Raw genomic sequence first — 288,358 nt, forward strand, 5'->3', positions numbered from 1 at the left:
GTCGCTATAAAACACTGACAGCGAACCTATATACTTACCTCCCTAACTAGCGTCACCTGTGTCACTAATACAGCGATCAGAAAAACGATCGCTTAGCGACACTGGTGACGGGGGGTAATCAAGGGGTTAACTTTTATTAGGGGGGGTTAGGGGGGTACCCTGGACCTAAGGGGGGGTACCCTAGACCTAAAGGGGGCTAACCTAACTGCCCTAACACTTCTAACTGACACAAACTGACACCAATGCAAAAAAAAAAAAAAATGCTATTGGTGTCAGAGTGACAGGGGGTACAGGGGGGTGATCGGGGGGTGATCAGGGGGTGATGGGGGGTGACAAGTGTGCCTGGCGTGTTCTACTGAATGTGTAGTGTTGTGCAGACTTACTTGGATGTCTTCTCTCCTCAGCGTCGGATCAAAAAGACCGACTCGAGGCGAGATTACATCACTTCCTTTCCCTCTGTTTACATTACAGAGGGAAAGGAAGCATTTTCATTCGCCGGGAGCGATCGGGAGGGGGTGGCCAACAATGGATGGCCGCCCCCTCACCTCTCATCGCCCGGGAACAAATGGCGACCGCCTCGGGCACCGGGGGGGGGACCGATCGGACCCCCCACCCGCGGAAGGCAAATCACGTACATGTACGTGATTTTGCCTGTCCGTGCCACCTTGCCGACGTACATCGGCGTGAGGCGGTCGTCAAGTGGTTAATAAATTACTTTAAAAACCTGTGTACTGCGTTTAATTTTGACACTTTTTTTTAGGTGAATGGGTAGGGGTACATTCTCCATACTCATTCACATAGAGTTGGGGGCCGGGATCTGGGGCCCCCCCTGTTAAAAGGATTTTACAGATTCCGATAAGCCACCCATCCGCAGACCCCAAAACCAATGGCCAGGGTTGTCGGGAAGAGGCCCTTGTCCTCATCAAAATGGGGACAAGGTGCTTTGGGGTGGGGGGCGCAAGGCCCCCCCTGAACCAAACCACCCACCCCCCCATGTTGAGAGCTCATCCCCTCCCTTTCCTGACCTTCCGGGCTGCATGCTCGGATAAGGGTCTGGTATGGATTTTGGGGTGGGGACCTCACACCGTTTTTTTGTTGTGGGGGTTCCCCTTAAAATCCATACCAGATCGAAGGGCCTGGTATGTTCTTGGAGGGGGAACCCATGCTGTTTTTTTTTTAATCTGGCGTGGAGTTCTCCCTAAAGAATCATACCAGACATAAAGTGCCTGGCATTGTCAGGATCAAAGTGGGATCCCCGTTCATTGAAGTTGGACGGATGTCGGACTTCAAGTTGCAGGGCAAAGTCGGATTCACAGTCGTACGACTGTCGTGTCGTACCAGTGTGAACCTGGCTTTATTGTCAAAGCTTAATTGAACAAGCTGAAGTTAGAAGCCGATTGGCTACCTGCACAGCTGCACCAGATGCTGAGTGCTCCAGTTTTGGTAAACCTACCCCATTGCACAAACACTACAATCACATGAGGGACTACTTCTGTTTTCCTTATTGAACGGGTTTTATTGGATTTATACTGTATAACAGAAAACAAAAACACACAGGCATAAACAAGGGGGACTACTTCTGTTTTATAGATAATGTGGTACAATGTTCCAAAATGATTAAAAGCTATAACTGAAAATCCCAATGTCCCATGCAATCTGGAAGACAGATCTAATGCCTTTATTGTAAATAAAAAAAATGTATTAAGCAAACCCAATAATTATACTTCCAACACATCATCCAGATAAACAGGATACATAATTGTTTTACCATCTGCACTAAGAGTGACTTCCCCTGCAATAAAATTTTTCATAACATCTAAAGTTCCACACAATTTCTTGACCTTGGAGATAGTGAAGAGTGCTTCCAGGGGAACATGAATGGTGTTCCCTTGGATAAATGGCTGTGCAACTTCATTCTCCTCGCTTTGTGTTTCAGTTTCTAACCCGAAAGACCATTTTGAATATGTATAGGTTTCTTTGCTGTGGTCAGTCACACCAGTCGTTATATCTTGTTTGTTTTCGTCTTTGTTCTTGTGATCACACAGTAAGCTGTTTTTCATGCGATTGGCATGTAACAGAGCCACGTTTAGTACAGCATTTCGAAGATATTTCTCCTCCTGGAGACTTGGATATACCACATGAAGTACCTTGTAATGCAGAATAAAATAGATTTCCTTTGTTAGCTCTATTTAGTCATAATGTAAGCCAGAATATAATATAATATAATCTCAGAATACATATAGATGAACTCCAGTAAACACTATTTATTTGTATACACTTTTACAATACTGCAATAATTACAAAAGAAACAGTGAACTGAGTCTAGTGATGTACATGTACAATAAGAGTTCCACAAAAAACTTATCTGGACATATTCACAAGACTGAAAATAGTGAAAATAATTACCGGCACTTCAGATGTGAAAACCAAAGTCTCAGCATATGACAGAAAGGGATGAAAATTAAACCATTTTTAAAAGTTTTTATTAAAAATTGGTCAATTGTAATCACATGCAGTTAGGTATTTGACAGATAGCAGAGTTGGACATGTTTGCATATATTATAGTTCTGCAATGTGAAGAGGCTTAGATTTGTCATATCATTATGAATATGCCACTTAAAATGAAGGCAAAAAGATAGCAAAAAGAGACATCTAGGCCCTGCATGGATGCTCTGCCTGGCAGATCTAATTTCCCTCAAAAACTGTGTAACAATAGTTATTAAATGTGAGGTTTAACCTTTTTTTTATGTCAGTAATTGCCCACACTTTAAAGTAATACTAAACACATTTTTGTTTACATTGTCCTGTCTCATTCTGTATGTGGATGATGGCACTTGAATTATTTTAATAAAAAAAAAAAAAAAAAAAAAGTACATTTTTCCTAATCGATATACTGTACAGCTGTCATATGACTCAGCTCTTTCCCAGCCTGCCTGCAGGAGGCGCTTCTAGTCCTCTGCTGCTGGTCACATGATCGAAATAAAAAAAATCAGCCTTTGGAATAAAAAATTAATAACTAATATCAATAAACTGTTTTAAATTGTCATACAAATATATATATTTGAACTCAAATCTTATGTTTGGTAATAACATGGTGTGGGTGAATTTCTGCCAGTCACAGGCTGTGTCACGCCCCTCTAGCCTGTGTCTTAGGATAAGAGGGAGGTGAAGCCTTCCCCCATTGTGTTTAGCTGGTTAGTGGGCATGGAGGAGCAGGGAAGAAGTGGGCTGTCATTTACCACTGTGTATATACCCACATGTGTGACTCTATAGTCACATGGGCTGCTCAGATGTGAGGTAGGAAATGCTCAGCATAGAAGCTCACTGAAAGCTGAGCATGTGCAGAGCTGCCAACACTGCTCTGCAAAATCCCTAGCTGAATTAGGGACTTGGACAGAAGGGGAAGATAGTGAACAGCAGGATCAACCAGGTTTTTTGCAGAATACAGAAAATTAATCTCATAGTAACTGAGTGGGTATGAACAACATGTAATACAGCATTTGTTGATAGTTTTTTTATGATTTGAGTTTAGTGACAATTTAAGCATTTTCTTATTTTCTGGAAAATAACTTTGTATCAATGCTTAACCACTTGCTGACCAGCTGCCGCCGTTATACAACGGCAGGTCGGCTCTCCTGCACGAATCACTGTAGTTGTATGGCGGCTCGCGCAGTTGCAGTTGCGGCGGGGTGCGCTTGATCCCGCTGTTGCCAGCGACCCATGATCGCCTAGTACAGAGGCAGAACAGGGATCTGCCAGAGTAAACAAGCGGATCCCCATTCTGCCAGATGATATGTCAGAGATCTTCTGTTCCCAGTGATCGGGAACAACGATCTCTATCATGTCCCAGTGAGCCCACCCTCCCTACAGTTAGAACACACCTAGGGAACACACTTAACCCCTTGATCGCTCCCTAGTGTAAACCCCTTCCCTGCCAGTGTAATTTTTACATTGATCAGTGCATTTTTATAGCACTGGTCATAGTAATAATTTCACTGGTCCCCAAAGTGTCATTTGGGGTCAGATTTGTCTGCCGCAATGTTGCAGTCCTGCTACAAATCGCAGATTGCCGCCATTACTAGTAAAATCAATTAAAAAAAATAAAAGACCCTAAATCTATCCTATAGTTTGTAGACGCGATAACTTTTGCGCAAACCAATCAATATACGCCTACTGTGATTTTTTTACCAAAAATATGTAGAATAATATATATCGGCCTAAACTGATGAAGAAATGTATTTATTTATTTTGGATATGTATTATAGCAAATAGTTAAAAAAATGTTTTTTTTTTTTTCAAAACTGTCGCTCTTTGTTTGTTTATAGCACAAAAAATAAAAACCGCAGAGGTGATGAAATACCACCAAAAGAAAGTTCTATTTGCGGGGAAAAAAAGGACATTTTTTGTTTTGTTTGGGTACAGCGTCGCATGATTGCGCAATTGTCAGTTAACCACTTCAGCCCCGGAGGATTTGGCTGCCCAATGACCGGGCCATTTTTTGCGATTCGGCACTGCGTCGCTTTAACTTACAATTGCGCAGTCGCGCAACATGGCTCCCAAACAAAATTGACGTCCTTTTTTTCCCACAAATAGAGCTTTCTTTTGGTGGTATTTGATCACCTCTGCGGTTTTTATTTTTTGTGCTATAAACAAAAATAGAGTGACAATTTAAAAAAAAAAAAAGCAATATTTTTTACTTTTTGCTATAATAAATATCCCCCTGAAAAATGTAAAAAAACTATTTTTTTCCTCAGATTAGGCCGATACATAGTATTCTTCTACATATTTTGGTAAAAAATAAAACGCAATAAGCGTTTATTGATTGGTTTGCGCAAAAGTTATAGCGTCTACAAAATAGGGGATAGTTTAATGGCATTTCTATTAATAATTTTTTTTTACTAGTAATGACGGCGATCAGCGATTTTTATCGTGACTGCGACATTATGTGGGACACATCGGACACACTTCTGGCGCCATTTTGGGACCATTCACATTTATACAGCGATTAGTGCTATAAAAATGCACTTATTAATGTGTAAATGTGACTGGTAGTGAAGGGGTTAACCAGTAGGGGGCAGGGAAGGGGTTAAGTGTGTCCTAGGGAGTGATTTTAACTGTGGGGGGATGGGCTACATTTGACAGGACACTGATCACCGCTCCTGATCACAGGAAGCGGTGATCGGTGTCCTGTCACTAGGAAGAATGGGGAAATGCTTGTTTAAATTAGCATTTCCCGTTCTTCCTCTCCGTGAGACGATCGTGGGACTCCGGCAGACATCGAGTCCGCGGGGCCCGAGCATCGGCACCCACGCTGTGCAGCGCGCGCCTGCTATCCTGACCCCGTGAGATCACGTACATTAACGTGATTTCGCGCAGGGGAGCTAACCTGCCGCAGTAAAACTGCAGTTAAAGCGATGCAGTGCCGTATCACAAAACAATGGCCTGGTCATTAAGGGGACAAGTCCTTCCAGTCCTTCAGTAGTTAATGTATATATAAACCCAAAAACAGAAATCAGAGCTTAGATGTGGTGATTGCATTAGTTTTCTTTATGGCTTTTTTACCCTTATTTTCACTTGGTAATCCTGCCAACAACACATTTCCTGTCCTAGGGTGACAACACTCACTCTCTGTACTGTATCTATGGAAGAACGGTCCTTTTCTGTTTTGTACTACAAACATCCCCCTCTTTCCTATTTTTAGTATGCAGGGAGGAGGTGTTTTGTAGTTCACAGAAGATAGCTAGGAAGGCTAAAAAATGGTTTTAGTTACAAGGACACACAATTGCTATGAAGACCAACAGGTATTTTCTATACTTGTGGAAAATGTACTCACCTTAAAGTGGTAGTAAAGTCTACTATTTGACTTATACCTACAGGTAAGCCTATAATAAGGCTTACCTGTAGGTACAGTGAATATCTCCTAAACTTGCACTATTTAGGAGATATTCACACTACATGCAGCCGGTGACGTCACCGGCGCATACGCTCTGAGGGGATGTCCCTTCAAGGCTCTGTGCCGCTGTGACTCCCGCGCACATGCGCAGGAGTGGCGTTATCGGGGTTCGGCCAATCAGTTGGCCGGAGCACTCAGACCCAGAAGGAAGACAGGGTAAAAATAGTAGCCCTGTCAGCTGTGACAGCACGCTGCTGGATTGCTTTGTTTTAAGGTAAGTCTCTCATAATATGCTAGTATGCGATGCATACTAACACATTATGCCATTGTCTTGCAGGGTTTTTTTTTTCAAGTGCAGGTTACTACCACTTTAAAAAAAAGAAAACTAGTGCAGCCACAACATTTAATGACTGGTAAGCTGCAATATATTACATTTTTGTTTCTGGGTTTTGATAATCTTCAATTATTTATGAACCTATATACAGGTCAAGGGACACCAGAACAGTCTTTGTGCATAAAGTATAATACTTACTGTTTTGTAAATGCTTTTGTATTGCTTTTTAATATTGATCGATTCTTCACTTTCAGTGTAGTTCTTAATAAATACAGCAATCTGAGAGCAAAAACCCACATCTTCATGTTCCGGTGGTGGTTTTCCAACCCCACTAAATTCTACTTTATAATTATAGTGTTTGACAACTTTGAGAGCCCTGGATATAAAATACAAAATATTAGTGACTGATGACTATAGTTCACTAAAAAGGTAAAGTGAACGATACTAAAAAAAAACCACAAACTTCCAGAATGATTTTATACATTTTAAGATAACTAAGACATTTCTTTTGATTGTTTCTTTCTTTTTCTCTTGAAAAATTAGATAATATTTTTTAATCTTTAGAAAATTTTAGATAATATACAGTACAAACAAATGGAACATGCCACAGATCAAAATCATGCATTACCTCAACACAATAATGCGCATGGGCCCTAAAAGAACTAGATCACAGGGTTATAAAACTAAACACTTTGGTGCCTTTCTGCTATACAACCTAATTATTAGCAGACTCATATAGAGCTGTCATGTGATTAAATAGAAACTAGTGAAGAGCAGTCAGCAGTAACTCAAGATGCAGTCCTTCTGGCCAGCAGCAGATGGGTTTGGTGGTGGAGTTGAACTGATGGAGCCAGAAATTAGAATTACAACCAATAAAAGAATCCTCAAGGTCACAAATTTCATCTATATAAATCCATAAATATCAATCCAAAAATCGGGGAAGTCACCGGTGCAACAGAACTAATGAATACCTCCATAAAAATTCTGGCTTTGACTGCTAACCCCCTGTCATATGTTCAAAAATGTTTATTATGTGACACACCAAGACAGATATAAATCATATAGTAAAACATCAAAGCTTTATTGATTAAACTACAATAAAATAACCCACAGAAGGTTAAAATATTGGCCAAGAATATACAAAATACATATACACTGCCAACACTGGTATTACTGTGTGCCCCTCAAATGGATCAAATATATCTAATGCCCCGTACACACGGTCGGATTTTCCGATGGAAAATGTGCGATCGGAGCGTGTTGTCGGAAATTCCGACCGTGTGTGGGCCCCATCGGACTTTTTCCATCGGATTTTCTGACACACAAAGTTTGAGAGCAAGCTATAAAACCCGATCGCTTCAATTTCGACCGTGTGTGGACAATTCCGACGCACAAAGTGCCACACATGCTCAGAAGAAATTCTGAGACGGAACAGCTCGGTCTGGTAAAATTAGCGTTCGGAATGGATAGAGCACTTTCGTCACGCTGCAATGTTTTAAATTGTTTAATACAGCGCACTGTCTTCTTCTTTATAATGTGAGATGAATGAAGCAGTTTTGCTGCTCATATTCACACAGAGTTCTCACAAACTTCTTTCTTTATTATTTATCGTGATTCCCTCAATATATTTTGATTTGTCACATCTGACCAAATTTCTTTTTTGTTGTTTTATTTTTGTTTTGTATTTTTTTCAAGGCTGATTTTTTTCTAGTTTTGTTTTGTATTCTTTTCAAGGCTGATGTTTTTTTTTTTGTTTTTTTGGGTTTTACTCCAGAATATTTTTGTGTGTGTTTTGTGTGTCAAGTTACCACAACACCATTGATATCTTATTATTTAATCTCAAGGAAATTGTTTGGTGTTGGTGTCTCTTGTTAATTTCACATTTTATTTTTGAAATGTACCTGCCTCCTCACAAACAAACTGTCCTACACACATAGGCGAGTATAATTGAAACAAAAATTCCTTTATTAAGGGCTCAGAACCAAACAAACAGGAGGCAACGCTGGAGAAACAGCAGAAATTGGTGAAGCCTTTGGCCCCCAGGGCACACATCAACTATTTTACATCAAAATTGGTGGCCTGAGGAGTCCATATCTAAGGGAGTGCAGTCTGGTCCAGAAGTCCCAGAGATCCTGAAAGCAGCAGATGACATGTATGTCCCCAGGCTGTGGTCATACAAGAGACTGCATCTTTTGCCAGACCAGACTGAACCCAGGTCATCACTCTCTGGTCTTCCTTCCACGCTGTGGCTGTGGTGGTGGAGTTGTGGCAGGAGGAGGAGGAGGATGTTCCAACTCAATCACGTGGGTATTGGGTGTGATTTTGCCCCTAACCCCCTTAGTTATGACTTTATAAAAAAAGGTCCTCACACAGCTGGTGTTGACCCTCCTGCATGCCCTGCAGTTTGGTAGCAGCCATGCAGGCAAAGGCCTCTTCAGGAGTGGGGGTGGCTCTGGGGGACGCAGAAGCCTCCTGAATGAGCCTGAATGCTGAATCCTGCACGTAACTCCCCTTCCTGGGTCTTTTGGTTGGAAGGCGGAGGGGAGGAACCTGCGATTCGGTCAGGCTCCTACTGGTCCCAGGCTTCTCCTGTCTGCCACTTAGCCCCGCCTCCTCCTGGCTGCCACTAACCCCCACCTCCTCCTGGCTGCCACATTCCACAGCCTCCTCCTGTGTGCCACATTCCAGAGCCTCGTCCTGGCTGAGGTCTTCCTGTGTATGAAAAAATAGGATTTTTAAATACAGCTTACCTATAAAATCCTTTTCTTGAGAGTACATCACAGGACACAGAGTATTCATTACATAGTGGGTTAGATAGGCACCATCGGTGATTGGACACTTGTTAACCCCAATTAAGGAGAATTCCTCCCCTATATAACCCCTCCCATACGGGGAGGACCTCAGTTTTGTAGCAAAGCAATAGGTAACCACGTAAAACCCATAGAAGGGCGGGAGCTCTGTGTCCCGTGATGTACTCTCAAGAAAAGGATTTTACAGGTAAGCTGTATTTAAAAATCCTATTTTCTTGATCATACATCACGGGACACAGAGTATTCATTACATAGTGGGATGTCCCAAAGCAATGCTCATTTGAGGGGAGGGAGACACAGATCAGAAAATAGACCGCAGGGGTAGAGATTCGGAGGGAGGAATCCAATGTGGGCGTCACGCAGGTGCTTCTGCTAAGCCCGAGGCCCGCGAAACACCCTCCTGGGATGCAGCGCTGAAGTGATGATTTCTCACTAACACCACCCAGCCTCCAGCCAGTCTCCAGTCGGCTTACCTAGCCTCACGCTGTAGGCCGGTGGATCCTGAATGATACGGCGTGGTGGGGCAGCGGTCCGTTCTCCCCAGTACCTCTCCTAGCTGTAGGAGTAGCGGACGGCCCAGTTACTACAGGGTTCCAGTGGGGAAGGAGGGGGTGCGAACGGCCCTGGCTGGATGTGAGCAAGGAACCAGACAGAGAGCAAATTAGTGCGGGATTCCCAGGCTCCAGCGTCGAGCGTCCACCCCCTGCGCCCAGAGCGGCGGTCACAGACAGCAGAGAACGCGGAAAGTGCCTGAGCGATTCCTGTCACAAGATTCCTGAATACCAGACTACCAGAGGACACCTGTCTCTCCCCTCCCCCCCCCCACCTGAACCAAGCAGTGGTCATCTCAAAGTCAGCGGCAGCGTTTATCCAGATCCGAGGAGAGTGTTAGTCGAAAAAGCCTGAAAACATCCGAGGGGTGAGTCACGGAACATAGTAGCTGACAGTATTGTGCTTTCAGCGTGTATTGATCAAGCTTGTGACCATGCTCCCCCCAGTGGCTAAAAAGGAGATTGGTGGAAAGTAGAGTAAAGTAGAGTAAAAGTGAAGAACTCTCTGTAGCAACTTTGGGAGGCTCTGTATTTTTCAACTCCGCGATTGCAGATACACATGGGCAAGGATACTGGCACAATATGGGATACACAGTGTAAACGTGCTGAAATAAGATTCAGTCTCCCTCAGGTCCTTAAAGGGGCACGCAATACCCGGTGGGGAAACAAGCAGAGCTACTGGAATCTATAGAACTACCGTATTTATCGGCGTATAACACGCACTTTTTTCCCCTTAAAATCAGGGGAAAATCGCGGGTGCGTGTTATACGCCGATCCCCTGCGATCCTGACCTGTCAGAACGAAAAAATCGCTGACCGCGATTTGAAAATGGCGCCGAAATACACAGTGCCGGTCCTCGGCTCTTCTCGGCCGCTTTCGGTTTCACTCGAGCGCCGCCCGAACCTAGCCCAGTATACTCGGCTAGTTTCGGATAGCTCCGCTCACCGTCCGAGTGGAGCCGAAAGTGAACGAGAGCCGCCGAGAAGAGCCGAGGACCGGCTCTGTGTATTTCGGCCCCGGCGGCGCCATTTTCAAATCGCGGTCGGCGATTTTGAAGCTCAGAGGCTTCAGCAAGACTGCACTGGGGCAAGGCTGGACTGGGGCAAGGCTGCACTGGACACTGGGGAAGGCTGCACTGACATGGCTGCACTGACATGGCTGCACTGACATGGCTGCACTGGCAAGGCTGCACTGACATGGCTGCACTAGCAAGGCTGCACTGACAAGGCTGCACTGACAAGGCTGCACTGACATGGCTGCACTGACATGGCTGCACTGACAAGGCTGCACTGACAAGGCTGCACTGAGAAGGCTGCAATGATGGGCATTTAAATGTAAGTTTTTTTCCCTTCAAGTTCCCTCCTAAAAGTTTTTTTTCCTTAAAATTCCCTCCTAAATTGAGGTGCGTGTTATACGCCGGTGCATGTTATACGCCGATAAATACGGTAATTAAGGTTGACCAATAACGTAAAAATAGGATTTTTTATAACAGCTTACCTGTAAAATCCTTTTCTTTCGATGGACATCACGGGACACAGCGCCACAGTAATAACTGATGGGTTATGTAGGTACCTTTAGGTATTGGACACTGGTCACACTCTAATCAGGAAGTTCAACCCCCTATAAAATCCCTCCCCTTCCAGGGATACCTCAGTTTTGTAGCAAAGCAATATAAGTGTATTAGAAGAGGGGCGGGACCTCTGTGTCCCGTGATGTCCATCGAAAGAAAAGGATTTTACAGGTAAGCTGTTATAAAAAATCCTATTTTCTTTCTCGGACATCACGGGACAGAGAGCCACAGTAATAACTGATGGGATGTTCCAAAGCAATGCCAACGGGGGGGGGGGGGGGGAATCACAACCAAGTAGGGTGTAATCAGACCTGAGGACCCTGTACCGCTGTCTGCAGCACACTGCGCCCAAAGGCGATATCCTCATGCCTTCTCACATCCACCTGATAAAATCTTGTGAATGTATGAACTGAAGACCAGGTTGCGGCCTTGCAGATCTGAGCCATAGAGGCCTGGTGATGCACTGCCCAAGAAGCACCAATAGCCCTTGTGGAACGTGCCTTGATCTGAAACGGAGGAATCTTCTGTTTCAAACCGTAAGCCTGAATAATCAATTGTCGAATCCATTTAGAAATGGTCGCTTGACGCTGCCTGTCCTCTATTGGGACCTTCTGGCAGCACGAACAAAACATCCGGTTTGCAAATTTGAGCAGTTGCTTCTAGACTGCTCTTACTACATCCAAAGAATGTAGCGATCTCTCTTCCGAAGAACAGGGATCTGGAAAAAAGGAAGGCAGAACAATGTCTTGGTTTAGATGAAAATCTGAAACCACCTTCGGTAAAAAAAACTAGGATGAGGGCGCAGTACCACTCTATCCTTGTGTATAATCAAACAAGGCTCTTTACAGGAAAGAGCTGCCAATTCCGATACTCTTCTAGCAGAAGAGATAGCTACCAGAAAAATTAGTTTCCTTGTCAGCAAGACCAAAGGAATCTGACGTATTGGTTCAAAAGGCTGTTTCTGTAACACTGACAGAACCAAATTCAAGTCCCAGGGGTTTAGAGGTGCCTTAACCGGAGGATTAAGACGCATCACCCCCTGCATAAAGTTTCGGACCAAAGAATGCGAAGCAAGTGGCCGTTGAAACAATACTGATAAAGCCCAGACCTGGCCCTTGATGGTACTCAAGGCCAGCTTCATCTCTAATCCTAATTGTAGAAAATCAAGAATTCTACCTATGACATATTTTCTGGGATGCCAACCCCTGGATTCACACCAGGATACATTAGCTTTCCAGACTCTATGATAAATCATTCTGGAAGCTGGCTTCCTTGCATTGATCAAGGTAGATATGACAGGACCTGAAAGCCCACGACTCTTCAGAACATGGGTCTCAATAGCCAAACCATCAAATTTAGCGTTTGTAAGGCAGGATGGAACACTGGACCTTGAGATAACAGGTCTGGGCGTACCGGTAGGGTCCACGGGGAACCCATCGTCATCCTTACTATTTCTGCATACCAAGTCCTTCTGGGCCAAGCGGGGGCCACCAGAAGTACCGACTTCCTTTCCTGCCTGATCCTGCGAAGGAGTCGTGGCAGTAGCAGAATAGGCGGGAATGCATAAATCAGTGAGAACCGATGCCACGGAATTACCAACGCATCCGTCCCGCATGCAAGAGGATCCCTCGTCCTTGCCACAAATCTGTCTATCTTTTTGTTGAATCGGCATGCAAAGAGATCTACATCTGGGACCCCCCATCTTTGGCATATGGCCAAAAAGACGTCGGGATGCAGAGGCCATTCCTCTGGGAGTAACTGCTGGCGACTCAGATAGTCCGCCTGCCAGTTCTCTATCCCTGGAAAGAAAACTGCCGATATGCATGGCACATGCATCTCTGCCCAGACTAAGATCTGGTTCACCTCCTTTTGAGCAGCTCGGCTCCGGGTGCCTCCCTGATGATTGACATAAGCCACTGCTGTGGCATTGTCGGACTGGATCCTGACCGGGCAACCCTGTAGCCTGATAGTCCAGGCTCTTAGGGCTAGGTATACCGCCCGGATCTCCAGAATGTTGATGGGTAAGGTCCTCCCTGCAATGGCGGCCTGGCGGCGGTGACAGTGACAGTAACAAACCGCCTTACAGCCCACTTGCGGCCTCCCCTAAGCCTGGGGGGCACATCCCTGAGGAGAAATCCCCCATCCCATCCTACCTGTAGCCGGTCGGAAGAGCTGTGCAGCGTGGAACGCTGAGACAGAAAACAGCATGAGAAGGTATGTGCTCTTGGCAGCCCCCGGTGGTCACAATAGGCATAGCATGCATTTACCTTAAAGGAGAAAACCTACTAGAATTCAAAATTCTGTGGAATCTCCTCTTACCTTATCCAGGCGCAGGGTGCTGTATACATAGACCCAATCTTCACCTCTCACGGTGGGCTCCGTTTGAAAAAAAACATCAGAGACTGGGGCCCCCTAGGAATAGGGGGATCCTGCAGTTCTGGCCCTGTAAAGCACCCAGCGAGAAATTAGGAGGTTTAAAGCCATTTTCTGATCTGCGGGGTCCAGCTCTCTAAAAAGAGAAGCGTTACAGGTAAAACCTAGTTTCTTCGGACACGAGGCCCGGGTACCATCCAATTCGGCCATGAAAAGACACTTTGAATGGATCCGGTTTGCCTGCCTTGCCCCAGTATAGAATATCAGGATATTCCCTTTGGAGCTTCAGCACAGGACATCTTTACACGTCCAACACCTAAGACACTGGCGTAAAAACTGAGGTATCCCTGGAAGGGGAGGGATTATATAGGGGGTTGAACTTCCTGATTAGGGTGTGAACAGTGTCCAATACCTAAAGGTACCTACATAACCCATCAGTTATTACTGTGGCTCTGTGTCCCATGATGTCCGAGAAAGAAAGTATATCTTACATCTGGGACTATAAAAGGACTTTAAGGGGACTGATAACCGGATAAAACTTTTACTAGAAAGCACAGTGCTCGGTGCTTCGGCGGGGACACTAAGACACTGACACCTTTCATTGGTTTAGACAGGGGAGAGGATACTGGGAGAGTGGACACTTCTTTAAAGAAGTATCTAAAAGAGACCGGGGCTTGGTTAAGCATAATCATAGGCCAAGCTATTGGCATGTAAGGAACTGACTTTCTGCTGAACATTGTTTTACTCTGCTGAATTACATCAAGACGTCCAGAATAAACCATTGATTCGGAGCTTAATTACACTGCTGGGAGGAGGAGCAGAGGGGAGAGGAAGTTAGGGAAGTGAAGGAAGAAAGACTATTATATACAGTACATACGTGTTTTACCTCCCTGTTTCTCCCATCCCATCTGAGTATCTTGTGTAAACCCCGAGTACAATTATAGAATGAGGGGAAGGTCAGCAAAGGGGGCAGGTGCGAACCCCCCAAAGTAAGTGCAAGTCCCGGTACAATTAAGAAATATCTGTCACAGGAGAATGGCAAAGATAGCCAAAGCAAACGGACCGGCACAAAAAGTAAAATACCAGAAACAACGCCTAAGATTGGGATGAGAAGATCCTTAGCAGACACCAACACACCAGCACAAGCCATCGAAGAAATGATTGATGACAGCAAACACGAACCAAGATCGGATAACCATTTAACAACAAAAGATAAGATGGTAGAGATGTTCGCAAGGCTGGAAGAGTCCATACAAAGGAAATTGGTGTCTATGCACGAGGACATGAACCATGTACTCAAAAGAGTCGAAGAAGCAGAAGAAAAACTGGACTCTCAGGCGGTTGCCATGACAGAATTCAAGGACCAGTTGGAAGAAATGCAGAGAGAACAAAAGTATATATGATACAAAATGAAGGACCAGGAAAATCGCAGCAGGAGGAAAAATTTAAGGATTAGAAGGTTACCAGAGTTGCCAGGTGAGGATTTACAAGAAAAAATGGACAAAGTGTTCGGCCCTCTGCTGGGGAATGATGACACAGTAAAGATTGAATTTGAGAGAATTCATCGGATTAGAAAACCAGCGGAGCTGGCAGGTGAAATTCCAAGAGATGTGGTGGCCAGATTCCACAAGTATAAAGACAAGGAGCAGATCTGGATGAAACTTAAAACAACAGCAGCTAAGTATGGCGAGTCCTCATTGCAAGTATACCCTGACTCGGCAGCGGAAACCCTCAGAAGGAGAAGGATGTTGAAGCCCCTGCTGGAACTGCTAAAGACCAACGATGTACAATATTCGTGGGGCTTCCCAGCCTGTCTCATAGGTAAGAAAGAGGGCCGGTCGGCAACACTAAGATTTTCAGAAGACATGGAAAAATTCTGCAATAAATTGGACATTCCGTTAGTGGAGATACCAGGCTGGTGGGAAGCTCACAAGAAAACATCTAACGTCAAGGACCAAAAACTGTGGCAATCGTCTGATAAAAAGAAGAAATCATCCAAGAAGAAGCCAGAGAGAAGATGATGGGGAGATAGGGGACTGGACGTGGGGTCGGGCCGGGGGTCAGGAGAGGGAGAGCGCTGCATTGGGGGGGAGGGGCACCTCAAATTAGGGGGCGGTGGCTGCTGTGGGCACCATAGATGGAGCTCAACCTTCGGGGGGGAGATCCAGTGGGCTGGAAGGATTGGGTTGGCCACGGATCCCAGGGCCTTGTGAAGGCAAAGCCCCCAATAGGCAGTGGGGAGGGGGGGAGGGTGATAAGTGGGGGGGAGGGAGGGGACGACAGGAGGGGGTCGGGAGGGGGAGGCGGGCAGGGGGTGGATCTCTCTCCAATTTAAAGCAAAAGGGCTACCAGAAGCCCTATTATACCATCGTCTAGAAGAGTCAACGGAAGTAGGTGGTGGGAGGGTTAGGATATAGGATGACCATACTAAAAATAGTATCCTACAATGTACGAGGGCTTAATATCCCAACCAAAAGGGCCAACATCTTAAGCGAGTTGAGGTACCTCAAAGCTGATGTTGTCCTTCTACAGGAGACACATATCGCTCAGGACTCAAACCTTAAAATCTGGTCACGAGACTACCCATTGTGGTACTATGGGGACTCTCCAACTAAGCGAGCTAAGGGTGTCGCCATAGGATTTGCTAGAGGAGTGCGGTTCACCCCGGAAGAAAGAATGGTGGTCCCGGAAGGGAGTTATTTGTTTCTAAGGGGTAGAATAAATGATGTAGAGTACTCCATAGCAAATATCTACGGACCTAATAGGTACCCAACAAAATTTTTGTTGGGGGTGGTGGAGAGGTTTATGGAGTTTAGGACAGGGTGGGCAATCATGGCAGGGGACTTTAATATCTGCATGGACTCTGAAATGGACTGTACGTCACGTGCACAGCGGCCTGGGATGGTCCGGGGAGAGTCACTGAAAAAGAAATTACATCAACATCAATTGATGGATGTGTGGAGAATTCAACACTCCAAAATACGTGACTATACTTTCCATTCAGCCGTGCACGGGACATACTTGAGAATTTACCTATTCCTAGTGGAGCATAGGATGCTGAACGAGGTAATGGGCTCAAACATAGAAACCGGGACTTTCTCTGACCACGCCCCAATATCAATAAAACTAAAGATAGAGGGTGTACATAAAAGGAATAATATATAGAGACGGAACGAAGATCTGATACAGGATGCTAAGGTCGTGGATAGGCTAAAAAAAGAGCTAGAATGGTATTTTACAACAAATAGTGAAGATACTACCTCTGAAGCCACAGTGTGGGAGGCCCACAAGGCCTATATCGGGGGATCCTGATCGCAATAGGAGCAGCAAAAAAAAAAAAAAAAAGAGTAGGCGGAAAGGCGAAGCGCTATATAAAGAAATTCACAACCTTGAACAGAGCTATAAAAATACAGGGGACCACGGTACAGAGTTGGAGATAACCATAAAGAAAGAGGAACTAAAGGATTTTACTGAACAAGAAAACAGAGCGTTCTTCTATTGGCTTAAGAAAGAAAGGTACCAATGGGGAGATATGTCTAGTAAATATTTAGCTAAAGTATTAAAAAGGAAAATAGGGCCAACTTTATTGAAAGTATACAAACTGGTAACGGGGAGAAGGTACACTCAACTCCAGACATTGCTCGTGTTTTTAAAGAGTATTATGGGAAACTATACTCAATAACCAAAAAAAGATCCCCCAGATAGGGTCAAAAAGAGGCTAGACAATACTAGAACACTGTTAAACGAAATTGGCCTAAAAAAATACCGCCGGATAAATTTAGCCTCCTAGAGGGTCCCATAACGGAAGAGGAGATACGTAAAATTTTAAAGGAGTCACCAGCCGGGAAAAGTCCAGGTCCCGATGGGTTGTCGGTTGTATATTATAAAAAGTTCAGTGACATTTTGGTGCCTAGAATGTGCTCTTACTTGAATGGGGTAGGCGTTAATTGGGAGATACGACGGGAAGCATTGGAGGCCATGATTACCATCATCCCTAAGGAGGGTAAAGATCCCTCACTGTGCTCAAGCTACCGCCCCATCTCCCTATTAAACGCAGACGTGAAGTTGTTCGCAAAGATTTTAGCCAGTAGAATGAAGACAGTAATGAACGACCTGGTACATACCGATCAAGTGGGCTTTATTCCAGGTAGGGAAAGTAGGGATAATGGTATTAGAACCCTTCTGCTAGTACAAAAGATAAAAGAGAGTAGATCCCCAGGGCTGCTGCCTATAGACGCCGAAAAAGCGTTTGACAGAGTAGACTGGGGATTCCTGCAGAACACACTGGAGGCATTCGGAGTGGGCCCTAGGATGATGCGTTGGATAAATGCCCTTTATAAACACCCTACCGCGAAGGTCAAAGTTAATGGGACAGTATCCGAGTCCTTTGAAATGTACAATTGGATTCGTCAGGGCTGCCCCCTGTCCCCATTACTGTTTGTCCTTTCATTAGAACCATTACTGGCCGGGGTAAGACAAAGTCCCGATATTAGGGGGATTCAGGTTGATAATGAGGTACACAAATTGGCGGCTTATGCCGATGACATTTTGTTTTATATTACCAGCCCTAGAATAACCCTCCCCAACCTACTGAAAACTTGAAAAACTTACGGCGATGTAGAAAATTTAAATTGAACCATTCAAAATCTGAGATACTTAATATAAGCATTAGGCCACAGGAGGAACGAATTTATAAACAAGACTTCCCATTTATATGGAGGGACACCGAGTTAAAGTATTTAGGAGTCAAAATAACACCTTCATATGAAACCATTTTCCAACAAAATTTTATCCCTCTGTTAAACTATATCAAATCTGATCTAAATAAAATAGCCTCTAGACAAAGGTCTTGGATCGGTAGGATGAACAGCTTTAAAATGGTAATCCTTCCTAAAATATTATATAAATTGCAAATGCTTCCAATTGCAATCCCAGATATGTATTTTAGAAAAATGAATACGCTACTACGGAGGTATATTTGGCAAAATAAAAAGCCTCGTTTAAGCTTGGCGGTACTTATGAGGGATAAGGCACAAGGGGGCTTGGGGGTACCGGATATTAAAACTTATTACAATGCAATTCTTATGGCACGGGTGGTTGAATGGGTAAAAAAAAATAAAGAAAAAAGGTGGATTAAATTGGAAAGTATGGTTAGTAAAGTTAATCTCGGGAAAGTGGTATTGATCTCGACATACTTAAGAGACTTGGATGGGCACACTCACTCAATCACACGTACAGCTATGGCAACGTGGGATGGGGTACACAAACGGGAAAAAAGGGGGTACAATACCCCTCTGATACCACTAAGTGACACTTATTATTTTGCACCGGGGAAAGAGAGGTGTTTTGGTAGATGGATTAAGCATAAAGATCTACAATTAAAAGATATTACACGCAACGGTAAAATATGCACATATAATGAACTGATTAATAAAAAAGATGTTTTAGAAATAAATAGGTGGAGGTATGCACAGTTGAAACACTTTGTGGAATCCCTCCTCCAGCCGATTAGATCGGTGGACAGCCTGCTTCCATTTGAGCGGCTGTGCCTGGCAACAGATGGTAGGAGAGGGATTTCGAGGATTTACAACATTTTAATTAGATTAAGAATAATGGGTCCCCCGCCATTTATTAAAAAATAGGGGGAAAAGATGGGAACAAGAGGCACAAGTGTTTGGTGCGATGGTACAGAACTCCAGATAAATTACATCAATTTCAAAAGGAGACCTCTAACCTATGTCGGAGGGGATGTTCAGAAATCGGAACTATGTTCCACATTTGGTGGACATGCCCTAAAATTAAAGTCTACTGGAAAGAAGTATTACTAAAAATAGAAGAAATCACTGGCGCCAAGATACCTGAAGAGCCATGGGTATGTCTGCTCCATGGGGTCAGCATGTCCATCAAACAATATAGGAGATCATTGCTGCCCTATCTCCTAAATGCAGCTAAAAGTGTTATCCCCCAACAGTGGAAGGATCCCGAGAGCCCTTCATTGAAGCTTTGGCTAGGCAAAATTAGCAAAATTTATAACATGGAGTTTCTTAGGTTTAGTGGTGAAATAGGAGAAGAAGGGTTCAAAAGGAGATGGAAAGATTGGGAAAAGTATAAGCATTCTCCGAGATATGCCGAAAGGATGGTAGAGGGAAGGTAGTGAGAGTAAAGATGAGAGGGCTGGACTACAGATATATACAGACAGATACTTGGAGAGATTTGGGGGGGAGAGAGTGGGGGGGAGAGAGTGGGGGGGGGGGGAGTGGGGGGGGGGGAGTGGGGGGGGAGGGGAGAGGGGGGGGAGGGGAGAGGGTAGAGGGTGGGGGGGGGGTGGGAGGTTATAATGCTGAGACTAAATTTTATTTGTATTGCAGGGCCGGGGTCACAACCCAGCGCAGGTTGAACTGGTTTTGTATGAATGTTTTTCTTTTGTCTCAAAAAAAAAATCTTAATAGAGATGGAAATAAAAAAAAAAAAAAAGAAAATAGACCGCAAACGGACCAGAGGAACTAAACTGCAGCCTGCAGTACACCGCACCCGAAGGCGGTATCCTCTTGCCCTCTTACATCCACCTGATAGAATCTGGTGAATGTATGGACTGAAGACCAAGTCGCAGCATTACAGATCTGAGCCATTGAGGCCTGGTGATGCACTGCCCAAGAAGCACTAACAGCCCTAGTTGAGTGCGTCTTCCTCTTTATATCATAAGCCTAAAAAATAAGCTGTCTAATCCATCTAGAAAGAGTGTATTTTGATGCTGCTTGGACTTTCTTATGGCCATCCGGCAGAATAAACAAACAATCAGTTTTCCGTATCTGAGCGGTTGCCTGCAGATAGACACTGACTGCTCTAACCACATCAAGAGTGTGCAAAGATTCTTCCTCCGCGGACTGCGGATCTGGAAAAAAGGATGGTAGGATTACATCTTGATTCAAATGGAATCCTGAAAACACCTTAGGTAAGAAGGAACGATTAGGACGCATAACAATCCTGTCCTTGTGAATAATTAAATATGGTTCTTTACAAGAAAAAGCTGCCAATTCTGATACTCTCCTAGCAGAGGATATGGCTATCAAGAAGACTCATTTTTTAGTCAAAAGCGCTAAAGGAGCCAGGTGCAGTGGCTCAAAGGGTTGTCCCTGTAAAGCCGACAACACCAAATTCAAATCCCATGGGCATACTGGAGGTTTGACTGACGGATTCAACCGCAGTGCCCCCTGAATAAAGGCCCGGACAAGGGAATGTGAAGAAATTGGCCTCTGAAAAAATACAGACAAAGCCAAAATTTGGACTTTGATAGTGCTCAAAGCCAATCTCATTTCTAGGCCTGACTAAAGAAAGGTCAAGATTCTGCTAATCATATACCTTCTAGGATGCCATCCCCTGGGTTCACACCAGAAAACATATGCCTTCCAGATTTTGTAGTAAATAAGCCTGGAGGCCGGCTTTCTGGCATTGACCAGAGTGGAAAGGACTGACTCCGAGAGCCCACGGTCTTTTAAAATGTGGGTCTCAGCAGCCCAGCCGTCAACCTTAGACTTCGTAAAGCAGGGTGGCAAATCGGACCCTGTGTGAGTAGATCTGGCCAGAATGGGAGGACCCAAGGCCTGCCCACTGCCATCTTTACGATCTCTGCATACCAAGGTCGTCTGGGCCAAGCCGGGCTACTAAAAGGACCGACTTTGCTTCCCTTTTGACCCTTACCAGAGACCGCGGAAGAAGCGGGTTCGGAGGGAAGGCATACATTAGATTGTACTGATCCCATGGGATTGTCAGAGCATCTGACCCCTGAGCAAGTACATCCCTTGTTCCGGACACAAATTTGTCCAGCTTCCTGTTGAATCTGGACGCAAATAGATCCACATCTGGTGTTCCCCACCTTTGACATATGGTTTGGAATATGTCGGGGTGTAGGGACCATTCTCCTGGGCATAATTGCCGACGGCTTAAGAAATCCGCTTGCCAATTTTCCACTCCTGGGATGAATACCGCAGACAGGCAGGGAACATGGCTTTCTGCCCATGCAAGAATGCGATTCACCTCCCTTTGGGCATCCAGACTTCTGGTGCCTCCTTGGTGATTGATGTAAGCCACAGCCGTGGCATTGTCAGATTGTATCCGAATAGGATGACCCTGTAGCCTGTAAGACCAGTCCATGAGGGCCAAGTAAACTGCCCGAATTTCTAAAATATTGATGGGCAAGCGTCTCTCGGCTGCAGACCATCTTCTCTGCGTGCTTCCAGAACTGCTCCCCAGCCTGTCAGACTGGCATCTGTGGTTATGATCTTCCATTGTAGTGGAAGAAAGGCTTTGCCTTTCAAAAGATTTTTGGTTCGTAACCAATTGAGGCTTTTGCGTATCCCTGGGGATAGGCACATCGGAAGATCCAAGGCACGAGTCTTTTTGTTCCAAGCTGCGAGAATGCTTCTCTGCAGGGGCCTTGAGTGAAACTGGGCAAATGGAACAGCCTCGAAAGTGGCAACCATCTTTCCTAACAGTATCATACATAGCCGAATGGATGGACTCTTTTTGCTTAATACTAAGCGGACTAGAGCTCTTACGGCCTTGACCTTTGGCTCTGGTAGAAACACCCTGCCTTGAGCGGTGTCTATGATCATGCCTAGATACTCTAACCTTGTTGAAGGTTGCAAAGAAGACTTTTCTAGGGTTATTATCCAGCCTAGTCTTTCCAAATGTCTTACTGTCTTGAAGACAGCGCGGCTCAGGTGTGCCACCGATTGCTCTATGAGTAGCAAATCGTCTAGATAAGCTACCACAGTTATGCCCTGAGCTCTTAGATTTGCTAAGAGAGGGTCTAGAATTTTTGTAAAAATTCGAGGAGCTGTAGCGAGACCGAAAGGAAGGGCCACAAACTGGAAATGGCACTGGTCTACCACGAACCTTAGATATCTTTGGTGAGCGGGAAAAATCGGCACATGAAGATATGCATCCTTGATATCTATTGATGCCATAAATTCTCCCCCCTGCAGGGTGGAGACCACCGAACGAATTGACTGCATTCGGAAGGATCGAATGTGTAGAAACTGATTCAGATCCTTTAGATCTAGGATGGGTCTGACAGCTCCATTTGGCTTTGGAACGGTGAAGAGATTCGAGTAGAACCCTGATCTTTTGGGTTAATTTCTACTATCACTCCCTGGGATAGTAAGCGATCTAAGGATAGTAGTAGCGGTTCTCGCTTTACTGGATCTTTGGGAACTCTTGACCTTAGGAAACGAGCTGGTAGAAGCTCTAGGAACTCTATTTTGTAACCTAGAGATACTAAAGAGACCACCCACTTGTCTTGAACCTCTATCCGCCAGGCTCCTGTAAACTTTAGGAGCCTTCCCCCCACTAGGCCGAGTGGGGGCGCCCCTTCACAGGGATGTTTTGGGGCTCTGCTTGGCAGGCTTTCGTCCCCAAGCCTTTTTCTGCCCTTGGGTGTGACCCTGGGCCATTCCACTGAAAGTAGATTGGGAAGGCCGTCGCCACTGCTAGAGCCTGATGTTCCAGGGGAAGGGGAAAGAGACCGTTTGAACGGTAGACGTTTACTCCTCTTAACTAGTAGGAATGTAGATTTACCACCTGTAATTTTTTGGATAAAATTATCTTAGTCATCCCCAAATAGGCGTTCCCCTTTGAATGGGAAGCCAGCTAAATATCTTTTGCATGAAAGCTCTGCTGCCCAACTTTTAAGCCAAAGGGACCTGCGCATGTGTACCAACAGGAGAGACAAACGAGATGCTTGCTGGGCAGAATCCAGAATGGCATCAATCATAAAACACAGCACCTGTGGAAGGTCTGCATAGTTCTCCACTTCCTCACTGGGAAGGAGGCCAAGCATCTGCTTAACCTGTTCCTTGAGGAATTGACACAAACCCACAGTTGCGACTGTAGGTTGGACTACAGCGCCAGCCATGGAGAAGGAGGCTTTTAATAAAGTTTCCAGCTTTTTATCAGTTGGATCTTTAAACACCTGAGCATTGTCCAAGAGACAGGTCAGGTTTTTATTCACACAAGAGACAGCTGCATCCACGGATGGGACCTCCCACTTCTTGGTGAAGCTTTCCTCCAGAGATAAAGCATAGAAAACCTTTTAGGAGGAGTAAACAGTTTATCGGGATGTCCCCAGTCCTCATACAACAATTTATCCATTAAAGGATGAATTGGAAAGGAAAACGCAGTCTGACTCCTGGGAAAGAAACAGAGGATGTAGCGGCCTCAGCAGAGGGTATTTTAAATGTGGAACGCACTAGTTCAGTATAATACTGGACCTGTTTCTTGAGTGCCTGAGAGGAAGAAGCTCTCTCCTCTTCCTCTGAATCCTCAGACTGCTCTTGATCCCTATCTCTGGATAGGGATCTCTCCTCACTGTCAGAAGAATCATCTGAAAGAGAAAGTGCAGCAGAGGGAGGGGATCTACCCCTTTTTCTGCTATCTTTTAAGGAAGCTGAAATAAAATTCATAATTCTTCCCTCAAAACCCTCCAATGTAGCCCTAAGGGAATCCTCTGACATACTCTGGGGCTGTAACATTAGAAGAGGCTGCAAAACCTGACAGGGGCACTGACTCATCCTGTGAGGCTGGCTCCAGTCTTACATGGGGGGGATGGTAATCTGCAGGCATCTTTAGGACCCCTAGACACAGGCGGTGACTTTCTTGTGCCTTTGTTACCTCCCCCCCAAGACCCTCTTACGAGGAGACATAGTCCCAAGCTACTAAGCAGAGGTACTAGTACATATGCAATCACTGTTGTGCTAAAAGTCCCACAATATACATATATGCTTAATACTGCACAACCTGATGCCGAGTAGGTGTCTTAGGTTAGCCTGGATCCGACCACTTTAAGATGCTCACTGCCCAAAGGCTGTGTCCATCTGTTTACAGAGCTCTGAACGCTCTGGGCTTTTAAATTACCACCTGGCGTCTGCACACCTGCAGTGGAGGAAGGGAACGATTGGACACCAGCTTCAGTGAGTGTGTCTGAAAAGCACGTAAGTTTGCTCTTTATTCCCTCTAGTGGTGGAAATCAGGTAAGACATGAACTACTCAATGAAGAAAATCCACTTGTAGTATAAATATATATATAGGATTAACTTCTCTTACCTGTCCCCGCCTCAGGAACTGCTGAGAACAGACAGTTTCCAGCCTTCACCCATCACGGCGGGTAGCGTTGTGCCAACCTTCAGGGTTTTTTGGGTTCCTACTCAGAGAAACCTCTTTACCTGGACCTGTAAAAGACTCTGCCAGAAACTTTCGTGCCACTGTTTTAATAGCACACCAAGCCTGGTTTTCTCAGAGCCCAGTCCTCCAAAGAGAGAGTTACAGGCAAAACCTCACTTCTTCGGATGACAAGGCCCGGGTACCATACCATCTTGGGAGTCTAAATATCGGCCCGAGATATGGATCCGGTCAGCATAGCCCTTTAAGCCCCCGCAGGGACCAAACTGGAGCTTTCTTCACAACACATGTTTTACGTGACCAACCACCTTAGACACTGGTGAAAAAACTGAGGTCCTCCCCGTATGGGAGGGGTTATATAGGGGAGGAATTCTCCTTAATTGGGGTTAACCAGTGTCCAAGCACTGATGGTGCCTATCTAACCCACTATGTAATGAATACTCTGTGTCCCTTGATGTATGATCAAGAAAGGGACATAGTTTTAGTTTTTCAGTCATAAATCACACACAATTTTCATCTCATAACTGTTGCAAATTGAATGTTAACAAATATAACAGACTATCATTCTGAGCCCAGCATTTTTCATTCTTGTCCCAAATATTTTTGCCCACTACTGTCTATTGATATGTAAAACACTTTATTAAATCAGCAATTAGTGATCAATAATAACATCTAGTAAACATCATTTATTTATTGATCAGAAATCTGTAGAACAATGCTATACCTGACTCCATCTGGGCTCCTCCACTTCTTCCTGGCTGGAAGTCCCAGGTTGGACATCGGAAGCCTCAGCTGGGGTGGAAGGAAGAGTGGAAGGAAGGGTTGAGAGGGATTCCCTGACTTCACTCTGGTCTGACAGAAATTGCAGTCTCTCATAGTACCACAGCCTGGGGACATAAACGTCATCTGCTGCAGCTCCGGATCTTTGGGAATCTGTGACCTTCTTATGCTCCCTAAGATAAGTGCTCCTCAGGCCACCAATTTTGGCTTTTAAATAGGGGATGGTTGCGGTGGGGACCACCGGCTTCACCAACTCCAGCAGTTTCTCCAGTGCTGCCTGCCTCTTTTGTTTATTATTGTAATGTGGATGTTTCACCTGCCACAGACAGGGCAGCTCCCTGTATTTGTCTTTGAACAGGGGGAGGAAGTTGTGGTCATTGAAGCCATCCATTTTATCTGCAATACACAACACAAGACAAACCCTAATGTCAGGCAAAACTCTCCTAATCTTGGTACAATATAGGCCTCAATCTAGAAGCAGTATAGGCCCAAGCTTTGCTCTTACCTTCGTTATCACGATCGGCGTCTCCGATACTCCTTCCTCCGCTCACAGATCGTACGTACTATGCACGCGTGTTACGCTTTATAGACACTGCGCATGCGTGTAACTCCGCCCGCCCGACGTTCTTTCTAGTCTATTCCCCGCCCCTTCTCGTTCGGCGCAGTGGGGGAAGAGCACATGGCGGAGACACAGCAGGTGCGTGCTAATTACAGCAAGGAGGAGGAGGAGGAAAGCCCGGAGCCAGAAACGTCCCGATCCAGAAGGAGAAGATTTAAGGCATCAAATATGTCCTTTGGGGAGATGTTGGAGATGGTGGACATCCTGAAGAAGGCCGACTATGATGGTAAGTATGGACCTTACCCCAACCCCAATGTCAGAAAGGCCAAGATCATGGCGAAAGTGGTCAAGAGTCTGCACCGGAATTTCGGGGTACGACGATCGAAATATCAGCTCAGGAAACGGTGGTCGGACCTCAAATTAAGAGAGCATGAGCAGTACAGAAAGATCCAGAGAGTGCTGCAAAAAAGCAAGTAGTTGTTCTGTGTTCCTATTCTTTATGTTTATTACGTTCGTGCTGCTCCATGTGCTTTTCTTAACCATTATCCAGTTTCAAAAGGCAACTTTCATGTTCATGGGCACATTATTCATTCGTATAAAACATTGTTCGTTCGGCCTAGAAAACACCATTGTTTTGGCCATATGCATTTGCCAAAATTTTTTATGGCCTACTTGTCTGAAAATAATTTGGTTGTCTAGATGGGTTTGTAACTAGAATGAAATGCAAACTAGATTCTGTGTAAGGAAAGGACACTCAGCAGTTTTCACATCTGGACGCTGGAGAACTAGTGTGGGATACCAGAACACCATTTTTATTAGGGGGTCCCACACAGGTGCTCCAGTGTATACTATAGGGGTGTCTCCATCTGTGAAGCTTGTACAAAACATGTAAAGTATTGAAGCTTGACAAAGAACAATAAAAATGCAACATCTTGGAACTCTGCCAAAATAGACAATTGTACTCCACTTCCAAACAATGTTTCATATTCCTATTTCTGCCATCAAATATCTGTGTGCTAAGTATACATATTTTTTTTATCATAGGGGATCAAAGACTCGGAGGACACCCCTCATCCGAGGAGACCACAGACACCCCACCTCTGGAAGAAGGGGAAATCCACCCAAGCCAAGCAGAGCAGGAGGAGGAAGACGTGGTGGAAATTGTCACCACATCAGGTGAGTGTCTGCGACCACAGGCTCAGTTAAGAGATGGATGCTGGCATATTTATAATACATGGTGTGTTTTTGTTTCTATCTTTTTAGGTGATCGTGATGTTGTGGATCCAGGGCATTTCACCTCGGAAAGTGCACAGATCCTGATCGGGGAGATCATGGGGTGGAATAGGGCCTTGGAAAACATCCTGAAAAACATCAATGATGTTCAACAAAAATTAAGAACATCATTGATGTTTTAGGGAGAGTTTAAAACCCCTCCAAATTCCTTTGGTTTTGTGTGTGCTACAAATTTTAGACATTTTTGGACAAATTGCCGAAAAGCCAAATTTTGAAGATGCACACAGTGTGTCAACATGTGCTATCTGCCATCACGAGAGATCAATGTAGGCGTTTTGGGGGTGCAACCCATTCCTCAATAATAAAGTAGCTGTGAGGAAGGGGTTGCACCCCCAAAACACGTCCCTTGATCCCCCGTGATGGCAGGTAGCACATGTTGACATTCAGAAATTTGTGTGCATCTTCAAAATTTGGCTTTTCCTGGGGTGACTTCACCCCATCTGAACGCAATATCAAACACAGTTTGTAAATACTCATGTCTGATATTGCCTTCAATTTCTACCAAATGTAGATTTGTATCTTTTTCTTGTTGGTTTTAAACATGCCTGTTTTATCTTAAATGGACATTTCTACTTTTTCTAACGTGACACCAAAAATTGTTATACAACAAACATGTTGGTTTGTTTTAAAAAACCTTTTCTAAATGCACATGTGATTGTGCTGGTATTAAAAAGATTGATAATCAAGAATGTGTGGATTATTGTTTCAACGCTCCAACACTTTTGTTGTGCTCTAATTGGTGTTTTCTGTGAGAATGGGTGTTATTTCCTAAGGGCAAATCCACTTTGCACTACAAGTGCAGTTTCAAGTGCACTTGTAGTGCAAAGTGTCGTTGCCTTTAGTAAATAACACCCAACAGTGCTTTGTAAGGTTACACAATCACGGCATTTTCAGGACTCACCACATTTCTGTCAGGGTCAGCTAAAAGAAACACAAGCAGTAAATGTCACCAAAGATTTGAGTAGTTATTTTTTTTTTTATTTGAAAAAGGTTTCAGACATTGTCTGCCATATTGATAGCTCCCCTACCCGCAAAGTATTCAAGGTATCTTAGCCGGACATCACGGGCACTCAGGGGGGGCAAGCCAGGACGGCCACTTTCAAGCGCCGTCAGGGTTGGTTCATTTTGAATTCCAGCCTCAGGCCCAACTGAGCCAGCATAGTTGGCAGAATGTTGCCGTAAAAAGTTGTGTAGAACACAGCACGCCAGGATAATATGACTCAGTTTATACTCCGCCATATGTATGGGTGTAAGAAATAGGTGAAACCGGCTGGCCATGATTCCAAACGTGTTCTCCACCACTCTTCTGGCTCTGGCCAGCCAGTAATTAAAAACCCTCTGGTCCGGGGTGAGGGTCCTCATCGGGAATGGCTGCATAAGATGGTCCCCCAGCGCAAACGCTTCATCCGCAACGAAGACGAATGGGAGTCCTTCCACATTGTCTTCTGGAGGTGGCAAGTCCAAGCTGCCATTCTGGAGACGCCTGTAGAACTCCGCCTGGGCGATGACTCCACCATCGGATATCCAGCCATTCTTCCCCGCGTCCACATACAGGAACTCATAAGTAGCTGACACCACCGCCAACATCACAATACTATTGAACCCCTTATAATTATAATAGTATGACCCCGAGTTGGGAGGTGGGACGATGTGGACGTGTTTCCCATCAATTGCCCCTCCGCAGTTAGGAAAGTCCCACCGCTGGGCAAAATGGGAAGCCACAGTCTGCCATTCCTGTGGCATGGAAGGAAACTGTGGAGTCAAACAAAAAAAATGTAGTCATTTTGCACATAAACAGGGAAAGCTGATTAGACACAAACATTCTTGGCCAACATCAAGATAACATTTATTTGAGGGAGTTTTTAAAGACCAAAGTATAAGGTACAACTATCAGATTCCCCCCCCCCCCCCTCTCATGGGCCATTTCTAACATTATAGGGGGGGGACTCTTGGACAGGTAACCCTCTCCACTTCATTGAGAGATGAATGCCTAAATAATGGGTATTACTTTGAATAGCCCCGCCTTAGTTACACTATTGGCAGCCCACTGGACAGGTAAGAAGTGTCATAATACAAAGATATAAATACACATTGTACACATTTTAGCACATTTGGACATTCTGCTATTACCTATCAAGATAATAATAGTATTACAAAAACTTTAAACAGTACCATTTGAAAGTATACAGGCAGGCCCTTGCACCACATGCTTTGGGGAATTCATCCATACATCTGACCACAAAAGAGATGGGTATAGTGTGTATGGGTTTGGCAAAGTCATCAGATAGATGATTGAGGATAGATAGAGAATTGGTATCAGCTGACTTAGCAGTTGGGGGGAGGGAGGGTTCAAAATGATTTGGGGACCCCCCCAAAAAAAAGCCTCTGGCACTCTGCCTGAATTTAAAGCACAAATCACATTTCAAAACATTTTAGGGGGTGTTTGGGGTAAAGCACTACTATGGAGCTGATAAAATACATTGTTAAGTGAATACACGAGGTGAATATAGGGCCAGGAGACCATGCTGGGGAGGTAAGTGAAGGCAAATAAGTATGAAGGACAACAAAAATAATTACATAAAAATCCAGCATGCATGAGGACAACGGGGATATTCACAGCATATTCCAATCATGGTAATTAGGGAATGAGGAAAGAAATACAATACATTAGCAAACATTATATACAATAAAATGTGATTTTAAAGGATAAATCTTACCTTAATATACTCCTGCAGGACCTGGATGATGGCAGAACAGGTCTCCGGGATAATGATCCCCAGAGCCTGGGGGGAGATGCCTGTCGAGAACTTGAGGTCCTGCAGGCTTCTCCCCGTCGCCAAGTACCGCAGGGTGGCGACTAACCTCTGCTCCGGAGTGATGGCTTGCCTCATGCAGGTATCCTGCCTGCTGATATAGGGGGTCAGCAAAGCCAACAAACGGTGAAATACGGGGTCCGTCATCCGGAGAAAGTTCCTGAAATCATCAGGATTATTCTCACGGATCTCATGGAGCAAAGGCATGTGACAGAACTGGTCACACTGAAGCAACCAATTCTTGGTCCATGAATTCCTCCCCACCCTGTTCATGGACTGGGCTTGTGTCAAGGTAAGGACCCCAACACCAAGCCCTCGCACAGCACGAACTCTACAAGGAGTACGTATATGCAACATGGCTAGAAAACGGTCGGCTGCTCAGAACGAAGTAACAGAACGCACTGAAGAACAGCAAGGCCTGTGAAGAGCGACCTGAAAAACAGTAATGAGTGGACAAGATCGCACTGAATAATAAAATACGAACTGACTGAACGCACTGAAGAGCAGATATAAACCCACAAGCACAAACTGAACAGCAGAAAACGATCTGAAAACCACGAGTCTGAAAAAGCACGAATCGTCTCTCACCAAACTTTTACTAACACGAGATTAGCAAAAGGAGCCCAAAGGGTGCCGCGCTTGGTTCTGAACTGGCCTTTTCTAGTCTCGTCGTACGTGGTGTACGTCACCGCGTTCTTGGCGAGCGGAAATTCCGACAACTTTGTGCGACCATGTGTACGCAAAACAAGTTTGAGGCAATATCCGTCGGAAAAAATCCATGGATTTTGTTGTCGGAATGTCCGATCAATGTCCGATCGTGTGTAGGGGGCATAAGGCTTATAGATTTAGCACAAGTTGAAAGTCCACAAAATCTGAAACATAAAGTCTATAGAAAATAAATATCATACATAAATAATGATTTTCTTAACAGTAAGTGGACTCTCCAAGCAAAAATGACACATCACCAACCGCTATGGCTCTAATAACAGAAAACAGAAAAATTGTGCAGTATAAAAGTTCCAAGGTGGTAATTTCAGACTGTCAGTCAGTCTATATCAGAATAATCTGGTGCAAAATAGTTGTCATTTGGTAGAGAATATCCTTTGAATTTTTTTTTTAACAAACAGAATGGTAGTTTATTGACTATAGCAGCATGATACAGGCACACAAATGACAGTGTAAAAGATAGCAACCATGTAACAAACATTGTCATACAGGTACAGTGTAGTCAAGAATACATGGAATCCACAGAAATAGAATTAACATAGTCCAAGGGGGAAATTACTGGTACCAATACGAGCCTGTTTAAGAGCCCGCTTTTATCTGTTAGACCAGGACAGCCAAACAAAAGGATTAATCCACCCCTTACGCTGTCCATATCTGCCAAACCCTATCAAATTTCTTAGGACATTTTCTATTCATATAAGTCAACTTGTACATCGGCAATACTGCATTAATTGAGTTTTCCCATGAAACCACCGATGGGGGGTAGAAGCATGCCACTTACACAAGATTGCTTTTTAGCATAGTAAAGAAGGTACAATATCAAGAGTTTGGTACAATGAGGCCTCTGATCATCATCCTGTATACACAAAAGAACCAGTTCAGGAGACATCGGAAGAGACAGTTGTAGGCGGGTATTAATTACCTCAAAGACCTCTGTCCAGAACGTGTCACCCTAGGACAACTCCAGAACATATGAAAGTAAATCTCCGTATCAGAGTGGCAACGGGGTCCCTTTGAGGATAAAGTCTGTGCAATCTCTGCGGAGTGTAATACACCCTATGAAGGAACTAAGTTTGAATGAGCTTATCTCTGGAGGAAATTACCAATTTAGAGCTGTTCTCAAAGCAGTCCACCCAATGCTCCCTATCCAAGGAGGAGATATCCTTCTTCCAAGCCTCCCATAATCTATCCATCTTAGGGGAACCAAGACTAAAAAGCGCTAGGTAGAGGGAGCAAAGGGGCTTAGGCAGAGATTCCTGAGCTAGGAGCTCCTCAATGGGATTCATATCCAGTACGGGGGGCTGTGAGAATTGAGCGCGGGCAGCATACTGCAGCTGGAGATAGCGAAAGAACATCCATCCAGGTAACTAAAATTTACTGGAAATGTCTCTAAATGACAGTAACCTGACCATAGGCATAATATCCCGCAACACTTTGATGTTATATCTTGCCCAGATGTGAGGATTCGGAATCGATCTGCAATGAGCAAGGTTAGGGTTGCCCCATAACGGGTGATAAGGGGACCATTGACCTGGTTTCAGGAATCGCCTCCCAGCAGAGACCCACACCCTGGGTGTCCTGGTCGGATGCGGAAGACAGTGTATGCCTTAGGGCCTCTATATACCAAATTACTGAGCTCTTTAAGAGAGCCAAGTATTGCGGCCTCCAAGCAGACTGCTGCGTTGGTTCAAGAGTTAACAAACCACCAGCAGACTCTGACCAGAATAACAGCCCAGTAATATACCAGGAAATTAGGCAGTGCCAACCCTCCACATCTCACTGGAGGAAACAACATGGATTTTGCCAGGTGTGGGAGAGCTCCCCTCTAGATGAAGGTGCCAACACAAAGATCCACCTCTTTAAAAAAGGGAGCAGGAATCCAGACAGGGATATTATGAAAAATATAGTTAAACTTAGGGAGAACAACCATCTTGATGAGGTTAATACGGCCCATCAGGTTAAGGGGCAGGGCTCCCCATGAGGAACACTTGTCCCGCAACTGCAAAAACAAGGGATGCAAGTTAAGGCTAAAAAAACTAACAGGATTCTGTTGAACTTTTATGCCAAGGTACTTGAAGCTATCGACCCACAGCAACAGGGACACTGCCGCCACTTTCCACACGCCTGGGTATCTAGAAGAAAGAGCGCAAAATTTTACCAATTATTTTGGACCCCCAAAAAACATCCAAATTCTTCAAAAAGATCCAGCACTGCCCGCAGGGAAGAATTTGCATCATGCAAGTATAAGAGGGCATCATCTGCATATAATGAGATCTTTTCTTCCAAGGACCCGACCCGCAGCCCCTCAACCTGATGAGAATTCTGAACAAGATGGCTAATGGCTCCAGGGCCAGAGCAAAAAGAGAGAGGGGCAAGGGGCAGCCCTGACGCATACCCCTTTGCAGGGAAAAAAACATTCCAAATCTTACCGTATACGAGCGATAGGTGGCCTATAGAGTATACCCAACCACCCAAGGAACCTGGGGCCAAACTACTCACTTCCCAAAGGAAACACCACTCAATAGAGTCAATTGCCTTTTCGGCATCCTAGGAGGCAATGACTCTCGTGCCACCATTGGAGAGTTCAGTAGATTGAGAAAGAGACGTCGCAGATTAATGTTGGCGCCCTTACCAGGCATAAACACAGTCTGATCAACATGAATAAGCTTGTCAAGGCCCAAAGACAAACAGTTGGCAAGGATTTTGGTCAAAATCTTTGCATCAACATCGAGCAACATTTTGTCCCGTAGGACACGCAATCCACAGAGTGCCCTTTACCTGGCTTGGGCACCAACACAATCACTGCCTCTGACATTGACCTGGGTAGGGACTCCTGAGAGGAGGCCTGAGCAAATAAGGAAGTGAGTCTGGGTGCTAATAAATCTTGGTAGAGGGCATAAAATTCAACAGGGATCCCATCTGCCCCAGGGGCTTTACCAGGTTTAAGTTGTGCTATAGCTTCCTGTACGTCCTAGAAAGATATATCTCTCTCCAATCCTTCCCTGGCCTCTGGTGTAAGGATGGGAAATGAAATTTGATCCAAATAGGACTCTAGGTCAGAGTCAGTATAGTCCACCCTAGTGGAGTACAAGGAGTTGTAGAATTGCCAAAATCTATGGTTGACACTGTCAGGATCAGTGAGCAGGTGAAATAAATATCGGGGTATTTTGGATACCCCTATTTGTTATTACTGTGTATTAACTTGTCTATTCCTATGGTCCTTTGATGACGCCCTGGAGGAGGGGCGAAACGCTTCTGGTTCACGTTAACCATTGATGCAATTCCCGCCTCCGTGGAATGCATGCCATACAGCGGCGGATTCGGATGTTTTTACTGATGCCTGTTTTTGCCAGATATCCTGTAAATGGCGCCTAGATTGCGCTCTACATTTTATTTTAGCGGTATTTCACTATGAGCTTTCTCTTTGTTTCCCCATCTATGGAGTGTGGCGTATCTTTTTGTTATAAAGCAACCCCCTTGGAGGAGCCTTTGAGCAACCATCCTACATACCCCAGATCAATAGATCACAGCCTTTTTGACTCCAGACTACAAAGCTGAGGGTCCATTGTTTCTGGTGAGTGGGGTCACCGAAGGGGGAGTGTGGCACCTCACACTTTGCAAGTTTGGAGCACCGTTGCACTTTATTCTAATACCATATAAGCACCAAGCACTTTATAGATTCTTATAGTTTTGTGTATATTATACATTTTTTGTTGCATATTGATTTGTATGGCAAGAGCATATTGATTTATATGGCACCAGCCACTATGACACTCAATTGTTTAGATTAATATATTCTGCCAGCGCTGTTTCATATTTTTCTATTTCTATGGTTAGCTAGTCTATCAAGGCACTGATGAACTTAATGGCGATGGTACAACAACAATGCTAGCTATAAAATAAACACACTGCTTAAATAAGCAAGGATCTCATTTATGTAGCAGGAAAGTAGAAATGCTAACATAAAACATAAAAAAAAAAATGACAGAACATATAAAACAAAAGGAGCATATATAATACGTTACGTAAGGTCGTCCTCAAAATGCTGTCTCGGCTGAGCTCAATGGAAAAGAGAAATAATTATAGCTAACCATTACCTTTTAAATCGCACTCAGACACCACCCACACTGACACCACTGCCAGCCTGTCTAGCATTCTGACCAATGAAAATCCATAAGGGGCCGTTCCTCTTCTTTTCTTGCCATCCTTCCAGGAAGCATGCTGTAATCTCCACTAGGGGCAACAAATAGTCCATTAATCACTGATTTTAACATGGGTCATCTATAAGTAACAGCTGGCCTTTGATGTTTTGGAACTCTGGAAATCAGTCTTTTTAATTCGCACCTCCCCAGGAGGTCTTATCTGGTGCTCCTCTACCCCGTACATCACATCAGGAGGCCTAGGCGAGAACATCCTGTTAGGATATGAATTCCCATTTATGACTCCTTGTCACAAACACCCTGCTGGTTAAACTTTCTGTACTGGCATTCCAAGAAGACATTTTCCAACATTAGCCAAATGGCTGTATCAACCAGGCAGTAAAACTCCAGAAATATATGATAATAAACCATATTGCCTTCCAACATATGCTGCTTTGTGCCTGAAGGGCACACATCACCCTTCTTCAGAAATAGCTTCTATAACACAGTGCATAACTGCCTTAACATGTTGCGTTTCCCAACATGTGCCGCTTTGCCCCTGATTGACACACCACCACCATTCTTACGTGACAGCTTCCATGGCATCATTCCGTGTCTTCTCCTTTTAGATATTTCTGGATGGGGTGTACTACAGGCAAGGTGTGTCCATTCACTCACCATTCACCAACACACACTCAGAGCCACAATTTTCAGATACAGAACCTTGAGGAGGGCCTTACTCTACCATATTACTAACCTACTACATTTATGTCAAACTATAGCATTTGGGAAGAGCTTAGATCTATTTTTAGTGGTTCTCCTTTCTCTAACGGAGCATCTGGCATCACCTGTGCAGGGTTCCAACTGCTCAGGTGAGACATCAACCAGGTGTGTCTCCCCTATGTCCAGCTCTGGTGTCCCCATGTCCCGTAACCGACACCCTCTCTATAGGACTGCAAAAATTGAGACACCGCCCCCACAAGGAAATTTTCATCCCGTTGATGTGTCATCTGGAGCTCCCTAGTCTGGCCAACAGACACCTTACTATGCCTAAGTGCCAGTCTCCTGGGTACCTGCACCACATTAATTCAGTTATGCCAATACAAGTCACACATTAAAAACATATTTTCCTTCTTTCAATTCCTCTCTAAAAACCCTGTTTACATTTCTTGTTCTGAAGGATTGGATAGGTTATACTCCTTCCCTAACCTCCAACCCATTGCACTTTTATTTACAGTATGTTCGCATTCATATATGACAGGAGAGACTCCGACAAAATGTTCCACAAGTCTTGTTGATGGGCAAAGTCTTTTAGAGGCAGCATTAGCACTAATTGTCCATAAGGAAAATAAACCTTATATTGCAAGGATTATTCTGAATCTTTTTGTTTGTCCCTTCTCCCCTGAATGTTTGTCCGAACAAATTTGTGGTGTGGCATGGCACAGACAAACTGCCAACCAGATGAACAGCTTTCATCCATGTTCCAGAGACCTCTCCAATCTCTCGCTCCACCAGGTTTCTGGAAATGAAAAACAAGAGCAGAACCAAATTCTTATCCACAATATTTATTAGCTTGCCATTTTTGCTTATAGAACGTCTCTTAGAACCCAGGAACTTAGTTTTTTTGGCTTCTACAACTCTGAACAAATTGTCAAAACAACCATGGTTGTTCTTTAGGCTGAATCCACGCTACCCTGTTTCCCCAAAAATAAGACCTAGCATGATTGTCGGTGATGGCTGCAATATAAGCCCTACCCCCCAAATAAGCCCTACCCTGTTTCCCCGAAAATAAGCCCTACCCTGAAAATAAGACCTACAAGGACTTTAACTAGGGCTTATTTGGGGGGGTAGGGCTTATATTGCAGCCATCACCAACAATCACACTAGGTCTTATTTTCGGGGAAACAGGGTAAACTGGATCCCCATGATAAGATAAAAAAAAAAAAAAAAAAATGAGTGCTGTTTTCCAACAATTCTCATTTTAAACACAAAAAAAATTTGCATGCATCTGTTACTTAAAGCGGAACTTCAGTCATTTTTTCATCCTTCCATCTATTAAATCCTCTGCCCTTGTTGTTTTAACTTTGGATAGTAAAATATTTTTTTTCTGCCAGTAAACACCTTATACAGCCCACTTCCTGTTTCTTGCCTGGAAAAAAGCCTTGGCTTATGACATCATGCACAGCCCTCTCTTTCACTCTCGTGAGAGTTTGCCAGGAAGGGAGGGGGATGAGTCATAAGAGGGCCAATGAGAGCTGCAGAGCTGAAATGTGTGACTCTGTGTGTCTGTGTAAATCCAGGAAGCGAACAGGCTGCAGCTTCAGTTGCCCACAGTTAAAATGATTGCAGCCAGACTCAGTGGAGGGAGATTTCTGCAGCATATTTGGCAAGCACAGAATCACAGTATATATAAAATAATATGCAAATTGGTTGGAGGGAAGCTTCAGAATGGCAAAGATGTTTTTAATACAAATTATGTGAGCAGACTGCAGTTCCTCTTTAAGACCCATGCAATAACTCCCCTTTCAGGTGGACAAAACCTTCCAATTAGGATTTTTTTCCACCTGAATGAAAATAAAATAAAAATACAATCACTTCAGCGACTAATATGGATTTCCACCAACCCCTGTCTTCAACTGTATTCAGCTGCTAACTCAGGGCATAGCCAATAACCCCCCTTTCAGGTGGACTAAACCTAACAATTTGGACCTTTTCCACCTGAACTAAAATATAAAAAAATAAATGAATAAACAAATAGCAAAAAAAAAAAAAAAAAAAATCAATAACTAAAAGGAAGAGAGAGAAAGAGAAAAGAAATAAGAGAGAAAAGAGGCTTATCCTTGAAAATATTAGAAATACATCAAGGTCCTCTATAATATTCCAAACACTAAGGTCAAATCTCTGAAACTCACATTTAAACCTTATTCATAGCAAAAAAACATTTACCAGAAAATTCTTGACATCAATGCAACTCACTAGGGGCTGCTAACAAAAGATTTGTTTCCTCCCATGCTATACTTTAGTGAAAATGAGGTTACCTCCATTTTGAGTTTATTCAGTTGATCCAGATGCCTTTGCTACCTTAACTGACTATTTTAAGTTTGTAAGTTCAGCATTTGGCTTTTAAAGGGGATACAGGTTTAACTACTATGGCTTCTATGCCTTGGATTGCTAACCCATCTCGCAGAATAAACTTCATAATGCCTTGGTGTAGTTTTAGGGTATTGTGATTTTCTTTGCATATTATTATTATTATTATTATTAGACACCAAACAATACCTGGCAAAGTGACCCCACTTTTTACAGGCAAAACATTTGAGAGCTGGTGTCCCTGCATAGGCCCTTCTCTGAACATATGGCGATGGAGACTCACATTGCTGCATAACATTACTATGATTGGAATCAACAGACTTTCACTGTCTGAGGAGTAGTCACTAGCAATGAACTCATCAGAAGTCTCCACTGTCACAGTGTTACTGTTCTCAAAAAGATCAGCCATGTTTTCCAGTTCAACTCCTGAATCAATTTCAAGAGCAGTTACAGAACTTTTGTTTAAATACTTCTCATCCACACCACCAACATTGATGCCCACCATAGCAACATTACTTGCAGCAACAAGAGCATTAGGCTTCCCTAACTGTTGTTCTAGAGCCTCCATCTGTGCTGAACATTGAGACTGCTCAACCTTTGCAGGTTTGTAAGATAACTCCCTTATGGCTGCCTGGTCCTCATGTAGCTCCTTCCTAAACTGTATTATAATACGCCCATTCTCAACCTCGCTCTGTTTTAAAGAGGCAATCCAACTTTATTTTAGCCTACGTTTCTTAAAAATTCATCCATTTTCTGTTCCAGTACACACTTCTCAGTCATCAATTGTTCAATCTGATCACAAACATTCACATCTGCTTTTGCAGCTATCGCAAATATATTTTTACTTACACATTCTATCTGATCTATTGTGTTTTTTCAGTATGCCACTGAATCTCTTTGTGCTCAGCAATCTCCTTTATTCTGAATGCATGCATACCACATTCGCCATTCTCGCTTTCTTGCCTTTCTTAGATGACGGTTTATTCTTCATATTATCATTTTGAACATCACATTGCTTTAACCACTTGACGACCGCCTCACGCCGATGTACGTCGGCAAAGTGGCACGGACAGGCAAAATCACGTACAGGGTACGTGATTTGCCTTCCGCGGGTGGGGGGTCCGATCGGACCCCCCCCCCGGTGCCCGAGGCGGTCGTCTTTTGTCCAGCGGCGATCGGTGATGAGGGGGAGACCATCCGTTCGTGGCCCCCCCCCTCGCGATCGCCGCCGGCCAATGAAAACACTCCTTTGCTGCTGTATGCTAAACAGCAGCAAAGGAAGTGATGTCATCTCCCCTCGGGTCGGTATTTTCCGTTCCGGCCCGAGGAGAGAAGACATCTATGTGAGTGCACCAACACACACACACACACAGTAGAACATGCTAGGCACACAAAACACCCCGATCCCCCCCCCGATCGCCCCCCGATCCCCCCCCAATCACCCCCCCCCCTGTCACAAACTGACACCAGTTTTTTTTTTTTTTTTTTCTGATTACTGCATAGTGTCAGTTTGTGACAGTTACAGTGTTGGGACAGTGAGTATTACCCCCCTTTAGGTCTAGGGTACCCCCCTAACCCCCCCTAATAAAGTTTTAACCCCTTGATCACCCCCTGTCACCAGTGTCACTAAGCGATCAATTTTCTGATCGCTGTATTAGTGTCGCTGGTGACGCTAGTTAGTGAGGTAAATATTTAGGTTCGCCGTCAGCGTTTTATAGCGTCAGGGACCCCCATATACTACCTAATAAATGTTTTAACCCCTTGATTGCCCCCTAGTTAACCCTTTCACCACTGATCACCGTATAACCGTTACGGATGACGCTGGTTAGTTCGTTTATTTTTTATAGTGTCAGGGCACCCGCCGTTTATTACCAAATAAAGGTTTAGCCCCCTGATCGCCCGGCGGTGATATGCGTCGCCCCAGGCAGCGTCAGATTAGCGCCAGTACCGCTAACACCCACGCATGCAGCATACGCCTCCCTTAGTGGTATAGTATCTGATCGGATCAATATCTGATCCGATCAGATCTATACTAGCGTCCCCAGCAGTTTAGGGTTCCCAAAAACGCAGTGTTAGCGGGATCAGCCCAGATACCTGCTAGCACCTGCGTTTTGTGCCTCCGCCCAGCCCACCCAAGTGCAGTATCGATCGATCACTGTCACTTACAAAACACTAAACGCATAACTGCAGCGTTCGCAGAGTCAGGCCTGATCCCTCCGATCGCTAACAGTTTTTTTGGTAGCATTTTGGTGAACTGGCAAGCACCAGCCCCAGGCGTCAGGTTAGCGCCAGTACCGCTAACACCCACGCACGCAGCATACGCCTCCCTTAGTGGTATAGTATCTGAACGGATCAATATCTGATCCGATCAGATCTATACTAGCGTCCCCAGCAGTTTAGGGTTCCCAAAAACGCAGTGTTAGCGGAATCAGCCCAGATACCTGCTAGCACCTGCGTTTTGCCCCTCCGCCCGGCCCAGCCCACCCAAGTGCAGTATCGATCGATCACTGACACTTACAAAACACTAAACGCATAACTGCAGCGTTCGCAGAGTCAGGCCTGATCCCTGCGATCGCTAACAGTTTTTTTTGTAGCGTTTTGGTGAACTGGCAAGCACCAGCCCCAGGCAGCGTCAGATTAGCGCCAGTACCGCTAACACCCACGCACGCGCCGTACACCTCCCTTAGTGGTATAGTATCTGATCGCATCAATATCTGATCCGATCAGATCTATACTAGCGTCACCAGCAGTTTAGGGTTCCCAAAAACGCAGTGTTAGCGGGATCAGCCCAAATACCTGCTAGCACCTGCGTTTTGCCCCTCCGCCCGGCCCGGCCCAGCCCACCCAAGTGCAGTATCGATCGATCACTGTCACTTACAAAACACTAAACGCATAACTGCAGCGTTCGCAGAGTCAGGCCTGATCCCTGCGATCGCTAACAGTTTTTTTGGTAGCATTTTGGTGAACTGGCAAGCACCAGCCCCAGGCGTCAGGTTAGCGCCAGTACCGCTAACACCCACGCACGCAGCATACGCCTCCCTTAGTGGTATAGTATCTGAACGGATCAATATCTGATCCGATCAGATCTATACTAGCGTCCCCAGCAGTTTAGGGTTCCCAAAAACGCAGTGTTAGCGGAATCAGCCCAGATACCTGCTAGCACCTGCGTTTTGCCCCTCCGCCCGGCCCAGCCCACCCAAGTGCAGTATCGATCGATCACTGACACTTACAAAACACTAAACGCATAACTGCAGCGTTCGCAGAGTCAGGCCTGATCCCTGCGATCGCTAACAGTTTTTTTTGTAGCGTTTTGGTGAACTGGCAAGCACCAGCCCCAGGCAGCGTCAGATTAGCGCCAGTACCGCTAACACCCACGCACGCGCCGTACACCTCCCTTAGTGGTATAGTATCTGATCGCATCAATATCTGATCCGATCAGATCTATACTAGCGTCACCAGCAGTTTAGGGTTCCCAAAAACGCAGTGTTAGCGGGATCAGCCCAGATACCTGCTAGCACCTGCGTTTTGCCCCTCCGCCCGGCCCGGCCCAGCCCACCCAAGTGCAGTATCGATCGATCACTGACACTTACAAAACACTAAACGCATAACTGCAGCGTTCGCAGAGTCAGGCCTGATCCCTGCGATCGCTAACGTTTTTTGGTAGCGTTTTGGTGAACTGGCAAGCGCCAGCGGCCTAGTACACCCCGGTCGTAGTCAAACCAGCACTGCAGTAACACGTGGTGACGTGGCGAGTCCCATAAGTGCAGTTGAAGCTGGTGAGGTGGCAAGCACAAGTAGTGTCCCGCTGCCACCAAAAAGACAAACACAGGCCCATCGTGCCCATAGTGCCCTTCCTGCTGCATTCGCCAATCCTAATTGGGAACCCACCGCTTCTGCAGCGCCCGTACTTCCCCCATTCACATCCCCAACCAAATGCAGTCGGCTGCATGAGAGGCATTTTTATGTCCTCCCGAGTACCCCTACCCAACGAACCCCCCAAAAAAGATGTCGTGTCTGCAGCAAGCGCGGATATAGGCGTGACACCCGCTATTATTGTCCCTCCTGTCCTGACAATCCTGGTCTTTGCATTGGTGAATGTTTTGAACGCTACCATTCACTAGTTGAGTATTAGCGTAGGGTACAGCATTGCACAGACTAGGCACACTTTCACAGGGTCTCCCAAGATGCCATCGCATTTTGAGAGACCCGAACCTGGAACCGGTTACCGTTATAAAAGTTAGTTACAAAAAAAGTGTAAAAAAAAAAAAAAATATGAAATAAAAAAAAATAGTTGTTGTTTTATTGTTCTCTCTCTCTCTATTCTCTCTCTCTATTGTTCTGCTCTTTTTTACTGTATTCTATTCTGCAATGTTTTATTGTTATTGTTATTGTTATTATGTTTTATCATGTTTGTTTTTCAGGTGTGTAATTATTTACACTTTACTGTGCTTTATTGTTAACCATTGTTAACCATTTTTTTGTCTTCAGGTACGCCATTCACGACTTTGAGTGGTTATACCAGAATGATGCCTGCAGGTTTAGGTATCATCTTGGTATCATTCTTTTCAGCCAGCGGTCGGCTTTCATGTAAAAGCAATCCTAGCGGCTAATTAGCCTCTAGACTGCTTTTACAAGCCGTGGGAGGGAATGCCCCCCCCCCCCACCGTCTTCCGTGTTTTTCTCTGGCTCTCCTGTCTCAACAGGGAACCTGAGAATGCAGCCGGTGATTCAGCCAGCTGACCATAGAGCTGATCAGAGACCAGAGTGGCTCCAAACATCTCTATGGCCTAAGAAACCGGAAGCTACGAGTATTTCATGACTTAGATTTCGCCGGATGTAAATAGCGCCATTGGGAAATTGGGGAAGCATTTTATCACACCGATCTTGGTGTGGTCAGATGCTTTGAGGGCAGAGGAGAGATCTAGGGTCTAATAGACCACAATTTTTTCAAAAAAGAGTACCTGTCACTACCTATTGCTATAATAGGGGATATTTACATTCCCCGAGATAACAATAAAAATGATTAAAAAAAAAAATATGAAAGGAACAGTTTAAAAGTAAGATTAAAAAAGCAAAAAAATAATAAAGAAAAAAAAAAAAAAAAAAAAAAACACCCCTGTCGCCCCCTGCTCTCGCGCTAAGGCGAACGCAAGCGGCGGTCTGTCGTCAAACATAAACAGCAATTGCACCATGCATGTGAGGTATCACCGCGAAGGCCAGATCGAGTGCAGTAATTTTTCCAGTAGACCTCCTCTGTAAATCTAAAGTGGTAACCTGTAAAGGCTTTTGAAGGCTTTTAAACATGTATTTATTTTGTTGCCACTGCACGTTTGTGCGCAATTTTAAAGCATGTCATGTTTGGTATCCATGTACTCGGCCTAAGATCATCTTTTTTATTTCATCAAACATTTGGGCAATATAGCGTGTTTTAGTGCATTAAAATTAAAAAAAGTGTGTTTTTTCCCCAAAAAATGCGTTTGAAAAATCGCTGCGCAATTACTGTGTGAAAAAAAAAATGAAACACCCACCATTTTAATCTGTAGGGCATTTGCTTTAAAAAAATATATAATGTTTGGGGGTTCAAAGTAATTTTTTTGCAAAAAAAAAAAACTTTTTCATGTAAACAATAAGTGTCAGAAAGGGCTTTGTCTTCAAGTGGTTAGAAGAGTGGGTGATGTGTGACATAAGCTTCTAAATGTTGTGCATAAAATGCCAGGACAGTTCAAAACCCCCCCAAATGACCCCATTTTGGAAAGTAGACACCCCAAGCTATTTGCTGAGAGGCATGTCGAGTCCATGGAATATTTTATATTGCGACACAAGTTGCGGGAAAGAGACAAATTTTTTTTTTTTTTTTTTTGCACAAAGTTGTCACTAAATGATATATTGCTCAAACATGCCATGGAAATATGTGAAATTACACCCCAAAATACATTCTGCTGCTTCTCCTGAGTACGGGGATACCACATGTGTGAGACTTTTTGGGAGCCTAGCCGCGTACGGGACCCCGAAAACCAAGCACCGCCTTCAGGCTTTCTAAGGGCGTGAATTTTTGATTTCACTCTTCACTGCCTATCACAGTTTCGGAGGCCATGGAATGCCCAGGTGGCACAAAACCCCCCCAAATGACCCCATTTTGGAAAGTAGACACCCCAAGCTATTTGCTGAGAGGTATAGTGAGTATTTTGCAGACCTCACTTTTTGTCACAAAGTTTTGAAAATTGAAAAAAGAAAAAAAAAAAATGTTTTTTCTTGTCTTTCTTCATTTTCAAAAACAAATGAGAGCTGCAAAATACTCACCATGCCTTTCAGCAAATAGCTTGGGGTGTCTACTTTCCAAAATGGGGTCATTTGGGGGGGTTTTGTGCCACCTGGGCATTCCATGGCCTCCGAAACTGTGATAGGCAGTAAAGAGTGAAATCAAAAATTTTCACCCTTAGAAATCCTGAAGGCAGTGATTGGTTTTCGGGGTCCAGTACGCGGCTAGGCTCCCAAAAAGTCCCACACATGTGGTATCCCCATACTCAGGAGAAGCAGCTAAATGTATTTTGGGGTGCAATTCCACATATGCCCATGGCCTGTGTGAGCAATATATCATTTAGTGACAACTTTATGAAAAAAAAAAAAAAAAAGTGTCACTTTCCCGCAACTTGTGTCAAAATATAAAATATTCCATGGACTCAATATGCCTCTCAGCAAATAGCTTGGGGTGTCTACTTTCCAAAATGGGGTCATTTTGGGGGGTTTTGTGCCACCTGGGCATTCCATGGCCTCCGAAACTGTGATAGGCAGTGAAGAGTGAAAGCAAAAATTTACACCCTTAGAAATCCTGAAGGCGGTGATTGGTTTTCGGGGCCCCGTACGCGGCTAGGCTCCCAAAAAGTCCCACACATGTGGTATCCCCATACTCAGGAGAAGCAGCTAAATGTATTTTGGGGTGCAATTCCACATAGGCCCATGGCCTGTGTGAGCAATATATCATTTAGTGACGACTTTTTGTAAATATTTTTTTTTTTTTTTTTTTTTGTCATTTTTCAATCACTTGGGACAAAAAAAATAAATATTCAATGGGTTCAACATGCCTCTCAGCAATTTCCTTGGGGTGTCTACTTTCCAAAATGGGGTCATTTGGGGGGGTTTTGTACTGCCCTGCCATTTTAGCACCTCAAGAAATGACATAGGCAGTCATAAACTAAAAGCTGTGTAAATTCCAGAAAATGTACCCTAGTTTGTAGACGCTATAACTTTTGCGCAAACCAATAAATATACGCTTATTGACATTTTTTTTACCAAAGACATGTGGCCGAATACATTTTGGCCTAAATGTATGACTAAAATTTAGTTTATTGGATTTTTTTTATAACAAAAAGTAGAAAATATCATTTTTTTTCAAAATTTTCGGTCTTTTTCCGTTTATAGCGCAAAAAATAAAAACCGCAGAGGTGATCAAATACCATCAAAAGAAAGCTCTATTTGTGGGAAGAAAAGGACGCAAATTTCGTTTGGGTACAGCATTGCATGACCGCGCAATTAGCAGTTAAAGCGACGCAGTGCCAAATTGGAAAAAGACCTCTGGTCCTTAGGCAGCATAATGGTCCGGGGCTCAAGTGGTTAATAGATCTTAATAAATGAATCAATGCATTTTCTTTGCAACTGACAAAACTGACACAGGCATGTCTCCTAAGAAAATCTTCAATATTCTCTATTGATATGCTAATTACATTAACACTGGCGCTTGCCTAACCAGTCTGCCAATAGCTGCAGACACAAGATACACATACACAGACACACAGCTGTTCCCAAGCTAATATGGAACTTGTAGTCCCACAAGGAGAAGCACACTATTAAATCAGTGCCCTAATCTCTCATTACCACCACTGACTGTAGCCCACTTATCACAGATCTTAGGCCTAGAGGGATCTTCTGTTAGAGCAGAAAGCTCCTCGAAGATGTCTGGTTTATCCTATAAATCTGCAGGGTACATCAGTTAACTAAGGGTGATCAGCCCTTCGCTTGCACAACTGAACAGCTAAAAGGCCTTAAAACAATTTGCATTAACAATACAATAAACTTTAACACATAAACATATACCAGCTGTTGGAAGGCAACATGGTTTAATATCATATTTCTAGTATTTCATTCCCTGGTTGATACAGGCAGATGGCCCCAAGTTGGAATGTAACCAGTTACACATCAGAGCTTTGTAGCATATCAGAATCTGCATCTGAAAGCTAGCAAGGCTGTAACAAGGACTTGGCTCCGGGCCGACTGGTATGATAATACACTGCAAGCAATCTTCAAAGAGAGCCATGGCTGACAGGATGATTGATGACAGTGGGTGACAAAGATCAAAGGATCAACAGGCACCTAGAGATGATACATGGACAATGCTGCCCCTAGAGGCCAATACAGCAGGATAGACAGTAATATAAGATATTAAAAGGACTACCTCTTGGCAATATCTCATTGGACAGGAGGTTAGTGGGGGTGGTTACGAATGGGTCGGAATGAATGTGTAAAGAGGGCACAGAGGAAGGAATTCGTCCCTTTTTCGCTGGTGGCTCTCTGAGCCGCATGGCTCCCTCTTTTGCCACCTGAGCCCAGCTGACGAAACAAAATCTCAAGGAAAGCACTGTGATAAGTATCTTTGATATTCTTGTATTTTATGTTCTGGAGTTATATGCTTTTTAATATCTTTCTTTAGTATTTTCATGTTAGCATTTTACTATTTTCTTGGGAAATAAATAAGACTGTTTTATTAAGCAGTGTGCTTGGTTTCATAGCTAACCTTGTATTATAGTGATATCAAGAGTAACATGTGATCAGAGTTTTAATAGACTAGCTAACTATAGGAAGGTGGAATCGATAGAGGGAATCCGTAACCACCCTCCAATAATATTTATTGTACCAATTACTTCACCAGCCAAAGATACTCACCAGATCTGCACGTCTGCTCACTGATGGAGTATTTCACAGAACTTTCAGGACCACTCAAGCAGGGCTTCAGAATTCACGAAACCAACGCAAATCTTGTCCACAGTAGAAGAATGCTTTTAGTTCTGGGTCTCGTTGAGGATTTCTTAGCTTATAGGAATTCAAGACATAAATACATTAGGGTCTGGATTATGTGCAGAATTTCTTTCCACACTCCTGCGTCTGGGGTGCCAAATAAAATAAATATGGGGTGATTTTGGATTCCCCCTATTTATTATAACTATGTATCAACTTGTCTATTCCTATAGTTAGCTAGTCTATCAAAGCTCTGATAGTTAATGGTGATGGTACAACAATACTAACTATAAAAAAAACACACTGCTTAAATAAGCAAGGGTCTCATTTATCTAACAGAAAGTAGAAATGCTAACATAAAACACTAAAAAAATAATACAGAACATATAAAACAAAGGAGCATAGATAATATGTTATGTAAGGTCGTCTTCAAGATGCTGTCTTGGCTGAGCTCAATGGAAAAGAGAAATAATTATAGCTGGCCATTACCTATTAAATCACACTCAGACATCACCCACACTGACACCCACTGCTAGCCTGTCTAGCATTCTGACCAATGAAAATCCATAAGAGGACATCCTCTTCTTCTCTTGCCATCCTTCCAGGAAGCATGCTGTAATCTCCACTAGGGGCAGAAAATAGTCCATGAATCACTGATTTTGACCCCGGGTCCTCTTTCAGTAACTGCCGAGTAGTTAGCCGGGACCAGATTTTGTTCAGGTCCTGCCTGATGAGCCGGTGTCCAACTGCAACACTTCGATCTGGTTAGTAAGAGCCGCCTGACAGGCTGTGATAGCTGCCATAAACTCCGGGATGCAGGGAAGGAGCAGCAGCATTGTCCACAGGATCTGTTTGAGTGGCCATATTGGAGCTCCGCTGAGTTTCCCACCACATGCGGCTCCGGACTGGGAGGTTCAGGCGTTCCAGGGAAAAAGCAAAGCTTCTTTCCTCACCTCGGGTGGCCGGAGGATTTACGAGGCATAGGAGCCGGAACTAGTGGGCGTACAGCAAAGGGATCACCAGGCTAGGAGAAAAAATGGATCAGTCACTATTAGAGCCTCGGGATGCACGTCTGTTTACTCCGCCATCTTGGACACACGTCCCTTGAAATACTTAAATACTAATATGAACGCAGCCTGAGTCAATGATGAGGAACAGATATATCACTCTAGAATGCATGCAGTGATATTAAAAAATATTTCCATTGATCTCCTGTTGGTGGATCAATATTTCCTGGAGTCTCTCTCAAGCGCATCAATCGGATCGCTCAACATTTCTGATCATGCTCCTATCTCCCCCGTCCCACTGTCCCAAGATGCAGGACAGTGGACCTGGTATTTAAATGAGAACCTGTTAGATGATGCTGTTGCGCTGAAACAGGTTTATGGCACCATTTCCCTGTATTTTGTGGAAAATTTACCTGGGGGAGTGACGGGGATAGTATCAGTATGGGAGGGGCACAAAGCATTGGTTCGAGGGGGAATTGATTTCCCAGGGCTCCAGGCTAAAGAAAGTACATAATGGGGAATTGATCTCTGAATTGTCATCTATCTTTCTAAACCTCACTCAGACTATTGAGAAAAAATCCTGATTATATTAGCACATTAAATCTTTTCAAGAATACATTACTGAAAACCTGAACCCGTTTGGGCTCAGGGTCCAAATTTTCCCCACCTTTGATAACTTTGACCTGAGTTTCAAAATGGCTTGGGAGGAAAATTTAAAGTTATGTTCAAAAAACATGATGTCATTATTAATTACCGAGTATGAAAATCGCATAATAGGTTTAGACGAAAAACTAGAAAAAATACTAACTCAAATGTCGCATCTCACAACGCATCCCTTATATGCTGAATTTGACGAAAAACTCAAAAATCATTTAGAGGTATTCAATAGAAATATCCTAATAAAAAAGGATAAAAAATTACAGAGGGATAGAAAATCTTTCCAAGACGGTAAAGCCTATAAATGGCAACCCAATCTTACTCATGTTAAACCATTGGGAAAACCTAATAGAGGAACACGCAGTAACAACAATAATCATGAATCCTCTGTAAACTCATCTATTTCCTTTCCTTCACAGTCTTCCTCTCACCATCAAAGTCGGAGATGTCAACGCCGCCATCGTGGCGATGAATCGTATGATGAATCTTCCCACACAGAAGGCTCACCACCAAGGACAGGTAACGGGGGGCACTCCAGGCACATTACCAACAGTGATCCCCCGGATACATCTATCCCAACTACTAGCTTTGGACCCTCTTCACATACATCTACTACCTCAATCACTACACGTTCTAAATCGGTACCCCCTGGTACTTTTTTAGACTTGATGAGAGGTCATACACAGACCCATCAAAAGCAAACTCAGTCCCATCCCTCCAAAACACACAAAACCAACAAATAAGAACTACACTTAATGTAGTAATCTATCTTCACGTTCGCTTACTTCTAAGGAAACAGATGTCCTTGCACGTGGTCTCACTTTTTGCCCAGAGTTCAATCTGGACAAATTTGGAGCCATCAAGGACATCCACCTCTTTATCCGCAAAATTCTATTTAAAAGTTTATATGCAAAAAAATCCAGCCCTGAGCTTGAACCTCTCAATCTAGATGAGCAGGCACTAGACAATTTGATTACTTTGCTTGAAGAAAGTGAATCCATGGATGTTAGGAATCCATCTAATACAGTGAGCCCCTCAGTCACAGGCGACGATATCTCATCCTCTATTTTATTAGAGGAAAGTCAGCCTGTAGACCTCATCGACTCAGTTGATTTAGAGGCCCTTCTCGCTGCTGTCAATGAGACCCCCTCTACGCAAATACAAGCTCATACCATTGACCCTTCACTAAAAAAAGAAATCAACTCTGTACCCCTCACCAAGCTCAAATCGCAATGCGTCTCTTTTTCTGAAACTTGTAACAACAGATATTAGAAATATTAAAAACTTTTCTAAATCACATGGTAATCTAGATCACGATGAGAAAGCTGCCCTCGATGCATTGGCCCATGACCACGGCATTGTAATCAAACCATCCAATAAGGGTGGCAATGTCGTGGTCATGGACAATGTCCAATACATCGAGATGTGCAAAAACACTCTCAGCAATCTTAATTGGTACCGACCAATTCAGCGTTCGGTACTTGACAAATTTACTCACGATTTCTATCTTTTGGTGGATTCAGCTTTCCACCAGAACGTAATAACCAAACAAATGTGGGAATACGTTAGAACCAGCTATCCTAGAGAAGCCAAGTTCTACGCGTTGCCGAAATTACACAAACAATTAAAAAAGCCACCCGGTAGACCAATTATCTCCGGTTGTGGCAACTTTACCGAAAATCTTAGTCAAGTTGTGGACAATTACCTTAAACCACTTGTTGCTTGCCTTCCATCCTATGTACGGGACACTTTACATTTTTTACAGACTCTGCAAGACTTACATATTACGGATGGTGCCCTATTGGTAACCATTGACGTGGAGTCTCTGTACTGCACTATACCACACATCAAAGGCCTTGCCACAATACGTCATGTACTGTTACAATCTAATGAACATAGGCCCGATTACGTTGAGTTCATTCTGAATTCTTTAGAATTCATACTATACTACAATGTTTTTTTGCTTTGACGGTTCCCACTACCTCCAGGTACAGGGCTTGGCGATGGGGACATGTTGTGCCCCATCGTACGTTAACCTGTACCTAGGGGAGTGGGAACACTCACCGCTTACCAACGATCGGTCGTCTGTCTATGTGAGCCATATACTATCATGGCAACGATACATAGACGACGTGTTTCTTATTTGGGACGGCTCGGCTGAGCTCTTACAGAAATTCTTGGCCTACATCAATCAGAATGAATTTAATCTCACCTTCACTATGTCCCATAGTACAACAGAAATCACATTTCTGGATGTACTCGTTAAGAAGCAATTGAACGGTAGCCTTTCAAGCCAGCTCTATCACAAGTCCACAGCAGGCAATTCACTGTTACATGCGACTAGCTTTCACCCCAAACCGCTTCTAGCATCCATACCCTATAGTCAATATCTTAGGGTACGTAGAAATTGTTCCGATTAAGCTATATTTAAAGAAGAAGCCAATAAGTTAAGAGCGAGACTCCTCAAGAGAGGGTACTCCAACTCTAGCCTCAAAAAGGCGTATAGAAAAACTATCGGGCAGTCACGCTGCGATCTACTCAATACACAGAAACCTCCCTCTACTGATAACACCACTAAGATTATTACTACCTATACAACACAACACAAACAATTAAAGCAAATCCTGAACAAATATTGGCATCTACTTCCTACAGACCCCTTACTGTCTCCATTTGTATCAGATACTCCCGCTGTTACATACAGGAGAGCTCCTTCTGTGGGTGACAAACTAGTTACAAGTGAATACAGATCCCACAGGGGCGATCCTTGTAAAACTCTGGGCACCTTCTCTTGTGGAGGATGCCCATATTGTCAATACATGGACAGGCATCACAATATATCATTACCAAATGGACATCATTTCCGTCCTAAACACTACATCAATTGTAAGACTCCCGCCGTAGTATACCTACTTACATGTGAGTGTGGCTGTTACTACGTCGGGAAGACTATCAATGAGTTTTGGAAGAGAATATATCAGCACATCTCCACAATCCATAAACGGGACCCCGAGGTACCTATTGGCCGACACATGGCCCTGATACATCCAGACTCTATCCCCAGGATCTCCTTTCTGGGACTAGATCGTATTCACCTTCACTCCAGGGGAGGCGACTTCAATAAGCGCCTCCTCCAATGTCAGTTACGGTGGATATTTAATTTACAAGCTACTATCTCACCCGGGTTAAATGAGGCGTTCAATTTCTGCTAATTTCTACCAGGGTTTACCTCTTTAAGTACGTTACTTCTCCTTACATATTGATTTCTTCTATTATAGTTTAAGACACCGTCCTCGTCTTTCACACATGAGAACTGTTTAATCAGTATTCCTTTGTATTTAAAAACACAATCAGCAATGTAGGATGTGTGTGACAATAACCTTACTTATTCTACTAATAGAGTTAAAAATTCAGTGCTAGTTATGAAGCCCCACAAAAGCTTCCTGGGACTCTCATTTCCCAAACTGATATCTTCACGGTTACAATGTATATTTGTGTTTAAAACTTTTCATTAATTTTCATTTTGTTTGCAATTTTCTGTTTGCATTATTTTTGTACATATTTTTGGTTTTCCTTTTATTAACACCAATTTTGCTTTTGCCTTTTACAGTACCTTCCCTGTATATTTAAGCTGTATACTCAATATTTCATATATACATGTGTTTTGTTTCCACACCATGATTTGCCATGTTTTTGTTGTTTTTCTTGTTTGTAAACCTGCTGGCTGCTCATTTCCCCCTTCACCACCAGGTGGCTGTCCAGCCCCGTCCTGGGGCTGCGTTGCTGTATGCCGACACCCGGCGGGCGGGCTCCACTGGAGCAGGGCGGGCATTGGACCTATTGTCCATGCCCCAACCCACTGCGTCCATAGGAGCCCATGTGCGCTACCGCCGCCGTCTGATCGTCGAGTGGCGGGCGCTCTCTCTCTCCCGCCGGTGACGTGAGGACGCGTGACATCATCACGCCCCCAGGGGCGTGGCTACGTCAGAGTGGGTACATTAAGACTGACGTTTGGATACCCCATGTCAGTCCTTCGGCTACAGCTTGGATGTCAGCTGCGCGACCATGCTCTACAGGTAAACTCTACTCCCATACTAGCTACCACGTGAACATGGTTCCTGTCCATGTGCCTGCTTGGGTTTGTTAGCAATCCTTTACTTTATTACTCTACTCACCATTTGGTGAATCTAATTACTCTTTTTGCTATGATCTCTCCCTCAGTGGCCCCACCTGCCTGCCACTGTGAAACCAGGCGTCCCTTGTGTCTGCATCCCGCTTTTCAGCCTATGGACACACGGTCCATTCTTATGCCGTGTTCATGGATATAAGCAGCCAGCTTGTATTCCTCCTGTTTTTATCCTCCCTTGTTTAATGAGTCAATGACATATATGTAAGTACTTTACATCACTTTTATGATATAATTAGGCTACTAACTATATTGTTGATGCCTACACTACAATGTATTATGTATCGATTATATACACATACATTTACGTTACAGAGACAACATTAATACACCCATCTATAAATTTCCCCTGAAAAAGGAAAAGCACACTCCAATGCGACTTTCCGAAACATGTCGGGATATATGCTGTGCAATTCAAATAGAGTTTAACTCATTCTGAGCAACACTTTGGATTACCAGGCCTGGGTGATAGCATATATATATATATATATATATATATATATATATATATATATATATATATATATATATATATATATATATGCTATGTGTCAACTAATCTTTGATGTTTATCATTGATGCATTTTTGTATTGTATTGGATCCTGAATTCTATCTACAATTTTATATTTTTGTATAACAATAAAGTTGGCATTTTCTTGCCTTTTATATTCATCTACCTCCTGTTTACTTGTTCCTGCCCTTTAAAGTCCAAGGGGGCGTCCTTGCCACAGATTCTTTTCTATCTATAAATGGTGCCTATATCACTGCCTAGATCCTCCTTCTCAACCCTCAACAGTTTGTTTTTGAAATTCATCTGGCACAGGAGGAGCTCCCGTGTGGCCCTGCGCACCCTGCAACACCCTAAGAGGTTGGGGGGCTGGCAGGGCCATCTTTAAGGGAGGGCAAAAGGGGAAGCTGCCCTGGGCCCTGTCATTGTTGTGGGGCCCAAAGCAACTGCCTCATTCTTGCCAAATATCCCAGTTTAAATCCCCTTGTCCCTTGAAGTTCTAGTCCTGTGATATCAGTGTGAAGTGCTGGTACTAATGCTGCCCATTGTAAATCCAACAAAAATGGATTCCAGATGTCGTCCAGATGTGGGTATAATGATTTATATATAATCATTTTTAATGAAAATTATTGTTTTATTTAGATAACTTCCAAATACAACTACATCCCAGGACAATGTGTATACATATGCAGTTACCAGGATATTATTGATAGTGTTGAGAATGGGTTCACTCAGTATTTCCACATCAATTTCATGTATATGTCATTTTGCGATTTTGTATAAATTCAGCAGGTTTTGCATTTTCATGAATTTTGTTTATTAATCATTTATATACAGGTTTCCTTTGAGAATGAGATTATTCTTTATTTACAATTTGGAAATCAATGTTGTTATTTTGATACTCTGCCATCGTTCAGTATTGTTTTAGTATTTATCATGGTTATGGATGCACACAATGGGAGAAGTTGAATTATGCAAATAATGAAAACAATCATGTGTCTAGTACACATGTATATATATACATATATATATAGTATGCGTATTGGTTCACTTAATAAACCTTTTTAGTTTGGTGGACCTTTGCAGGCATTATTATATCATTATATTACCACGTTATTATACTACTTTTCCTGCAAACTTTACTTTAAAATTCAGCTTCATATCCTAGGTGTATCCTATCTCTTGGGTGTTATCCTAGAGTTTGATTGTGTGGGCGGGTCTCCTTTTGAGACCATTTTTTGATTGGCCATCAAACCTTAAGTATCTATTTATGCCCATGATCAAACTTTTAGTTATTTAGCTATGAATAAGCGCCACAATAGGGCGTGAAACGCGTTAGCTATTTTTCCTGCTTTTCCCTGTACATGAAGTGACTGCATTTGGATTTTACTTTTTCATATCAATAAAGATGCCTTCTATGGTGTGTGGCCGTCCAGGATCCTCTTTTTTCCTCAAGCTTGTGCAGAGCCAGCACCTGTGAGTTCTATTAGGGTGGGTGTTTTGTTACAGATTTGGGAGATTAGAATGGCAATCTTTTGCTTTACTAACTGCTGCCCAGCTCTGCCATATTGTTGTGTACAGATGACTCACTTGCAGACCCTGTGTTTACATGTAAATAACCGGCATTCATATGTAGATAGCGGCAGCATTACTAAGTAAATAGCTGTGACCGGTGGCATTGATATGTAAATAAAGGTGGCATTCATATGTATATCATGCTCCCCTGCAGTGAGGAAATGATGTGCTGTAACCTCTAGCAACCAATCAGTGAACAGTATTTATGTACAGTAATCTCTAGCAACCAATTAACAAGCAGAAATAATTAGCTGTAACCTCTAGCAACTAATGAGCTGTAATGTGTGCAATAACCTCTAGCAACCAGTCAGTAAGCAGTAATGATATACTGTAACTGCTGGCAACCAATCGCAATTGCTGCCTGATCTGATACAGTAAACTGATTTTAAGTCTAGCTGCTATTTTTTGTATGTCTCAGAGCAGGTGAAGAGTAAAATTGCATGGGGGGGGGCCTAAGAAAATTTTTGCCCATGGTCCAATCAATATTAAAGATGGCCCTGGGGGCTGTGGATACCTCTCCTCCGTAAATACTATGGAGCGATAGCCCTACAGCAGATACTGGACTGGCATCATCATGTGAACACTAAACTATGGGTTTCCCTAGAAAAAATTTTGTCTGGTCGTAACCTGTCCCATGCCCCCTGGCTTTCCCAGGATTATCTGGGACTTTCAGATTTCACATCTCCTATCACCACCCATGTACTGAGATTGTGGGAAGTTTTGAATGCTCAAAGGCTGTTGTCTCCCCCAGTATCTCCCCTCAGTTGCTTTGGGGTGCTTCCCCTGGTTTGCCCCGAACATCTCTCCTACTTTCGTTCATGGACAAATGATGGGGAGTTGTGATGTGGGAGGTTTGTGCAGGATCGGGCCTGGTCTCCTTGGACTGGCTCCGAAACCAATTTGTCTGTTTCCCATTGGTTAACTGGCGCTATAGACAGCATCACCATTTTGTTTGCAGTTTGCCCCAAGCCATTAGACTCCATTCTCCTTGACGCCATTTGAGAAACTGTGTAAGTCAGCTGCTTCTATCCCCCATTCTATTTCAGTCCTCTATGAGATGCTACAGTCAGCAGAGTCTAGGGGTAAGCCAATCTACATAAGGGAGTGGGAGAGAGACTTGCAGCATACATTCACGGAGGCCCAACTGACCCATCTATATCGCCTTACCCATGTGAGTACTGTGGACACAAAGATGCAGGAGAATAGTTTTAAATTGCTAACCCATTGGTATAGAGTTCCTGCCAAATTAGCCAGGATTTATCCGGCAATTTTGATGCCTGCTGGAGGGGCTGTGGGCATCGGAGCACTTACCTATATATCTGGTGGGAATGCCCAAGGCTCCAACCATATTGGCAAGACATCAGAGCCCAGAATAAAGGTGATACTAGATATTGAGATGCCTGACCCTCCCTTAGAGTTCTTACTCCATGTGCCGTCCATTCCTCACAGCCATTATTGTAAGTCGGTTTTGCCTCATCTTTTAAATGCAGCGAGGCGTTTGATCCCTGTTCATTGGGAAATGGCCCATATTCCTGGGCAAGCTGACTGGATCTGCCTGGTCAATAATATCATGGCGGCAGAGGAATGGATGGTGACATGTAAGGGTTGACATGAAAAGTTTTATAGTATATGGGCTAACTGGATACATTTTACCTCAACTGCTTTGCGGGGTCCCTGGCCCACCAGCTCCAGGCCCTCTATGCCTCCATAGTAATTGATTTAGTTAATCTTGTTGAAGACTAGAGTGGACTTGCTCTGATCCATGGACCATTTCAGTTAACAATATTTCTGCTCTCAATTAAAATGCTGGTTGTTCTTGCTTTATTTTGTTTTGGTCTTAACCCCCCCTTCTGCTTTCCCTTCCTTCCTCACCTCTACCCTCCCCCCTTCCTTGCCCTCACCCTTTCATACCTTCCCTTCTTGGTCTTGCACATGGGCTCCCAGCTCATGATTGGTAGAACAATTTATAGTATAATCCAGTGGCGGCTAATAGTTTTTTGTTTGGGGTGGGCGGCAAACAACCACCCCCCCCACGGCACCTCAAATCCCCCCTCGCCATCTGCTGGTCCACCGGCACTTACCACATTGGTAGCAGGGAATGGCGGGCAAACATCGGCGGGGATCGGAAGGCACATTGGTCAGGGGATCAAGCTGCGTCGGGCATCTGGCAGTATTTCCTGTGTCCTCTTATTTTGAGATCACAGCAGCTACCGCCGTGCGTTTCCTCCCTCCTCCTAGGCTTCCAATAGGATCGCCTGACCTTTCAGCCAATCGGGAAACGGGTAACAGACCCGCGCTTGCTGATTGGCAGGGAGGCAATTCAGTGTTAGAAAAGTGAATATTCATTTGCTTTTCTAACACACCTGGCTGGGCTCCGAGCGCAATGCTCTGCGCTCTGAGTCCACCCTATTTTGAAGCCTATTAGAGCCTAGGGCTCTAATCAGGTGCTTCAAAAAATATCCACGCTGCTGTAATTCAGGCGCCCGGTATTCTGAAATGGGCCGGACGCATGAATAGGGGGTGGCCATGGATAGATTCATGCTATGAATTAATCTATCCATTAACCATATAGGGGGGTGGCGTGGATAGAGGGGGCTGTGCCCATGAGCCCTTAATGAACGGGCCACCCCTGGCATAATCCCAGTGTTTTTTGGAAATAAAGTAGAATAAATGTATGATTCCCATAGTTGGATATACCAAAAAGTTCTTGCTGTCAATGTCACGCTTGTGTGATGACCTTTTTTTCTGTGACCTGTTTTTCTCCATTTTCTGTATGCTAAATGTTTGTGAAAATCAAAATAAAGACTACTTAAAAAAAAATATATATATACATATTTCCAGATATAGGTGATGTCTAAATCCAACTGCACTAAAGTCCACTAAAGATAAGCCATTAAGATTAAGCCATCAATAGTAATTTGATGTAATATGAAGCAAAGGAAGAGGTAAGAGCATAAAAATAAGCATTTCATTGCATTCAAAGTAGGCACACAAGCGGCTGCCAGTGTGCTCAAATGTCAGGGCTGACTGGTTTGGCTGGTAAGAAACAGCTGTATCAGAGACTGCACTTACATGCCACACATGGCTCCATTAAATGTGGACCTAAAGGGGAAGAGGGAGACGCCAACCTGCCCACACCATCCTAGGGCAGGAAATAGCGGTCATGTCATCACGCTCGTGAGAGTGCTAGGATGTTTTTTTTTCCAGTGCCTGGGATTATAGATCTGTTGTATGTAGTTTTTTAAATAAATTGCCTGTTTTTAACCACTTGCCGTCCCGCCATATAGCAACATGACGTTGGCAAAGTGGTTCTGTTATCCTGACCGGACGTGATCAGGATAACAAGCAGCCGCGTGCAGGGCGGCGATCATTGTTGCAGTGTGTCAGTATGATTGAGTATTGGGAGTACCTGAGTATTGGGAGTACCTGAGTATTGGGATTACCTGAGTATTGTGTTACCTGTGTATTGTGTGTACTTGAGTATTGGGAGTATCTGAGAAGTGTGTGTGGATCATTAGTACCTGAGTATTGTGTGTACCTGAGTAATGTGAGTGCACGTGGGCAGTGAGTACAGGAGTGCTGCGAGTGCACGTGGGCTGCGAGTGCATGTAGGCTGCGAGTACACATAGGTTGCGAGCGCTCGTGGACTGTATGTACACGTGGGCTGCGAGTACACGTAGGCTGCGAGTGCAGGTGGACTATATGTACACGTGGGCTGCGAGTGCACGTGGACTGAGTCACGTGGGCTGTGAGTGCACATGGAATGTGAATACATGTGGGCTGCAAGTGCACGTAGACTGATTCCACGTGGGCTGCGAGTGCACGTGGACTGCAAGTGCACGTGGCCTGCAAGTGCACGTGGGCTGCGAGTACACATGGGCTGCGAGTACACGTGGGCTGCGAGTACACGTGGGCTGCGAGTACACGTGGGCTGCGAGTACACGTGGGCTGCGAGTACACGTGGGCTGCGAGTACACGTGGGCTGCAAGTGCATGTGGACTGTGAGTACACGTAGGCTGCGAGTGCACACGGGCTGCGAGTGCACGTGGACTGTGAGTACATGCAGGCTGCGAGTGCATGTTGACTGAGTACATGTGGGCTGTGAGTGTACGTGGACTGTATGTACATGTGGACTGCGAGTGCACGTGGGCTGCGAGTGCACGTGGGCTGTGAGTGCACGTGGGCTGTGAGTACCTGTGTATTGTATTGTTAAGTACCTGTGTATTGTTGAGTATTAGTGTCAGGAAGCTAGCTGTTAGTTAATATGGACAGGGTATAATCCCCAATCCTCATTAAATTAGTAGGTACGATGCCCCGCGGGTGTGGAGATGCGACTCAATGTACATCTTGCGGCATGTATGTGTTCCTTGATCGATCATCTAATCGAAGGTGAATACTGCTGTGCAAAATGTAAGCACATCATTTTTCTGGAAGCCCAGGTTCTGAATCTAGGGAAGCAACTGGCAGCACTGAGAAGACCCTCCATACTAAAGGAGAGCCAGGAAGGGGCCTGCACAGAGGCGGTTGGAGACAGGTGCAGGCATTAGAAAAGAGTAGATGGGTGGCAGTTAGAAAGGTTAGAGGGGAAAGTGCCATGGAGGCTGATACTGGGCTGGAACATCCCAATAAGTACACTCCATTGAGGGACATTGGTAAAACCAGTCAGGGACCAGCACTGCTGGAGCTGAGGGACGCCCCTAGCTGCCAGGGGAAGAACTCCTCCAGTAAGAGTGGGGGGGAAGCGAAGGGAAAGGAAACACAGATTCTGGTGGTAGGGCACTCAATTCTTAGAAGGACAGAGAGGGCAATCTGTGACAAAGATATGAAGTGCCAAACTGTATGCTGTCTACCGGGCGCTCGGGTTCGGCACATCACGGATCTTGTGGACAGATTACCGGGAGGGGCTGGGAAAGACCCGGCTGTCATGGTGCACGTTGGCACCAATGACAAAGTCAGAGGCAGATGGAGTGTCCTAAAGAACTATTTTAGGGACTATTTAGGGACTTAGGAGCTAAATTGAGGAAAAGGACCTCCAAGGTAGTATTCTCAGAAATACTACTGGTACCTCAAGCCACATAAGAAAGGCAGAGGGAGATTAGGGAAGTAAACAAGTGGCTGAGGAGCTGGCGTAGTAATAAGGAGTTCAGGTTCCTGGAGAACTGGGCTGACTTCTAAGTCGGTCACCATTTCTATAGAAGGGATGGACTGCACCTAAATGAGGAGGGTGCAGATCTGCTGGGAGTGAAGATGGACGAAAATTTAGAGGGACTTTTAAACTAGGCGATGGGGGGGGGGTCCAGAGGTAGAGATAGTCAGCACGGAACATATTCCAGAGGGTAGTATCGGGGCATTAGTGGTAGGTTGACTAAAGCACATAAATCCAAGATAAGTATAGTAACAAGTCCTATTTGCAATCTCAGAACACCCAATAAGGGGACAGTATGCGACCGGTCTAAACTACGTGGCATGTTCACCAATGCCAGGAGCCTGGCGGACAAGATAGGAGAACTAGAGATACTGTTGTACGAGGAGGATTTAGATTTTGTGGGAATTTCAGAGACTTGGTTCAACAGCTCTCATGATTGGCTTGCAACCATTCAAAGGTATTCCCTTTATCGCAGGGATAGAGAGGGTAAAAAAGGGGGAGGGGTGTGCCTGTATATCAAGAATAATTGTATAAGTGAATGTGAGAGATGACATCACTCAAGGAGCTAGGGAGGAGGTGGAATCCTTATGGGTAGAGCTCCAAAGGGATGAAACTAAGGGGAAAATAATACTGGGAGTATTCTATAGGCCCCCTAACCTGAGGGAGGAGGGGGAGACGGACCTCCTATCACAATTTGGATTAGCAGCTAGAATGGGAAGTGTCATCATAATGGGGGATTTTAATTATCCAGACATAGACTGGGCGGAAGGAACCACGCATTCGTCTAAGGTTTTCCAGTTCCTAAATGTCTTACAAGACAATTTCATGGGTCAGATGGTAGACGCACCAACTAGAAACAAAGCGTTACTAGACCTACTGATTACCTATACAGACCTGAACACGGATGTGGAAATAAGGGGCAATTTAGGAAACAGCGATCACAGTTCAATTAACTTCAGTATAAATCACACAAATAGGAAACATAAGGGGAATACAAAGACATTGAATTTCAAAAGAGCAAACTTCCCTAAACTACGAACCTTGCTAGAAGATATAAATTGGGATAAAATCTTAGGAACAAAGAACACGGAGGAGAGATGGGTTTGCTTTAAGAGCGTATTTAATAAGGGCATTTGCCAGTGCATCCCACTGGGAAATACATTTAAAGGAGCGAACAAATTGTCCCGGATGGCCTAACTCCAATGTAAAAATGCATATAAAAAGCAAACGAGAAGGTCTTCAAAAAATACAAGGCTGAGGGATCATCATCAGCATTCAGACTTTACAAAGAATGCAACGAGAAATGTAATGGTGCAATTAGGGCGGCTAAGATAGAACACGAAAGACACATAGCGGCGGAGAGCAAAAAAAATCCCAAGAAATTCTTTAAGTATATATAAACAGTAAAAAGGAGGAGAGAACATATTGGCCCCATAAAGAATGAGAAAGGAAATCTGGTTACAAAGGATGGGGAGATGGCGAAGGTATTGAAATTATTCTTCTCTTCAGTCTTCACGAGGGAATCGGGGGGGCTTCAGTAACCAAAACTGCAGTGTTTATCCTCATGACACATCACAGGAAGCACCCTCATGGCTAACAGGACAGAATTAGAAATAGACTTGGAAAACTTAACATTAAGTCACCGGGACCAGATGGCTTGCACCCGAGGGTCCTTAGGGAACTCAGTCAAGTAATTGCCAGACCATTGTTCCTAATTTTTACGGACAGTCTACTGACTGGAATGGTACCAGCTGATTGAGGAAAAGCCAATGTAGCACCAATATTTTAAAAAGGGCCAAAATACATCCCTGGGAATTACAGACCAGTTAGCCTAACATCAATAGAATGTAAGCTCTTGGGGGGGGGATGATAAGGGACTATATACGAGATTTTAGTAATGAAAACAGTATCATTAGCAGTAGCTGCCATCAAGATAAAGGAAGGCCCGTAGACGTGGTGTATCTGGATTTTGAAAAAGCATTTGACAGTTCCCCATAAACGTTTACTGTGCAAGGTAAGGTCCGTTGGCATGGACCATAGGGTGATTACATGGATTGAAAACTGGCTACAAGGACGAGTACAGAGGGTGGTGATAAATGGGGAGTACTTGGAATGGTCAGGGGTAGAAAGTTGGGTCCCTCAGGGTTCTGTGCTGGGACCAATCCTATTTAATTTGTTCATAAACAACCTGGAGGATGGGGTAAACAGTTCAATCTCTGTATTTGCGGACGATACTAAGCTAAGCAGAGCATTAACTTCTCCACAAGATGTGGAAACCTTACAAGGAGATCTGAACAATTTAATGGGGTGGGCAACTACATGGCAAATAAGGTTTAATGTGGAAAAATGTAAAATTAGGATTTTTCCATCATACTTACCTGTACAATCCTTTTCTTGGAGTACATCACGGGACACAGAACAACCATAATAATGACTATATGGGATGTCCTAAAGCAATGCCCTTGAGGGGAGGGAGACACAATCACAGAAACTGCCACCCTTCGAAGACCATGTAATAGCCTTAAAGCGGGGTTCCACTGTCTCCAATTTTTTTTATTATAAGTAAATGACAAAGATTTTATCATTGAAGTATGTTACTCACTTTTTCCGTTTTTCTTACTTTCGGATGTCATTTTTCTCCCAAAAAAAGAACTTTTAAAAATTCCTAATGACGGTTCTCATCTTGCCTGTGGGCATGTGAAGCCCACAGGCATCCTCTTCCGGGATATTGTGCCGCTGATCGACCAGCATGCACAGCCCATTGTATTGCCGATCTCGCGCATGCGCAGTAACCCTAAATCGGAGCGCTGTAAACCGCTCAGTTCCAGGATTGAAATCTCGCGATAACTCGCGCCAGGCCGCCGCACTGACTCCTGGGAACAATGACACAAGCTCCCAGGAGCCAGTGCGGCTAATAGGAAATGACGACTTAGGCGCACTAATCCCGCCCGTATCCGCAGGCTGTACATCCTGGAACACATAAGGATAATATGAACAACAAAGGTACAGTGGAAAAAAAAAAAGTGCCGTTTTTTTCATTAGGACATTGCGGTCATCCTCTTGAGATATTTTCATAAAATCGGGTGGAGCTCCACTTTAAATCCTGAGCCACTGACACCTGATGGCAGATGGCCCAAGATGCCCCCACACACCTGGTAGCGAGCGCATTTACCAAAAAAAAGGGGTGGGGGACCTTGCCCTTTCAAGCCATAGGCTCAAATAATTAACTGGAAAATCCAATGAAAATAGTTAACTTGGATGCCTCCTGCCCATCCTGGGCTCTACTGGCAGCAAAACCCAGGATTCCTGACCTGTACCAACAAATCAAGTAATTCTGACAACCAGAACTACCTCCAGAGTATGCAGTGATCCAACTCCTGCCAACTAAGGATCAGAAAAGAAGGCAAGACATTGTCTTGATTCAAGTGAAAACCAGACACCATACTAGGCAAAAAATGGACGAGGACGCAATAATTAATACGATGCGAGACCAAAAACGGCTCCTTGCATGAAAAAGCTACCAACTCTAACACTCAACTTAGTGAAGTGATAGCAACCAAAGAAGCCACCTTCCGAGATAAAGGACTAACAGAATCTCTCGATTGGTTCAAAAAGTGGCCTCTGCAAGGACAGTCAAGATCAAATTCAAGTCCCAAGGACATAAGAATGGCCTGATAGGCGAGACGGTCTACGTTACACGCTGTATGAAGTATGAATCAAGGAGTGAGAAACAGCCCCTGGAAAAAAAATGTATAGGGGCGAACCCTGACCGTTAACGGTACTTAAGGCCAATCTCCTTTCCCTACCGATTGGAGAAAGAAAGACAAAATCTCCCACTCACATATTTCTGCAGGTGCCACTTCCTGGCTTCACCTCAGGCACAAAAATATCCTGTCCTGTAATTGAAGTTCCCCGAAGCTGGCTTCCAGGGGCTCAACAGTGCTGAGATACAGGACTCAAGACCATTAGGTCCTGCTGGACTGGGAGTGTCCAAGGAGCAACCCACGCAAGACTCGCTATGTTAGTGTACCAAGCCCTCCTGGGCTAATTCGGCTAACATTATTATAAGTTACCGCCTTCCAGATTCTTAGCAAAAGATGTGGCAGAAGCCGAAACAGAGGGAAATCATCAAATAAGGGAGAACTGGTCCCTAAGGTGCTACCATTACATCTATCCCTATTGGCATTGGGGCCCTCGTCCCGGACACAACCTGTCCCAACTTGTTGTAGAACTTGGAATTTAGTAGATTCACCTGCAGAGTTCCCTTTGCCACTATTCTACCTGGAATATGTCCCAGACAGAATGTGGTTCACCTTCCTGAGCCGCATGACTCCTGGTGCCGCCCTGGTGGTTGATATATATGCCCCTGCAGAGGCTTTCCCTGATAGAATCTACAACTGGTTTGTACCATAATCCAGAGCAAGGCGTACTGGCCAAAAGCTCAAAGATATTTATGAGCAGTATACTCTCCTGTGGAGACCAAGTCCACTGAACTGTGGCCACCCTCAAACCAAATGGATAAACTGGCATCAGTGGTTATTATCTTCCAATACCTGAAAGGAAGAATTCAACCTTTCTAGATTCCAAACCATCAACCACCAGCTGTGGTTAAACACCCCAGGAACAGAGCCCTCCGGCAATCCAATGCCTGGATCTTCAAGTTCCAGACAGAGAGAGAGAGAATGATCCTCTCCAAGACCTGGAGTAGGACTGTACATAAGGAATGTGCTTCAACCTAGATACAGCTTCCTACTGCAAAATGTATCAAAGGAAAATCTGGACCAACTGCTTCCTGATCAAAAGGTTATTGAGGTATACTGAGATTGACACCTCCTGCGTCTTTAGCAAGTCCAGCACCGGAGCTAGGAGCTTTGTGAACCTCAGAAGCTGTGGCCAGCCTGAAGGATGGTCACAAAAAAGAAAACAGATGACTTTCCACTGCAATTACAGAAATCTTTGATGAGGCTGGAAACAACCCGGCACATGAAGCTATGTGTTTCCTGATGATTATGGGCCCCGCAATCTACCTCTTGCAGAGAGGTCATCACTGAACAGACCGAGTATATCTGAAGCAGAAGGATGCCCAGCGGATTGAGATCTAAAGATAGATCTCATGTCCCTATTCAGTTTTGAAGCTGCTACCATCTAATTGTTTTACAATAATGAGCCTATAACTTTTGCTCCAAAACCCAACGCAAGGCAAAGACTGATCCAGCTAAGGAAGGAGCAACCACTTCAGAGACTGCTCTAAAATCTTATGGTCTGAGATACTCTCAAACATAGCAACCTCAGATGCCACCTTCACTTAGGAGGGAAACCTGGGCAATCTCCCATCCAAGTACTAACCAGGCTTGATCCGGGATCAGGCAACACAGTGGCTCAGATGACCCTGATGCTATTGGTCCAGGAGATGTGAACATTGTTAGGTCATCCACTGAACCTGAGGGCGGTGGCACCCTTCTAAGTCATTTAGCTAGTCTAACAGATACATAACAGATACATAATAAAGTGACTGTATTAGACAAACTAATACGCAGTTCCACAATGATGAAGGCCTAGACGATGTTGGTCTACTGCTATACAACCCCGTAAGTATGTAAGTATACAGGTACCCAGGTATGCAAACATGCAGGTATACAAGTATTCTTGCCATTCATGCATCTATGTATGCAGCTCAAGGCAATAAGCACATTTGTATGTAGTCCTAGTTAAAAAAAAAAACAAATATGTATGTAGTCCTAGGCAAATAAGCAAATATGTATACAGTTTAATGTAAATAAGCACATATGTATACAGAGTAAAGCAACTAAGCACATAAGTATGCAAACTAAGGATATACGTATGCAGTACAAATGAAAACATGCCAGCATGCGTTTAAGCAATATGCATTTATGGAGGCATGCATTTATGGAAGCATGTGGGTATGTGCTTAAGCAAATGTGTTTAGGCAAAACACGAAAGTGTGTCAATGCAAACACGCACTTATGTAATACGTGCCCATGAAGACATGCATTTACAGAATAAGCAAGCATGCGTTTATGAAACGTGTTTATGCAACACGCATCTATGAACAATGTGTTTATGCAAACATGCATCCACGCAAACACGTATATCTATGTAACATGCATACACACTTATGCCCACTGCGTTTATGCAACATGCATCCACGCAGACACGCCGTCGCGGTCAGCCTTGGGGGGCTGCTTGCTGGACACTGCCTGCTTGTCGGGCACGGGGCGGGGCCCTCTGTGAACATGTGCCTATGCAGGCTTGTATTCTATTCAAGTAAGCAAGCATGTATACTATGCTGCACCTGGTCCCATACTAGTTATAGTCAAGATTAGCCAAGTACATAGGCATCCAATGCAGCCTCTATGCTGCTTCAACAGCCTAAGGCCTCTTTCACACCTGTGAGACCCGTCCTGCGACTTGGGACTGCAAGGTCCCTGACCAGTCGCACCCCATGTCAAACTTCATATCAGTCAAAGAATGATGCGGGGGGGGGGGGTTAAAGGGACAGGACTGTGACCCCTGCTGTCCAGGGCCTAAACAAGGCCAAAAGTTCTACTCATACACTCTGACATTATGGCAGAAAATTACTCTCTAGTGAAGAAGATTGAGGCTGAAGTAACCAACGGCCAAGCCTAATGACTAGAAGAAGGAAGGAAGTTAGAATTTGGCAACTATCAGCTCCCTAAGGGAGCTGGGCTGAACATGTGGAACTGAGCCCATCTGACCCCTTGTTTCTGTGCTTATGGTCTGCAATGCCCATGATCAATATGGTCCCAAAGGGTTACTTACGACTTCTACAGCAGTGAAGGGGGTGCCTCAGTGAAAGCACCTGCAGGCCGCTGTAACCCAGGATCTGTGAGCGTAACCACTATCAATGTGCCCCCAGATAGGGGAACTAGAAAATTTTCTTCAACCAGCATCCCTTTTTCAAAAAAGGAAGTAGGGTGTACATGCGCAGTAACCTCCCAGTGAGCGGGGTGGCGCATGCTCAGAACACACTTCAGGCTTTGCAGATGCAGTAGTGCTCACTCGCACAATCACTGTATCCAGAGTAAGTGCACAGTACAACAGCACCACACCAGTCTCCCTCCTTTAAGATGATTAAATTGTGCCAAACCATTTTAACCCTGGCCATCCTGGAAACCTACACCACATCACTGGAAGGGTAGACAGTGATTTTACCACATCCCAAAAGGTAACTGGGCACCCCAATATAAATATTTAATGGTCAACATGTCAGCAGCAGGAAAAAGAGGGACATAACCCCTTCCTGGCTTCACCCTCCACTGTGGGCATACCCCTGCAAGAGTCTTCAGAGACTGGGCTTTATACCAGGCAAAACAGCATTCTGGTCTGGACCTTTAAAGCACCTGCGACTAATTCCAAATGTTGCACTACACACATAGAGGAGTGCCCACAGCAGGATTCAGTGGAAAGCAACATTATAGGCTGGCATCTTCAGCCTGGCTGGACGTGGGTACATTCCCCCAAGGCTCTTGAGTCCACTGATCTGAAAGCTGCATGAAGAGCTGTTGTCAGGATAGGCATACCAGAAAACAAGATAACCCCTTTGGACAGACTTCTGTGCACAGGCTAAAACATCTTCCCTTTCGTGCGTGCAAGAACTGGGCTTTGGCTAATAGATATGTGCTTGCGCAATCTCTCGGGGGCACACGAGTGACCTGTGACAGATGCTGGCGTCAAAAGGGCTATTTAAACTTACTCAGTGCTCAGGATCAGTGCTGCTTTGTCTTCAGCCTCCTGTTTAACCTGTAATCCTGTATCCTGCTTCCAGTTGCTGACTAGGCTTGTCCTAACCATTCTGTGAACACCTGCATCGATCTCGGCTCAGCTTGGCTTGTCCCCTGAACTCCAATTCTGTCTGCTCCTGCTTCACTGATCGGTTCCAGACCCGACTTTTTCCCTGATCGCGCTCTTGTCTGTGCCCGATCTATCTTGTCTGTGTATGATCCAGCCTGCCTGACTCTTCTACTCTGTCTGCTGTTGCCAGTACCAGCTGCCTGCCTGCTTGCTGAAACCTTCTGTCTGCTCCTTTTGCTCCTGCTTCACTGATTGGTTCCAGACCTGGCTTGTTCCCTGACAACACTCTTGTCTGTGCCATGTACCCAATCCATCTTGTCTGTGTATGATCTGGCCTGCCTGACTCTGCTACTCTGTCTGCTGTTGCCAGTACCAGCTGCCTGCCTGCCTGCTTGCTGAAACCATCTGACAACTTCACCTGCCCAGCGAGGAAATCAACCCTGCTGCAACTCTTGTCTACACTATCAGGGGTAATCACAGTAAATTCAGGGCTTTCCATAATGCCTGCAAACTGTATTTTGCATTACAGCCCCAAACTTTCTCACTTGAAACTACGAAGGTGGGGTATATCTAATTTCCCTTCTGCAAGGTGAACCCCAGTTCTGGGCCCATCGTTTACTTGAACAGAAGAACTTGTGCCTGTCAATTCTAACTCTATTCTTCGGTGCCATGGCTCACTTATACGAGGATCCCAAGAGAACAGCAACAGCTGAGGCGGCTCTCAATGTGCTCCAGCAAGGCCGCAGAGCGTAACAGACTTTAGACACTGGAGTGACAGACACCAACTGGAATGATGCAGCCTATCAATTCCGGTTGGGCCTATCTGAATCGCTAAAAGATTAATTAGCCCTTGTCGGGGTGCCAGGTTCTCTGGAAGCTCTGATAAACCTAGCGGTTCAGATTGACCAACGCCTGAGAGAATGCAAGTCAGAGAGGTCTGCCGGGCAGTCTCAGCCTGTATGGATAATGCCACAAGTCTTCAGTCCTCTGGGTCCAGCACCATCAGCCTCAGTCACGCCTACTCCTGACACAACAGAACCTTTGCAGCTTGTCCTTCCCTCTCTCCAGACGAACACTAGCGTCGACAACAGAACAACCTGTGTTTGTACTGTGGGGAGAATGGCCATTATGTGAGGACCTGTGGATAAGAAAATACAGCGCTAACAAAACACAATATAAGTGAAATGAACAAAAAAGTCAAAATAAATGTAACTGAAGTGTTGGTCCACAATGAAGTAGGTGCAGAAAATGCTTCACAAACTTGCAGGAGTATAGTGACACCCCCTTTTTGCATCCCCACTCACCAGAACAGGATGACCCCCAGTTTAAGCTGGGGGTCGTCACTGGGGTGTCACTGTACTCCTGCAAGTTTGTGAAGCATTTTCTGCACCTACTTCATTGTGGACCAACACTTCAGTTACATTTATTTGGACTTTTTTGTTTATTTCACTTATATTGTGTGTTGTGAGCGCTATATTTTCTTATCCACATTTTTTCAAGTGATTAGCACCTTGTCTACAGCATTTTTACCACTTAGTTGTTTTCATCAGCGCAATTTTTTATTTAGAAATATATTTACACATTATGTGAGGACCTGCCCATCCAAGAGTTGTAAGTGCCTGACCCTTTCTTCTGCCAACCCGTTGTTGCAGTCCCACAACCCTTCTCACCTGGCTATCCTCTTTGCAGCTTCCGGGAGGGGTTATCCAGGCACCCGCTATAATTGATTCTGGAGCCTGTAGCTGCTTCATTGACCTGGCATTCACCAAGCAACACAAGGTTCCCCTGCAGCCAAGATCTCATGGACTTTCTATTCATCTGGCAGATGGGTCACGCATTAAGTCTGGGCCTGTCACTCAAGAGACTGTTCTATTACCTGGTATCATATCAGGTGTTTACAAAGAACTGTTACTCCTGGATGCCATAGCTTCAGCCTTATTCCCTGTCATCTTGGGTATGCCATGGCTACAGACACACAATCCCTGGATTAACTGGGGTATGGGAGGAATCGAGTTCCTATCACCCTATTGTCAGCAGCACTGCCTCTCCAAGCCACAAATGCACCTGTCTTCATTGCTGTCCATGGACTCTGATGCTGAAGCATGTTCATCTGTTCCTGCGACATACCATGACTTCTTGGATGTGTTTAGTAAGAAAGGAGCAGAAACTCTTCCTCCCCACAGACCATACGATTACCCGATCAACCTTCTTCCAGGGGCCAAAATACCATTTGGGCGTATTTTTTCCCTTACAGAACCTGAACTTGCAGTACTAAAGGACTATATTGATGACAGCCTAAGGAAAGGTTTTGATATTTTCCAGGATTACCTGTACCTAGATGACATTTTGGTATTTTCTGCTACTTTGGAGGCTCACTGGGGACATGTTTGAAGTGTTTTGCCCCGACTGAGACATCATGGCCTATCTGAAAAATGTGAGTTTGAGCTCCAGAATATTCAGTTCCTGGGTCTAATCCTTTCCATAGAGGGCATAAAAATGGACCCCCAGAAGGTTTCTGCCATTTTGGACTGGCCAGCTCCCACAGACAAGAAAGGGGTACAACGGTTTTGTAGGATTTGCAAATTTTTATGAAAAGTTTATCAAGGGATTCTCTGCAATCATCTCCCCTATTACTCAACTGACCAAACAATGCAATCAGTTTCATTGGACTTATGAGGTGCAGTCTTCATTTGAAACCTTGAAAGGACTCTTTACTTATGCACCTGTGCTCCGGCATCCAGACCCTACTCTTCCATACGTCCTAGAAGTAAATGCTTCAGAAACAGCAGTAGGGGCAATACTGTCCCAACACCAAGGGGCCAAGGCCTTACAACACCCTGTTGCATTTTTCTCACACAAACTATCGGCTGCAGAAAAGAACAATGATGTTAGAGACCGTGAACTCTTGGCGATCAAAGCCGCTCTTGAAGAGTGGAGATATCTGCTGGAAGGGGCAGCTCATCCAATCTTGATATACACTGACAACACAAGAATTTGGAATATTTACGAGCTGTGAGACAGCTGAAACCACAGCAGGCCAGTTGGGCACTATTTTTCTCGAGATTTGATTTTCATATAACTTACAGACAGGGCCAACGCTCCCGCTAGGTGAATTAGGCAGCCGCCTAGGGCGCATTGCTGCCTAGGGGGAGCAATCACGGCCACTGACTTCCCCATTAGCCTGGCCGGGGAAGATGAGGGGCCCTACACAGGGCTGAGGCACTGACTGACTGCAGAGAAAGCAGCAGCCGTGGAGGACATCTGTCACGGCTGCTGCATAGGAGGCCAACAGCAGCTCAGCCTGTGAGGAGGGCACAGCTGGGAAGGCAGAGGAGGCATAGGCACCATGTCTCTGAATGTAGCTGCTGAGTCCGGTGAGTCTGCCCTCTGATCCTGTGACCTGTGCGGCCCTAGGCAAGACTAACGACACCCCGGCAGCACCCCATCTTGCCTAGGGCGCAAAATAGTTAAGCACCAGCCCTGCTTACAGACCGGGGTCAAAGAACACAAAACCAGAAGCTCTCTCTTGTATGTTTGGTGACTCAGAAGAATCTGTTCCACCAGATACCATCCTATCTTCTGGGAACTTTCTTCTGTTGCAGAGGGACCTGTTGTCACAAATCAAGCAGGAGCAGGCATCTATAGGAATCTTGCCACCTTCTTGGATGACGTTGAAAGTAAAGGATAGACTTTTATGGTGCGAGGGTAAAATTTTTGTACCTAAAAACTTGCAGGACATTTTGGAACTCACAAAACTTCTGAACTCTTGCAGCTTACTGTTTGGCGACCCAGCCTAAGGGAAGGTTGTAAAAACTATGTTAAGACCTGTCTTACGTGTATTCAAAACAAGACTAGCATAACTAAGTCTTGGGGTCTACTGAAACCTCTGCCGATTCCAAACTGATCCTGGAACCTGGTGATCAGGTATGGTTGGCCAAAACAAATTTGAAGTTAGTCTGCCGTCTAGGAAATTGGGTCCTAAATATGTGGGACCATTTCCCCTGAAGAAGAGAATCAATAATGTTGCTATGAGTTGGTGTTACCATATTCTCTTAAAATTCAACCTGTTTTTCATACAATATTACTGAAGCCTGCGGTGCCGGATTCATTTCCTGAACGGAATAATGGTTCTCCTGAGCCAGTAATGGTGAATGGTGAATAGGAGTATCAGAACCAGTACTTGGGTCAAGTGGAAAGGGTATGGACCTAAGGAGATTTCTTGGGAACCTGAGAGCAATATCCATGCTGAGAGACTTATCCGAGCAGTCAACAAGATAAACAAGGACGGATTTTGTGCACAGGATAAAATATATTCCCTTTTGTGCTCGCAAGAATTGGTCTTTGGCTACTAGATATGCGCATGCAAGCACATGAGCCGACGCGCATTCCCGTGCGTGCCAGCGCTTGCGTGAACCTGTGACATGGTGCCAAAAGGACTATTTAAACTCAGCCAGTGCTCAGGATCAGTGCTGCTTTTTCTTCAGCCTCCTGTTTAACCTGCGATTCTGTGAACCTGTATCCTGCTTCCAGTTGCTGACTCGGCTTGTCCTGACCATTCTTTGACCTCCACCTGCATCAACCTCGGTTTGTCCCCTGACCTCCCCTTCTGTCTGCTCCTTTTGCTCCTGCTTCACTGATTGGTTCCAGACCTGGCTTGTTCCCTGACAACACTCTTGTCTGTGCCATGTACCCAATCCATCTTGTCTGTGTATGATCTGGCCTGCCTGACTCTGCTACTCTGTCTGCTGTCACCAGTACCAGCTGCCTGCCTGCTTGCTGAAGCCATCTCACGACTTCACCTGCCCAGTGAGGACATCGGCCCTGCTGCTAGCAAGTCCTACAGGCACTCCTGCCACTCTGCAGTCCTGCGCCTTCTGTCTACACTAACAAAGGCCATGAGTCAGAGGTGTAAGAGAGGCCTTCCTCATCATATCAGGCTCTGCTACCAGGTACGTGACAGAGCGCGTTCTCTGAAGAAACAGAGCGCGCTCACGTTACTCCTGAGCATGTGCACAATAAACAAGAGAAGGATTATCAAGAGCTGCGCCAAAGAGGCAGAGAGGCAGAAGAAAGGAGTGGGAGGGAATTAAAAAATAATGCATGTCTCTTAGGCTAGTGCACGAGATATGTAAATCACCTGTCACTCACAGCAAGGGGGAGGATTTGACAAAGATTTTCCTCTGTTTGTCAAGTTTTATCTCACTGAACAATAAAAGAGAATTCCTCAGAGCTGGATTAACTCTTTGTGGCAAGACAGGGCTTAAATGATAGGAAATCTTATACTCTACATTATGACAGCAAAAAAAAAAAAAAATTTCGGGTTAAAATCCATTTAAATCCACTTTAAGGCATGATCTATAGCACAGTGCTTGTGCCGTGTAATTTGTCTCTGTTTTAGTATACCTGGTTGATACTGCCTGTTCCTGTGACCCCCTGTATGTGCTGACCACTGTAATCATGGCTGCTGAGCCATGATACCATGGTCAGTTTACGTGCCTCCGTCATCCCGCTCTCTGCTCTGATCACATGACCGCACAGCTGCGGTGTGAGAAAAGGTATTTAGCCTTTTTAAAGGTATTTAGTCATTTAAAAAACACACACTGTAGTTAATAACTGTATCAACCAGAGGGGATACCAGCAGTCAAAGTGACTTTACAAACACTATAATCTTTCTCTTTCAGGGCCCCAGAAACCAATCACCTCAGTGGTTCATACCTTTGTATTGAGATGCATTAAAAGTATGTGGTTTGCGATATCTTGGTGCTGCTTATAACAAACTGCATCAAATTGCATATCGTGTATTATCATGCGTTGATGCTATGCATGGTAAAACACGTTACTGCATCTTTCAGATGTGAATCCAATCTAAATATGACAAATGTAATGCAGGGCTCAAAATTTCAAGTCCTGAGCCACTTAGCCAGGCCTTAAGAGTTACTCGCCACCAGTTGTCCCACCAAACCCCTCCCCTGCCCAGCCCCCAAAGTCCACCCCTAAACACGTAAATTATTTCAGGAAATTACACTGTTAAATGTTTTATGCAGAATTAAGTTCCAAGGGGCGTGGCTTGATGGTGAAGAGAGCAGACGTGTAGAGGCACAGCTCCGGCTACCGAACCTAATCCTGCAGCCATCCTAGGTCCATTTTCCTCCGGACCGGCACCAAAATACTCCCCACAGCTGTGGGAATACTTCAAGCTGGAGCACAAGGTGAAATACGGGTCACCTACACCGCCATCCGCGGCGGGACAGCTAGCTCGATTCAGGTGGCAAGATGGCGCCGGAACACAAGCAGAGCAGCGTGACATGCTGCAGCCGTCCACCACAGCTTCACACAGACATCCTGCAGCCTTGGTGAGTGACTCTGCCCCTGCTTTTTTTGATACTAAGCCAGATACACTACAGGCACAGGACTCCCCTCTGAAATATACAGACAGCTCAGGCCCCGGTTCCCCTTCCACAGAACCTAAACTTGCCACCATAATGCTAGCTATACAGGATTGTAAGACCTCCCTCACTACACAAATTGCATCCATTCGCATGGATTTCTCTTTACTGAAACAAGATGTGCAAAATCTGAGGGACAGAACGGGCGTTACAGAGGAACTTATCAGCTCCCTGGAGGATGTAGTACACCCATTATCTGTTAATGTGAGAGATCAGACGGGTTAACTGGCGGCCCTCCACGCAAAAATAGACGATTTGGAAAATCATTCGCTTAGGAACAATCTCTGCTTTGTGGGGTTCCCGGAGCGTGAAGAAGGCTCCCACCCTGAAAAATTCCTGTATACCTGGCTGAGGGATATTTTTGGGACAGATGCACCCTCCTTCTCCTAGGTTATTGAACGTGCACATCGCACCCCCCACATGTCCCCCTCCCTCTGGAGCTCCCCCACGCTCCATAATCGCACGGATCCTTAACTTTCAAGACAAAGTTGTAATTTTGCGTCTTGCACGAGAAACACCATTTCAGTTTACCCTGACTTTTCAGCTGATGTTCAGCGACAACGCATCTCCTTTGCAGCGGTAAAAAATCGCCTACACACAGAGGGTCTCCCCTACGCCATGCTTTTCCCTCCAAACTGCGCATTATCCATGATGGCAAGGCTCACTTTTACACCAACCCTAAAAAAGCCATGGCGTGGCTGAATGACCGATATGGTAATGTACCACGACGCAGAGCAGTTTGAACACAAGTCACTGAGCTCCCTGCATATCTTTATTTGTTGTCGTCTGGCGGTTTCACCACTCACCATGTCTATGGGAAGAAAGAGGGCCCATACACCATGTCACCCACAGTTGTTCTTCAATCCTGAGGAAGAGTGCAACCCCCTTTCCTATTGGTTCCAGAAATAGAACCTTAATGTTTACAACCTGTTCAAGTTGAACCAGTTCAGATCAAAACCCTTTCATTTACTGAGGCCAAACCCATTTTACTGAAGATGTTACTACGTTATTATATTCCTCTTGTATCCCCTCAACAGCAAGTGTTGACTATTCTGAAGTTGGACCGCTTCAATGCTGAGGCATTTTTTTTCTCATCTCCTGTTTTGTGGTTCGGGAGCCACACCAGACACCACAAACCCCCACACCAGTTAGTGGCGAGGCCACGGAACAGTTCTCTCTTCACTTAAGTGAAGTTTTTTTTTTCCATATTTAGGGATCCAAGGCTCCCTATGTTTGGGATGGCCGAGCGGGGTGCAGGGTTTTTCCAGGAACTTCCAATTGTTTTCTATTTTTGGCTGACCTTATTTTTGGCCAGGTTTTTGAACACTTTCTGTTTTTGCAGTTTGGTTTTTCATATGTATTTGTGCTGTTCTAACTTGAATTGTGCCTTATGCCTGTTATTTTGTGTCTCAGGTTGTATATAACTCGAATGGCATGGCATGTGCCATGGCTAGACCACTAAAAATACGTGATGAAACGCGTAGGGAGGAGCCTGCATCTCTGACGTCATCACACTTTCCTCTTCGGAAGAGATGGTTTGATAGCGGTTAGCATGTGAAGGAAGCCTCGGGAGACGCCGCCGTTCGGATTTATCGACATGCTTGCTTGTGATTGCATTCACTCAGCCGCCTTCTTGTAAGTGCAAATCTTTTTTTGAGTTCAATAAATTTATTTACATACTGCACTATGGGAGCCCTCTCTGCTTTATGTTTTGCGTGATACCGCCAACTACAGACGGAGCAGCCCTCGGTCCCCTATATGTTCTCTGGTGATATAGATGCAACAGTCCTGGATTATCTATAAGGTTTTTGGGAGACCCAATTCCCTGGGCTTGGTGAGACCAACATATTGGTCTTTTTAGCTGGTAAGGAGAGAACTTAATTACTTTGGGTGTTCTGCCTCATTGGATAAGGGACTCTTTTTCTCACAACAGTGTTGTTCGTATTATTCACTGGCCATTTGCAAGTTTATTGGGACTCATTCTAATATTTATCACGCATGTTATCATATTTCACTTATGATCAACAGACTCATTATATGCCATTCTGAATATTGCAATTGCGGAGTTTACTGAATCACATCAGAGGATCAATATTGTCATTTTGTTTATGTGCATATCAACTATTTATATCTGATATATTTTTTATACCACTAGGTGACTTAATTTTCATATTAGCATATTTCAAATTTGTCCACCTTAGTTTTCTGTTTTAGTTTGATTTCACCAAACTATTATGTTTAATTTTTTCGCTTAATGATGTTAGCGCTGCACTAAATATATTTTACTAAAAATAATTTCCTGGAACACTAGGGGTCTGAACTCGCCTCAGAAGCGCTTCCTAGTGTTCTCGGTCCTTAAAAAGCAGCGTTCCCACATTAATTGTCTCCAGGAAACACATTTGGTTGATTCTAAAACAAGGTCCCTCAAGCAGCCCTGGCTGGCTCAATCTTTTCCCTTTTAAAATATTTTATTGTTTTGAGTTAAATATAGTTCAGGTTTACAAAGAAAGATAATAACATTCTTGTATATATAAGGTAACAGGCAATTGTAATGCATCACATAGGTGATTATGGTATGAAAAGTAACACACAATATATCATAAACGTTTATATCATAAAAAGTGAGTACAGAAAACAAGAATTATACAAGTTAAAGGTAAAGTATAGGAGGAATGGGGTTGGAATAAGTTTATTAAGAAGTGTGGGGAGAGGTAAGATGCGGTAAAGTAAGTATAATAAAGAAAAGGAAGTAAGTTAGTTGGGGAAGAATCAGTAAATAGTTCTAGGGCCAAGTTCCTGCAATATGGCTTGGCTTCATCTGGAGATTAAATAAGTCTTTCCAACTATTTTTAGTTAGTTATTCACACTTCAAGAAAGTCAATTAGTAAGTGAAGGGGGTAGTAACTGCACAGTGTTGGGTGTAAGGAGATAAGGGGGTGGGACATGGGGGAATTACCAGAGAAAACCACTAATTAAAGACAATATACCGTATTTATCGGCGTATAACACGCACTTTTTTCCCCTTAAAATCAGGGGGAAATCGCAGGTGCGTGTTATACGCCGATCCCCTGCGATCCCCCGCTGTCAGATCTAAAAAATCGCTGACCGCGATTTGAAAATGGCGCCGCCGGCGCCGAAATACACAGTGCCGGTTCTCGGCTCCTCTCGGCCACTTTCGGCTTCACTCGAGCGCCGCCCGAACCTAGCCGAGTGTACTCGGCTAGGTTCGGATAGCTCCGCTCACCGTCACGCCCATCCCGAGTTGAGCCGAAAGTGAACGAGAGCCGCCGAGAAGAGCCGAGGACCGGCTCTGTGTATTTCGGCGCCGGCGGCGCCATTTTCAAATCGCGGTCGGCGATTTTGAAGCTCAGCGAGCTGCAAGGCTGCACTGGGGCAAGGCTGCACTGACAAGGCTGCACTGACATGGCTGCACTGACATGGCTGCACTGACATGGCTGTACTGACATGGCTGCACTGACATGGCTGCACTGACAAGGCTGCACTGACAAGGCTGCACTGGGGCAAGGCTGCACTGAGAAGGCTGCACTGAGAAGGCTGCAATGATGGGCATTTAAATGTAAGTTTTTTCCCTTCAACTTCCCTCCTAAAAGTTTTTTTTTTCCTTAAAATTCCCTCCTAAATTGGGGTGCGTGTTATACGCCGGTGCGTGTTATACGCCGATAAATACGGTATATATTTTTTTTATAGTAACATTATAGGTTGTCCATATAATGTCTTCAAAGAAGAATTAATGAATTATCGAATCCTGGAGGTAGGAAATGCTCAAACCATGGTCTCCATAAGGCTTCATACTTCGATAAACTGTCAAGTAAGATTGCTTCGGTCTTTGCGTGGGTCATGAACTGAGTTATTCTGTTATTAAATGACAAAATACAGAGTGAGTCAGATTTCCATGCTTTCGCTATGGTCTGTTTGGCTGCTGTGGTTATGAAGAGCATGAGTTTAAACTGGCAGTGTGATAAAATATTTGGTTTATCATTTAGGAGTGCTGTGGTTGGATCAGGAAGCAAAGGTATAATAAACATAGTAGAAAGCATCTTAAACACCTCCAACCAAAAGGATTCAACTATTTTACATTCCCACCATATGTGCGTGTGTGTTCCTAGTGCTGAACATCCTTGGAAGCATTGGGACGGGTATTGTGGAGAAAACTTAGCGATTCTGGCAGGGACTAGGTACCATCTGGTGAGAACTTTGTAATTAGTTTCGAGAGCGACAATATTAGGTGATGCTGATTTGGTATTATGCCATATTTGGGCCGAGTTTATTTGTTTGGGTTGTAGTTGAAGGTCTGTTTCCCATTTTGTGGTATAAGTCAGTGGGGATGAAGAGTTGTGTGAGAGTAGTTGAGTATATATATATCTGAGATAAGTCCTCTTCTATGAGGATCATTGTTGCAAGCTTTTTCAAATATGGTGAGATTAGGAGACGTCAAGTCTGAAGGTGCATTAGTAGACAGGAAATTTTTGATTTGTAGGTACCTAAACATTTCTGAGGGCGGGATATTACATGTTTCACAGAGAGTTGGAAAGGGTGTGATAACCCAGGTTTTATAGAAATGATATGCTCTCGTTAATCCCGCATTTGACCAAGCTAGGAAAGATGTTGGGGAAGACCAGGCCGGGTAAAATGATGGGTTATGTAAGAACGAGAGGAGAGGTTTATGTGAAGATTGGAGGCCAAATCGTGTTTTCAGTCTATCCCAGATTGAAAGGCTGTGTTTGGTAATTAGATTAGTAAACTTCCGACGTTGTGATGGAGAAAGCCATAAAAGATTTGCTGTAGAAAGGGGATCACAGTCAACCGATTCCAATGCCACCCATAGTGGAAGTTCAGATGTAGCATGGTATTTAGTTAATTGTGACAGTTGTACTGCATAATAGTATTTGGTAAAGTCTGGTACACACAGACCCCCTCGGATTCTGAGGGAATACAGGGTAGGTTTAGGTAACCGAGGTTTGGCATTGCCCCTAATGTATTGTAAAGTTTTCCGTTGTAAGATACGTAAGAAATGTGATGAGACAGCGATAGGAAGAACCCTGAATAGATAACAAAAATTTTTGGAAGGATAGACATTTTTATCACTGCAATCCTACCCATCCATGACAGAGGTAAATTTGACCAGTTTGAGAGGAGCTAAGAGAGTTGTGATAGCATTGGCGGGTAGTTAGTAGCATATAGATCCATTGGCTTAGACGTAAGTTTGACTCCCAAATAGGATATAGAAATTGGTGACCATGCAAATAGTAAGGAATTAATTAATTGGGTGTGAAGATCAGGGGGTAGTGAAATATTTAGGGCTTTTGATTTGTGTAGATTAACTGAGAGGCCCGATACTTGTTCAAATTTTGAGAGAATATCAAGAAGAGTTGGTGCTGATGTTATAGGGGATGTTAAAAATATTAGGACATCGTCCGCAAACATGCATAATTTATGATGGTAGCCGCCAAGTTCTAGACCTTTAATGTTTGGGTTAGTTCTAATAAGTTGGGCTAGGGGTTCTATTGCTAAAGCAAAAAGAGGGGAAAGGGGGCAACCTTGTCTAGTTCCTCTTTCTATATTAAAAGAATCAGATTTAAATCCTGAGTATACAATATGTGCTTTCGAATTATGGTATAAGGTAGTGATCGATCTGAGGAAATGTGGACCAAATCCCCATCGGTTAAGAATAGAATTTAGATAAGGCCATGATAGGGTGTCAAATGCCTTTCGTATGTCCAATGAAAGGAAACATGTAGGAATACGGCGGGAACGTGCTATATGAGCTAGAATTGTGGCTCGGCGGATATTGTCTCCTGCTTGTCTTGAGGGAATAAATCCAGTTTGATCCTTATGTATCAAAGAACCGATTATAGGATTGAGTCTGGAAGAGAGAATCTTGGCTAAAATTTTGATATAAATGTTAAGGATAGATATTGGTCTGTAATTAGCCCAAGAAGTGTCGTCTGTATTGGGCTTAGGGATCATGGAGATAGAGGCGGTAAGTGATTCTGTACGGAAATAGTGATCATTAAGAAGAAGGTTAAAGGCATCAACCATGAGAGGTGACAATAGTGAAGTAAATCGTTTATAGTAAGTGGATGATAAACCATCAACACCAGGGCGTTTGCGAAGTTTAAGTGATTTAATGGCAGTTTGTATTTCTATCTCAGTAATAGGTTTCTCTAGTAAGTCTTGTTGAGTTTAAGAGAGTGAAGGAAGGTGAATCGTGGATAAGAGATTGTTTAGGTGTGATTGGTTTAACATTTTAGTTTCTTTGTATAGTTCTGTTAGTTTTTTCTTGAATTCGTTAAGGATTTTCAGCGGGTTGCTAGTATAGTTATCTTTAGCAATTTTTAGGCGGATAGGTTTCGGGGTGTAATTCGTCTTTTGTAGTTGTAAAGCCAGAAATGTAGTTGGCTTGTTAGCTTGCATGTAAAAGGTGTGTTTAGTTTTGGGTAAAGTTTTCTCTGCCGATTCTGTTAAAAAAAGGTCAAGTTCTATGCGTGATTTATCATAATTTAATTTATTATGTGGGGATGGTGAAGCTTGAAAAGTTTCAGAAGCTTTGTAAAATGCTTCCTTTAGGCGTTTATGAAGTTGTTGTTTTTGTTTACGTATATGAGATGCTTGACTAATACAGACCCCTCTAACATAGGGTTTGAGAGCTTCCCACCGAGTTAAAGGATCTGTATCAGAGGCCTTGTTGTGAGTAAGACAGTCTTTAATCTAAATCTAAATGTAGAATTCGCTAAGAGCCTGTCATTTATGCACCATGTTTTATGATTGGGTTTTGGAACCAATGAGGGGAGAGTTGTTATGACTGGGTAATGGTCTGACCAAGTACAAGGGGTAATATCGAAGTTCAGAATGAATGCAGAGGTGCTAACTGGAACGAAAAGATGATCTATACGGGAAAATTGTTTATGAGGATGAGAGTAATGTGTATACTGTCTTCTAGCAGGATTATGTTCTCGCCAGGTATCAAGTAGTGAGTGTTGGTTCAGTAGTCTCTGATAGGAAAGTTTAGGTGTGGTATGAGGGGTTGGGGATTTGTCAAGGAATGGGTATATTGTTTGATTTGAGTCTCCTCCAATAATAAGGGTACCTTGTTTATGCGAATCAATCACTGAAAAAAGGTGAGAGAGGAATAGTAGTGGATTTTTATTAGGAGCGTAATAGGAGACTATAGTAACTTCACTATCTAATAAAAATCCACATAAGATTAGATATCTCCCTTCAGGGTCTTTGAGCTCTTTGGTGAGGGTGAATGGTGTCGTGCGGTGGAATGCTATTAGAACTCCCCTTTGTTTAGTATTGGCAGATGCTGTATAAACTTGTGGGTATTTACGGCTGAAATATTTCGGTGTGGACTGTGGGATAAAATGTGTCTCTTGTAGGCACACCACATGTGCCAATTGTTTTGAGAAAAAATTAAAGGCTTTAGTGCGCTTTGGAGGAGAGTTGAGACCTTGTACATTAAGCGTTAATATATTCAGGGAAGACATTATTGAAGATGGGTGTTTCTCTGGTGCAAAAGTGTTAGGGAATGTAGATTTTTCTCTATGGAACAGAAATATCAAAGAGAAGTTCAGCAAGGGTTGTGCAGTATTGATATACACTAGTATATAATGTGTTAAAGAGAGACAAAGCAAAACAACAAAAAAAAAAAAAAAGGGGGGGGGGGATAGAGAATTTAGAAAAAATAAAAAAGGTTGCTCCTAAGTGGAGCTAATATCTAAGGGGTGGTGATAAAAGGAAAAAAAAGGAGGTGCAGTGAACTGTCTCCGGGACTACGACAGCCTACTGATATTGTATTAGATATCTTTGAATTGATGAGTCAAAAGATGTAAATTAAACTTGAGAAAAAAAAATCAAAAAATTGTTAATATCTATATGATATTTTAGTTTAAAATAATTCCAAACACAATTGGCTAAGTAAACCTTTGCAATTTATGTAAATTAACTATTCAGAAGAGAAAAATAAAATTTGAAGAGGTCAGTTATTAGACCTATTTAACAGCTAACATCTAAGTATATATGCAAACTATATGATTTAAAACATTAGAACGTCTAGGATGCAGCTGCAGGGTATATCCCTTAGGCAACTGGTTAGAGATCAGCTAAAGATAGATCCATGAGAGTAGATCTAATGAAAGCAACCGATCCTAGCAATATCATAACGAATATAACAATTTAAAAAGAATTTGTTTCAGAGAAGTATCCTATTGGTTTAATAGGTAAAATTGTATACTGCATTGTATTACTACAAAGGTATAACATGTGGTATGGTTGAGAAAGAGTATTGTATCGATAGTAGGAAAAAAGAAGTGATTAAATAGGTATCACCCAATTAGAGTTCAGCTGTCTGTAATATCTTCTTCAACAGGAGGTGACTAAGTAAAGCGTCCTCTTTTGTGGGGGCTGAGTGGAGCCTGAGTTGCTTGAGGGTCCTGAAGATCTTGGAGCTGTGGGGGAGGGAAAGATGACAGTCGACATTTGGGTTCATCTGTAGTTGCAGTTGGAGTGGACAGGCGGAGGTCTTTAATTACATTGAGAAGATCTTCCGTTGATTTGCATGTGTATTGAGTACCTTTGTATGAAAAACGAAGAGAAAAAGGAAAGCCCCAGCGATATGATATGCGGTGGTATTGAAGAACTTGCAGATGTGGTTTCATTTACTTGCGCTTGAGAAGTGTAATTTCAGACAGATCTTGGGAGATTTGATATCTGTGCCCTTGAAAAATCAAGGAGTCTTTGTTTCTTGCCGCCTCCATAAGTTGCTCTATGGTACGAAAATAATGCATTTTCAGTAAAACATCTCTAGGTGGTCCGTCTGCATTGCGTGAAGTTAGGGCTCTGTGTATTCTGTCCATTTCTAGACGTTCGATCGGTATTGATGGGGCAAGTTCCTGGAAGAGTGCTGTTACAGTCGATTGTAATTCTTCAATATCCTCAGGCATACCACGTATCCGTAGGTTAGATTTTCTAGCTCTGTTCTCAAAGTCTTCAAGGCGGGTTTGGAGATTAGTGTAATCTTCTTTAAGGGACTCCAATTCTTCTGTGTGAATTGAGGTAGTGATATCAAATTCATCCACCCTTTGTTCTAGGATTGAAGTGCGGCGGTCCACTTCACGAATTTCACGTGTCAATTTGTCTGTAATGGCATCTGAGGTGTTCTGTAATGCCTTGTGTAAGACCCTTTTAAATTGAGCCAATAAGTCAGGGCCAATAGTGGAATTTTGTGGAATAAGAGGGGTCATTCCTGAGGTAAAATCAGGCTCACTGCGCTGTGCTAAGGAGGGTGACTCATAGTGCTTCTGTGAGGCAGGCTGTTCCAAAATATGCCCACTTACTCTGGGGATAGATTATATACTATCCTGTGTCTTTTCAGTCCGGTTTGACTCAGTGAAAGAGGCTGTTAGGTCCCGGTCGGTACGGAGCTCTAAGCTGACATGTCTAGCTTAGACGGCTCCGCGAATGCGCCTCCCGGCTCAATCGTTTCATGCCACTCATACGGCTTACTCCAGAGGGCAGTTTTTTTGGCTAAATCTCTACATGCAAAGGTTGTGCAGATAAAAACAGACCCAGAAGGTAGATATGTAGTCCTCATTCAGATTGCCTTAGTAACTTTTACCTTGGTAACAGTTTATGTATCCCCCATTCTCTGCAGATGTGTTGGTAAAACTGTCGCTTATGCTATTGTCTAGGCCTCCAGGCCCACTGTTATATATAGGTGACTTTAATGCAGTAATGAGCCCAGCCATGGACCGTCTGGGGGGCGGGGGCAGATCCTATCACTCCTTCACTGACTGGGCCCAGGTACATAAACTTACCAAGATATGGCGGTGGAAACATCCAGATGAGTGCCAATTTTCCTGCCATTCAGACTCTTTCTGCACCATGTCCCGAATAGACCTGGCATTTGGCACACGGGATACTCTCCTGGTGGTATCTGCCATAACATACTTACCTAGGGGAGTGTCGGACCATGCTCCTTTGGCGCTGGATCTCCTTCTCCTCCCAGGAAATGGGCCGAGTGTATAGCGCCTGAACTCATACTGGTTGAAGGATGAGATAGTACAGGGAGAATGTGGAAAGAGTATAGTGAACTACTGGACCGGAAATACTGGTACAGTGGACTCGCTTACTGAATGAGAGGCCTTTAAGTCCACATTGGGGGGTACCTTTATGTCTATCTCTGGCGTTCTACGTAAAAATACCCAACAACATACTGTGGAACTGGAGGCTGAAATGACATCCGCAGAAACTACCTATACCACTGATCCCAGTTTAACTAACAGAGACACTTGGTTGCAGTGTCGCAGAAAATATGAGCTCCTCCAACCAAAAACGCATGCTACATGCCACACAGAAATCTTTGAGCACAGTAACAAGGCTGGCAGTCTCTTAGCTTATCTGACCAGACCTGAACGCTCCCCTATCTCAATCCCCAGAATTCTGACTGCACAAGGACTAATTAGTGATGCCCCTAGAGACATCATAGAGACATTTCCGGTCTTTTATAAAAACTTCTACTCATCGAGAGCAGAATACACAGATTCCCAACTAAGTGACTACCTGAACCAAATATCACTCCTCTCCCTCTCAGAAGAAGATAGTACAGATTTAGAGGCACCTCTCTGTTGAGGAAATCGCACTGGCCATTTTGCAACTGCTGGCACATAAGACACCAGGGCTTGATGACTTCCCTGCTGAATGGTACTCCCAATTTCAGCACTTACTTTGCCCCTCTCTTCTTAAAACATACAATGAAGCTCTAACAGCTGGAATTTTTCCCCCCATGATTAGAGAAGCCCTGATTATTTTACTACTGAAACCATGCAAAGATCCATTTAAATGCGTCTCATATAGTCCAATCTCTCTTATCAACGTGGATGTTAAGATCTAAAATAAAAAAGAGAGAGAAAGAGAACACTCTCTCTGAGATAATGGGATTTTTTGGAGGAGTATCTACAGCGGTAAGCCAATACCATACAACTTATTAAAAAATTAAATTTTTATTAATACAAAGATATTAAAAATAGATAACAGACATACAAAAATATCAACGAAATGATGACCATACATAAATTGGTTCAAAGAATCATGTGTGATTGGTCAGCCATAGATAAATTCAAAGAATCATGCGTGATTGGTCAGCCGACATTTTTCGCAAAAGATTTAGCTTCATCAGGGCATAAACGACATCACAGAATAATTCTATATTGTATAAAAAGCAAATAATAATTATATAATGGCCATCCATAAATGTAACTCAAGAAACATAAAATAACATAAGTAGTCTGGTGAAGTATATAATACAGGTAATGCTCACCTATTGGTATAGATCTATGAAGCAGAACAGCTATCACCATTGCCACACGCCACCCAATACCCCCGCTGAAGCATAATATCCATGGGTGCCAGATCCCAGCGGATAACGCCGACAAGGGAACCAGACCGCACATACAACAAGGCAAGAATCTAGTAAAAGAAACATAGCAGAAAAAAGTTTCTTAATGCCCCCTATGGGCAGCCAACATGTAGATGCAATCAAAAATACTGTAAGGATTACCCTTAAAAAAGTTGGGCATCAATTTGGTAAAGTAAAATAAAATAAAGTAAAAATAAAGTAAAAAGGGTTTTTTTTTTGAGAAATGGGACCTAATGTGTAATAGGGTAATATCCATATAGATAAACCTACATTTAGTAAGAAAACGTAAATACTTATATTCATGTGAAACAATCTGGATCAATAATATTAAGAAGAGGCTTTAGGGAGTATACTACAATGCCCGGCAACATGATCTGAAGTTAAAAGTTAACAGACCATTCCTCCAATAAAGCAAAAAAGTCATAATATTAGTAATATGGGGAATCACATGTCTTTATATGTGTAGAAGAAGGTATCTTCATAGATGTAAGGAACAACCTAAATGGCACAACATAGACAGGCCAGGACAAACATACTGTCAGACAGGTCAATGGCATAGCAGTATGAATAGATAGTCCCATCAAGGAGATAATATAGGCTATAAAAGAACCAGATCAGCCAAGATAAGGCAGTGAGTATGGGAACAAAAATGTGCAAGGTATATGAGTATAGAGCTTACCTGAAGAGGGGGTGCCATACTGTTACATTCCCTTGGAGGGAGAGAAGTGCCTGTCAGTAGCAGATGGGGAGACACAGGGTGCGTCTATTCAGACAGCACACCTGCGCTCATCATCTTTAAAAACGTGCGGTCCCACCGGAAGCGAAAAGGTTGCTGACGACCTCCGGCATGCGGACGTCCCTGTAGTGATGCGCACGCACTGTCCGAGGGAGATTCGTGTGCATTCACCCAAGGAGAATTTTGTTCCCATACTCACTGCCTTATCTTGGCTGATCTGGTTCTTTTATAGCCTATATTATCTCCTTGATGGGACTATCTATTCATACTGCTATGCCATTGACCTGTCTGACAGTATGTTTGTCCTGGCCATGTTGTGCCATTTAGGTTGTTCCTTACATCTATGAAGATACCTTCTTCTACACATATAAAGACATGTGATTCCCCATATTACTAATATTATGACTTCTTTGCTTTATTGGAGGAATGGTCTGTTAACTTTTAACTTCAGATCATGTTGCCGGGCATTGTAGTATACTCCCTAAAGCCTCTTCTTAATATTATTGATCCAGATTGTTTCACATGAATATAAGTATTTACGTTTTCTTACTAAATGTAGGTTTATCTATATGGAGATTACCCTATTACACATTAGGTCCCATTTATCAAAAAAAAAAAACCCTTTTTACTTTATTTTATTTTACTTTACCAAATTTATGCCCAACTTTTTTAAGGGTAATCCTTACAGTATTTTTGATTGCATCTACATGTTGGCTGCCCATAGGGGGCATTAAGAAACTTTTTTCTGCTATAATAAATTATAAAGAATGGGTATAATGGCGCTACCTCTAAGTTTTGAACTGGGACAGCCTAAGGTTTTAGCGGTTCCTTATACGTGGTTTAGAAGATACTAAACATATAAGAAAGTATTTCCCCTTATGTTAAAGATGTCTCTTCAACAGATTAGTGTGTGCCTCTGAATTAATGCTGCAGATATGTACCAAACGCTCAAGATAAATTGGTCCTACAGCATCTGGTAGTAAAGCCAGAGGCTATATTTCCTAGAGTGCATTTATTGGACAATATCCCATATGCTCTATTACTGTATTAAATCTATGACCATATCAAGCATGAAAATACGACCTCAAGGTAACTTATTACTGGTACGACTACCATACAATACATACAGGTTTATGCCACCCTACTCAGATACCATAAGTAGGGCCTATAGGTTGCATATATATACAGTTAGAAATAATAGCACAAAGAATATAGCAATAATGCTTCGGGCATATTATAGCAGTCCCATATGTCGACAAAGAATATATAAAAAATATATATAATAAAATAGTGAGTAGATTCCCAATGGTGACTTTGGTGCTGAAACAATTTTGCCTGGTGACTCTCGTGCTCCCCCTGTTGGTTGCTTACTCACCAGCTCCCAGAACCCCGGCAGGGGTATTACGCCTGTAATGTAGCATGCTGAGTTGTTTCCCTTGTTGCTTCCTCTGGTGGATTCTAATTATATGATCAGCTCTCCACGTCACACATCAGGGTAATGCGATTATGCTGGAAAAAACGGGCCGCTTTGCCTCCAAATATTGTATTGGATGTTTCCTGTGCTTCTTACTTAATAAGGATGTTGCTTCCCCTCATAAATTGAGAAAAAAGGGGCTTCCATGGTGTGATAAAGTATACGACTTTATTTTAAAAAATATATATATATGTACCCTCAAATGAGGGACTCAGCAGATAAACAAAAAGTTCAGATGGATAAACACCACAAAAATGACAAAACATAAAAAATCAATACTAAAAAATAAATAAAAAATGACTAAAAGTAAAAAATTAAAAAGTCCAGGCACTAAATGCAGACAAAATCCAGATTGAGTAGGACAGCATTAGTTGCCAGACATGAGCCAAGATAGAAAAAGTCCCTCCTAAAAAGCATAAACAGTGAGGTGGGGAATAGTAGTGCCCCAGCTGCTGGCTGCGTCCTCCTCTCTCGTATGCTTTGGAGTTGACTAGCAGAGCGTGATGCCGTTGTGCGCACTTCGTCACATGACGTCCTCAGCAACAGTGTCACACTCCCCTGTCTATTAGATTTTATAGGAAGAGAGCGTTCATACTCAGCCCACCCCACTGATTGCAGTACTTTAAAGATCAAGTGTTTTTATGGGGCTGGATATGTGTGGTGCAGATCGATCTCCCACTTTACACTAAATGACTTTTGTGTTCTTAATCTGTATGTCCATATTTCTATATATAAGGATCATGAACGCGCTCTCCATTAAGTCATAGGGAATACATTGACATCAATTTAAATAGACCAGGCTCCACCTGCTGGTTCAGACTAGAACTACAATATACCATTAATACAAGGAGGGTAATCATACAGTATATAATGCAGGAATTACCGTATTTATCAGCATATAACACGCACAGGCATATAACACGCACATTTATTTTAAGAGGGAAGTTTCAGTAAAAAAACTTAAATTTTAAATAAGGAACTTTGAATCAAAATAAGGGTCAGTGCCCATCTGCAGCCTCACCATTGCCATCAGTACAGCCTGATCAATGCCCACCTGCAGCCTCACAAGTGCCATCAATGCAGCCTCACCATTGCCATCAATGCAGCAGCCTCGCCATTGCCATCAATTGACTTCCTATTACAGAGGCCGCCAAGTAAACAGGAGATTCTCACTGTATGTAATCTGACGGCACTCGTCCCGCTCCCCCCCCATTGTCTCTGAGGCAGCTGAAATTGTAGTATTGGCATATAACACGCACACGCTATTTGCACCTGATTTTCATGGTGAAAAAGTGAGTGTTATACGCCAATAAATACAGTATATTAACGTGCTATACAATAAACCTAGAAATACAGTTATGCCCATACTTAATTGACTAATTTTCACTGGTCAACTTGCCACACCCCAACTGTTCTGTCTAAAAATAAAGCTATGTAGACCACATATGATAATGTATTGAGTCAGGGAATGTACCCATTCCTAAATTAAGAAATGTGATGAAATGCATGCATTTACACCAGTAGGTGCTTTATGAAAGGGATTTTAGTTAAAGCTATTACTTATATTAATTAAAAAAAATAAACTTATAATATATTGATGTGCCCCGTGTGTTAGTAGTTGAATACACCAATACTGAATAATCATCATACAGTGAGAAACATTATTATGGTAGTATTCCCATATCCTTGTAGGGATTATAAGGAATACCACATACTAAGAGATAATTTTATACCCAGTAATATAATTTGAACTTTCATAGCCAATACTATGTATCCAAATTACGTACTAGGCCATCCCTACTATATGTTCACATAGGTGGCCCTGCTAGATTATGGGTGTGTGCCATAGTGAATGTGCTCCAATGTAACCGAAAGATATATACTAAGGGTTAAGTGCATGTGCCGATGACACCTATGTAGGTGTCATAGTGATAAAACTTTAAGGTGTTATAAAAAATTTTTTTTGTTAAAGTGTATGTTTAGGGGTACAATGGCTAGAGGAGGGAGTCATACATATGGGAGGGGACGCCATATCTATGGAGAAGCCGAGCTTATCCATATATGCCCCCTATGGAGAAGATTAGTTCTGTGCCCAGTTGACATAAATAACGAAAAAAGGCCAAAAATTACAGGGAGGGAAATAGGTTATGTGTGACATAACTCGGTGATAAAGCAGTTAAGGTCTATATCTAGGTTGAGGCCCCTAGGCGCTAGGGACCTCAACCTGTATATCCAGGCTGTTTCATTTTGGGAGATGAGGGTGGTCTTGTTGCCTCCTCTCCAGTGGTCTTTTATGGAATCAATGCCATAGAAAATTAACCCCGAAGGGTCTCTTTTATGCACTTGATCAAAGTGGCGTGACAAATTGTGTTTAGGAAAACCGTTCCTTATGTTCTTAATATGCTCGCGTATGCGTACATGTAAGGGCCGGGTGGTCCTGCCCACATACTGAAGGTGGCAAGGGCATTCGATGACATATGTCACGTGAGTGCTATGGCACGTGATCAGATTTCTGATCTTGTACTCTTTCTGATCAACCTTAGATTTAAAGGTTTCCCTCCTACGGGGTACCTTCTTACTAACTCTGCAGGGTAGACATCTCTGGCATTTATAAAAACCCTTAAGGTTAGGAAAGATCTCTATTTGTTTCGGGGGGTTGATAACATTATGGACCAAATAGTCGCGGAGGTTGGGAGCTCTTCTGTATATGAAATTTGGTTTGTTCGGTAGTATCCTGGCCAGCACCCGGTCTACCTTGAGGATGGGCCAATATTTCCTGATTATTTGTTCCAAATTTTTATATTGACTATTGAATCCCGTTATGAACGCTATGTCCATTGGTTTGTTTTTTCTTATGTTTTTCGTGAACAATTGCCTTCTATTTTTGCTTGCTACAACAGCTTTTAATTTTACCAGTTCATCCTTCTTATAGCCTTTTTCGCAGAATTGTTCAATCAGCCCATCTGCTTGGGTCAGGAAATCCTCAATGTTGTCGCAGTTTCTTCGTAACCTCAATAGCTGTCCTTTTGGGATATTTCCCTTCCACTTTGGATGGTGGCAGCTGGTGGTAGGTATATATCCGTTTTTGTCGGTGGCTTTGAAGTATGTCTTAGTGTGTAAAATGTCTCCCTTCTTGAAGATTTCTAGATCCAGGTACTCAATGTGTTGGTGATTCCATTTACCAGTAAAGGTAAGACCATATCTGTTGCTGTTGAGGTTATTTAGAAACTGTTCAAACTCCTCTGATGTGCCTTCCCAAATAATAAACAGGTCGTCAATGTATCTTCGATAGAACTTGATGTGGGGGTTGTTTCTTGTATATAAATACTCCTCTTCCCATAAATTCATGAGGAGGTTAGCTACGCTCGGCGCATAGCGTGCCCCCATTGCAACTCCTTTCTGTTGGACATAATAGTTGTTGTTATGCCAGAAGTAATTGCAACTCATTGCTAGTTCTAGACCTTCCAATATATAGTTGATTTGTGACTGTCTCATGTGCGTGTGTTCATGTAAGGCTTTCTCTACACTATGTAGGCCGTCTTTTTGCACAATACTGGTGTAGAGAGAGTTGACGTCAATTGTAGCAAGAATATAGTTCTGGACTCCCCTAATTTCTTGTAGGTCCTCCAGAAGTTGTGAGCTATCACGAAGATAAGATTTGCCCTTACATACCAATGGTTTTAAAAATTGGTCCAAGTATTCACCCAACCTCGAGAAGACAGAATTTATCCCACTGATTATGGGTCTTCCAGGGGGCTTCTCCAGTCTTTTATGAATCTTGGGGGTATAGTAGATGACGGGGGTCTTGGTTGAGTTGGATACAAGGTATTCTGCTTCCTGGGTATTAAGTATACCACTATCTTTCCCTTTTTGTACAAAAGTCTTGAGTTTATTCTTGTACATCTTCTTAGGATTACTTTTCAACTTCTTATACTTATTCTCCACTTGTAATAAGTTGTTCATTTCCTCCTCGTAATCTTCCTTATTAAGGATCACCAATCCACCCCCTTTGTCTGCCGGTCGTATAACTACCTCCTTCTTTTTACTCAATGCTTTAATTGTTTTCCAGATCTTGTTGGCTTTATGATTATTGTACTTCTCCAATTTTCTTACATCTTCTTCTACCATTTTTTCAAATGCTGCCATACACTGATTTCCTGGAGTGTTCGGGTTGAAAATAGATTTGTTCTTGAGTTGGGTATGTGTATAGACCGATTGTGCACTGTTTCTTGTGTCTTCGTTTTCAGCGAAGTGTTTCTTTAAATTAAGCTTCCTCATGAACTTCTTAAGGTCTATATATGTTTGAAATTCATCCAAGGGTTTAGCTGGTGCATATTTCAATCCTAAGTCCAAGATCTTCATTTCCTCTTGGGTAAATTGGACTTTGCTAAGGTTATAAATACCTTTCCCTATTACTCCCTTCTCCTTTTTCTTTCTCCCCCCTCTTGTTCCTCTGGTCTGCTTCCTCTTACGTTGGACCTCTGAGCAGGTCCCATATTCCCTCCATACTGATTGTCCCCCTCCTTCCTGGGGTGTCCGTAGGTTCTCTGTTCTTGATATTCTCCTTGGGGGTAGTCCTCTCTTGGTCTTCCATAGCCTTCTTTGTTCATATTTCTTCCTCTCCACATCTGATTCCTGTAGGGGACTCGGGCTTTCCATTTCCCTGGTGGTCTGTCTCTTGGGCCTCCCCTGGGAAAAACCCTCCGGTCTTTATAATTTCGTCTATGTTGAAAGCTTCCATATTCTTCATTTTTTCTCTCATACTGGGGGTAATTCCGCTCCATCAATACGGAGTATTGGTTATGCGTAGGTATGTTGAATCTTGGTGTGCGTGGGGTTCCATATTGAGTGTGGTGTTGATAGTCTGATCTTCTGTTCTCTAGTCTGTTTGGGAGCCTATTGGGTGTCCTATGTGGTGGATAATACTCAGGTTGGGAGTGACTCCCACCTACCCTATGTGGGGTATCATAGGCGGGTGCATCTATAGATGTGTCCATAGAAGTATCCCCCTCATAGGGTGATTCTTCCGCCATTATATCTTCTGCCTCTAAGGTAGCCAGCTGCCACTTGTATACCTGTGTATTGTTATAGTCCACCACATCGCGTTTATATTTTTTTAACTTCTTTGCTTGTATATTAGTGTCGTATTTTTTAATAATATCCTGAAGCTCTTTCTCCTTATCTTTATACTCCTTCTGATTAGCATAGGGTATTAGTTGATCTTTGATGGCATTGGGGATCCAGAACTCATGGAGGAATGGTATTCATTTTTTAATGGTTGTGAAAATGAATTGCTACATAAAATTGTTAAAAGAAGGAAATTCAAACTAAAAGGGGTAGAGGCCCATATAATAGAGATCAAAGATCAACTAATACCCTATGCTAATCAGAAGGAGTATAATGTCGTATTTTTTAATAATATCCTGAAGCTCTTTCTCCTTATCTTTATACTCCTTCTGATTAGCATAGGGTATTAGTTGATCTTTGATGGCATTGGGGATCCAGAACTCATGGAGGAATGGTATTCATTTTTTAATGGTTGTGAAAATGAATTGCTACATAAAATTGTTAAAAGAAGGAAATTCAAACTAAAAGGGGTAGAGGGCCATATAATAGAGATCAAAGATCAACTAATACCCTATGCTAATCAGAAGGAGTATAAAGATAAGGAGAAAGAGCTTCAGGATATTATTAAAAAATACGACACTAATATACAAGCAAAGAAGTTAAAAAAATATAAACGCGATGTGGTGGACTATAACAATACACAGGTATACAAGTGGCAGCTGGCTACCTTAGAGGCAGAAGATATAATGGCGGAAGAATCACTCTATGAGGGGGATACTTCTATGGACACATCTATAGATGCACCCGCCTATGATACCCCACATAGGGTAGGTGGGAGTCACTCCCAACCTGAGTATTATCCACCACATAGGACACCCAATAGGCTCCCAAACAGACTAGAGAACAGAAGATCAGACTATCAACACCACACTCAATATGGAACCCCACGCACACCAAGATTCAACATACCTACGCATAACCAATACTCCGTATTGATGGAGCGGAATTACCCCCAGTATGAGAGAAAAAATGAAGAATATGGAAGCTTTCAACATAGACGAAATTATGAAGACCGGAGGGTTTTTCCCAGGGGAGGCCCAAGAGACAGACCACCAGGGAAATGGAAAGCCCGAGTCCCCTACAGGAATCAGATGTGGAGAGGAAGAAATATGAACAAAGAAGGCTATGGAAGACCAAGAGAGGACTACCCCCAAGGAGAATATCAAGAACAGAGAACCTACGGACACCCCAGGAAGGAGGGGGACAATCAGTATGGAGGGAATATGGGACCTGCTCAGAGGTCCAACGTAAGAGGAAGCAGACCAGAGGAACAAGAGGGGGGAGAAAGGAGAAGTGAGTATTAGGGAAAGGTATTTATAACCTTAGCAAAGTCCAATTTACCCAAGAGGAAATGAAGATCTTGGACTTAGGATTGAAATATGCACCAGCTAAACCCTTGGATGAATTTCAAACATATATAGACCTTAAGAAGTTCATGAGGAAGCTTAATTTAAAGAAACACTTCGCTGAAAACGAAGACACAAGAAACAGTGCACAATCGGTCTATACACATACCCAACTCAAGAACAAATCTATTTTCAACCCGAACACTCCAGGAAATCAGTGTATGGCAGCATTTGAAAAAATGGTAGAAGAAGATGTAAGAAAATTGGAGAAGTACAATAATCATAAAGCCAACAAGATCTGGAAAACAATTAAAGCATTGAGTAAAAAGAAGGAGGTAGTTATACGACCGGCAGACAAAGGGGGTGGATTGGTGATCCTTAATAAGGAAGATTACGAGGAGGAAATGAACAACTTATTACAAGTGGAGAATACGTATAAGAAGTTGAAAAGTAATCCTAAGAAGATGTACAAGAATAAACTCAAGACTTTTGTACAAAAAGGGAAAGATAGTGGTATACTTAATACCCAGGAAGCAGAATACCTTGTATCCAACTCAACCAAGACCCCCGTCATCTACTATACCCCCAAGATTCATAAAAGACTGGAGAAGCCCCCTGGAAGACCCATAATCAGTGGGATAAATTCCGTCTTCTCGAGGTTGGGTGAATACTTGGACCAATTTTTAAAACCATTGGTATGTAAGGGCAAATCTTATCTTCGTGATAGCTCACAACTTCTGGAGGACCTACAAGAAATTAGGGGAGTCCAGAACTATATTCTTGCTACAATTGACGTCAACTCTCTCTACACCAGTATTGTGCAAAAAGACGGCCTACATAGTGTAGAGAAAGCCTTACATGAACACACGCACATGAGACAGTCACAAATCAACTATATATTGGAAGGTCTAGAACTAGCAATGAGTTGCAATTACTTCTGGCATAACAACAACTATTATGTCCAACAGAAAGGAGTTGCAATGGGGGCACGCTATGCGCCGAGCGTAGCTAACCTCCTCATGAATTTATGGGAAGAGGAGTATTTATATACAAGAAACAACCCCCACATCAAGTTCTATCGAAGATACATTGACGACCTGTTTATTATTTGGGAAGGCACATCAGAGGAGTTTGAACAGTTTCTAAATAACCTCAACAGCAACAGATATGGTCTTACCTTTACTGGTAAATGGAATCACCAACACATTGAGTACCTGGATCTAGAAATCTTCAAGAAGGGAGACATTTTACACACTAAGACATACTTCAAAGCCACCGACAAAAACGGATATATACCTACCACCAGCTGCCACCATCCAAAGTGGAAGGGAAATATCCCAAAAGGACAGCTATTGAGGTTACGAAGAAACTGCGACAACATTGAGGATTTCCTGACCCAAGCAGATGGGCTAGTTGAACAATTCTACGAAAAAGGCTATAAGAAGGATGAACTGGTAAAATTAAAAGCTGTTGTAGCAAGCAAAAATAGAAGGCAATTGTTCACGAAAAACATAAGAAAAAACAAACCAATGGACATAGCGTTCATAACGGGATTCAATAGTCAATATAAAAATTTGGAACAAATAATCAGGAAATATTGGCCCATCCTCAAGGAAGACCGGGTGCTGGCCAGGATACTACCGAACAAACCAAATTTCATATACAGAAGAGCTCCCAACCTCCGCGACTATTTGGTCCATAATGTTATCAACCCCCCGAAACAAATAGAGATCTTTCCTAACCTTAAGGGTTTTTATAAATGCCAGAGATGTCTACCCTGCAGGGTTAGTAAGAAGGTACCCCGTAGGAGGGAAACCTTTAAATCTAAGGTTGATCAGAAAGAGTACAAGATCAGAAATCTGATCACGTGCCATAGCACTCACGTGACATATGTCATCGAATGCCCTTGCCACCTTCAGTATGTGGGCAGGACCACCCGGCCCTTACATGTACGCATACGCGAGCATATTAAGAACATAAGGAACGGTTTTCCTAAACACAATTCGTCACGCCACTTTGATCAAGTGCATAAAAGAGACCCTTCGGGGTTAATTTTCTATGGCATTGATTCCATAAAAGACCACTGGAGAGGAGGCAACAAGACCACCCTCATCTCCCAAAATGAAACGGCCTGGATATACAGGTTGAGGTCCCTAGCGCCTAGGGGCCTCAACCTAGATATAGACCTTAACTGCTTTATCACCGAGTTATGTCACACATAACCTATTTCCCTCCCTGTAATTTTTGGCCTTTTTTCGTTATTTATGTCAACTGGGCACAGAACTAATCTTCTCCATAGGGGGCATATATGGATAAGCTCGGCTTCTCCATAGATATGGCGTCCCCTCCCATATGTATGACTCCCTCCTCTAGCCATTGTACCCCTAAACATACACTTTAACAAAAAAAATTTTTTATAACACCTTAAAGTTTTATCACTATGACACCTACATAGGTGTCATCGGCACATGCACTTAACCCTTAGTATATATCTTTCGGTTACATTGGAGCACATTCACTATGGCACACACCCATAATCTAGCAGGGCCACCTATGTGAACATATAGTAGGGATGGCCTAGTACGTAATTTGGATACATAGTATTGGCTATGAAAGTTCAAATTATATTACTGGGTATAAAATTATCTCTTAGTATGTGGTATTCCTTATAATCCCTACAAGGATATGGGAATACTACCATAATAATGTTTCTCACTGTATGATGATTATTCAGTATTGGTGTATTCAACTACTAACACACGGGGCACATCAATATATTATACGTTTATTTTTTTTAATTAATATAAGTAATAGCTTTAACTAAAATCCCTTTCATAAAGCACCTACTGGTGTAAATGCATGCATTTCATCACATTTCTTAATTTAGAAATGGGTACATTCCCTGACTGAATACATTATCATATGTGGTCTACATAGCTTTATTTTTAGACAGAACAGTTGGGGTGTGGCGAGTTGACCAGTGAAAATTAGTCAATTAAGTATGGGCATAACTGTATTTCTAGGTTTATTGTATAGCACGTTAATATAATTCCTGCATTATATACTGCATGATTACCCTCCTTGTATTAATGGTATATTGTAGTTCTAGTCTGAACCAGCAGGTGGAGCCTGGTCTATTTAAATTGATGTCAATGTATTCCCTATGACTTAATGGAGAGCGCGTTCATGATCCTTATATATAGAAATATGGACATACAGATTAAGAACACAAAAGTCATTTAGTGTAAAGTGGGAGATCGATCTGCACCACACATATCCAGCCCCATAAAAACACTTGATCTTTAAAGTACTGCAATCAGTGGGGTGGGCTGAGTATAAAATCTAATAGACAGGGGAGTGTGACACCGTTGCTGAGGACGTCATGTGACGAAGCGCGCACAACGGCATCACGCTCTGCTAGTCAACTCCAAAGCATACGAGAGAGGAGGACGCAGCCAGCGGCTGGGGCACTACTATTCCCCACCTCACTGTTTATGCTTTTTAGGAGGGACTTTTTCTATCTTGGCTCATGTCTGGCAACTAATGCTGTCCTACTCAATCTGGATTTTGTCTGCATTTAGTGCCTGGACTTTTTAATTTTTTACTTTTAGTCATTTTTTATTTATTTTTTAGTATTGATTTTTTATGTTTTGTCATTTTTGTGGTGTTTATCCATCTGAACTTTTTGTTTATCTGCTGAGTCCCTCATTTGAGGGTACATATATATATATTTTTAAAAATAAAGTCGTATACTTTATCACACCATGGAAGCCCCTTTTTTTCTCAATTTATGAGGGGAAGCAACATCCTTATTAAGTAAGAAGCACAGGAAACATCCAATACAATATTTGGAGGCAAAGCGGCCCGTTTTTTCCAGCATAATCGCATTACCCTAATGTGTGACGTGGAGAGCTGATCATATAATTAGAATCCACCAGAGGAAGCAACAAGGGAAACAACTCAGCATACTACATTACAGGCGTAATACCCCTGCCGGGGTTCTGGGAGCTGGTGAGTAAGCAACCAACAGGGGGAGCACGAGAGTCACCAGGCAAAATTGTTTCAGCACCAAAGTCACCATTGGGAATCTACTCACTATTTTATTATATATATTTTTTATATATTCTTTGTCGACATATGGGACTGCTATAATATGCCCGAAGCATTATTGCTATATTCTTTGTGCTATTATTTCTAACTGTATATATATGCAACCTATAGGCCCTACTTATGGTATCTGAGTAGGGTGGCATAAACCTGTATGTATTGTATGGTAGTCGTACCAGTAATAAGTTACCTTGAGGTCGTATTTTCATGCTTGATATGGTCATAGATTTAATACAGTAATAGAGCATATGGGATATTGTCCAATAAATGCACTCTAGGAAATATAGCCTCTGGCTTTACTACCTGATGCTGTAGGACCAATTTATCTTGTGCGACACTTGAGCGTTTGGTACATATCTGCAGCATTAATTCAGAGGCACACACTTATCTGTTGAAGAGACATCTTTAACATAAGGGGAAATACTTTCTTATATGTTTAGTATCTTCTAAACCACGTATAAGGAACCGCTAAAACCTTAGGCTGTCCCAGTTCAAAACTTAGAGGTAGCGCCATTATACCCATTCTTTATAATTTATTATGCTTTGCAAAGAACCCTATTAGGAACTTTGTGTGAGGGAGGCAGCAACCTTTGGCTTCTGACCCCACAGACGTGACCTAAGCGCAGTTTTTTTTCTTGAATAATTTTTTCTGCTATGTTTCTTTTACTAGATTCTTGCCTTGTTGTATGTGGGGTCCGGTTCCCTTGTCGGCGTTATCCGCTGGGATCTGGCACCCATGGATATTATGCTTCAGCAGGGGTATTGGGTGGCGTGTGGCAATGGTGATAGCTGTTCTGCTTCACAGATCTATACCAATAGGTGAGCATTACCTTTATTATATACTTCACCAGACTACTTATGTTATTTTATGTTTCTTGAGTTATATTTATGGATGGCCATTATATAATTATTATTTGCTTTTTATACAATATAGAATTATTCTGTGATGTTGTTTATGCCCTGATGAAGCGAAATCTTTCGCAAAACATGTCGGCTGACCAATCACGCATGATTCTTTGAATTTATCTATGGCTGGCCAATCACACATGATTCTTTGAACCAATTTATGTATGGTCATCATTTCGTTGATATTTTTGTATGTCTGTTATCTATTTTTAATATCTTTGTATTAATAAAAATGGAATTTTTTAATAAGTTGTATGGTATTGGCTTACCACTGTAGATACACCATCATCTCCAAAAAATCCCATTATCTCAGAGAGAGTGTTCTCTTGCTCTCTCTTTTTTATTTTATGTCCTAATTATTAGGGATTGGGAGCCGTATCTTTGGTACCTCCTGTGTACAGCCCAACCATCTATTCCTCATTAGTGGATGTTAAGATCCTCGCCAAAATACTGGCCAACCGTCTGAATACCGTAGTTGCGAAATTGGTCAGATGCGATCAAGGAGGCTTTATACCTGGCAGATCTACAAGAATGAACATTCGTAGACTATTCCAAAATCTTCAATATCCACACGACTGTACACCTACTCGAGCTATTGTATCCCTAGACACGTGTAAGGCCTTTGACAGCGTGGAATGGCCCTATCTTTTTCAGGTACTACAACGGTATGGCTATGGCCCCCGTGTTGTTGCTTGGATAAGACTTCTTTACACCTCACCACAGGCTCGCACTCTTGCGCTACAGACACTTTCTCCATTTCTCCATTACTAGGGGCACTAGGCAGGGGTGCCCGCTGTCGCCCCTCCTATTTGCCCTGGCCATGGAGCTGCTGGCAGTGCGCATTCGTTGCTCTCAACAGATTAAAGATCTTCCCATCTCAACTATAGAAGAGCGGATTTTGCTATATGCGGATGACACTTTAGTATACCTAGCTGACACTTAGGAGTCATTAAAGACACTGTTACTAGAAATAGGTAAATTTGGTGATTACTCTGGATTCAGGGTGAATTGGGACAAGTCTAACCTCTTTCCCCTGGACCCAGATGCAATGGTGCAGATACAAGCGGACTCCAAACTACAAGTGGTGTCCTTCGGATACTTAGGGGTCATAGTGCAAATACCCTTATCCACCTATATTGAAAACAACTTTTGTCCTTTGCTGACCCAACTACTAGCACAGACTAAACAATGGATGGACCTTTCCTTAGATTTAATGGGAAGGGCTAATGTCCTGAAAATGATCTATTTATCCAAACTGTTATATATACTAGCTAACGCACCATGTAGGATACCTAGATCTATCTTTAAACAGATCGACACACTATGCACGGCATTTCTGTGGAATGGTAGGTCCCCCAGAGTGGCATTGGAGACACAACGGCTACCGGTACATCTAGCAGGATTAGCATTCCCTAACTTCTATTTGTACTATTTAGCCTCCCAACTGGTGCATATCCACGACTGGCTACACCCTGCTGCAGCTAACGCCTACACGTCCACTGAAGAAGCCATTGCTCCATAATATCATACACAGAGGCCGGGCACCAGCTCGCCCAGGCACAACTATGCTAAATACTTCACTTTCTCTGTTTAAAATGATTGTCTCTAACATTACAAAAGAACCATCGTCGAAGTCCCCTAATAACCCTCTGTGGTTTAACCCCCTCTATAAAGAACTGTACTCTTTGCTTGACCCTCAATGGTGGTACACCAAAGGAGTTAAATACCTGTGCCATCTATATGACTCACAGGGATTTAAATCCTTCCAACAAATGTGGGCTGACTTTGATTTACCACGCTCATATATGTTCTTCTACTACCAACTCCGGCATGCTATACGTGCCCAATTTGGCTCGTTGGGTAATCCCATAGCTATACCTCAGTTAGAGAAATTACTGCGACACCCTGATCCCACTAAACTCATCTCCACATACTACGCTACCCTCATGACTGATAGCAACCCCAGATTCCGAATGGCCCAAACAAAGTGGACCCTTATGGACTCTACACTTACTGAAGAAGACTGGACAGAATTTAGCGAAACATACAAAACGTCAGTGGTATCATCTAGGGACCGCATCATTAATGTTAAAATTCTCTCCCACCTAACCCCTGCTAGGTTACATAAACAGGGAAAAACACCCACAGCAGAATGCTTTAGGGGCTGTGGCCAAACGGCAGATTTTTTACATTGTATCTGGACCTGCTCAATTGTCCAGCACTTTTGGACAGAAGTGGGGACTTTCATGTCATCAGCAATAGGCCTCCCAAACATTCTGCACCCCAAGAATTGCCTGCTGGGAATTTTTGGGGATCTCCACATTTCAACCCATGCCAAAAGGCTCCTTCGTAGTCTTCACTTTTATGCGAGGAAAACCATACTATTGTCATGGAAGGGGTCACAGACATCTCTGAAATCTCTGTGGCTACAACTGATCAATGATGCAATACCCCTACATAAACTTACATTCGAGGTTAGGAAAAAAAACAAAACCTTTTACAAAATCTGGAATAAATGGCTGGCCAGCCCGTTAACCCTTCCAAGAGATAAATAGCCAGATAGGTAGTGGCTCCAACAGAGGAAGTATACAAAAAGGGGGCATACACCCACCTGATGGTCATACAATCAAAGAATTATATACTGTACTTTCATGGTAATTCATGTTAGTGAATACAGGAGATGTGATAAATGAAAACTGTTTATTATGCACTTCAGTGTACATATGTAATATTATAATGCTGTGAATCACCAAAGTTCTACCATTTGTATGTGTATGTTGACACAAAAGTTTAATAAAAAATATCTTTAAAAAAAAAAAGAATTAAGTTCCAAAAATAAATATTAACAACAACTTTAACAATATTAACGTAAAGCATATCAGTACCCATCAGTTCAGCCTCACTGTGCCCATGAAATGCAGCTTTACTGTGCCCATAAATGCAGCCTCACTGTGCCCATAAATGCAGCTTTACGGTGCCCATGAATGCAGCATCACTGTGCCCATGAATGAAGCCTCACTGTGCCCGTCATTGCAGCCTCACTGTGCCCATCATTGCAGCCTCACCGTGCCCATGAATGCAGCCTCATTGTGCCCATCATTGCAGCCTCACTGTGCCCATGAATGCAGCCTAACTGTGCCCGTGAATGCAGCCTAACTGTGCCCGTGAATGCAGCCTCACTGTGCCCGTGAATGCAGCCTCACTGTGCCCCATCATTGCAGCCTCACTGTGCCCCATGAATGCAGCCTCAGCCCATCAATGCAGCCTCACTGTGCCCCATCAAATGCAACTTCACTGTGCCCCATCGAATGCAGCCTCACTGTGCCCCCATCAATGCAGCTTTGCTGTGCCCCATCATTGCAGCCTCCTGTGCCTCATAAATGCAGCCTCACTGCGCCCTATCATTGCAGCCTCACTGTGCCCCATCATTGCAGCCTCACTGTGCCCCATCATTACAGCCTCACTGTGCCCCATCATTACAGCCTCACTGTTCCCCGTGAATGCAGCCTCACTGTGCCCCATCATTGCAGCCTCACTGTGCCCTATCATTGCAGCCTCACTGTGCCCCATCATGGCAGCCTCACTGTGCCCCATCATGGCAGCCTCACTGTGCCCCATCATGGCAGCCTCACTGTGCCCCCATCAATGCAGCTTTGCTGTGCCCCATCATTGCAGCCTCCTGTGCCCCATAAATGCAGCCTCACTGCGCCCCATGAATGCAGCCTCATTTTGCCCCATCATTGCAGCCTCACTGTTCTCCATAAATACAGCCTCACTGTTCCCCGTGAATGCAGCCTCACTGTGCCCCATGAATGCAGCCTCACTGTGCCCCATGAATGCAGCCTCACTGTGCCCCATGAATGCAGCCTCACTGTGCCCCATGAATGCAGCCTCACTGTGCCCCATGAATGCAGCCTCACTGTGCCCCATGAATGCAGCCTCACTGTGCCCCATGAATGCAGCCTCACTGTGCCCCATGAATGCAGCCTCACTGTGCCCCATGAATGCAGCCTCACTGTGTCCCATGAATGCAGCCTCACTGTGTCCCATGAATGCAGCCTCACTGTGTCCCATGAATGCAGCCTCACTGTGCCCCATAAATGCAGCCTCACTGTGCCCCATAAATGCAGCCTCACTGTGCCCCATAAATGCAGCCTCACTGTGCCCCATAAATGCAGCCTCACTGTGCCCCATCATGGCAGCCTCACTGTGCCCCATCATTACAGCCTCACTGTGCCCCATGAATGCATCCTCACTGTGGCCCATCATTGCAGCCTCACTATGCCCCGTGAATGCAGCCTCGCTGTGCCCCATCATTGAAGCCTCGCTGTGCCCCATCATTGCAGCCTCACTGTGCCCCATGAATGCAGCCTCACTGTGCCCCATGAATGCAGCCTCACTGTGCCCCATCATTGCAGCCTCACTGCGCCCCATGAATGCAGCCTCACTGTACCCCATAAATGCAGCCTCACTGTTCCCCATCATTGCAGCCTCACTGTGCCCATCATTGCAGCCTCACTGTGCCCCATCATTGCAGCCTCACTGTGCCCCATCATTGCAGCCTCACTGTGTCCCATGAATGCAGCCTCACTGTGCCCCATAAATGCAGCCTCACTGTGCCCCATAAATGCAGCCTCACTGTGCCCCATAAATGCAGCCTCACTGTGCCCCATAAATGCAGCCTCACTGTGCCCCATCATGGCAGCCTCACTGTGCCCCATCATTACAGCCTCACTGTGCCCCATCATTACAGCCTCACTGTGCCCCATGAATGCATCCTCACTGTGCCCCATGAATGCATCCTCACTGTGGCCCATCATTGCAGCCTCACTATGCCCCGTGAATGCAGCCTCTCTGTGCCCCATCATTGCAGCCTCACTGTGCCCCATGAATGCAGCCTCACTGTGCCCCATGAATGCAGCCTCACTGTGCCCCATCATTGCAGCCTCACTGCGCCCCATGAATGCAGCCTCACTGTACCCCATAAATGCAGCCTCACTGTGCCCCATAAATGCAGCCTCACTGTTCCCCATCATTGCAGCCTCACTGTGCCCCATCATTGCAGCCTCACTGTGCCTGTGAATGCAGCCTAAGCCCATCAATGCAGCCTCCCTGTGCCCCATTGAATGCAGCTTCACTTTGCCCCATCAATACAGACTCACCATTGCCTGGATGATGGATCACACACACAGCCAGCATCTCCCGTTGTGTGTCACGGAGCTGGGTCTGTGTTCGGCGACGCTGTAACAAGGTCCCGCCCCCCTAGACCAGCTCGTGTAATAGAACACTGATTGAATCAGTGATCCGCCTATCTACTATCACACAAGCCGGTCTAGGGGGGCGGGACCTTGTTACAGCGACGCCAAACACAGACCCAGCTCCGTGACACACAGCGGTAGATGCTGCCTGTGCTCCATCATTGCAGCCTCACTGTGCCCCTATCAATGCAGCTTTGCTGTGCCCCATCATTGCAGCCTCCTGTGCCCCATGAATGCAGCTTCACTGTGCCCCATAAATGCAGCCTCACTGTGCCCCATCATTGCAGCCTCAATGTGCCCCATGAATGCAGCCTCACTGTGCCCCATGAATGCAGCCTCACTGTGCCCCATGAATGCAGCCTCATTTTGCCCCATCATTGCATCCTCACTGTGCCCCATGAATGCAGCCTCACTGTGCCCCATGAATGCAGCCTCACTGTGCCCCATGAATGCAGCCTCACTGGGCCCCATCATTGCAGCCTCACTGGGCCCCATCATTGCAGCCTCACTGGGCCCCATCATTGCAGCCTCACTGTGCCCCATGAATGCAGCCTCATTTTGCCCCATCATTGCAGCCTCACTGTGCCCCATCATTGCAGCCTCACTGTGCCCCGTGAATGCAGCCTCACTGTGCCCCATCATGGCAGCCTCACTGTGCCCCATCATGGCAGCCTCACTGTGCCCCGTGAATGCAGCCTCACTGTGTCCCATCATTGCAGCCTCACTGTGCCCCATCATTGCAGCCTCACTGTTCCCCATGAATGCAGCCTCACTATGACCCATCATTGCAGCCTCACTATGACCCATAATTGCAGCCACACTGTGCCCCATCATTGCAGCCACACTGTGCCCCATCATTGCAGCCACACTGTGCCCCATCATTGCAGCCACACTGTGCTCCATCATTACAGCCTCACTGTGTCCCATGAATGCAGCCTCACTGTGCCCCATCATTGCAGCCTCACTGTGCCCCATGAATGCAGCCTCACTGTGCCCCATCACTACAGCCTCACTGTGCCCCATAACTACAGCCTCACTGTGCCCCATCATTGCAGCCTCACTGTGCCCCATGAATGCAGCCTCACTGTGCCCCATCATTGCAGCCTCACTGTGCCCCATGAATGCAGCCTCACTGTGCCCCATAAATGCAGCCTCACTGTGCCCCATCATTGCAGCCTCACTGTGCCCCATTGAATGCAGCTTCACTTTGCCCCATCATCAATACAGACTCACCATTGCCTGGATGATGGATCACACACACAGCCGGCATCTCCCGTTGTGTGTCACGGAGCTGGGTCTGTGTTCGGCGACGCTGTAACAAGGTCCCTCCCCCCCTAGACCAGCTGGTGTGATAGGCGGATCACTGATTCAATCAGTGCTCTATCTACTATCACACAAGCCGGTCTAGGGGGGCGGGACCTTGTTACAGCGCCACCAAACACAGACCCAGCTCTGTGACACACAGCGGTAGATGCTGCCTGTGTGTGTGATACACAAGGAGGAGGAGAGAGAGGGAGGGAGCGGAGTGCTGCAGCCTCAGCTCAGCTCAAAGTGGCCCAAGGGCAGTCCGGTCCTGCTGCTCTGTGTCCTCTGGCTGATTGCTTCTGGCAGAAGCGGTGCAGGCTTTTTTACAGGACATCAGAGTGGCCGGGGGCAAGGAATCCCCCCTCCGGGCCGCTCTGATGTCTTCAGGTTCCTCTGAAGAAGTCACGTGACGTGACGATATGCATTAGGATTGGAGCACGGGACGCTGCCATAGACAAACAACAGGAGACGAGCTCGGCGCTCGTAGTTACTACACACTGCAGCATTGTTTTAAATGTAAGTTGATTGGACTTGTTTTATTAAATAAATATACCTTTTATATGGGATCACGCTATGTGCGTCTCTTTCCCCCTCACACTGTACATCACTACTCTACCTGACGAACACTGAGGAGAGAGGCACGGGGACATATTCCAGTTTCCAGGCACGGGGACAGATTCCAGATTGGTGACACTCCTGGAGGCATACGAGCTCGGCGCTCGTGGATTGATGCCCACACTCACTTCATGAAAGTGAGTGCAACCTCCCCCTGTGTGTGTCTTGCCCCCCCTCCACTGTGGTCGTTGCAGAGTTATTTTACATGCTGTATACTTTTTATTTTTTATATTTCGCTTGGCATGTTCATCATTGTCACTGCCTGTATACACGGAACGTCTACACCTGCGGGTCATTTGCAACACAGGCTGTACACCTTACAGCTGTAAGGTAAGCGGCTTGCAAACACGGAGGTGTCCTCACTGAAGATCCCCCCTCCCTTCACGATTGGACTTGTTTTGTGTTTCTCATCACGTGTTTTTGCTTTTTGGACTGGATGATAGAACTAATATTCATGTTTGTCCTAGGGATTTGAACTTGTAGTTCACCAGGATCTGGCACGTTTTTGCTAATGGGGCACTAGCCCACATATATTTTTCTTGCATTATATATATATATATTTTTTTTTTTGCATTGTGTCATTATTCACCCTATTTGTGTTGGTATATGCATTTTTGTTTTGCTATATTCAAGCAGTCACTGTTTCACGATTACCTTTATATATTAGGCTTTGTCTGCCCGCAACATGTCATGTTGATCAGCTACGTTGCACTGCACTGCATCCCCACCATGTTCTTTTAGCATGTAGGATCTATTCATGCATTGGCCCGTTTCTGCTTTTTTAGTTCACTTTGCCACTTTAGTCATCTTTGTAGCTTCCCTCCGCCCCCCCTTCATCACAGCGCAACTACCATCTTCCCCCACTTTTGTCCCATTTGTCCTGCCTTGGATCAGTACTTAGGTGTTGCAGCAGTGTCCTTTTAGCATAGGCCCCCCCCCCCCCGACAGCGCAGGAGTTTCCACTTTCACATTGTAAAAAAGCCTGCACAGCTTCTGCCAGAAACGATCAGCCAGGAAACTGTCAGCCTGGTCCGCCCCTGCTCCTCACTCGCCCTGCACTAAATTCCACTCGCAAAATGTGAACAGACAAGTGGAATTTTGGAGGGCTGTGTAATGTATCCTGTCTTACACAAGTCTTAAATGCACTACAAATACTTTTACTGCCCTTTTTAAATGTTTACAGAATATCCAAGGTATTCTGTTCCAGGCTATATATAAAATGCACATTTTATGTACAATTTCATAATAAAAATGATCTGATCTGAAATGTTTTAAAACAATAGCATAAAATAGCCTGTAGTACCCTTACAGTGGTTACACTGCACATGTGATCAGCTATGATACCATCCATTGGATCGCTTGACAGTTTGATTGAGAGTGAACATAAACACACTATTAACTGTAAGGCCTCATGTACATGGGATGTTAGGAAAAACAAGCTGCAAAGCCACTACCAACGCCAGGAAAAAGCGGCTGTAAAAACACGCTTTTAGTAGCTTTTTGCATGGCGGCAATGCGCATTTAGCCGCGTTAGCTTTTAGCAGCATTTCTCGGCCTCTATTCAAAATCAATGGTTCCCTATGAGAGCCGTCTACTGATCCAACTTTCAGCCCATTGATTTGAATAGAAGTTGCATCCAACTCTTGATCCGACTTGTGGTGAGACTTGTGCTCTGAGGATCTTGAAGGGGAACCCCACGCCAATGTTTTTTTAAACGCCATAGGATTAACATAGGGACAAGCTGCTTTGGGGTGGGGGGGCGCAGAGCTTTTTAAATTTTGGCGTGGGGTCCCCTTCAAGATCTTCAGAGCAAAAGTCTGACCTGGATGCAACTTCCTCTCAAATCAATGGGCTGAAAGCGCAGCTTAACGCGGTATCACCGTTTACAAGCAGTTACGAGCATTTGGCATTTGCGATGCTGGTAAACTACAGTCCTGAATGAGATTTATCTGCTTCCAAAAAAACGCCTGAGTGTACATGTACACATAAGATAACATTGAGGACAGTTCAGGGGCTGCTGAAAAAAAATGCCCAACTGCTCCTATACGTAGGTTTAGCAGCTGCAGTGTACAGTGGCTTGCGAAAGTATTCGGCCCCCTTGAACTTTTCAACCATTTGCCACATTTCAGGCTTCAAACAAAGATATAAAATTTTTATTTTTTGTGAAGAATCACCAACAAGTGGGACACAATTGTGAAGTGGAACGAAATCTTTTGGATTTTTGAAACTTTTTTAACTAATAAAAAAATGAAAAGTGGGGCGTGCAAAATTATTCGGCCCCCTTGCGTTAATACTTTATAGAGCCACCTTTTGCTGCGATTACAGCTGCAAGTCGCTTGGGGTATGTCTCTATCAGTTTTGCACATCGAGAGACTGAAATTCTTGCCCATTCTTCCTTGCAAAACAGCTCGAGCTCAGTGAGGTTGGATGGAGAGCGTTTGTGAACAGCAGTTTTCAGCTCTTTCCACAGATTCTCGATTGGATTCAGGTCTGGACTTTGACTTGGCCATTCTAACACCTGGATACGTTTATTTGTGAACCATTCCTTTGTAGATCTTGCTGTATGTTTAGGATCATTGTCTTGTTGCAAGATAAATCTCCGTCCCAGTTTCAGGTTTTTTGCCGACTCCAACAGGTTTTCATCCAGAATGGTCCTGTATTTGGCTGCATCCATCTTCCCCTCAATTTTAACCATCTTCCCTGTCCCTGCTGAAGAAAAGCAGGCCCAAACCATGATGCTGCCACTACCATGTTTCACGGTGGGGATGGTGTGTTGAGTGTGATGAGCTGTGTTGCTTTTACGCCAAACATATCGTTTTGCATTGTGGCCAAAAAGTTCGATTTTGGTTTCATCGGACCAGAGCACCTTCTTCCACATGTTTGGTGTGTCTCCCAGGTGGCTTGTGGCAAACTTTACACGAGACTTTTTATGGATATCTTTAAGAAATGGCTTTCTTCTTGCCACTCTTCCATAAAGGCCAGATTTGTGCAGTGTACGACTGATTGTTGTCCTATGGACAGACTCTCCCACCTCAGCTGTAGTTCTCTGCAGTTCATCCAGAGTGATCATGGGCCTCTTGGCTGCATCTCTGATCAGTCTTCTCCTTGTCTGAGCTGAAAGTTTAGAGGGACAGTCAGGTCTTGGTAGATTTGCAGTGGTCTGATACTCCTTCAATTTCAAAATGATCGCTTGCACAGTGTTCCTTGGGATGTTTAAAGCTTGGGAAATCTTTTTGTATCCAAATCCGGCTTTAAACTTCTCCACAACAGTATTACGGACCTGCCTGGTGTGTTCCTTGGTCTTCATGATGCTCTCTGCGCTTTCAACAGAACCCTGAGACTATCACAGAGCAGGTGCATTTATACAGAGACTTGATTACACACAGGTGGATTCTATTTATCACCATCAGTCATTTAGGACAACATTGGATCATTCAGAGATCCTCGCTGAACTTCTTGAGTGAGTTTGCTGCACTGAAAGTAAAGGGGCCGAATAATTTTGCACGCACCACTTTTCAGTTTTTTAATTGCTAAAAAAGTTTAAAATATCCAATAGATTTCGTTCCACTTCACAATTGTGTCCCACTTGTTGGTGATTCTTCACAAAAAATTAAAATTTTATATCTTTATGTTTGAAGTCTGAAATGTGGCAAAAGGTTGAAAAGTTCAAGGGGGCCGAATACTTTCGCAAGCCACTGTACATGAAGCCTAATCCTCTTACACACTGCTGCCTGAAAACACTCAGTTTTCAGGCATACAAAAATGTTTTACTGATCTAAAATGCAGCCCATTATTTTCATTGTGCCAAGTGCTGTGTATTGATAAGTTAAAAAAAAAAAATCTGTGTTGCCGGTCAGTAACTATGTGTAAATACGGGCGAATGCGTATGCGCAAATATGTCCAATATAAGTGCCTGAAATTACATACAGAAATGCTGATCTTCAAACATCAGTACCATCTGTAAGAGGCCTTAGCCTTAGTGGACCTTTACTGCATCCGAACACCACAAACAAAAAACAATATTTCATAATTTTTTTATATTCATAGCGAACTTCCCCATCCATCCATGTCTCTGTGCTTTTTTTTGTTGATAAATCACTTTGAACCCCATAGCTGCCCCCCTCTAGCATTTTTGGCCATGGCCATCTTGAGTAAGGGCAAACGATTCATGTAACAGTTTAAAACAAGAAAATATGATATACTTTTCTATCTATTTACTAATGCTAGCAGCATGAGGATTAAAAATAATCAATGTTGATTGGAAGAGTGAAGTTCCATTTTTAGTTGGCCATAGCTGATTAGCTCTTATTTGTTAAGCCAGGGGGCTGAAAGTGGAGGAGGAAGCAGGGTGGATGGTCCCTGCTTAAAGTGGAGTTCCACCCAAAAGTGGAACTTCCACTCATCTGTCTCCTCTCCACCTCCGGTTCACTTTGAACCCCATAGCCGACCCCCCCCCCTAGCATTTTTGGCCATGGCCTACTTGAGTAAGGGCAAACGATTCATGTAACAGTTTAAAACAAGTAAATATGATATACTTTTCTATCTATTTACTAATGCTAGCAGCATGAGGATTAAAAATAATCAATGTTGATTGGGAGAGTGAAGTTCTATTTTTAGTTGGCCAAAGCCGCTTAGCTCTTATTTGTTAAGCCAGGGGGCTGAAAGTGGAGGAGGAAGCAAGGTGGATGGTCCCTCTCCACCTCCGGTGCCACAATTGGCACCTTTCGGGGGCGGAGGGGGGGCAGGATACTTGTCTTTGACAGGTATCCTGTTCCCACTTCCGGGAGTCCGAGCCATGGCCCCTGACATGACCCCGGGGCTCCCTCCTCCTCTCCCTGTTGCCGAGCTAGTAGGAGAGAGGAGTGGGGCCTCGCGCATGCACAGTAGGGTTTCCGGCGTGAAGCCGTAAGGCTACACTGCCGGGTCCCCTTACCCGTAATCGCGGCGGCAGCACCCGACAGCAGATGGAAACATCAGCTGCGGTGCCCACTTCGCGGGACTCCAGGACAGGTAAGTGTCCTATTGTTAAAAGCCAGCAGCTGCAGTATGTGTAGCTGCTGGCTTTTAATTTCTTTTGGGGGGTGGAACACCGCTTTAATTTTGATCAGTGTATGGCTAGCTTCAAGTAGAACTTTAGGCAGAAAATTAGGTCCTGATAGATCACTTTAGGATGGTATGGCTATGTAGATCATTTTAAAAAAGTGCCGGACCCCCCCTACCCAGCACAGCAAGAACCCGTGAGGGGTGTTGGGTCGGGGAGTCCCTTCCTCCTTTAGGAGTTTGGAGCTTCTGCAATAACTTGCTGAGACTACTCTGCTCCTTCTCATCTTCAACATGTAATGTGTCCTTTGAAATATTACTTTATCTGATGTTAACAGATGGTTCTACCTGTATCTTTGTCAACATATTCTTGCTGTTTATCAATAAAAAACTATTGAAAGAAAAAAAGTGGCGATATTATTTAAAATCCAGTACCGCACTGTCTCACCCCGCTTTGCACATACTCAGTTGCTCTCTATTCTTGGCACTGTGTCTAAAATCAATTCTACTGTTGCTGAAGGGGGAAGAAACCAACAGGAATGGCACAGACTGTGCTCAGGGATTACAGATTAGGAAGGGAGAAAAGAAAAACAGGAGAGGTGACAGGACAAACTCTGCTGCCAGGAAGACACAAAAGAGTTAAACTTACAAGGATACTATTTCATCTTACCTCCTTGATTCGCTCTCCTTTCTGCCTGGCAGTCAGTGAACTTCAGAACAGTAAAGCTTCTGTCAGCCTTCCTCAACAACTGAGACAAGACATACAATAAAGGCTGGAAATGTACATATTTTAATTACAGAAAGTGACAAACTTTTTGAGACCAAGGACAGGGAGAAAGGTTTCCAATAAGGAAGTGACTCTGGGCTTCAGAAAAATGGCGTCATCCAGCAAGAAGCAGGAGCGATGCTGGAGGCAATTTACAGCACACACCAATTTTGGTAGCATAAATATTAATGTGGAATGTGGAAGAACATTAATTGTTATCAAATGGTTATGGTTAAAGATCTTCTTTACCAGTTATAATTCAAATCATGTATTAAATGTAACTGTTTTAGAAAACTGTTAAAACAGTGGGTTTAGTTCCGCTTTAAATCGAGATAGTAGAATACCTCTATAAACATCAACCAAAATGAGAGCGTCTCTGCCATACTAGCTAAATCAGAAGTTCACTGGGGAACAAATTTAGACAGACTAAAAGCATACACTGAAAATCTTACCAACGTTGAAATTCTTCTCTGCTCCACTCAAACTTGTGATCTGGGTGCCTGAACTTTTGAGTTTTGGGAAGCAGGATATTAAAATCTGCATTAGGAGTGGTGATCACTGCTGCTTTAGGGGCCATAAAGCCAAACAGGACATCCTCTAGTTTATCTAAGTCATCAACTTCCAAATGTTCAATCCTTAAAATTAAAAAAAAAATAATGCATGTTTTTCAAAGTTTACATCTAAAAAATATTCTTAGAATATTCTTAATGTTTCAATAGCAATCTGTTGAATATAGAAATCAAGTATTCCGCGCTTAGGATCAATAATAACAAGGAACTGCAGCCCCCCAAGCAGAATGGAAACACCAAAGTGAAATCCACAAAACCAAAGTGTTCTAATAGGGGAATGGCGCTGTTCACAGATAATGGAAAAATCAAAAAACGCAACCACAGCCCACCAGAAAATGGGAAAAAGAAAATATGAATAAAAAATAAGAATATAATTTATGAAAGTAATAAACAATAAATGTGCGGTGTGCACCAAAGTGTGTGAAGATTCTAACTAAAATCCTATGAATTAATCCCTTAAGTTAATAACAGAAGGTGTAAATATGCAAGTCACTACCAAAAGTGAAAAAACGCAAAATCATACATAGTACAGAGTGGATAAAAATGACATAAAAATGACACTAAAAAGTGATAACAACATTAAAATTCCCACTCATGTCCCAAATATCATACACAATGCATAAAATATACATGTAAGTGATCCAAATAAACATCTGCGATCATCCTGCATTAAATATTAGAAGATAAATAAAAAAGTGAAAATGTATGTGAAAGGTGAATTGATCAAAAAATGAGGATATTAATTAATAAATATGTGCAATCAAACAGATATATGAATAAATATGTGATGCACTCAAAAACGTCCAATATAAATTGTCCAATGAAGGTATATCAGACAGGTGTGTGATCCCCAGCTAGTTTCAGTGTTAGTGTGTCCGTATCTGGCAGGCCCCCTCTTGTGCCCTCACTCACCAGAAAGCCCAACCCCTGCAGGGGTGAAGGGCATGAATCAATCCTGTGGCCGGAATGCTGGAGTCCCAGGATCCCCCTCTCAGGTTCAACGAGCCCCTTCCCACTGGATCCACGTTGTTCTTACATAAGTATCCACCGGAACAAAATATGTGTGGAGAAACAAGGAATCCACATGGTGTAAGTCCGTTAAAAAGAGTTTATTGTTCAAAAAAATGATAAATAAGTTTAAAAACGGGAGCTGACAGTGCTCGCCTAGCAAAAACAAAAAACGGATGGTGTCTAGGCAGCGAGGTGACGGCGTGCGTTCCACCGGCCTGGCTGCCGAAACCGGAAGTGCAGAGTGAGAACGTGAAAGCGACGTGTGCGTACCGTATGGCCACGCCTTACGCGTTTCGTCATGGCCTCAGATGACGTCTTGATGACGAAACGCGTAAGGCGTGGCCATACGGTACGCACACGTCGCTTTCACGTTCTTACTCTGCACTTCCGGTTTCGGCAGCCAGGCCGGTGGAACGCACGCCGTCACCTCGCTGCCTAGACACCATCCGTTTTTTGTTTTTGCTAGGCGAGCACTGTCAGCTCCCGTTTTTAAACTTATTTATCATTTTTTTTGAACAATAAACTCTTTTTAACGGACTTACACCATGTGGATTCCTTGTTTCTCCACACATATTTTGTTCCGGTGGATACTTATGTAAGAACAACGTGGATCCAGTGGGAAGGGGCTCGTTGAACCTGAGAGGGGGATCCTGGGACTCCAGCATTCCGGCCACAGGATTGATTCATGCCCTTCACCCCTGCAGGGGTTGGGCTTTCTGGTGAGTGAGGGCACAAGAGGGGGCCTGCCAGATACGGACACACTAACACTGAAACTAGCTGGGGATCACACACCTGTCTGATATACCTTCATTGGACAATTTATATTGGACGTTTTTGAGTGCATCACATATTTATTCATATATCTGTTTGATTGCACATATTTATTAATTAATATCCTCATTTTTTGATCAATTCACCTTTCACATACATTTTCACTTTTTTATTTATCTTCTAATATTTAATGCAGGATGATCACAGATGTTTATTTGGATCACTTACATGTATATTTTATGCATTGTGTATGATATTTGGGACATGAGAGGGAATTTTAATGTTGTTATCACTTTTTAGTGTCATTTTTATCCACTCTGTACTATGTATGATTTTGCGTTTTTTCACTTTTGGTAATGACTTGCATATTTACACCTTCTGTTATTAACTTAAGGGATTAATTCATAGGATTTTAGTTAGAATCTTCACACACTTTGGTGCACACCGCACATTTATTGTTTATTACTTTCATAAATTATATTCTTATTTTTTATTCATATTTTCTTTTTCCCATTTTCTGGTGGGCTGTGGTTGCGTTTTTTGATTTTTCCATTATCTGTGAACAGCGCCATTCCCCTATTAGAACAATCTGTTGAATATGCAGTCTACAGTGTAAATTCTATCTCCACAAAGGTGTAGTGAGATTTCTGAAACCATGAACATGTGGTTTCATAGTTAGGCCCCATACACACAGGGCATTTGCCCAACAATCCTAAACGCTTTTCCTCCTGGCAGCAGCCTTTTGGCAGAAAAAACAATGGATGCATGTAAGTGTGCCTACATGTGTCTGAATACGTTTAGGAGCATGAAGTGCTTGGCTGTTAATTAATGGGCAGAATAATCATTTATTCTGGCCATTGAAATTAATTATGCTCATGCGCTTGAAGGGCCTTGGGTTAACGCATGTTTAGATGTGTTTATATACGTCAAGTATTTTTTCTGCCTAAACGCTGCTATTCTGGGACAAGCTGGCAGTAGGATTTTTTTTTTTTGCCTCTTAACGGCTATGTGTGCATGGACAAATTGGAAGGAGAATCAGAATTGTCATTTGCCTCCTCCAACTCTCATGTAAAAAAAAAACAAAAAACTTACAGCTCGACGCATGATATCAGGTCAAACCCAAGAAGAGCAGGGTCCTTTTCACACACAGAGCCCTTGTATAGTATTACAGTTAATGGCCTTTCCATGGGTTCCAGGTAATGGGCAGGAAGGGGAGTAAGAGTATGCCTAAAAATAATACAGAAATATTTATTCATTAAGAGCTGTTAAGTTCTAACATCCTGTGCTCAGTTTTGTAATATACTGTGATAGAGCTGCATGATTCTGAGAATCAGTTTTGTAATATACTGTGATAGAGCTGCACGATTCTGAGAAAAATGAGAATCACGATTTTTTTGCTTAGAATAAAGATCACGATTCTCACGGTGTAACATCATCTTCACATTATACAACAAAATTGGGCTAACTTTACCGTTTATTTTTAATTCATTAAAGTGTATTGTTTAAAAAAAAAATTGCATTTGAAAGACCGCTGCGCAAATATAGTGTGACATAAAATATTGCAACAACCACCATTTTATTTTCTAGGGTCTCTGCTAAAAAGAATGGATATAATGTTTGGGGGTTCTAAGTAATTTTCTAGCAAAAAATTATGATTTTATCTTGAAACCAACGAGTGTTAGAAAAAGGTTTAGTCTTTAAAGAGGAACTGTAGTCTGCTCACATAATTCGTAATAAAAACATCTTTGCTATTGTGAAGCTTCCCTCCAACCAGTTTGCATAATATTTTATATATATTGTGATTCTGTACTTGCCAAATATGCTGCAGAAATCTCCCTCCACTGAGTCTGGCTGCAATCATTTTAACTGTGGGGAGTTGAAGCTGCTGCCTGTTCACTTCCTGGATTTACGCAGACACACAAAGGCACACCTCCAGCTCTGCAGCTCTCATTTTTGACAGCTGTCGGCTTGAGCAGAGAACTCTGCATAGAATTGGGAAAATGCTTTATTAAGATTGTGAGGGGGGAAGAATTGCGATCTTGATTCTTAACAATTAATCGTGCAGCTCTATACTGTGAGAACCAGACACTGGTACCAAATTAAGCCTATACATTATCCTGAATAATAATAATGTAAAATATTTGAATATATTTAGCTGAAGTCTTTCAATGTTGATGAAAAAATTACATTTTTCTTCTTAATGTCTCTTCATCAATGTCCACACCAACTAGAAACTCGATGCAGTTCCAAAATTTCAGTCTGTGTAGAAGAGAACATTCACTACACCCTAAGTCAGCAACCTGCAGAACAGAAATAAATGCTATTAATTGCTATTACAACTACAGCTTGTATATTTAAAGTGGATCTTCACCCTCAAATACATTATTCCCCCTCTCCACCCCTCCTTCAGTCCCCTGCATGAATAGCATTTTTTTTTCTTTATTTACCTTTGTTTTACTAAATTGTCTGCTCCAACCTTTTTGTATGTCATTTACCACGGTGAATGATGTGCACTGTCCTCCCTTTGCCTCATGGGATATGCACATCACTTATCCCAGGAGGCAAAGTCTTTCATTCAGAAAAAGGAGGAGGGGATGGGCCTAGCAGCGCATCATCGAGAGGTTCGCTGGCTGAAATTGGAACAACCAGCAGACTCACAATGTCACACCAAAACATGGTGTTGTGGGACCGAGCACTGCCAGATGAGACAAGAGTCTCAGCTGGACAACTCTGGATCCGCTGGGTGGGTGAGTGTGTAGAACTCACCACCAGGTAAGTATTTATTTATTTTTTAAATATGGGGGGGGGGGTGAAAATACGCTTTATTTATTAGCTGGGGTTACTTCTCAATACTTTACTGTTACTGTTTACTTTAATGGAAAATTTATATGGATTGGATATCTAAAAAACTGGCCATAACCGTAACTAAATAAAACATAACCAAGCCTCGTTTCCATATACATTTTCCATTTATTTTCTCCTTAAGGGCTAAGAACCTCCTGAGTCTCTCTATTTTTACTTATATGGGAGCTAGATTATAAACCAGAGGTCTCTCCGAACCGGAAGTAATACTATCCTATTGCACTTCTGGTATTATGACACTTTCAGAGGGGGTCATTATTGGTTTATATAGCGGTGAGGTGGGGGGGTTCTGCAACCCAGATGACGGCTCCTTAGCTGAAACGCGTCAGGTGGATCCCTCGCAATTACCGCTACTTGAAATTCGAGCTTTTATGATCTTCTAATTTGTGAGTGTATTTACTATTATTTTAATAAACCAGTGCTAAACGTTATCACGCTATGTGAGTTTTTTTCATTTCTCGCATGGCATATGAACATTCGTATGGCCTTTATGGGATTGTGTATGAATATTGTGGAAGTCGTATCGCCATTTCCATTTTTGCAAATTATTGAAGACATCTGAAGAGACGAATTATCCAGACCGGTTGGTCATTAAGCCTTTTTGACTTGTATGACGTATGTCTTTTCAAGTCAATAAGTTCTGGTAAGCCTCTTGATGCCTTCTGTGACGGCTCCTGCACCAGTAATAGCTCTTCTGTTCACCTGTGGTTTTTCTACATTTTCACTTACCTGCCTGATCCAGTTGATCCCTCTTATTGTAAAATTTGGGAGGATTTTGTCTCTGGTAAGCCTCCATAGACCCCTGGTGGTGGTTTTTCTTCACTTTTCATTTCTACAATCAACATTTGTGGACTTTTTTGACAAAAGAACTCTTAATGGTGTTCATCCCATTGGACCTTTTTTGGACTTTATCTCTGTTTTATATTAATTAATATTTTTATTAATATTTAATATTTTTCACAATTTTTTTTTGGTATATTAAGTATTTGTTCTAGTATTGTATTTTAAAGGATGCATCATAAGTCTGTCATATCAGTTTCACATACATTGTATATTGTTTAATGCATTTAAATTTGTTTTGGGGTTTATAGCGCTACACTTTTTTGTTTATCAGCTTCACTTCTAACCCCATTTGCAGAAAGTCAAGGATTCTACCTATGACATATTCACACCAGGAGACATATGCCTTCCAGACTCTATGATATATGATTCTGGAGGCCGGCTTCCTTGCATTAAAGGTAGATACCACTGAACCTGAAAGCCCACGCTTCTTCAGAATGTGGGTCTCAATAGCCAAACCGTTAAATTTAGTGTTTGTAAGGTAGGATGGAATACCGGACCTTGTGAGAGGTCTGGATGAGGTGGTAGGGTCCATTGGTCCCCTACCGCCATCTTTATTATCTCTGAAAACCAAGATCTCCTGGGCCACGCCGGGGCCACAAGAATCACCGACTTCCCTTCCTGCTTGATCCTGCGAAGAAGTCGTGGAAGCAGCAGAACTGGAGGGAATGCATAAATCAGTGAAAACTGATTCCACGGAAACACCAAGGCATCTGTTCCGCAAGTCTTGACACAAAGTTGGCGAACTTCTTGTTGAACCTGGATGCAAACAGATCTACGTCCGGAATCCCCCATCTTTGACATATTGTCAGGAAGATATCAGGGTGAAGAGACCATTGTCCCGGGAACAACTGCTGGCGACTCAAGTAGTCTGCCTGCCAATTCTCTATTCCTGGAATGAAGACTGCCGATAGGCAAGGTACATTGTTTTCTGCCCGAGTTAGGATATGATTCACCTCTCTGGGCCGCATGACTTCTGGTGCCCTCTTGGTGATTGATATAGGGCACTGCTGTGGCATTGTTGGATTGGATCTTGACAGGACAATTCTGTAACCTGAACGTCCAGGCCCTCAGGGCCAAGCGCGCTGCCCAAATTTCTAGAATATTGATGGGCAAGGTCACTTCTTTTTTGTAATTCTTTTATTTTCAAAAAAAGTGCATTTAACAGTCAAAAACGGACATCAGAGATACAAGTTAATAGCACTAACATAAGGAACAGAAAGGGTCGTAAAAGGTAATAAGCAGATCAGACATAAAAAAAATCAAACATCAAGTATCAAATATATCAAACATATCAAATGTATCAAACATATCAAAAATATCAAATATATCTAAGATCCCGGCAGTACACAATGAGGAAGGCACAATAAGAAAGCACCGTTGAAACAGGGGCGGATCCGGGGGGGGCAATGTGGCAATTGCCCCCCCCCCGAGAATGTAGATGAGAGAGCGGGCGGCTTCCCGGGCCGCTCCACGGATGGCTCCACGGGTGAGAGAGCGGGCGGCTTCCCAGGTGGCTCCGCGGGTGAGAGAGTGGGCAGCTCTGCAGGCTGTCAGGCGGCTCGGTAGGTGAGAGAGCAGGCGAACAGCTGGGCGGCTAGTGGGTGAGCAGACGGCTGGCCAATCAGGGAGGCGGTGGAGCAGAGAGATGACATCTCTCACTGCCCGGCGCCCGCCCTGAATCCCTGCAGTACAGTTCCGCCCTCACTGTGCAGGCAGCTGCGGGAAGCAGAGAGATGACATCATCTCTCTGCTGCCTGACTGATAATCTGCTGCCTGACTCTGGGACACAGGAAAGTGACACAGCAAGTGACAATCCGCAACATGTGTTAGACGACGTGGCAAGTGACAATCTGTGACGTAGCAAGTGACAATCCGTAACCGCTGGCAGGTGACGTGGCAAGTGACAATCTGCATCTGGTGACAGGCGACGTGGCAAGTGATGATCTGCATCTGGTGACAGGTGACGTGGCGAGTGACAATCCACAACATGTGGCAGGTGACATGGCAAGTGACAACCCGTGACGTGGCAAGTGACAATCCACGTGTGGCAGGTGACGTGGCAAGTGACAATCCATGACGTGGCGAGTGACAATCCACAACATGTGGCAGGTGACATGGCAAGTGACAACCCGTGACGTGGCAAGTGACAATCCACGTGTGGCAGGTGACGTGGCAAGTGACAATCCACGACGTGGCAAGTGACAATCCACAACGTGTGGCAGGTGACTTGGCAAGTGACAATCCGCAACGTGTGGCAGGTGACTTGGCAAGTCACAATCTGCATCTGGTGACAGGCGACATGACAAGTGGCAATCCACATCTGGTGACAGGTGACGTGGCAAGTGACAATCTGCATCTGGTGGCAGGCGATGTGGCAAGTGGCAATCCGCATCTGGTGACAGGCAACATGGCAAGTTACAATCCGCATCTGGTGACAGGCAACATGGCAAGTGACAATCCACATCTGGTGACAGGCGACGTGTCAAAGTGACAATCCTCAACGTGTGGCAGGTGATGTGGCAAGTGACAATCTGCATCTGGTGACAGGCGACGTGGCAATCCACATCTGGTGACAGGTGACGTGGCAAGTGAATCTGCATCTGGTGGCAGGAGATTTGGCAAGTGACAATCCTCAACGTGTGGCAGGTGATGTGGCAAGTGACAATCTGCATCTGGTGGCAAGCGACGGTGGCAAGTGACACGCTCAGGGCTCCCACTGATTCTGCATTATGGTGAGTTGAACTATTTTATTTTACATAACAATGTAATAATAGAAATAATGCGCTTCAATCATCCTGACACCATATCAACCATGGTGCTGGGATGATTGAAGCGCCAACACCAGCCGTTTGCCCAACAAATTGCCCCCGTAAAAAATATTTTCTGGCAGTGCCCCTCCCGAGACTAGACTCTGGATTCGCCCCTGCGTTGAAAGACAGTGCGCGGAGCCAGGGTGGCATCCAAACAATCACTAGCATGACCCAGAACATTATAATAACAAATGCTGAGTTATATCTAACAGAAAACTCGTACAGCTGCTTGGGAGGCAGGGCCTACCAAAGATCAGCTGTGTCCAGACATGGGATACATGACTTGGGTGATGGACATTATGATATTCACAATATCTGATCAAAACAGCCCATGACTGGATAAATACTATGGGGACAGGATACATACAGTGGGGGAGAGAGCGTGATAGGTAAGGCAACTCTCAGGACGAGTAAGGTCCAGGGGTGGGTGAAGGGGAGGGGCAAGATAAAGGGGGGTATAGAAAGAAAGAGGAGTAGGGAGGTGAGGCAGAGCAGAGTAGAGTAGTGCATTGTAGAGTAGCGCCCCCCGACAAGGGAGCAAAGCAGACCCAATGGATCAATCAGACTGTGTAACCTCACGGAGGTAGTCCGTATATATAAAGTGTTGCCAAGGTCTCCATTTCCCCCTAATGGCCTCCTCCCCGTTGTGCAAGGTGGCAGTGAGATCTTCCATATCTCTCAAGTCGTTCACTTTAGAAAACCACAGGGATTTCGACGGCGGATTCTCCGATCTCCAGCAGAGGGGAATGCAAGCCTTGGCAGCATTTAACAGCTGGATGGTGAGGGAGGCTTTGTATTTCTTGATGGGTTGCTCTGTAAGGTGAAGTAGACAGGCTGCGGGGTTCCCCTCCAGTGAAACGTTAGTCAGATGCTTGATCGTGCGGGTCACCTCAAGCCAAAAAGGTCCGAGTTTGGGACAGTCCCAGAAAATGTGTAGCATCATACCCTCTGCGGTACCACAGCGCCAACATAGACTTGAGACTTGCGGAAAGAAATGGTGCAGAGTAGTGGGTACCCTAAACCAACGGGCCATGATTTTGTAACAAGTCTCTTGGACTCTCGTGGCTATGGAGGACTTCTGGGCGAAGTGGAGAATCTTCTCCCTCTGAGAACCAGTAAAGTTGGTCCCGAGGTTCGTCTCCCACTTGGCGAGGAACGTGGGGGATGTATCCTTCTGCGGGTCGAGTCAGGGAGGAGTAGATTAGCGAAAGACTGTGGCAACCCGGCTCCCCATGACAGATGCGTTCTAGTTCAGTAAGCTGGCGGGAAATGCCCGGCGACCGCAGGCACCTGCGAAGAAAGTTTTGCAGCTGCAGGCCACTCCAAAAGTCCAGAGAGAGGTCCGGCAAGGTCATTTCTGATCTGAACCATTTCCCTTGGACAGTCGCCTCTTCCAGGGCTGCTCCCCAACCCGAAAGACTGGCATCTGTTGTTACCACCTTCCAGGTAACTGGTAGGAAGGATTTTCCCTTCTGCAGATTCTTGGTTATCAACCACCAACTGAGGCACTGGCGCACCTTTGGAGACAAACACATTGGGAATACTGTTTTGCAGCAATCTCGAATGAAACTGAGCATAAGGAACGGCTTCGAATGAAGCCATCTTTCCCAACAACCTCATGCAAAGTGGAATAGAAGGATTCTTCTTTGCCTTCACTATCTTCCCTTATGGCACTGATCTTCGCCTGGGGTAAGAATACCCTCTTCTGGGCTGTATCTATGATCAGACCTAAGTATTCCAATCTCCTTGATGGTTTTAAGGAAGATTTCTCTAGGTTGAGAATCCAACCAAGGTATTCCAGGTAGTTGACCGTGGTGACCATACTTTGGTCTAAGCGGGCTACCGACTGGTCTATCAAGAGCAGATCGTCTAGGTACCCTATAATTGTTATACCTTGGGCCCCTAATCTGGCTAGAGGAGGGGTCAGGACCTTTGTAAACACTCGAGGTGCAGTAGCTAGACGGAAAGGCAGAGCTACAAACTGAAAATGAAGATTTGCTACCTCGAAGCATAGATATTTCTGGTGTGTGGGGAAAAAAATCGGCACATGGAGGTATGCATCCTTGATGTCGATTGACGCCAGAAGTTCTCCTCCTTGTAGGATGGAGACTACTGATCAGATTGACTCCATGCGAAAAGAGCAGATATTCAAAAACCGGTTTAGATATTTGAGATCTAGAATGGGTCTGACATCTCCATTTGGTTTTGGTACCGTGAAAAGGTTTGAATAAAACCCCAAACCCTACTCTTCTATGGGGACCATCAATATCACCCTTTGAGACAAAAGATGGTCCAATGTTTGAAAGAGAGACTTCTTTTTCTCTGGATGCCTGGGAACGTTTGATCTGAGAAAACGAGGAAACGGGGACTCTCTGAACTCTAGTTTGTACCCTATAGTAATTGAGAAAGCCACCCATTTGTCTTGACACTCTTCCTGCCAGACCCTTGATAACTGCAGAAGTCTTCCCCCCACTCGAGCGAGTGGGGGCGCCCCTTCATGAGGAGGCTTTAGTATTTTGTTTTGTAGGTTTCCTTCCCCAGGACTTCTTTTGTCCCTGGGGTTTACCTCTTGAATTTGACGGTGGAGGCCGTCGAGACTGCTTGGAGGCTACTGCTCCTGGCAATGGGGAAGAGGCACGTTTAAATGAAATACGCTTACTCCTTTTCCTAACTGGCAAAAAGGTACTTTTCCCATTAGAAATTGTTTGGATGTACTTATCCAGATCATCCCCAAACAGCTGTTCACCGCGAAAAGGAAAACTAGCCAGGAGCTTTTGCAGGGCGCTTCGGCTGACCAATTTTTCAACCATAGTATTCTACGCATATGCACCAGCCCAAGCGTAAGGCCTGGAGAATAGAATCTTTCATAGCGTCTATTGCAAAACATAACGTCCCTGGTAGCTCGGCCAACTCTTGGGCCTGCTGATCAGGAATAATCTTGAGCACCTGTTTAAACTGGTCTCTCAAGGATGGACACACACAAATTGCTGCCAGCGCAGGCTGAGTTACTGAACCTGCCAGAGAAGTGTTTTTTAATAGGAATTCCAACTTCTTATCCGTTGGATCCCTAAGCATTTGAGCATTGTCTACCGGACAAGTCAAACTTTTATTCACAGAGGATATAGCAGCGTCAATTGCTGGTATCTCCCATTTTTTTATTACATTTTTCCTCCATAGGATAAAGTGTTGAAAACTTTTTAGGAGGATAAAAATGCTTATCTGGGTGATCCCACTCAGAATACTCAAGCTTTTCCAGCAAAGAATGGATAGGAAAGGCATGCACAACTTGGGGAGGCTTCAGCGAACCCAAATAAGAAGTAGGTTTATCGACTCAGTTAAGGGTAGCATAAATGTGGAGCGGACCAATTTAGTAAGAAATTGTACCATCAATCTTTCAGATTGTGAACCTGATCCTTTCGCATTTGACCCCTCAGAAGAGGAGTCATCAACCTCTTCCCGGACCCCTGAGAAAAACTCATCTCCTGCCCCTGGTTCCTCAGTTTGAGGGTCCTGGGTAATGGAAGGGGACCTATCGCGCTTAGTCCCATTCTGGGATGCGATTAAAGCCACTAACCTCTGCTCCAATCCTAATATGGTTGAGGAAAAAATGTCTTCAGTAACAGACAGGGGCTGCAGTGTTGGAAACAGTTGCACCACTTGATGTCACTGATGGCCTGCTCTGACCAGCCACTTCATATCTCTGAGGGGTGGATGCCATTTTAGAGATGATTTTAGGCTTTTTTTTAGCTTTAAGGGATTCCCTCTTGGGCCCTTTTATGGGGTGTTTTTACCCCCCCCCTTCTGACCATAGCCCAATGCACAAATGTAGAGGTACTACCAGAAGAAATCGCATTCACTGCTTGAGCAAATAGTCCAGCAACTGCCGCTGCTATTAATGCTCAGCCTGATGCTTTTAGTAAATGTGCCAAGGGAATGGCTGTGTCACCAACCTTACATGCCTCTTTTTGCTCGTGTCCCTCCGACAGCTGTAGCCAGCAAATAATGGAGCTTTGAAAACTATACTCCTGCGCTGGGCGTTGCCGCATGACAACGCTGCACTAAGCTCCGCCCCTCCGTCACTTCACCCCCCCTCTCTTTTTCAAAAAGAGCGTTTTCCCATGCGGCCGCGGGCCTCCGATCCAATGGGAATCGGCTCGTGTGTGTGGGGGTGGCGAGGAGATCCTGAAACCAACCGCCGTGCAGGGGTGGTAGAAAACGGAGTGGCATCGCCGGCCGTTCTGGCTTCCCCCTATCCAGGGAGAGGGGGAAGCTTTTTCCAGGTGGGGGGTGTTTTTGGAAGAAAATCCCCCCCAATCTTTCCGGAGTTCTGGGGCTGCTCGCCGAAGGAATCTGCAGCTTCTACTGACGTGACACAGCGTAGGAAAGCGTAGGAAAGCATGACAAGGTACGTGCTCTATACAGCCCCCCAGTGGTGACTTTTAGGCATGACAACATTTACTTTTTAAAGGAGACAATTCATAAGAAACCTAAAAAATTCCTTAGAAATATCCACTTACCTTTCCCGCCGCAGGGTTTTTTGTGGTAAAACCAACAGACCCAATCTAACCCCTCACGGTGGGCTCCCTTTAAAACCTTCAGGAACTGGGGCCCCTTTTTATCGGGGGATCCGCACTCATGGACCCGTAAAACACCCCGCCAGAAAAAACTTGAGGCTGAAAAGACCAAAAGCACTGGATCCCGGGGGTCTAGCTCTCTAGAAAGAGAAGCGTTACAGGCTAAACCTCGTTTCTTCCGGCACGAGGCCCAGGTACCATTCAATTCGCCCTAAAAAGACACTTTGAATGGATCCGGCAGCATAGCTAGCCCCAGCAAGGATTGCTCCAGTGGAGCTCAGCACAGCACATCTTTACTCGTGACCAACACCTTAAACATTGGCGAAAAAACTGAGGCACTCCCAGTAGTGGGAGGGGTTATATAGGGAGTGGACTTCCTGTCTTAGGGTGTCCCAGTGTCCAGCACCTGAAGGTGGCCTATAACCCACATAGTAATTACTATGGCTCTGTGTCCCGTGATGTACAATTAAGAAAGGTTCCTTCACTACTTTGATCCAACTTTGGTCCTACTTCAGCACATTGAATCTCATTTAAGTCGGATCAAAGTCGGATCCTTGTTCTAACCATCCGACTTGTGACATCTGACATGGTGATTATAGCAGTAGTAAAAGGAATTTATGTCACACTGGGATTGTTTTGATTGGTCAAAAGGACAAGTCAGACTATCTCAAACTCAGAGAAAATCCTGTTCATTCAAGTCGGATGGAAGTAGAACCAAAGTAGGACCGATGTTGCAGGGCAAAGTAGGATGACAGTCGTACAACAGTCGTGTAGTACCAGTATGAATCTGGCCTTAAGGTGATGATTGTGAAAAAATAATGGTGTACAGGGCATCTGTAAAAGGTGCAATAGCTTTAATGATAATATAAATAATACTGTACATGTGCAGCGCTTAAAAAGTGACAAAGTATATATCTAAAGTAATAAATAGGAAAAAACAAAACAAATTAATAGCATGAATTAATAATAAACAATGTTTGTTTTTTATCTATTTATTGCTTTGAATATATACTTTGTCACTTTTTAAGTGCTGCACATTTATTATTTATATTTTAATCACAAGGTTTTGTATAGTCACTTTGTGCGCTAGCTGCTATATTGTGTGATGCGCTCACTACAGTTATTTATATTGTTGTACATCTGAAGTTAAAGTGTTCATTAAGGCAATTATATAAGACTATTCCAGCCCCTCTATTAGAGGCTGGCATAGCACACTGTGCAAGTTGTTTTTAAAAACAGGTGTTCTAAATACCGAATTTCAGCTGTTTTCAGGCCGGTCACATTACTCGCGGCTGCTTTACAGCTTTGATGGATGTCTTCAGCAGGAGGGGCCGTGATCTCCCTCTTACGTCAGCTGGGGAAATGATGTGGTAAGTTTTTATTATTACAATAATAGCGGCGGGGGGGGCGGGGCTGGGCCGGAGACAGACAGAGAGGGAAATGATAGGCAGGAAGGAGGGGGTGAGGGGGGAGAGAGGAGAGCAGAGCAGGGCAGCATATGACGGAGGGACACACTTTGACCACGATGATCAGGGCGGAGCAGCCCTGGTTATGGTGGTCTGTTTAGAGAGGGCATACAGAAAGTGGCAGATTCAGGGGTTTTTTTTTTTACAGTTTAGAGGGGGCAGATTACACAGCACAAGCACTGTGCTGTGTAATCTGCTTTAAGAGATCAGATCTATATATTTTTTTTAGGGGTTAACAAACACTTTAATGATAATATGCTTCGCCAAGGTGTGTACAGTATTTCTGCACAGGCTGGCTGATAAAAGCAACATCTGATGAACTATACTATATGTTCCTAATCAATCATTTCCAAAGAAAACTGCTAATTAATTCACGCCTCTAAATATTTCTAAGTAGCCAATATAATCTCACTTAGCATCCTATTAGGCAGTAAACAGAACCTAGGACATTCTAGGGACTATATGTTTTGCAAATTTCTAACTGGACTGCAAATTAAAGTGGTTATAAATGCTACAGGTTTTTAACCTTATGCATTAAGGTAAAAAAACTTGCACTGCATGTTATCTCCTCTCCACCTCCCTAACACTTACCTGAGACTTTTACCAACCCAGCGCTATACCCAGCTACTTGTCTTCCCTCCCTCTTCCTGGTCTCAAGAGCTTTGCTGATAGCAGGGGGACCATTGATTGTTGATGCGGTCAATCCAATTCTGTGAGCAGTCAGCAGGGGAAGTGGCCGAGCTGCGCTGAGTGTGTCTATGGACACACTCAACCTGGCTTCCGAGCAAACCTGCATGTCTGCCCCCATAACAAGCCGCTTGCTATGGGGGGGAAACACAGAAAAGCAGAAACATAGCGTGCCAGTGAGGGACCTCAGAAGGGGAGATTCAGAAAAACTTTCATATAGCTGTGGGTGCAATTGCCATCATCCCTTATTTATCATCACAGTATGCATCCTAATTTTATGGGATTTTTAAGGCAATTCAAACATATGATATACAGGGGGTCCCCGGGTTACAAACAAGTTAGGGACTGTAGGTTTGTTCTTAAGTTGAATCTGTTTGTAAGTCGGAAGAGGTAAATTTTTTAAGTGTAGCTCCAGCCAAAAAAACTATTTTTAAGCTTTTTGGATAGCATAGGGAAGGGTTAACACCCCTGTAACATTTGTTTTGATGTGTGTGCCCCTGTTCAGAAGATTTCACCTCACTTTCTGTCCCAATGACAACTGGATTTTGAAAATTTTGGGTTGTTGTGGAAACAAGCCTTGGTGATAAAGCATCAGTGGATGTACCTTTTCCCCATAATAGCTCTTACAGAAGTGAATTTCCCTTCCTAGGGGTAGATTTCCTCTCACTTCCTGTTGTCTCCCTCCGTTTGTAAGTAGGAGTCGTTTGTAAGTCGGATGTTTGTAACTAGGGGACCCCCTGTATATTAAAAATATCCTTTATTTTTTGTCATTTAAAAAGGAGAGAAATATAAAAACAACAAGCACTTTTTCAAAGCTATAATAATAAATAGAGCTGCACTACACTCAGACAAATATTGTGACTAATCAAATATATTGAGCTAGTCAAAAGTGCCTTCCTTATCATACTAAAATAGTTAGTAAATCAACATAAACAGTGAGACATAGTCCAAGTTAATTATAATGTCCCTCCAAATTCCTAGAGTGCCCTTCCAAGATAATAGTGATCACCACCACAGAATAAAGGTGCAACCTCCACAGCAAGAAATGCTCGCTTACCCGCTGATGGGGACCTCTTTTACGGAAGGTCACAATCACTTGTGGCTAATACCCAGCCAGGGCCTTTGTCCAGTGAAGGAAAATATGGATTTATGGTGTTTCCGTTTTAGCAAGAGAAGTCAGCTGACCCACATCCCTAAATTATATGATAAATCATTAAAAATTGGTTTCCTCTAATTGGGACTTTGGACAGGACGCTGCTTCAATAAAGTCAGGCAATATTATTATCAAAATATTGCGTATTTATTAAGGTAAAAGGTATGACAATTTGTGCAAGACATAGAAATACAGGATGCAGGGGAGGCAGATACAGAGGTAAGAATTACAATGCATGTAAACCAATGCTCAATTGAAACAAAAACAAAAGAGATAACCCAATGCGTTTCGAATCTATCGTAACAGTTCTCTTCTTCAGGGGTAAGTGGTTACATCAAGACGGTAATACGTCTACAATTGAAAAAACATGAGTGTAAAAATACATAACCATGACATTGAAATGATAACAACAATGACTGAATAATTCGCTAGGTCTATATTCAAAAATTGAACAAACACTGACCCTGCATATTGCATGAAGATTTGCCACAACTTATTGCATCCAGATTAAAAACAATTTGAGAAGTGCTGCTGCCTTGAGGGCGACCATAGGAGCTCGGAAAGGATGGACACACTTGTGATGGAAAAAACCAAGCTGCTCAAAGAGATCGTCAATTGACAAAGGGCGCTCTGGGCAGCACCCCCTAAAAGGACCCGTATACTGGGCCCGGTGGACAGCCCAAAGCTCTAAAAATAAAAGTAAAATAGAAATTGGGTAGTTATTTCATATGGGTATCAGGGAAATAAGCAAAGTGTCCCCAAAGTCAGAACAGCAAAACTAATAAATGGGCATAAATATACCTACCTGGCCAGACAGCCTGCGAGGTATGCGAGGGAAAGGGACCTGATTGCTATAAAGCAAAGCGCGGCTACAGAAACCAAACGGTAGACTGTTCCCACTCTCCCAAAGAAGGACGGAACAGAGAACTGCAAATAAGTAAAAATATATAATGGCGAGTACTGGACTACTTGAAGGCAAATGACTAAAAAAGGGGGAACATAGAATATGTACCCCATAAGCAGTTCATATATACATATGCATGTCCAAGTATTAACCAGACTCATATAGCTGCTGAATGTTACATTACCTCAATGAGGAGCAGTGTCTACATAGGTCTGCAACCCTCACGGTAGGCCACATGCAAAGGACACCTAGTGGTGTATCTGCTTATATTGGTCTGCCAATCACTGACGACCTGGGTATCGAAAAGGGGGGGGGGGGGGCAGGAGCCGTGATCAAGCATCCTCCCCGAGTGCAATGGCGCGCGGCGGCGTCTCTGCCACTTGGCCCAGATGGAGTGAGAGACGGTCAGCATCCAAAGACGCCCACACTGCGCGGCGACGGCACGCCGTGTAGGCTACGCCGCCCAACGTCAGGGTCTTGCGGCTCAGGCGCGGCATCGTGGTAGCCATAGGAACCGGCCCCAAAGATGCCAGAAACCAGAAGGCCGAACACGTCAGACGGATGTGTAACGGCCCCCCTGCGCCGAGTGAATTGACAGTGAGAGCTGGAAATAGGGTGTGAATATCTATCCGAGCATTCAATGGTGGACATCCAGGGCAAATAAGTGAGATGGATCGATCAAAAAAGATCCTAAAATATGGAACAAAATACAGAATATCATAGTGTGGGTACACAATACAGAACCTAAATACATAATATTCAAATCCTAGCAATTAGGAATACACATTAATCACTGAAGAAAGGGGAAAGAAGGAGAGGGAATTCCATCAAAGTTTAACTATATATACCACTTTTTTGAATAAACTAACACAGTGGTTAGCTTGTGTTTCTACTACTAGGAATAATTTGAAAAGTATTAGGCAGGCAATGTCCTCTGTCTCTGCTGTCTGATGGGGGGGAGCCTGCATCATAAAACTGGCTTACTATTCTCATCAATGTTTACAAACATATCCATTACTTCTGCCTTTGATGAGAACAGTAAGCCAGTTTTATGATACAGGCTTCCCCCAATCAGACAGCAGAGACAGTTTGTATACTCTGATAGAGGAAATCGTCATTAAAAGTCTTGTGGAGTGTCCCGGACTTATCCCCTATATGAGTACAGCCGTGCCCTGATCTTTGGATTACAGGTTTGGTGAGAGGTGCCATTTGGACATCCCCTTCACTGGGCAAAGGCCCTAGCTGGGTATTTGCCACAAGCGATTGTGACCTTCCATAACAGGAGGTCCCCATCAGTTGGTAGGGGAGCATTTCTTGCGGTGGAGGTTGCACCTTTATTCTGTGGTAGTGGACACTATTATCTTGGAAGGAGACGCTAAGAATTTGGAGGGACATTATAATTAACTTGGACTATGTCTCACTGTTTATACTGATTTACTAGAAGTCACTTTTGACTAGCTCAATATATTTGATTTGTCACAATATTTTCTGAGAGTAGTGCAGCTCTATTTATTATTATATCCATTTACTGTGTATATCTTGCAGGAGGGTTGCTGCTTTGTTAGGATTTATTTTTAGCGCATAATAACTTTTTCAAAGCTCATAGGTTCTTTACGATTATATATAACATCATAAATGTCCATTATGTAAGCACATCAAGGATGAAATGCGGTATTCCCCAGCTACTTTCTGTTCAAATCCATCAATTGTATAACTGTAGATGATTCTCAGTAGGTGGGGATATCCAATGCGTTTCAAAATAAAAAGTACAAACAATTTCTTCTTTAGGGATTTTTACCACTTCTTCAACATAGAATACTTTAACTTTAGTATTAATACTTCATGTACGCATAAATTGAGTCGATTTAATGTATTCAATAAGCATTTACATCATAAGCCATCTTTGTCTAGAGCACTCTCATAGCCCAAACAGCTCCCATACAATCGTTGTGACTCATCATTCGTGCTATAAATAAGTACAGCACGAATAATGAGTCATAACGATTTTATGGGAGCTGTTTGGGCTCTGACGGTGCTACTCTGACAAGTTACTTTTTTACTGTTACTGTTTTTGGAGGAACATCCTTTATACACAAAAGTAAACCAATGTTTATATCTGTGTCCAGATTTGTATGGTACAGGATAGTACTGATCACCAAGCCACTGAACCAGCAGGCCTGAAAGCACTCTGGCAAGCTACATAGTGCTGCAGTGCTCTGCATCTCATCATTCATGGCAAGTATGCACCGATTGCAATTAGATTACAACAGCTAGTAATGGCACACCCATTTGATCTCTGCTTGTAAAATTATGTCACTTTTAAAACCATATGGGGGTCATTTACTATAGCGCCATGCGCTAATTACAGATAGTTAGCGCTCAAATTACCGCAATCGCGGTAATCAGCCCCCCATTGGAATTCACAATAGCGATGGGGCAAAAATACTCCCAAAACTGAATTTAATATAGCTCCTAGACAACAGATAGCGCCAAAACCCTTACTCTTGTTAGGACCTGGAGTATTGCACATGGAAATAATGTTTAGAGCATGATATGATCGCCTAAATGGTACTGAAATATGTGATATATTGTTTAAAGATAATCTGCTTTTAACTACTTAAGCCCCGACCATTTTGCTAGCCAAAGACCAGAGCACTTTTTGCGATTCGGCACGGCAGCGCTTTAACTGACAATTGCGCGGTCGTGCGACGTGGCTCCCAAACAAAACTGATGTCCTTTTTTTCCCACAAATAGAGCTTTCTTTTGGTGGTATTTGATCACCTCTGTGTTGTTTATTTCTTGCGCTATAAACAAAAAAAGAGTGTAAATTTTGAAAAAAAGGGCATTATTTTTTAATTTTTGCTATAATAAATATCCCCAAAAAATATATAAAAAAAACTTTTTTTTCCTCAGTTTAGGCCGATACGTATTCTTCTACATAATTTTGGTAAAAAAAAAAAAAAATTGCAATAAGCGTTTATTGATTGGTTTGCGTAAAAGTTATAGCCTCTACAAAATAGGGGATAGTTTTATGGCATTTTTATTAATATTTTTTTTTTTTACTAGTAATGGTGGCGATCAGCGATTTTTATCATGACTGCGACATTATGGCGGACACATCGGACAATTTTGACACATTTTTGGGACCACTGGCATTAATACAGTGATCAATGCTAAAAAATTGCATTGATTACTGTAAAAATGTCACTGGCAGTGAATGGGTTAAACACTAGGTGGCGCTGTAGGGGTTAAGTGTTTCCTAGGGAGTGTTTCTAACGGTGAGGGGGGGGGTGACTGTGTTTGACACTACACTGATCGCCGCTCCCGATCACAGAGAGCAGAGATCAGTGACAGGATCACTAGGCAGAAAGGGGAGATACTTATTTACATTAGCATCTCCCCATTCTTCCTCACCGTGAGACGATAGCGGGTATCCCCGCGGACATCGGGTCCACGGGGACTCGCGATCACGGTCACGGAGCTCCCAGCGGGCGCGCTCGCCCGCAAGCCACCTCTTAAAGGGCAACGTACAGGTATGTTAAACTGCCTGTACGTGCCCTTCTGCCGCAGTATATCTGTGTGAGGCGGTCAGGAAGCGGTTAAACTATGTTATAGACACTGAAATATCTTTAAAAGCCTGAGAAGAGATAAATTCCCCATCTTTTCACAACTAGGTGCCAGCACAACTGAGCATGCTCAGACATGCAAACTACTCTCATTTTAACTCCCATGCTTTTTTTTTTTACCAAGAGTTATAGTAAATACAAAAATGGTTAAAAAGCGTTTTTTGAGAGTGAAAATGAGAGTTATGTAGCTCAATGCAAGTTTTAGCCATTGGTTCTAATGGTACAATTGTACCATCCCTAAATAAATACTTTTAATGTTGAGATGAAATTTATCTTTCTCTTAAAGAAATTGTCCTTGCAATTGCAATGTTGCTTCTTCATCTGTTTTGTTTTTAAGAATGCTAGAATGTGGAATATTTTCATGTTTTGGTAAAATGTATCTTTCTCTGTCACTTTCACTTGTTGCTGCCCATCTCACAAAAATATTTACCCAAACTCACACGGGTGTCTTTACAAACCACAATCAATACCATTGCTGATGCAGATTTAAAATGAGTCCAAATTTTGTGTTTTTTATTATTTCCAAATGATCATAATTTGAGCCCAAAAGATGTGATATGTGTACCAACATCAGAAATCAAAATGTAATTCCCAAAGATCAGAGGGTAATATCACTATTCTACACACACACCAAGAACCACCAAATATCATAGAATAAATCAAGCTGAATAAATCCTGACTAATGTAATTCCACCACCTATATGTCCAAAGAAGTGCAGTATTTATGGGCAGGAGGGTTTCACATGTGACAGCACAGTGACTAACAGGTTAGCACTTCTGCTTAGCAGTGCTGGGGTTGCTGGTTTGAATCCCAAACATGCCACTTCATGTAGAGATGTTATCTGTTCTCCCTATGTTGTTAAACATAACTCCTGACTAAGGTCCTTACGTAAATTATGTTTAAATGCAGTATATATGTGTAGAAGGTTCCACCATCATTGCAAATCTTGTCATGTTTTCCATGGGAAAGGACTAGAATCAGCCTTAACATTTCCCCACCAGCACTAATTACAGCCGATTACCAAGCCAAAACCCCCAAAATGACAGTTGTTTATATCTCAGCATCCTGACAGTAATCAGCCATAACCAGCCTTCAAGAGATGGCATATGCCAGAAACAGGTTGTTCAGTGTCTCTCTGGCCTTCCACAGGACATCTTCATTGATTGATTACCTTGCACCCCTGGGACTTAGGACAGTTTGACACCACAGAGATGCAGCCTACAAACATGTAGCAGCACAGTGGCTAACAGGTTAGAACTTCTGCCTACCAACACTGAGGTTCTTGATTCGAATCCCAATCCCACTACCTGACTAGAGGTTTCTCTGCTGTATAAAAGTTTCTTTTTCACCAGTGATGACATTTTTGATGTGTTTCACATAATGGAACCCCAAGAAATCACATTATAAATCAAGCAAGTGTGGGTTTGCACCAAATCTAGAACTGGGTGTTTTGGCCCAGATATGGATGTATAACTCTGCTGGGATCCTACACTTACATTTTAATGTTGTATGCTTATGATGAATGACAAATGCGCTTCATCACCAATTTGTGTGAAGCAGCTCTCACAAAGTTGTAATTTCTTGTTTGGACCCTCCACAGGTGCAACAACGTACAAGTTTGATTTGGAGATTTTTGGGATCACTGATCATGGCCAGAGCCTTGGACATTTGTTATTTTGAGGTTTACCCTGCACAGATATCTATGCTAATGCATTTTTTCATTTGTAAAGAGTGTGTATTCCTAATGAACAGGTGTGAGCACTTGAGGCCTACATGAAGAGACAGAATCAATTACACTGGTGGGTGTGTTCTTTAGTGGGTGTGTAAACAATCCTAGCCAGGTTATTTAACCACTTCAGCCCCGGAAGATTTGGCTGCTCAATGACCAGGGCATTTTTTGCGATACGGCACTGCATCCCTTTAACTGACAATTGCGTGGTTGTGCGACGCTGTACCCAAACAAAATTTGCGTCCTTTTTTTCCCACAAATAGAGCTTTCTTTTGGTGGTATTTGATCACCTCTGTGGTTTTTATTTTTTGCGCTATAAACAAAAGAAGAGCGCCAATTTTGAAAAAAACACTATTTTTTACTTTTTGCTATAATAAATATCCCAATTTTTTTTTCAAAAAAACAATTTTTTCCTCAGTTTAGGCCGATATGTATTCTTCTACATATTTTTGGTGAAAAAAAAAAATAAAAATCGCAATAAGTGTATATTGATTGGTTTGCGCAAAAGTTATAGCATCTACAAAATAGGAGATAGATTTATGGCATTTGTATTATTTTATTTTTTTTTTACTAGTAATGGCAGCGATCTGCGTTTTTTATTGGGACTGCGATATTGCGGCGGACAAATTGGACACTTTTGACACATTTTTGGGACCGTTGACAATTATACAGTGATCAGTGCTATAAAAATGCACTGATTACTGTATGTCACTGGCAGGGAAGGAGTTAACACTAGGTGGCGATCAAGGGGTTAACCGTGTTCCCTAGGTGTGTTCTAACTGTAGGGGGGATGGGACTGACTAGGGGAAGAGAGAGATCGGTGCTCACACTTAGTATGAACACACGACCTATCTCCTCTCAACTGTTAAGAGCGATCGTGGGTGCCCGGCGGTCATTGCATCCACCGGGCACTCGTATCGGCTGCGGGCGCGTGTCCCTAGTGGCCCAAAGGCGAAGCGACGTAAGGGAACGTTGATTTGCCCAGCCAAGCCAACTTGCCGCAGTAAAACTGCGGCGGATGGTCCAGAAGTAGTTAAAGGCTGGCATTTGTGGCGGGTGTTTGGCTTAAGGACAATACAAAATATTTTACAGCGCACACATACAAGAATGACATTTCCTGCAGGGCTAGTTAAAAACACCTGAACATATTCAAAAAATACGGAGGTTTGGTCACACTATATGGTCATATAGTGCTAAGCCCACTTACTGCAACAAAGTACCCCGAATTAGTGGGTCCTACACTAGTAATAGAATGGAAGATCCTCTGTCTCAACCATGGGAGCTGAACTCCTCTATGTGGGAGAACTGAAAGGGATACATCCTAATCACTGGTGGCCACTAAATAGGGGGTAATGAGGAGGGGTGCTCCAGCCCAAAAACCTGGTCAGGACCTATTACAACATACAAGAACATATTTGGGGGGCACACCATACAATGCATTTAAATTCAAGATGGTGCTGTAAGACCTATAAACAGTACAAAATATTTTACAGCGCACACATACAAGAATGACATTTCCTGCAGGGCTAGTTAAAAACACCTGAACATATTCAAAAAATACGGGGGTTTGGTCACACTATATGGTCATATAGTGCTAAGCCCACTTACTGCGACAAAGTACCCCGAATTAGTGGGTCCTACACTAGTAATAGAATGGAAGATCCTCTGTCTCAACCATGGGAGCTGAACTCCTCTATGTGGGAGAACTGAAAGGGATACATCCTAATCACTGGTGGCCACTAAATAGGGGGTAATGAGGAGGGGGAGGGGTGCTCCAGCCCAAAAACCTGGTCAGGGCCTATTACAACATACAAGAACATGCTGGAGCACCCCTCCCCCTCCTCATTACCCCCTATTTAGTGGCCACCAGTGATTAGGATGTATCCCTTTCAGTTCTCCCACATAAAGGAGTTCAGCTCCCATGGTTGAGACAGAGGATCTTCCATTCTATTACTAGTGTAGGACCCACTAATTCGGGGTACTTTGTCGCAGTAAGTGGGCTTAGCACTATATGACCATATAGTGTGACCAAACCCCCGTATTTTTTGAATATGTTCAGGTGTTTTTAACTAGCCCTGCAGGAAATGTCATTCTTGTATGTGTGCGCTGTAAAATATTTTGTACTGTTTATAGGTCTTACAGCAGCACCATCTTGAATTTAAATGCATTGTATGGTGTGCCCCCCAAATATGTTCTTGTATGGCCTAAGGACAAGCCTGAAGCTTTCTTTTCAGTGTGCATATTGGGTTACAAATAGATATGTTTTTGTGTCTTTTGGGGGGTGCATAATTCCTGACCCACACCCCACTACGGCTATTTGACAATTGCTTCTAAATCTCACGTTAGACTTACAACTGCCATGTAATGGTTTAGATCAAAGGTAGCAAACACAAAGCCCGCGGCCTGAATCCGGCCTGCCGGGCCTTGTCATGTGGCCCGCACAGCGGCCCCTGTCCGCCACCTCTTTTTGTCACTGCTGTCTATTTTTCACACTGGCAGGTCTCCCAGGCAACAAGAGCAAACCTCCTCCGTCACACCAGCGGCGCCGGCTTTGTGTGAGCGCATGTGAAGCCGGCCGTTCGGTCTCCAAGGGAACATCTCCCGCGCTCTCTCCTCCTCAGTCCCTCTAGCAGCACCAGCTGTTTGTGAGCTGAGCGCATGTGTGGCCCTCCTGGCATAGCTATCAGTGTCCAAGGTTCCTGATAGTTCTGACGGCTATGTTTTTCTTTTATTCAGCGGGCTGCAGCCTGAGCGTTGGGTCAGGTAGGCAGGAGAGAGCACAGATATCAGAGTTTTTTTTTTTTGGAGGGTGGGGGGCGGTGAGGTCAGAACCCAGGAGCAGGGGTGAAAATCAGTTGTTGCACACTGTGCATAGCATACTCCTGAATCCTGCGCTCCCTACACAGCACACTCCTGAACCCTACGCAGCGCACTCCTGAACCCTGGCCTCCCTATGCAGCGCAAGAAAACTTTATTGGAGACTGCTCAGACTGAACACTATGGTGGAGTGCAGATACAACCGGCCTTATGAGGGCAACCAAACTGCTGATGCGGCCCCCGATGAATTTGAGTTTGACACCCCTGGTTTAGAAGAAAAGGAAGGTTCCTGCTAATTCATTTCTGATGTGTGTGTTAATGTAGTTTGTGCGCTGCCTTTTTGGCTTTTGTATTAATTTTGTCTGTATTTGCTTATGATAATCCTACCATTTAACTTTTTTGGCATTTGGGGTGAGAACTGCTGAACACCACAAAGGTTTGTCATGGTTGTTATTAGCGTGATTTGTATCACTGCTTTTCTAATGTGATTTGTTTAATGGGTCTATTTTTTAGTGTCCTACCCTTGTAGATTGTAAGCTCTTTTGAGCAGGGCCCTTCTAACTATATTGTCAAATGCAGGAGCATCATTTCCATGCCTATTTTTTTTTTTTTTGGCCCAAGTACATTTATGTAACAAATGTTTATACTAATGTTGAAATAAAAAGTTGTTTGTCTTTCTATTTTATGTTTGACTTTTGCAGATTCAAAATACATATTTTATAAGTGCAAACTATTCATAGCCCTTGAAATCTGTATTAAATCTAGTTGCATACAAAAGTATTTTTTTGCGCACACATGCTTGTCCTTGATTAGAAAGTGTAATGTGGGGGGAGGGGGAAGAACCCCCCCCCGAAAAAAAATCCCTGCTCCAAAGCTGAATTTCAGGGCTCTAAAATTATTTTGTGGACTGGGTAAGCCATGAAATATGTCAACTAAATGTTCATTCTCTCTAAGCACCAAATTAAGAAAAAAATACCAAAAAACAATAGTTTAAACAAAATTTGGTGTGGGGTCCCCCCAAAATCGATACAGGCCCTTTGGGTCTGGAATGGATTTTAAGGGGAGCTTAATGCCAATTTTTTTTAAAAAGAATTGGCGTGGGGTCCTCCCCAAAATCCATACCAGGCTCTTCGGGTCTGGCATAGATTTTAAGGTGAACTCCACGACACAATTTAAAAAATAAATTGACGTGGGGTCCCCCCAAAATCCATACCAGACCCTTATCCGAGCATCCAGCCTGGAGATCAGGATAAGGGGGGTGAGTGAGTGCCCCTCCCTCCTAAACCATACCAGGCCACATGCCGTCAACATGGGGAGGGGTGCTTTGGGGTATCTTCCCAACAACCATGGTCAGTGGTTGTCGGGGTCTGCGGGTGGGGGGGCTTATCAGAATCTGGAAGCCCCCGGATTCCACCCCCCCCATGTGAAAGTGGTATGATGTACCCGATACCCAATCCATTCACCCCAAAAAGCAGTGAAATGTAGAAAAAAAAAAAAAACAGCTGGTTTTTCACAAGGCTTTTTCCCCGAGCCGTCTCTCCCAGTGCCATCCCTCCCACCACCATCTTCTCCTGCCACTGTCTCTCCCGATGCCAGCTTCTCCTGCTGCTGTCTCTCCCCCTGCCACCGTCTTCTCCCGCTGCTGTGTTCTTCCTCGCCGCCGGTTACTCGGTAAAAAAAGAGAAAAAAAAAAGGGGGCGGGCTCGCAGGGTGACGTAATCGGATGGCCACACCCCATGGCTAGATAAGAAATGCCAGACAGTGGGCGACAACACAAGGAGGAAGACGGCAACAGAAGAAGAGCAGCTTTTTTTTTTATTATTTAGAGGGTAAGCGGTGGCGATGAAGAACACAGCAGTGGGAGGAGGCGGCGACAGAGGCGGCGGCAGGAGAAGACTACTCGAGAAGACAGCTCAGAGGTATTTTACAATTAAGGACTTGTCAAAAACTGGCTTCTTTTTACATTTCACTGCCTTTTGGGGTGAATGGGTAGGGGTACAAGAGGCCCTTGTCCCCATCAACATGGGAAAAAGGTGCTTTGGGGTGCGGGATGCAGAGCACTCGCTCGTCCCCTCCCTTTTCTGATCTCCAGGCTGCATGCTCGGATAAGGGTCTGTCAATTTTTTAATAAAATTTTGGCGTGAGGTGTCCCCTCCGAATCCATACTAGACCTGAAGGGCCTGGTGTGGACCTGGGGGGGACCCCATGCCGTTATTTTCAAGTTTTTTTTTCTGCCTTTATTTATTTTTTTACATTTAGCTGTCAGCAGGGAATCCATCATCGGTTCTTAAGGATGCAGCAGCCGGCTTCCAGGCCCCTTGCTTAGCAACTAGCTATATACTGTGAAAATAAAAACCGCAAAACTTACATCTTAATCAGCAGCATATGCTGACAATAGGCGAATGCCTAATAGCCAATGCCACATGAGCATGGTTGGTACCATAATATTAATGCCTCAAATGCAAAACATTATTGTATAGAATTAAAAGACTCAAACATTAGTACATGTATTTCCTATGCACAATTGTGGTCAGTTCAGTAGCGTAGTGGTGTGCCCTGCTACCTTCAAGCCATGGGTTCGAATCCCACTGATGGTATCACCTGCTTAACACTTGCATTGTACTCAGCTGCATATTCCAAAAATCACACACTAGTTAACATGCAGGGTGTTAGTTTACTTTTTTATGTTCTTTTGGGTTTAATTCGCTTGTGCACTGGAAAAATCAACACAGTTACCTTAGGTGAGTGGTAAGTTGGCTGGGATTTGAACTCATAACTTGAGTGCTTTGTAGACATCAGTGCACACCACCAAGCCACTGTGCTAAGTACACTGAGGTCTGCACAGTAGTGTAGTGTAGTGTAGTGTAGTGTAGTGTAGTGTAGTGTAGTGTAGTGTAGTGTAGTGTAGTGTAGTGTAGTGTAGTGTAGTGTAGTGTAGTGTAGTGTAGTGTGTAGTGTTCACAACAGCCGGCATCCGGCTTTAAAAAAAAAAAAAAAAAAAAAACAGACCAAAAACAGCAGTCGGGTCTGGACTGGATTTTGAGGGGAACCCTATGCCAAAATTATTTTTTAAAAATGGCGTGGCCCCCCCCCCAAAATCCAGACCAGACCCTTATCCGAGCATGCAGCCCGGCGAGGGGACGAGCGAGCGCCCCCCTCCCCTCCTGAACCATACCAGGGTGCATGCCCTCAACATGGGGGGAGGGGTGCTTGGTGAGGACAAGAGCCTCTTCCCGGTGCTCGTCGGGGGGCTTATTGGAATCTGGAAGCCCCCCTTTAACAAGGTTGCCTCCAGATCCTGGCCCCCCTCATGTGAATAAGTATGGGGTACATTGTACCCCTACCCCCCACCCATTCAACAAAAAAAAGTTGTGTAGTGTGACAAAAAAAAAACAATAGCCAGTTTTTGGCAAGTTCTAAAATTGTCTTTTTCTTCTTTCCTCGCTTCTTCCGCCGGTCTTCTTCTTCCTCCGGCTTCTTTTTCCCCCCACTTCTTCCTCCGGTCTTCTCCTTCCCCTGCTTCTTCCTCAGGTCTTCTTCGTCTTCTTACTCCACCACCAACTCGCTGAAGATACAAAAATATGACTCTCCTCCAACGCTGCGGCCCACCGATCTGTCCGCTTCCATTGCGCACATTTCATATATAACTATGGGGTGTGGCCACCGGATGGCGTCATCCGGAGCCCCCCCCCGTTCTGACATCACAGACCCATCATGCCCCGGTGGTGATGTCACAAGGGGCGGGGTCTCTGAATGTCATCCGCCCCATTGCAGCATTAGAGGAGGTTTCCCTTTTTTTTTTTTTTTTAATTTTCTGCGGGTTGGCAGCGGAGGAAGAAGAAGACCGGAGGACGAAACGGGGGAAGAAGAAGCTGGAAGGAGGAGGAGAAGACAAGAGGAGGAAGTGGGGGAAGGAGACGACCGGAGGAAGAAGGGGGGGGGGACACATTTTTTTTTATAAAGGACTTGTCAAAATCCGTCTCTGGTGGTTTTTACTTTTTGACACTTTTTTGGTGAGGGAATCAGGTGAGGGAATCAGGAAGTGAAGCGTTGCGGCTTCACTTCCCGGTTCCCTACTGCGCATGCGCGAGTCGCGCTGCGCATCGTGAGTGGTCCCCGCTATCTCCTGGGAGCTGTGTGTTTCCCAGGAGACAGCGCGGTGGGGACAGGAAGAGGCAAACACTCCCATGGGAGTCTATGCCGGAAGTGGGTGCAAATACCTGTCTTAGACAGGTATCTGCACCCCCCTCCCCCCTGAAAGGTGCCAAATGTGACACCGGAGGGGGGGAGGGTTCCGAAAAGCGGAAGTTCCATTTTTGTGTGGAACTCCGCTTTAATTTTGCAGTTTTTTTTAATCTATATTGCTGGGGGCCGGCGATACATTACAGCCGCGCGCAAGTTTAAATTACATTTTTTCCTTCAGAAATGTAATTATTTCTTCAGCATGTTCTACACATCGCACATATGCACCACTTTACAGGCAGACTAAGGGGACCCCCCCCAGACATGATATTTAAAGGAATATTTCATTTTTATTGTTTCACTTTAAGCATAATTAAAATTACTGCTCCTTTAAAAACTATTGTTTTAAAAACTTTTTTTTGAATTGATACATGTCCCCTAGGACAGTAACCGAGTCCCCATACACTTTTTATGGCCAATCATTTGCATATAAGCCTTCAATGAGGACTTTTAATTTTGCAGGTTCGAGCCCTATTGACTTCAACAATTCCTGCATATGCCGATGTGACAGGTATGTTTGCCAGCAATAGCGTGCTTTCCAGTTGCATGTCCGCCCAGTTGAAGTCTTAATTGACTTTAATTGGGCGTTATTACATCTAGGGTGCCCAGTACCTCCAGGGAATCTTAGTAAGTCAACCCCAATGAGCCTTTTTTGGTTTGGTAATACACAAAAATGTTCAGTGTCTAACCAGTTCCCATCTAGAACTGGTTAATTTTTTGTAAAATCCACATATCTTAAAACGTACAGTAGAGGGCAAAAGCTTGATATTTAAAGACTTTGGGTTATAGGCTGGTACCTGTACCTGTATCATCAACATAAATACATTGAAATTAGGCTCTTGATTTCAAACTCTATATTTCATTAATAAACAAATTAAATAGCATTGGCCACAAGACAGAACCCCAGGGGCACACCACTCAAAACTGTAGACCATTTAGAGAATCGGTCATTCTCAATGAGTATTACTAATCTCTGGACCCATTTATGCAACCAGTTTCCTGTCCATGTACAGTATCTCACAAAAATGAGTACACCCCTCACATTTTTGTAAATATTTTATTATATCTTTTCATGTGACAACACTGAAGAAAAGACACTTTGCTACAATGTAAAGTAGTGAGTGTACAACAGTGTAAAGTTTCTGTCCCCTCAAAACAACTCAACACACAGCCATTAATGTCTAAACCGCTGGCAACAAAAGTGAGTACACCTCTAAGTAAGAATGTCAAAACTGGGCCCAAAGTGTCAATATTCTGTGGTCACCATTATTTTCCAGCACTGCGGGGCATGGAGTTCACCAGAGCTTCACAGGTTGTCACTGGAGTCCTCTTCCACTCCTCCATGAGGACATCACGGAGTTGGTGGATGTTAGAGACCTTGCACTCCTCCACCTTCCATTTGAGGATGCCCCACAGATGCTCAATAGGATTTAGGTCTGGAGACATGCTTGGCCAGTCCATCACCTTTACCCTCAGCTTCTTTAGCAAGCAGTGCTCATCTTGGAAGTGTGTTTGGGGTCATTATGTTGAAATACTGCCCTGCAGCCCAGTCTCCAAAGGGAGGGGGATCATGCTTTGCTTCAGTATGTCACAGTACATGTTGGCATTCATGGTTCCCTCAATGAACTGTAGCTCCCCAGTGCCGGCAGCACTCATGCAGATCACCCAGACCAGGACACCCCCACCACCATGCTTGACACTAGGCAAAACTTGTACTCCTCACCTGGTTGCCACCACACACGCTTGACACCATCTGAACCAAATAAGATTATCTTGGTCTCATTAGACCACAGGACATGGTTCCAGTAATCCATGTCCTTTGTCTGCTTGTCTTCAGCAAACTGTTTGCGGGTTTCTTGTGCATCATCTTTAGAAGAGGCTTCCTTCTGGGACGACAGCCATGGAGACCAATTTGATGCAGTGTGTGGCGTATGGTCTGAGCACTGACATGCTGACCCCCCCACTCCTTCAACCTCTGCAGCAATGCTGGCAGCACTCATACGTCTATTTCCCAAAGACAACTTCTGGAAATGACGCTGAACATGTGCACTTCTTTGGTCAACCATGGCGAGGCCTGTCCTGAGTGGAACCTGTCCTGTTAAACTGCTGTATGGTCTTGGCCACCGTGCCGCAGCTCAGTTTCAGGGTCTTGGCAATCTTCTTATAGCCTAGGCCATCTTTATGTAGAGCAAGAATTCTTTTTTTTAGATCCTCAGAGTTCTTTGCCATGAACTGCCATATTGAACTTCCAGTGACTAGTATGAGAGATTGAGAGCGAGAACACTAAATTTAACACACCTGCTCCTCATTCACACCTAAGACCTTGTAACGCCAACGAGTCACATGACACTGGGGAGGAAAAATGGCTAATTGGGCCCAATTTGGACATTTTCACTTAGGGGTGTACTCTTTTGTTGCCAGTGGTTTAGACAATAATGACTGTGTTGAGTTATTTTGAGGTGACAGCTAAATTTACACTGTTTTACAAGCTGTGCACTCACTACTTTACATTGTAGCAAAGTGTTATTTCTTCAGTGTTGTCACATGAAAAGATCTAATAAAATATTTACAAAAATGTGAGTAGTTTACTCATTACTTTTTTTAGACACTGTACATACAATTTAATTAACTTTAACAGACTATATTTTATAGATTAACCATTTATGAGGTATAGTATCAAATGCAAAATCTAGATAAACTACTTCCACCATCCAATTTCTCACTCACTTCCTCTTAGAAAGATAACAGGCTGGTCTGATAAGAACGGTCTTTCATAAATCCTTGCTGGTTGTCACTTATGATACCATTATCACAAACACATTTTTGTATAGTGTCCCTTGCCATTCTCTGAAATACCTTACATACTATTAAAGTTAGGCTGACTGGTCTGTAGTTTCCTGGTATAGATTTTGATTCTTTTTTGCAAATTGGTACTGCATTTGCTCTACCTTAATTGTTTGGTACCATTCTAGTCAGTAAGGCTCTGTTTCCACTAGTGCGACTTTTCATGCGACTTGGGACTGAAAAGTCGCATGACAAATTGTATTCCATGATTTCCAATGAGTACCGTTCATATCTGTGCGACTTCAAGTCGCAGCGACTTCAAAGTAGTCCCTGCACTACTTTGGTCCCACTTTGATGCGACTTGAGGTCCATAGATACAGGCATTGCTTCAAATCGCGGTAAAAAGTCGCGGTAAAATCGCGGTAAAATCGCGGTAAAAAATCGCGGCAAAATCGCGCGACTTTGGGGACGCACTAGTGGAAACATAGCCTTAGGGGTCTTTAAAAATTAGAAATAGCAGCTTGGCTATAACTGCAGTTTTCCTAAGGACTCACTGGTGTAATCCAACTGGACCTGGTAATTTATTTACTTATGCTTCTGTAGTCTCTTTTGAACCTAGTTTTCTGCCAGCCACAGAGGTACCTTCAGTGAAATCAACATCCAAAGATCTGTTCTCCAAACTTCTCTTCATCTTCCCTTTGAGGAGTACTTGGGCCTCGTTCTAGACAGAGCCAAAACAAAAGTCTTTCTTCCAGAAAATAAACTGGTCTCTCTCAGGTCTCGTGCTTGGGTCTTGATATCAAAGAAACAATCTCCTGCGGGATTCTCTGAGAGTCATGGGCCTCATGGTGGCCTCCTTCAAGGCTATTCCTTTCACCCAATTCCACTCAAGACCTCTCTAACACAGCATCCTGTTGGTAAGGATCAAACAAGCTCCCTCTCTTGACCTACCTATGCTCCTTTCTCTCTCTAGGTTAATGGATTTCCAACCCAGCCTTGATATGGGAAGGTCGTTTCTACCATACCACTGGAAGGTGATAATAGATGCCAGTCTCTCAGGCTGGGGAGAAGTGCTTCAGTCTTTTGCAGTTCAGGGAACATGGTCACCCGAAGAAGCCAAGCTCCCCATCAATATCTTCAAGTTCACAATGACATGTACACAATAACTGGACCCCCCTTCTTCAGGGACACTCGATAAGAGTTCAATTAGACAACACCACAGCAGTGGGCTACACCAGGAGTCATGCAGCCTTGAAGGAAGCAAGCCTGATCATTTTGTGGAAGCAGAAACATCGTCCAGCGATCTCTCCTGTCCTAATCCTAGAAGTGGACAACTGGAAAGCAGATTACCTCAGTCAACACTGCCTGGACCAAAAAGAATAGATCCTTCATTACATCTTCAACCTGATATGTAAGAGATGGGGGACTCTGGACTCACCTGGCCTCCAGGTTCAACAACAAGCTACCTCTTTTTGTGGCCAGGACCGAAGTTTCTCTAAGCACTGGCATCAAATGCCCTGGTAATTCCCTGGACTCCTTTCAGGCTAATCGATGCCTTTCCCCCAGTACAAATTCTGCATTGACTGCCCTGCAAAATAGAGCAAAAAAAAAAAAAATTGCACAAAAAACTATCCCAGAAGAAACTGGTACACAGACATACTCAGACTTCTGTGAGACAACCCCTGGGATCTTCCAAGCAGGCCAGACCTGCTGTCTCATGGTCCCCAGTTACATCTTGCTACTTTGTCACTGACACGGCATGTTGAACAAAGCATATTCCTCTATATTGAAGCATATTCCTCTATATTGTGTACTTGCCTCAATCCAAAGCATCAAGTGTCATTTCTCTCTGCTGTCTCTTCCCTCTGCTATCTGCACGAGTCACTCCTAATAGATTAAGCTAACACAACAAAATCCTGTGTGATGGCCTCACCCACCTACAGCACACTGCGGGTGACTGACAGCCTCAGCTCTGTATGTTTCTCTATGAGCCTGCTTAGAGGGGGGGGTGTCTCTTCCCTCCACTCAGCTCTCAGAATACAGAGAGCTCTGTGCTCAATGGGTGGCACCAGTGCTAAACAAAAAAAAAAAAAAGTCAGAAAATTTTGAAAAAAAAAAAAAAAAAAAAAAAGTTTGTCTTTGTTTCTGTTATAAAATGTTGTAAATAAGTTTTCTCCTTCACCGACGGGCGCTGATGAGGCTGCACTGTCGGGGCACTGATAAGGCGGCACCGATGAGGTGGAACCATACAGCACTGATAGGCATTGCTGATAGGCACTGATTGGCATCTGTCTGGGCACGGTCATCCCTGGTGGTACAGGGTGGCATACCTGGTTGCTATCCATTGTGGGCATCTGTGGGGGGGCTGCGCTGATAATCAATCAGCGCAGACCCCCCCGTCGGGAGAGCCGCCAATCGACTCTCCTCTACTCGCGTCTGTCAGATGCGAGTGAGGAAAAGCCGATACACGGCTTTTCCTGTTTACACTGTGATCAACCTTGATTAGACACAGCTGATCATGATCACATGGTAAAGAGCCTCCGTCAGAGGCACTTTACAGAGAACGGTGACACACCGCACCACCGATTGCCACACTGCGCGTCGGCTGTTATCCTGAAAGACGTCATATGAAAGACATACAGTCAGGATAACAGAACCACTGTGGTTAAACCCATCAGGGAACTACCTTTGGAGTTCTCTCCTGCAAATTAGTCTTCTTCGTGGCCATCACATCTGTCAGACGTGTCTGAATTAGTGACTCTCTTGTAAAGAGCGATTCCTCATTCTTCACAAGGACAAAGTAGTCTTGCGCCCAAGACCCTCCTTTCTTCCTAACGTGGTATCAACCTTCCACCTCAATTAAGACAAAGTCCTTCCTTCTTTGTGCCCTGCTCCAAAGGAGTTTGCTTTTCATGGTTTGGATTTGGTCAGAGTCATCAGTTTTGAGTCTACCTCAAAGCTATAGCTTCTAACTGGAAAATGGACTTTCTATTTGCTCTACCCTAAGGACCTCCTGCTTCAAAAGCCACAAAATCTAGGTAAATAAGACAACCCATCTCAGGAGTTTACACCCGAATGATTAAAGCACCTCCTGCACTTATACATACTCACTCCAGACTAGTAGGAGTTTCCTGGGCATTAAGACATCAAGTCTCAGTTGCCCAGCACCTAGTCTTTTGTTCATACCTTTTCAAAGTTCTACCAGATGGACGTCCAATGTTCTGTGGATGCAGCTCTTGGCTGAAAGGTCCTTGCAGCAGTACTCTGAGTTGTGTCTGCTGACCCCTGCTATTGTTTGGCCTGTTGGTACAATTTTGTTTGCCTTGTTGTTTGCCACCCTTCTTATTCATTGCATGGGGGCATCACAAGGTCTTTGAATATCAAGCCTGTGTTCTGTACTTTATGATAAAGATAAAAGGAATTTTGACATACTCCACTCTAAGATTCCATATCTTAGAGTACAGTACAGGACGCAGGGCACCATACTGTACCTGTGTTAATTCTGCCATGCTTGCAACTAGATACAACGTGAAATTAGGGTTTGGGGGAAGGGGGAGCCCAGGGGGGAGTGTCCTCAAATGCTTTGCCAGTGTCAAGTCACCTAAAAAGGTACTAGTATATAACCCAGGGTTTATGAATGACAAGCCTGTGTCCTGTACTGTACTCCAAGATATGGAATTTGAAGGCAAGTCAAAAATCCCTTTTTTGGCTATAAGATTACTTAAAGTATAAGTATAGGCAAAACTATTTTTTTCATTTTGGATAGAGTAAGGTAAGGTTATAACCCCTGTCAGATTTTTTTCGCCACCTGTGTTCCATTGAGATTTCCCTTCACTTCCTGTCCCATAGCCAAACAGGTGAGGGGAAATCCCTGCAAAATAAGGGAATTTCTTGGGGACCCCCAGAACTAGTGTACACATTAGAAGATTTCCCCTGTTACTTTTCTGTCGACAACCCAAAATTTGGGATCATCTTTTACTTTCACTTTCAATGATTATGGTAAATAGGAAAAATACAGAGGGTGAATTCCCCTAATGGGAGCACAGACAACAATAAAAGGTATATCTGTGGTATATAAGGTATTCTAATTCCTCTCCACTCTATCCAAAACAAAAAAAGCTTTGCCTTTAGTTATACTTTAAAACAGAACATTATATATTTTCTGAATGCAGAGGCAATGTAGAATAAAAAGATGATGATAGCAATTTTTTTTTTTATGTTGCATATTTGTGCAATTGCTTATCAAATCTATATTTTCAGGAAAGAAAAACACTAAAACGAATTTTTGTGCACACAAACACAATTTAATTGCCCATGTTTTGTACAAAATAATAATAATGAGGTAGTGTTGAGTAAATAGATGCCAAATATGTCAAGCCACAAAATTGCGTGCACCCACAAAATTGGGAAAAATTACTGTACCCAAAATCATCACTAGGTGGAGCTTCAAAAGCCTTTACAGCTCACCAGTTTAGAATAGAACTATGAATGAGGGACCTAGAATTATTGCTCTAGCTCTGTTCGCAGTGTCAGGGAATGCCTGAATGATAAATATAGTCAGCTAAATTGATTAAATCATAGTGCCTCCAATACAAGAATAATTTAATAAAAATAATTGAACTGACTTAATTATTTTGAGTTATTTTGGCAAACAGAAATCTTTAAACAACATGACAAAATTGGGTGTATAGACTTCAGATTATCAAAAATAAAATTAATATTTATTTACAATAAATGACCTACAAACACCATAAATAATAGTCAGATTGGGATATGCATAGACACTAAGATATTTGCATAAAAGTTCTAAAATTGTCTGCAACAGCAGGGTATATAGAGTGAACTAAATTCAATAATCTCCCCTCTTGGACAACATAACCAATGATAACTACCTAGCAGACAATAATCTGCATTATACGGAATTCAACTTTTATACTCCTGCAGAAAAAGCTTTGAAATACGTAAAAGTGGGCACCAATATGGCCCAAAGAAAAGAAAAATAACAACAAAATAATGTTAAAAAAATTACATAACTCTAGTGGTTATATTATCGTGAGAAGAATGTTACCTTTTAAAATGGCTATTGTAATTGGCCTAATGATTTAGGCAAGCAAAAATCACCAAGAAAATAATATATTATAATTACCCTCCAAGTATAGCAGTTAGGCTTTTAGGTGTCCGATGACCAGACCCGAAGATGACTGCGATTAACCCTTTGGCGCCCGCGCCTCCTGACCCTTTAAGGGGTTTCAGATGGCAGGAGAAGCTCCTGATCCCAAGTAGCGATTAGTACGCAAATATGCAGCCTCTCAGCGTTAAGGCCCACTCACCGAGAGACTGCATATTTGCGTACTGTCGGTGCCAAGAGGTTAACGGGTGGAGTTTGTCTTCTCCAAAATGGTGTCTAGCTATGCTGGAGCTGTGTGTCCGATGTCATGGTGTGATTCTCAGATGATGTGACAACGTTATCCCTGTCTACCTGACTTGCTATCTTATTGAGTGGCAGACAATACACTCATAACATTTCGATAAACCTGGCCCAGAAGGTGTAAACTTCGCTATGATTGGTGGGGCAGTATAATCATCAACCCTGTGTTTACTTACGTACTAGGTCACTTGACCACCAGATGGCACCATAGGACAAGAAATGTCTATCCTGAGGTTATATGGAACTTTTCTGGTGATTAACCCCTATATAATTAATCTTTTCCTACACAGCTACATTTATGTATTTTTTTTTATTTAAATGTGTAGAATGCCTTGGCGAGTCTGGTGATTTTCTAATTGGTGGCAGCAGCCTTTACACTGAAATAAATGGTGTAAAAAGGAGGTGTAATTTCAGACATGGTATTAAAAATTCGTAAAAATTATTTACACGCTTTTAAAGCTTATTATTTTTTGTAAATGGTAACATTATAAAAACAGACACACATTATATATAACAATATTGATTGCTTAATTATAAACAAATGATGATATTATGACCAACCCTATTTTTTATACAATATGATAATTGGGTCCCGATCATGTCTTTTCATAGATCATGATATACAGTATCTCACAAAAGTGAGTACACCCCTCACATTTTTGCAAATATTTTATTATATCTTTTCATGTGACAACACTATAGAAATGACACTTTGCTACAGTGGAAAGAAGTGAGTGAACAGCTTGTATAACAGTGTAAATCTGCCATCCCCTCAAAATAACGCAACACACAGCCAATCATGTCTAAACCGCTGGCAACAAAAGTTGAGTACACCCCTAAGTGAAAATGTCCAAATAGGACCCATATTTTGAGTGGTCACCGTTATTTTCCAGCATTGCCTTAATCCTCTTGGGCATGGAGTTCACCAGAGCGTCACAGGTTGGCCACTTGAGTTCTCTTCCACTCCGCCATGACGACCTCACAGAGCTGGTGGATGTTAGAGACCTTGCGCTCCTTCACCTTCCGTTTGAGGATGCCCCACAGATGCTCAATAGGGTTTAGGTCTGGAGAAATGCTTGGCCAGTCCATCACCTTTACCCTCAGCTTCTTTAGCAAAGCAGTGGTCGTCTTGGGAGGTGTTTGGGGTCGTTATGTTGGAATACTGCCCTGCGGCCCAGGCTCTGAAGGGAGGGGTCATGCTCTGCTTCAGTATGTCACAGTACATGTTGTCATTCATGGTTCCCTCAATTAACTGTAGCTCCCCATTGATGGCAGCACTCATGCAGCCCCAGACCATGACACTCCCACCAGCATACTTGACTGTAGGCAAGCCACACCTGTCTGTAGGCAAGCCACACTTGTCTTTGTACTCCTCACTTGGTTGCCGCCACACACGCTTGACACCATCTGAACTAAATAAGTTTATCTTAGTCTCATCAGACCACAGGACATGGTTACAGTAATCCATGTCCTTAGTCTGCTCGTCTTCAGCAAACTGTTTGTGGGCTTTCTTGTGCATCACCTTTAGAAGAGGCTTCCTTCTGGGGACAACAGCCATGCAGACCAATTTGATGTAGTGTGCTGCGTATGGTCTGAGCACTGACAGGCTGACCCCCCCACCCCTTCAACCTCTGAAGCAATGCTGGCAGCACTCTAACGTCTATTTCCCAAAGACAACCTCTGGAAATGACGCTGCGCACGTGCGCTCAACTTCTTTGGTCGACCATGGTGAGGCCTTTTCTGAGTGAAACCTGTCCTGTTAAACTGCTGTATGCTCTTGGGCACCGTGCTGCAGCTCAGTTTAGGGGTCTTGGCAATCTTCTTATAGCCTAGGTCTTCTTTATGTAGAGCAACAATTCTTTTTTTTCAGATCCTAAGACAATCTTACCAAATACTGTCCATCAACTCACTCTGCTTTGCCAATTTTCCTACCAACTGTGAGTTCTTTGCCATGAGGTGTCATGTTGAACTTCCAGTGACCAGTATCAGTGAGTGAGAGCAATAACACCAAATTTCCCTATTCACACCTGGGGAGGGAAAATGGCTAATTGGGCCCAATTTGGACATTTTCACGTAGGGGTGTACCCACTTTTGTTGCCAGCGTTTTAGACAATAATGGTGTGTTTAATTATTTTGAGGGGGCAGCAAATTTATACTGTTATACAAGCTGTACACTCACTACTTTACATTGTAGCAAAGTGTAATTTCTTCAGTGTTGTCACATGAAAAGTTATAATAAAATAATTACAAAAATGTGAGGGGTGTACTCACTTTTGTGAGATACTGTATATGGACAGTGATTTTCCTTTTAGACCTTTTTACCCAAAACTAAATGAGCTTTAACAGTGTCAATTGTCATCTTATCAACTGATGAAATGTACATCTTTCTTACTATAAAAGGTTTCAATCATATATACATACTAATATTCATGACCGAGTCTTGTGTGTATCGATATACATTGTAAAGTGTCAACATATTTTTAAAGTTAGCATTCATAATAAAATCCATGGCGTTTGAATTAACTTGTCCTCATAATATTGGAGTATAGAGAAACTTTTCCCACTGTCCTTCATTTCAGAAAAAAAAATTCAGAGATACTGCCAAAGATGCTGAAGCTACTGAACTGTACAAAGATGATCGCGATTCCGCTGTTACCACAGCAATTTAGTGACTAGTATCATTTTCTCTCCAAGTTGTTGATTTTTTTAAGTGTTCCTTTAAATTTTTTTAGGCAGTGTAGTATTCATTGTTAGCCTTTTGGCTTTCCAGTTTTTTGCTGCTGGCCGCTACCACCTTGTGTGTGGAACCAGCAGCTTCAGAGCCACCACTCTTGTAATGTGCATGTACATTGTGTGGTTTCTATATATGCGCACTCTCAGCGACTTTGTGAGTGCAGGCGTGCTCCCAACAGCAAGGGCAGTGCTATGATTGAAGATAGCAAGCACATACTTGCCCTCCTGTTGTGATAATCTAGCTAATATTAGGTAAGGGTTGCAGAAAAGGGCTGACATCAGCAAGAAGGGCACTGCAGGCTCATTCTGACACACATTTCAGTGGAGACAAGGCAAGAAATAACTAAAGAATAACTTGTGAGTACTAAAAGTGTACTGTTTAAAGTTTATGTAAACCCCAACTACTTTATTTCATATGGTATTATCAGCTACATTGTTCTCAGCTATCTCTGTTCTCAGCTATGTCCCTCAGTGGTATGTCATGGAAAATAGATTGGTGGAGTCCTGTAGTCCTATTCGGTTGCTGTTGTCCTGACACAGAGATTGTTGTTATTAGAGGACTGAAAGTGTGTTACTAGCAAAAACACCAAGTAAAAATAAAGAAAACCCTTTATAAAAAAAAGTAATGCAGCCACCACATCTAAGGACTGATAAGCTGCAATATACTAATTTATTTATTTTATTTATCAAAATAAGCATTCTCCAGTAAACTATTTGGTAGAATTCTTACCAAACACTTGCAGTTTACCATGTTGCTGGCTCCCGCTGTCTCATTGCCACTTCCCTAAACTTCTGGTCTTCACAGCAAAGTGTTAATAGTGGACCGTGCAGTCTCCAGTCAGTCCATTAGCTTGGAGAAGAGAAGGAAGGAGAAGCAGAAGAGTGCCTTGCCATCCTAGACTATAGACATACAATCCAATTACAACACCAAACAAATGTCCTAGAGACCAAGGTAATTTGATGATAAAATTGATTCATAGCAGAATAGAGCCAACATGGGTCAAACACACTCCCCCCTTCATCAGAGTTTAAAAATTCTGACTGTGCTTAAATGGACCCAGGTTAACAGATACCAAGTAAAACTGTTTGTGAATGCATTTACTAACACTAGCATAATCTGCCCTCCTGAAACTTTCCAAGCAGTAAATCCAAGTGCATTTTTATTTGGTATCTGTTCACCTGGATCCATTTAAGCACATCCAGAATTCTTATACCCTCATAAAGGGGGATTGTATTTGGCTCCTGAGACACATTGGCTCTAGTCTGCTATGACTCAGTTTTATTATTGAATTACCTTGGACATTTTTGGCGCTCTCATTGGATTGTGTATGCGTGGATTATCAACTCTGGGTTATTTTCCTTTTTTCCTGAGGGTGGTCCCTGTTTTCTGGAGTGCTGATAAACCAGACAGACTGCCCAATGAAAAATTCACTGACTTAGAAAAATCCAAATCCAGTGCCTTGGTCGTTCTTATGTTTATCCTAGACCTAGTCTATGGGGCCATGTGTTTCTATTGATGCACACAGTGTAGGAAGACACAGTTCAAGGCCCCGAATACAAGGTGGGCTCTATAGGACAATTTTTCATAACTCCAGTCCTCAAGGCACCCCAACAGGTCATGTTTTCAGGCTTACCATTATTTTGCACAGGTGAATTGATCAGTTTTACTGCCTTAGTAATTACCACAGCTGTTTTATCTGACGGAAATCCTGAAAACATGACCTGTTGGGGCACCTTGAGGACTGGAGTTGAGAAACACTACTATAGGACACTGCAACTGAAAGGAGCATTACTGAAACAGGAAACTTGGGGCATTGACAATGGCAGCAGCTTAAAATGGAACACATGCAGGGATTAAAAAGGTGAAGGCTAGCAGTTGCATAATTAGTAAGTGATTCAGTCAGCTACTGGAATTCCTTAAAAACTGAGATTTTTATATCACTTTAAAGATCTATAAAGCTGTGGATATGTGTGCTAAGGACATTGTCTCTTTAAAGAAATGCAATGCTGCTTCAGCAGACATTAATGGATGTAGAACGCAAGAAAAATATACAAACTTACCTTCTTGAGTTTGTAATTATTCACAAAAGAGATTACAAATTCATATCTTTGTTGGCTCAAAGGAGGACTAAATCTCACCGGCTCCATTTGTCTTGAGGCAGCCTTTCACTGTTTACTGAAAAATATTATATAACTTTTTAATAAATATCCAATATGAGTTAAAGTGGTTGTAAAGTCAAAGAAAGATTACTGCTAGCCCCTCTGTTCTACTAAGCTATACTACACTATGTACATGTTAGTATAAAATTATGCCTCTTAATACCTGCTTTCCAATCTTTTTTAGTCTGTCACGTGACCTCCTGCCACTCTCCTCCTCTGATCTAAGGGCTACAGCGGGAGGGGTTGAGATCCCCCTGTGACATCAGCTGGGAGGTCATGTGACCGCAGCGTTGTCCGCTCAGCCCCTCCCGCTGTAGCCCTTAGATTGGGGGAGGAGAACGGCCGAAGGTCACGTGACCAACCAGACGAGAGCAGAAAGCAGGTATTTAGGAGGCATCATTTTATACAAACATGTACACAGTGTAATATAGCTTGGTACAGCCTTTTTAAAAAAGGGTACCCAGGCATCCTGGGGTGTCTTAAGGTTTCTTCAGGGGTGAATTGGCAAAATGCCTAAAAATGTATCAGGTGGATCAAGCCTGCCTTTTAGTTACACAAAGCCACAGTTTTTCACAATGCACCACTATGACTTTCTAGACACTGACATCCTAACAACCAATGACAAAATGAGTTAATTAGGAGGATGCCTGTTGCCTCCAGAGCATTCTTGCCTGACCCTCCTGTGCCCCTCTCCCTCAGCACTGGGGTGACATTAGTTGACTGATGGAGAGAAATTGAGGGAGAAGAGAAACATTGGAATACTAGTCAGTACCAGTGTGCAAAAGTGTATTTGCTTTGGAAGAATAAATCACCTCTCATGTTGGGTGTCCTCCATGTGGATGTTGCTGCATTATGTAAAGCTATTAGAATAGTTTTGATATTTTAGAATGGGGTGCCTCGAGGCAGTCCGTCATTTTAAAGGATACATTGAAAAAGGTTGAGAAACACTGGCTTAGTAGAACAGAGGGACTGGCAGTAAACTTTCTTTGACTTTACTGCCAGCTACTAATAGCAGCAGGATGAAAGGGGAGGGGAATAGATTGCTCACAGCCCAACACACAGGAGCTGACAGGCAGGAAGGGGCGAGAGATGAGAGCAGCGGGGTGATGGAGGCATGTAAGCTTACCACGGTATCATGGATTAGCAGCCATGATTACCGTGATCAGCACACTAAGGGGGACACAGGAATAGGCAGGATCAACCAGGTTTTTTACAGCATAGAAAGGGACAGATTAGAGAGCACAAGCGCTGTGCTGCTAAACGTGCTATAATATATATAAAATGTATTTATTTATTTTTAGGGTTACAACCTCTTTAAGTGAAACAAGAAGAGTGGAGGAGAAATATAGCTGAGCTTAAAGCAGTATTAATCTCAAAAGCAAACATGTATCCCAAAAGGAACAAATGTTTGCTGTAACTGCTTATAATATGTGCACTGGAGTTTGACTTCAATTTGTCAGTGGTTCTAAATCTGCTAATATATTTAACCACTTGACCACTGGGCACTTAAACCCCCTTAATAACCAGACCAATTTTCAGCTTTTGGCACTCTCACATTTTGAATGACAATTACTCAGTCATGCAACACTGTACCCATATGAAATTTTTGTCCTTTTTTTCACACAAATAGAGCTTTCTTTTGGTGGTATTTAATCACCGCTGGGTTTTTTATTTTTTGCGCTATAAAAGAAAAAAGACCGAAAATTCTGTAAAAAATGCATTTTTCTTCGTTTCGGTTATAAAATTTTGCAAATTAGTAATTTTTCTTCATATATTTTGTCCAAAATTTATACCGCTACATATCTTTGGTAAAAATAACCCAAATCGGTGGATATTATTTGGTCTTTGTGAAAGTTATAGAGTCCAAAAGCTACGGTGCCAATATCTGAAAATTGATCACACCTGAAGTACTGACGGCCTAATTTCTTGAGACCCTAACATGCCAGAAAAGTACAAATACCCCCCAAATGACCCCCTTTTGGAAAGAAGACATTCCAAGGTATTTAGAAAGACGCATGATGAGTTTTTTGAAGTTGTCATTTTTTCCCAAAATTCTTTGCAAAATCAAGTTTGGTTTTTTTTCCACAAAATTGTCATATTAGCAGGTTATTTTTAACACACAGCATATGCATACCACAAATTACACCCCAAAACACATTCTGCTATTACTCCCGAGTATGGCGATACCACATGTGTGAGACTTTTACACAGCATGGCCACATACAGAGGCCCAACATGCACGGAGCACCTTCAGGCGTTCTGGAGTGCCCAGGCCAATTCTGACATTTCTCTCCTACATGTAAAAATCATCATTTATTTGCTAGAAAATTACATAGAACCCCAAAACATTATATATATATGTTTTTTTAGCAAAGACCCTAGAGAATACAATGGCGGTCGCTGCAACTTTTTATCTCGCACGGTATTTGTGCAGCAATTTTTTGAACGCTTTTTTTTGGAAAAAAAAACAGTTTTGTGCTTAAAAAAAAAAAAAAAAACAAAACAGTAAAGTTAGCCCAATGTTTTTGCATAATGTGAAAGATGAAGTTATGCCGAGTAAATAGATACCCAACATGTCACCCTTCAAAATTGCACACGCTCGTGGAATGGCGCCAAACTTCGCTACTTAAAAATCCCCATAGGCGACGCTTTCAAATTGTTTACTGGTTACATGTCTTGAGTTACAGAGGAGGTATAGGGCCAAAATTATTGCTCTCGCTCTACCGATCGCAGCGATACCTCACATGTGTGGTTTGAACACCATTTTTATATGTGGGCGGGACTTACGTATGCGTTCGCTTCTCCATGCGAGTACACGGGGACAAAAAAAAAAAAATTATTTTTTTATTGTTCAATTTTCTTTATTTATATTTGTTTGACGCTTTTGTCCAAAAAATACATTTTTTGATCACTTTTATTCCTATTACAAGGAATGTAAGCATCCTTGTAATAGGAATGTGGCATGACAGGTCCTCTTTACAATGAGATATGGGGTCAATAAGACCCCACATCTCACCTCTAGGCTGGGAAGCCTGAAATAAAAAAAAACAAACAAAAAAAAACAATCCTGGCTTCGATTGTAGCGGTGAGTCGGTAGAAGCACCTGAGGGCGGCGGGGGGGGTTGAGTCCCCTCTCGCCTCCCGTAAGAACGATCAAGCAGTGGAACAGCCGCTATGATCATTCTTATGGTGTAGGGAATCGCCGGCTGAAAAAGCTGATATCTGAATCATGTCTGTAGCTGCGGGCATCATTCAGATATCCCCGCACAAAGTCAAAGACGTCGTATGACGGCCGGCGGGCGGGAAGTGGTTAAAACGCATTTTTTTTTTTTTTTTTTTGTTAACACAAAGTTGTCCATTTATACAAATATTAAACACATAGCATGTACATACCAAAAATGACACCTCAAAATAGATTCCTCTACTTCTCCTGAGTACGGCGATACCACATGTGTGAGACTTCCACAGCCTGGCCACATACAGAGGCAGAGTACAGCAGAGCATGGCTGAGCATGGCTGGGTATGGCAAAATATGGCTGGGTATGGCAGAGTACTGCACAGGGAATTGCAGAGTAGTGCACAGGTAATTGCAGAGTAGTGCAGGGTAATGCTGAGTATGGAGGGATGGCTGGATCCATGGCTGTGACTGCACATGTCACAGAACAGCGCTGTGGGCACTACACATCCAGCCTACAGCGCCGCTGCCATCCGCTCTCTCCCCCTCTGTACCGATCGTGACATGACGCCGGTTTGTTTACATGTGATCGCTCCGTCATTTGACGGAGCGATCACATGGTAAATGGCCGCGATCAGCGGCCGTTTACCGTGATCCGTGATGCGCTGGGTCCTCTGGACCCGGCGGTCACAGATGTTCCCGTGTGCGCGCGGGAGGGGGCACGCAGGAGCGGTTTTCTGGGATCACGTCATAGTATGTGCTCCCAGAGTTATCCAACCGCCCTGCAGCCGTCATTTGGCTATGGGGCGGTTGGTAACTGGTTAATACTCCCTTCATCAGGAAGTACGTGGAACCCCATGCTGGGAGATTGTAATGAAATAATTACACACGCTTTGTGGTCCAGCGGGCCTTCGGGCTCTGGGGAGTGAGCATTTGCATTATTGGTGGTGGAGCACGTTTTTTTTGGAATCATAAAAGATGCACAGTGGATTGGAATCATTTAATTAAAGTGGAAGGATTTGGAAATGGTCACAGTTGAATAAGAACTTCAACCTGCATATTTTTACAGCACTTTTCATCTTTGATATGTACAGGCATACCCCGCTTTACGTACCCTCACTTTACATACCCTCACGAGTACATGGCACTGCTCCCAAACCATAAGTGACAGGGACACCAAACTTGGGGAGCACCGAGAGGGAACTCAGGACTACAACATATCAGATTTCGGGGTCGGCCAGCTTGCCTAGGTAATCAGTTATGTCTGTAAATGACTATTGCAATACGATACATGCATTGAGAAGTGAAAAAAGGTATTGCTTCACTTTAAGCACATTTTCGTTTTACATACATGCTCTGGTGCCATTGTAAACTTTAAAGTGGGGTATGTCTGTATATGCACTAAGCTATTACTGATAGAACACTGGTATTAATATTTGGGAATTTTTTTTTCACAGCATCTTTGTGAAATTTTTTGTGCAATCTTTTTGAAAAAAATATATTTTTTTTTTGCGTTTTCTGTTTTTGGCATTGCGCAATAGTGATTATCACATTATTTTGAATGTATATGCACTAAGTTATCACTGATAGTACACTGGCATTAACAAAAGGTTTTGTTCACAGCATCTTTGAGGGAATTTTTTGTGCATTTTTTTGTTGATTCTGGTATTGCACATTAGTGATTATCATAGTGGGTGTAATTTTCTGTTCCAATTTTTAATTGGCAACATACCAAAAAGCACCAAGATGTCCCATTAAAAAACACAACATCAAGGAAACCGTTAATTTCTGATTTCTTAACACAATATAGCCCCACCCCAATATCACACACCCTGGCTCAAGATCTAGACGGCCCTCTAACGGGTAAAGAAGCCAAACTGGCTCTGAAGGAAATGAAACTGGGCAAAAGCCCAGGCCCAGGCTGACTGACAGTGGGATATTATAAGACTTATGCAGAACTTCTCACCCCTTGCTTTATCTCAGCTTTTAACTCCTTTGCATCACCGTCATGGGATCTACTGACAGACCACATAGCAGTAATTTCGAAACCAGGGAAAGACCCCTCCATGGTCACCAATTATAGACCAATCTCACCAAGTGGTTTGCCAAAATACTAGCCAACCGACTTCTCCCCTTACTCACCCAACTGATATGTCTTGACCAAGTAGGTTTTATTCCAGGCAGAGAAGAAAGTAACAACACACTCAAGGCCATCAACATCCACCACTGGCTCACATCCAATCACCATCAGGTGTTCCTTCTCTCCCTCGATGCGGAGAAGGCATTCGATAGAGTGGCCTGTGAATACATGACGGAAACACTAAAAACCATTGGCCTTCCTCATCAACTGCTAAATTTTATACTCACACTCTACTCCAATCCCACAGCCAGAGTCCGCGTAAATGGTCACCTATCGGATGCCTTCTCAATATCGAATGGAACTCGACAGGGATGCCCCTTGTCCCCGCTGATCTTTGTCCTTACCCTAGAAGCACTAATGAGACGCATTAGAGCAAATCCTGATATCAAAGGGATCGAAATAGGCCAACACACATACATACTAACATACAAACTAGCCACCTTTGCGGATGACATCCTACTTTTCCTTACTGAACCACTCTCACGACGATCCAAAACTTGCTTAAAGACTTCAACACCTTCAAAGCTCTAACCAACTTACAAATCAACTTCACAAAATCTAATGCCCTCAACATTACTCTACCACTAGACATCCACCGACAATGCTAAGCAAACTTCCTGTTTAAATAGGAAAAACATGCTATAGCGTAATTAGGAATCCAGCTACCAACTTCCCTTACAAACCTTTGTTCCGCTAACTACACACCGTTATTACACAACATTACAAAAGATCTAAAGTCATGGTCCACAGGTCTTCTCTTGGTTTGGCAGAGCTGCAATCATTAAAATGAACGTTCTACCCTGAAATTCTATACCTCCTACAAACTATCCCAATTAAACTTCCACCCTCGTTCTTCTCACAATATCAGAAAGAATGTACGGATTTCATCTGGAACACATCACGCCCAAGATTAAGCTACTCCAGACTCACCATCCCTAAACTCAAAGGAGGTATAGGTCTCCTAGACCTACGAAAATACCACCAAGCCTGCCATTTATCAAGAATTATAGATTGGAACATTCACTCCAAGGTAAAATCTTGGCTTCAACTAGAACATTACATGACCCCTATCCCTCCATCTCAAACCCCATGGATAGCCCCAAAAATGTTCGTGAAACTTGCCGCAAATACAAAATATCTTCACTCCTAGGCCCCATGACTCAGTTATGCCATAATCCAGACTTTTCACCAGGAACCTCCACATCCTTTCTAGCAGACCTATGGCCACATCATACTGTTCGGGTAGAACATTTATTCGAAAAAGGCCAGTTCATCGCCCAATCAAAACTAGCTACACTGGCGATAAATGGCACATTTCCTTTTTGGACATGTGCACAAATTGGGCACTTTCTTGACAAACCTAAACCAAGACCTGACTGGTCGAGACAACTCACCCCCTTCGAATCGTTATCCTTACAAACAGAACCCCAAAGTCACTTAATCTCCTCCACATACGCTTTACTATTCACAGACCAAAACCCCAAATCTAACTGTAATGGGAACTAGAACTCTCAATCGATCTATCAGACCAAGACTTGGAAAAAATATATACTTGCATACACAAAGGAACAGTGAACATGTACACACAAGAGAATGCATTTAAAATATTCTCAAGATAGTACAGAAATCCCCTTAGGCTACAAAAAAAATCTATCCTTCACTTTCCTCAACATGCTGGAAATGTAAGGAGGAGCTGGGATCCCTTTTACATACGTGGTGGACATGTCCCAAATTGTAAACTTTCTGGAAAGAGGTTCACTGACTGACTAACCAGATAACCAGTTACACACTCGAATACTCACCAGCGCAATTCTTACTACACCACTCTTCGACCCCAAACGCAGCCTACCCTCGCTCAACCGCAGAAATGGAGGAACTAGTACATCAAGCAAAAGACACCCCCAAATTTAGCAAACGTTGGTATTGCTGGATACACTTTACCACTACAGACGAATACAAGCAGACACTAACCTGAGGGGGCCTCGAGTGCTGTGGCGGGGTGGCAAACTGGATAATACACTGGGCCTCCAGACTCTAGCTACAGTTTGGACGCAGTCATGAGCTGCAGAAGGAGGCGAAGCTGAGCCTTAGTGCAGTCTAAGGTGACATAGTTCAATAGTGCAAGGGTGGATCTGGGTCTAAAGGAACACGGAGAAAAGTAGAAGCCATATGGAAGATTGTCGTCCTAAATTGTTGTACAACAGGGCACGTCCACCAAATGTGTGCGTGCGTGCGTGCAATTCTCACCACAACCTTGGAAGCACACCGGGGGGGGGGGGGGGGTAACCCGGTAAAAAAATTGGAAATCCTTGCCGGGACTAGATACCACCTCATGAGGACTTTGGAGTTTGCTTCGAGCGCAACAATGTTTTGGGAGGAAGTTTTAGTGTTGGCCCATATACCAATCCCCCGTATTCAGGTAAATTTCTAGGTCTTTAGACCACTGTGCAGCGTAAAGTGGTAGACTAGATGGAGCAGATGTGAGATGACTGTATAAGCGAGATATGATGCCTGGAGCGCGCATGGTTCGGTAAAGGCAGGGTAGAAGTTTGGGTAGTTGAAAAAGGAGAGAAGTGGGGAATGATGGGACGCTAGTTTAAGAGGGCCCCGTAATTTATCCCAAAATCGAAGGGAGTGTTGAGTTATAGGGTTAGTTACAGTGCCATGATCAAAGCTGGACATCCACAGCAAGTTAGTCACTGAGTCAAGGTGAAGATCAATCGCTTCCAAACTCACCCACAGTGGTATTTCGGTTTTTGCGTGATACAATGCGAGCTGGGCTAGTTGGGCAGCATGGTAGTAACGTATGAAGTTAGGGATCCCTAGGCCCCCACTGAGCCTAGTGCGTAGAAATATGGTTCATGACACCCTGGGTTTCGTAGGTCCCATATATATTTGTATACATGATTTTGTATATCTCAGAAAAAATAAGAGGGGATCGCGACCGGAAGGACTCTAAAAGGTATAGAAGTTTAGGTAATAAAGACATCTTGACAGCCACCACGCGCCTGAGCCAAGAAATGCATAGCGGCTGCCAAGTAGCCAGCAAAGAAGATAGATGAGATAACATAAGGAGGTAAATTTGCCTGGTAAAGGTGGGTTGGGTTACTAGTCAACTTTATTCCTAGGTATGGTATTGATGACAAGGACCATGAGAATTGAAAATTATCCCGCAGGTGATTGAACTCAGCCTGTGGAAGGGACATGTTGAAGGCCCTGGATTTGGACTGGTTGACCTCTAGATCTGATACTACTGCAAATTTATCTAACGTATGGATAAGGTTTGAGGGTGTTGTACGAGTGGAAGTAATGAATAATAAAGCGTCGTTGGTGAACAGGCATAGCTTATGGGTCGTGAAAGCAACTTCCAGAACTTTGATATTTAGGTTTGTTCTTATCAGGGCTGTCAGGGGTTCAACTGCTAGGGCGAAGATTAGGGGAGAGAGTGGGCAACCCTGCTTGGTTCCCCATTAAATAGGGAAGCAGTCAGAATGAAACTCAGAATACTTATTATATGCTTGTGGTTGATTATACAGAGAGCCTATCCACTGTAAAAAGTTAGGACCGAAGCCCCAACGTTGGAGTATAAAGTGTAGGTAAGACCACGAGACTATGTCGAACACTTTCCTAATATCAAGACAAAGGAAGTACATGGGTATCTTACGGGATCTAGCTAGGTGTTGTAGCAGGATTACGCATCGGATGTTGTCGCTAGCTTGGCGTCGCAGTATGAAACCCATCTGATCTTTGTGGATTAGCCCCCCCAATGATTAGGTTGAGTCTAAATGCTAATATTTTGGTTAGGATTTTGATGTCCAAGTTGAGCAGGGAGATGGGCCTGTAATTGGACCAGAAGGTGTTATCAGTATTGGGTTTGGGTATCATGGAGATGATGGCTGTCAACGTGTCCCGGCCGAAGGTGTGTTGCTTGAGCAGAGCATTGAAGGAGTTTGAGAGGAGTGGGGCTAGTGTTTCAGCAAATTTTTTAAAGTACGTACTTGAGAGGCCATCAGGTCCAGGATGTTTATGAGGTTTAAGTGACTTGATTGCTATGGGGACTTCTTCGGTTGTAACAGGGCATTCCATGGACTCATGACTGGCATTGGATAACTTAGGTATAGGTATATCCTGGAATAGTGTCTCTGCCTGATTCAAAAGGAATGAAGCCTTTGCTTCATATAATTGTGCCAATCTCTTGCGGAATTCGGAGAGCAGTTTAGCAGAATTACTTGTGTGGACATCTTTAGTCAACTTGAGTCTTATAGGATTGCAAACCCGTTCCGAGCAACGAAGAAACAGAGCCAAGAAGGTGTCTGGTTTGTTGGCCTTGGTGTAAATTGTGTGGTTGGATCTATGAATGGCCTTGTCTGACGATTCGGCTGGGAGCAAGTTCAATTCAGCCTAGGTTTTTTTCTAGATGGAGTCTGTTGGCCTTAGTAGGGGAGGGTTGAAATTGGAGGAAGTAGTGGTGGTACTCTGTTTCGAGTTGCTGTAATTTAAGTTTTTTTTATTGCAGCAAAGGTGTACCTCGGATCACCGGTTTATGCGCTTCCCATAAAAGGACCGGAGAAATATCCGGTGTTGCGTTATGCAAGAGGTATTCCTTAAGGGCGAACTGGATATCAAAGCAATAGGATTTGTTGCTTAGGTGTGCATCATTCATACACCAGGTGCGATCCCCGGATTGGGGAATCAAAGATGAAACAGTAGTGATAACTGCACAGGGGTCAGAACATGGAATAGGGTGTATACAGGAGTTCATCAAAATCGTCGAGGACGCCACAGGGACAAAAATTTGGTTTATCCTAGAGAAGGATTTATGTGGGTAGGAGTAAAATGTACAATTCTGTTTTAAGGGGTTACATTCTCTCCAGGAGTCAAGCAGGGAAGCCTGCAGAAGCTGTGTGCGGAACTATAGGGAAGGAGAATGACACCCCGGGCATACGGAAATTTATCGAGGCGTGGATGGAGTACTAGGTTTGAGTTGCCACACATGAATAAGGTTCCCTTACAATGAGTTTGTATAACCTGTAGGAGGTGAGAGAAAAATGGATTGGGATTGTTGTTAAGGGCATAATATGAGACAAATGTTGTTTCAATGTCCTGTAGTAGGCCCACAAGGACAATGTAGCGGCCCTCAGGGTCTCTAGTCTCAGCAAGGGAGGTAAATGGTAGGGTGTGATGGAAGGCTAGCAGAACCCCTCTTTGTTTTGTACTGGCAGAAGCAGTAAACATTTGAGGATAGCGGGAGCTAAAAAAACTTTGGAGCACTGCGAGCCGCAAAGTGTGTCTCCTGGAGGGCTACTACTCCAGCTTTCAGAGACACAAACGACTGGAAGGCTTTAACCCTCGTTAGGGGAATTGGAGTCCCTTGACATTTAGAGATAAAATGTTTAAGGGGGCCATCTGGAGAAACGGAGTAAATCATCGCGGGGAGAACACCAGGCCCATGTGAGCCAATCGACCTCGTAGGAAAAGAAAGGGGTAGCAGGGAAAAAAAAAAAAAAAAAAAAAAGGAAAAAAACTAGGAGAATTTCGAAAAGCAGAGACAAAAATTCTGTAAGGCAAACAATTGAACAACAAGTACCTAGGTGGTTGGACTCTACTGCCCGACCAGGTAGTGCACAGACTTCTGCCAGCCCGCTAGCCAAAGAATGAGTGCACCAGAAAGGGGGAGCTATGGGGGGGGGGGGGGAGACAAGGGAGGGGAGAGGTAGGGAAAGAAGGGAAGTGGGAGGTAAGCGTGGAAGGGAAGGATGGTAAGGGGGTCTTCAGGGTACAAGGGATACTTGGTCATGGAGACATCAATTGACAATAAGCACCCGTGTAGCCTAACTACACTGCCTGAGCATGGATTTGTCAGTAGCAGGGTTATAATTCATACAAAACATTTTAACAGTTCAATGTAGAAAACTGAGTGGTATTAACCACTAAGCCACCGCCCACCGTCATATGACGGCTGGACGAGGCTTCTGTTATTCTGGGAGGACGTCATATGACGTCCTCGCCTTCCCGAGCCACTAGGGGGCGCGCGCCCGCCGTGTCACTCGGGACCCGGTGCGCGTGCCCGGCGGCCGCGATGTCCGCCGGGCACCCGCGATTGCCGGGTAACACAGCAGGAGCGTGGATCTGTGCATGTAAACACAGATCCACGTCCTGTCAGAGAGGAGAGGAGACCGATGGCGTGTCCCTTGTACATAGGGACAGCGATCGGTCACCTCCCCCAGTCAGTCCCCTCCCCCCACAGTTAGAATCACCTCCTTAGGTAATACATTAACCCCTCGAGCGCCCCCTAGTGTTAACCCCTTCCCTGCCAGTCACATTTACACAGTAATCAATGCAATTTTATAGCATTGATCGCTGTATAAATGTGAATGGTCCCAAAAATGTGTCAAAAGTGTCCGATGTGTCCGCCGCAATATCGCAGTCACAATAAAAATTGCAGATCGCCGCCATTACTAGTAAAAAATAAATAAATAATAAAAATGCTATAAATCTCTCCCGTATTTTGTAGACGCTATAACTTTTGCGCAAACCAATCAATATACGCTTATCGCAATTTTTTTTTACCAAAAATATGTAGAAGAATACGTATCGGCCTAAACTGAGGAAAAAATTTGTTAAAAAAAAAAAAATTGGATATTTATTATAGCAAAAAGTAAAAAATATTGTGTTTTTTCAAAATTGTCCCTCTTCTTTTGTTTATAGCGCAAGAAATAAAAACCGCAGAGGTGATCAAATACCACCAAAAGAAAGCTCTATTTGTGGGAAAAAAATGATAAAAATTTAATTAAGGTGCAGTGTAACACGACCGCGCAATTGTCATTCAAAGTGCGACAGCGCTGAAAACTGAAAAATGGCTTGGGCAGGAGAGGGGGGTGTACGTGCCCTGTATTGAGGTGGTTAAACAAAATACAAGACATGTTAGTGGATAACTAGGATCTGAACCTGTGCAACCCAGATAGGGTTGTGGGACGTGCAGAGGCTTTCTGTTTGGATATAAAGAGTTCACATCAGGGTATGGGCCTCTGGGCCCTGGTTGTATGGAACCTACAAATGTTGAGCAAGGGTGAGTTTCCCCACGAACAATCAAGACTAGTTCCCCAGAACAAGGGAGAATAATACAATACGTTCAATCAGGTATGAAGGTCTTTGGATCTCGAAAGCCATTGGAAGGTGCCCGAGATGGAGTCCCTTTCTGGATGGAGGATGGACCCGGCTGGTTGCGCTTTGGTGTGACGGTAAAGGGTTGAGCGGCTGAATGGGCCGGAGTTCGGGCAAAAAAGTATCCGACTGCTGGACTGGGGCTGCCAGTTGCAGGGATTCCAAGAGGCATTGTAATGACTCAGGCAAGGTGCAAGTGTGTTGCTGTCCCTAATAGGTAAACTGTAGGGCAAACGGAAATCGCCATGTGTACTTGAGCTGGTTATGCAGTAAGATTTGGAGCTGAGGCTTCATGGCAGGGTGCTTGGCTATAGTGAGGGGGGCCAGGCCAAAAAAAAGAGTTGGTACGTATGGCCCTGGAACAGGAGAGAGTCCTTGCTGCAGGCAGCAGAGAGAATTTGCTCCTTAGTGCAGAAGAAATGCAGTTTGACGATTATGTCACATGGTGGACCATCTGTTTGGTGGCAAGTGAGGGCCCTCTGGATTCTATCAAGTTCTAGGCGCTCGACTAGTATTGACGGTGACAGTTCTTGAAACAGAGCGGTGGTAAAGGATTGCAGGTCATCAATGGTTTCAGGGATACCGCAGAGCCGCAGGTTGGATCTGCGCCAGCGATTCTCTGCATCTTCCAGACGAGAAAAAAGCATAGTGTTCTCATCAGGAAGCACTGCATGCTCCTGGGCATGTTTTTGTAAGGTAAGCTCCATATAGTCCACCCTGGTTTCCAGGTCTGCTGTGCATTTGGCCCAGCGCCCTGATTTCACCTGATAATCTTTTGGCGATTTGGTAAGAGGTAGCTTTAAAGGCCCTCTGTAGCATAATTTCCATATGTTTGAGGAAGTCTTTCTGGGACATACCTGTCTGCGGCAGTGCAGGAGAGCCACTGAGGTTGAGCTCTGCCTCGTCCCGATCTGGCTGGCGATGCTTCATGCTGCTGTGCTAGGGCCTGATCGCAGGGTATGTGGGAGTGCAGGGTGCTTCAGAGTCCCGGTTGAGTCCCGATAATGCAGCAGGGAGTGCGGAGCTCTAATGGGTTGCGTCCACCATGTCAAACCTCACGCATGCGCCCCCATGGCTGTAATTTTCATTACCCAGCACATATTATTTAGCGCCTACTTTATATTTTTTGTTTCACACTTAAAGGGGCAGCTATCACACACATTTACATAGGGTTGGTGCCTTTTATATTTTGAAATAAGGTTAACCAGTAGCCGACCAGCCGCCGTCATTATACTTCGGCAGGTCGGCATATGTATAAGTCGGGCACGCGTGCACCCGCAATGATCGGATTCGCTTCATAAGCGATTAGTCTCCAAGCCCAGGCCAATTATTTCTGGCCTGGACCTGGTGATCGGTTATGGCGAATGAGAGACTGTCCTCCGCCTGTAAGAAGATGTTGTGTCTGTAGAAAACGAGAATACAGGTGTGACACCCGCTTTTATTTGTCCCTCCTGTCCTGACCAACCCTGTCCCTGCATCGTTGAATGTTTCCAACACTACCACACACTAGTGCAGTATTACCGTAGGGTACAGCACTGCCCAGTCACAGGGTCTCCAAAGATGCCATCGCATTTTTAGAGACCCGAACCTGGAACCTTTACAGTTACAAAAAAAGTGTAAAAAAAAAAATAAATAAAAAGAAAAAAAAAAAAATAATAATATATATAAAAAATAAAAAAGCCAAAAATAGTTGACATTTTCTTGTTGTTCTCTCTCTATTACATAGTTACATACACAGTAGGTGAGGTTGAAAAAAGTCCAAAAATATATAAAAACAAGAGAGAGTGCACGCCAGCCCTAGTGTGTTATCGTTTAATAGATGAAGGTAAGTGTATAAAAAACGAGGGTTGCACTCACAAACATCCAGCGTTAAATGGCATAAACAGCTCCATAATAGCCTCCTTTCCTGGTCTGTAGGGATCAGTTAGCTCACAGCAACTAGCAGCGTGGTAAAGTATTCCAGTAAGCACAGACCGCCTGCTTGCTTGTAACACACACCGCCCAAAGCACTCGCACGGACCAGCCGGCGCTGCCTGATGTCACTCGTGGCCAGGGAGGGGATGCACAGTGATGCAGCTGACTCCTCTCGTAAGCTTCATGCAATTGCTAGGACAACATGTTTCGGAGGTGTGGCCTCTTTCTTCAGGTAACGCCCTCATCTCCTCTAGTGATAATATATGCTCAAACCCCCGCCCCTCCTATCTATGAACCAATGGCATCATAACAGACCAGGAGCACGGAGTACACAGCAAGAGGGATCTACAAGACGGAGGGGGTTATATAGCAACAGCATCCTCAAATGGTGTTTAGTACAAATAAACATAGAGAATTAGCACTATCTTTAATGTAAATCTAAATAAAAAGAATTCTTGTCGTATGTAATTAAAACTTATTAAAAAGTACTTATGTGAACAGTACTATAAAATATACACTGTATATTAGTTAATATTATCAACAACAGAAAATCACAATGCGAGGGCATAATCATACATATCAAAATACATGAATAAATGACATATAATATATACAAAATACAACATCATATCAATAAAGATGCAAGACGTCATGGCATATCCAATGTAGAAATTAATTGTATTATATTATATGGTTTTTAGGTGGTGAAGAAATAAAGTTATATTAAGCTATAAATTATATGGTGGGGTCCCATACTAAAATGGACCCCTATCTGATAAAATTATAATCCGATTCATACAAAACGAAAGTCTAAAACTAAAATATGCCCCTAACATTAGGGGTGAATTGCCCCCATGTTTCGGCATATATTTTTTACTCTATTTTTGGCACAGATTACAATAAAAAAAAAAAAAAAAAAAAAGTTGTTTTATTGAGTTAATATTTTATTGTCACCCTTTTTTGATTTTTTAGGTACGCCATTCAGCTGCGGCACTGATTTTTTTTATCTTGACAGCAACAGTGTTTGCTCTCAATACGTAAATCAGCGACTCCAGAGATTTCATCACCACAGTTTAAAAAAAAAAAAAATGGTGCCATATGCCCATCATTAGAAGTGGGTGGATGCAGGGCGGTATTCTAATGGTGGGCATACCCACTGATCAATCCCTTTTTTGTTCAGCCCACAGGCTGCATAAAAATAAAGAACATTACATTATATGCCCAACAAGGACCAGCAATGTACTGGTATGTTGCTGGACTTTGGGTGGTTATACCAGAATGATGCCTGCAGGTTTAGGTATCATCTTGGTATCGTTCTTTTCAGCCAGCGGTCTGCTTTCATGTAAAAGCAATCCTAGCGGCTAATTAGCCGCTGGTCTGCTTTTACAAGCAGTGGGAGGGAACGTACCCCCCTCCTCCTGCCATCTTTCTCAGGCTCTCCTGTCCCACCGGAGAACCTGTGAATGCAGCCGGTGGTTCCGCCAGCTGACCATAAAGCTGATCAAAGACCAGAACGGCCCAAATCATCAGCGTCTGATCATGCGCCTTCCATCCACCTCCTACCAAACGGCTCAAATCATCTCTATGGCCTAAGAAACCGGAAACTACAAGCATTTTATGACCATTGGGAAAGCATCTTTCGCACCGATCTTGATGTGGTCAGATGTTTTGAGGGCAGAGGAGAAATCTAGAGTCTAATAGACCCCAATTTTTTTTTTTTTTTTTTTAAAAAGTACCCGTCACTACCTATTGTTTTACATAGGGGATATTTACATTATCTGTGAGAACAAAAATGATGAAAAAAAAAAAAAAAAAAAAAAAAAAAAAAAGGAACAGTGTATAAATAAAATAAAAAAAGTCAATATAAATAATTTAAATTAATTAAATTAAAAAAAAAAAAAAAAAAATCGCCCCTGTCCCCCCCAACAACCCCCCCCCCCGCCCCCCGTGCGCAAAGGCGAACGCAAGCGTCGGTCTCAGGTCATATGTAAACAGCAATTGCACCATGCATGTGAGGCATCACCGCGAATGTCAGATAGAGGACAGTAATTTTAGCAGTAGAGCTCCTCTGTAAATAAAAAGTAGTAACCTGTAAAGGCTTTGAAAAATGTATGTAGTTTGTCGCCGCTGCATGGTGGTGCGCAATTTTAAAGCATGTCGTGTTTGGTATCCATGTACTAGATCATCTTTTATATTTTACCAAACATTTGGGCAATATAGTGTGTTTTAGTGCATAAAAATTCAAAAAAGTGTTTTTTTTTTTTCAAAAAAAAAAATGCATTTGAAAAATCGCTGTGCAAATACTGTGAAAAAAATTGTTACACCCACCATTTTAATCTGTAGGGCCTTTGCTTTAAAAAAAATATATAATGTTTGGGGGTTCAAAGTAATTTTCTAGCAAAAAAAAAAACATTTTCATGTAAACAAAAAGTGTCAGAAAAGGCTTTGTCTTCAAGTGGTTAGAAGAGTGGGTGATGTGTGGCATAAGCTTACCTTACATAAAATACCAGGACAGTTCAAAACCCCCCCAAATGACCCCATTTTGGAAAGTAGACACCCCAAGCAATTTGCCGAGAGGCATGTCAAGTCCATGGAATATTTTATATTTTGCCAGTTTCAGGAAAAAAAAAAAAAAAAAAGAAGATTTGTACACAAAGTTGTCACTAAACGATATATTGCTCACACATGACATGGGAGATATATATATATATATATATATATATATATATATATATATATATATATATATATATATATCCCATGTACTTGACTAGGGTCCCAAAAAGTCCCACACATGTGGTATCCCCGTACTCAAGAGAAGCAGCAGAACGTATATTTGCACCCCAAATAAGTTCTGCTGCTTCTCTTGAGTACGGGGATACCACATGTGTGGGACTTTTTGGGACCCTAGTCAAGTACAGGACCCGAAAACCAATAACTGCCTTCAGGATTTCTAAGGGTGTAAAATGGAGATTTAACTCCTCACTACCTATCAGTTTCAGAGGCCCTGAAATGTCAAAATAGCACAACCCCCCCCCCCCCTAATTGACCCCATTTTGGAAAGTAGACACCACAAGGTATTTGCTAAGAGGCATGGTGAGTATTTATTTTGCAGCTCTCATTTGTTTTTGAAAATGAAGAAAAAAAAAGGATTTTTTTTTTCTTTTTTCAAAACTTTGTAACAAAAAGCGAGATCTGCAAAATACGCAACATGACTCGCAGTATTTTTTTATGTCAATTTCCTGAAACTTGTGGCAAAATATAAAATATTCCATGAACTCAACACGCCTCTCAGCAAATATAGCTTAGGGTGTCTACTTTCTAAAATGGGGTCATTTGGGGGGGTTTTGTGCTATCTTGGCATATCATAGCCTCCGAAACTGTGATAGGTAGTGGGGAGTGAAATCACTATTTTACGCCCTAATGCTGTGTACACATGAGCAGATTTTCCGTCACAAAAATCTTGAATGGTTTTTCCGACAGAATTCCGCTCAAGCTTGGCTTGCATACACGCGGTCACACAAAAGTTCGCTGAACTTTCGACCATCAAGAACGCGGTGACGTACAACACTATGAGTTCAATGCTTCAGAGCATTTGTCAAATTTTTTCCGAACATGCGTAGGAATTTTGCGCGTCGGAATTGCTACAGACGATCACATTTTTGGATAGCAACTTTTTCTTACCGAAAAATTGAGAACATGCTCTGAATCTTTTGCTGGCTGGAATTCGGCCAGCAAAAGTCTGATTGAGCATACACACGGTAGCATTTTTTGTCCAAAAGCTCTCATCGGTCTTTTGTTGGCCGATTTTCCGATCGTGTGTATGTGGCATTAGAGAGCCTGAAGGCAGTGCTTGGTTTTCGGAGGTTCTGTACATGGCTAGGCTCCCAAAAAGTCTCACATGTGGTATCCCCGTACTCAGGAGAAGCAGCAGAATGTATTTTGGGGTGTAATTTCACATATGCCCATGGCATGTTTGTGCAATCATTTCAGTGACAACTTTGAAAAATGACAAAAAAAATAAATTTACACAATCACTTATGACAAAAAAAATTAAATGCTCAATGTGCTCAACATGCCTCTTAGCAAATTCCTTGGGGTGTCTACTTTCCAAAATGGGGTCATTTGGGGGGGGGGTGTTTGTACTGCCCTGCCATTATAGCACCTCAAGAAATAAGCTAGGCAGTCATAAACTAAAAGTTGCGTAAATTCCAGAAAACGTACCCTAGTTTGTAGACGCTATAACTTTTGCGCAAACCAATAAATATACGCTTATTGATTTTTTTTTACCCGAGACATGTGGCTGAATGCCTTTTGGCCTAAATGTATGACTAAAATTGAGTTTATTGTATTTTTTTATAACAAAAATTAGAAAATATCATTTTTTTTTTTTTTTAAATTTTCGGTCTCTTTTTGTTTATAGCGCAAAAAATAAAAACTGCAGGGGGTGATCAAATACCATCAAAAGAAAGCTCTATTTGTGGAGAAAAAAAGGACACAAATTTTGTTTTGGTACAGCACTGTATGACCGCGCAATTACCAGTTAAAGCAGTACAGTGACAAATTGTAAAAAGTGCTCTAGTCAGGAAGGGGGCAAAGCCTTCCGGGGCTGAAGTGGTTAAAAACTATTGTCAACCAAGTGACCTTCAAGCGTTTCCAATGCCTGATCCATCATTAAAGTGATATTAAAGTCTGTTTTGTTTTCTTTAAAATAACAAACATGTCATACTTACCTGCTCTGTGCAGTTGATTTTGCACAGAGCAGCCCTGATACTCCTCTTCTCGGGTCCCGCTTCGGTGATCCTGGCCCCTCCCAACTGCTGAGTGCCTCCCCAGCAAGCAGCTTGCTATGGGGGCAGCTGAATTGAGCCACAGCTCCATGTGTCCATTCAGACACTAAGCCATGGTTTGGCCCTGCCTCCCTCTCTCATTAATGGCTAACTACTTTGATTGTCAGCAGCAGGAGTCAAGGGTGCTGCTGTTGGGTCTCAGCCAAGCAGGAGGGGGGAGTCCCGGACGGCCAAGGCACTAGTGCACATCACTGGACCGAGATGAGGGTTAGGCAAGTATTGGGGGGATGCTGCACACTGAAGGTTGTTTCATCTGGTTTAATAAAATGAATGAGATACACAGTGTAGAGTACTAAAGGTTCAGTGAAGGGATGAAAATGGGGGCCTATGAAACAAAGTGGAGAGTATGGGTAAAATTCAAGGAATCCCCAAAAGCAGTCGAGATGTGGACTACTTAGATTAGAGTGGGGGGTGTCGCACCATTGAAAGATACATAGGGGAATCCGAAGTGGGGGCAGATAAGAGGAGGCTGGAGGAGAAGAGTGGGGGGAAATAGATGGGGTACGGTCTCGGGGGGGGGGGGGGGGGGGGGAGTTTTCAGGAGGGAAGTAAATCGTAACTCGTTGAGTAAATACTTTTTGTAATATTCCGGTTTTGTCTTTCAAACGGATTTATATTGCCACTATGATGTGATGACAAGGTGGGAAGATTTTGAATTTTAAATAATTGAAAAATTTATTCCCGGGAAAAATTCTCTCGGATAAAAAAACCTTCTGCCTTTTAAAATCACTTTAAGCCACTGGTCCATTATGTGTATCAAAAGCCTAAAGCAAATGATTCGTCTACATCAGGCATGCATTAACCACTTCCCACCCGGCCACTGCACATATACGGCCGGGTGGGAGCTCCCTCCTTCTGACTGGACGTTCCCGAACGTCCTTCAGAAGGAGCGGGATCACGCGGGCGCGCACCCGCGCAGCCGCGCGTGTCACTCGGACACGCCGCATCTCAGAGCGGCAGGAGGGCAATGTGATTTGCCCTCCTGATCCGCACGATGGCTGTGTGTAATCACAGCCATCGTATAGTAAACAAGAGGGAGGGGGTGGCAGATGACAGGAGATCGCGCCGCCACGTGCCCGCGCAGCGGCGCGATCCCGATCTGCCTGTGTCCCCCAGAGACAGCACAACACAGGAGGGCCCTGTGATTGGCCCTCCTGATCACATGACGATTGTGTCCAATCACAGTCGTCATGTAATGTAAATAGAGAGCGTAGTAACTGCTCTCATCTCTTCCTCTCCTCACACAGAGCCTGTCAGTGAGGAGAGGAAGAGAGATCTGTGCTGCAGCCAGGAGATCAGTGAGTAATAAAGCTGTTTGTCTGCTGTTTACCCACTGATCACCCAGCTAGTGTCCCCAAAACACAGTGTCCCCAAAACACAGTGTCCCCAAACAGTGAAAACACCTGTCAGTGAACATCTGCCCGTCAACAACTGGCATATCAGCCCGTCATCATCAGGCACATCTGCCCGCCAGTCATCAGGCACATCTGCCGCCTGCCATCTGACACCGTCAACAGCTAACACATCAGCCTGTCATCAGCTGACACATCAGCCCGTCATCAGCTGACACATCAGCCCATCAACAGCTGACACATCAGCCGCCCGCCATCAGGCACTTCTGCCCGCCAGTCATCAGGCACTTCTGCCCGCCAGTCATCAGGCACTTCTGCCCGCCAGTCATCAGGCACTTCTGCCCGCCAGTCATCAGGCACTTCTGCCCGCCAGTCATCAGGCACTTCTGCCCGCCAGTCATCAGGCACTTCTGTCCGCCAGTCATCAGGCACTTCTGCCCGCCAGTCATCAGGTACATCTGCCCGCCAGTCATCAGGCACATCTGCCCGCCAGTCATCAGGCACATCTGCCGCCCGCCATCAGGCACATCTGTCGCCCGCCATCTGACACCGTCAACAGCTAACACATCAGCCCGTCATCAGCTGACACATCAGCCCGTCAACAGCTGACACATCAGCCGCCCACCATCATCAGGCACATCTGCCAGCCGCCATCTGCCCACGATCAGGCACATCTGCCCGCCAACATCAGGCACATCTAGCCACCCACCATCTGGCACAGCCGCCCACCATCTGGCACACCTGCCGCCTGCCATCTGACACATCTGCCCGCCAACATGACAAAAAGGTCTTACAGCGCAGAAGAGGCTCTCCAAATACTCCAGAGTATGTCGGACGAGAGTAGCGGGGAATTCTCTCCGTCAGACTCGGATAGTGACTATGAGCCAGTGGAAAGCAGTGGCTCCGAGTTGGAAACAGAGGAAGATACAATCCTAACAAGGAGAATCAGGAGAAATGAGCAGGAGGCATTCACCAGCAGCGCAGCACTCCAGGGCATCCACCAGCAGGCATCCACCAGCAGCGCAGCACTCCAGGATGATATGCAGGCATCCACCAGCAGCCCAGCACTCCAGGATGATATGCAGGCATCCACCAGCAGCCCAGCACTCCAGGATGATATGCAGGCATCCACCAGCAGCCCAGCACTCCAGGATGATATGCAGGCATCCACCAGCAGCCCAGCACTCCAGGGCATCCACCAGCAGGCATCCACCAGCAGCGCAGCACTCCGGGATAGGCGGGCATCCACCAGCAGTTCTGCAACCTTCCTAGAAGATAGGCCAGATGCTAGCAACGGATCCCATCAACGAGGCAGTGCCCATACTAGCCTCCCAGATGTTCTACTGTATCCAACATGGCTGCCCGATACATCAGTAGAACCTGTAATACCCCTTTTCACAGCCCAGCCAGGCCCTCAGATGCAGACGGAAAATGTAACCCCACTTTATTATTTTCATTTATTTTTTACCAATGATCTCCTAACCTACATTGTGGAGCAATGTAATCTATACGCCAGCCAACATATAGCCAACAATCCCAGTTCCTCATATGCCCGTCCTTTTGTTTGGAAACCCCTCACCGTAGAAGAATTTAAAATTTTCCTTGGCCTAACCCTCAAGATGGGGCTGACAAAAAAATGAACTCCATTCCTACTGGTCTACCCAACCTATCCACCACATGCCGATCTATTCGTCATTTATGCCCAGAACCCGTTATGAGATGATCATGAGATTTTTACACTTCAACAACAATGCCTCCCTCGAAATCATCCCAGTTACGATAAGTTATTCAAAATTCGGCCCCTAATCAATTTTTTTTGCGCCAGCTTCAAGGAGATGTTTACCCCTGATAGAAACATATGTGTGGATGAATCCCTGGTGCACTTCACCGGAAGACTGGGAATAAAACAATACCTCCCCAGTAAAAGAGCCAGACGTGGGGTAAAATTTTATAAGGTGTGTGACAGGGCCACGGGTTACACATATGATTTTATCATTTATGAGGGAAAAGACAGACAGCTAAACCCCCCTGGATGCCCTACCTACATGGGAACAAATGGCAAAATTGTCTGGCAGCTGATCCAACCATTACTTGGGAAAGGTTACCACCTTTACGTAGACAATTTCTACACTAGTCTCCCACTTTTCCGCCATTTGTACCTAAAGAACACTGTGGCCTGTGGGACAGCACGGACCAACCGCAAAGGCTTCCCACAAAGATTGGTCGCCAAGAAATTGAAGCAGGGTGAAATGGCCAGTATGCGAACTGAAGAAGTACTAGCGGTGAAGTGGAGAGATAAAAAAAGATGTCTACATCCTTTCAACAATATATGACGACACCTTGGTGGAACTTCAGAGAAGAGGAGGCCCCATACAGAAGCCAAAATGTGTGCATGAGTACAACCTATACATGGGGGGGGTGGATATGAACGACCAGATGATGCAGCCCTACTTGGCCATCAGGAGATCACTATTTTGGTACAAGAAAGTCGCCATTTATTTGATGCAACTTGCCCTATTTAATTCCTATATCATTTTTTCTAAGTGCACCCAAAGTTCCCTACCCTATCTAAAATTCCAAGAAGAAGTTTTCACAGCCCTTCTCTATCCCCAAGGCCAAGCCCCTCAACTAATTCGCTCCGATGCGTTAGCCAGACTCCATGAAACGCACTTTCCCGAAATCCTCCCTCTTACCCAAACAGGTCGCAAACCCCCAAAAAAATGTAGTGTATGTGCAAGTAGAGGAATTCGCCGTGACACCCGATACTACTGTCCCCAATGTCCCTCCCAGCCAGGGCTCTGTATTGGAACGTGCTATCAGAGCTATCATACTTCACTACACTATTAGTACAGTGAAGATGATTTTTTTCCACTATCTGCCATTTCTGTGAATGACCCGGACTGTTAACGACTATGCCTCTGCCAAACATCTTTCTGCCTTCAACGTGAATTGACCCGGACTGTTAAATGACCATGATTTTTGCCTGCCTCCTGAACTGATCATTTGCCCTGCCACTGTACAGCACAGGGGTCTCACCATATGTGAGGGGCTCCAGAAAAGGTTTTCCGAGTGGAGAAAACATTTTTCTCCGGGTTTTTAGTTTTCTCGGATTAGGGTCTGGAGACTCGGAGGCTTCGTAGAGATTTGGGTGGGAAGAAGCCTCTACCCCTGTCCTCAGGTCTTACCTGACCAAGGCCCAATGTACAAAGTGCTGCCTGCTGCCACCTGAACTGGCCATGCCTTTGCCTGCCACATGATCTTGCCATGCATTTGCCTGCCACCTGGACTGGCCATGCCTATGCCTGTTACCTGAACTGCCTGCTAAACCTTGGACTGTACTGAACCATGTTCATACTTTTCCATATCTGTCTGCTGCCTGGACAATTCCTGGACATTTCCTTTGGCTGTCTGGACAAATGCTTTGGCTGCTCTGGAACGGTATTCCTGCCTGCTAAAACCACAGGTGAGCTTTTTTTTTTTACCTTTTGCTCAGCAGAATGTATTTTGGGGTGTAATTCTTGGTGTGTACATGCTATGTGTTGGAAGCCTGGAGGTGCTACTTGCATGTTGGGCCTCTGTATGTGGCCAGGTAGTGGAAAAGTCTCACACATGGGGTATCGCCACACTCAGGACGAGTAGCAGAATGTATTTTGGGGTGTCATTTTGGCTATGTACATGCTATGTGTTAGAAAGATTTTCTAAATTGACAACTTTGTGAGAAAAAAAAATAGGTTTTCATTTTCTTTCCACATTTTCCAAAAACTTGTGGAAAGAAATTACATGTTCAAAAGACTCAGTATGCCTCATAGAATATATATTGGGTTGTTTTCTTTCCAAAACGGGGTCATTTTGTGGGTAATTCCATTGTCCTGGTGCTCCAGGGCCTTCAAAAATGTGATAGGTACTCAGGAAATGAAATGTGTAATTTATGCCTTTAGAACGCCTGATGATGCTATATGGATGTTGGGCCTCTGTATGTGGCCAGGCTGTGGAAAAGTCTCACACATGGGGTATCGCCATACTCAGGACGAATAGCAGAATGTATTTTGGGGTGTCATTTTGGCTATGTACATGCTATGTGTTAGAAAGATCTTCTAAAATTGACAACTTTGTGAGAAAAAAAATAGGTTTTCATTTTCTTTCCACATTTTCCAAAAACTTGTGGAAAGGAATGACATGTTCAAAAGACTCAGTATGCCTCATAGAATATACATTGGGTTGTTTTCTTGGCCAGGCTGTGGAAAAGTCTCAAACATGGGGTATCGCCATACTCAGGGTGAATAGCAGAATGTATTTTGGGGTGTAATTGCAATTATGCCTGCACTGTGTGTGAGAAATAACTTGTAAATATGACAATTTAGTGAGGAAAAAAAAAAAATCTATATTCCTTAATTTTCCAAAGCATTGTGGGGAAAAAATTTCAACTTCAAAAAATTCACTATGCCTCTTACTAAATACCTCAGACTGTCTTCTTTCCAAAAAGGGGTCTTTTGGGGGGTTATTGTACTGTCCTGACATTTTAGGGCCTCAAGAAATGAGATCAGTGCATTAGGCCATCAGTGCATTAGGATTCATACATTTTCAATAATGCGTAGCATGGCTTGTAGACTCTAACTTTCACACAAACCAATGATCATACAATTATCAGGATTTTTTTTACCAAAGACATGTGGTAGAATACATTTTTGCCTAAATTTTCGACAAAATTTAATTTTTTTGGTTTCTTTTAAAAGAGAAAGTAGAAAATTTTGGGGTTTTTTTTCAAAATATTTGCTCTTTTTTCGCTTATATCACAAAAAATAAAAAATTAAGTGGTGAATAAATACCACCAAAAGAAAGCTCTATTTGTGTGAACAAAATGATAAAAATTTCATTTGGGTACAGTGTAGCATGACTGAGTAATTGTCATTCAAAGTGAGAGAGCACTGAAAGCTGAAAATTGGTCTGGGAAGGAAGGGGGTGAAAGTGCCCAGTATTGAGGTGGTTAAGCAACTACTCAACATGTTAACCATGTCAAAACTTTAAGTATATACTTTGCCTAAGTCATACAAAACCTTAGCACTGTTCAGTACAGCCCAACTCTGACCAAAAAGTTGAAGTGGATGTAAACCCGATTCGTGAAATTTGACGATCTCTAGTGTTTTCTTATCTCTCACCAAAGCTCTAATTCCAATGTGTTTCTGCTGCTCGTTCTTCTGTTATCAGCATGATAACTTCTGACAGTTTCTCTGACAACCGAAATAAAACCAGCCTAAAATTTGTGTTGAGGGAATTTGCTATAAATAGATTAGCAGCGAGCTGGTCTATTCACAGCACAGCTCTGCACATTCCTTCCTTCCTTCCTTTGCCTATTTGTTTCCTCCAATCAGCTGTCTTGGCTGTATGCCAAGAATCCACTCCCAGTGCTGAACAGGAAGAAAAAAATCTCTAAAACAATGTGCACTTTCTAAAGAATATAGCAAGTTAAAGACAGCACATATACATGTAAAACTTATGTAGGGAAATTTGTTTAATCTCTTTGTATCATCTGAAGCTATTCAGTTCACTGGGTATATGTGAGGGTTTACATCTACTTTAACTACTTAACGATCGCGCTATATCACGTCTGGTTCCTCTCTCCCCTCTCTGTACAGATCGGTACAGAGTGGAAGAGATCAGATGCTGCTGCAGCCCTGTGGGCTGGATGTGTAGTACCCACAGCGCTGATTTGTGCCCACTTCAGCTACTCATCCATCCTCAGCCAGCCATCCATCCTCAGCAATACTCATCCATGCTCAGCCATTCATCTCTAATCAGCAATACTCATCCATCCATCCATGCTCAGCCATCCATCCACCCCCATCCATACCCAGCCACCCCATCCGTACTCAGCCGTACCCAGCCATCCCCATTTCATGCTCAGTCATCCCATCCATACTCAGCCACCCCCATTCATTCTCATCCATGCCACTAAAGGCCTCGACAAAAGTGTAATAGGTAGTTCAAATTAGATTTGACATTTATGCCCTAGAACACCTGATGGCACTCCCTGCATGTTAGGCCTCTCTAGTGGCCAGGCTGTGTAAAAGACTCCCACATGTGGTATCGCCATACTTAGGAGGAGTAGGAGAACCTATTTTGGGGTGTAATTTTTGGTATGTGTTTTCATTTATTCATTTTTCATTTTATTTACACATTTTCCAGAAACTTGTAGAAGGGGGTCATTTGGGGGGGGGGCTTGTTAGGGTCTCCAGAAATGAGATAGGCCATCAGTACATCAGGTGTGATCAATTTTCAGAGATTGACACCATAGCTTATGGACTCTATAACTTTCACAAAGACCAAATAATATACACCGATTTGGGTTATTTTTACCAAAGAAACGTAGCAGTATAAATGTTGGACAAAATCTATGGAGAAAAATTACTAATTAGCAAAATTTTATAACGGAAACAAAAATGCATTTTTTTTTTTTTTAACAGAATTTTCGGTCTTTTTTCTTTTATAGCGCAAAAAATAAAAAACCCAGGTGATTAAATACCAACAAAAGAAAGCTCTATTTGTGTGAAAAAAGGACAAAAATTTCATATAGGTACAGTGTTGCATGACTAATTGTCATTCAAAAAGTTAGGAAGGGGGTTTAAGTGCCCAGTGGTCAAGTGGTTAAATAGACTTCTGTCATGTTTTTTTTTTGTAGACTATATCCCTAATGAGAAGGTTTCCCTTCACTTCCAGACAGGGATCCCTCCAGTGGGTGGGACAAAGACAATACAAACACACTTTGTTTAGTAAAACTGGGAAGTGTCAGAAACTCTGTCTTGCTCCCCATGTTTCTTGCCCTGCTATCACAGGGGCAGAAAGGAGGTAAAATCTTCCCGACAGTAACAAACACACAACAATAAAAACTTAAAGCGTAAATTCACCCAAACAGGGAAGTTCCACCCTAACTCTTCTGCCATCATTAGATTGGGTGGGGGGGAAATCAGGTACCTAATTTTGACAGATACCTGCTCCCACTTCCACTTGGATCGCCTAGGTGATGAGCAGAATTTCTCAACACCCCCTCCCAGAAGGCTGCAGTGGGACCATTCATGTAGCACAGTGCAACTTGCACATGCACAGTGGGCAGCTGGCTGTAAAGCTGCAAGGAGTCAGAGCCAGTTGCTCACAGTTAACATGCTGGCGCTAGCAACCGGAGATCAGTGAAGAAATCAGCCTGGGTGAGGACAGTGCTGGATGTGGGACAAGCGAGTGTGTGGGGCATCCTCAAAATGGAAGGCCTAAAACGCCGCCTATTAAATTCATGTCCAGCGCGACTTCAGCACAGCTTGCAAAATGACTTCTGTATAGAAGTCAATGCAAGCCGCTCTGAAGTCGCCCCAAACTAGTACAGAAACCTTTTTCTAAGTCGGAGTGACTTGAGTGCTGCTGGAACTGGGGAGTGACAGTTCATTGAGGGAACCACGAATGCCAACATGTACTGTGATATACTGAAGCCGAGCATGATCCCCCTCCCTTCTGGGCCGCATGGCAGTATTCCAACATGATAACTACCCCAAACACATCTCCAAGACGACCACTGCCTTGTTAAAGAAGCTGAGGTTGGGGGCGTGGCTGGAATGTGAGCCAGGGAATATGTGTGCCTTCAGAGCTCCATGCAGATCTGTTCAATAAACCCTGATTACCAACTAGTTTTTCACCGTAAAGGTGTCTCTCTGCTCTTCCGAGCATCCTGGATCTCCCATCACAGCAATCATGTCTGCCAAAGGCCAGGGAAAGGCACAAAAGGACTCAAAGCCCCAGCGCGCTGGGAAGGGGTGGGCCGCAAATTCTCCAGGCGCCATCTTAGCAATGCACTTCCAGAGCGCAACGAGGACAGGGGACTGAGCAGAGCCTAGCAGCATTCTTTCCAGCCATGGAATCTCCTTCAAAGCAGGACGCGCCTTCATCTCCCACGTTAGTAGAGGCAGCCCCAGACTCCATAATGGTGGCCATTGAGGGCTTCAAGACCATGCTGATGGTCCGTGTAGAACACCTGGCGTCTGAATGCACCTTGATCCGCCATGATCTAGACAAAATAAGAGGAAGGCTTTCGGAGGCTGAGGGCCTGATTAGCACAGTGGAAGATCAGCAAGGATCTCAGTCCTCACGAATTGCAGATCTGCAGTCACTGGTGAGTTCATTGGTCGATAAAGTGGACAATGCAGAGAATAGACAAAGGCGCAATAACATTCATGTGGTGGGCGGTGGTATCCCTTGGTATGGCTAAAGCCTTTTATTCTATGGACTGGAGTTATATGTCTGTAGTGCTATGACATATGGGATTTGGGGTTGTTTTTCTGACATGGATCTCCTAGACCCAAGGCGGCTATAAAGATTGGCGCGTTGGTTTCCCCTCAGTTTGCAGTGGGTAGGGGAACGCATCAGGGTGCCCTCTTTCACCATCCTTATTTGCTCTAGCGATTGAAGATGGGGGCTATTGCTTTGCGAAGCTCACAGGAAGTGAGGGCGTTGGAGGTAGGAAGCATCCGTGAATGCACTGCCCTGTACACAGACGACGACATGCTTCGCTTTTTACAAGATCCAGGACCATCTCTAGAGGCAGTGTTCGAGATCTTATGTAATTTTGCCCGGTTCTCAGGGCTACGAGTGAATTGGGAAAAATCCAATGTAATGGCCATTGATGTGGGTGCCCAGGCTCTAGCAACCAAAATAGTCCCCATATCTTGGGTATCTGAATTTAAATACCTCAGCGTTCGTATATCTCCCAAAGTAGGCGATTTTATGACATTTAATTTACTCCCACTTATGGCCAAGGTAAAAATACAGTTGGATGCGTGGAGACATCTGCCACGCTCCGTGATTGAAAGGGTAAACCTTCTCAAAATGAAAATTCTAGCGGTATTCTTGTACTTTCTATGGAATTACCCAATCTGGGTCCCCTGCTCGTTCTTTAGGTGTTTGAACAGCCTGTTTGGCTCCTTCCTGTGGTCCACATCACATCTAGGACTAGTCTCCTTTGGGACAGGGTGGACTGGCTTTACCGGGACCTTTTCAAATATTTTATAGCGGGGCAAAGGGTAGTTGCTAGGCGATGGCTATTAAGAGATGATGGGGATGCGGCAACAGTGCTGGAGGCAGCCCTTATGGGATCCTACGGGAGTCTGTATTATCTGGTATATAGGGGTCCCAAGCATCGTCCTCTTTGACTGGCTCGATGGGCGTCACTGTTTACGCATGGGATAGGGCAACGGTGTTGATTCAATCCGCTACTGGGGTGTAGTCACCGGACACCCACTTGTGGTTTAACCCCAGACTTCCCCATTTGGGTGTGATACCGGAGCCAATCATCTGGCCCCAAATGGACACCAAACAATTGAAAAATATAATGGGGAAGGAAAACTACTTACTTTCGATCAACTTAAAGATAAGCACAGTTTGCCAAACTGGTATCTCTTCTCGATCTTCAGCTGAGGCATGCATTCATGACAGTTTGGTTCAGATACATTGGAGCTTGGGTCCTCCCCTCTGGAACTATCATGTAATGAATCCCTGCAAAAATCATTGTCGAAAGTATATAAAAAATTGTTTGTGGAAAGGCCAAAAATGCTCAGCAAGTGTAGGGACACATGGAGCTCTTTAATACCTGAATTTCAGGGGGATGAGTGGGACGATATGTGGGATCACTCGTTCGGGGCTCTGGTGTCGGCTCATGATAGGCTTATCCAATTTAAACTACTACATAGGGTTTACTATACCCCAGCAAGGATAGCCAGTATTTACAGCACTGGTGCCGCAGAATGCTGGCGCTGTACTACTAATCCTGCTGATTTTGACCATATAATCTGGCACTCCTGGCCGATACAAGAGTTCTGGACGGGGGTTACTCATACAATTTAGAGCTTGCTGTCCCTTCCCAATCCCTCTGATAATCTCTGTCTGTTTGCTGGGCCTAGTGGAGGAGGTGGCACGGCATAGGGCCCAAAGAACCATGATATCCCTTTCTCTATTCTATGCACGTAAAGCCATCTTGCTATGCTGGAAAAAGCCTGAACCCCCCCCAGTGTCTTACTGGAAGGATTGTTAATAAAGCATTACCCTTCTACAAAGCAATCTTTCTAGGCAGGGGTTGTCCCAAAAACTTTGAGAAGGTGTGGCAGTGCTGGCTTGCTGCCAATGATACCCTGACCTAACTGTCCAAGAAAGGGATTATTGCAGTATAGGCCTATTTGGAAACTAGGTGAACTGGAATTTTAAATGTGACCAAGAAGGTGTCTGATTACTTGAGAAGCCAGTGTATAATATACTATTCTAGTAAAAGGATGATTTGTTGGTAGGGCTACTAGCTCAGATCATGCTCCTGCACTTTATGGAATGTTGCACAGGGAAGTGGGAGGGGGGGTGATGGGATGGGATGTTTTGTATGGGTTTGTACTGTATGTGTTGCTTAAAATGTTAAATAAAAATAATTTTCCAAAAAAAAAGAAGCGGAGGTTAAAAGGTGATGGAGTGGCCAAGCATGTCTCCAGACCTAAACCCTATTGAGCATCTGTGGGGCATCCTCAAACGGAAGGTGGAGGAGCGCAAGGTCTCTAACACCCACCAGCTCTGTGATGTCATCATGGAGAAGTGGAAGAGGACTCCAGTGGCAACCTGTGAAGAACTCCATGCCCAAGAGGGTTAAGGCAGTGCTGGAAAATAATGGTGGCCACACATAATATTGACACTTTGGGCCCAATTTGGACATATTCACTTAGGAGTGTACTCACTTTTGTTGCCAGTGGTTTAGACATTAATGGCCGTGTGTTGAATTGTTTTGAGGGAAAAGCAAATTTACACTGTTATACAAGCTGTACACTCACTACTTTACATTGTAGCAAAGTGTCATTTCTTCTGTGTTGTCATATGAAAAGATATAAAATATTTACAAAAATGTGTATACTGTATCTGTCAATATAAGTATGTGAGATACAGCCCAGGAGGACAGCAGTAACTGGTACTGAACCTCTCTTATAAGCATTTAAGAATACAGCTAACACTTTATAAGCAGTTACAGCCACATTATATTTCCATTTGGGATAAAGGTTTTACATAAATAATTGTAATAAATAATTCTAAGCAACCCTGTCAGTGGTAAATGGTTTGTCTCAACCCTGTATCTGCTACGTCTGCAGAACAGCTAGTTCTGTTGAAAATCAACAGACTTACCGGCCAGATCTCAAAGTGAAAATAAAGGAAAGAAAGCCTAAAAAAAAAAAAAAAAAAACACAACACGAATGTAGCCATCACATCTAAGAATTGGTAAGCTGCAGTATAATAAATGTTTACGTTTGGTTTAATACTGCTTTACATGTGCTCTTTTTGAGCAATGAGGTGTACAGGCGGTCCCCTAGTTACAAACATCTGACTCCTACTTACAAACAGAGGGAAACAACAGGAAGTGAGAGGAAATCTACCCCTAGGAAGGGAAATTTACTCCTGTAAGAGCTATTATGGGGAAAAGGTGTCTCCACTGATGCTTTATCACCAAGGCTTGGTGTTGCAACATTTGCAATTAACACATGCATTGTCTGCCTTAAATAACTGGAACATATATGATGGCATAATATAAAAGTAAAAAAAACAAAAACAAGAAGGATGGATCTAAAAACACAGAAAGTCTGTTTTGTATACATAAAGCAATCTATACACTTCCTAATGTGCTGCACAGAGAACAGAATTTTGCACAAAGGGGGGGGGGGGAAATCCCAGCTTTTTGCACTGATAGCTATTTAGAGCTAATGCTGGTTACCTTATCAGTACAGGCAGCCCCCAGCTTACAAACATCCAACTCATACTTACAAACGGAGGGAGACAACAGGAAGCGAGAGGAAATCTACCCCTAGGAAGGGAAATTCACTCCTGTAATGCCCCGTACACACGGTCGGATTTTCCGATGGAAAATGTCCGATCGGAGCGTGTTGTCGGAAATTCCGAAGGTGTGTGGGCTCCATCGGACATTTTCCATCGGATTTTCCGACACACAAAGTTGGAGAGCAGGAGATAAAATTTTCCGACAACAAAATCCGTGTACACAAATCCGACGGACAAAGTGCCATGCATGCTCAGAATAAATAAAGAGATGAAAGCTATTGGCCACTGCCCCGTTTATAGTCCCGACGTACATGTTTTACGTCACCGCGTTTAAAACGATCGGATTTTCTGACAACTTTGTGTGACCGTGTGTATGCAAGACAAGTTTGAGCCAACATCCGTCGGAGAAAATCCTAGGATTTTGTTGTCGGAATGTCCGAACAAAGTCCGACCGTGTGTACGGGGAATAAGAGTTATTATGGGGGAAAGGAGTCTCCACTGAAGCTTTATCACCAAGCCTTGTATCTACAACCCAAAAATGTTAAAATCCAATTGTCACAGGGACAGAAAGTGAGGTGAAATCTTCTGAACAGGGGCACAGACAGCAAAACAAATGTTACAGGGGTGTTAACCCTTCCCTATGCTATCCAAAAAGCTTAAAAAGTTTGTTTTGGTTAACGACTTCAGCCCCGGAAGGATTTACCCCCTTCCTGACCAGAGCACTTTTTGCGATACGGCACTGCGTCACTTTAAATGACAATTGCGCGGTCGTGCGACGTTGCACCCAACCAAAATTGACGTCCTTTTTTTCCCCACAAATTGAGCTTTCTTGTGGTATTTGATCACCTCTGCGGGGTTTTTTGTGCTATAAACAAAGAAATAGCGCCCATTTTGAAAAAAACGAAAAATCAAAGAGGGAACCGGCGGGGGGGGATTCAGGACGGCCTCTGGTCTATTTTTACTTGGAGTCCTGTTTTCATTAGGACGTTCTAAGGGCGATGCTTTCCTGAGAGAAGATGAGTTGGTGCCACAGCGCCCATGTCTCTATATTTTTCTTGTTGTTGTCTCGCAGTGAGCACCAAGTCCTCCATTCTGCTAATGTCCTCTACTCTCTGGATCCAACTAGCTATCGTTGGTGGGGCCTGGTTTTTCCAGCGGGATGCAAGATTTTGCGGCGTTTAACAAGTGGCGTATAATAGATTGTTTGTATCTCTTAATTGATATTGTGTTTACGTGTAGTAGGAAGAATGCCGGGTCATCTGGTATGTTGTATTTCGTAAATTTCGGAATAGTTGTTTTGACTGTGAACCAGTAATGGGACAGCTTCGGACAAGAGCAGAATACATGCAACAGCGTACCCCTGTCGCCCTGGCACCTCCAGCAGGTAGTAGGTGTGCAGGATGTGTGCGAACAGCAATTTTTATCGTGACTGCGACATTATGGCAGACACATCAGACACTTTCTGTGCGATTTTGGGACCATTCACATTTATACAGCAATCGATGCAATTAAAAATGCATTTACTGTGTAAATGTGACTGCCAGTGAAGGTGTTAACCACTAGGTGGCACTGTAGGGGTTAAGTGTGTCCTAGGGAGTGATTCTAACTGTGGGGGGAGGGGCTGTGTGTGACACATCACTGATCACTGCTCCCGATTACAGGGAGCAGTGATCAGTGACAGAATCATTAAGCAAAACGGGGAGATGCTTGTTTACATTAGCACGTCCCCGTTCTTCCTCACCGTGAGATGATTGCGGGATCACAGTCACGGAGCTCCCGGCGGGCACGCCCGCAAGCCGCCTCTTAAAGGGCAACGTACGGGTACATTAATCTGCCTGTACGTGCCCTTCTGCCGCAGTATATCTGCGTGAAGTGGTCGGGAAGCGGCTAGAGCTACACTTAAAAAATGTACCTGTTCTGACTTACAAATAGGGCTGGGAAATTTTCCCCCAAAAAAAAAAAAAAACTCAATTCACGATTCAAATCAAGTTTTTTTTTTTTTTTTCACCGCGCCGGTCCTGGGGAGCTGCGGGCAGGAGTTTTTAGGCGAGGGCCGCGGACTAGGCCTAGTCCGCGGCGTCCGGCCTCGCGGACTAGGCCGAAGCAGCGGCCTCACCTAAAAACTCCTGCCCGCAGCTCCCCAGGACCGGCGCGGTGAAAAAAAAAAAAAAAAAAAAAAAAAAAAAAAAAAGAATCGATTTGCTTAAATTTTGAATCGATTTGACCTCTCAACTCGATTCAAGATTTAAATCGATTTTTTCCCCAGACCTACTTACAAACAAATTCAACTTAAGAACAAACCTACAGACCCCATCTTGTTTGTAACCCGGGGACCGCCTGTACTGGTAATTGAAAAAAACTCATATGCTTCAAAACATCCACCGTGCTTTACCTATTACCCTTAATTCATAGTCTGGAAGCCATTTGGAGTGCATCTAGAAATGTAGTCTTTGGCCACACATACACGTTAACACTTGTTATTTGTGGTTAACATGTATTGCATAAAAACAGCCCTTTAATTTGAATGTACTGCCTATAATGCACCATTTTTGTAATACGGTGTGTTAGGAGGAGTTGTGGTGCACTGCATACCTATTGCATGTTGCAGACAGGCTTCAGCTTGTATAACAGCAGTGTGACCAGCAAGCTGTGACAAAGCAATATAAAAGCTTTTACCTCAATACTGGGCACTTTCACCCCCTTTCTTCCTAGACCAATTTACAGCTTTCAGCTCTGTCGCACTTTGAATGAGAATTGCACGGTCATGCAACACTGTACCCATATGAAATTTTTTATCATTTTTTTCACACAAATGGCTTTCTTTTGGTGGTATTTGATCACCACGGGTTTTCATTTTTTACGCTACAAATGAAAAAAGACCGAAAATTTTCAAAAAAAAAAAAAAAAAAAAAAAAAAGCATTATTCTTAGTTTCTGTTATAAAATTTAGCAAATAAGTAATTTTACTTCATAAATTTTGACCAAAAATTATGCTGCTACATTGCTTTGGTAAAAATAACCCAAATCATGTATATGTATATTATTTGGTCTGTGTGAAAGTTATAGCGTCCACAAGCTAGCAATGGCAGATGTTGATCAGCCACCGGCGGTGATGGGGGTTGTGATGGGGGACGAACAGATGTTTTGTGCACTGTGACAGATGTGATGGGGCAGACAGATGTTTTGTGCACTGACAGATGTTTTATAGGGACACTGGTGCTTGGTGTACTGTTTGTAGGGGGATCTGTGACAGCTCTATAAAATCAACCGTACACAGAGAGCTGTCACAGGGCTGCAGATCCCCCCCCCCCCCATTACATATATTGTGACGGCTGTGACTGGACACAGCCGTCATGTGAGCGGGAGGGCCAATCACAACGATCACAGGATTGAGCTGCGGCGTGGCCTCGGGGCTGCGCTGCGAGTACTACTTCTGAGAACGTTCCTGAACATCCACTCAGAGCGAGGAAAGGACCACCTGGCTGTTTAAGTACAGTGGCCGGGTGGGAAGTGGTTAAATGATAAATTCACATTTTGACAAAAAAATAATAAATGCACTTTTTTTTAATTTTTTTATGTAGGAGCCTGTAAGGCAATGCACCAGCGATCAGCAGATCGCTGATGCCATACAGGTCTCCTGCAGATCTGTCTACAGCATGTTTTGCTTGCTTGTACCTCATCTGAGGAAGCCGATACATTATGACAAGAAGACTCAACGAACTACCACGGCGCACAGTCTAAATAAATTAAAAAAAAAGTTTAAAGTCCTATAGCTTCTGACTTTTAATAAATGGACACTTACATGTCCAAGGATCTGGCACTGTCCTCATCCAGGCTAGTCCATCATTAGCCTCTGGGTTCCCCATGCAGGCATCCTAACTGTGGACAGCCGGCTGCCCACTGCGCTATGGTGAATGATTCCGCAATCTTCTGGTACCTGTGATGTGTCCCAGAAGACAGTATGGAGGGAGGGGGTGGGAAAAAGAACTTTCACTTCTTGGATCACCTAGGCGGTCGGAGCGGGTATCTGTCAAAATCAGGTAACCGCCCCCTCCAAAATTACAAAATTATATGCCATGTTGGGGGTGGGGGGGGTGGGGGGTGGTCTTATAGCAGAACTTCCCCTTTTGGGCGGAGCTTCGCTTTAAGTAAGTGAAAGGCAAGCTTTCAAAAAGCTTCAAGAAGTGCTGAAGCCTGCTAGCAGATTGTTTAATCACTTAAAGAGTATAAAGCGTAACTCCACTTTTGTTGAGAAAAAAAACATTCCCCTCTGGGTGATCTATGTACATTACAAGGATTATAACAAACTTTGCAGATTCCTACATTTTGTTATTCTGAAGAAATCCAAGTGTGTTTGTCTATGCCTATGTGCACAAGTGAGTCTAAAGGGAGTGGTTTCATAATTATCAACCAGTTGCAGCACCTGCAAAGCTCTAATGAGGAAAATTGCAGGGCCTGAATCCCTTTAGATGTGTTTTCCTATTGGGAGTATCTCACCAAAAATGACAATTTTGTTGCAGGGGATGCCTGAAATCTGACTTGTATCTTTGGGTAGACTTCTGGGAAAATCAGCGAGTCGTTCTGTACACATTCCAGGTAGCCATATTGCATTGCATTTCACAGAAAATTACAGAGCTGCATATTGAACAGGAAATTTTCAATAACAATTACAATATGACTTGTGTCGCAATTGTATATGATACAAATTGATTTTTTGATAAGTTTTATTTATTATTTAAGGTACTTCTATAGCGCCGTCAATTTACGCAGCGCTTTACATATACATTGTGCATTCACATCAGTCCCTACCCTCAGGGAGCTTACAATCTAAGGTCCCTAACTCACATTCATATACTGGGGCGAATTTAGACAGAAGCCAATTAAAGCGGGGTTCCACTCAAATTTTTAACTTAATCTTACCCCCTTCAGTTAATTGCATAGATGTTCAAATGCCACACGGAAAAAATTTTATCGCTGTAATTACCTTTATATTGTACTTTATTGTGGCACTTCCTGTCTCTCCTCCCATGGGAGTAGGCGTGTTTATTGCCTTTCCCTGGCGCCGCACTGTCTCCTGGGAGCTTAGGCTTCCCAAGATTCAGTGCGGAAACAATGATCATGCATGTGAACAAGCTGTGAATGAACAGCATTCACCGCATCCCGGAAATCAATGCTTGTGGGCTTCACATGCCCACAAACAAGATGGAAACAACCAGCATCACATTTTTTTAAGTTATTTGTCAGTACGAAAACAGACAGAGGCGGAAATATTACACCCAAACTGAGTATTATTTTGGGATTAGCAAAGTGTCTCAATGACCGAAAAAAAAAAAAAAAAAAGGATTGGTCGCCGGACTCCCTTTTAACCTACCAGCATGTCTTTGGAGTGTGGGAAGAAACCGGAGTACCCGGCCCGGAGAAAACCTGGGAGAACATGCAAACTGCAGGCAGGTAGTGTCCTGGTTGGGATTCGAACCAGCGACCCTTTTTACTGCTAGGCGAAGATAAAAAATATTGTTTTAAATATTTTAAATTGTCACCTTTTTTTTGTTTATAGTGCAAAAAATAAAAACTGCAGGTGATCAAAAGCTCTAATTGTGGGGAAAAGGGACATAAATTTTATTTGGGTAGTGTTGCACGACTGAGCATTTGTCAGTAAAAAGGAACCGTGCCGTATCGCAAAAAATGACCTGGTCATGAAGGACAGTAAATCTTCCGGAGGTCAAGTGGTTGTTAAAGAGGTTGTAAACCTCCATTTTCAAGTTGTACCTATAGGCAAACCTACAATAAGGCTTACCTATTGGTACTGTAAATATCTCCTAAACATGCGCCATTTAGGAGATATTTACTGTGTACTGCACCGATCATGTTATCGGCGCATGCACTAACAAGTGCGATGGCTGGCGGCTCCCGCATACATACGCGGGAGTGATGTCCCGTGACTCTGGTCAGTCACAGAGCTGGAGTCAGCGGCCCTGGAAGGGAAGGGGCGAACATGGATGTGGCCTTCAGCGTTGACAGTGCGGGGTTCATTTGCAGGTGTCACATAATGTGCTAGTATGCGATGCATACTAGCACATTATGCTTTTACTTTGCAGGGAACAAAAGAGAAAGTAAAAACCATCAGAGTTTACTACTTCTTTAACCGCTTCAGCCCCGGAAGATTTTACCCCCTTCCTGACCAGAACGTTTTTTGCGATTCGGCACTGCGTCGCTTTAACTGACAATTGCGCGGTTGTGCGACGTGGCTCCCAAAAAAAATTGACGTCCTTTTTTTCCCCACAAATAGAGCTTTCTTTTGGTGGTATCTGATCGCCTCCGCGATTTTTATTTTTTGCGCTATAAACAATATAAGAGCGACAATTTTGAAAAAAAAAAAAAACGCATAATTTTTTACATTTTGCTATAATAAATATCCCCCCCAAAAATATATAAAAAAACATTTTTTTCCTCAGTTTAGGCTGATCGTATCCTTCTACATAGTTTTGGTAAAAAAAAAAAGATCGCAATAAGCGTTGATTGATTGGTTTGCGCAAAAGTTATAGCGTTTACTAAATAGGGGATAGTTTTATAGCATTTATATTAAAACATTTTTTTTTTACTAGTAATGACTCCTCGCTGCTCCCTCTCCCGATCTGACAGCTGCAGCAGGAGCCAAGCATCTCCCGCTGACGTCAGTCGGGAGGAGAGTCAAGACGTTAGCGGGGGGGGGGGGAGAGAAAAGAGCAGAGCAGCGAGGAGCCATGTGAGCACCGCTGTGAAATAAGGGAGTAATGGGCATATTTTTTTACAAAGCACAGACACTGGGGCATAGAACATTTTTTAACAGAGGGGATTTTATGTACTTTACACTGTTATTTCAGCAGCAGCAGCAGCAGGAGCGGGCAGGGGGGGTGGGGTGTCCTGACACAGAGCTGACAGACAGGGAGGGGGGAGAGCTGCAGATAGCTGCGGATGACGCAGGCACATAAACTGACCACGGTGTCAGGGCTCAGCAGCCATGATAACCTGTGGTCAGTTTACAGAGGGGAGGGCAGAACCAGGCAGGATCAGCCAGGTATTTCAGGTGTTACAGGGGGACAAATTACACAGCACAAGCATTGTGCTGTTTAACATGCTTTAAAGTTACAGGATACAATTTTTTTTTTTTTTTAGGGTTAAGTGCTTTAATGGCAGCCATCAGCACTCCCATTAGGATCTGTGTTCAAGATTTACAAACAGGAGTTGAATGGTACTTTAACCACTTGCCGACCAGCCGCCGCAGTTGTACTGCAGCAACATGGCTCGGCTGCGCGAATCGCCATTATGTTACGTCGCTCCCTCCGGTGCCCATTAGGGGTGCGCAGCTCGCCCCCGGAGCCGATGCGAGTGCCTAGCGGTCTCGATGACCGCCGGGGTCCCGCGATCGCTCGTAACACGGCGAGAACCGGGATCTCTGTGTATAAACACAGAGATCCCCGTTCTCTATGGGGAGAAGAGACAGATTGTCTGTTCATACAAAGAACACACTTGAGGGAACAGTGAATCCCTTGATCGCCCCCTAGTGTTAACCCCTTCACTGCCAGTGACATTTTTACAGTAATCAATGCATTTTTTTCTAGCACTGATCGCCATATAAATGCCAATGGTCCCAAAAATGTGTCAAAATTGTCTGATGTGTCTGCCATAATGTCGCAGTCACGATAAAAATCGCAGATCGCCGCCATTACTAGTAAAAAAAAAAAAAAAATTATATATATATATATATAAATATATATATATATATATATATATATATATATATATATATATAAAAAATTAAAAAAATGCTATAAATGTATTTATTGTATCTATTTTGTAGACACTTTAACTTTTGTGCAAACCAATCAATATACACTTATTGTGATTTTTTTTTTACCAAAAATATGTAGAAGAATACATATCGGCCTAAACTGAGGGAAAAAAAAAAATTTATATATTTTTGGGGGATATTTATTATAGCAAAAAGTTAAAAATAATGTGTTTTTTTTTAAATTGAGAATTTGTTACTCTTTGTTTATAGCGCAAAAAATTAAAAAACGCAGAGGCGCTCAAATACCACCAAAAGAAAGCTCTATTTGGGGGGGGGGGGGGGAGGATGTCAATTTTGTTTAGGTGCAACGTCGCACGACCGCACAATTGTCAGTTAGAGCGACGCAGTGCCGAATCACAAAAAGTGGAAAGGGGGTAAAATCTTCTGGGGCTGAAGCAGTTAAAAGCTTCAACAAAGCATGCTAAAATCTCTGCAAAGGTTTTGTCAAAGCTTGCTGTCCTGACTGGTCTTATACAAGCTGAAAGCGGGATTACGGCCTAAAAAAAAAAAAAAAAACACTGTAGCTGCTGACTTTAAGTAAGTACTTACCTGTCCTGGGTGCCCGCGATGTTGGCTGCCCCGTCCCTCGGCTCTCGGGTCCCAGCACCGCCATCCTAGGTAAGGGAAACAGGCAGTGGAGCCTTGCGGCTTCACTGCCAGTTTCCTGCAGCGCTCTGTGAATGGACCGTGGTGTTCTGGGAACACACACAGTTTCCAGAAGACAAACGGGGTCACTCACTGAGAAGCAGAAGACGCTGCGGGAAAAAAATACACAGCGCACTTTAAAAATCTGCAGAGACACAAAGAAAGATAGAATATAAAGGGAACCATTTTCCATGTGCATTTAGTGTAAAGCACAGCAGTGTGAACAGGCCTTAGGGTACCATTACGAAAAGTGTGACACGGGTTGTAAATACTCTTTTCATACGAAAAAGGGTTTCGGCTTTACAAATAGAATACAAACCACCACATAGCACATGTACACCACTTTCTAGAAAGTTCCTCACGAGAATTTCCGCGTTACCGATAAATATCTCACAAACAACGTTATAAGAGCACGCATGGTATTTACTTACACGGCTCACCGCTTACACAATTTATAAATAAAGATGTGTTCATCAAAAAAAAAAAAAAAAAAAAAAAAAAGTAGAAAAAAACAGGCACGCCCCAAACATTACGTAAGGAGCTGACCGAGGACATTCATTGGTTATGAAAAACACAATTGACGATTGGCCAGAGAAGGCAGGCGCTATGAGTTATTGGCAGTATCAAAAGCGATGATTAGTTGGCTCTGCCGGTCTGTTCTCTCTCTCTCTCTCTCTCTATTCTCCACCCTCCTCTCTCCTTTTGCCTCTCTCGCCTTACGTCACTTCCTTTACTCCGGTGAGGCGGCAGCCATATTTGCTTAGGTTTGAAATGGCGAATAACAGCGCGGCGGCCCTGGCCGGGACCCCGCAACCCACCCAGACGAGCGGCGGTGGGAGTAAGCCGGCGTCTTCAGGGAAGTCCGGGAATGTGCTGCCGCTGTGGGGCAACGAGAAGACTATGAACCTGAACCCTATGATCCTCACCAACATCTTGTCCTCTCCCTACTTCAAGGTGCAGCTGTACGAACTGAAGACGTACCACGAGGTGGTGGATGAAATCTACTTTAAGGTGAGAGCTTTAGTGGCGGGAGCGGCTCCGTGGGTGTGATTGGCGGTGATGTGTGCTGGGGCTCATTACACACCTCTTGGCTGAATGTTGGGGGACAAACATCAATTTAGCATCATGAATGAGCAGGAAGCCGTCATCACCGGGTCACTTTACCTCCTTCATGCCGGGAATGACGAGCTGCTGTGGTGGCCGGGGATTGTACACACACACACACACAGGCCTTTCATAAACTATACAATCAGATTGTGCAATCCCCCTTTAGATAGACAAAAACTTTAATATGACAAATCTAAAGGATCCATTCAATTTGTATCAAATCAGGAGGCCCGATTGCATTATATTATTGAGTTTAGATAAAACCAAACTAAACCCATCAATGTAATGGTATCAAAACACTGTTACATTCCTGGCATGCTGGGATTGAGAACTGTTGCATATGTTTGTGTGCTGAACTGTAAAGCCATCATATGGCTGGAGTCATAACTGATCACATGTGCAGCATCAGGGCAGTTGCAGATCAAACAGAAGCCAAGATGGCAGCTTCCTTTGCTGAAAAGGATTGGAGGGTTTAGTTCCACAAAGGACACTCAGATGGTATAGTTTATGGTAACCTTTTAGGCTAACTACACAGTCTCTGCAATCTCCTTTAGATCTACCATCATCTACGTAGTGCAAGATCCTGCCTAATTGGATACTAATTAAATGAATTATTTATATCTGTAAAGGAGATTGTACTATCAGATTGTAAAGCATATGGTAAGTTTTTTTAAAGCATATCTAAATTCAAGAACAAAAACTGATAGTAATTACAGCTTACTGATCCTTTGTGGTGGTTGCATTCTTTTCCTGTTTCATTGTGTTTTTTTTTTTTTTTTTTTTTTTTCCTTTATTTTCACATGCAATTAACACACCTCCTGTTCTAGGGTGACCACCATACTGAGCAGTGTTGTCACCCGAGTACAGGGTGCATTGGACCTACATAACGCCTGCCTTTCCTCCCTTCATTATCCAGGACAGGTTGGAGAGGTGATTGGCTATGTCCTCTACAGGAAACAAAAATCTGAGATTAAAGCGGAGTTTCACCCAAAAGTGGAACTTCCGCTCATCTGAGTCAGTATGTGTAGCTGCTGACTTTTAGTTTTTAATGGGGGGGGGTGGGTGGAACTCTTACCCTTCCCTGTACCTCAGTTGTTTTGGGTTTCCTGACCCTCCAGGAGTACATACTGCAAAGTTTTTCTTCTCTGGTTCTGGTAGCTGTATTTATTGGACCCCCTTGGTTCTCAGACTGGGTATGCCTGGTTTCTGTTTGCATTATATCAGAAGTTTCCCTGTTTTGTGCCTTTCTTTTCTATAACAGGGAGGTGTTTTTTGTAGTATACGGAGAGAACAGAGAACCATGCTAACTGATACCAGTCCAGAGGTAAAGAGAGCAAGAAATTCACAGCTCACAAGATTTCTGGCAAGAAGAACTGGTATTTTTTATTTTTAGGACAAACCTAAGCATGGCAGGCCACACGCGGTGCAAATTTCTTTCCTGCAACCACAGGTTGCAGGAAAGAAATTTGCTCGATGACCTCATCAACATAGACAGTGCTGACAGGGGGAATCCCTCCTGCCGTAGACTTACCCCGCTCGCCAGGAGAAGACAGTGATTATCGCTAGCGGCTATAGCAGACGCTTGCTATAATCGCAAGCAAATCTGGCGAGCTGGTTGTACCAGAGTTGATCAATCAACTTGGTACATTCTGCCTGCCCATTAACGGTTCGAATCTCGGCCGGTTCAGCAGATTTTAACAGTGTATGACCGCCCTAATTCTTGATAGACTATGGTGGACCAGAAAGAGTCTGCTCCTAATGTTAGGATTGGAAAGTCAGTTTACTACCTTCACCCGAATCTGAGCCAGGATGTGTTGTAAGCATTGCCCTATACACATGCAGCGCGCTGATGGGGGTGTGTTTGGTAGGCAGGGTTTTTTAACAGGAAGCCTTGATTAAAGAAAAAAAAATCATTGGGGCTCATTTTGTTAAAGTACAGCCATCATGAGAAAATATGAAAATTGCTGTCACTGACTTTTCCTGAAAATCTTTTTTCTTATTTCATTGCTGAGGCTTTGTCTCCAATAGTTCAATTTACAGACATGAGACCAGTATAGGGAAAAATTTCTAACTTTGATATTCATTTTCTTGGCATGACTTGTTAAAGCAGTACCAAATTCCACAAACACTTTAAACACTTGCCTCCCCTTACTCGTGCCAGCATCCTATCCTCTGCTTTTTTCAGAGGCCAGTGCTTTGGTTGTCACGATTGGCCAATCGGAAATGACGCAACGCCTGAGCATGGGAGTTCATTCATTTCATTGCTGGAGTGTGCAGAGAATGAATAGTGAGCTGCTTGTGAACAGCACAGTGTATCTTCTAAAGAAGATTGTGACAGGCTGGTAATGTGTTTTTGCAATAAAGAGCCTGCCCATTTTTTTTTTTTTTTTTTTAACTTTTTCTGCTTTAAAGTGGTTGTAAAGGCAGTCGGTTTCTATGCATTAAGATAAAAAGCTTTATATGTGCAGCAGCCCCCCTAACACTTACCTGAGGTCCCTCTCTGTCCGGCAATGTCCACGAGTGTCTCAGCCGTCCGAGATTCTCCTTCCTGATTGGCTGAGACACAGCCGTGGCGCCATTATCTGCTCTGTCAGCTAGCCAATTTGGGGACAGGCGGGGCCAGGTCAGGGCTCCATGTCTGAATAGACACATGGAGCTGTGACTCGGGTGCCAAGCTGCTTGCTCTGGGGACACTGAACAGGAGGGGGAGGGGCCAGGAAGAGGGATCTGGGCGGCTCTGTGCAAATCCACTGCAACAGAGCTCTCTCTCTTGGCTAACTGACTGACAGCCGCGGGAGCCAATGGTGCTACTGCTGTGTCTCAGCCAATCGGGAGGGGGAGTCCCAGATGGACGAAGGACTTGTGGACATCACTGGACAGAGATGGGGCCCAGATAAGTATTGGGGGGAGGAAGGGCGCTGCTGCACACAGGTTTTATTCTGAATGCATAGAATGCATTAAGATAAAAAAAAAACCTTCTGACTTTACAATCCCTTTAAAGACTTGTATAGGGATGCTGGAGCTGCCTCATGCAACCGCTCCATGCAAGTCTAAGGATTCAGGTCACAGAAGGGGCTAGTGCCATGGTGGATTACAAATACTGTAGGTGCTGACTTTTGATAAAAGGACACTCACCTGTCCAGGGTCCAGTGCTGTTCTCACCTGAACTCATTCTTCACCGGTCTTCAGGTCCCCTGGTGCTGGCATGTTCACTGCGCTTTGAGAGACCTGTGACTTGTCCAAGAAGGTTGCAGACTGGGGAGGAGGTGAACTTGTGGTGGATCTCCGCAGCGATCCAACCAGAAGTGGGAGCAGTTGCATGAAGTCTACAGTTTAAAGCCAAATGTTCATCATTGACTCCTTAGTACCATTTAGTTTACCTCTGGCAATGATTTAAGATGCTTCTTGCCAGTATCCTGTGACTGTGATTTTACTGTGAGCCTCTATGTCACGAATATGCAATTAGCGGACCTCCAGCTGTTGCAGAACTACAAGTCCCATAAAGCATAGCAAGACTCTGACAGCCACAAGCATGACACCCAGAAGCAGAGACGTGCAGAGATGGGACTTGTAGTTTTGCAACAGCTGGAGGTCCGCTAATTGCATATCCCTGCTCTATGTTAAAATTATCTGCTTCATAGGAAATTTAATGTATAAGAAACATGCAAAAACCGCTTCATGAATTATTAAAACTGAAGAATCTCAAAGGCGCTACAATTTTGACAGATTAATAATGACTACATTTGTGTCTTCTTTACAACAAAATGACTCATTTTTATTATTGATCATGAGGTGTATGACACCCACATCTAAGCAACAGATGGAAAACAACAGATCGGTTTCCATGGCACTAATAAAATACCATGTACTACATTCTTTATTTCCCAAAATGATTGCCTCTATATATCAGGGCATGTGTAAAGTTTTTAACCGCTTCAGCCCCGGAAGATCAGAACACTATTTGCGATTCGGCACTGCATCGCTTTAACTGACAATTGCGAGGTCGTGCGATGTTGCACCTAAACAAAATTGACGTCCTTTTTTTTTTCCCCACAAATAGAGCTTTCTTTTGGTGGTATTTGATCACCTCTGCGGTATAAACAAAAAAAAAAAAAAACAACAATTTTGAAAAAAACTCAATATTTTTTCCTTTTTTGCTATAATAAATATCCCCCAAAAATATATAAAAAAACAATTTTTTCCTCAGTTTAGGCCGATATGTATTCTTCTACATATTTTTGGTAAAAAAAAAAAAAAAAAATCGTAATAAACGTATATTGATTGGTTTGCACAAAAATTATAACTACAAAATGGGGGATAGTTTTATGGCATTGAGATAGACATATAGACACATTTTTGGGACCATTAGCATTTATACAACGATCAGTGCTATAAAAATGCACTGATTACTGTGTAAATGTCACTAGCAGGGAAGGGGTTAAAACTAGGGGGCGATCAAGGGGTTAATTGTGTTCTAACTGAAGGGGGGAGGGGACTGTGTAGGGGAGATGACAGATCGCTGTTCATACTCTGTATGAACAGATGATCAGTCTCTTCTCCCTTCAGGGAACTGGCAACTGTGTGTTTTACGCACACGGATCCCGGTTCTCGGTGTGTCACCAGCGAACGCGGGAGCCCGGCAGTGATCGTGACCGCTGGGAACTCGCATCGGCTCTAGGGGCGAGCAACGGGCATGCGCCCCTAGTGGCCACAGGGCGAAGCAATGTAACATAACGTTTCGCCCAGCCGTGCCATTCTGCCGCAGTGAAACTGCGGCGGCTGGTCGACAAGTGGTTAATGGGTATATGTGTAAAATAGATAAGCGTGATGTGTTAATGTGTATGTACAGCAAAAATTAATTGGATTAGATCAAAATGGTCACCTTTTCCAGAAAAAAAAATGAAAAGGTGAGTGAACACTGTAACCCTCCCCTTCCCTCAGTTTCCACCAGTACTTTCCTCCATGGGTGCTGAGTTGTTAGGTCGGACTCAGTGTCGTGGTCTGGAGATTTGAAATCCCGCTCTTCTCCCTCTTTTCTCTGTGCAGCACTTCAAGAACTTAATTGACAGAGCACTGCTCTGATCCATCCCGGCAGTGCTGCACAGAGAAAAGGGAGAAGAGCTGGGAGTTTAAATCCCTGGTTCACTGCTTAAGTGGCATGGGCTCTGATAGCTCAACACCCACAGATTTACATGCAGGTGGGCACTTGGATGAGGGATAGATGGGTGTACATTCACTCCAGTGTGAAAGCTTTCACACTGGAGTGGTGCGCTGACAGGACGCTAAAAAAAAGTCCTGCAAGCAGCATTTTTGAGGCACTGTAGGAGCGGTGTATACACCGCTCCTAAAGCACCCCCTGCCCATTGAAATCAATAGGCAACGCCGGCAAAGTGCTGCTGCAGTGGCGCTTTTAACCCTTTTTCAGCCGTTATCGGGGGTTAAAATCACCCCGCTAGCGGGCGAAAAGCGCAGCAAAAACGACGGTATAACGGCGCTTTACCGGCGATGCCTGGACGCTGCCAGTGTGAAAGTGCCCTTAACGTTTGATTTTTGGAGTGAATGAACTCTCCTGAACTCTGGGACAGTTCTATCGCCCCACACCTGGTACATGCAGCGCCAGGCAAGAGAAGGTGTTTTGTGGTTTGTTTTTTTTGGGGGGGGGGGGGGGGGTTTCCATATTCTGTGGGAAGACTTGAAAATTGCTGTTCATACGCTCTCCATCCAATCTGACAGAGCTTGAGCTATTTTGCAAAGCCGAATGGGCATAGACCAGAGAAAAACTCATATCGGTCGACCTCTAATTTACAGTAGTGATTATTTTGCTCTTTTTGTACTAATAAAGGGCTAATTTTAGTTTTTTTAACCCCATTATGTTACTGGCCGATTAATCGATTTATGAAAATAGTAATCGATTTAATTTCATAATCGATTAGTTGACGATTAGTTGTTTCGGCCCTATAGATTTCCTCACTTCCTGTTGTCTGCCTCCGTTTGTAAGTATGAGTTGGATGTTTGTAAGCTGGGGGCTGCCTGTACTGATAAGGTAACCAGCATAAGCTCTGAATAGCTATCAGTGCAAAATGCTGGGATTTGCCCCCCTCTGTAAGAAAATTCTGTTCTATATTCAGCACATTAGGAAATGTATAGATTGCTTTATGTATAAAAAAAGACTTTCTGTGCTTTTAGATCCATCCTTCGTCTTTTTCTTTTTTTTTTTTTTTTTTTTTTTTTTTTTTTTTTAACTTTTATATTATACCAACATATATGTTCCAGTTAATTAAGACAGACAATGCATGTGTTAATTGCAAATGTTGTAACACCAAGTATTTCCTCTGTTAGGTAACTCACGTCGAACCGTGGGAGAAGGGCAGTCGAAAAACTGCTGGGCAGACAGGGATGTGCGGAGGGGTAAGTACAAGTACGTGCCTCCTCATTTTGATTTAATTGCCTCCACGGTAAAGTTAATTTACAGAAGTTTTCTTTGGTGTCTTTTCTCCAGAAGGTTTTTTTTTTTTTTTGCCTTAAGGTAAAAAACTTCAGCCTTTTGAACCACTGTAAAGTGTATAATGTGACGCAAGCAATTTATTGCTCACACAGAAGTATTTTATTTATTAGTTATCATTTTTGGTTTGTACATAGAATGACTACTATACAATGGTGGGAGAAAGGGTCTTAATCTAACAAATTATTTAAAAAAAAAAAAACATCTTTAAAGTTTTCCTTGAATTTAAATAAATGTCAACAATGTTCAATATGGAAGGCCTGCTTATCCTATAGATACCCTACCTGGTTAACCACTTCAGCCCCGCTCACTGTATATATACGTCATTTTTTTGAAGATGGATATCTCGGTAACGGCAGCAGCTGCTGCCACAACCGAGATATCCATCTTTTCAGTGAGCGATTCTGTACACGATAATGGTGGTCTCAGCGGCGGGTTCGCCGCGAGATCACCGTTATCGGCGGCGGGAGAGGTGCCACCCCCCCTCCCGCCGCTCTCCCGCACCCTCCGCCGCTTACCGGAGCCGTCGGTAGCGGCGGAGGCGATCGGGTCCTTTCCCTGCTGAGGTATGGAGACAAGTGAGGCCAAGATGGCGCCTACCCGTCTCCATACCATGTGACGGCCGGAGCGACGTCATTACGACGGCTCCGCCCACTCTCTTAAAGGCACAAATTTTTTTAGTGTCATTTTTTTAAACGACTTTTTTTTTTTTTTTTTTTTTTTTTTTTTTTTTTTTTTTGCATTTTAGTCTAAATATGAGATCTGAGGACTTTTTGACCCCAGATCTCATATTTAAGAGGACCTGTCATGCTTTTTTCTATTACAAGGGATGTTTACATTCCTTGTAATAGGAATAAAAGTGATCCAATTTTTTTTTTTTTTTTTAAAAAACAGTGAAAAAAATAAATAAAATAAAATAAATAATAAAAAAAAAAAAAAAATTTTTTTAAAGCGCCCTGTCCCGACGAGCTCGCACACAGAAGCGAACACATACGTGAGTAGCGCCCGCATATGAAAACGGTGGTCAAACCACACACGTGAGGTATCGCCGCGACCGGTAGAGTGAGAGCAATAATTCTAGCCCTAGACCTCCTCTGTAACGCAAAACATGCAATCTGTAGAATTTTTTAAACGTCGCCTATGGAGATTTTTAAGGGTAAAAGTTTGACGCTATTCCACGAGCGGGCGCAATTTTGAAGCGTGACATGTTGGGTATCAATTTACTTGGCGTAACATTATATTTCACAATATAAAAAAAAATTGGGCTAACTTTACTGTTGTCTTATTTTTTTTTTCAAAAAAGTGAATTTTTTCCAAAAAAAGTGCGCTTAGAAGACCGCTGCGCAAATACGGTGCAAAAAAAAGTATTGCAATGACCGCTATTGTATTCTCTAGGATGTTAGAAAAAAAACAATATATAATGTTTGGGGGTTCTAAGTAATTTTCTAGCAAAAAAACCTGTTTTAAACTTGTAAACACCTAAAATCCAAAACGAGGCTGGTCTTTAAGTGGTTAAAAATAAGAGTATAGATAAAGAAGATTAGAAATATGTAGAACATGCTTGCCTTACACCCTGGCTTCCAGTGGGTTTTCCTTTCCTAGAATCTCTAGGGACCTCAGTAATCGCAAAACTCATTTGTTTCTGCACAGTGTTAAAGAGAAACTGCAGTCTGCTCACGTAATTTGTATTAAAACCATCTTTGCTATTCTGAAGCTTCCCTCCAACCACTTTGCATATTTTATATATACTGTGATTCTGCATTTGCCAAATATGTTGCAGAAATCTCCCTCCACTTAGTCTCGCTGCATCCATTTTTAACTGGGCAGCTGAAGCTGCTGCTTGTTCATTTCCTGGATTTTCACACCCGCAGAGGCAGCTCTGCAGCTCTCACTGGCCCTCTTATGACTCACAGTATCCCCCTCCTCCCTTCCTGGCAAACTCTCAGGAGAGTTAGAGAGCTGTGCATGAGCATGATGTCATAAGCCTAGGCGAGTGATGGCGCACCTTTTTGAGCCCGAGTGCCCAAACCGCAGCACACAACCAACTTATTTCTTTCAAAGGGCCAACGCAGAATTAAACCTACCAGCGGCTCTGTACAGAGGATGGGACTGATTATCCCTCTGAATGAGCCCTAAGGGACCAAAAACGTGTGATTCTGCCAGATTCGCTCAGAATGCAGGGTTCAGGAATGCGTTGTGCTCAGAATACACCGTGCAACATACACTGACCTACCTGACACATGCACTGACCATTGCACTCGCCTACCTGACTCGTGCTTCCTGCACTACTCACATCCCCATTCCCACCCACGCCCACATGTGCTACGTGTATGTGGCCCCGCCCCTTTTCTTAAGCAGCCCAACCATTGGCTGGTGTTTGATAGCTGCTGGGTTCCGCCCACCCCCGACATTAAGCTCAATTCTGACAGCTCCTCTCTCCTCTCTTACTTGTCAGTTTCACACACAGTTACACTCGGCTCAGTGTGAAACCTGCCAGTTCCAAACCAGCGCCACCGGCCAGTGCCATCTGTTCCAAACCAGTGCCATCTGTCAGTTTCAAACCAGTGCCACCTGCCAGTATCATCTGCTAACCAGTGCCACCTGCCAGAGCCAAACCAGTACTGAGGATATCAAGTGTGTAGTAGAGTGACAGGAGCAAGCAGGGAGGAATTGAGTGGGTGAGGTGTTTTTTGTTTTGTTTTTTTAAATCGGCCTAAAATATCGGCATCATGCATCGGCCAGAGAAAAACCCATATCGGTCGACCTTTATTTACAGTAGTGATTATTTGCTCTTTGTACTTTTTTTTTTTTTTTTTTTACCCCATTATGTTACTGGCCGATTAATCGATTTATGAAAATAGTAATCAATTTCATAATCGATTAGTTGTTGATTAATCGATTCGTTGTTTTGGCCCTAAAGTGCACATCTTGTTAGATTTCCTCTTCCTGTTCAGGAATGGGAGTGGATTATTGGCATACAGCCAAGACAGCTGATTGGAGGAAAGGCACACACCCCCACTCTACATTGGCAAAGGAAGGAAGTAATATGCAGAGCTCTGCTGTGAGATGGCAAGCTGTCTGCTAGTCTATTTATAGCAACCTCTCATGACAAACTTTAGGCTGCTTTTATCTCCTGTGTCAGAGAACTGTCAGAAGTTATCAGGCTGATAACAGAGATCCCAGACTCTGTGCTTTGGAGAGAGATAAGAAAACACTACAGATGTATGTGCCCTGCTCAAATTTCATGAATCTGGTTTACATCCACTTTAACTTCCCATGCTTGAGGTGCCATCCATTCCCAATGGGTATCAGGGCACACATTATACCTTTTCAGAGAATGTCTCATTATGGCTGCTTGGTAGTTTACCCTTACGGTGTTGGTAAAGGGTGTCACTTGTCGGAGGCATGGATAGTTCTGACAAAGCGGACGATGCCATGCAGAATGCTTTGTATTTTGCATCGTTCACATTTTTTGCAGATGACTGGCCATACAGGTGGCACACATTTGCAAGAAAACGGCAAAAAAAGTCTGGCGCCAGAAAACTGGGACATTTGTAACAATGGGAGTAATTCTTTATGTCCTACTTGTGCCCAATAAGCAGCTATATGGATGAACACACTCGGTCGAGGCTCTACATCGTCTCCCGGTCCACACTAAAGTTGGGTTTTCCCTCCCCCTTCCCCGTTTGTATGGATTTCATAGGGGATGCATGAGGATTCCATCACTGCAGCAAATCTATCAACAAGCCAGTCCATTGGCCACTGCCATAAGGTACCATTATAGTGGTGAGCAGGCTGATTGTCTACCATCTAAGCAAAGAAGAATTTTAATAGTTTTTTTTTAATAGAAAAAAAATCATCTTATGGCAACAATAAATCGATAAATGGTTCTGATTGATTTTTTTTTTTGCCTGTTTATCTGTCCGCCAAAGACTGGCTCCATTAGCGCTTTTCCTCATGGTTGCCATTGACTTGACTGTATACACATTTGCAAAGGTTAGTTCAAAGGTAGTCTGGCCCAGGTTAAAACTGCTACCCAGATTTGTCAATGCAGTCAAGTATTCCTCTTTCTCGCAAGCAGCAGAAATGCCTTTGCCATAAAAGGTGCTTGTAGAGTCACAACCTGAGAAGTTAAGGTTTCCAATAAGTGTCTCACACACTGATGCCAAGGGCTGACACATTAGCGATGTCAGTGATCCTTGTTGAGATAATTAGCCAAAGTAATTGCAAAAACACACCAAGTACGACAGCTGGTCCGCAAAGACCAAATTCAATGGCCTCTGTCAATACTACAGATGAGACAGCACAAGGACACTTTATAGTGCAGCATTGATATTAAAGATGCTTCTCCCATTATGACATGCCCATGGCCACCCACGTCAGATGATTTAAATGTGAGTAAAGCAAAATCTGTTTTGCTACTTGAGCTGTACATTCTGATTTGTTGGATTACTGGTGCAACTGAGGAACCAACACTGGCCCATTATGTTGATATTCCTGATGGTTTGAACCTAAAGGTTCTATCTATTTGTCAAGACATTGGGGTTTATTTACTAAAGCCACATCCACTTTGCACTACAAGTGCACTTCGAAGTGCGGTTGCTGTAGATCTGAGGGGAACATTGCAAGAAAAATAAACAGTATTTTTGCTTGTATATGATTGGATGATGAAATCAGCAGAGCTGCCCTTCATTTCAGATCTTCCTCTAAGATCTACAGCGACTGCACTTCCAAGTGCACTTGCAGTGCAGAGTGGATTTGCCTTTAGTAAATCAACTCCATTGTGTATCTCGCATTTAAGGCAGACACCTCAATCTTGTGTCTTCGTCGAACTGTTCACCATTTAACAGGTTCATCACAAATTGTGTATTTTCTAAATGTAATGGAGGGTGTACAAAGTTAAAGTTGAAGATCTGACATGTGATCATGAGGAATGTGACACCAGGGTGTTTTTTCATGCTAAACATGCAACCCAGAAGCATCAAACTGTAGTCATCAAGACCCACGATACTGATGTGGCACTGATTGCTTTAAAGGGGAGTTCCACTCAAAAGCGGATCTCCTGCTTATCTGTCTCTTCCCCCCATGTTTTGGCACCTTTCGGGGGGGAAGAACAGGTACCAGTTTTTGACAGATACCATTCCCCACTTCTGGAGATGGCTCCACAGGGCCGTCCCTTGGAAGTTTGGCCTCCTTCCTCTGCCGCCGGGCCAACTAGAAAGCGCTTTGCGCATGTGCAGTAGGGAACCGCCTGTAAAGCCGAAAGGCTTCACTGCCGGTTTCCCTTGGCAGGAATGGCTGCGGCCGATCCAAAAATCGCCTGGGGTGCTGACATCGTGGGAACCCTGGACAAGTAAGTGTCCTATTATTAAAAGTCAGCAACTGCAGTATTTGTAGCTGCTGGCGTTTAATTTTTCGTGAGTGGGCTGGAGCTCCTCTTTAAGTCTTCTTCAGCAAGATTTACCATGTAGGTTGTTTGTTTTTTTTTTTTTTTTGTTTTTTTCACAGGTATTGGCAACAAAACAAGGATCGTTGACTTAGCTCATGTGTCATCAGCTCTTGGCACCAGTGTGTGTGTTTGGCACTTATTGGGATCCATACCTTCTCAGGTTGTGACTCTACACGCCTTTTATGGCAAAGACAAAAACACATTTTTTGTTGCTTGTGGGAGAGGGGAATACCTGGGCCAGTCTACCTTTTGAACTACTTTGCAAATGTGTGCCACCTGTATCCGCCAGTCATCTGCAAAAAATGTGAACGATGCAAGATACAAAGCAATCTGCATGGCATTGTCTGCTTTGCCAGAACTATCCATGCCTCCGACAAGTGACGCCCTTTACCAACACTGTAAAATGGCAAACTACCAAGCAGCCATAGTGAGACAATCTCTGAAAGGTATAATATGTGTCCTGTCACCCATTGGCAATGGATGGCACCTTGAGGATGGGAAGTAAATAGTGACCTGGATGACTTGAAATCCTGCCCCTGAAAGTGTGTTGCAGGTAGTCATACAAGTACAGGCGCACAAGACTAGAGAATAAAAGTATATATAAAACTACCATGGGGGAACCATGACCTGAAAGGAATATAATATGTTAACAACAATGTATAAAGGAAGAGAAGGGGGAAGGGCAGAGGGAAAAGTCCATGACTAATAAAAGTCCATGTATGAACCAAAAAGTTAATTTAAATATTGGTATGGTGATGGATCCACACACAGGGCTGCCTTCAGCAGAGAACTGAAACCATGTTCCAATAACCTAAAAAAGGAGCACAAGGAGAGAGGCGCCTCTGGGTGTAGAAGTTTTAAAATCTAGTTTAATAAATATATATACACAGGCAACTCACAAGTGTGAAGTCATCAAAAACGTGTGGTAGCAATATCCATCATGTAGGAGTCTGCATCCACCGCAGCCGGCTTCCACATTCAAGCGGTGTCCGGAGAACATACAGCCTCACACGCGGCAGGCAGGAGGACGCCAATGACCGATCTGATGTCTACATGATGGATATTGCTACCACACATTTTTGATGACTTCACACTTGTGAGTTGCCTGTGTATATATATTTATTAAACTGGATTTTAAAACTTCTACACCCAGAGATGCCTCTTTCCTTGAGCTCTTGTTGCAGATAGTCCACTGCAGTTGCAAGCAAGGCAAATGTGAGACTGGAAGATGTTCCGGTATGTCTGCAAGACTGGCATAGAGGGGGATGGGGTTGCATTTTCAGTCATTTCAGCCAACCTGTGTTAAAGAGTGCTGCTTTCTTTGATTACACCAGGGGTAGGCAACCACTGGCATAGGTGGCACACTAAGCCTCGTTTGCCGGAACTCGACTCCCTCCCCATCAGCAGAGAAGTGTCAGTGAGTCTCTAATGCATTCCAATTTCAGAGTTCACCGCACCTGCACTGAGGGGGAGGCACTGTGCCCCCATACATTGTAACGGATGGGAAACATTGTTTGGGTCTCCAACTTTGCTGTAGCTGTAGGCAGTCCCTGTTTCCAGGAGGAGGACTGTCATTGGCCACTACTAAAGCCAATCACAGTCCTGCTAGCCCCGCCCACCATCTGGAGGAAGATGACTCGCTCGATTGCCACTACCAATCTCAGAAGGGATTTCACTGTGATTGAGAACCACAATCAGGTGACAGTTTGTGCAATTACTGAGCTGTTTTTTGTGTGGTGTTTTTTTTTTTTTTTGTTCACAATTACATACATTTATGGATTGTGACATAAAAACTGCAGGATATTTTGTGGAGAACTTTTAACATAAAGTCCATAGGGGTGTTTATGCAAAAATGCATTTAAAAAGTAGTACCCAAATGTGGGAACGAAAACATTTTTTTTTTTCCTAGTTAACCTTATGGCCTAAGAAGGCTGAGGGCATCTTGCAGCAGCACTAGAGAGGGGCTTGCACTGTGTAGAGCTTTTTCTATAGCTTCATTTGGTGGTGTGTGTTTTTTTTTTTTTTTTTTTTTTTTTTTGTTTTTTTGTTTTTGTTTTTTTTTTTTTCAAAGGTACAATTCTGGATCTTTTATTTAAAAAAAAAAAAAAAGTTAGAACTTCTTACGCAACCTTTTACAAAATATTAAGTGCTGGTTCACGCCAGACCCAGTTCTGTGCGCTTTTTTTCTGCTCAAAATGCATGCACAGTGTTTTCTATGTATTCCAATGGCTCTAGTTCACACCATGCAGTCAGTTTCCAGTACAGAAACTGACCGGAAACTGACTGCATGGTGTGAACTAGAGCTATTGGAATACTTGGAAAACACACTGTGCATGCATTTTGTGCAGAAAAAAAGCGCACGGATCTGGGTCTGGTGTGAACTAACACTAAAAGTAAACTTTAATTTAAAAGTGAAAAAGATCCTATACAATCTCCTGGAGCTAGCTGATTTATTAATAATAATAATATTATTATACAGGATTTATATAGCGCCAACAGTTTACGTAGCGCTTTACAACTTGAGGGTAGACAGTACAAATACAGTACACTTTGATACAGTGGGAATCAGAGGGCCCTGCTCCTTAGAGCTTACAATCTAAGATTAATGTGCTGAATCAAATGCATTCAGATTCATTTTTTGTCTACTCATCTCAAGTCAACTGCAAGGATGGACAAAATTGGTTATCTTAGTACTTCTTTTTTAGTTCAATGAAAAAATAGAATTTTATAGCTTTATTGCACTTGGAGACCACAGAGTGAGGAGCTTAGAATGTTGTTGGCATGTATGCCTTTTATGCCGCGTACACACGACCGGACTTTTTGGCATCAAAGGTAGACGGGATGAATCCAACGGACATTCCGATCGTGTGTGGGCTTCATCTGACCTTTTCTGTCAAAATATGACGGACCTCAGAAATAGAACACGTTTCAAACCTTTCCGACAGACTATTCCTATAGAAAAAAACGTTCGTCTGTATGCTAGTCCGACAGGCCGAAAACGAAGCAAGGGCAGCTACTGGCTATTGAACTTCCTTTTCTAGTCCGGTCGTACGTCATCACGTTTGAAACGATCAGACTTTGGTGGGATCGTGTGTAGGCAAGTCCGTTTCTTCGGAACTCCGTCGAAAAAAGTCCTTCGGAGTTCAGTCCGACAAGAAGTCCACTCGTGTGTGTACGCAGTATAATACACATTGAGGTTGTTTAAAGGCAAATACACTTGAAGTGCACATTATATCTGCTCTGAGGGGAAGCTCTGCTGACTTATATCACGTGCGAGCAAAATTGCCGTGTTGTGGTTTTTTTTTTTTTTTTTTTTTTTTTTTCTTCTTCTTGCATGTGATTTTGAGTTTTCTTAGCAATGTGAAGCTTTACCTCATTTACTAAGCCCAGGAGCAAGTGCACTTACAGTGCACGGTACATTTGCCTTTAGTAAATCAACCCCATTGACTTTCAGCATTTCCTTGGTAGCCAGTCAACTGCATGGCTCTTTCAAAAATGGATTCCTTCTCGGTGAAGGATCAGCCTGGGCACTGGAAAAACTGCAGCTGCTTTCTCATTTCAGTTATCAATGTCATGCCCCATTTGCTGTACCCCTTAGAGCTGTACGATTCTGGCCAAAATGAGAATCACAATTTTTTTGTTTAGAATAAAAAGATCACGATTCTCCCATGATTCTTGCAACTTAAAATCTTTCCCATTATACAAAAAAAAATGGGCTAACATTACTGGTTAGTTTTTTTGTTTTTTTTTTTTTTTTTTTTTGTTTTTTTTTTTTTAATTCGTTAAAGTAATTTTTTCCAAAAATTGCATTTGAAAGACCGCTGCACAAATAGTGTGACAAAAATTATTGCAACAGCCACCATTTTATTCTCTAGGGTGTCTACTAAAAAAATATATATAATGTTTGGGGGTTCTGAGTAATTTTCTAGCAAAAAAAAAATATATATTTTAACTTGAAACCAACAAATGTCAGAAAAAGGTTTAGTGTTTAAGTGGTTAAACTTTCCTCACACACTCAGGTGTTCGTTTATGAAGCAGTGAAATCTATTCACTGCTTCATTCCCTGGCATTCACAGAGGAGATCTTTCACCTCTGTGTGCCTGTTTATGAAGCAGAGTAGATCGCTTCACCTTTGGAGGAGTGAAACAATCTACAAACTCTTCCAACAGTGGAGAACGGCCCCTGATACTGGACTCTCGTAAGACTTTACGAGTTTACAGTACCAGAAATTCACAGAAACACCGAGATATGAGTTTATTAAGCAGTGATAAATTATCACCGCTCAATACACCGACAGACAGCGTGGTTAATGTTAATAAAATAACGAGTCCCCCCCTACGTTTTTAGAGAGAGAGATAATATATTACACATTTTATATATACATGTGTGCACACATAAATATGACAGGGGACATGGTTACAATGTTGGGGGGGGGGGGGGGGTCTGAACGAGGTAGGAGGAAGTTAAAAATCTTCCTCCTCCCCCCTCAGATCCCCCAGATAATCTCTTCACTCCCCAATTCTCCACCTCTCCACCTCTGAGCTGGTGAATCGGGCAGTGTGAATTCTGACACAGATCGCCAGTGAAGCGCTGAGATCGCAGCTTCATAAACTGGCCATTACTGTGTCAGTCAATGAGGATTCTCGGTGTGCGGAGATCATCGGCGGGAGAACAAGTTCGAAAACTTCTCCCCCCGATTATCTCTGTTTCATAAACTGTTTATGGACTGTGATCAGTGGTGATCCTTGGGATCACCGCTGATCACTGCTTCATAAACGGTCACTGAAGTCTATTCCATTGATAAATTGTTACAATGTTTAGACTTGGTTCAACTGATAAAGAATGTTTTGATTCTTGGCAAGCTGCCCGTTTTTTTTTTTTTTCCTTCCTTTTGACGGCTGTGGCTTCAGAAGAGCAGAAAGAATTCTTTGAATAGCAAGAATCGTGAAACACTTATCAAGATCGCAACGGGAAAAAAAATTGCGATAACGATTCTTGACTATTAAGCAGCTCTAGTACCATTGACTACTCTGCAGTGGTATTCAGCCCAAAACCAACCATTAGATGTGGTGGCTGCATCAGTTTTCTTTTCATTGGCTTTTCTCCCCGTTTTTTCATCTGGTGATCTGGCCTATAATTCACCATCTGTATTAGTGAGGTGCAACATCAGAGGCATTAAAAAAAAAAAAACTTGCTGGCTGGATTACCAGATGAAAATAATAGCCTGAAAAGGAAAGAATACAACCATCTCATCTAAGAAACTGAAAGCTGCAATATAATGTTTGCTTTTGGGTTTAATACTGCTTTAAAAGACGGCAGTGTTTCCCATAGTAAAAAGCTAGACCCTTTGCATAAATGATAGGGTCAGGCAAGTGGTAGGAAAGCCAATAAGGCTTTTTAGAGGCACTAGCTATTTTAACAGAATAATGTTGGCGTTTTCTCATGCTGGGTGGGGGGTCTTTGGAAGGGAAGATCGGTTTGTGCATCTTATTGTTAAATCTGTTTTCTTTTTCACTGTTCCCCTCATAGGTACGTGGGGTTGGGACTGGAGGTATTGTATCAACTGCCTTCTGTCTGCTCTATAAGCTGTTCACATTGAAGTTGACAAGAAAACAAGTAATGGGTCTCATCACGCATACAGACTCCCCATACATCAGAGCACTTGGTTTCATGTATATAAGGTAAGGAGTTTCCATACCTGCCTAGCTATCGATGGCAGGGCTGATTTTATATCAGTGTTGGATATTGCTACACATCTAACATTTTTAATAAGTAAGCCATCTCTGGTTCCTTTAGGCCTGATTTACACCTATGCATTTTTTTTGCATTTTGCAGATTTGCACTGCATTCCATTTAACATGGATTCCTATGGAACACGTTCTGTAGTGCTAAAAATGCATAGGTGTGAACCAGGCCTTAAGGAGAGTTCCATTCACTCCTTGCTCTGCAGATGCAACAGGAAGTGAGAGAAACTCTCTCCATAATGAGGAAGTATCCTCACCTGCCATCACAACAGTGTCCCAATTGAGAGTTTTCCTAGATCATCCTATTGTAAAAACTCAATTTCAGTCCTTGTGACAGAGGTCACTAATGCAAATATGAAGAGTGAATTTACCTAGTGGGGGCATGGCAAGAAAAACTTGGTGTATGCTGAGAGAAGCACCAGACACAATTTTTAGAATTCAGAAATTTGTTTTGCTGAGAGTCCCTAGATACATTGAGATAATCTTAATGTAGTAGTGTAAATATTCTCACTAGAGTAATAATATATTGACAGTATAGCTAACATTTTAACAATACACAAATTACATGTTTAATATCATTTCTACTGTCTAATTTTTCTTCCCTTAATATGATCTATTTCACATTGTATTAGTTTTCAGGCCTTTTTCTATTTATATAATTTTTTTTAATAACTTCTCTGATATTAGACTACTGTACTAAGATTATCTCTCAAAACCCCCGTTATAGTTATTACTTGCTTAGTTGATTTTCTCCCCTCGTCTTTCAGGACAGCACCTGGAGAGAGCACAGCTCCACCCACTTTTCCCAGGAAACACTGCAGTCAGTTTTTTCTTTAAAGACCGGACGCTTCCACCATGGCCTCAGTTGTAGTGTTTCCTCCGCCATGGTGGAAGCGCTGTAGGGAGCCAGGGGTGTGCTGCGCTTTCTCCAGGTGGAGAGTTGGGAGCATACCGGTATTTCGTTTTTTTCTGTGCACAGGCCAGCCCAGCTTCCTCCCTTTACGTGCGGGGGTTGCTCCGGCGTCCTCCCCTCTTCATACCCGGCGAGGGTCAGGCTGCTGGGGGTCCCCGCTCCCTCAGACCGGTGGCTAGCTGGGGAGGAGCGGCGTCTCCTCTTCATCCCCAATGCTCAGCCTTCCGGGTTCCGGTGGCGAGCGTGTCACTACAGTCAGGGGCGGGACCTCCAGCGGCGTGACACGGCTTCCGGTTCCGGCCGCTGGAACGCAGGAGGAGAGGGCGGTCTCATCGGCTGACGTCATTTCCGGCCCTCGCAGCGGCGAGCGGACCGGGAAACTTTAAATACAGGCACCTGACACCATTGGGAATCCTGGCAGCATGGAGGAGGAACAATCGGTGGTGGCAGGAGCAGGAGCCACACAAGTCAGCCAGGCCCAGGTAAGCGGGGACAGAGGTCTCTGTAACTTACTCTATGGGCATGTTTTAGTTTCCCTCTTTGTTAAATCTGGGAATTTTAAAGAGCCTGCAACACTCTTCCTGTGTATTGAAGCAGGAAGTAAGTGTGTTTAAGGATTGTGAAGTAAATCTGTGGGGGGATTTACTGGCTGAGTTTAAGTAGAGGGGTTAAAGTGTTAGCTCCTCCATTTTTTTCAGCATGCTGTTTGTTTGTAGGGTAAAAACATACGGTTTTATTTGCTTATGTATTTCAGAAGGCAAAAGAAAAGACCAAACATTCCTCTTTTTCTGTTAAAAAGAAATGCCCATCTTGTAAAAATGTGCTTAAAGAGTCTTGGGCAAAAGTGTTATGCAAAGGATGTATTGCAGACTTAGTGAAAGAGTAAACCACTCCTACTACACCTGTGGTTCAGCAAGATTTACTGAGCTCTTTCAGAAAAGATTTGGCTGATACTTTTGAATCTTTCAGATCTTATCTTGACAAACGTCCAGCTGCAGGTAGCAGCTCAGTACCTCGTTCCCAGTCCTCTGTTTCTGCATACATAGGGGGCAGTGACTCGGAAGAGGAAGATCGTAGCATGGCTACGGAATCTGAGGAAGAAGCAGAGGAAGAGAACGAATCTTCTTCTTCTCGTTATAAATGATCTCTAGAGGAGGTGGACGATCTGCTAAAAACTATCCACACTATTCTAAATATTACAGAGGATAAAACCCTGCTATCGTTACATGCCAAAATGTTTCAAGGCATGGGTGAAGTGAAGCACAGGGTGTTTCCGGTGCATAAGTTTCTGTCAGAAACAATTAAAAGGGAATGGAAGGACCCAGAGAGGACCCCTTTCTTTCTTTTCTAGATCCCTCAAACGCAGGTTTCCCTTTTTGAAGAAGATAGCACACAGGTCTGGAACAAAAAACCTGGATGCGGCTTTCTCTCAAGTGTCGAGAAACACCGACCTTGCGTTTGAGGACATGGGTATCCTCAAGGATCCCATGGATAAAAGGGCCGACTCCTTGCTGAAGAAAGCTTGGGATTCCACCCTAGCAAATCTAAAGCCAGCTATGGCCTCAACAGTGGTGGCCAGAAACCTAGAGCTTTGGCTGGAACAACTAAAAGCTCACATCGAGGCAGGGACCCCTCGTAAAGATCTTTTAGAGACACTACCGGTACTACTGAAAGCAGTAGGATATATAGCAGATGCTTCAGCTGAATCAGTCAGGATGTCAGCCAGATCCTCTGCCTTAATTCAACTTGTAGAGCTTTATGGGTCAAGACTTGGACCGGAGATACAGCCTCAAAGACCAAGCTGTGTGGTCTACCCTTTGAAGAGGATTTGGTTTTTGGCCCGGGTCTTGAAGCCATACTGGAAAGAACGGCTGACAAGAAAAAGGCCTTCCCCATTAAGAAAAAGGTGATCCCTCAGGGCAGTAAAAATTTTCGTCCTTTTTGGAAAACCTCAGATACAAAGGAGACAGGTTATAAAAGACCTTGGAGGTCTCAGAGAGGCAGGGGCAAGTCAGGGGTGCTATTTCGCCCCCCTACCCCGAATACAAAGAGCCAGTGACTGTCCTCCGACTGTGGGAGCAAGGTTACAGACCTTCTTTCCACAGTGGCAGAGGATAACAGACAGTGCGTTTTATCCTCAAGACCATAAAAGAGGGTTACGAGCTGGAGTTTTCACAACCACCTCCGGTTCGGCTTTTTATAACTCAAGCTCCCAGAGATCCAGAAAAGCTTGCAGCTATGACTACAATTCTACAGGAATTATTTCAGCAAAAGGTGATCATAAATGTTCCCCCCAAAGAAGTGGAACAGGGGTGCTACTCGCACATATTTCTGGTAAAGAAGCCTTCAGGCAAATTCAGATTAATTCTGAACCTGAAGATTCTCAACAGATCTGTCAGGTACAAAAAATTCAAGATGGATACGATCTTTTCAGTGAGGGGTCTCCTGATCCCACACTGTTTTATGGTATCCATAGACCTGAGGGATGCATATCTCCATGTGCCTATAGCCCCAGCATCACAAAAACACCTCAGATTTGCAATCAGGATGGGAGAGTCTATCGTACATCTTCAGTTCAGAGCTCTCCCTTTCGGGCTGTCATCCTCTCCAAGGATATTCACGAAGATCCTGGCAGAGGCCTTAGCCCCTCTCAGAGTAGAGGGAATCTCGATTGTCCCATATTTAGACGATCTTCTATTATTTGCCAAAACAAGGCACGTATTAGAGAAGGATCTGGAAAGGACAAAGAGACATCTGGAGAGCCTGGGCTGGTTAATAAACAAGGAAAAATCAAACATGATTCCATCACAGATAATAAAATTTCTAGGTTACACTATAGATTCCATACAGGAGAGAATCTTCCTCCCAGAGGAAAAGATTGTAAAACTTCAGAATGTGGTAAAAAAGACCCAGACAAACCTGCCGATTTTCTATCAGGGCAGCTATGTCCGTCTTGGGGCTCCTTACTGCAGCGATACCAGCAGTACAGTGGGCACGTTTACACGCAAGGGATCTTCAGCAGACAATCTTGAAAAATTGGTCCTATGGAGAGTCCCTAGAAAAAATGATAATAATATCCCCTCGAGTTCAGAGGAAACTCTGGTGATGGAGGAGTCACTCCAATCTGGTCGGGGGCCTGCTCTGGTGTTTTCCCCGGGAGAAGAGGTTAACAACAGATGCGAGTTCCTGGGGTTGGGGCGCCCACCTGGAAGGACAGATGGCTCAGGGGAATTGGACGAACAGGGAAGCCAGGAGATCCTCCAATTGGAGGGAACTAAGGGCTATTCTCCTAGGACTATGGGCTTTCGAGAAACTAGTCCAGGGTCACCATGTTCAAGTACTATCAGACTATGCCACAGCAGTGGCATATGTGACAAGACAAGGAGGTACGAGAAGCAAAGTCTTGCTAGCCTTGTCCCTTCAGATTCTATCCTGGGCAGAAAACAATTTAAAGTCCCTAACAGCGGTACACTTAAAAGGGGATCTGAATCTAGTGGCCGACTTTCTAAGCAGAAAAAGGATACTAGAGGCAGAGTGGAGTCTAAACAAGGAGGTATTCCAAAAATTAATAGAGAAATGGGGAGCTCCTCAGATAGACCTGTTCGCATACCAGAAGAATTCAAAGGTGAAAGCCTATTATTCACTAAACAGGCATGATCAGGCGAGAGGGCTGGATGCGCTGGCACAACTGTGGAACTTCCACTTGTGCTACACCTTTCCCCCCTTTCAAATGATCCCTTTGGTTTTAAAGAAATTACAACAGGAGTCCACAAGTATGATCCTAGTGGCTCCTTTTTGGCCCAAGAGGCCCTGGTTTGCAACTATACAGAGGATGGCGGTGGAACCTCACTGGGTCCTTCCACTTCAAAAAGATCTCTTAACCCAGGGTCCCCTTCAGCATCCGAATATCGACCAGCTCAAGCTGACGGGGTGGTTACTGAAGAGCAGATTCTAAAAAGAAAAGGCTTCTCAGATAAACTGGTGTCAACCCTGTTAAGTAGCCGAAAAAAGGTTACCAGAGGTATTTATTTTAAAACATGGAAGCGGTTTAGTTCCTGGTGCATGACTAAAAAATGTTCACCACAGGAATTGCCTTCAATATTAGAGTTTCTCAATGAAGGAATGGAGATGGGTTTGGCAGCCAGTACCCTAAAAGTGCAAGTGGCTGCATTGTCGGTTTTTCTTGAGAGAAAGTTATCTCAAGAGCTGTTTATAATTAGATTTTTTTAAAGCATTGGCCAGGCTTAGGCCAATACCTTTTTAAATCCTTTCCTAAATGGGATTTATCATTGGTGCTACAGGGGTTGATCAAATCACCTTTTGAGCCCCCAGAGGAAGCAACTATAAAATTATGGTCGCTCAAATTAGTCCTGTTGGTAGCAATTACCTCGGCCAGAAGAGTTAGTGAATTACAAGCTCTATCTATAATAGAACCCTTTTGCTTTATATTTCCAGACCGGGTAGTGCTGAAAACTGACCCGGGTTTTTTGCCAAAGGTGGCAACCGTTTTTCATAGGGCACAAGAGATAATTTTACCTACTTTTTGTCCTACACCATCCAACTCTAAAGAGGAGTCTTTTCATACTCCTGGATGTGAGAAGATGTTTTACTTCATTATTTAGAAATCACAAGAGACTTTAGGAAGTCAAATTCTCTTTTTATTCTTTTCTCTGGATCTCGTAAGGGTCATAGTGCTTCCAAAAGCACTATAGGCAGATGACTAAGAATGGCTATTAGTGAAGCCTATAAAGCTTCAGGGGCTGATCCTCCCACAGGGGTAATGGCCCATTCAACAAGGGCAGTAGCAACGTCCTGGGCGGAAAGAGCAGGGGCTTCTCCAGGTCGGATCTGTAAAGCGGCCATGTGGACAAGCTTCTCCACCTTCACCCGCCACTACAGGTTGGACTTGCTATCAGCATCGGAACAATTGTTCGGCAGGAAAGTCCTGCAGGCGGTGGTCCCACCCTAGAGTAAGTACTCTTTTACCATCTCCAGGTGCTGTCCTGAAAGACGAGGGGAGAAAAATCCTAGTTAGACTTACCGGTAATGGTATTTCTATGAGTCTTTCAGGACAGCACCGATGACCCGCCCTAATGGTTTGTGTAACATGTGGTGTTATTATGTTTTGCTTATCTAATTTCAGCATGGCTGGAGGTACTCTGTGAACAACTGAGGCCATGGTGGAAGCGTCCGGTCTTTAAAGAAAAAACTGACTGCAGCGTTTCCTGGGAAAAGTGGGTGGAGCTGCGCTCTCTCCAGGTGCTGTCCTGAAAGACTCGTAGAAATACCGTTACCGGTAAGTCTAACTAGGGTTTTTCCCCTTCCCGCCGAGCGTACGCAGATGTGCGGCCTCGGCTTTCGGGGGTTATACCTGGATGATGCCCGCAGCTGCAGGCATCATCCCGGTACTGTTTTTTAGAGCCGGCGATCGGCTTTCCAGGGATAATAGCCGCTCGGCTGTTATACCGGAGGAGCGTGAGGGGACGTCCGCCCCCATGTCCCACCGGGAGGCTCGATCGACAATCCGCCACCTCCAGTGGCTAGGGACAGACTGGCACGAAGCCGGAAATGGTTATAAAAAACTTTTTTTTTTTTTTTTAAACACAATTTATTAATATAAAAATAAATAAGAAAAAAAAAATTTTTAAGCGCCCGCGAGCTCGCACAGCAATGAAAACGCATAAGAAAGTCGCCCCCGCATATGTAAACGGTGTTCAAACCACACATGTGAGGTATTGCCGCGATCGTCAGAGCGAGAGCAATAATTCTAGCACTAGACCTCCTTTGTAACTCTAACCTGGTAACCGTAAAAAAAAATTAAATTTTTTAAAATTTTCGCCTATGGAGATTTTTAGGTACCGTAGTTTGTCGCCATTCCACGAGTGCGTGCAATTATAAAGCGTGACATGTTTGGTATCTATTTACTCGGCGCAACATCATCTTTCACATTATAGAAAAAAATTGGGGCTAACTTTACTGTTTCGTTTTCTTAAAATTCCTGAAAGTGTCCCTTTTACCAAAAAGTTTTGTTTAAAACACTGCTGCACAAATAACATATGGCATAAAATATTGCAACAATCACCATTTTATTCTCTAGATTCTCTGCTAAAAAAAATATATATGTTTGGGGGCTCGAAGTAATTTTCTAGCAAAAAATGCGGATTTTAACTCCAAATGTCAAAAATAGGCTTGGTCATGAAAGGGTTAAATGTACATATACTTTTATGGTGTTTTTTTTTTTTTTTTTTTTTTTTTTTTTTTGTATCCCTGATGTAGGGTGACCTTTTAAGCTCCTAAATGTGATAGTTTTATTGAAAAAGAAAAAAAAAACTTCAAGTTATCTTTGAGGGCAGCATCTGAGATGAGGCTCCTCCCACCTGGAAACCAGTACTTTGCTGCAGGAGTCTCCCTGTCTGGCTACCTTCCCATGGCATCGGAGGACGCCAGGTATACTCAATTTTGCTTGGGAAGAAATGCATTGTGTTATTCCCCACCCCCCCACCCCCCAGGCATATCTTACCTTGGCCTGAGGTTTCGTTTCCTCCGGGAGGTATGCAACCATCCCTTCAGCTGTAGGCTTCCTTTAGTAGCCGCCCCATGTGATTTCCCCCCCCCCCCCCCCCAGCAAAGAGGACATGCATGAAGCAGTATGTGCACTTCACCTGTACGTATGGTGGGACAGCTGGGGGTGGAGACAGAGTAGGAGGAGGATGCTTAAAATGCCCTATTTTGGGGGACCATATTTAAACTTACCATTTCGTTTGCCACGCCATCTGCCCGCCCTGCAGATCCTGCTAGTCAGGACAGCTCTAAGATAAGCCAGAGTTATTTATGGGAGAACATCTGCTTTCTTTTCTAACCAACTCATTTCCCTTTTTTATAGTTGGAATGGTCTCTCTACACGCTTCCTTGCTGGGCCCTGTATCTTTCTTTCTGCAGACCAAGGCTCCAGAGGACAGAAGGCCTAGAACCAGTGGCTTGCATTCCTACCCTTAGCAATGTGCTTACTGCAAGACTAAAATGGCAGCTGGTTGGGCTAAACTTTTATGTCAGCCTCCTTTCCCTTTACGGTCCTTAGTCCAAAACCTGTTAATGCAGTCCACTACAGGCATTGTAGTAAACCCTCCTTCACTTAGCCAGCCTTCCATACCATCATGCAGCTGGAAAGACCCAACAAACAGGATGTGGACAGGGACTCCCAGTCATAATCTGAAGATGGGAATTGCTGTGAGTCTGCAGAGGACTAAAAAGCACATAAATTGCTCTTCCCCACCAATGACACTGAGGAACTACTTAAAGCGATAGCTGAGATCCTGGGTAACAAGGAAGAGCATACCAAGCTTATCTCTACAGAAGATGTACAAGGGGTTACAATTCAAAAAACCTCCATACATTTCCAGTTCAAAGACAAAAGAAGAGAAAGTGATCAGCAATGTTTGCCCTCTTCTCTGGATCCAGCAAAGACCACAAGGCCTCCAAAAGCGATATTGCTGGATGGATCAAACTAGGCATTACACATGCTTATCAAGTTCAGAACCTGGTACCGCCAAAGTGGATCACAGCCCATTCTACCAGAGCCTGGGCATCTTCGTATGTGGGGAAAAAAGGGGAAGCTACACGATTAGATCTGCAGGGCATGCTTTAAAACCTTTTTTTAGGCACTGCAGGATAAATCTCGTGTCCAGCCAAGACCACTTTTTCAGTAGAAAGGTCCTTTTAGGCTGTTGACCCTCCCTAAGTACTTATTGCCAATCTTCTCAGATGCTGCCTTGAAAGATAACTTGAGAAAAAAAGTTAGGTACCTGGTATTTTCATTTTATGGGAATCTTCCAGGGCAGCACAGATGCCCAACCCTGAATTGCATGGGGCTTAAAAAGAATGCCTATATGGGTGTGTTGCACACATGTTGTTCCGTCTGTACTTTTACAGTACTGAGGCACAGAGGTATCTAACTTTTTTTATAATGGTGGATGATGTGTTTCCTGTTTTTCAGGGGTGGGGGAACCTTCTCTTAAATTAACTTTTTTTTTTTTTTTTCCCCTCGGCATACACCAGTTTACACCAGACACATGCCATACTCTCTTCGTCATTCATTGGAGAGCTATATGAAAAATAAACCACCTAAATTAGTGGAATCGCCACACACCACCAGCACCAGGTTCTAATCCCACACCACTCTTAGACTAAAAAATAGCTTTACTTTTTTCTTTTGAAAACTTTTGTGAACTATTTAAAGCCTGGGGCGGGGGGGACCTTTTAGGCTCTTTTAAAATGTGTGTTTTAGATGGGGTACATTAAGTCTTGCTTGCTACATTTTTAATGCATGTAAATTTGCATTTAATTCACAACGCATAGATGTGAAATGACTCTACGAACCTTTCCTTCCCCTTTAAAACTTTTAGGCATCGTGCACACAGCATCTGAAAAAGCACCTCTAAACGCCAGAACTGCTGGCAGTAAAATGTAGAATAAAAAAAAAATTCTGTATTGCACACGCGCGAGTATGGCATTCTACTGGCCAGAAGAATCATTTATTATGGGTGTCGAAATGCATTTACCCACGTGTTTTTTTGGGGTTTTTTTTGTGTGTGTAGCATTTAGGCACGTATAGCTATTTTTGTGCTTTTTAAGCTCCTCTAAAGAACTTAACTTTTTTTAACTTTTTTTTTGGGTGTTCATTTTTTTTTTTTTTTTTTTTAAACTTGTGTGTGTGTCTGTGCACACAGGCTTACATAGAGGTGCTTTTACAGGCTGAAAAAAAAAAAAAAGCTCAACCCCTGTATAAACAGCATTTACTTAAGCTCCATGGACATGAGCCCTTAAACGGAACCGTGGGCATGAGCCCTTAAACGGAACCTTGTGCTTTTCATTTATTTTACTTTGTATAGAGACTTCCCCCAGCAGAGGCAATCACAACTCCAAAAGAACACTGCCAGTCTTGTATTGAAATGCTTTAAGGGTTACCTGCTAGCATGGAAATGTTAGAGCTACCCAAGCTTATTGTTTTGAAGCAAGCTCTCTGGTGCTCTTATTCTAAAGCTGGCTATACATTATAAAACTTTCCATTTGATTTACCAAATCCATATAATATGAGGTCAAACCTAAACACTTTCAATTTGTATGCAATCAGGCAGACCTTTGCACTACATAACGTGTGACGAAGTTGAAGATATTGATAAAAGCTCCTGGGGTTCAAATGAAATTCCCTACATATTTGTACATATGTATTTAGCACCTCCCCCTCGTAAAGCTGTGCAAAGAACCGAATCCCCCTTTCTTTCCAGAGTGCGAAACCTTGTAGTTCCTGCACCTCTGGGTATCTTTTATTATGCCATATCGGTGTAAAGGGGAGCACAACCGTTGTTGTTTTCAGCACTTTCTGGATCTCTCCCCATACCCTTTTAAGAAGGATACTCGTGTTTTCTAGGCCATTCATACTTGGTAAATCCATCTCCATATGGGAGGCCACCTCTAATGCGGGATCTAATACAGTCACCAATTTACATATAGGGTCCTCATTTCCTTCCCGTCCCCACCCTGCCATCTGCTGTAGCTGTGATGCCAGAAAATACATTTTGGGATGGGGTATTGCCAACCCTCCTCTATCTTTTCCATATTGCAATGTAGCTAGACTGATCCTAGCTACCTGTTTTTTTCCATATCAGTTCCCTCGTCAAAGTATCAATTTGCTTGAACCATTTGTTTGAAATCCACATTGGTGAGTTATGGAAAACATACAATTGCTGCGGGGCCCATACCATTTTTATTAAGTTTGCCCGTCTTATAACCGATAGTGGAAGCTTAAACCAGCTGTTGCATTTCACTTTCTGTCTGGCCAACAGTGGACCCAGGTTCAGCTGAAGATACTCAGCCGGATCTGGGGATACCGTCACTCCCAAATACCTAAAGCTATTTACTGTAACTATTTGTTCCGCCCCCTCTGGTAATTGATCCCTCAGCTGATCTATGGGCATTAGAGTCGATTTTGACCAGTTGATAGTGAAGCCTGAAGCTTCCAAAGTCCCCTATTATCTCCATCAATGCCCGCAGTGAGGTGGCTGTGTCGCCTAGATATATAAGTGCGTCATCTGCATATAAAGATATCTTTTCTTCCCTCTGGCCCCTACAAAACCCCACCACCTCTGGTGCGTTACGGATCAATATGGCCAGAAGCTCTATCGCCAGGGCGAACAGCAATGGAGACAATGGGCAACCCTGTCTGGTACCTCTGCGTAACTCAAATGGAGAGGAGAGGTTATTGTTAATGCGCAGCCCAGCTCTAGGTTTAGAGTAAAGCACCTTTACCCACGTTATACATTTGCTTCCCATCCCGAATCTTTCCAATATTTCGAGGAGGTAGGGCCACTCCACACTATCAAACGCCTTTGCAGCGTCCAGTGACAGGATGGCCCTACCCCCCGGGTTGTCCACCGGCACATGTAAGTTCATGTATAACCTCCTTATGTTATCGGCCGTGGAACGGGTGGGTATAAAGCCAGACTGATCACAGTGAACCAGCTTGCCGATTACTGGGGATAGCCTCTTAGCCAGGACACTAGCAAAAAGCTTGACATCAGCATTTAATAGAGGTATTGGGCGATAAGAGTCCAATAGAAGTCTATCTTTTCCTGGCTTTGGGAGTACTGTTATTATTGCCTCTTGCATGCTATCTGGCAGGCTGCCCACTTCCTTGGCCTCCATTATGGCCTGCAACGGTGATGGTAGAAGGTCGTCTCTGTAATGAGAGTATACCTCCACCGGTATCCCATCTGGGCCTGGGGATTTATGGTGTGTTGCCCCCTCCAATACCTCTGTTAATTCAGCCAATGTAATCGGAAGGTTCAGCATTTCCCTGTCCGCCCCAGTTAACCGCGGAAACGGACAGGTTTGTAGAAACCACGCTAGATCAGATGGAACATAACTAGTTTTAGTAGAATATAAATCCTTATACAACCGCTGAAAATTATTTAGAATATCTGAACTAAGGGTCTGCTTCTCCCCAGATTCTGCCCTCATAGCTAAGATATTAGTGGATTCCCGCTGCTCTCTAGCTATAAGGGCAAGAAGGCGGCCAGTGTTTTCCCCCTCTTCAAAGTAGCTCTGTTGCTGAAAATATCTTCTCTTCTCTGCCCCGGACAACCAAACCGAGTTATACATTGCTTGGGCCTCCTTCCAGGAGTCTTGGTTAGATTGTGACGGATCCATTATTAAAGCCTGTTCTCTTTCTTTCACTTCATCCCGAACCCTATTCTCCCATTCCCTGGACCGAGTTTTAATTCCCGCGATCTCTCTGAGACATCCCCTTAAGAATGCCTTGAGCGTGTCCCATCCTACCGTTGCACTGGCAGATCCCCTATTAAATTGCAAAAATTCCTGCAATGCCCCTCTCTTTCTGTCCGCCGGCGGGAACAGAGTTTGCCAAAAGGGTTCACTTTCCACAATGGGCGACCCAGCGTTCCAGTAACGTCCAGCCGCACCCAAAATGGAGAGTGGTCAGATAGTAGGCACGGCTCGTATGCCGAGTTCACCACCCGCTGCAAAAGTATCTCATTCCCCAATCCTAGGTCAATATGGGAGAACCCGTCATGTGTTGCAGAGTAGCATGAGTAACATCTGTCCTCTTCGTGTCTCTCTCGCCATACATCACAAAGTCCCATTTCCAGAAGTAAGGCGGCGAAAGCTGTCTTGCCAGCTGTCTGTCTCACTATTCTGGGTGTCAAGGACATTCTATCCTGGGAATTATCCAGGGTATTATTATAGTCTCCCAGTGCTAATACCGGGACGTCCGGATATAGGGCCATAAATTGCGATAAACTTCTTAGAGGGGCTGCTGAGAACGGTGGGGGGATATAAATTTAGGCGATAATACATATTAGTCCATTAAGTTAGCAAAACAGGAGAACAAATTTCCCTCCTTGTCCACCCTCTGTTGAATGCACTCAAAGGAGACATCAGAGGAAACCATTACACTAACTCCCCTCAAGTATGAAGTGTGCATAGAATGGAACTGTATCGGATATTGCCGTGAGTACAGAAGGTGGAGAGAGTCGGGGCGCATATGCGTTTCTTGCAAACAGATTATCTGGGGTTTCATTTTCTCAAAATATTTAAACATTGCACTTCTCTTATTTCTGTCCCCCAATCCCCTCACGTTCCATGTCATTAGTATTATACCCCTTTTCTTCCCGTTAATCATTGAAAGGAACAAACCTGGAACTGTGCTATGTAAAACCAAGAATAAGAACAGAAAAAGTGAATCAAGATACATTTACCCTTTTGGGTTTCACCTGCCCCTGGGACCCTACCGGCATGTAATACATTTCTATATACATTCCCCATTTTTTTCCCGCTTATCGTTGGTGAGGCATAAAAAACATATATAGCAAAGCTTGTTTTAATAATTTTCTTCCACTATACGTTTTTGATAATCTTCCCCCTCCCTCCCTTTCCCTGCCTCCCCCTTCTCTCTCCACCCCCCTCCCTCTTTGCCCAACTGGGCCTACCCTAGGGGCTTTATTTCTGACCTCCATACTACACTCATTCCCTAAATCCTCCCCTTTACCATGCATCTCTTAACCCCCTTGCTCCAAGGGTCCCTACCCCCCCCCCCCCATCCCCTCCGACCTCATTTTAGTGCTATTCATGTGCATTAATTTTTGTGCCTACTATTTAAATAAATCTATCAAACCAGCCCCATTTTAATCTAATTAGTGTATGCCTTTCCTTCTACTTTTCTCTTTCCCCTTTCTCTCCTTAGTGCTTCTATCAGTGTTTTAAAAAAAAAAGAGAAAAAAAAACCCAGAAATGGGGTCTAGTTAGTCTCTAGACCCGCTGTATTCCGTGTTGTTTTCCTATTGTCCTCCAGCCACTTTTCTACGCTCCGTGGGGAATCAAAGAAGTGTATACCATTCGTTGTAGATACCCTCATACGGGCAAGGTACAGCAGTGCGTACTCCATCTTATGTTGCTGTAAGGTACGTTTAATCGGCATAAAGGCCGCTCATCGTTTTTGAAGATCTGGGAAAAAGTCCTGATAGAATGAAATTTTTATCCCTTCTATAGAGAATTTCTCCCATTTCTCTTGCCTTCCAGAGCAGTGTCACTTTATATAAGTATGGGTCTTAGGTACTCACTTCCCTGACGGGGTTTAAAGGGGACTCGATGGGCACGCTCAATGCCAAAAAAAGGAGAAAAGGATGCAGACCCGAATGTCTCCTTGAACCATCCCTCCAGGAATTCTATGGGATCAGGTCCCTCGCTCCGTTCAGGCATGCCTATTACTCTTACATTATTTCTACGGTTCCTATTTTCTAATTCATCTATTTTGACTGCCTGGTTGTCTGTTTCTTCATCTCAGTTATGTCTTGTCTAAGCGGAAATAACGCATCTTCGACTGTACTTAGTCTTTCCTCCAGGGCTGTTCTTTCCACCGTCTTTCAGCCTGCCTCCCACAACTGCTAGTTCCTCCTTAAAGCGGGGGTCCACCTATCTATCGTTTTTCTTTTTTTGGAGTTCATTCACAAACTTTTCTTCTCATGATTATCTACTCACGTTCTGTGTAATAAGTCTGCCTGTGTCCGATTTCATGGTAAAGAATAACTTATAAAATTCACTGAAGGCGGTTTTCATCTTCATTGTGGGCATTTGAAGCCCACAAGCATGTATTTCCTGGATGCGGTGAATGCTGTGCTCCCAGCATTCACCGAGATGTTGTGATGACGCTGTTGCACAATGCATGCTGGGAAGCCTGAGACTAGCTCCCAGGGGACTGTGGGAGGTCTGGGAGAGGCTAGAAACACGCCTACTCCCATGGGAGGAAAACCAGGAAGTGCTAAGAAGATTAGAAAAAAAAAGTAATTACGGCGATTTAAATTTTTTAACACCGCATGTCAGCATCTAGGCAAAGAGAATGCATAGAGATAATGTTCAAAATTTGGGTGGAACCCCGCTTTAATGCCTTTCAACTGGGTATCCAGGCCAGTAATTCCTTGCATGCAATTATAGCGTATAGAAGGTCCCTCATTGTAGGCTCTCCCTCTCCTCTACTAGGGTCCCCCTCCATATTTGTCTCGCCTGTGTTGGGGCTTTTTGATCACAGTTTCAGCACTTGTAATGTCAAGTTTTCCCGCCCCTTGCTCTTTTGTGTGCGGTGCTACTGTCGGGCTTGCCAATGCTGATGCCTGGCCACTGCCTTGGCTTTTCCTGACCGTCGAGGCTCCTATTTGAGCTGATTGTTGAGATTTTACTGGTGAGAGGGAGGTTCGAGCAAATCGCTCAAGCTTTGTTGCTGCAGCTGCCGCTGCGGCCTTTGCTTGGCTTGTCTGGCTCTTTGCTGAGCATGTGACCTGGGCTCCTTCTTGTTGTGGCTGGTGCTGGTTTGCTTTTTCCTCCGCTGCCCGTTTCCCAGCCATAGTAAAATGTCATTGGGGAAAAAAAGAAGAAAAAAGGGGGGGGGCTAGGACAAGTTTTTCATCTATTGTCCAATGCTACGGCACCAGTTTGCAATAATTGAACCTCCAAACCTCGACCTCTCTCTATTGTTTATATTGCAATTAGAACTGACCCATACTGCTGATTTTTATTTAAAATAAATGGTAAATGTGGATCTCACAACACTCCAGTAATTCCACGCAGCCAGCTTATCAGTAGGTAGATGAATAGGTAGTATGATTCAGGTTACAGCTAATGTTGATGAAATAATCTTCAGAGGCATCGTTCTGCTAATTCAATTACTGTTAAGACTGCCCGATAAACCAGCTTCCTGTCAGTCTCCCACACTGAACCGGGAGCTGTTTCCGCGTGCTAGGCACAGCGCCCCCAGCACTGACAACAGCTGCCTCTCTCTCTGGTGTATCAACAGTTCAACACAGCCAATGTCCACACAGCAAACTCAGTTCAGGTTTCTCCATTTGAGGGAAAAGACAAATATGGCAGGAGAGGAGAGAAAGACAGGCTTTCACCTGCGCCTGGTGTCCTCGTGCTCATCCCCGGAGTCGAGGTACACAGCGTCGCCACTTTCCATTCATCGGCCGCACACCGCTACACACGCTGCCGCTGCTGCTGAAGCCGGTCTCTTCGTTGGCCGCTGACAAGCGGGGGTGGCCCTCTCACGCCGCCCCTATGGTCCCGTCCTCCGAGCCCGCACTGGCGCCAAGTATGTACAGGGACACAGATCACACATATCCTCTAGACCCTATTCCGCTCAGGTCGGCTGCTCTCACCAACCGCCGGCCGGCCTGCATCCCCTCGGTCAGTATCTTAGCCGGTCGGAGGGAGAGGGAGTCACACACACGTCCTCTCACTCCCACATCCGTTCACGCCCCTCCTCACCGGACCCAATCTAAATCTAAAGGAAACTGAAAAAAATAAAATTATATAATGCATTCCCAGCTTTGAACCTTCTCTTAAAGCTGAGTTCCTGGGGGGAAAAGTAAATATGCATATTACATACATATAAGGATTGTTTTTCATTTCCAAAGGAACTGTGTTTCTGACCATTATGTTCTGGTATTTACACAGTCCCCTGTCTGGCAAGAGACCTGATTTTTCTTCATTGCAATTCACCACATTATGTTCCCTTACATGTTTTATTTTGTCCATTACAGATACACACAACCTCCTACAGATTTATGGGATTGGTATGAAGATTTTCTTGATGACGAAGAGGTATGTCAGCAAGGGTAATTCACTTTTCATTGTTCTGCTTCATAGTATCCCACATGTACTTTTCTACGCTATACACTGTGATATGATGGTGTTTTTGTTTTTTTTGCACAAACTAATTTTGGAAAAAAAAAATTGTAAAACAGGCTGAACGTGGGCCCTTGTGTGATGTAGTATACACTGCTTTATGCTGCTCCACCACTGATTTAAAAATCATAATCGTGGCGTGTTCAAAAAGTGCTGTGTGATCATGCTTTTACAGTAAATGTGGATCCTGTACCTCATTATACTTTTTTTTTTTTTTTTTTTGCTCATAAATTTAAACTATAACATGATTTTACCACTTTGTTCCAGACAGTAAGACTGTCCATGCCCAAAAGTATATTTTATATGAAAGTTGAGCTAATCTCTCTTCTCCTCTAGATCTTTATGCTGCCACAATTGTATTGGCAAAATTAATCTGACCACATGCATGTTTGTGTGAGTGCAAGAGGTTTTACCCTAAGCTTTGCCTTTTCTAAATGTGTGCAGGGCTCACAATAGATAGAAAATATCTCCCACCCCAACCACTGGCTCCTAAGTGTGCTTGTTTTTGTTTTCAGATCTTAAACCTTTATTAGTGGGTATCAGTTGATGCGGGAAGTGGGTGTGCGAGACTCAATAATGCATAAACACTGATACTTATGATAAAAAAAATATAATTTGTCATTGCAGAGCAGCGAACATCACTAGATATAGATGGATATAATCACATTAGTTTATTGTGCATATCATGTAAAAAAAAAAAAAAAAAATCCATTTTTAAAAGCACCCCTCAATCAAGTGCATGGTACAGCCACATGACAACATGATAAACAAGAGAACGTGTGTGTGGTGCCCCATCCCTTATATATTTAATACATTGTGTATTAAAGTTTAAAGGCAATTTTTTTGGGGGGGAGGGGTTAAAATAATAAACATGTCATACTTGCCTGTTCTGTGCAATGGTTTTGCTTGGAGAAGCCCTGATCATCCTCTTGGGTCCCCAGCCGATGCTCTAGGCCTCTCCCCACTGCTAATTGCCCCTATAGCAAGCCATTTGCTATGGGGGGGACTTGTGCATGCTCTCTCTCGAGCCCTTCTCTCTGTGTCCTTAAGAAACTGAGTGCAGCTCAGTCCTGCCCTCTGCTCACTCCTCACTGGCTGTGATTGACACAAGCATGAGCCAATGACTCCTGCTGCTGCATCTCAGCTAATGAGGAGGGAGAGACCTGGCAGAGCTGCTGCTCTAAATGGGGCTCATGTAAGTATTAGGCTGTGCTGAGGGGGGAGCTGAACCCTGAATTAAAAATGTATTTATTTTATAATTTTTTTTTTCCTTCATACATAAAATGAATGGAAAAACATTCGGCCTTGTCAGCAGGGAACGATATTACACACGTGGTGGACTAGTCCGAAAGTCAATCGGTTCTGGATCCCCATGTACAATTTAATTTATTCCCTTAGCCATGTGAACCTAATTAAACCTAAAGGTGAGAAAACCGGTGGAGGAGAAACCGAGACACATGAGATGGTTCATTTCTTTTATTTTTACAACAGCCAGAATATCAATTGCGAGATCCTAGAAATCTCCCATAATCCAGTATGATCTTTTGAAAGCCGAGTTGACATGAATCGTGACAAATGAAAATTTGTCTGCAATTTTTACATGACAGATTTTTTTTTTTTTTTAATAACATGGTTTACTTGCCCTCTGTGCATGGGTTTTGCACAGACTGGTCCAGATCCTCCTCTTCTGGCTCCTCCCCGCATCAAGTGCCCTTTCGGAGACCGCATTCCAATGGGGGACTCGTGCGGGTGCGCTCCCGAGTCCTGCTGCTGCGTCCATTGACAGCAGGATTTGGCCCCGCCCTCCAGCTCCCGTGTCACTGGACTTGATTGACAGCAGCGGGAGCCAATGGCTGCTGCTTTTAACAATCTATCCATTGAGGACCTGAGACAGCGGCTGAAGCTGCTCTGCACGTTCTCGTTGCTGAAAAGATCGGGTTCAGGTAAGTAAGGGGGGGGGTTCTGCACTACAGAAGGTTTTTCACCTTAATGCATAGAATGCATTAAGGTGAAAAACCTTGGGGGACTACAACCCCTTTAAGAGTGGCCAAAACCTGTGTTCTGACAGTAGAGAGGGCCCCTGTTCTCTTTTACCGTGTTTTTTTCCTTCTTTCCATTCACCTTTATCTCTGTTTGCTTTTCTGTTCTAGAATGCTGGCGTGACGTACACTGAGAGTCCCCCAGCAGAGGAGGTGTATTTGCTCCTCCTTTCTCCTCGATAGGGGGAGGTCAGGTTTATGCCATGGTTAATATCTATCGATGTAGCCACATACGTCCCCTTAGACAATCTTCTAATGCCGAGGCTACTCTAAGGGTTTCTCTTTGGTTGTATAGTTCTTGAAGCTAAACCTATTGCACGATGCGTGACCTTAGGAACAATGGAAACTGTCTTGACTTTGATCACTGTATTATTGTAAGCATTAATGTATCCGAAGACTGTTATCCGACCATTTCTGCCACATGTTTCTAGTTGGTTTTTGTACTGCTTTTGAAATACTTAATAAAAAGTATTGGAAACGAAAAAAAAACATTCAGCTTTTAGATTCACTTTAAATGAATGGGGGAGGCACACACAAGGTGTTCTTTTATCATGTTGCCATGTGCTGTGTATGAGGCAATGCGGAGGGGGAGAGCCACTGCTCTAGTGCAGATCACTGGATTGAGATCAGGCACAGGTAAATATAAGGGGGGCTGGGTGGGAGCTGCAGAGGGAAGGATTTGTGACTTAGTGGTTCTAAAGGTAAAAGGTTTTTTTTTATCTTGATGCATTCTATTCATTAAGATAAAAACCTTCTGTGTGCTTCAGCCCCCCTAATACTTACCTGAGCCCCATTTCCATTCAGCAATGTTGCATGAGAGCCACAAAGTCTGACTCTCCCTCCTTATTGGCTGAGACAGTAGCGGGCGCCATTGGCTCCCGTTGCTGTCAGTGAACCAATGAAGGGGGAGAGAGGACCGAGCCAAGCTGCAGCACCATGTCTGAATGGGAACACAGAGCAGCACCTTGGGTTCCCCATAGCAAGCTGCTTGCTGTGGGGGCACTCTGCAGGAGGGAAGGACCCGAAGAGGAGGCTATGGGCTGCTCTGTGCAAAACCACTTTTTTTTTTTTTTTGTTTAAAAAAAAAAAAAAAGCCAAGACTTTTAATATCTCTTAAATGCAGAGAATGCATTAAGGTAAAAAAAACTTCAGCTTTTACAACCACTTTCAGCCTAAAACACTTATAGGGTGATCATGGATACTAATACTTTAAGCTCTATAGGATCTCTGCTCTGAATGAAGTCATTTTGGTGAATTAAATTGTCATTGTCACTACAGGGTCAGCACAGCAAAAAGACATGCCTGTAAAAGAGGCTCTATACTCGCCGGTTTGGTGGACACGTGTCTTAAAACAATCATGTTTGACCAGTCAGGTTGAATGTCTGTTTTTTAATAGGTAGCACGTATTCACACATCCAAGAATGTTGAATACTGTTAGGGGTCATGGTACAGCTCCATGGCAGCATTTCCAGGCCTTGGCCACTGCAAAGGTAAGTAACGTTCCTCTACTTTTACAGGTATGTCTTTTTGCTGTTTTAAGCCTGTGACAGGGTCATTTTATGTGCATTTTGAAGTCTGCATGGGTAATGTGCTTTACTGGTATGTGTGAAAAATGATTTGGCAAGTCTGTGACTGTAATTCTGTCCACTCACTAAAGTACTTTGCAGTAAAAGTACTGTACATTGTTTTAGTGAAGTAGCCTTTTACGGGCAATAAGGCAATCTGTTTTTGTAAGCCTTTATTGTAGAGCTGCACAATTAATCATTAAGGATCGTTATCACGATTTTTTTTTTACCCTGTTGCACTCTTGAAAAAGTATTCCCGATTCTTTCTATGCAGAGCATTCTCTCTGCTCTGCTAAAGCTGACAGCCATCAAAGGAAAGGGAAAAAAAAAGAGCAATCTGCCAAGAATCACAACATTCTTTAGCAGTGGGACTTAAGTATAAACATTGTAACAATTTGTCCTTTAGATCAAAGGAATATACTTTGGTGTGAAAATGAGGGAATTTTAACCACTTAAACACTAAACTTTTTTCTGACATTTGTTGGTTTCAAGTTTTTTTGCTAGAAAATTAGCTAGAACCGTGTGTGTGTGTGTGTGTATGTATATATATATGTATGTATGTATGTGTGTATTAAAATAAAAAATATATATATATATATATATATATATATATATATATATATATATATATATATATATATATATATATATATATATATATTTTTTTTTTTTATTTTAATTTTTTTTGTAGAGACCCTAGAGAATAAAATGGTGGTTGTTGCAATATTTTATGTCACTGTATTTGCGCAGCAGTCGTTCAAATGCAATTTTTTGGGAAACAACGACCCTTTAATGATTTTAAAAAAAAATAAAAATCTAACCAGTAAAGTTAGCCCAATTTTTTTGTAAAATGTAAAAGATTTTACGCTGTGAGAGAATCGTGGTCTTTTTATTCTAAGCAAAAAAAATTGTGATTCTCATTTTTGGCCAGAATCGTGCAGCTCTACTTTATTGTAACGGCTGAATTGCTTTGACATCCCTAAAGCCTCAGTCTTGTCTTGCTAGTATAGCAAATGTTTTTAAGAAGCAGCTTCATGTTTTGCCAGATGGTAGTGTGTGTGACCTCATCTGGTTGCAGCGTGTTTACTGTTTCACTTCAGATATAGCTGTGTGTGTTCACATGTTGAAGCAGCACATTGTGGGTTTCTGGATAACTCCGGCTTCAGTAAATATTAAATTAATATATGACTTCCTTTTTAAACTTTTTTTTTTTTATGGCTGTATGTTTTTATTTCTAATTTTTTTTTATTTTTTATTTTTGCAGGATTTAGATGTGAAGGCTGGTGGAGGTTGTGTCATGACCATAGGAGAGATGCTACGTTCCTTTTTGACAAAACTCGAATGGTTTTCCACCTTGTTCCCAAGGATCCCTGTTCCTGTGCAGAAACACATAGACCAGCAAATGAAAGCCAAACCAAGGAAGGTTAAGAAAGATAGTGCTGAGGTGACTGAGGAAGCCGACCGTCATGTTGAAAGACGGCGATCCAGGTTTTTACTTTTTTCACTCTACTCACCTTTGCAAGACTAAAAAGTGAAAGTGCCTTTCAGATTTTGAAATCCATTGAAAACTTATTTTTCATTTTGGATGAATTGCAGCAATATTCTCAACACGTTTATGTCCTTAAATCTGTCCGAACCCTAGAAAGACAGACCTATATCTGCACTTTTCTCAAGATTGTGATAGGCCAAGCTCAGCTCTCTAGTCAAGCGTCTGGTTTCCCCTAGCGTCACATGATTGGGAGAGTTCTTCATATATTCCTAAGTAGAATCTGCTAGAAAATGCAAAGCACATCTGTCTTTGATTTGTGAGACTTATAAGTACTCTTAATACCCAGCAGGGGATAAAGCCATGCCCCATTCTTGCTAAAATAGGGAAAATGCAGATGGCAGTTTTTAGACTTTAAGAAGTCCAGCCTGAGCTTGTTTGGCTGGGCTTCTCCTACAGGTCACAGGAGTGCAATCCGTTTTGCACTTCTGTGACCCGTTTTCAGCAGAGAGTGGTCTGAAGTCCGCTCAGATCAGTCCAGGCACTGCATCATCCCGACTCAGAGTCTGGATCCGCCAGGTGCCTAGACTGATAGCCTTCTCAGCAGCTCGCTCCCCTGCTGTGAGCCGCATACGAAGATAGTGTAAGTCCGGCCACAATTAATTTGCTATATAATCTATCTCTATCATCTCTATCCCTATCCAAGGAACTTAATGGTGGCATTAGTGAATTTTTTTACATAAGGTGCCAATTCAAAATTGCTTTCGAAATAAAAGTGAATGCAAGATTTTGGTGATTGGGTTTCCTTGTATTCTACTTCTTGCAGTAATACTGTTAACTATTTTTTTTTTAATTTCTTAACCATATGTTTTAATCCCTGCCCTCCCTGAGTTCATAGACATGTGCCTGTTTGTTTTCTGTCTTTTCAGGTCTCCTAAAAGATCTTCGAGCCCTCGGAGATCTCCAAGGCGATCACGAAGCAGAAGTCATCACAGAGACCACCATGGAACAACAAGTTTTGACAGGGAACTAGAGCGAGAAAGGGAACGTCAAAAATTGGAACGAGAGTCAAAAGACAAACATCGTTCACGAAGTCATGAGCGTGGTATAGACCGTAGGAGAAGTAAAAGCAAAGACAGACATAGAACAAGGAGTCGAAGCAGAGACCGCAAGACAGACCGGCGTGAACGAGAGCGGGAAAAGGAGAATGACAGGAATCGAAAACGGGACTCTGATAAAAAGGGTAATGGCAGGGACAAGGATTCTGATAAAACACAAGATCGTTCAAAGGAAAGCAAGAGGAGTGAGGAGAGAAAAGACAGGGAAGACAAGCGACACAGAGAAGATAGAGATTCTCGTAAGGAGAGGAGGCATAGTAGGAGCAGAAGCAAAGAGAGGAAGCAACGAAAGAGCAAGAGCCCTAGCAAAAATGCATGTGGGAGAAGCCGGAGCAAAGAAAAGTCAAACCGACACAAAGAGAAATCAAACAAGCATAGCAGGAGCAGTAGTCGAGATCAGACAGACAGTGTGGAAAAATCCAGAAAGAGGGAACGCAGCACAAGCAGGGAGAGACCACGTAAACGAAGCAAAAGTAAGGACCGGAGTCATAAGCGCGAGCATGAAAGTAAAGATCATGACCGCAATTGTTCTGAGTTTGATGAAAAACAGAGAGGCAAAGATGAGACTCAGTGACATTTTACTGAATGGATCACATTGAATCCTTCCTTCCCCTTTTTTTCAATTCGTTTAATTTTTGTGCTCTTCCCTAGCCCCGGTTTTTGTTTTTTTGATTTTTTTTTTCTCCCTAACCTGTTTTTTTTAGCACTTCTTCTTTTTTTTTTTTTTTTTTTTTTTTTTTTTTTAACCCATTTCGTTATGTAACAAGTCTTGTTTATGTAGGGAAGTGCCTTCTTGGGAATCCAAGTACATTGGACAGAACTCTTTTCCTTCCCTACATGTGCTGAATCTCTGCGCTCATGCAGCTACTGTTCGTTTTATTTTTATTTTTTATTGGGTCAGTGTTCCCAAATTGTACAACCTGTTCCTGACCATGCCCTGATGTTTTAGTTCCTCTGATGTAATGGACCTGCAGGTTCTGTATGACTGAGGCATTCATTTTGGTCACTTTTCTTGTTCTAACGCTCGTGAGGTTGTGACTATCCACCCGATGCTGCGTGCATGGCTTAGCAGACGTTTTGATAGGATGGTTATCTAATCTATTTTTTTTTTTTCTAAAACTGAAACGAATGCAGACATGACAATAATTGAATTTTGTGTTGTCCAGTTGTAAACAGTTTTTAAAAAAAAGATTACACTTTGAGCTAATGTGTGGTTTTTTTTTTTTTGTTTTTTTTTTTTTTTGTTTTCTCCCACTCTCAATGTTTATTTCTGTTTTTACATTTTAGGTCTATGGGAATACTTCTTGATTTACAAAGATGTTGCAGCAAATAAATAGATATATATATATATATATATATATATATATATATATATATATATATATATATATATCTATATCTCGCTGCTGCCTTTTTAATATAAGGACACTTACCTATCCAGGGAGCCTGCGATGTTGGCACCCCAAGGCGATCCGTCTGTGGCAGTTACTGCGCATGCGTTAGTCTTTCTTTCTGCATGGTCTCGTGTTCTGGGATACACAGAGGTCCCAGAAGGCAGTGGGGGGGGACGGGACACGGTGTGATCGCGGAAATGACTTGCCGACATAGGATGGAAGTCTGTAATATTTAAGACAGAGTTGTCTCTTTGCCTGGAACTCCGCTTTAATTTGGTTGTTTTGGGTTGGTTTCACTTTAAAGCAACACACCCTAAGGCTTTAACATTTGTATGTAATGTATGTGCGATGGCCTGTTCATTTCTACGTTTTCTTACATGTAATCTATTTGTCTGCTGGTGAAAAGTGCTTAAAACAAGGAAGGTTCAACCTGCGGCCCACGACAGCTATGAATGTGGCCCTACACAAAATCATAAACCTAATGTTTTTTTTTTTTTTTATAGGGGGGGGGGGGGGTGACTTTTTATAAAAATGTGTTTACACGTGGCCAAAGAAAAATTTGACAGTGTCTACTGAACTTTATAAGTTTTATCTTCCCAAAGAGAAAAATCCCACTCTTCACAATCACGCACTATTCATGCCATCAGTTTTCAACAGCACCTATATTTGTGAGCAACTATTTTCAAGGATGAAGCACATGAAGGGCAAAATTAGAACCAAAATATCTGAGAACCTTGAATATTCATTGAGAATTGCTACTACATCCATCAAGTGTCAAATATTACACTAGTTTTATGTTCCCATCTTTTACTTTTATAATAAAAAAAAAATTACAAAAAAAGTTTTATTACTCAGGTACATTATCTATATCAGTGATCGTTAACTTGTAATCTGCCCCACTTTTATGCCCATTGGCTATCCTTTAAGCGGTTGTATACCGCTGGATGTGTTTTTTTTTTTTTTTGCCAAGGTAAAGTCATAATGTGCTACTATAGTAACACATTATGTGAAACTTACCTTTTTAAACTAAGATGTTCCAGCCCCTCGATGTCAGCGCTGCAGGGGCTCTAATCTTCACCCATCTTGCCTCTGGGTTTGCATGCTCCAGCTCTGACTGGCCGGAGCCACGATGAGATCACTCCCACACATGCAGTTCATGGCACAGGGCTCTGAAGAAAAGTCATGGGTGGCCCTTTCTTCAGAGCGCATGTGCCAGTGATGTCACTGGCTACCATGTAAAGTATCTCCTAAACTGTGCACGTTTAGTAGATATATACGCTACCTTTAGGGTATGCCTTAGTATAGGCTTACCTATAGGAAAAAAATGAATAAAGGAAGCTTACTTCCTCTTTAAGCTCCGTACACACAGGCCGAATGCCGGCCGGCATTTGTCCCATGTGTATGGTAGCTGGTCTGAGTGAAGCCGGCCGTTTGGTGAAAACCAGCAGCTGACCGGCTCCCGATCAGCACGCTTAGGCAATGGTTAAGCACGCTGATCGGAGTGTTCTGGCAGAGGGGTCGTCCCCCTGTCAGAACACAACAGCTCAGCGGGGGGAGATCACTGTACGAATGTCAGATCGTTAGTATAGCGACTCCAAACGGAGCTGACAGTTTATTTTGTTTTTTCGTTTGACCCCCTGTGTGTACCAGGCTTTGTTAGTGTATTTTATGTGTATTTCTCCTCTTCCAATGTGGCCTAGGAAGGTCTAAAGCTTGGGCACCCCTGGGTTAAAAATATAAACTTTTTTTCCTCATTTCTTTATAGATCACACCTACTGTATTTCAGGAGTGACAACTCCAAAGTAATTTCAGTGCTAATTCTCATCTCTTGATACAGATGTTAGGCTTTTCCCTTTCCCAGTGTAGAAGAGCTCAGAAGAAAGTACCCAGACCCCATCTAAGATGGAAGAGACAGGGTCAGCCTATCTAATAATCAACTGTCGAACATAAATGTTGGAAAATGTTTCTCAATCACCGGCTGCTGACAGTGGGTTGCAGCCACTGATCAGTGTATATTGACAGCGGAGAGTCCCTACTGTCAGAATATGATGTCTCAGCGGGGTAGAATCCTCTATTCTGATTGCTTGTGTTGGAATATGCTTTCATTATAGCCTAAGGCAGTGATGTCAAACTGGTAACCCTCCAGCTGTTGTGGAACTACAAGTCCCATCATCCCTCCGCCTGTGGGAGTCATGCTTGTAACTGTCAGCCTTGCAATGCATCATGGCACTTGTAGTTCTGCAACAGCTGGAGGGCTGCCAGTTTGACACCTGTGGCCTAAGGGATTATCGTCTGGTGGCTGTTGGCCCTTTCTCTCACATTTTTGTTGAGTACCTTTCTAGGTTTGTCTCACTATTATGTTGTAGAGCTGCACGATTCCAGACACCCAAATCTGTGCTGGTGGATGAGGTGCGCTCCTGTTTAAAACTGGAGCCTCCAACACAATCTGCAAGACCGAAAATAACAGAATGGGATCTAAGAAGGCTCCTAAGCTGCCCTTTTCTATGCACTTTGTCGTTGAGACTTTATACAGTGACTGTGTCATATCTTGAAAAGGTTTTTATACCTCTGAAACCATTTTTTCAGCAATACCTCATGAAAAAGGCAGTTCCTTCTGTGGATCCCATTGTCTGCCTTAACAGGTCCTTTGATGGTTCTGGTCTTTAACTGCTTCTCGTCTGTTGTATGTAGATATACATCCTGGATGGGAAGAGGTGATCAAAAGGTTCTCCCAGTGATTCTCTATCTCGTAAAAGTGATTTGAGTGGCTTTACCAGTGTTTATCAACTTCAGCCCTCAAGGCACCCCAGCAGGTCATGTTTTCAGGATTTCCCTCAGATGAAACGGCTGTGGTAATTACTAAGGCAGTGAAACTGATCATGTCACCTGTGCAAAATAATGCAAAGCCTAAAAACATGACCTGTTTGGGCACCTTGAGGACTGGAGTTGAGAAACATTGGGCTATACATCTGTCCGGTCACTTTTACAGGGGGTCTAATAGACTCTAGATCTCTCCATAAAGAGTTACCAGTCGCTGCCCATGCTATTATAAAGAGTATTGTTCATCCTTTGTGATAGCAATAAAGTTGATCCAAAAATTTGACTGCGGATGTAGGTCCTGCACATATGTGAGATGTTACTGCAAACATCAACGTGAGAGCAGTAATTGTAGCTCCAGACCTTAACTTTAAAGTGGTAACCTGTTATAGGCATTAATTTAAAAGCCTTAGATAATTTCATGTACCATTGTTTGTCGCCATTCCGTTGGTATGTGCAATTTTAGAGCGTGACAGGTAAGATATTGATTTACTCAGCATAACACCATATTTTATTTTTGCAAATGTTAAAAATTGGATATTGTATTGCATTTGTCTGCACTTAAATTCATTAAGCGCTTCCCGACTGCCTCACGCAGATATGCTGCGGCAAAAGGGCACGTACAGGCAGATTAACGTATCTGTACGTTGCCCTTTAAGAGGCGGCACGCGTCTGACAGGAGCTCCGTGGCCGTGGGTCCCGCTGACCTGATGTCTGCGGGGATACCTGCGATCGTCTCACGATGAGGAAGAACGGGGAGATGCTAATGTAAGCATCTCCCCGTTCTGCCTAGTGACAGTGTCACTGATCTCTGCTCCCTGTGATCGGGAGCGGCGATCAGTGTAGTGTAACACACAGCCCAACCACCCACCCCCCCCAGTTGGAAACACTCCCTAGGACAAACTTAACCTCCACAGTCCCACCTAGTGGTTAACCCCTTCACTGCCAGAGACCTTTTTACAGTAATCAATGCAATTTTTTTAGCATTGATCGCTGTAGTAATGCCAATGGTCCCAAAAATGTCAAAATTGTCCGATGTGTCCGCCATAATGTCAGTTACGATAAAAATCGCTGATTGCCGCCATTACTAGTAAAAAAAAAAAAAAATTATCAATAAAAATGCCATAAAACTATCCCCTATTTTGTAGATGCTATAACTTTTGCGCAAAAGTTAATCAATAAACGCTTATTGAGATTTTTTACCAAAAATATGTAGAATACGTATCGGCCTAAACTGAGGGAAAAAAATGTTTTTTTAAATATTTTTGGGGGATATTTATTATAGTAAAAAATAATGCGTATTTTTTTGTTTATAGCGCAACAAATAAAAAAACGTAGAGGTGATTAAATACCACCAAAAGAAAGCTCTATTTGTGGGGAAAAAAAGGACGTCAATTTTTTGTTTGGGAGCCACGTCGCACGACCACGCAATTGTAAGTTGAAGCTGCGCAGTGCCGAATCGCAAAAAACGCTCTGGTCAGGAAGGGGGTAAATTCTTCCGGGGCTGAAGTGGCCATGACCATTTGTATTCTCCAGGGCCTTTGCTTTCAGACAATATGTTTGGGAGTTCTATGAAAGTTTTCTAGCAAAAAATGTAGATTTTTACATGTATGTGAAGAAAGGTTATGGAAGCAGTGGAAAAGAAATGTGAATTATTTGTAATGCTTATGTACTGGTAGGCCCTGCAATGCAGCCTGTTGCTTATATGATAAACTGTAAGAGCCCTGTGGTCTGGACCTTGGTTCTGTTTACTTGGACTCCTCTGTCCTCCAGTGCTTGGAACATCTTCCAAATGCCCTACAGTATTGTGTGAATGGCCTTGAGGATTTGCTGTGACCGATGTACAGATTAAGCCTTCTGTCTCTTCAGAAGCATTGATTTCTCGGTCTCAAATACTGATCTGCTGAACAGGATGACATCTCATTGGCAAACATATGGACTCCTTTATCAAGGAGGTTACCAGTGGAAACAGTACGCTTTTGCTTAGCAAACTGAAAACGATCCTCAAGTGGGGAGACATCTGCTGACTTTCCCAGGCCCCTGGGTTAGGGATGTTATCCTTAGAGAGGGTACAGGCTGGAGTTCACTCACTTCCTCCTTCCCAGTTCATGTATTTCAATCTTCCTTTTTTGAAGTGGTTGGAGGATCTGCATATCAGTAATTGCTCACCTTGCAGGTCCTTGTTCCTGTCCCTTGAGGGGAAAGTTTTTAGGGTTTTTACTCCAACCTGTTCAGTTCTGAAAGCCAACCTGAAGTGTCTAAATGTCTTGCTTTCGTATACAGATGTTTCAGATGGAATTGGAAAGGTCAGTTATTGCCTCCTTTTTTTTTTTTTTTTTTTTTTTCCTGCACCAGTGATTTTGTTTTCTGGTGGGTGACCTTTTCAGTTTGTGACTGTCATTTAGCTTCTCCACTGCTCTTCAGATCTTCACGAAAGACCTGGCCTCTGTTCTGTTTGGCTCTGTGTCCATGTTGTGGGCTACCTGGATGACCTGATATTGAGGAATTGCTTCATCTAGGCCAGTGATGGCAAACCTTGGCACCCCAGATGTTTTGGAACTACATTTCCCATGATGTTCCACTACACTGCAGAGTGCCAGAGCATCATGGGAAATGTAGTTCCAAAACATCTGGGGTGCCAAGGTTCGCCATCACTGATCTAGGCCTTGAATGACAGCATACAATGGACTGTGCAGACACAGCAAAACTTTGGGAGGATCTACACCCTTTGGAGGTGCTGCGTTTGATCCAGGCTCGGCATCTGGATTACTCAGGATTGCTGCTGGACACGAACCAAGCCCATGTGTTTTTTTGCTCAGAAAAGATAGGTCCCTCTGCAATCCAGCAAGGTTACTCCTATCAAGACGTCACCCCTCAGTTTGCTTTTGCATGAGAGTACTGGAAGAGATGATGGCCTCAAAGCAGAAACTTATGCCCAATTCTGCTCTAGGCTGCTGTACCTCTGCATCCCGTCTGCAAGGGACAAACTGACTCTCTGGACTGTTTGTTTGCCTGAGCCTGCCTCTCCCTGAATTGGTGGTATCTAGTCAGGTAAGTTATCAAAACTTACCAGAAACTTTCTGGAACTCAGAGCAGATTAATTGTCCCTTCAGCACTGTATGTCTCAACTTTTAGGGGCTGTGGCTGTGGAGCATCAAGGAGGCACCAGAAGTCAAGCAGCCTAGAAAAAAGCTGAATTGATTCTGACCCAGCTGGAGCATCCTGTTCTGGCCCTGACCGCAGTACATTTTCCAGCATAGCTGTCTTCCAGTAACCTTTAGCTTTTCAGTCCCTGCCTTTTGTACAGGGGGTTGCTCATTTAGCTCCTTTAAGAGGTTCTCCAGTGCCACCGTGAGACCTCCATCTAATGTTGTCACCGCCTCAAAAGTCTCCCTTTTTGAGCCTGTTCAGGATCTTTCCTTTTGCTGAACCTACTTGCAAGATGGTTTTCCTTGTTGCTGTAATTTCTGCTAGGCAAGTATCATAGCTGATGGCCTTATTTTGTAAGGAGCGCTTCCTGGAGTTGCACAAGGTTGTCCTAAAGGCTTTTTTTTTTTTTTTTTTTTTTTTTTGTCCAAAGTGGTCTCCTCCCCCCTTAACCAGGATAATGTCCTACCATCTTTCTGTCCTGTTCCTAAGCACCCAACAGAGTTCTTTCTTCACCATTTGGATGTGGTTCCTGCTGTATCTGTTTACCTTTCAGCTACAGCAGGGCTCAAAATTTCAAGTCCTAAACTACTAGCCAGGCCTCAAGGGTTACTCGCCACCAGTTGCCCTGCCCTTATCCCACCCCTAAACACGCCCTCATAAATTATTTCATAAAATGACACTTAAATGTTTTATGCAGAATTAAGTTATACAAACATTAACAAATCAGTGCTGCCTCGCCTGTGCCCATCAATGCCTCTTTGCTTGTGCCCATCAATGCCTGCTACCAGTGCAGGGAAAAAAGAGGATGCAGACAGCCGGATTATCAGAGAGCGGGGACATCACAGTAACAGCTTACATTTCAATTGCCTTGTGTTCTTGCCGTCACATACAGCCCTGCCTCCTGGCCCGGGGGCTTTGACATATGTCATATGTCCCGTGATAGGATGGGTGTTCTGTCTATCAAAGTATCTGGGGGGCCAGGAGGCGGGGCTGTATGTGACAGTGAGTGCGGGAAACATGGCAATTGAAATGTAAGCTGTTACAGCGATGTCCCCGCTCTCTGATAATGTGGCCACCTGCTCTCCTTTCTCTTCCCCTCTGATCACTGGGAAAACAGCTCCCATTCAACCCTGCATGCCAGCTTCTTGCCCCCCCCCCCCGGCAGCCCATGCTTGCCAGCCCTCATTTGAGAAAAATTTAAGGGCTGAGCTACAGCCTCCTTTTTAGATGTACATATTCTTTGTTCTTCCTGAAGGCTCTCACCATAGTAGTAATAATGCATTATGATGGCTTGTTATTATTGCATTAATACCAAATGTAATCTCAGAGTATGTATGTAGGACAATAGTTTTCAAAAAAAATAAAATGCAATTTAGCTAGTTTTATGTTAAAAGCAGTAAGAGGAGATGAAATATCACTTGCATGTGCTTAACATTAGATTATAAAAATAAATTGTAGTTTATATAAAAAACAAAACTAGGAAGCTCAACCATCTCCCTATTGGCTTTCAAATAATAAAATAAGTTGGATGAAAATATATTGAATACACTGGTCTCATTACACTCCTTTACTTTTCACTGCCATGATAACTAATGCGGGTTCGGTTAATGTCCCCACCAATGCAGGAGGGGGGGGGGGTAATAGCACTGACGCTGGTGCTGGGGGTTGCTATTGTGTCCATTGACACCAGTGTTGGGGGTTATAATTGCATCAACAGACACCCATGCTGGGGGTTAATATTGTTACTATTGTTACCACTGACATCAATGGTAAGGGTTATCTTTGCATCCATTGACTCCTATGCTGGGGGTTATTATTGTATCTACTGACATCAATGCTGGGGGTTATTGCATCCATTCACATAAATGTTGGAGGTTATTATTGGGTCCATTGATGTCAGTGATGGGGGTTGTTATTACTGCCAGTGACACCAATGCTGGGGTTTTTGTACTTCTTCAGTGTGCATTGGTATGTACTACAAAAAATGCAGCAAGACCAACATTTTTAGCCATTGAGGTGCGTAATAGCACATTCGTTTTGAATGGGCCACATAATGAAGCAATGGAAACAAGTGTGCTGTTAGTGTGCAACCATCTGGAAGTGTTGGTGGCCTCACTTGAGGTCCTCTATAATTTTCAAGTTGACCACCAGTGATATAGGGGTTTTCATTGCTGATATCTCTTGAAAATGCAAGTTGCCTGGCTGCTGTGCTGACCCACGAACTTAAATACATGCTGATTCATCAACCTGTAATAAGCACTTCGATCAGTAAATCGGAAGTCCCTGTAACCACCATATAACCCTGTCCAATCTGAGACTACAGTTTTTGTTTTTTGTTTTTCCCTTATCGTCTTTCAGGACAGCACTTGAGAGAGTGACTCCTCCCCTTGCCAACAGGAAACACCTCTTCCACCAAACTTTAAAAGGAGGCTCCTTTCCACACATTGTCAGTTTTTGTGTTTCCTCCGGAGGGAACACTTCGTGGGGAAGTCAGGGCTCTCAGGTGCTGTCCTGGGAGCTCAGGTTTCCTGGTTTTTTTCATCAAACACCTTTTACCTCATGAGAGCTGTTCCTCCCATTCCACAGCTGAGGTGAAGTGCTGCTGGCTGGGCTCCCTCTCCCTCTTCATATGGGCTCAGGGTGAGTCCGACTGTCGTGGGCATCGCTCCTAGGCGGCGGCAAGACAGGCGGTGGCCGTTTACTATATTTTTTTCTCAGGTCCACCGCCTGTTGCTCATTGCACCGCCGCCATATTGGGGATGGCAGCGGGGCTCCATCCGCCGGAAGTGAGGCATCCGGAGGGGGCGGCGCCCACGGAACAGGCGTGCGGCGTCATTTCCGCCGGAAATCGCAGAGGGAAAGGGGAGGAACGGGGCTGGTGCTTATTTAGCGGTTCTGGTCCGGCGCACTGGCGCTATTGGAGTCCGGAACCGGCGTTTAGCCACACAAACACAGGACAGGCACAGGCACCAGCAAGGCCCAGGTAAGGTGCAGTTGTATACTGTCTTCCCTGTACTGTGGGGTCTCTCTCTCTCTCTATCTCCCCCCCCCCCGGTGGCAGGGGCCTGTCTGGGCACATAAAGCAGTTAGCTCTTACTGTGCACCTGTGGTGAGCATCCTTGGGTATAGGACAGGTTGTCTCACTGGGATGGTTTCTTCTTTTGTCTCATGGCAGGCCAAGAGCTCTGATCCAGTGGCAAAAAGAAAATGTCCTTCATGTAAATCCAAGCTACCTGAAGGATGGAAGAAGACGTTATGTCAAGCTTGTATTGATTTGCTAGTTAAAGAAGAAGCTTCTTCCGCTTGCAGCGACTTGATTGCATCAGTTAAAAAGGAACTTGATGCGACTATTCAATCATTTCGCTCTTCCCTAGCAAACCCATCCCTGAGTCAGCCTACTACCTCACAGTCCTCCCAAGGCTCACTTATAGTCCCGGTGATGGAGACTGAGGCATCTCCTACCCCAGAGGGACATTCCCCCTCTCAATCTGAGGATGATGAGGGTGAGGAAGGAGAAAATTTACCTTCAAGATTTAAATTGTCTTTAGAACAGGTAGATGGCCTGTTAAAAGCAATCTATACCACACTGGGTCTGGAGGAGGAAAGAAAGGAGTTATCTCTGCATGATAAAATGTATGCAGGGCTTAGCGTGCACAAAAATCGCAATTTCCCAGTACACTCTGTTATTTCTGAAGCTATTAAGAAAGAGTGGGCAGAGCCAGAGAGAAAGCCTTTCTTTCCCAAAGCCTTAAAAAGGCGTTTCCCTTTTGATGAAGATCCAGCGGCGGTTTGGAACAAAAACCCCAAACTAGATGCCGCGTTTTCCCAGGTCTCGAGGTCTACAGATTTGGCATTCGAGGACATGGGGGTGTTGAGAGATCCCATGGATAAAAGGATGGACCAGCTACTAAAGAGGGCTTGGCAATCCATCATGGGAAATCTTAAACCTACTATGGCAACTACAGTGGTATCCAGAAATATGGAGTTCTGGTTAGAGCAACTTAAGGCCCATATCTCAGCAGACTCACCAAAACAAGAAATTTTGGATTCATTTTCAACTCTGTCTGCCGCTGTCGCATTTATATCGGATGCTTCAGCGGAATCAATTAAAATGACAGCTAGATCTGCTGCCCTAGCCAACTCAGCCAGAAGGGCTCTGTGGTTGAAAACTTGGCCGGGGGATGCGGCATCCAAAAACAAGCTGTGTGGGATACCGTTCCTGGGTGACTTGCTTTTTGGACCTGATTTAGATGCGGTTCTAGATAGAACTGCTGATAAAAAGAAGTCTTTTCCCATCAAAAAGAAAAAGCAGCCAGTTAAACGGTTTTTTCGTTCCCAAAGGGCTCAAGAACAAACCAAACCCCAGGAGAAAAGAAAAAATTGGGCATTGCAGAAGGGTAAAGGCAAAGGAAATGTCCTTTTCCATCCTCCTGCAGCCTCCGGTAAAGCACAATGACTTGTGCGTACCAGTGGGGGGAAGGCTTCAAAGTTTCCTTCCCCTTTGGGCCAGCATGACAGAAAGTCTATATATTTTGGACATGCTGTCCCAAGGTTACAGGATAGAGTTTTCGGATCGCCCGCCAGAAAGATTCTTTGTAACAAACCTACCAAGGGATCTAACAAAGGCTCTGGCCATGAAGAACCTTTTAAAGGATCTGAGGCACCAGAGGGTAGTGATACCAGTATCCCCAGAAGAACAGGGTCAGGGTTTCTATTCACACATCTTTCTGATAAGAAAACCATCCGGAAACTTCCGTCTTATCCTCAACCTAAAACCCCTGAACAAGTCAGTCCTATACAAAAAGTTTTGTATGGACTCAATTTTCACGGTCAGAAACATTCTGACAAAAGATTGTTTTATGGCATCAATCGATCTGAGGGATGCTTATCTTCATATTCCTGTAGCACCTCAGTCCCAGAAGTTCCTGAGGTTTGCGGTGAATATGGGCAAGGAGATTATACATCTTCAGTTCAGGGCCCTTCCCTTCGGCCTGTCGTCAGCTCCTCGTATTTTTACGAAGATAATGGCGGAAGCTCTCGCCCCTCTTCGACTCCAAGGGATTGCGGTAATTCCATATCTGGACGACCTCCTCTTTTTTGCCCCATCCAGGGAAAAGTTGCAGGAGGATTTGAACATATCCCGCAGTCATTTGGAGTCACTAGGGTGGATAGTGAATGTTCAAAAATCAAATTTCATCCCAGCTCAGCAAGTACTGTTTCTGGGTTATTTGATAGATTCAGTGGAGCAAAAGATTTTTCTCCCAGAAGAGAAAAAGATCAAGGTCCAAAGGGTAACAACGGCACTACAAACAAATCAACTGATTTCAGTCCGAAAGGTTATGTCGGCTCTGGGGACATTAACCTCTTCAATGCCGGCCATCCAATGAGCAAGGCTGCATTTCAGGACTCTCCAGAGGTTCCTTCTAAGGACATGGAACCACAGGACGGAGAGTTTGGATACAAAAGTAAAGATTCCCACCAGAGTCAAACGTTCACTTTGGTGGTGGAAAAGTCAGGTGGTACTGCAAAGAGGTCTTCTTTGGTCTTTTCCGACCGGGAAAGTGGTCACAACAGACGCCAGTTTGCAGGGATGGGGGGCCCACATGGGTCAAGCCTTAGCGCAGGGAACATGGTCCCAGTTCGAGGCCCAAAGATCCTCAAATTGGAGAGAGCTGAAGGCAGTTGCCCTAGCATTAGCTTTCTTCTCTCAAAACCTCATAGGTTGCCATGTCCAGATTTTGTCGGACAATGCCACGGCCATAGCCTACCTGAACAAACAGGGAGGCACAAGAAGCAGGGCCCTTCACTTACTGTCAGTAGAGATTCTGGAGTGGGCGGAGAACCACTTACTATCTCTATCCGCAGTCCATCTAAAAGGCACATTGAACGAAGTAGCGGATTATCTGAGCCGACAAAAAGTTCAGGAATCAGAGTGGAGTCTGAACAGGAAGGTGTTTGCATTAATCACCAGTGTTTGGGGCCTTCCGCAGGTAGATCTGTTTGCTTCAAAACAAAACACGCAGCTCCCGAATTTTTTCTCCCTTCAGAGAGACATTTGCTCTCAGGGGATAGATGCTCTGGCACAGCCGTGGGATTTTCACCTGGGGTATGCTTTTCCTCCATTTCGATTAATCCCTCTAGTGTTGAGGAAAATACTGAAAGAGAGAGTATCAATCATTTTGATTACTCCATATTGGCCAAAGAGAGCTTGGTTTTCCACGATTCTGCAGTTGGCAATCAAACCATGTTGGCATCTCCCGCTCAGTCAGGATCTGTTGATTCAGGGGCCAGTGCTTCATCCAGGGGTAGACAGGTTAAAGCTCACTGCCTGGTATCTGAGGAGCAATTAATGAGAAGCAAAGGCTTTTCAGAACGTTTAACTGCTACGTTGCTTTCCAGTAGGAAAAAGGTAACCAGGGATATTTACGCCAAAGTATGGAAAGTATATGTTTCTTTCTGTCATTCCGAACATAGGGGGGTTAAAGACCTAGTTTCAGTGCTGGAATTTTTGCAAAAGGGTGCAGACAAGAATCTGGCGGTCAGCACTCTTAAGGTGCAGGTGGCTGCCTTGGGGGTTTATCTGGAGAGATCCTTATCTTCAGAAACTCTGATCATGAGATTTTTCAAAGCACTTTCCAGGTCGAGACCGGTACCGGTGAAGCATTTCCCAAATTGGGATCTCTCGGTGGTTCTGCAGGCTCTGGCAAAAGAACCATTTGAGCCTTTACAGGCCATATCCCTAAAGAATTTAACTTTGAAGACTATTTTTCTGGTCGCAATTACTTCAGCAAGAAGGATTAGTGAACTGCACGCCCTATCAGTAAAAGAGCCTTTTTTGTCAGTTTTTCCTGATAGAGTTGTCCTTAAAGTAGATCCGGGGTTTTTGCCAAAAGTGGCAAGCTTTAGTAACAGGTCTCAAGAGATTACTCTACCAAACTTTTCTGCTAACCCTTCGGGTGCAAAGGAAGAGCAGTTTCACAATTTAGACGTAAGACGTATCCTATTACAGTATTTGGAAGTAACAGGAGGGTTTAGAGTTTCAGATTCATTATTTGTTCTTTTCTCTGGAAACAAGAAAGGCCAACAAGCATCAAAAGCATCATTGGCTAGATGGCTTAAGACAGCTATTTCTGTAGCCTATTCTCAAATGGGTTTATCTTCCCCGCTGGGAATTAGGGCTCATTCAACAAGAGCCCAGGCCACTACATGGGCAGAAAGAGCTGGTGCCACCCCAGATCAGATTTGTAAGGCGGCTACGTGGTCAAGCTACTTAACGTTTGTCCGTCATTACAGACTGGATCTCCTATCAGCAGGTGATCAGGCTTTTGGCAGAAAGGTTCTGCAGGCTGTGGTCCCTCCCTAGGGGGGTAAGTCTCTATTATCCTCTCAAGTGCTGTCCTGAAAGACGATAAGGGAAAATTCAAGTTAGACTTACCGGTAACTTGTTTTCCTTGAGTCTTTCAGGACAGCAGCATCCCGCCCTATTGTTTTTTCATATATATACTGTGACTAATCATATCTCGATTATGTGTTCCAGTTTGGGGCCGGAGGTTCTCTACTACTACTGACAATGTGTGGAAAGGAGCCTCCTTTTAAAGTTTGGTGGAAGAGGTGTTTCCTGTTGGCAAGGGGAGGAGTCACTCTCTCAAGTGCTGTCCTGAAAGACTCAAGGAAAACAAGTTACCGGTAAGTCTAACTTGAATTTTTTTTTTTCCTGATCATAATTTTTTTTTCTCTGAAGTTTCTATCAAGAGCTGGCTTCTTATATCTAGCAGTTGTTTAATGGTTACCCTCCTTCTGTGACTGTACCTAGACCCCAATAATTGTGTTGGGCACTGGAGTCTGCATTACGTGTACCCTGGCATGTAGTGCAAGGTGTGTAGTTAGCTGCAGTGTGCTATACCCATCCAGGACGAGTGAAGCGGAGGCCATCATGAAGGTTAAGATAAGACTGTTTTCCTGTGTATTTACACAGCTTACACTGGCTCTTACTAACCTACCCCACAGTGTGTAGTGTGTTATGCGGTTCTATAGGCAGAGGATTTGGATGATGATCACTTTATTTGGTGACCCCCTACCATATTCTCTAATTTTATCTTGGTGCAAGCAATTTCAACGTGTGTGTGTGTGTGTGTGTGTGTGTGTGTGTTTTTATTTTTTTGTTTTTTTTTCCCCTCATTCGTTCATTGACAGACACAGCCTTCTATCTTTACAACGATAGGGTTGTATCGCCTCCGCAGGAGTAGGACTAGGCAGAACAAAAAAAAAAACACTTGGCCACTCCCATGGGCCATCCACAGTCAGTATATAACCCCCTCCCTAAGGTTTTTTTGTTTGTTTTTTTCTGCCTAGTCAGGAGTAACGACTTAGTTCCCTGCTGAGATCGCTAGTCCTGGCAAATTTTTTTTTTGCTTTTCCTGGATTTTTTTCCAGTGAGATCTCCAATCAACTGCCGGGCTGGGCGACGGCCTCGACACTTGGTCTAAGGGTCACCCCAGTCTGGCCAGCGCGTGCAGACCACAGCTACACGCTAGGTCGGCCGTGACATAGCCCCACGAGTTAAACGTCTCGCGAGGTCGCATACGGCCGGGTCTTGGCCTGTGTCGCAGCGTTCCTCATGGCCGACAGCCCCCCCACTTCAGTGGCGAGGAGGATCTGTCGGGAGCATTACCCGCGCATTTCGCTGGAGATGTAAGTAGTTCCCTCCTCTCCTTCCCCGGAGAGGTGTGGGACGCGGGTACTCCCTGGGGTAGTCGGTCCCTCTGGGGTTCTCCTCCCCCCCCCCCTTTCCCGGATGAGGCCCAGGCTTCTGGCCTAGGGACTTTTTGGGACACGGCCCCTTTTTTCCACCCCCTGGTTTTGTATTGGGGGGATATCTGGTGGTTAGGCCTGGGAGGAGGGTGATCGGGGGTACTGGGACTAATTTAGGCCACGGCTTTGCAGCCTACCAGCTAGGATCGGTTCGGTCCCCCACACTCGTGGCTGGCAGGTGAAAATTTAGGCCCCGGCTTTTCAGCCTAAGGCCGAGCGTCCATCCAGGGCTCAGGGTCGCTCCGGGCCCCCCGCGGGCCGTGTGCTTGCGGCGAGCGTCCAAAAATTTGGATGGCTTTTGCGGCCTACCGGCTCTGCCTACTAGGCCTCGCGGCGGCCCCCCTTTCCTGAGGGGGTAGCGCTGCGAGGGGGGGGTCTGTGCTCCCTGTGAGGGGCTCCTGTTTGTGTCCCCTGTGAGGGGGCCACAGTCTGTCCCTTGTGAGGGGCCTCAGTCGACACCCTCTAGGTGGACTTCGGGGGGGTTCCGGTGCCCCAGTTGAAGACCTTTTGTTGTCGAAACGCGTTGGCCCAGCATTTCTATGCCTCCCACATTGCTTTTAGAGGGTTTTTATTGATTTTTGTGATCACTTTTATACTCTGTATCTTGCATATCATTGTAAGATTTTTTTTTTTTTACATTTAAATAAACCATCCCTGGTTGACCTGCACTATATGGAGCGCTCTTCTATTTTTTTTCTTCTATTTTGGGGTCGTGCTGATTACTCACTCACCTCTACTTCCTGGATTGTCCTGGACCCATCTGGCTGCGGGGGTGTCTATAGCCTGTCGTTCACACGGCTTGGAGCTGTATATCCTTCATTGCATCCAGCGTGCCATCTCCTAGAACGGAGGATTTTCGAGCCTGTTTGACTTGCTGCTATATGGTATTTGGATCCACCATCTCCAGTAAGGGTACCTCATCTTTTATGTGAACCGTACAAGTATCCAGGGGCATATCATCCGGTTTATCGGGATTATACACCCCAGCCCATTTAAAAATGGGGGATTAACATCTTTCTCCACTTCTCATGGACTTGTCTCCTTTGGACTGTGATCCAACACTCCATTGTGTTGTACTCAGTACACTTTGAATCACTTCACAGATTCATTTGTTTTCATTATTGTATATTGATCTCACGTGCATGTTTTCACGAGCACTAATAACTTTGGTATTCCAGTTTTTGATATTTATAAAATTACATGTATAGATAGTTCTTTCACCAGGTCACTCTGTTTAGTGCTACACATTATCTTTGCACGAAAGATGTAACTTCACCTTTAACCACTAGTACTGATTATTATCTTATTACCTCATTATCGGCCGATTCCGTTGCTTTCTTACCCAAATATATCTCTATGCATAGGGGACACAATGATTGACACAACACTGTGCTTCATACACTGTTCTCCGCTTTATTATGGCTCAGACCAAGTGTTAAGTATAAATCAAAGGTGGGTGTTACCGACCATTTTCCACCAATAAGGGTTACATGTTCTGACACGTTTTCTGTTAACATACATTTAACCAGTCAGTCATTAACTTTGTTTTTGGGGGGTTTTTGGTACAACTAGCCTGTCTGATTTTTTTTTTTTTTTTTTTTTTTTTTATACATGCGCTTAGCCGCTAGCAGTAATCGTGTTCTGCTGGCTGGTAAGGTCCCTCCCCAGTTGGCAGAACACATAATAGTGTGGCAGGAGCCGTTGCCCCATCAACATTGACTATTGATAAGGGAATCATCTGAGCTGCTTTAGAATCACTCTAAAACACAGCTATGAGGCTGTAGGCACAGAAGTGCTTCGCGATGCTCACATGCCAGGAAGTGCACTACTTCATGCAGAAAGGTAAATTTTTCTTTTTCATACGTCATGGGACACAGTCGGGGTAATATTCATTACCTGCTGGGTTATACTTCATCAGGTGAATGGACACTGGTAGACCAAAGGTCTTCAGACAGGAAGTGATCCCCTATATAACTCCTCCCATACAGGAAGTACTTTAGGTTTTTTTTTTTTTTATTTAACCAATGTCTGGATGGCACGGTTTGTTTGAGCTCTCTAGTCCCACAATTAATCGAGGGATTGACCGATCAGATCCATTTGACACAGGCTTTTATGCTTAGATAAATGGTACCCAAGCCTCACAAAGAAGACTCAAGGTCCTGCGAGGTTTTGTCTGTAATGTGGCCTCCGGGCGCTGGCCCCTGCGGAGTGGAAATCCTGGACCCTACAGCACTAAAACTGAAGATGTTGGAAAAAAATAGATTTTCTTCTAGGTGTTGTACAGGTCCAAGGGAGTGGACCCTAAACATGAAAGGGGGTACCCAGTCCTTGAAGGCCCAAGTGACAGAAACTAAGGGCCCAATCTGCACGGTGGGTTCCTAAGTGGCCCTGCGCCTGGACGGGTAAGTGAAACCCCTTTTTTGTTATTGTGGGGTGTCTCAGTGATTGTAATAATAAATCAAGCTAGCTAAAAGCTGGACATCTGTGTGTGGTGACTAGGGATGAGCCAAACACCCTCTGGTTCGGTTCGCAGCAGAACATGCGAACAGACCAAAAATTTGTGCGAACCCAGTTAAAATCTATGGGACTCGAACCTGAAAAACCAAAAGTGCAAATTTTAAAGGCTAATATGCAAGTTATTGTCATAAAAAGTGTTTGGGGACCCAGGTCCTGCCCCAGGGGACATGTATCAATGCAAAAAAGTTTTAAAAAGGCCGTTTTTTCAGGAGCAGTGATTTTAATAATGCTTAAAGTGAAACAGTAAAAGTGTAAAATTCCTTTAAATATAGTGCCTGGGCGGTGTCTATAGGATGCCAGTAAAGTGGCGCATTTTTCACATGTTTAGAACAGTCCCTGCACAAAATGACATTTCTAAAGGGGAAAAAAAGTCCTTTAAAACTGCTTGCGGCTGAAATGTAATGTTCCCCCCCACCCATTACTGGCCCCTTTGGGTCTGGTATGGATATTAAGGGGAACTCCACACACAAATTAAAAAAGGCATGGGGCCCCCAGACCCTATATACTCTGAACAGCAGTATACAGGCGATCCCCAGGTTACAAACAAGATAGCAACTGTAGGTTTTTTTTTTTTTTTTTTTTAAATCAGATAAGTTTTATTTTGATTTCCGCATAGCCATATACAAGTCATGCAAAACAGTAATATAGCAGTGAATACATCATATAACACATGACTTTTTTGAAATCCATTAAAATTGTACAATAACTGAGTATCACCTCATCTATATACTTATATAAATATATGGTGGCAGAGCGGAGCAAAACTAGAAACAAATAAAGGAAATGAACATCACCATGATTACAGCACATTACATGATGTGTAACAGAACGAGAAATCCGTTGTCTATAAACTGGGAACATTGCTTATTTGGTGTAACTACCCAACCCAACAATGACAGCATTTTTTCTTCTTTTTATTTTTGTACTTTGCTTCATACATCATTCTCAGTTGATTTGAGGTCTGTTATTTCATTTTGACGTTTATCCCTGCAACAATCTATATTTAATCAATTGGTGTGGTGCCAAGCCTGGGACGTCCAACCAATCCTGCCACAACGTGTAGAACTTACGGGTTACCTTTCTGTGTTGGTATGTCAATTTTTCACGTATTAACATTTTATTAACTTGGTCAATCCATTGTTGCCTGGTAGGGACCCTGGAGATAATCCAGTGTCTGGCTATCAATTTCCGTGCTACATAAAGCAGCCGAATAATCGCTGTATGAGCAGAAGGGGTCAATGACTCCTCCTCCAGGGCACCCAGCAGACACACAGTAGGATTTTTCAAAATTGTAAAGTTAAACACTTGTGAAATCAACCCCAAGATTTCTGACAGTAACTAAAAAGTTTTGGGCAGCTCCAGAACATGTGCATGAGGTCTCCTTAGGGCAAAGTGGTGTATCACGAATCCCCCATTTATGTAATTTAGCAGGTGTTCTGTAGGCTCTATGTAGCAGATAGAGGTGTGAGTTTCTGTGATGCTGATACTGACACCTTTGGAGCAGAGGCAAGACAGACTCCATGTCTCACCGTCTAACTGTCCTAGGTCCTCCTCCCATTTACCTTTTACATGGTAACCCAAGGGAGTTTTGAAGTGCAGCTAGAATGATACTATATCCTCTCGAGATCATACCTTCAGTTTCTTTTTCCATCAAAATCCCATGCAAGATGGCATGGTCAGTCTGCTGGAGAGAGGTATATCTAGATTGTAGCTGTAGAGCGTGTCTTAACTGCAGGTACCGAAAGAAATTTGTTTGTGGGATATTAAACTCCGCCTGGATCTCCAGAAAGTACTTGAGTACCTGACCTCTATATAGTTGTGATAGGAATTGAATCCCAGCTGCCTCCCAAGATCTAAAACCCTTCAGTTTATGTATTTCTCTATAGTTGGTGTTTCTCCAAATTGGGGTGCAGGCTAAGAAGCCTCTTATACCCAGCAATCGTTTAAGATAGGTCCATGACCTCTTTAGCAAGATTATGGATGGGATTTTCCTGTCCGTGTGTGTAGCCAGCCTCCAAGTTAGTCAATGCTGTAGTATCAGCTGGTGATGTGCAGAGAAGTCTACGTATGGGGTCCAAGTTTTCTATCAGTCCCCAACCTCCCAATTGCTGTAGCTGTGAAGCGAGGAAATAGGCTCTAGCATGTGGAACTGCCAGGCCTCCCTCCTCTTTATTATATTGCAGGTTGGACAAACCGATTCTAGCTGTTTTTTTACGCCATATTAGCTCTCTGAACTGGGAATCTATTCTATCGAACCAATGTTGGGGTATCCACACTGGTGAATTATGGCATATGTACAATAGCTGTGGGGACCACACCATTTTTATGAGGTTTGCTCTCCCAACTACCGACAATGGTAATTTTACACCAGGTATTACATTTCTCCCTAAATTTGGTAAGTAGAGGGATAAGATTTAAGAGTAATATATTGAGCAACATCTGCGGATACCTGCACACCCAGATACCGAAAGGAGGACACTATCTGCGCCATTGTAGCACAATCAGGTAATGGGTCAGATAGTGGGTCCAGAGGCATTATCACAGATTTATTCCAATTGATAGAAAAAACAGATAATGTACCAAAGACTTTAATAAGACCCATAGCCGCCACCAGACAATCCTGAGTATCACCTAGATATAGCAGGGTATCATTGGCATATAGCGAAATGACATCCGTCCCAGTGTTACACCTGAATCCTAGAATCCTGCGGTCGCACCTCACTCGAGCGGCCAGAGGTTCCAGAGCCAGGGCAAACAGCAGGGGTGATAACGGACACCCCTGCCTAGTGCCTCTGAACAGTGGAAACGACTCCCCATTGACCCTAATTCTAGTCCAGAGTTCCCCATTGACCCTAATTCTGGCCGATGGCCGTGCATATAGCAGTTTAATCCATCTAATGAAGTTATACCCCAGGCCCATTCGCTCCAAAACTTTCCACAGGTAAGGCCATTCGACGCTGTCGAAGGCCTTAGCTGCATCCAGCGAAAAGATGGCCTGGTTACCGGGGTTCTTAACTGGAATTTGAATGTTTAAAAAGAGGCGTCTAATATTTTGGGCTGTGGACCTGGTGGGTATGAATCCAGATTGATCTCTGTGAACTAACTTTTGAATGACTTGAGTCTCGTCGCTAGCACTCTAGCCAGCAATTTGACATCGGTCGTAAGTAAGGATATTGGCCTATAAGAATCAGGTGCCGTGGCTTCTTTACCGGGCTTCAATAATACTATTACGATTGCCTCATTCATAGAAGCAGGCAACTGACCCCTCTCCAATGCATCGTTATACACTTTTAGGAGTGTAGGAAGTAATGTATCAGCATATCTTTTGTACATCTCGGACGGTAGACCATCAGCCCCCGGAGCCTTATTGTTATGTGTTTGTGCTAAGGCTAATGCTAGTTCCTCCGCTGTGATTGGAGCATTCAATGTGGCTGCGTCAGTGGTGGACAAAAGTGGCAGCTCACATTCGTTAAGGAAATCCAGCGTAAAAGGATTGGAAAATTCTCAATACATCTGAGTTACTCGTTTGAACAACTCCCTGGGTATCACATAAGGACGAGACTGTTGAAGGGGAACCCTGTGCACGCGCTAGTAATGCCAGCACGTGCCCAGTAGATTCCCCCTCTTCAAAGTGAGTTTGCTGTAGGAAAAATCTCTTATTTTCCGCCAACTGAAGCGCCAGCTGGCTAGACATAGCTTGTGCACTCAGCCACGCTTTTTTAGTATCCTCTGTGGGATTGGAAATCTATGCCTCCTCTGAGTCTCTAAGAACCTTACATACTTCTGTTTCCCAGGCCTTTGTGTTTGATTTTATGCTGTTTATCATGGTTATAAATTGACCACGTAAGAATGCTTTTACCGCTTCCCAGACCATGCCTAATTGAGTAGAACCTAGATTGTCCTTCAGAAAATATACAAGGAGCTCTCTAATTGGATCAGGGGTGGGGAATAAATCTAGCCAAAAGGGATTGAGTTTCCAAGTCCTGTACCTGGCAACTACCGGCAACGCAATACACATCCAAATGGAGGAATGATCCGAGATGTGCCTGTCACCATATCCAGAGTCAATAACTAGTGGGAGAAGGGCAGCATTACCCAGTCCCAAGTCTATTCTAGAAAGGCTTCCGTAAGCTGTGGAGCAGCAGGAGTACTGCCTAACAGTGGCATGACTCCTGCTCCACACATCTGTCAAGCCCAACTCTGATAACAGTCTAGCAAATGGCGTAGGTCCCTTGTTACAAACATCCGTGGAAGTAGGTGCAGCCGGTTTGTCCCATTTATGGTGTAAATAATTATTAAAATCCCCCATTGCCATTAGGGGTACATTTGGGTGTTGTGCCATAAACTTAGCTAGGTGTCTAAGAGTCACCGCTGAGTAGGGGGATGGTATATATATATATTAGCTATGATACACGTCAAATTTGATACCGTACAGAGTAAAAAAATAAATTTCCCTTCCGGGTCTATGACTCTCTGAGAGCAATGGAACTGAACATCCCGATGAATCAGGATACTCGCCCCCCTTGCATACGCAGAGTGCGTAGAGTGAATTTTGAGTATTATATATCCGAGATCCAAAGCTAGGGATAGCCCCAGGGGGAAAATGGGTCTCTTGCAGACATATAATATCCGCCTTTGCGGCCTTAAAATGCCTAAGTGTCGCACATTTGGGTGTTGTGCCATAAACTTAGCTAGGTGTCTAAGAGTCACCGCTGAGTAGGGGGATGGTATATATATATATTAGCTATGATACATGTCAAATTTGATACCGTACAGAGTAAAAAAATAAATTTCCCTTCCGGGTCTATGACTCTCTGAGAGCAATGGAACTGAACATCCCGATGAATCAGGATACTCGCCCCCCTTGCATACGCAGAGTGCGTAGAGTGAATTTGAGTATTATATATCCGAGATCCAAAGCTAGGGATAGCCCCAGGGGGAAAATGGGTCTCTTGCAGACATATAATATCCGCCTTTGCGGCCTTAAAATGCCTAAGTGTCTTTTTACTGGATTACCCAAACCTCTAATATTCCATGATAAGACCTTAATACTTGCCGTCATTTGTATAAGTTGTATGTATCTTAGGCAACTGTTTGCCAACGCATGACTGTATTACATTTGATTGACTTACTGACCATAAAGTATTGTAGAGAGTAGACCTTATGTCTCTGATACCTGCTGTACCTCTATTCACATTATAAATGTACATTGCAACACCAAAATGTGATTGCAATGCAAAAGGGTTGGATAACCACACAAAGTCCCATAAAGTTCTATATGGAAAGAAAAAATGGAAGAATAAAAGAAAAAAAAAAAGGGGGATGGGGGAGAAAAAAACGGGTAGGGCAGGAGAAAAAGCCTCCCAATAAAACTTGGATCATCAATGACAACGGTCGTGGAGCTAACCATGCTCTCAGCCACTTGGGCTAACATAGAAACTGTTCCCGGATAAGTCATCCTGGGGGGGGGGTTAGGCTGTGGAAACACCCGGAAAAATATTTCCAGTTAGTAAATGGGGTTTCTCAGATGCTAGCTCTTTGCAATTCAGAAGAAACAAGTACTTCTTTCTCCACCGGGTAAATAAGGATAAACCTCTATCCCATAAAAGATGGTGAAACTTCAGTGCTGATTCGGTTGCTGTCTCCTGGCCTCTTTGAGGGCTCTCTCCTCACGATCCAACCATTGTGCAGCCGCTGTAGGTCGATCGAAGAAATGAGTAGTGCCAAGGGCTGTTACCAGTAGTCGGGTGGGATATAGCATGCCATACTGTACATTCAGCTCTCTGAGCTTCTTTTTAACTTCGTTGAAGGTTGCACTTTTTTTTGCAGTTCAGCAGAGAAGTCAGGAAATAAGGAAATCCTGGAGTTATCGATTTTCATTTTGTCTGACAGTGCTCTGGCCTTAGAAAGTATTGCATCTCTGTCCTTATAATTGAGCAACTTTAACAGGAACAGCCTGGGGTGATTGCCTGGAGGTAGAGGGCGGGCAGGCACCCTATGTGCACGTTCAACAGCAAAGAGTGGAGAAAAGGAATCTCTGCCAAATGTAGATATAAGCTATTGCTCTATAAAGTCTACTGGGTTTTTACCCTCGGTTTTCTCTGGGATGCCCAGGGCACGAACATTATTTCGTCTCATGCGATTCTCCATCTCATCAAGTCGCATTGCATGTTGTTCAGTAAGGTGACAGTTGTATTTCAGATCCCTCTGCATGGGTGTCATATCATCCTCAACTGTGCTCAACCTGCCCTCTAAAGCAGCAGTTCTCTCTCTAAGTTTCTGCATGTCATGGCGTACATATGATACCTCAGCCTTCACTTCCTTTAGTCTCATCTAAGAGAGCAGTTATGGAATGGTTGCAGGAGGTCACCGCAGTAAATATGTCTCTAAGTGTGGATTCTGCAGCATTTATCCCAGGAGAGCTGATCTGGGACACAGTTACATCATGCTTAGGGGTAGGGCTGAAACAACTAATCGATTAATCGACAACTAATCGATTATGAAATTAATCGATTACTATTTTCATAATCGATTAATCGGCCAGTAACATAATGGGGTTTAAAAAAACTAAAACGAGCCCTTTATAGTACAAAAAGAGCAAATAATCGCTACTGTAGATGTTACTTTCACAGTTCTACAATAAAAAAATGAACCTCTTACAGTAGTGATTATCAGCTTTTTTTTTTTTTTTGTACTATAAAGGGCTAATTTTAGTTTTTTTTAACCCAATTGGCCAAAAAAAATGCAAAAATGTAAATCGCCGCAAAATCACGTGCGCAAAAATCAAAACGCACTGCAGAAACAGATCGAAAGCAAACTGCCTAGGTGAGTAGCGAGCCTTATTCTGGCCACACCGATCAGTTTTCAGACGAGAATATTTAGGCGAAAAGTCTTTGTACATTCGCTGAATGAAAGAATGTTGTTTGAAATTTTTACTTGTTTTCAACATTCTGTTTTTAAAATGAATGTAATTTCTGAACGAAAACCACATACACTCTGAAAATTCCTTTGACCAAGAAGTTTTCTATTTCCAAATTTTCCTGTCACTGTGGTCGAAAATGAACGTCGACTTGACCCCACTAACGATTAGAAAATCGAACGAACGTTCTTTAAATGAAATTTTTTTTTTTGGAGGAAGACATTTGATCTCTGAGTCTGATAATATTTATCAGATTCACCCTTTAATAGTATGTACAGTATATCTCTTCTCTAACAGTTTATACAGTGTATCTCCTCTAATAGTATATACAGCATATCTCTTCTGTCTGTTATTCTCAGAGTGGATTAGATATTTTTCTCCCTAACCATATAGTTGGTTATTTATATTTACCACAGCATAGAGATATTTAAGAACAAATTGCCTTTTTTTTAAACTTTACATATTAACTAAATTATATGCCACTTTTTTTTTTAAGGTTATTAACCGATTAATCGAAACAATAATCGGCCAACTAATCGATTATGAAAATAATCGTTAGTTGCAGCCCTACTTAGGGGTACTCACTGCGCTCCACTCCAGGGACAATCCGTTGGCATCCTCCAAGGGAACAGTGTCATCCTCCTTCATGGAGTTTTCAGAAGTTTCCCCCTGTGCAGTGATCCCGGCCATGGCGTCTTTATATGATCTGCTGCCGTATAGAAGCTTCTGTGCAGCTTCCTTGTAATGTTCCTTGGCCGCACGGCGTGGATCGGCGCCATCTTGGTTCTGGGCCTCGGTCTGTCCCTTGTTGCTGCCGGTCTTTTTGAGCACCATTGCGGCGATTGTTGCAGCCAGAGGGGCTCCGGAGGTCTCCCTGGTACCAGGAGATCAGTATGGACACGTTCAGTGGTTCCGGGATGGCAGGGAAAGGATATATGCATGGATGGCCGGCGGAGCTGGAGACACACACGTCCTTCTACATGAGCTGCTAAGCCACGCCCCCGGGGCTGTAGGTTTGATAAGTTGAATCTGTTTGTAATTTGGAACAGGTACATTTTTTAAGTGTAGCTCCATCCCAAAAATCTATTTTTAAGATTTTTGGATAATATAGGGCAGGGTTATCACCCCTGTAACTTTTTTTTTTTTTTTTTTTTTTTTTTTTTTTTTTTTGCTGTCTGTGCCCCTGTTCAGAAGATTTCACCTCACTTTTTGTCCCAATGACAATTGGATTTTGAAAATTTCGGGTTATTAGGGAAACAAGGATTGGTGGTAAAGCATCAGTGGAGACACCTTTTTCCCATATTACCTCTTACAGGAGAGAATTTCCATTCCTAGGGTAGATTTCCTCTCACTTCCTGTTGTCTCCCTTTGTAAGTAGGAGTCGTTTGTAAGTCGGATGTTTGAAAATAGAGGACCGCCTGTATTATACTATACGCCCTGCCCTATACACTCCTCCTCCTCCCTCCTCCTCCTCGATAAAGGGGGCCTTGAGAAGTAAGGAAGTCCTCCTCTTCCTCCCGCTGTTCTGTCTCAAGTGCCCTGTCCATTATTCCACGAAGCGTGTGCTCCAACAGGAAGACAAGAGGGACAGTATCACTGATGCATGCACTGTCACTGCTCACCATCCTCGTGGCCTCCTCAAATGGTGACAGGACAGTGCATGCATCCTTGATCAGTAGCCACTGGCGTGGCGAAAAAAACTGCCACTGAGGTACCGCACATGCCACGAATTCTCGAAAGGGGGCAGAGTACCAGCTGAAAAGGCAGCAGTTGGAGTGCTAGCAATTTAACCAAACTAGCATTCAGCCGCTGAGCATGTGGATGGCTGGGACAGAATTTCTTTCACTGGTTTAGCAACTGGGGTAGGGAAATTTGCCTGCTAAAATCAGATGGAGGTGTACTGATAGCAGATTGGCTGCAAGTACTTGGGACACCTATTGCTATACCTTCATTCCTCTCAGTGCAAGTTTCTGAGAGGACTGGAGGTATAGTGGGGTTGAAGAACCCAGCTGATGAGGAGCAAGGAGAGGTCCACCTTGTTCTTTGATTTGGGTCTTTTAAGTGCTGTTGCCAACCGACTGCATGGGAGGTCGTCATATGTCTGGTCAAGCATGTGGTGCCCAAGCGGCTGCTGTTTTGGCCACGCTTGATACGCTTCAGACATATGTTGCAAAACGGCAATGGTGTGATCTGCTGCACATGTGTCAAAAAAAGCCCACACCAAAGAACTTTTCAAAATATCTGGGGAGTCAGCAGCGCTCTGCGGTGTGATGCAATAGGGTGGCTGCCCCCTAGAGGGCATCCTACCTCGGAGATGTGCCGCCTCCACCTCCTTCTCACTTCTATCAGGCACCCAAGTTGAGTCAGTGACCTCATCATCCCCTCCCTTATTTAAGTTGTGTAGGCCAAGAATGTGGTGCTTATAGAAGGCAGGTGTGGAACACAGAGCAGGCTCTGAACAGACACCTGCAGTGGTTCATTTTTTCCTTTCCCGGGTCACTTGAGTCACCAGGTGTTGCTTGGCAGGCTAAAGGTGCTTAGCAGGATTGTTGCATAGGGGCCTGGTGCGCCCTATTAAAGTAAAGGGTTTCCTCTCTGAGGTGTTTTAATACTACATCCAAGTACTCTTTGTGGCTATTAAATGTCTTCCTAAAAGAGGAGTGGGACTAACACCACAGAGAAGGGCACACCTATGTCATCAGTAGTTCCTGATGAACCTAGTCGTAACCTTATGCCCCGTACACACGATAGGATTTTCCAATGGAAAATGTGTGATAGGACCTTGTCGGAAATTCCGACCGTGTGTAGGCTCCATCACATATTTTCCATAGGAATTTCCGACACAAAGTTTGAGAGCTTGCTATAAAATTTTCCGACAACAAAATCCATTGTCAGACATTCCGATCGTGTGTACACAAATCCCACGCGCAAAGTACCACGCATGCTCAGAATAAATTAAGAGACGAAAGCTATTGGCTACTGCCTCGTTTATAGTCCTGACGTACGTGTTTTACATCACCGCGTTCAGTACGATCAGATTTTCCGACAACTTTGTGCGACCGTGTGTATGCAAGACAAGTTTGAGCCAACATCTGTCGGAAAAAATCCATGGATTTTGTTGTCGGAATGTCCGATCAATGTCCGACCGTGTGTACAGGGCAATAGTGTTGTATCCCCTGAAGGACCAGAGGCAATCTGAGCCACTGCGCCTATCTGGTATTGTGCCTACAGTCAACTCTGCTGCTTCTCCCATTATTACAAAGGATGAACTATCCTCAGCCCTAGCCGGGGTTAGAGCACAGGATTGCTGGCATGATTGCCTCCATCCTGCAGGGTGGCAGGAAGTGTGACAGATCCCCCTCCCCGGAGGCTCCTAGTCTGGAGCAGGAATGGGTTGAGGATGGGGAAGAGCTTAAAGCTCAGAATTCGGTGGAGTGCCCGGCAGATGAGTCTGCTTCTGAGCAATCTGGACAAGAAGATATCCAGTCGATGTCTGTCTCTCAGTGGCAGAGGCTTTTGATCCTGACTCTGACCGAAATGGTTCGTTCTTCCTTTAAGTTGCCTCTTGCAGAGGTGTCTGAGCCCCCCTAGTCCTCTTTGGGATCTCTAAGGCCTCTTCAGGTCGCACATACTTTTCCTCTACACCCCCTGTTGGAACGGTCCATGGACGCTTCCACGTTGCACCGATCTGTCTCAAGGTCCTATATTCCACCCCAATCTCTAAATTTGATGGCATGGTTATTGAAGCCAGGGTGTTAAAGGACCGTGGCATTTTGGGACCAGTGGTGTCTACCCTAGTGATTTGCTAGAAAAGCTGTCACTAGGAAGATTTATCATAAGGTCTGGAAGACTTGTATTTCTTGGTGTGAAGCCAGAAAATGGCATCCTTGGAAATATGTGATTTGGAGAATCCTCTCTTTTCTTCAGTCAGCTGTGGAAAACAAATTGGCTTTGAGTACAATCAGAGGTCAAGTTTTGGCCCTATCCGTATTCTTCCAAAGGCCTTTAGCCTCCCATTCGCTGATCCGAACCTTTATGCAAGGGGCAACTCGTTTGCTCCCCCCTATTAGGTCACCTATGTGTCCTTGGGACTTGAACTTGGTGCTGTCTGTGTTACAGAAATAACTATTTGAACCTATTAAGGAAATTCAATTAGACTTGCTTTCACGCAAGCTAGCCTTCCTGATGGCTATCACCTTGGCTAGAAGGGTATCTGAGTTGGCGGCCCTTTCATGCAGGGAACCATATTTGATCCTTCACCATGACAGTCATGTTACGACCTGTTCCATCCTTTTTGCCAAAAGTGGTGTCGGCCTTTCATTTAAATCAGGACATTATTTTGCTTTCTTTTCTCTCGGCCTCGTTCGGCGGAAAAGAGATGACTAAGTGCAGTCAAGGTTTATTTGTCTAGATCTGTGGAGATCCGTGGATCAGACTTTTTGTTTTTGTTTTTTTTTGTTTTTTTTGTTTTTTTTGTTTTTTTTGTTTTTTTTGTTTTTTTTGTTTTTTTTGTTTTTTTTGTTTTTTTTGTTTTTTTTGTTTTTTTTGTTTTTTTTGTTTTTTTTGTTTTTTTTGTTTTTTTTGTTTTTTTTGTTTTTTTTGTTTTTTTTGTTTTTTTTTTTTTTTTGTTTTACCTTAAGGACCCAAGAAGGGGCAGGCAGCTTCCAAAGCTAACATCGCCAATTGGGTCCGTCAAGTGGTCATTCAGGCCTACGGTCTGAAACATAAAGCTCCTCCCTTTTGGGGTGTGAGCTCATTCTATCAGGGGTGTAGGAACCTCCTGGGCTTTTCACCATCAGGTATCTGTGGCTCGGATTTGTAAGGATGCTACCTGGTCTTCAGTGCATACATTCACATAATTTTAGTGGATCATCTAGTGGATGTTCGAGCAGCCGAGGATTCAGCTTTCGGCCGCAGTGTACTGCGGGCTGCCATATAACGTCTGATGGCTATTGTTTGGCAGGGTGTCTGCCTCCCCTCAAGGCTATTGCTCTGGGTTGTCCCAGCAGGTAATGAATATGAGCCTGACTCTTTGTCCCATGATGTATGAAAAAAGAAAATAGGATTTTTACGTCATACTTACCTGTAAAATCCTTTTCTTTGAGTACATCATGAGACACAGAGGCCCCTCCCCTCTTTTTTGAGGTGTAGTGCTTACTACAAAACTAAAGTACTTCCTGTATGGGAGAGGTTATATAGGGGATCACTTCCTGTCTGAAGACCTTTGGTCTACCAGTGTCCATTCACCTAATGATGAAGTATAACCCAGCAGGTAATGAATATTAGCCTGACTCTGTCCCATGATGTAATCAAAGAAAAGGATTTTACAGGTAAGTATGACATAAAAATCCTGTTTCCTCAGGCTATTGCTTAGGCACAATTAACTTTTCCAGATGTTTCCTATAAGATGGCAAGCCTCCTTTGTTTAGGTCAGGCTCACTTTCCTTTCTTTTTTTTTTTTTGGTCCATAAACTTTTCCAATGAAGTAAATTGGCACATTACAGTATAAAAGATAGAGTAGGGGCGTTAACCGCCTGCCGACCGTGCTTTAGCCGAATGACTGCTACAGTGCGGCTTGATAACACTCATGCGGGAATATCCGTGACCGCCGGGTAAATGGGCGCTGATAGCAGCCATTTACCACGTGACGGAGCGATTACTTGTAAACAAACCAGAGTTGTGTCCACTTCCTCTCTGTACAGTGCGAGGGGAGAGATCGCCGGCAGCAGCGCTGTGGGCTGGATGTATAGCGCCCACAGCACTGATATGTGCCCATTCCAGCCATCCATACTCGGCATCCCCATCATGCTCAGCCAGCCATTCATCCTCAGCAATACTCATCCATCCATGCTCAGCCATCCATACTCAGTCGTACCCAGCCATCCCATCTATACTCAGCCATACTCATTCATCCCATCCATACTCTGCCATCCCCATCCACGGCTCATCCATCCACATTCATGCTCATCTATGCCACATCAGTTATCATCCATGCCACTATAGTGCCTCACAAAAGTGTAATAGATAGTCAAATTACATTTGAAACTTTTGCCCCTAGAACACCTCACAGTGCTTCCTGCATGTTGGGCCTCTCTATATGGCCATGCTGTGGAAAAGTCTCCCACCTGTGGTATTGCCGTACTCAGAAGGAGTAGGAGAATCTATTTTGGGGTGTAATTTTTGGTATGTCCATGCTATGTGTTAGAAATATTGTGTAAATGGACAACGTGTAAAAAAAAAAAAAAAAATGTTTCTCTTTCGTTCATTGACGGACACAGCACTTTAATCTTGACCTTAGGCTTATATCGCCACCTTTTAATATGGAGAAAGAGATAGCACCCCCAAGGAACTGGGACTTTAGCAGCAACAAAAATACAAATTTTATTGAATAACTACAAAATATCAAACCACTAAAAATTAGATGACAAAAGTGATGAATTCCCACAGGGTCCAGACAGCCCAATACGTTTCAGGACACAAATGTCCCTTCATCAGGGGCAAAAAGTCAGGACGGAATTACACTGTGTAGAAATCAAATAATTTCTGTAATTACTGTTTCTCATTTATTTGCATCATGGGACATACAGCATGAAATTAGTATAAAGGCATACCCTGAATGGTCATCATGTAGTTACACTGCTGGACCAGGGGCAAAAAAGGCATCACAGACATAAACTGAAGATGTCACGTGGACACAGATGTACCGAGTGGGCCACCAAACATCCACACAAGTCCCACAATAGGGCAGCAAGAAGTGGTGCACATGAAAATGTGAATCTCAGAGAAAAACGCTCCAAAGTGCACAGCCTGACAAAAAAAGATAAAAACGATTATATATATATATATATATATATATATATATATATATATATATATATATATATATATATATATATATATATATATATATATATATATATATCAAACTGCACCATGTCCGGAAAAAAATGAGTCAGTTTATATAGAGCAACAGTACCTTACTGTAGTCTACAATGGGAGTGAGGCAGAAGAGCCGCAGTGGTCAAAGGCGAAGAACACCTATAACAATCTTCAAGTTTTGAATATGAATTTATAAAGATATATATAAAGAGAAATATCTCATAGTAACCAAACAATATTAAATGCAGATCATGTCAGGAATTCATCCTCTGCAGACATGAAATCTGCTAGAAAGGTAAAGAAAAAGTTAGCTCAACAAGAGCTTAGTAGAGCAGACAACATACCTTGAAGGGTTTTGTCGAGCTTAAAATGACTCGCTCCGTGTGGATCATAGAGCGTCAGATGTATGCTCCCCCCATCATACACCGTGACAGGGCATGCACAGCTGAGGACAGCTTTATACAGGATGACAAGTGCGGCGTTTGGCGTGATGATGTCATTGCGCGTCGCGTCACCATAGCATCAAGCGCAACGACACCCAGACGTTAGGCGTGATGAAGTCACGTGCATCACGTCACCATAGCAACAGACGCAACACCACCCAGCCAGTGGCCAGGCCTCAATGTTCTAACAGCGCAGGTGCATGAAAAAATACCGAAAGACTGCATGACGGTTGCGATAGCAACCGGTAAACAAAGGAGCCATCAGAAATAATAAAAAAAAGGGGGGGGGGCTGAGACCGGGACCATGCTATGCGCATGCCAGGGAGGCATGTAAACAATGCGGGGGGCCTGTCCCAACACCTAACAGGCAAAAGTGCACCAAAAGTTGCCACTATGAGGACCCTGGGTGATAGCTGCAAGGGTGCCCCCCACACAGCTGGCCCCAGAGGGGACCCCTCTGCGAAAACGGCGTCCTGCAGGTACCACCCACCGGCGCAAACAGCGGCCCATGGCAGCAGACATAGCGCCAGAAAGGCCAAAGATGCGAGGCCGCAAGCCGGGCTACAAATGGAGGCCTCCCACACACAAAAGCATGGGGGGCCCCCGTGCGCCGGGTGGGATGAAAAGGAGACCCACAGAGGAGTGCAAGGATCCACGATACCTGCCGCCAGTCCAGATGAAAACCCACATGAAGGCGGGAAATTGAAAAAAGCACGTTATGCATGAAAAACAACCCCAATGGACATTGTACATGTAGACACCCCAATACATACATCAGATCAGAAGAGACCAAATGTTGACAACATAACATATTAGATTTGTCCAGGAAGACATAGAGTTGAAAATAAAACAAATGCAATATCCCTACGTCCACATAACATGGAAAAATATAATAATAAAGGGTCACACCCAACCTAAAAGGGGGGAGAGAATAATGGAAGGATAACTGATCAAAGGATGCAAGGATGAACGACTAATGCGTCATTCCTTCTCACAACCACCTGAGGAAAAGCCCTCAAAGGATCTAAAACTAAGGTGTTCGTGGAGTCCGGGGGGGTTAGGTGGCCCCAAGATCGGCAATCCAACGAGCCTCCCGTTGGAGGAGGACCTTGTTCCAATCCCCACCCCTCGGACTCGGATGAATCCTATCAAAAATTAGAATTTTGGGAAATCTGCCCTGATGTCTATCAGTGACGTGTCTCCCCAACGGGAGCATAGGATTAGCAGTCTTCATCGAAGTTACGTGTCTCGATGCTCTGATATAAAATTTCAAATTAGTTTTGCCAACATAAAATTGATGGCACTGACATATCAAAAGGTACACCACCCCCTCAGTTTTGCAATTGAAGAAATGGTGTGGTCCGTTCGGGAGTGTTGCATCCTGCCTGGTATTCATGTATTGACATATGGAACAGCCGCCACATGTAAAAGTCCCCAACCTCTTGCAGGGGTCCTTGCGGAACTCCCCTACAAACTCACTTTGGACCAATAGGTCCTTCAGTGAGGCGGCCCTTCGATATGTGATAGCTGGGCTTTCAGACACATAGGGACTCGGTAACGGATCTCTGCGTAAAAGATGCCAAAACCTGCCGATAATTTGCCTGACTGCTTTATGTTGATTACTATATTTAGTAATCACTCTGATGAATGAATCATTGGTTTTCGTCTTGTGCCAAATAAAAGCTCTCGTCTAGACTGTCCATTGGCCCGTTTGAAGGCCCTTTTCAGACATGTATGAGAGTATCCTCTCAGTAAAAGCCTATCCCTCAAGGCCTCAGCCGTTCCGTTTTAACGTAAGGTATTGGCTATATGGTATTGAACGTAGGAGGGGCTGGGGGTGTAAACTGGAGGCATGCAAAACTGTATTCCCCGCCGTAGATTTACGGTAGAGTCCACTGGAGAGGCTGCCGTCATTGTTTTTAGTTATAGTGACTTCCAAAAAGGTAATACTGGTTTCACTAAATGTTACAGTACATTTTAAGTTGAATTCATTTTCATTCATGGTGGAAATGCAGTCCTCCAGTTCGGTCACAGAGCCCTCCCACAGAGGAAAGATGTCATCTATGTAGCGGAACCAAGCCGCTACATGATGCATATGTGACTTGTAGGATTCATTGGCCAAAAAAGACTTCTCCCACTCCCCCAGGTATAGGTTGGCATAAGATGGGGCACATGCTGTCCCCATCGCTACCCCCTGCATCTGGAGGAAGTGGGAGCCATCAGAAGAAAAAACATTATGGAATAATATGAATTCCAAAGCCATGATGATAAATTCATGCAGCTTCTTATCTCTATATGATCGTGAGATCACCTGTCTGATAGCCGTCAGTCCCAGATGATGAGGGATCGAGCTATAGAGAGCTTCTATGTCAATGGCTACCAATAAAGCGTGTTGGCATATATAAAGGCCTTCCAGGTTCTGTAAAAGATGTATAGTGTCTTGCACATAGGATGGTAGACTAACCACAAAGGGTCTCAGATGGGTATCCAAATACATACTTAGGTTTATTGTGATCGCCCCATTGCCAGAGACAATGGGTCTTTGTGGACCTTGGGTAAACAGTAAAATGTAGGGGTCTTTGGGTATTTGGTCTGTAAGAATTCCCAGGGATCTTGATCCACAATACCTTGCGCAAAGGCATCAATTAGTGCATAGACTTTGACCTCAAATTTAGAGATACTGGCTCTTGAGATTATATTGGTTTATGCCAATCTTGATTGGATAGAATTTTGTTGCACATCATTCTGTACTGACCGTTGGACATTATTACAATGTTACCCCCTTTGTCAGAAGGTTTAATTGTAAGGGGGTAGCATTTCTTTAAATTTTCAAGAGCCAGTCTCTCAGGTTGGTTCAAATTACCCGATACTCTATGTATTTTTATTTTTTTAATCTCTGCCGTTACCGAAGCGACAAAGGTTGCTAGGTTAGGGTTGGTATTTAAAGGGGGAAATTTATCAGATTTATTCTTCAATATAACTGGTTGGGGAAGGGGTCCCTCCACAGTGGCATGTTCTTGCAAAAGTGCATCTAAATCTAAGGTGTCAATTAGATCCAATGGATCCTGCTCGTCCAATAGGGACAGCAGGTCATCCAGATACTTATCATGTTGTACAGTATTGTCTTCTTTCTTCTCCTTTAGAATAAAGACTTTTGAAAAGTACTTTCCTTGCAAATAGGTTCACATCCCTGATTGCCTCAAAGGCATCAAGGTTGGAATCAGGGCAAAAACTCAAACCCTTAGATAATAGCCTCTTCTCCTCATTGGAGAGTACATGATTAGACAAATTGATAATGTCCATGTTGTTCTCCGTTTGAAGGTCATCCCCCTTATACCTCATCAAACGGTACCGTTTCTAAAGTCCGAATTGGGCCCTGTGGAAAAAAAAACACTTCCCCCCCCCCCCCCCCCTCGGACAGTAACAGTGCCACTATTTTGAGTCAAAGATATACCAATGTGCTGAGCGGAAACAGGACCTCCACCCATAGTACCGGAGAGAGAAGTAGAGATATCACCTCGTGTATCAGTTTTAGTGTGGTTACCCAACATCACAGATACAGATGGAGTGGAGGCTGTATCCGTAATTCGTTTTTTCTGCATCTTGGATCATCGCTAGATAATGGACGCTTTGCTTGTTTTTGTCTAGGCCTGCTGCATTTACGGGAGGAGGAAGAAACAGAAGAGAATGGTCCACCCTGACCAGTCGGGGTTTATGTCAGGCAGGGGGACAGACAAACATACGCAGACTTCTGACTCATATAGACAGTGCTCCGGAGGACAGCCTGGGGGTGGTGGTGTCTTTGGACGCCGTAAAAAGCATTTGATTTGGTCAAATGGGAGTACCTCTGGGCTCTCCTTTGGAAGTTTGGGTTCGGGCCAACATTTATCAAGTGGCTGAGACTGATGTATGCTTCCCCAAAAGCTAAGGTGCGCACTAACAATTCGCTCTCGGGTGATTTCCCATTAGGCAGGGGTGCCTACTGTCACTTGGCTTATTTGCTTTGGCAGTGGAGCACCTGGCATCGAGGATCCGGGTTGAGCTTGCAATCGGGGGAATCCAGATGGGAGTGGTGGAGGAGAAAATATCCTTATATGCAGATGACACAATCCTGTATTTGAATGATGTCTCCTCCTCACTCCCAGTTGCCTTGCAACTGATCAACGAATTTGGTTCATACTCAGGAGTTAGGGTGAATTGGGGGAAATCTCTGATCTACCCCTTGAACAATTCCGGGCCTAGACCGCCAATTCAGAGTCAGTTGGTTTGGGTGGACCAATTTAAGTACCTGGGGATTCGCATGGGGGGGGGCGGTGGCCAAGTACATGGATCTCAATCTCAATGCCCTGCTAGTGCAGTTTTCAAAGCGCTGCACAGACTGGAGGTCACTCCCTCTGTCCCCGGTGGGGAGAGTTAATTTAATCAAGATGGCCTATCTCCTAAAGTTCCTCTATCTGTTTAGGAACAGCCCAATATTGATCCCGGCGTCTTATTTCAACAAATTAAAATCCATAATCGCCTCCTTTCTGTGGTTGGGTAAAGTGCCAAGACTGGCAATGTCCACACTGCAGTTGGCTGTGGGGCAGGGAGGGTTGGCCCTCCCCAACTTTCAGTAATATTATTGGGCAGCCATACTGGTGACAGCCTGGTGGTGGTTCTCGCAACCCAGCAGTGACCCTCGAGGCAGCGATCCTAGGATCATATGCCGCACTTAGTAATTTTGGTGTTTCGTGGAGCCAAGGCCTATCCCAATTTGACGACCCTAATGCGCACAACTATTACCATTTGGCACGAAGCCAGGGCAATCTATAGCTCCCCGGGAAAATGTCACCTCATACACCCTTATGGGGCAACCCTAATCTTTCCCACATGCGCAGTGTGCCTGACCTACAGGTATGGGCAGTTAGGGGTATAGTGGGGCTGAAGCACTTGGTGACTGAGGGCAGATTGAGTACATTCCCGGAACTCAAAGAAAAATACAACTTGCCCAATTGGATGTTCTTTCGCTTTTTGCAAGTGTGACATGCATTCCAACATCAGTTCCCTGGTGGTGTTACCCTTGAGTCTGATCCGGTAGAAAGATTGACCACCAAAGTATTGACAGCACCCCTTTCATCAATATACTTCTATATATCAGCCTCCATGCCCACAAAGCTTACTAAAGCCTGTCACGTACCTGAAGGGAGACTGAATTGACGAGGTCGGCCTCTCTTGTATCTCCAGTCCAGGTCCCACTGAGAGTGAAACAGAAGAAGCCTGTCACGGAACGTCCCTCACTCCGCTTGAGTGCTTCCGTCATATACCACTTCCTCCCAGTCTGTATACAGATACCAGATATTCCAACCTCTCTGAGCACAAAACAAGGCGACACTTGCTTGTTGCTAACATGAACTCACTTTATTTAGAATCAAAATTACAAGACTTTATATGCCGTTGGAACCTCCGCTAACAATACAACTGTAACCTAATTAACATGAGCTAATTAACTAATCCTTTATACAGCCTAGGTGACTGAGACATGACCTATTGCCCAGACTGAGTTAATTATCACAGGACATTTCCTCCCCAATAGCAGCAGCTCCAATAGGAGTCGTCCCGTCTCCTAAATTGTATAGAGGACAATGTGATCAGCTCATTCAATTAACATAAACACAGGTACTTGGAGTTGATGACACCAGCATCTCCTCACAGGATGTGTCCCAACAGAATGAATCAGTCTTATCAGCAGGGGGCTGCTGGAGGAATCCCCCCTCCCTCTTCAGGGACACAAATCCACAACAAGGAGTCCCCAACAGAATCAAACAACATACAATATACACATATATACACGACTGAGTCCGATCAGCACCGTTCAGACCGGACCTCCAATTCACCCCACAAAGAGCACCGTTCCATTGAAAATCCAGGGCCCATAATCAAAAGGCAGGAGGCTCGCACCCAGTCCTCTCCAACAGCCTCTGTCCCGGCTAGGTCTGTCACATTTCTCCCCTTTCAGCAGGAGACTAACACAGGAGGAGACCCCAGACGGGTTGACTCCGAAGTTAGTCAGTAGTTCCAGTCCTCTACTGCCTGTACCCACACAGTACCCCAAACAAATTGTTCCAAACAGAGTATTACTCACCCAGCCAACCTCTGCCTCTCTCAGAGAACATCTCTGCCGCTGGGGAGAGGCCTGGACTGGCCCTTCTCCCTGGAATCCTTTCTGCCGCTGGAGAGAAGACAGGGGGACTGGGCTCACTCCGTCATGCTGTTGGGGATCTGGAATGACTGCCCAGCATACCTGGAGTATACAGGTGGAGACTGAAGTCCCATCCACCTTCACAGGAAATCCATCTCCTGTTAGTAGAGGGCAGAGTCCAGCAGTACTCGGCCCTGTTGCCAGCCCTTCTGCTGGAAACCCCACACCATCTGTTCCGGCTAACTGTTGGGGAGGGAGGCCAACTGCCCCGCCTCCCTGGAACTCTGTAGTTGTTACCGGTGCTGGGCAGAGGTTGGTAACACTCTGCCCTGTTGCCAGCACTTCTGCTGGGGACTCCGCATCCTCCGCTCCGGCTAACCGTTGGGGCAGAAGGCTGGCTTCCTCCACTCCCAAACTGTGTAGCTGCCATTGGGGAGGTGAGCCGGCTGCTTCCTTTTCCATTACCTCATCTGGTTGCTTGGACATCATGTCTCTGGTACTGTCTCCCAGGTGCACTGATCTTTGCTGGGGAGGGAAGGCCGCTTCCTCCACCCTGGCCAACTGTTGGGGAGGGACAACACACACCTCCTCTCCCTTCTCCCCCTGTATCTGCTGCTGGGAAGTGATTGCCACCTTCTCACCCTGGGCCTCCGAAACTGCCACAGGTGTGGGGCAGAGGTCTTGGACCCTCTGTCCGGTTGCCAGATCTTCAGCTGGAGAAGTTTGTTGTAACTCCACAGATACTGCTGTTGGTGCTGGGCAGAGCACAGTGAAGTTTGGCCCCAATAGCAGCTCTTCTGCTGGAGGCTCATCAGGTTGTTCTTCCTCAGCAGAAAAGTATATTAAACCCCTACCTCTATAACTGGTGTCTGTGGATAGAGGTTCACCATCTCCTGTCCGTGGAACTCAGAAGATGCCATCAGTGCTGAGCAGAGCGCAATGAAGTTTGGCCCTAATCCCAACTCTTCTGCTAGGGGCTACCCGATGGTTCTTCCTCAGCAGAAAAGTCTATCAAATCCCCTGTCTCTGCAACTGGTGTCTGGGGATGGAGGTTCACCATCTCCTGTCCATGGAATCCAGAAGATGCTATCAGTGCTGGGCAGAGGTTAGCAGAGCTCTGCCCTGTTATCAGCACTTCAGGTTTGGGATGGCAGTCTCCAGATTTTCCACTGCAGATTCTCTGGCATGCTGCTGGACAGGCACATTCCTCCATCCAAGATCATCCCATGCAGAAACAGGATCATCAAGGTCAGTCAGCACTTGCTGCATCCGCCATAAGACCTCCGCCTCCCTAGCTGTGGGGGCAGGTTGGCAAAGCACCCTATTACTCTGCCACATTGCCAACTCTTCAGCCTGGATTTCAGGGTTGTCAGCTGGTATTTCCTGATAGTCCCAGGCAAAGGGAGCCCAGCCCTGGCACTGAGCAATGTCTAGCAGCCGTCTGTAGGCGATCTCTAGCTCCCGTTCCTGAACGGCCAGAAACTCCAAATCTTCCTGTGCCCAGTGCACTTCCGAAATGTTCCGTAGCCCTTCTCTGAAATCCATGATTTCGTCTAACCGCCACTCCAAATCACTCCCAAAGTTAGGGTCCCCTGTCAGCTTCACATACAACAGTCCCAAGCTGCCGTAGCTTAAGCCTTCCGTTGGGCTGTCATCCGCTATCCAGGGACATGCTTGGGATACATGCCAACGGAGGGCTCTGTAGCTCTCATCCAGCTTTATCTCTGCCCAGACCAGCCTGCTTAATTCAGCTGTCTGCTTCTTGTGTGGTTTTTCTCCCAAAAACCGCACCCGCAGTCCGTACTGCGACCAGTACCTTTCCTCGATGGAGGGGAGAACTTTTCCCTGGTGTCGCTGCTCACGGGCTAGCGCTTCCTTCCAGAGTTTGCAGCGAATAGAATCACACCATCCCAGCAGGACCTGCTCCAATACTGGTCCTCTGTGCTGTATCTGCATCTCTCGCAACCTCCTTCTGAATTCTTCATCCATGGCGGCTGGTATCTGTACCTCTCCTCTCCTGCTATCTGGACCTTGGATCCAGATGGAAGTTTGGATGTCCCAGACTGCAGGAAGCTTTCCCGCTGCTTGCCACCAATGTCACAGAACGTCCCTCACTCCGCTTGAGTGCTTCCATCATATACCACTTCCTCCCAGTCTGTATACAGATATCAGATATTCCAACCTCTCTGAGCACAAAACAATGCGACACTTGCTTGTTGCTCACTTTATTTAGAATCAAAATTACAAGACTTTATATGCCGTTGGAACCTCCTCAACAATACAACTGTAACCTAATTAACATGAGCTAATTAACTAATCCTTTATACAACCTAGGTGACTGAGATATGACCTATTGCCCAGACTGAGTTAATTATCACAGGACATTTCCTCCCCAATAGCAGCAGCTCCAATAGGAGTTGTCCCGTCTCCTACATTGTATAGAGGACAATGTGATCAGCGCATTCAATTAACATAAACACAGGTAGTTGGAATTGATGACACCAGCATCTCCTCACAGGATGTGTCCCAACAGAATGAATCAGTCTTATCAGCAGGGGGCTGCTGGAGGAATCCCCCTCCCTCTTCAGGGACACAAATCCACAGCAAGGAGTCCCCAACAGAATCAAACAACATACAATACACGCATATATACACGACTGAGTCCGATCAGCACAGTTCAGACCGGACCTCCAATTCACCCCACAAAGAGCACCGTTCCATTGAAAATCCAGGGCCCATAATCAAAAGCCAAGAGGCTCGCACCCAGACCTCTCCAACAGCCTCTGTCCCGGCTAGGTCTGTCACAGAGCCAATGAACAGGAGGCACACGAGTGCCTGCAGGTGGAAGCCAGGAACCCTGTTGCAGGAAGTCGCAGCTGGTCGCAGGACTAGTTGCAGAGCAGGAAGTCGCAGCTGGTCGCAGGACTGTAATTGCAGAGCAGGAAGTCGCAGCTAGTCGCAGGACTGTAGTTGTAGACACTCGGGTAGTTGTGCTGGGCCAAGCTGGGCACCAGGGCCAGGTCACAGGGATAGCCGGGTTCGCCAACAGGCGGTCAGCAGGGTACCGGAACATCAGGCAAAGACGGGTCAGATGGGAAGCCGGGTTCGTCAACAGGCGGGCAGCAGGATACCGGAACATCAGGCAGAGACGAGTCAAATGGGAAGCCGGGATCAGGAACCAGAGATCAGGTATAACAGAGTTCAGAGCCGGGTAAACAGGAGCCAAAGTCAGCAACGGGAATCAGGCAGAATAACACAGGTTCAGAGTAACAGGGACACAGCTGAAGACCAGTCAGCACCGATCAGTAGCTGGGGCCTCCTTTAAATAGGCCAACTGGCGCTAGGGCGCGCTCCTGCGCGTGCACGCCGTGCATCGCGCACAAGAGCCCACGGGCATCTGTGGTCTCCCGTGTATGCGCGCCAGGCGGTTTCTGCTGGTTTCCTTACATTGCCCCCCCTTAATGGCAGCCTCCGGATGCCCACTAGGGTTTTTGGGTTTTTTCTCAGGATGGAGGCGAAGGTAGACTTGAACCAATCGTGGAGCGTGCACATCGGAGCTGGGTTCCCATTAATTATCTTCAGGGCCGTAGCCCTTCCACTTAATAAGGAACTGGGTCTGGCCCCTTCTCTTCCTGCAATCCAGGACAGCCTCCACTTCAAACTCCTCATTCCCTTCCACCAACAGAGGAGCAGGAGTCTCGGATTCTCGGTCAGGAAAGGGATTAGCCACGGATCGTTTCAAGAGGGACACATGGAACACCGGATGAATTCTTAATTTCTCTGGTAGGCTTAACTCGAAAGCAACGGAGTTAATCCTTCTTTTAATAGGGAATGGGCCAATGTATCTTAGTCCTAGCTTGAAGGCCAGGCAGGCCAGCTTTAGATTTGTGGTAGATAGCCATACCTTCTCTCCGGGTTTCAGATCCAGATTACCTCTTCTTCTCCTGTCATAGAATCTCTTGTCATCTACTTGGGACTTGGAGATAGCTTCTTGCAGGAAGAGGTTGTTAACTTTCCAGAACTCCAGACGATCCTGTACTGCCGGTACTGAGGATTCTTGGGGGACATCGGGCAAAAAAGATGGATGGAACCCATAATTAGGAAAAAAGGGGGTTTGCTTGATAGAAGAGTGTATTGAGTTATTGTAGGCGAATTCTGCTAACGGCAAAAGAGACGCCCAATCATCCTGTGCAAAAGAGAAACATCAGAGATATTGCTCCAGCGTCTGATTTGTTCTCTCTGTTTGGCCGTTAGTCTGGGGGTGGTAAGCAGATGATAGGCAGAGTTTAATGCCCAAAACTTCACACAAGGATTTCCAAAATCTGGACGTAAACTGAACTCCACAATCCGACGTGATGTTGACAGGGATACCATGTAGGCATACCACTTCCTTGACGAAAGATGAGGCAGTCTCTGCAGCTGAAGGGGTACCCTTTAGAGGCACAAAGTGCGCCATCTTGGATAGGCGATCCACAATAACAAAGATGGTGGTAAACCCCTTGGATGGGGGTAACTCGACAATGAAGTCCATGGAGATCATGCTCCATAATTTATTTGGTACAGGGAGAGGTTCCAGCAGACCCCAATTCTTAGATCTGTCTGTCTTGTTCCGTAAGCACGTAGTGCAAGATCTTACATAGTCTCTGCAGAATTGTATTAAGTCTGGCCACCAGAAGGAGCGAAGGACTAGTTTTGAAGTCTTGTGTACCCCGAAATGCCCTGCCAGAGGATGATCGTGGCACATGTAGAGGACTGCTGTCCGTAATTGCTCTGGAACAAAGATCTGTGTACCATAGAAGTAGAGACCCTCTTTAAGCTGGAGATGGAGTGCTTGGGAGGGAGGTTGATTCAAGACTGCTGTCTTGATTTGGGAGATGAGATCAGTTTGTAGTAACAGGAAGTTCTTAGCGGGTAGGATGGTATCAGGTTCGGGAGATGCTTAAGTATCTTGAAACATGCGGGAAAGAGCGTCTGGCTTCCCATTCTTTGACCTGGGCCGGTAAATGATGTGGAAGCAGAATCTTGCAAAAAAAAAAGAGCCCACCTGGCCTGGCGAGGTCTTAATCTTTTCGCTGTTCTTAAGTACTCCAGGTTTTTGTGATCCGTGAATACAAGAATAGGGTGCACGGCTCCCTATAGCAAATAATGCCATTCTTCAAGGGCAGACTTAATAGCGAGTAATTCCCGATCACCGACATCGTAGTTCCTTTCAGGATTACTTTGTTTTCTGGAGAAGAAAGCGACAGGATGGAGTAGCGATTTTGTCCCTTGTCGTTGGGACAATATGGCTCCCACAGCTATTTCGGAGGCATCCACTTCAAGGACATAGGGCAGAACAGGATCTGGGTGTTTCAAGATGGGTGCAGATGTGAATAGGCCCTTCAGTTTTTCGAATGCTGTCTGAGCTTCAGAGAGAGGCCCATGTGAAGGTCATGCGTAGCTTGGTTAGCTGGGTGATAGGGGATACAATACCGGAAAAGTCTTTAATAAACTTCCTGTAAAAATTAGCGAACCCCACAAACCGCTGTACAGATTTCTTATCAGTAGGGGCAGGCCAATCGAGTACTGCAGATACCTTCTGTGGGTCCATGGCAATTCTGTCAGCAGAGATAACGAGCCCCAGGAACTGGATGGTGAGTTTTTCGAATTTACACTTCTCCGCCTTAGCATAGAGATGGTGTTCCCTTAGTCTTTTTAACACTTTCTTCACGTGAATTCGATGGGACTCTAAGGAGGTGTAAAAAAATTAAAATGTCATCCAAGTAAACAATAGTAAATAAATCAAGAAAGTCCCGGAACACATCATTTACAAAATGCTGGAAGGTGGCTGGAGCATTACAGAGTCCAAAGGGCATCACTAGGTACTCAAAATGTCCGAAACGAGACCTGAAGGCAGTCTTCCATTCATCCCCTTCTCTTATTCTGATCAGGTTGTATGCTCCTCTCAAGTCTAGTTTTGTGAATATACGGGCTTCCCGAAGCCTCTGGAATAGTTTTGGAATAAGAGGTAAGGGGTACTGGTTTTTGATGGTTACCTTATTAAAGGCCCTGTAATCAATACAGGGCCGGAGGGAGTAATCCTTCTTCTCCACGAAAAATATTCCCGCTCCCGCGGGGGAAGAAGATGGCCGAATAAACCCCTTTATCAAGGTTCTCATCAATGTACTTCCGCATCTCCTCCAGTTCTGGTTCTGAGAGTGGATAGATCCTGCCAAAGGGAATTTCTGCACCGGGTAAGAGATTGATAGGGCAGTCATATGGTCTATGAAGAGGGAGAGTGTCAGCGCTCTTTTTATTGAAAACATCCAGAAAGTCATGGTAAATGGAAGGCACGAGTTTAATAGTTTCAGGGCCCGTGTTAATGCAGAGGAGCGGTTTTTCAGACTTGGGTAGAGGAGGAATGCAGAATTCATTACAGTACTTAGAAGAAAAAGTTACTTCCCCTGTGATCCAGTTGATGAGGGGGTTATGTGCCTTCAACCAGGGTTGCCCAAGAATGACCGGAAATAGGGGAGATGTAATGACATCTAGACGTAGCAGCTCATGATGCCCAGAAGCTGTGAAGCACAGGATGGGTTCAGTCTCTAGAGTGACGGGCCCAGATTTGATGCCTTAACCATCTGCCAGGTGGACCGTGAAGCTGTTCTTCTTAGCACGCAAGGGGAGTGCGTGCGTATTTGCAAAGGCAGAGTCCACGAAACAGCTACAGGCCCCAGAGTCCACAATAGCAGAAATATTAAGAATCTTTCTGGTTAACTGAAGGGAAACAGGCAGCAGGGTGTGGTTTTGACAGGAAATTAATGCCAAGACTGTAGAAGATGGACGGGAGGGGTCTTTTACGATGCCTTCTGGAACAAGTCTGTAGGAAGTGCCCCCTTGTTCGGTCAGAGGGGGCCTAGGAAAGCTGGCATGTGGAATTTTCCTGATGTCAGAAACTTTTCTTGGCACGCTTGAGAAGGAGACAGGTGATGGGTCCGTCGAGCAGGTAGGCATTAGATGAAGATTTACGGCTTTCTCGAACCGTCTTTCACGTAGGCGACGGTCAATTTGTATGCTGAGGTGGATTAAGTCATTCAAAGAGGTAGGTATTTCTACCCTGGCAAGTTCATCTTTGACGGCTTCTGACAGGCCAAGACGAAATCGGAAGTGTAAAGCTGAATCATTCCACTCAGTATCAGTGCTCCATAAACGAAAGTCCGAGACATAGTCCTCCATAGGCCTAGAACCTTGTTGTAAATGACTCATCGAAGTCTCTGCTGTCTGGTGGCGGAAAGGATCGGCATATAATTGAGCCATGGCAGTGAAAAAGGATTTGACCGAAGCCAGGACAGGGTCGTGTTGTTCCGAAGCTGAAATGCCCAGGCCTGGGGTTCCTCCAGCAACAAGGAGATAAGAAATCCCACCTTCACTTCCTCTGTAGAGAATGTATGGGGTAGCAAAGAAAAGTAAAGCTCGCAGGCATTCTGAAAAGTCCTGTACTTTTTACTGTCCCCGGAAAACCGTTTGGGCAAGGGTACCCTGGGCTCAGGAAGGTAAGACAGTTCAGTTTGGGAGAAAGTCATAGTTTGAGCAAAGGAATCCCTTGAGTCTTGGATGCTCGGAAGTGGGAGTAAAGCTGGATGTATACGGAAGTTGGTTATGGATGCGGGCAAAGTCCATATGCAACCCTTGCACTACGTGGGAGAGTGCGGTAACCGTTTGGCAGAGGGTTGATAGCAGAAAGACCTCCCTTTCAGACTCCATTACTGGGTGACTGGTACTGTCACGTACCTGAAGGGAGACTGAATTGACGAGGTCGGCCTCTCTTGTATCTCCAGTCCAGGTCCCACTGAGAGTGAAACAGAAGGAGCCAATGAACAGGAGGCACACGAGTGCCTGCAGGTGGAAGCCAGGAACCCTGTTGCAGCTGGTCGCAGGACTGTAGTTGCAGAGCAGGAAGTCGCAGATGGTCACAGGACTGTAATTGCAGAGCAGGAAGTCGCAGCTGGTCGCAGGACTGTAGTTGCAGACACTCGGGTAGTTGTGCTGGGCCAAGCTGGGCACCAGGGCCAGGTCACAGGGATAGCCAGGTTCGTCAACAGGCGGGCAGCAGGATACCGGAACATCAGGCAGAGACAAGTCAAATGGGAAGCCGGGATCAGGAACCAGAGATCAGGTATAACAGAGTTCAGAGCCGGGTATACAGGAGCCAAAGTCAGCAACGGGAATCAGGCAGAATAACACAGGTTCAGAGTAACAGGGACACAGCTGAAGACCAGGCAGCACCGATCAGTAGCTGGGGCCTCCTTTAAATAGGCCCACTGGCACCTACTGGTGCTAGGGCACGCTCCTGCACGTGCACACAAGCGCGCACGGCATCTGTGGTCTCCCATGTGCGCCAGGCGATTTCTGCTGGTTTCCTTACAAAGCCTTTGCAAAATTGAAACGAGATTTGCCATCCCTTGACAAAGAGGATTGGGAGACCTGCGTCTCCTCATATGTTTCTAACATGATCTCCGCTAGAGACCATTTCCTGCAACTAAAATTCTTGCACAGGGCCTATTACACTCCACATAGACTGGCTACTATCTACCCAGACAGGTCCCCAGCCTGCCCTAGATGCGGAGACTCAGAGGCTACCTTTATGCACATGACATGGTCATGCCCCCTATTGAGGGAGTTCTGGGAACAGGTCCTGGTGGATGTTAATCAGGTGGCGGGGTCCTCTATCCCACTGTGTCCCCAAGCCATGCTATTAAATGTGACCGCTGACCCAGGCATTGGGAAATGCACGAAATTGTTTATAGGATACTCTACCTACTATAGCCGTAGGGAAATTATGCTGAAATGGAAATTGGGAACACCGCCCACCATCCTCGCCTGGAGAAACACTCTAAAGGCGGTACTACCTCTATATAAGATAACATATTAACAGGAATTGTCCAAGTAAATTTGACAAAATATGGTCCTCATGGATAGACTCCTGGGGATCCCTGCCATTGGGGATCTCTCCACCCAGCCCGGAGGCTGGCCCTTAATTTGGGTTCCTTGGGGAGGGGCGGACCATGGACCTGCAAGTGTTTGAGGGTGCTCCCCTCCCTTCCCTCCCCCTTCAGTTCCCTTCCCCTCTCTCTCCCCCCTCTATATATCCTTTACACCCAGTCTGACCTGGACTGCATCCCTCTTCTCCCCCTCCCTCCTCCCCTCTGCTCCCTTCCCCTTTGGGGATAACCCTCCTGTTATATTTAGAACTTACTGGTTCAGGTGAGGGAGTTCTCCTGGTAACGACCTACTAAATATAATACAGACTCTGTTGAAAATTTGGTAGTGAATATCAATGCAGTTACCTGTAAATAACACTTCTGTAATCGTGCTAACTTCATGCTTCTGTACATTATGCTGTAAACTGACATGTGAACATTTTGATCGCAATAAACTTACCTTTTGTTAAAAATATAGTAATCAACATAAAGCAGTCAGGTAAATTATCAGCAGGTTCTGGCATCCTTTATGCAGAGATCCGTTACCGAGTCCCTATGTGTCTGAAAGCCCAGCTATCACATATCGAAGGGCCGCCTCACTGAAGGACCTATTGGTCCAAAGTGAGTTTGTAGGGGAGTTCGGCAAGGACCCCTGCAAGAGGTTGGGGACCTTTACATGTGGCGGCTGTTCCATACGTCAAGACATGAATACCAGGCAGGATGTACCACTCCCGAATGGATGGCCGTATAGACCACACCATTTCTTCAGTTGCAAAACTGAGGGGGAGTGTACCTTTTGACATATCAGTGCCATCAATTTTATGTTGGCAAAACTAAGTTGAAATTTTATATCAGAGCATCGAGACACGTAACTTCGATGAAGACTGCTAATCCTATGCTCCCGTTAAGGAGACACGTCACTGATAGACATCAGGGCAGATTTCCCAAAATTCAAATTTTTGATTTTGGATAGGATTCATTCGAGTCTGAGGGGTGGGGATTGGAACAAGGTCCTCCTCCAATGGGAGGCTCATTGGATTGCCGACCTTGGGGCCACCTAACCCCCTGGACTCAAAGAACACCTTAGTTTTAGACCCTTTCTTGAGGGCTTTTCCTCGGGTGGTTGTGAGAAGGAATGACGCATTAGTCGTTCATCCTTGCATCCTTTGATCAGTTATCCTTCCATTATTCTCTCCCCCCCCCCTTTTAGGTTGGGTGTGACCCTTTATTATTATATTTTTCCATGTTATGTTGACGTAGGGATGTTGGATTTGTTTTATTTTCAACTCTGTCTTCCTGGACAAATCATCTAATATGTTATGTTGTCAGCATTTGGTCTCTTCTGATCTGATGTATGTACTGAGGTGCCTACATGTACAATGTCCATTGGGGTTGTTTTTTATGCATAACGTGCTTTTTTCAATTTCCCGCCTTCATGTGGGTTTTCATCTGGACTGGCGGCAGGTATCGTGGATCCTTGCACTCCTCTGTGGGTCTCCTTTTCATCCCACCCGCCACACGGGGGGCCCCCATGCTTTTGTGTGTGGGGGGGGCCTCTGTTTGTGGCCAGGCTTGCGGCCTCGCGTCTTTGGCCTTTCTGGCTCCTGGCGCATTGTTTGCTGCCATGGGCCGCTGTTTGTGCCGGTGGGTGGTACCTGCAGAACGCCGTTTTCGCAGAGCGGTCCCCTCTGGGGCCAGCTGTGTGGGGGCGCCCTTGCAGCTATCACCCAGGGTCCTCATGGTGGCAACTTCTGGTGCACTTTTGCCTGTTAAGTGTTGGGACAGGCCCCCCGCATTGTTTACATGCCTTCCTTGCATGCGCATAGCATGGTCCCGGTCTCAGCCTCCTTCCCCCCTTTTTTTTTTAATTATTTCTGATGGCTCATTTGTTTACCGGTTGCTATCGCAACCGTCATGCACAGTCTTCCAGTATTTTTTCGCGCACCCGTGCTGT

At 43.9% G+C, this 288,358-nt stretch overlaps 2 protein-coding genes across 3 annotated transcripts; one reads left to right on the forward strand and one right to left on the reverse strand.

Annotated features, from left to right (window-relative positions):
* Positions 1-709: 709 nt before the first annotated feature.
* On the reverse strand, positions 710-197,138 carry HENMT1 (HEN methyltransferase 1). Its single transcript, XM_073592928.1, has 7 exons — positions 197,095-197,138; positions 155,663-155,777; positions 117,130-117,242; positions 116,035-116,169; positions 113,044-113,226; positions 6,426-6,603; positions 710-2,147 (listed from the first exon to the last, which is right to left on the reverse strand). Exons 2-7 carry the CDS (start codon positions 155,747-155,749, stop codon positions 1,719-1,721), a joined length of 1,125 nt encoding a protein of 374 aa, XP_073449029.1. The 5' UTR covers positions 155,750-155,777; positions 197,095-197,138; the 3' UTR covers positions 710-1,718.
* Positions 197,139-197,370: 232 nt separating this feature from the next.
* Positions 197,371-239,538, forward strand: PRPF38B (pre-mRNA processing factor 38B). 2 transcript variants are annotated; one of them, XM_073592927.1, is made up of 6 exons: positions 197,371-197,674; positions 204,110-204,178; positions 215,251-215,402; positions 231,984-232,044; positions 236,997-237,220; positions 238,148-239,538. In XM_073592927.1, the coding sequence occupies exons 1-6, from the start codon at positions 197,435-197,437 to the stop codon at positions 238,908-238,910; spliced, it is 1,509 nt and encodes a 502-aa protein (XP_073449028.1). In that variant the 5' UTR covers positions 197,371-197,434; the 3' UTR covers positions 238,911-239,538. The 2 variants fall into 2 exon arrangements, 1 of the variants encoding a protein (XP_073449028.1); XR_012235317.1 differs by lacking the exons at positions 197,371-197,674; positions 204,110-204,178; positions 215,251-215,402; positions 238,148-239,538 and adding an exon at positions 215,450-221,674 and having other exon boundaries at positions 236,997-237,061.
* Positions 239,539-288,358: the final 48,820 nt, after the last annotated feature.

This window comes from Aquarana catesbeiana, linkage group LG07 (genome assembly GCF_042186555.1).
Source record: "Aquarana catesbeiana isolate 2022-GZ linkage group LG07, ASM4218655v1, whole genome shotgun sequence".
NCBI lineage: Eukaryota > Metazoa > Chordata > Amphibia > Anura > Ranidae > Aquarana > Aquarana catesbeiana.

Excerpts from the sequence above, each read along its gene's own strand:
- HENMT1 (XM_073592928.1), bottom strand. The coding sequence starts at position 155,749 with ATGGAGCCGGTGAGATTTAGTCCTCCTTTGAGCCAACAAAGATATGAA. Across the intron at positions 117,243-155,662 it reads ATAATTACAAACTCAAGAAG|GTTGCTGACTTAGGGTGTAG; the intron begins GTAAGTTTGTAT and ends TCTGTTCTGCAG. Across the intron at positions 2,148-6,425 it reads ACAAAAGCATTTACAAAACA|GTACTTCATGTGGTATATCC; the intron begins GTAAGTATTATA and ends CTGCATTACAAG.
- PRPF38B (XM_073592927.1), top strand. The coding sequence starts at position 197,435 with ATGGCGAATAACAGCGCGGCGGCCCTGGCCGGGACCCCGCAACCCACC. Across the intron at positions 215,403-231,983 it reads CTTGGTTTCATGTATATAAG|ATACACACAACCTCCTACAG; the intron begins GTAAGGAGTTTC and ends TGTCCATTACAG. Across the intron at positions 232,045-236,996 it reads ATTTTCTTGATGACGAAGAG|GATTTAGATGTGAAGGCTGG; the intron begins GTATGTCAGCAA and ends TTATTTTTGCAG.